Below are 259,665 nucleotides of genomic sequence, written 5' to 3'. Positions count from 1 at the left end.
TATCAATAATAGTAATAGTAGGTTGAATTAATTTTTGAGGAAAACATCGAATTTACTTTATAACTAATTTTTCTAATAGTATATTATATTTAAATTGTATATGTTATTGTTTTTAACTTTTAAACCAAATGATTGGAGCAACCGTGTGAATAGTTTTCAAACAGAGTATGTAATTGATTAAAATAAAATTAAACTACCTATATATTTTGAATAAATAAGTCTATAATTGTGTAATTATTAATGTATTAACTTGTAGTAAAATATAATATGTCCCATAAGAGTTTCAAGTATCTACGAATAATATTTTTTAAATTACAAAACAAAACATAAAAAAAGAAAATATTTTTTTTTTGTTTGAAAATTCAATTTTGTTGTAATTTGTACTTGAAATGTCTTTTAGAAAAAAAATATTGTTAAATAAATATTAGTCTGAAAAGTAAATAATAGCATACCCAGTGGGGAAATTTTCAAGTCATAGTATTTTATTAATACATATATTTTATTTATAAGTATTAATTTATTAACCACTCATAAATTATATGCATGTATTTCATTAAAATACTTACATCATTTTTAATAAGCATTCTAATTGATTCAATCGTTATGGATATTTTCACCCATTTAATCTTAAGTCTTAAAATGTATTTAATCTATGATTAATTATTCCGTTTAAAATTAAATAGTTATGTCAATATAAATACATTCTGATAAAGATAATTTTAGCATACGTTAATCATAATATTTTAATTTATATACATAATATATAACTCCAACAGACGTTTATCCTATACATTTAATTTCTTAATATGAAATTATTAATGTGGTGGAACAATAATGAAAATCAAGAGAAGTGCTATATAAATTAAGATATTACATACTAGTTATCCTGCAAGAATTTTCCTGTGTATAGAAATAAATGGAATGATATTGAAAAAAAAGAAATAAAAAGTTAATAAAGAAAATCAACAATGATGGTTTTTTTTTTTTTTAATAAATGTGTTCAGTTAAAAGATAGTTAATAAATAAAGAAGTATAAGATTCACGGAAAAATACAATTTTTGTTTTATTACTGACGAGAATCAAAATTATTTGATAGTTAGGCTCTCCATTTCGAGATAATCCTACGTATTATTGACTATATGAAAAGCACTCTGTTTGTATATTTACTCCAATAAAATTTAATATCTGACCTTAAGATCTGTTTATAGTGATTGTAAAAGACTAGTAACTGTAAATTGGAATCGTTTAAATTGAAATGGCGGATTAGAAATCATTGAGATTCAGAAAATCTGTTGTTAGTATAGTTAGAATTATAACTTCCATAATATTGTTTTGCTAAGATTTGTACTAATAGAATAATAAATATGCATGTAAAATATGAAGTAATAACGAAATGTGAGTTATAACTGTAAAATTTAATTTCTGAGAAGGATACGCCAAAGTTGTGAGGTAATTGAGAAATTCTTATGGATAATACTCGTAAATATAATTTTAAGAAACATATATACAAATGATTTACCGCCTAATTTTAGAATAATAATATTATGTATTGATTTTATTTGCAGTCATATCTATAGTTGACATTTTTCCCCTCTAATTAACGACAATTATGACACACCATAAGATAAAGAGCTCAGAAACTCTATTTTAATTTTTGATTTGGCTGTGCAACAAAACATCTCTTACATTTTTAACTTCAATCTCCATCAACTAATAACAAAATTAACGTCATCGATAGTGGAACTATTTAATGAACTTCTGTATTGTATTTGAGGAACTCGATCAACATTAATAATTAATTTTAAGTTTCTTAACTTATTAATCTATCAAAACCCAACATATTATTTTAAATTCTATACTCGTATAAGATGATTACATAATACATTATTCTAATGATAATAATAATATTTTTTATCAATGCGTTTGTAGCGTTATATGTATATATATATGTTACCGGCAATATGGATAATCCAGTATTTTTTTTAATGTCTAGGCATTATGTAAAATGCTGAAAATCATTCGGCAATATATATAATACGAGTTTTGCCTAGGTATTATGTATAATGCCAAACGTCAATTAGGAAATATGATAAAAATAAACAAAATTAGGTACCACCTTGTTTAGTCACGAGGCTCCTACGATTTAAGTGGCCGGCCTCGATGACTACACCACCGAAAAGAATATATACCAATAATTGTCGAGAACTGCCTAAAAAAGTGGTGACCATACAAAATGTAAATATTTGAGCCGTATTTAAAAGTATGCCAGTTGTACGCCATAAGTCAGTTTACAGTATGTCAAAAAAAGCTACTACAAATTGACGAAGTCCCAACAGACACAGAAGTGGCGTTACGAACAGTCGACAGGAATTAGCCAAGGATTTTTAAAATGCGTTTGTAAGACCAAGTGTCAAAATAAAAAGTGCATTTGTCTTAAAAAAAAAAAGTTTTATGCACAACAAAATGTCATTTTTCAACAACATGTTGTAATAATTAGCTATAATAATAATAATAATAATATAAATAATAATATATTTATATATATTATATAATAACATTAAATAATTTGTTTTTTACTTTGCCCCAAAAAAAAAAAATTGGCATTTTACATAATGCCTAGGTATTTAATAAAATACCTAGGTTATATGTAAAATAATATTGAAAATTCTATGTTTTATTTACTTTGACTAAAACCGGTCGGCAATGTGCATAATATCTAGTCATTTTGCAAAATACCTGAATTATCCACATTGCAATTTAGTACAAACACTCCAGGGGATTTTTAAGAATTAATGCAATAATTTAAAAAAATCGTTTCAATAATTTCCCTAGTTAACCCAATAAAAATAAAAACTGCTTAATACTTTAAATAATTAACTATAAAATAATAAGAATGATGTATTATTCAATTCTATGGTTTAAAAATTATTTTCATTATTATGTATAAACTAACGAAAACCTCTAATATGTATATAAATATATATATATGTATATATAATAGTTATTTAATATAGGCCCTATATTATTATGAAAATATTTTAATATTAAAAAAAAAAATTTGACTAGTCGATTGGTTCTTATTTAAATAGAGTAGCTCATTCTTTTAGAAAATAGGTATTAACAATTATTTTAATGTTTTACGTTAAACTATAAATATATAAAACAAAACATATGTACATAAATACCCTTTTAGATGTTCTGTAAATGATAATGTATGACAGTCCATTAAAATGTTTTTGATGTCATTTATAAATAATATAATAACGCAAAAAGTGAGTACAATAGATGGGTGACTCTAAACAACTTTTAAGATTTTTAGAAGTAACAAAAAGTACAAATTTTAAAAATGATACAGCATTTACTGAAAGTAAGCTGTTTAATAGAAACACACTCTGATAAAAAAAAAAAAAAAAAACTATTTCTATAACGCAAGTTTTTAAAATTAAAAACCAAACCACTAATTTCTAAACAATTAAAAATATGAGTATGAATAAATTAAATCATTATTTTTTTAAATAGACATTTTTCAAACATTATAGATTTATGCATAATATAAATATAGTTGTAAAATATGATAATATTTGTTTTCTATATAACTTAATTACATTTTATTGAATTATTTAACCTACAATTTTTTTTAAACACTAATTCCCAGTATAACGTAAAAAATCAAGGTAAATTAGCCAACAGATCACATTATAAACTTCTCTACTTACCTTAGGGAACTCAACACATATCAAGTCACTTTGATTATAATACATGGAGATTTTTAAAACATTTAGAAGTAAGTAAAATACTGATTAGTGGGATATATATTATATCATATTTTTATAGAACTGAATTTTCTGCATTTATTTATACAATAAATAATAATTTAATATTTATATGTAATTCAATAATTGAAAGTTTGTCGTAGTATAAATATAAAGTGTTGTACTATTAAATATTAAATAAAATACTTTTACTATCTTATCGTAAACAATAACATTATTGGCACATTTTGTAGATCATTTTTGTCTAGAGATATTACTATTCCTTCGAATGAATGACAGAGCAATGAATGTCAGCCCATTATTGTAACTCAGTCCGAGTTTTTCAAGTTATTTGGCATTTTATTCACAACATCATAGGATCAATCACATACCGAGAACTGACGTCCAGACATAAGGCCATTGTTCGCGACTATCAGTGCGGTATAGTCATCAAGAACTATTCTAAATAAAGTCTTATTTTTTTCTGTCTCATGCCGAAACCATTTCAATTGTTATTGATAAATAATTGGTGGCGTGTGTGAACTATCTATTATATAACATATTTGACTCCAAAAGTCTTGAACTTATATATAAAGGAAATTCACCGTGATTTAAAAGAGTCTTTTAGAGTGACATGAAATTCTAAAAGGATGATTATGAATGAATTTATTTCTTTTATCTACAATTTAAAATGGTACAAAATTATAAAATTGTATGCTTGATTTTTAGTTTAATATAGAACTTTAAGAATATAATATTTTAAAATTTAATAGAAAAACTATTTCAACTAGTCTATGCATTATATTTTATTTACTTTTTTTTTTTTTTTTATGAAAACTACAAATATTATCACATAAAATTAAAAAAAAAAAAAAAAAAAATGTTTGATGCAATATTAATAATATTTCTTTAAGTCACGCAATATATTTTAATTCATTAATATCTATTTTATGCGTAATATACTTTATTAGAAAAAAAATATATCATATTCAACGAATACCTAGCGACAAAAAGTATTTGACAGTGACACGGTGGTTGGAAACGAATTACTTTTTTGGGTCAGCAATTGGATGATGTGCTGATGCGGGTGGTAGTGAGGTTGGACGTATGTCTGGAAACTTATAGACGTGTAATTCACTCGGGTTAATATTCGTGTGTTGGTAAAACCACTGATTTATTCATCGAGATTGTGGACTCGGATACGATAATAAAATCAACACTAAAAAAAACACTTGGTGGTGGGGTAGAGTTCACTCTTACAGTCAGATATTTCACTCATGTTCGTATATAAATATAAGTAAAATAATAACACTAACAAGAATCTTTTTAAATATTACGAACAGTTTGTCTGAGTTGTATTCGTCGTATCTTCTCAGATTTTTGTGTGCCTTGAATGACAAATTCAGTGTTGCTTTTTCGATAAAAAAAGCACAAACATTAAGATATCCATCATCTGGTGGAGGTGGTAAATTAAACATTAACATTCTTTTAAAGTGTTAAAGTATAAGCACATAGATAAATAACCATGTCAATAGTATAGGTACAGGTTTAAAATACTAAAATATTTATAGGTACAATAAGTGTACTTTATTTGAAGATACGAACTTTAGCTGCAAAAAGTGTTATAAGTGCATATCGGAAATGCTTTTCTAATGTTACAGTAAAATTTACCGCTAGCTTGCATATATTTTATCACTTAGCTGCTTGGATTATTTATGAAATTTTTCTCGCTATGTAGTAAATTACAATTTGTATTATATTATACTTAAAATATATTCTTTTAATGTATGTAATTGTATACATTGGTAGAGTGCTCAGTTGTCATCTTCTTGTTTTTGTTTTTACATCATAATTGTTTTTTTGAAAAAACAATGGGTTTATTGTAAATATTTTAAACCATAACATTTAGAAAAATATTTTATTACGTTAATGAAGAATGTGATAATGTTTAAATTTTATCAGTACACATATATTATTCAGTGAGTTTCGCTTAAAATGATCACTAATTTATAGAATCGGCCGTTTATTTGAAACACTAAGAACCGGATAACTGAATTACTTTTGTAAATGTTTTGTTTATTAATTTTGTGGCTTCCTAAACTAATTTAAATAATAAAACCAGTTTTATTTTTTAACTTATTAGTTCAAATACTTTATATCGTTCAGTTTGTTTTAATTTATAAGCAAATTATTTCTTAAATGTTATGAAAATAAAAAAAATGTATTAATAACAAAAAAAAAAAAAAAAGATTTACTTATACCTTTTGAAATGAGAAAAATGTATGCAAAAATAAGTTGCATAAGATCTAAATATTTTTTATTGTATTTCAAACAAAATTAAAAAAAAAAAAAAAAAAACTCTAAGCAAATTATTAAAATGGAGAACAAAGTGTTTACAATATATCATGTATATGGGTTTTAATTTTACTTTAAGTATACATACTAATAATAATTTCTTGAAAATTAAAATAGTTAATAAAATCAACCGGATCAAAACGATCTGTACCTTGGTGGTCACATTAAGTGAAATTCGAAAGTCACTATATAGTGTACCTATATATAATACCTACTGTGGAATAAAATACTTCGTACAACGAATGGACGCTACCAAGTTTTGAAGAGTCATTTATGAAGTTATTATTTATTTTGTGAATATGACACGTATCTTATTATTTATAATTGAGTTTCTTATTTCATAAAAAAAAACTTTCCGGTTATCAAATCAATGTCGTTTTTTTTCAGATTTTTCAATAGCTTTTTAATAAAGTTGATCACAATATACTTATTTCTTAATTCTATGTCATTGATTTATCTGTCATAGATATCGTCAGAAATATTAGAAAGCAAATAGTGAAGTATAACGATTTTTAAATAAATACATTTATTTTGGAGTATCTCAAGATTTTTATTTGGCCCTTATTTTATTTCTATTATTAATAAACTAATATTTATATTTCCCAAATTCAAGCAACTGTAATTTCCAATGATATAAAATTTTTTAGTTTAGCTACAAACTGTAATATGATACATTTAATTTGAAAGTATAATTTTAGTTAATTGATATGAAATTAATAAATTACCATAAAATATTATTTTCTAGATCTCAAAAACTCAATACACTACAAAATGCAGCATTAAACAATATAGTTTTGCGTCATGTATACGACAACTTTAATATAGTCTTTGTATTGATTTTTTTTTTTTATAAATACTTTTTGCAAAATATTTTTTTTGTATATACATAATTTATGTTATTAAATTATTATATTATCACCGAACTTTCTGGTTTTCAATCACTTTCATATTTTTAGTTATCATTTAATTATTTTCATTTTATTATACTCTATTCTATTAGTATATTAAGTACCAATATAGACATTGATAATTTTAATTTTTTGAAAATAATTATTACAATTAATTATATTATTTATATTGTTTATAATTAAACTTACGTTTCTTAATAATTTAAAAAAAATATTCAATTTTAATTAAGATAATTTATTTTATACAATCATTTAATTTATTAATGCATTTTATTCTAATTTCAAAAATCCTATTTTGGAACACAAATAAGAATTTAATAATGAATAATAAAAGAATTAAAAAATATCCATAAACAATTAGATGAATTAAACCAATTGATATTTTTTAAAATATTAAAAATTAAAATTTCAATTTAAAAAAAAGTGTATTTACATGCATTAATGAAATGTTCAACTTTTAAATTAGTTACATATTATATTTATCTCTGCATAAATATATCAAACAAATTTAGAATCAAAACAATAATAGTTTATCGTATATCACGTTTTACGTATTATATATATATATTCCAAATAAAATGAAAGTACGAGTTTATGACGTAAAATGTTCTATAATTATTAATTCAGCTGTTAAAAAAGACAAACAAAAATAAACAGACAGATGTATACGTGATTAAATGATATATAAAATCACAAAATAACTAATAATAATATGTAATCTGTACATAGAATATATAGGAAAAAAATTATAAATAAAAAAAAATTCTTATACAAAATTTCAGTTATTATACATTTTAGGTAAATTTGAAATAAATGTGTGTTCGAAAATTGATACAAAACGGTTGAAAAGTAAAACTTGTTAAAACGAAAAGTATTATTTTCAGAGTTTCAAATGTGGTTTTTTGATCATAAATAATACTATAATTTATAAAATATACCAGATACCTTCTTTATACGTATATTATGTATAGTATTACATTATGGTATACATTGTGAATGTAATTTATAGGACTAAAATAAAAAGAATTTTAGTCTTGTCACATTTTTCCTCCTTCTACGTTTATCAATTTAAACAGTATAATAATATAACTTCATACACGTCTTCAAAAAATAATATATACCCAAATAAAACCACTTGAATACGATATGAACTACTTGTATGTTATTATTTAACATAGATTTTAGTTTCTTAGCGGAACAATGAATATATTTAAAAATTATGCCTGTTTTTTAAATTTTTTTTTTATCTTGTCACTATTATATAAAAGTCACATAATATTGTTTTATATACTTTCAATTTATAGTAGATCAAGAAAAAATTTATTCCATGTATCATAGTTTAAAAGTCTAAAATTTTAAATGCTTATTATTATACATCGTCAATTTCACTCATTTCAGAAAAAAGTGTACACTGCATAGGTATTGTGTATTTCTCGTGTAAAAATATCAAGTGTTTTCTAAAAAATTCTTTTTATTTTATGACTTTTGTATATTAGTATACTTAACGAATATTTGAATAATAAAAATAAATATATTTTTATTTTCACTACTATTAGATACTGATAATACATTTTAGTGTAGTAATTAATATTATCATCCAGTTCATTGTTTATCATGTATACATTACCAAATTCTAAATATATTAATTTAGTTAAACATCAATAATTTAAAAATGTTAAAAAAATATTATTAATACATTTATCATTTTTATTTTAGGGCTTAAAATTTTTTTTCACATATCTTATAACGTTTTTACACATTGAACATTTTTCTTTATGTATTTTATCTATATTTGATAGTATAACTTCTGACTTCTAGACATATTATTTTTAAACAATACAAACATTTCAATTTTCGCTTTTGCTGGTGATTTTTTGTAGCTAATACGATACAGTTATATTTAAGAGAGTGATGGATATGAAATTTAAATATTCCAAATAAATTTTAAGCTAATCAGAAAAAAAAACAAAAAAAAAAAAATGTATATATGGAAAACGAGAATATGTTTTCAGTTTCAGTTTATTTATTTAATTTAAAAATAAATAACTGTAAATAATTGGAAGTTTTAGTAAATATTTAAATTAGATTTTTCTAGAAATTATTTAACTTCAAAATATATTGAATTTTTTTTTACTATTTATAGACGATTGAAATTGTAGTTATTTATTTATTTTTTTTATATATATATAAATCACGAACAATTTTAAGTGCTTAAATGTTGACAAAATCATGAAAAGAGTTAATTATTTTTTAAATGCTGAATATTACGGACACCGTTAAAAAGTCACATAAATCATCGAGCATTACATTTTTTTTTTAATGGTTTTAATGTAGAATAAAAAATAATATAAGTTTTTTTAATTTAATACCTATTTTTCGAAAATAATAATATTCATTGGTAGGTACTTTTTTATGGTTCCGTCAAACACCAAAATGGTCACTTGATACAAAAATTCTTTTATTTTTTAAAGTGTGTTTTTCAACGACAGAACCAGACGACACATAGTAAATTAATGATTGCTCACTAAATCATTCTCTTCCATACTTGGGGTTGCTACCATACCTATATAGTATGCAAAGTGATAATTTTAAAGTTAAACAATTTTTTTTCGAAGAGTATGAGCGATTTTGTAATTAATTTCTTCCGTAATTTAAATGAATTACAACCCAACATAATATAGTATATAATAATATATTGGATCAAAAATCAATAATATCAATATCTTTGAAATGTTTATTATCATAAGAAGGTAATAGGATGGACTTAAAATTTCATAAAACATATATATTATGTAATTAATGAAAAATATTTATAGCTTATTTTATATAATAATATATTTGGTAGCTTTCGATTTGTATTATTAACTATAAATTTAGTTGTTGATAAAATAAAAATACATCAAACGAAAGTGTAGTATTATATTTTATTCTAATGTTAAATGTTTTAATTATTATGTATAATGGAGAGAAATCGGATAAAATAAAATCTAAATAAATTGACACTATAATGAAAAATAAATGCATTTAATGCATTTCATTGGATTGTGGCTTAACGACTCTACACTGTCAAATAATGGCAATTTATGCTAGAAATGGAGAAAAAAAGACATATACAACTTTTTTTCCCTCTTTGAATAATATTCGTACTGGCGTCAGTGCTTATTTAAAGTTGTGTACATCTAACTCACACCACAAGCATATTTATTTGAATAGCGCTATTATGTCGAATATGTTCGTATTTCAAGACTTAAAACAAATAAAAAAAAAATAAAGTTTTTATTAACTCTATTTGTGCAACGAGAATCTGTCATTAAGCTACCTTGAAAATGGACCCATTTGAAAATAAATGTCCAATAATACTCAAATGGGAACAAAAATGTATGCCGACTGATATTAAATGAAATGTAGAAGCAGCCTTAAAGTCGGTAGGTAGAAGAAAAAAACAGAAATCGACTCTTTCGTTTGAGTGGTTAATATAAATAAAGTTCACGGGATGAATAACAAAAATTATTTTTTTTATGTATATAAAATGTGTATAAATGGTCTTGTTTTTGAAAGGATTTGCATCATAAATGCCAAAAACGTGTTGACCAAAAACGAATTGTATAAGCAGTAAGCACGTATATATTTACATTTATTTCATATATAGAATAGAGAATGAATCAAATCGAAACGTCATGCGACAATCTTCAAATAATTCCATACACAAATAGAAAGCCACTCGATTCTGTACTGATTATATCATATATTCGAGATTTTTTTTGTTGTTTATACATATTAACATAAAATATTACATTATTCAAAGTAAGAGGGTACAAATAAAATCAACATATCTGGTCATATGATCTATATTTACTACAGTTGTACAAGCATATTCTTAACAATCTTACGTTATTGATCCTTATTATTTTAAAATTTGTCTGTAACTATTTGATGGCGATATTTATTTTTAATGAACTGAATACTTTACGTAATATTTCAAATTTAATAATATAAAACTAGATTTGGAAAAAATAGTTAATTTCATAAAAGTTTATATGAGTGGTAAGTATTATAAATATTCTTTCTAATTTTTAAACATAACATCCGTATTAGTATATAATAATAAAATGTGTTATAATTTCATAAGAAAATAAATATTATAAGATTAGTAAGTGATTAAAATTACTTCGACGTATTTTTTTTTTTTTTTTTTTAGAGAGAAAGATTTTATTATATAGCTTAAAAATAAAACAAAATAGGTTTGTTTATGGAGTGAGGGAGACGAGCGTGTGTGGTTTACTTCACTTTCAATCTATCCTGTACATAATTTTAAACGATATATTGATTAGATTTTTTTATAGTGAGTAAACGGTTTTATATAACATGTATTTGCAACTTGAAATAGATTTAATTTAAATTTTTTTTTTTTTTTTGATAATTTTTTAATATATTGATTAAGTGTACATAGTTGTATTGCTCTTATACAATTTTATATGCATCTTAAAAACAAATAAGACAATATATAATACAGTGATATTTGGAGGAATTAAAATTCTATACATTCGATAAACTCTATTCTAAATATATTGTAATATTTAAGATATATAATATATAAAATACAATGTGAATATATTTAAACGTTAGGTCCATTGTGGTTTATTTAATGTATCAATAATTATGTTACTATGAATGTTACTTAACAAACAAATGTGAGGATTTAAAATTATATAATAATAACATAATTATACTAAAAAAATATTTCATGTTTGAAACAAAATATTTAATTTAATAAAATGGTGGATTCTTTAAACATATTATATTTATTTGGTAGAGATTTTAGTAAATTATTTCATATACAGAATAAAAGGGTATGTTTTTAATGTTAATAAAAACCTCTAAGTAATCTGTTTAACCTTTTGTAACATTTTCAGTGCCCTCGAGTGGCCAAAGTTTCATTTTTAGCCTAAAACAAATAGACTATCATATATATGACTGTATGTCCTAATATTAACTATGAGTGCTCTAATAAAATTAAAGTAATACCTTTAATTAATTTACACACTTGTATGCCATTTTAAAATCATCAAAAACATTTTTATTTGCGAAATTCTATTCAAATGCTAAATAATTACTTAACTTCCCATATTATTTTATTTTGCGTACACGTACATACATATAATACTGAAAAAAAAAATGGTATATGTATGTATATATGGATCATAAATAATAATCTTACCCTTCTCATAATATTTTATTCACCACTCAAAAAGATTTAAATATACAAATATATTCAAGCATACCTGATAAACATATAAGAACTATAGTCAAAAAACCAGCATTTCGACCATTATTATTATAGTAAAACATTATACCTACATATCAATATAATAAAAGTATATAACTAATCATTGTTTTATGATAAAATAATAATCAATCATAATAACATAATTTATAGTATATTTTTATAATGGAATATTATAAGAGATAATTATCAATGTATTTTCTAACGATGTAAAATCAGTACATTTTTTTTTAAATATATATACAACAAAACAAATCCCGGGATAAAATTTGGCTTAATATTTTTTAAATGTGTTCAGTTTTTCAAAATCAAAATAATTTTTTTTATGTGTACATATCTTAATAAAAATACCAATCAAGTTTATTTTAACTGAAATAACTGACATATATTATCAATATATTTTTATAAACGTTTAAAATAAATCAGTTTAACGATTTGTTCTCATTTCTCATTATTCTTTAAAATGTATTGTTTTATATATGATTTTTTAGTATTAAAAATGCAGTGCTGTTTTGTTACGTTATTACTACATTATCAATGATTCCATTAGATAGTTTTGTTATAAGCAAATAAATCAACAAATAACAAAAATCTACATTTTATCTATATTATGAAAAATTATATATAATTATATATAGCTATATATTTATCAATCAACCACAGACGTGTATAAAGAATAGATATTTTAAAATAAACTAAAAACTTTTTGATAGTATGTAAAGAAAGTAATTCAACTTTAAATGTTTATTTAAATTGTACCGTAAATAATCTAACACTTTAGTTTAAGTGAATCCAAAAACAATTTTAAGAATGAAAGTCCTTAAAAAGTTTTGAATTTATTTTTGTTAAAATAAAATGTAATCAAATAATATTCAACAATATGATAGTAGATTTGAACTTGAATATATTTTAATTTTAATACAAGTTTATAAATGGAATAAAAAATATATTATTGTAATTTATTGTAAAATTCATTTTTTTATTGACAAAAACAGAATTTTTACTTAAAATATCTTCACAACTGTTTGTATTTGTAATACAAATAAAAAAATAATTTAAGTTGGTATAATAATATACATTTTTTAATTAAGCAGTTCTAAGATAATGATTATCAATATTTATTAAACGCCTTTATAATTATAACCGTTGATAACTTATAGTTATATTGTAATACTCAGTTTTTTAAAGTACTTGATTAAAGTATAATATATATATATATATATATAAAAAAAAAAAAATACTTGAAAATAAATTAAAAATCTATTCTTTGTAATTTTTCACCATTTATTAAAAATATTCTTTTTCTAAACTAAAAAAAAAAAAAATTAAATGATTTATTTGTATTATTTGTTATTAGAACATTAATTTATAAGTATAAAATAACAGATTCAAAAAGTATTCAAATATTTTAAATTGTATTTTTTTTTTAAATATTCAAATTTGTATTATAAATTTATTTCCACCTTTGATGAAATTATTCAAATACAAAATAAAAGTATTTCTTGTATAATAAGTGATAGTACAATCAACAAATTAAAGTTACAAATGCAAATTTACTATGAATTACATTTAATTATTGTTTAAGACTAAAATAAAATATCCCATGGAGTAATGATATACTTTCAATAATTCTTTACTTGGATACGGAAGTTATTGGAAATACATATAGTAGATATCAAAGGCTTCTTAGGCTATTTTTTCAGTATTATATTTACATGGTGCTAAAATAGGGTTAAAAGCGTTTACAACGTTATATTTACTCATTTCACAATTAATTATTCGTCGGCGGAGAAGACTAAGGTAAAAGTTTTAATATAGCGTTAAGTGACCTAGTGGTCATTTTCGGTCCTTGAAGTACACATGCCAAGAAAAGTTATGCTAGACATACTCTGGTGTTTGTCTGTAATAAATCATTCTAGTTGTTGTGAAGTTGATTGCGTGCAAAAGAAATTGGGACAAAAGCACTCGGTGAAAATTATTATTGTTCAACATTGTCCCCTTTTACTTATTATGCAGGATTTACTTTTTAACGCTTTGCTTCAAAATACTATAAAAGTGAGTTTTCATATTATATTACTATTTTTTATTGTTAAAATTCAGCATAAGAGAAAAAAAAACTAATACACCTTGGAAACTGAAATAATATAAAAATATTAACAGTTATATTATAAGCTTAGCAATTGGCAATTATTTCACTTCGTTTATATCGGCATAAGAAAATGTCCAATTTGTTTTTGATTGACATAATGAATAATAAAATATAATGAACTTAATGCTTGTATCATATTATTATAATACAATATAAATAATAAGACACAGTCGTATTTCATAATAATTTTAACGATTAATTAATTTTTAGAGCTTTCAGAAGTTTAATACACACTGCCCTCGAAATAAAGTGAAGATTTATAACTTTATGAAAAATGTTGTTAAGGTCTTGTAAAAAATTAAATTTTTGATGAAAAAAAGATAAAATTAATAGAAAAAATTAATATTTTTTTTAATAAAACATACAATAAAGTTTAATGTTTTTTATGATTTTTTCCACCATGACATATATTAAAATGAGTTTTATAAGACAAAATATTTATGTATTTTGTATGACGTAGAAATAATAAATTAATTAGAATGTTGAATATTATAGATATTTTCCACAAAATAAAATTAAACTTTGATATAAAAATATAAGGGTATAACAAAATAAATAAAACCGTTATAGAATTGTCGTGATTGGCTGCAATAATTAAAAATACATTTCAGTGATACTTTACGTCATATTTTATTTATTCTACATTTTTATTTTTATAATCTTATAAAATATAATTAAATATAATAAAAAATAGTTTCATAACTTTACTATTCGACAGGATTGAAAAATTTTAGATAAATTAAAATATTAATTGTCATGAAAATTCATATTTAAATTTAAATTTGACAAAGATTACATACGAAACTAAATTTAAGAGCATTTTGTCTTTTATATTATAAAATAGTGCTTTTGAGGATAAAAAAAAACAGTTTTAACAATGTCAACTCCAGCTTTTAACAGTAGCATTTTCGATCCTATCATAATACCCTGAGGTTCTAACTGCCACATACACATATGTTATAAAATTCTTAATAAGTATAATAATGATAAACTATTTTATATAAAATTATAATATTGCATTGAAGTAAATTTGTATATTTCACTTAATTATTTTGAAATAGCAAGAATATAGTACTTAAGCAAAAAATATACTTACATTTTCATATTTTCATAAAAATTATAAAATTAAATGGGATTATGATTAACTATTGATTATTTTAATTATTAGTAGGTTGATTGTTAGTTGTTGGTAGTAAAAATTATACATTATTTAGGCATTTTGTGTTAATATCTATAGACTATAGGTAATAATCCGATAATCAACATTTTAAAGTTGAACAAGGTAAAGGTACATAATTAATGTTATTTCATGAATATTGACTAAATAATAAAATATTGATTTATTATAATTTTAGTAATGGTTTGTAAAAAATAAATAACTTCATCATTAAAACTCTAGATATGCCATATCTGTGATAAATTATTCATATAATTGTTTAATTATTAACGTTATTGATTTGCCAATTTTTAATTAAAATTAATAAATATTGATGTTATAGTTAGTAAAATGGCTGTAATTAGTGATATATATTGTTAAGTACAAGATATATTTTGTAAACATTTTTTTTACGTTTATCCTAAACTCAAGATATCAAGGTGTAATTGGCCCAACAAGTTTAACCCAAAACAGATTAAATAATTTTTTTAATTTAATTTGGTCGATTTTTCAATAAATGCATTATTCTGTTAAGTGTATTGACATGGGATTATAGTCATTTATACAAATCTTAATTGATTTTTTTACTTTAATTTAATGTAAAGCTTTCTAAAGTTTTTCTATGGAATATATTTTTAATGAGATCTATTTATTATAATTTCGAATTTCCAACATATTTTTATTCTAACATTATGCAGATCACACTTTTTCATACAAGACAAGGTTATAACAATATACAGTAATCCCATTTATTGTACTTGGTATTGTATGAATAAACCTTTTATTTTATATACATAGCTAACCAAAACGATTCTATACATTTAACAATAACGATGTTAAGCGCATTTTATGTAAAAGTTTTTATTTAGTTTTCAAAAAATATTTTTATTAAATTAATAATATCCTGATTAAATTCTTATCTAGATATATTTATATTAAAGTACCTACCATACAAATGAAAATTAACATTATATTTTTTATATATAGGTAGATACTATATATAAATTAAGATTACTCTTAAAATGTTTCTAATTATTATATCTTTCCGTAAAAATATGGTAGAACGTTTAAAATTTATTTGATAATATTTAGCTATTTGCAGTTACGTGTGAATGATAATAAAATTATTATAAATAAATACACATTTATTACTAATTTCCATAAATATATTAAGATAGTTTGATTTTTAAGTTATTTGAACAATTATATTTTATTAGCTAATAAAATATTTTTTACTCTGTATGGATAATACAAATACATGTGTATATATATAGATATATACGATTTGTTTGATATTTAACAATTATTATTAAGCAACTATAAAAATATAATATACTGTACGACTAAAATATTATTTATTTTTGTTATGCTTTTAAGGTTTAAATCTTAAGACAATCTCCTCAGTATGTATCTGCAAGCGCCATTGTTAAAAAACACGATATAACACCCATTGGAGATATTGTGGGTACTATAGAAAGGCGTCAAGATGGTAATAAACTAATAACAAACAACTGTTAGGAAAATGGTAGGAATAGATAATGGGTTTTTTTCTAACTTCGGGTTTTCTACGAGAAATCCATCCACAATCGATCCTGACGCGACGCATAAACACCATACGTGCTTATTTTTTTTTTTTATAAAATATCGAATCACATCGTTGTTTTGGAAAATTCAAAAAAAATGAAGGCACCCTAAGTACACAGGGATCTCAGTCTAGTTTTTATACAGAAAAAAAAACAAAGAATTTACAATAAATGTTCTAGCGTGTCGGTGTGTCAGTGTTGCACAATAATATTGATGTTATTAAAATACGCCGACAAAGAAAGACTTTTTTGTTTTTTTAGATACAATAATCATATTAATACAATTTTTATTTTCGAAAAAGTTGAAAGTTTAATAAAAGGATTTCCAAAAGTCGATCTTGTGTCATTTAAATTTAAAAATATCAAAAGCAAATATTCAGGATTATTTTTTTTATTAATATTTTCAAAAATGTCTTCAAAATTACGAAAAATTGGACATTATTTTATAGTTAAAAATCGTAACATTTTTAATTTTTAAATAATAATACCTAAGGCTTTAAAAAATGATACAAGTTTTATTATTAGAATTTAATAATACTAATAACAAAAAATAAAATAATTTAACACAAGCTAACATACTTATTTCATAGTTTAAATTTTGATGAAATTTAAAATATCAATTGTTTAATTGTTTTCTAGTAGTTTTCAAGATATTCATTTTAAGGAATAGCAAAAATGACCGATATAAATATCATTATTATTTAAATATAATAACATTTTTTTAAATTTTTACACTAGTTTTATGCTATACATTATAAGAAAAGTTGTTAAGAAAAGTTAATTTTACCATTTATTTTACAATAAATATTTTAATGATAATTTATGAATTAAAAAAAAAAAAAAAAATACTAGTTATATTTTAAATTTAATATAACAAGCTATTCTTGAAAATATATGCTAATTTGTCTGCTTTTTTCGTTAAATTTCTATATACAAAGATTTAACATTGAATTCATATTTATTTTAATATAATATTATCCATTAAAGTGATTATAATATTGTTATTCAATGCTGAAGTACACTTAACATAAACTACCAAAACAGCGTCCTTATTTTTTTATATAAATATTTATTGGATGTAATATACATCTACTGTTCTATATATTACAAATATGTAGGCATAGAAATTATGGTGTACCAAAACGATTAAAACTGTCGACGAACTACGATGAAAAAGGTTGAGCTGTTTGCAGCAAAATGTTTTGCATGCCTTTTAATTATTTTATCTTATAATGTGCTCATATTTCAAATGTTATACTTCATATATTCACTATATTATAATACGTTACTTCGAGGTAATATAAAATAAACCTATTCATATTTGCATTATATTATGTTAAAATATAAATTTTAAGATTAATATGTAACAAAATCTAAAAACAAAGATTACGCTATAAATAATTATGTTGTAAAATTTGTTCATTTATTAATACTTATAAGATACAAAATATTCTGGTTTTATAATTCATTCTTAAGTTCCATTAAATTATAAGTGAATAAACAAGAATATTATGTGTATGGATATGGATGGGTGTATGTTTGTGTGTGTGCATGAAAATTAAAAACATTTTTTAGAAAAGAGAAATCATAACCATTTATATACTCAATTACAGTTGAATATTCTAGCTTAATAGCATTCAATGCCTATACATAATGAATAATTAGAATATGAATGTATTATACTCCATCATGCGTATTGCATTTAGTTTTTTCTTCATTTTAATTTTTATAATTTTTGGATGACAATTCAGGAAATATAACTGTAAATATAATAAATTAGCTAATTAACTTGGAATTAAGTATTTATACCATAAAATATTTGTATTACGAGTACTTATACATCATATTAAAACTGAATTCTATATTAAATTTTATTAAAGACAATGGATGCGGGAATTTTAATAGGTTATTACACTCCTTCAAAAAAAAAAAAAAATAAATAAATAAATAATCAAAATATATTCTTTTATTATATCATATAACCTTATTTAAGATTATGATTTGAAATTCTTACAACCTGACTAAATGAAGAAGATACATTTATTTTTTTATTAATTGTATCAAAATTATATTATTATCATTATTTTTTTTTTTTTATTTTTTGTATGTATTAAATATTAACTATAGCGAAAGAAAATTAAATGTCTGTAACTTTATGGTATACAAATTTGATGTTTAGTTATAATATTGATTGTAATTAGAGTTTTTTTTTTAGAAACTATCTAATGGTAACTTATACACACACACACACACACACACACACACACACACATATATATATATAAAGAAAGAAAGTAAATAACTACTATTAAATGTTGTAATTTAAATTACATAATTCATTTTTAAATCAAAAGATGCGCATATTTCAATTTATTTTAATATTATTATTTTCAAGTACAGTTTGTAAGACAACGACATAAACAAGTAAATCTATAAGTGAATGAAAAATTCAGGCTAAATTCATTATTTGTTAATATAATTTCTGGTAGATGAAGTCACCTTATAATACGATAATATGGTTAGAATAATATAGAACGAAATATTTTCTCATAATGAAAATATAAATAAGTGTTATAGAAATCAGTAAAATTTAGATGAATAAATACTACAAAATATGATATTATAAATTTTTATGAAAATATTTGTGAAAAATGTGGTGTTTAACATTATTTTAAATAATATGAATTTCCAAAGAAATAATATTAATACAATTAAACCTTATCACTTTCTGAATGTGAGTTAACAAGACAACATCTATGAGATTTAAAAATATAATGATTTATTTTATCACTATGCCTGAAGATCAAAAAAGTTTAAACATAAAATTGGGTTTTACGTGATTATTTAAGATATAATTATATAATTGTTTCAATCAATTTATACCTAATATTACTTGCAGTTGCTATTTTAAGTTTAATATCATTGTACTTTAGCATAAGTACGGCAAAAAGGGTAGAATTGAATAAAGGTCGATCGTTTACAAAAAATTTAGATACATTAAGATATCCAATGAATTTAGTTATGTTTCACTAACGTATTTTGATTCAGAGTTAATATTGGTACAATGCACAGTATTAGTTGTAAATACCGGAAGTAAAGGCAAAAGTTTAACAACATTAATGTGATTCAACTTATCTTGCATTTTAAGAGTAAAAGATAAATTTTAGCTCATCGACAACAAAAAATAGAATATTTGCAGCATTGAAAAAATATTGTGATTGAAGAGCACTATTAAAACCAGATTTGTCATATTTAATTACAACCATTAATTCAATACTGAGATTTATTTCTATAGAGCAATTGTGACAATTTTAATAAGTAATTTTTTTTTAAATTCCATAAGTTAATTAGCCAATTTATCTATTACAAATATAATCATAACAGTAATAATAAATAAAAATTGTAATTATCGTTTTAATAAATGGACTTTCAGGATATAAATACATGCTGTAAATTCAATAATAGCAATAATGTACATTCAAAGAGTTATGAGTCATTATAATTATTAGTACCTTATTTATAAAATATTATAGGTACCATAGAATAACTGCCATTGAATATGAAAAAGCGATTTAATATGAGGCAGATATTGATAATAATTAACAATTATACAAAAATAGCAAAATATTGACTCACTAAAAATTGAATATTTGCTAAAATGATTAAATTATCTAAAATTAGAGGTCGAGTTTAATTATTTAACATAATATTAAAAAGAAAAAAAATTAGACTTATGTATTTAATATTGAAAAATAAAAAGCTTAATTTATTTAAGTTTAAGCCATAGTTTTTAAAGTTATTTAAAATCTGCCACACAATTTTGTTCAAAAATAATTAATAAACATAATATATTTTAAACGGTAATTTCAAGGTATTAAGAGACAGACAAATAATAAGTAAAATAAAGTATTATTGGTTCAACGGTCTTAAAAAATAAAAAAAATTATATATGAAATGCTGATGATTTGAAGTATTTGTAGATTATTTCACTTTCATTGCTTTTTAGGTACTTCAACTCGTTTTATACACATTGATACCCCCGGAGACAGAATACGAGATATGGATTCGAAATGCTGGTTTATCGATATCGAAAGCTAATTGGATAAAAATGCATGATGGCTACCCAAGGGGTTTTTACAATAATTCAACGAAACAGACAGGTATTTGATAAATTACCCCCACCCCTTATAGATATCATTTCATTTGTCAGCCATAATTCAATTTTAACCCTCCTTTTAAAATTCATTTTTTATCAATGATATTCTTCAAGTTATATATTTTTCTGATATCGAAAGTACTATAGAGCAATGTTTCAATAAAATAATTTTATCAGTGTAACAATTATATAAATATACATATATAACTGAGTATTGACATGATAAATTGTACATAGTTAGTTGAAAATATTATGATGTTTTATTGTATTAATATCAAATGATACACATATATAATATTAATATTCAATCAAAATTTTTTAAAGGGTAATGAATTCAGGACCATATTTTTGTAGTAATTTATTTTAGGATCAATATACTTTAATAATAATAATAATAATAATAAAAACGATCAATATCAATGAAATAGATGTATTCTCAGTGTCACAAAAACCATAGGGGCAGCCGGGGCAATACTTCTGTAAAGGAGCCACTTGGTGATATTTCCGGAGCCTTAATTTAGGTCATTGAATTGTGTTCTCATTATGTTCAAGTTAAATTATATACAATTTATTGAAGCATTATTTCTATAATTGTATACTATTATATAAGTTATTATTGTATCAGAACGGATCCCACTAGAATGCACATATACTTTAAAATATAATATCATAGTGTTCAATAATGACTTATTTTTACGTATGTCATTGGGATTCCCGAAATTAGCAGATAAGTTTTATACTATCATTTGTCATCGTTTTTACAATTTACGAGTGTCAAATTAAATATATACCTAATCATATCAATTTTAAATTATGTCAACGTTAAAGCGGAGCCACAAAAAAAAAATTAAAAATTGAAAATTGAAAGAGAAATTAAAAACAAAAAAAATACTGATCAATATCAACCAATTTTTTAATTTTTTTTTTTTTTATAGAAACTGTCAAGTAGATAAATGATAAAAAACAAATGGAGACATGGAGCTTTAACAAATTATACTTAACAGTAGAGTTATTTAATAGTTAAACAATAAAAATACTAAAATTTTAATAAAATAAGTAACAAATGGTAAAATCTAAAGAACTTTGTGATTTGTTGGTACACTCAAAAGTTAGAATTTTTGATAATAAATAAACACGTATTAATTTTTAATTACTATTAACAAAATACCATTTAATTTTATTAACTTCAATATATCAAAATTTTGCGTTCTTTACATAGTGTATCAAAACATTTTAAAACCAAAATACTAGTTTACAAAATGATTGTGATAAATTGGAAAATCTATACAAATCAATTTAAATATTAAAGGAAAATTATGATGGTATTGTAGAAGTTACCTAAGTTTGATGTAATAAATGAAGAATGTCAACCAAATATAACTCAACTGGACAACGATTTGCAAAAAAATATTTTGATGATGTGAAAAGAGACTGAAATTTAAAATAACTGAAAACAATTATAGAAATAAGGTTTTCTTTTCTATTGTCGACAATCTATTAAAAATGTAATCAATTGAAAATCTGTTTCTTAATTTTACAAAATGTATGCAGTAAATTTGATTTTCTTGGACCTCTATCAATTATTGAATTTGAAGAAATCATGATTTTTAAAGAATTTTATGATTTAGTTTTTAATATTTATCAAACATAGGTACTGAATTTACTAGTAAACTTATTTCTCTTAAGGAAATTATCATAAACGAAAATTTAAAAACAACTGGTGAACTCTCAATTCTTGAAAATTATTTTATTATTAATGACTAAAAAGCTCCAAAAGCCTTCGTGTTATTTTTAATATTAACAGTTACAGTTGCCACAGAAGAAAGATCATTCTACAAATTAAAACGCATAATGAATTTCTAAAGAAATTTTATAGCATAAGATCGTCTGACTAATAAAGCCATACTAAATGTTGAACAACGTCGTACAATTTGAACAAAGCTATGAATGACTTCACTAATTTAAAAGCAAAAATAAAATGAATTTCGTCCTTAAATAATGATTTGGGAGAAACTAATATTATATTTTATATACGAGTAGATATATATTACCAAAATATATTATATTATATGAATACGGTACACATTATATTTTATTTTTATTTTTGTTTTTATCATTTAAAATAATTTTTTTATTATTATATCTATTTTAAAAACGTAAATCTGATATTTATGTTTGCAGTATTTTATTTATAACTATATTTTAATATATTATATACAAATATACTGAGTCTTTAATTAATCTATGATAAAAATAAACAAATAATAGAATAGTTATATTTTTATAACAATAAACTGAATAGTTACTACACCTTCTTTTTAAAGGTAATATTTTCGGGATTATTAAAGTTTCATAATCATTACCCTTATAAACTTATGAGTTGAGAACCTATGAAAAATGTTACGTATATAAGCGTTTTGTCTTTTTGATCAGGACCCCATATATTGATTGTGTCTGAGGCCTCAAGAATTCTAACTTTATCAAACTGTTTTTATTTTTAATTATTTAATAATAGTAATTAAAAAGTTAACTTTTGTTTTAGTAGATCAAATTGTCATGAGTATATAAGTATTATTTTAAAGGAAAAAAATAGGTAGTGCAAACTAAGTGTTTTATAATTAAAAATAAATGTATACTAAGATAGCATAATATAGTTTATCTTTAAAAGTAGGTTATTATAATAATATTAAGCTAGTAGAGTTAAAAATGATAGTATAAATCTAAGTGAATAAACAATAAATGTTTACATTTATAATTAAAATTAATTTTACAAAACACGAGTTTTACTTATAAGCTTTTTTAAAATACCAAACACTAAATGTTTTATCTCAAGAAAATAATGTACAAAATTATTTATTGATGAGAATAAATATAAAAATAATTAATCTATTTCTATATTTGCACCATTTAAAAATTATAAATGAACACCTGTTTATATTGAACGATTTCAATATCATTATTAAAGCTAAATCGGTGTTTTTATTATTTATATTATTATCAAAACAAAGTTTCAAAAAAAAAAAAAAAAAAAACAATAAGGTTAGCTGGTTCACAAAATCATATTAAGTAGTTAAGAGTTGAACTTTTTTAAAATAAAGAACAAATTAAGTGTTATTTGCTATACAATTGATATTTGGTGAATAGGTAACCGTTAAGAAAATTATAATACAAGTTCAGAAATATAGTGATAAGCTCAGATAAAGGTGGAAATTTTCAATAAATGTCTTAGTGTTTATACCATTGTTTCTACGAGATCTGTAGAAAATAGAAATATCTTGAAATATATATATTTATTATACGATATATTTAAAATAAATAAACTATATACCAAATACTTACTCTAAAAAACTGAATTATTTTGTTTTATATGGTTCAAGAATAGTTTAAATATTTCAAATTTAATGTCTAATTGACCTATAATATGTATTAAATAAATTATTAAAATTATGATTTCACTGAAGCGATGGAATAAATCAGTTCTATACTTTATTTAAGTCGACGATAATACTATCAGAAAAATATTGTATGACTAGATAGCTTTAATTTTTCATTTTATAGTTTTAAAATTAAAAGTTTTTGTATTGATATTGTTTACTAGACTGTAATATAAAAATCATATAAAATCATATTAAAAAGCATATAAAATAATATGTTATAGGTACATGTTTTTATTTTTCAAATTTCTTAATTATTCCCATTAAATTAATTTTGCAAAACTACGTTATTACATAGAAGTGGTGAATTTAATTATTAAACTCGTAAAATCATTAGCTCAACAGAATAATTATCACATTATATTACAATTTATTTGATATTTTTAATTACTTAGTAAAATTGCATTTACTATGTATTAAATTATACTTGTATTTTTATGTTGTAAAAAAAAATCGATGCATTTTTGTGTGTATAAACATTATATTACATCTACCTACATATTCGTTTATTATAAAATATAATAATATTATGTTTACATTACTAATAATAATTGTATATATTAATTAACTTATTATAATTTATTATTATCATTATGCCTATATACAACTCAACTCTATTATTTTATATAGTTTATTTATAAAATAACTTAAAGAGAAATAAAAATAACATTTAAACTGTTCACGTTTTTCTAAAATACTACAGTTGTTTTGTTCCTAATAAAATGAAACAAATTTAAAGCTTACACCATCGCCAAGAAGATGAATGGTTAGGAAACATGGTTTACTAAAAGGTGTGCAGTTAATAATATACGGGGTTTAATATAGTAGATTTATTGTGAACATACATGAATTATTTTTGAGTATTATTGTATGTATTCATCAATACATAAGTCGTTTGAAATTAATTGATTTTAAGAAAATGTTTTCTTTTATGTAGAATATTAAATCTTAAAATATTATTTTAGAACTATGTAAATTTCTTTACCAAATACAAATTATTACATTTTAGAAGTTTATTAGGAAACTTAATTAATAAAAAAGTTTAGATTTTTTTAACATACCGTATAAAACTATTAAAAAAAAAAAAAAAAAATTCTATAAGTGAAATTCAAATTACTTTTATGCCTAAATTTCTATGAAATTTGGAAATAAATAAAATTAAGTATAAGGTTAGAAAAAAATAAAGAAACATGCTTTTTTTCATAAATTAACCGATAACAAAAAATAAATAAATAAATAACATAAAATAATGATATCTAAATTAAACGCTTGAAAAATAATTTTAAAATGAAAATTACTTAGATAATTAAAGCCGTCGTATTGTAAAACATAATAAAATTAGTTTCTTTAGAATATATAAATAATTTAATGATTCAAATGCAATTCTAAGGATCAAATAAATTGTAATAATAATTAGGAAATTAATTTTAACATACAATATTATTAAATCAAATTAAAATATGATGTATTTTCGAATTAAGCTATTTATATAATATGACTTTTTGAAAACCAAAATAAGGTTACTCATTTGTATCATAATAAATAAAAAAAAAAAAAAACTTCAGTTAAAATTGCCATAAAATAAATTAAATTAAATACCTAGTTGATTAAATATAATCTGCGGATAAATAAACTTTTATTGAACCTAATATTCATTATTTTTAAGCAAAAAAATACTAGTAGCCACTTGTTTCATTTCATTGGAAACGTAATATGTACCAATGTATATTTTGTATGTCTTATCACCATTTACTTTAATTGTATCATAATATAATACATTATTTACTTAGCAAAGCAAATATCTTGAAAAGAATCTTTGAATTTTTTAAAGAACTAATTGAATATATTTTTTTTTAATAGGCAGGTAACACTGAGATGTACTTATATATTATGTACGTATTAGAATTTTTATAAAGTTCTTAAAGATTATTTTTGAGTAATATTATAATACTAGTCTTAAAATATTGCTGATAATTTAATATAAAATTGAAATTATACAAACGTTGATCGATAAAAGACATAATATGTATCTTAGACTATAAATTATTATCAACGTAATGAAAAACATTGATTTTAATGAGAATGTAGTAGGATCTTCGTTTGATAAATTGTTGATCACTAAACCACAAAAATATTACTGATGTATAAAAATTATGTTTTGGTTGTAATGATAAATGGTATATATACTATGAGATATAATTTATGTGATTTTTTTGATTTTTTTCATGGTGTTTAAAGATTTTATCATAATTATTTAAAGACGTTTTATGACAAGATCAATTTTGTATTCAGTTTATATGAATCTGATATAGACTTTCAATCATTTTTGCTTTTATCAATATTATTTCCATGATTGCCTATGGCTTGTTAAAGTAAAATGTCATCGGGTCAATTGAGAAATCTAAAAAAAAATTATTTGTGACAATTTTCAGTAGTCAACATCGATATCCTTTATCATTTGCCATTTTAAGCATTTAAGCAAAAGAAAAATATAATAAAATATGAAATAACATTGACATGAATATCAAAAATGTATTGCTATCAAACTCTAATCAACTGGCTTGATTGTGTAGGTACATACTGGCCTACCGAGACACTGAGAAATTTCCTGTTGCGTTCCATGAAAATCTTAATATTATTTCCATTCTTCAAAAAAAAAAAAAAAAAATGTAATTTAAAAATGTATTTATACTATATATGTAACTGTTAAAATTAAATATATTTTACTATTTTATCATTGGAGATGATACTATTCTACTTAAAATAATTATATACTTAATGTATTATGTCGTTTGAATTAATTTCTATGACTGTTTCTGTTGCCGCATGCACTAACGCGAAGTTTATAAAAATAAATAGATTATTGATTACGAAAATGTTTCGTCAATTATTGTAATCATTCATAATTTGATCTCTTGATTTATTATATTATTTACCTTTAACTCTACAACCCGCTGATTACTACACGATAGCATAATGCACTCAAGTTTTAAATAGTTTCAAACTTTGGTCTTTAGATATGTAATTTTTAATGTAAAAATGTACAATACATTAATTAAAAATTAAATTCAGACCGATCTATAACAAAATTTTTTTAAATTGAAATCGTGAAGTGATTAAATTAAAATTTAATTGAAAAACAAATGTAGAATATTGAAAACAATTTTTGGATGGTAAAGAAATTTATATTTTAATTTCATTAGGACGCTATAAAAAGTATAGTTATTTTTAAGACGTCTATAGAGTTACTTTTTAAATGATTATCTTGGAAGCTGTGATTTACTATAAATGCTAATTTATCAAACTTTTAGGCCATAGACTCTATAGATTATTTTTATACCTACCTAGAATACCTATGAGTTATAATTCAATTAATTAATTAATTAGTAGCGGCACTTTAACTATACAGTAAAAACAATGTTTTTAAAAACTTTAATTTAATTTAAATATCCACAGTAGTAGGATGTGTTTGTCTCTTCTCCAATGGTAATATTTAGTATGTGTAGTAATAAATATTATCTATATTTATGATACATTTTAATTTATAGTATATCATATAACACAATTATTAATTAACTTTTATTTTTAGAATATAGATGTTTACATAACCTAAATCTCAAATTATGTTTTTGTTTTCAGGTATCAAACATTTTATTCAAAATAGCGATTGAAAGGATTAACATTTTAAAAGTTTTGTTTGTCTGTGTTAGTCATTATAATCATAAAAATATTGATTTTAGCGTCCTTCGTAGTCCGTTCGGGTCTAAATAGGTAGAATACCAAATAAATATGTGTAATATGACATTATATTGTTTGATATTAATAATAGTATGTTACAATACTTAATTTTATTATAATTTCAATGTTGAGTTGTTATATAAATATCAAATATTTATTTTCATTTATTTGTCATAATAATAACTTAGTAGATACATTCTGAAACTTTCCCATAGATAAAATGATCATTGCTAATAATAATGACGTAGTAGTAACATTAATTTCTCTCTATTATAGCAATACTTATAAAAATATTTTAGTAAATATAATTTATGCTTTTTGTGTCTAAAATGTACAGATTGTAGATTACCTAATAAAATTTAAAAAAATAAAAAGTAAATATAATTTCGTTTTATAAATTTCAGTGTAATGTTGAAATTAATAACTGCAGTTTTAATAGATAGTTAAAACTTACTATGAATAAATCGAATTAACATTATAAAATAATGTTTTTTACGGCGAAAATAATAATTTTTCGATTAATTGTTTTTGAAATAAATGTAGCTGATTTGACCATGATATTTTAAAGATTTTTCTATTAAACTTATTAAATAATTTTTTATATATAATTTTAGTAAATATAATATTGTCGAAGGCAACAAAAACGATGGTATGCTTTCCGAATAACCAGTGTTGGTAATTAAGGAGCGGCGGCTCGCTTCAAGGCATCCTCTCGCTTTTTCCGATTTAATTACATTTTGGTTCACAGCTTTAAAACAGATCCAAATTTCAAATGCTTAATGAACTTCCCTTTTGTTTTATAGATTCCTTAAGATTTACCATCCTTTTTTCTCTTTTTTTTTCTATATCATTGTTCATTGTAAATAATGTACAATGCAGTGTAGTGCGAGTACGAACTGTAAATAGAACTGTATTTTTTACAAAAGCATGTGAGGTAGTAACAAAATATTTTTAAAATATACTGAACTAAATGATTACAGTTGAACTGAAATGAATAATTTGATCAATAGATTTTAGAAATATTTATGAATTCAATTCAATTTTAAACACATTTTGATTTAAAAGTTATATAAAGTCGTTTGCATATATTAAACAGATTCAATACCAAATTATTGATTTAATAGTATAACTACGAGATGAAATAAATACTTACATATTTTAGAATTTTTAGTTGTAAATATTCATTGATGTTTTCATTTAAAATAGCTGATATGTTCACTAATTTGATAGTAGCGTGATAACGTACAGAATCTGAAATATATAAAAAAAATTATAGATTATTCATTATAATTGATAAATATCAAAATATCAAAATACTAAATTACTCAGTAAATCTATCATCATACTGATATATGTATAAATATTAAGTATATGACATAACAAATTGTACAATGTATTAGAATGCCGGTTTGTAGAGATAAAACCATTTTAATTATGAAAACTAGGGAAGTTGTTATGCTGTATAGTAGATGTAATCTTTTTGATAAGTATGTCACTATAATGGATATGGTTATCACTTATCTTGAAATTAGTTATAAATAATGTTATAAGTAAAATGATTATGAGCGGAGACGAACTGATTCACCACCATATTTCTAAAAATATTTAGCTATATATTTATATTACTATTAGTATGTTTTTAAATTTATTTATTATGTGAATGGTTGAAATAACTTTAACTTAATATAAACTATAAATCCTATAGTTATGTTAAATAAATATACAATGGTTGCTCAAATATTATTTTATATAATATAACTAGGTACCTATTATTCTTATAAGCCAATCCCTGCATATCACTAGACGGCACGAATAAGTCCATAATATATATATATTTGTATTTTAATTAATTTAAATATTCGTTATTTGAAGTAAATTATAATAATTATAATATGTATAATGGAGAAAAATGTTAAGTTTCTATGAATAATATTTTTGAAATATAACAAAATAATTATAATCATTATCTATCTAATTTTGTAAAAATATTATTTTTTAAATGAAACGATAATCAGTAGTTCATTATATAGCTAAAATAAATAAAAATCGAGTCATAATATTTTTTAACCATTAAAAAATGAATCTTTTAGCAATCAAATATATTGTACTATATAGTTAATATTATCTTATGAGTTTCTCGCAATAGCCATTTTATATATTAAAATAAAAACATTATAAAAAAAATAATATAATATTGTACTCTGAATTTCTGTATTTTTCTTACTTAATTATCGTAAATGATATCTTTACATAAATTATAAAATAAGTGAAAAAAAAAAAAATAAAAAATATTTATGGTTTAATCTAATTTAAAATATGTTAAAGCTAAACAAAGTAGAGCTAGTTTATCAATACTTATAGGCGACAGGTTTTCGAAAATTCAGAAATAAATACCTTATGTTTCTAAAGTGTGTCATGCATTCAGGAGTTTTAAAATGTAAAATAAAAATTACCTAATATTTTCTTATTCGTATAGAATTTCGATTAACTTGTAATTAATTTTGATATTCAGAGCTGGCATTCGCTCACAACACAATTGGAACCTATATATTTTATTAAAATCTAAAATATACTAAACCTCGGAAAATTCTCAATATATCAGATTCTTTTAATTTATGTTTTAGTTTGTAACGTCCCCAAATTCTAGATTTCTATTCTATTCAAAAAAAAAGTCAACAAAAATAGTTCATATCCATGTAATATTAGTATAAATAATTAAAAGTATATTATCCGGCGCAAGCAGATAATAATATAAATATCCAATGTCCTCCGCTTTCACATATAGATAAATGTAAAGTCCTTACGACATTATCGTTGCTAGGTACCGTCGTCACTGACGCGTTGCTTCGACATGCAGGTATGCATAACGTCCCCAAATATTGTAAACTTCCCTCTCGACGCCGATATTGGACTGTCCCACAACAATATGCCACAGAATTCTATAGTACACTAGATAAGGAACTTCTATATAATTTATATTGTTATCAGTGAAGCTCGCGTAGCAGTTGGCCCCATTTTGTCGGTTGGAAAAAAACTACATACATTACGCATAATATAAATGAATATTTTAAACATTTGGAAAAAATAAAAATAACAAAGTCCATATTTTATACTTTCTCATTTATTAACTTAATAAAAACTAATAAGTGATCAATATTATGTAATATTTAAATATATAATTAAATAATATAATATATTATAATACAATTTATAATAGGTATATAAAATACTAATAAATTAATATTAGGTATTAATTAATATTTTGAAGTCCAATGTATCAAACAAAATTATTTATTTTTATTGTTAATACTTAGTTTTCACTGATTATTAAATAAAATCAACTTAGTAAGTAAACGGCGCTTACTAACAGTATTGGATAATTTCGACTAAGCCAGATGATGTAAGCGAATTTTTTAATACTGTTTACATTTAAAGTATCTAAATTAAATGTATGGCTCTTCAATAACCAATCGTCGCAGCAGTTCAAATTATGAAAAATGTTATTATTATACACATCATTTTTTTATATAAACTATTATTTTAGAACTTACACACTATTTTATGTTTGAAAATTATTACCTAGTGATATTAGATAATGTAATTTCAACAAATTTTACAATTTTCATTACAGCTATTGAGCTTTTTATCAACCCTCCTCTATTTCTAACATACAGTAAAACAGAAAATGTATACGCATGACAATAGTTATAATTAGAAGAAACATAAGAATTTCTATACATGTATCGCAATCAATTTTCAAGTAGATACTTCTAACTATAAATCTACTTATATAACATAATATATTTTCCTTAATTAAGTCTGTACCATAGTTGTTTGGAATTAAATCTAATAGTTCAGTATCACTAACTTCATCAAATATAATATCCTTAGTATCTATAGATTCTTTTTGTTTTTACCCAACGAATTTCAAAAATACTTTCAGTATTTGTACTGTCCATAAGAATGTAGTTAGCAGCATAAGACGATGAAACTGAATGTTTAAGTAATAACTTTTTTATTGCTGTTTTGAATTCTATCACGATAGGATTGTTGTTATTTCCAAAACTTATTCGAATTTTTGAAAAAAGTAAGTCAATGTGATTTTGAGAAAATTTGTATGTAAGTAAATATTTGTATTTAGAAGTTTCAGAGAGTTCACGAGCAATACTAAAAATTGATTTAATATCGACACTGGTATTAGGTTATATATATATAATACTATACATAAATGTTTATAAATAATTTTATTAATACTATAAATATTATTAATTAATTACTTTAGATAAAAAAAAATATAAAAAGAAATTATTGAATATTATTGAATATTATATTTTGTAATAATATTCAATTTGTAGAGCTATGTAGATGAATAGCCAATGTCAATGTTTTACTATCCAACAAAATGGCGGACACTAATAAGTAAATCCTCAAAATATTCTTCGAGTTCCTTATCTAGTGTAATATAGAAGTCTGTGCAATATGCTGACCATAGCCTATAAACCAATAGCCAAGAAAACCAATTCAAAAAGCTTCATTATTTTTACGCGACCGCTGGTTTGAGCAACTATAAATCAGTACGTCAATATTTTTTGTGAAATGAAAAAAACCTCAATTTTTCTTTTTTCTATTTTTTTTTTTGCAACTAACAATTACATTCTGCCACATTAAAATATTTTTTTCAAACCAAAAATAACGCTGTTTTTTTCTCCAATAAAGATGGACTAATCAACTGTCATGGGTCCTCGGCAGGGCGAATGGTCAACCAATAAGAACACCAACTCAAGACTTCATCAATGTCATAATGTATACTTGTCTTTTCCCTTTTACCTCCTTTTTTTTTTTCTTTTCTTTTCTTTTTTAAAAAAAGGTCTAATTATTTTTACTATTATTATTATCATACTACATTGCCACCAGTCATTCTTAATTTCCTATTACTATTATTATTTTGTATCGCCATTGGACGCCCAAATTATTCTATTATTATTATTTTTATGAATACATTGTTTTGCCATTAGATATTCGAGTTTTTTTTTTTTTTTTTTTATTATCATTATTATTATTGAATTAAAACTTATGAGCTCTACCAACGTATCCGTAAAGACACCATGTAGTACGGCTCATAGGTCACTGTGTAAGTAATCCCTTAATACGGTGGGTAAGTACATAAAAATGCCAAAACATCATAAGTTCAACTAAATTTTAAGAAATAACATGTTAGATAAATATCGGTAAATAACATTTGAAATACAGATTAACATTATATTAATTATTTAAAAAAAAAAACAAAAATGTTAAGATAATACGTCAAGGTATAATATAGTGTAACACATAGATCACATTTAAATGTAATTTTATTATAAAATTGACATATATCCATGATAAACAATATATATATATATATATTATAAACATAAATATTTTAAACAATATAAAAACATGTTTATAAACTTTGAACAAAAGTGTTCTATAAAAATATTTATGATTTTTTATTAGTATTGTATTTAATATAAGATAATATCACAATTCGCATTTGTAACCTTTATAAGAACAAAACATTTATTTACCGAGGTATTTAGTTTTTATTTTATAAAAAAACTGAATATATTTTGAATAAAGTTTTTATATTTTTTTTTTATTTGGTTTAAATAATATAGAAAATGTAGTTTAAAAAAATACATAAAAAATATAGTTAAGGTTATAATAACTATAATTGAGTCAGTTACAGAATAGTTTTTAAGTAAAAATATAGCTATAAAATTAGAATAACTACAAAGAAAGATTATACAAGTCGATCAATTTTTCAGTAATAGTAAAATACTTATAAATACATAAATTTAAACGTTTTATGATAATTCTTCACTATTAATTATTATTGAGTAAACCTCAAAAGTTTGTATTTTACAAAGTGTTCTTTTATTTATGATAAATGTAGGTATAAATATTTTGTAAAACAACTAATAAGTCGTGAAATAAAATATCATTTGGTGAAGACTCTTTAAAGGAGAATCACTATTTGCTAACCACTAATTTTGTTAGCTATAAATGGATTTATGATAATAATTAAATTAAATGTTTATTATATTACACTCAACGCCATTCATACTAGAGTAGATTTACTTATAATTTTATAATTACGCATAATGATTCAATTCATTTAGTACGAAAAGTACCTATGTTTACCGTTATTGCTATGTGCACTTTACGGTGCTCGTTATAGAATGTGAAAGGCTCCAGTCTACTCAACAGTTATCTTGGGAAAATAAACAGCTATATAATGTCATGCTCATTGTTTTTAGATGACTAACACGTATGCTTTTGGTGTACATATATTTAAATATTGTGTAGTCAATGCATTCCATGGTACCACATAAAATGTGATTAAAGCTAATGTAGAAACTTTCGTGAACTTTTTAGTCATCTATGGCAATCATACATATTATGATGAAATTATCTTAATAGTACGATAGTATATTATATGCTATAAAAAATAGCGATAAAAACCAGATGCAAAATCAATAATTATTTCAAATAAAATTTAGTGTGCTTTTAAAATATTCCCATTATTTTTACCATTTATTAAATATATTTTTTAAATATAAATTTACAGTATTTAAGTATTAAATAGTATACACAACAAATATATACTATATATATGTATATATATATATATATATATAAATAAGTACACGTGTAAAATATGAATATGTTAAAATGGTTACCCAATGTGGAAATATCCAGTTTGTAAAATTCAAAAAAATAAATAGTTTATTGATTTTTATTTAAACATATTTTTATTATTTCCACTGGAGCCAAAAAAACTCCTTTGAACGTTTTGGATACTTATGTAACATAACTGAAACTTATTGTATGTTACAAGTATTAAACGGACGAGAACTCCAAGGCCGCTCGGAGGTCCCATTCCATAAGTACATATAGGTGATGCATCAATAATATTGTGACATTTAACAAAGACATATGTGTTGTATAAAAAATGTTTAACAAAATATATCAGACACAGAAATCATATTGAGTTTAATTCAGTATCGTACAACACGGCAATCCATTGAACCCTTTTATATTATGTCAATAAACAACAAATAATAATAATATATTCGTTCAAAATGAATTCGAGTATTCATGTTATGAGTGAAATATTGCATTTTTTATGTGAATTGGGTAGATGCGATATGAAGTAGAATCTACCATAACAACATAATATTTACCTATAAAATATAATATATTATTTACATTAACATTTCTCTATTGCAAAAAGACTAATCTAAGTTGTTTGACTTTAGGAGCTACACGTATTTCAAAATAAAGAATTGTCCTATCTTAGAAATTTTTGAACATATTTTTTTTTCCTTTTTAATACATTTAAAAGCAACGATAACAATATACGTTAATTCACACTGTATTAGTAAATACTGTGCAACTTAAAATCATCATTTATATGTTTTTTACTTCTGTATAATCTTGTTTAAAATTTTAAATATTGCTAGTATAACTATATTATATTTACACACACACACTCACATATATATATATATATAAATAATCAGAAACTGTAGTCTTAAAATTGAATCCATAGCTTATCATATTTTATTTATGTTATCAGTAAAATTAGATTTACCCAAGATGTGGTTAGAAATATGAGGAGTCAAAATTAGAATATGTTAAAGGGAGTTGAACGTTAACATTTTTGACTGTAATACGATTGCGGAACAAATAATATTTTTTTATACTATATATAATTTATATACAACTTTGTAATGTAATATTATTATATTATAATATTTAATTTTAAATATTCTATTTTCCATGAACACCTCTCATTGAATTTTAAACCACACTACTCATTACTCAGCCCCATCAAAGTTGAAGAAATAAACACATCCCTTGACTCTCTTTTGCCTATGACAATGCCACCCAAACATATATTTCTTCATAAAGTCGCATACCTAATTAATAAATCACAGAAACACAAATTTCCTGGTTATGATTTAATCTCATCCAAAGTTGCAGTTCATCTCCCAAAAAAGACGTTACTGTTACTCACTTTTATTTACAATTCCATAATAAGGCTCACCTACTTTTCCTTACTCTGGAAATATTCAATAATAATAATGATCCATAAGTCAGGCAAACCAACAGAAATGCCTCAATCATTCAGACCAATAAGCCTCTTACCTTACTTCTCAAAAATTTTCGAAAAAGTGATTCTTAAACACCTCCTACCAATCATAGAAAAAAACCTTCCCAACACTCAATTCAGGTTAAGATACGATCATTCCACAATACATCAGATCCATCGTCTTATGGATAAGATCTCCTTCTCTCTTGAAGAAAAACTCATATGCACAGGAGTGTTCCTGAACGTTGAACAGGCATTTGATCGAGTTTGGCACCAAGGGCTTCTCTACATAATTAAAGCACTTTTCCCTCCATACTTGTATCTACTTATAAAATCATATCTTCTCTGTACGCTCAAGATCAATTTTTTCAAATATTTCTAAAAAAGAAGATGATGTCCCGCAAGGTGCAGTTATTGCACCACACCTTTTTAACATCTACACCGCGGATCAATCCACTATTCAAAATACAATAGTAGCCGACTTCGCGGATGACAATGCACTACTTGTATGCCACTCTGACCCAGGCATAGCTGCCTCCTTTATGTAAACCCATCTTGACCTACTAGCCTTATGGTACATACTACACAGAATGGGGCCTTAAATTAAACCAAACGAAATCGCTCCATTCCACCTTTACACTACGCTCCAGAGATTGTCCATAACTACTTTTCAATAATCAACCTCTACCCTACTCTCAAAACGTCAAATATCTTGGATTAACCCTAGACCGCCGGCTCACATGGGCTCCTCATATACGCTCCAAACGTTTAAAACTCAACGATTGTAGCCGCCAACTAAGACACCTACTGACCTCCAAACATATTCATCTGAATAACAAGCTTCTTATTTACAAAATGCTACTTAAACCAATATGAGTCTATGGTATACAGATCTGGGAATCAGAAAAAGCTACTGACATCAATATAATACAAATCTTTCAATTTAAAACTCTAAGACAAATCACTAAAGCATCCAATCACACACTCCATCACGACCTCTCCATACCCTTTGTTGCAGACGTGGCTAAAACACACTATGAATTCTACAACCGTATTTTAAACCATGGAAACCAACTCATACTCGACATCTCTTCCTTGACTATTTCTAGAAATCCCCCCAAACGGCTAAAACGCAAATGGTGTAGAAACCTACTGACTAACTAAATTTTAATACTCTTTTAGTACCTCCACTGGGAGGCCTCTACGCTCTATTATATTTACCTAATTATTTTTTTTTTTTTTTACTATATTACTTCCTCAATTGTTTTTATTGTTCTTTTTTTATAACAGATTGAATAAAACATTAAATAAACAAAAAAAAAATAAAAAATAATATTCTAGAATTTTTCTTATATATATATATATATATATATATAAATTCAAATAACAATTTTTCTTCTGAATTACAGACTTAGGACTGAAAACATATAATCACTGTTGACTTGTTGAACATTTTTCTTTTTCTTTAAATTGTTTTTCTAAATAATTAATAGTTATAAATAATATTATAATTAATAGTTAATATATTTTTTTTATTTACAAATATCATTGGTTATACAATAATGTTATAATTTTATCAGGTAAAAAAGGATTGGGACACAGTCGTGTTTTATATAAACTTACACGATCTAATCCAAATACTATAGATAGTAGGTATTTTGATCATTAATTGAAGCTTTTTAAAAGATTATATAATTTAAAATGTAATAAAATATGTCGTATTCGAGTACGACTCTTTGTAAAAATGGAAGAAAGTCATTGAGTAAAGAATTTGGAAACAGTTAGATTTAGATTCCAGAGTAAAATAATTATACACAAAAAAAAAGCACGTACCGTAAATACGTATTATATATGAATAACCAATAAAACTTAATTAAAGCGTTTAAGGAAGAAAAAACAGACTCTCAAAAATAATTAATTGATAATAATGTGACTAAAAGGGACCAAAAATAATTTTTTATAAATATATGTTATTATACTAAAAAATAAAATGTTAAAACAAGTAAAGTAAGTAAAAGTATGACAATAAAATAACAACGTTCAGGAAAAATGTTTTGAGGAGGACAAAGGTTAGGTTATATAAAAAATATCTAAAATAATACATTAAAAAAAAAAAAAAAAGTAAAATAAAATCATAAAAAAATGTATAAATCAGTATCTTGCAAATTTGTTTAACTCTTATTAAATTTATCTAGATGTACCTAATGTAAGTATTTTAGTTATATTTTTGTCAAGAAACAAAACACAAACTTGATTTCTAAAAATAAAAATACACTTTTATAAAAGTTTTCTAAGAGCAATTTATCTAAACTATAATTATGCATATCGCAGATGTGTATTTAAAAGACTATTAGTATAAGTGCAGAAAATTAAACACAACGAACATGTTAAGTACCTGTTTTCTGTAGGTATGTAATTTATTAGACTTAAATAATATATTAGGTATTTTTAATTAAAGTTATATTATAAACACCTATTTTGTATTCAAATGTACATGCGTCGCAGTTAAATGCAAGAATATTCAGACATATGTATTAAAATATTAACTATTTATGAATTACATTTAGTACATATTTATTTATTATAAAATGTTAATATAACCTTAAAGATCTGAAATAATTGTTTGTTTATTAAACCAAATGTTAAAGAAAATTATATATTTTACGATTAAAGCTTAAAGAACAACATATAGCTGTTATGTATTAAAGTATTTATAAATATTTGAATCTAACCTATAGGTAAATCATATAATTGTGGTTGATTTAAAGAATAATACTTGAAAGAAAAATTATTGGAGACAATGAAAATAATATACGATTTGTTATGTGTAGTATAAAAAGCGTAATTCACTTTATATTTATAAAAAAACAAGGCATTTCTAATGTAATATAAATTTAACAGTTGTCATTCACCAGTTTAAAAATATATTTCTACTATGAACTTATTTGTTTTAAGTTTAAAGAAGTATCATTTTTTCAGATTTAAATAAATAAAATATTATTTCCCAAGTGAAAAGTATTAATCCATCTTCAGGATACCATTAATACAATTCTATTTGAGTATTAAATTATTGCATAAAAGAAATAAATGTAGTACTTTTTATTTATTAGTTTTTAAAATTATAATTCTCCCACACTTGTTTTTAAACTAAAAATTAATTTTAAATTTATAATTTTTAGAAATTTCATGACATAAAACATGAATATAATGTATTAATACATGGACATTGGGATGTAAATATATTTTATAGATTAAATTATGCCAATATACTTTATTCAATCATATACTAATTATTGCTATGTTTTATGTGTGCGTGATAATGTAAGTTTTTCATTGTGGAATAAATTGTTTTGATTGTATAGAACTATGTATAGTGTATACTATCGAATTAAAATTATATTTTGTGTACTACTTACATGTAATATTATTATATTGTAAAATATTTTTCAAAAAAAAAATAAAAACTGAAAACTTTTTTTTTCTGTCATAGAATTTGTGTAATTTAACGAATAAAATGAATAATATGCCAAGACTAAATAATTGCACATGTGTATTCTATATCAATATAACACAACCACAAATGAAAATAAAATTATAATATACATAGACGAGTGCAGAATTTGGTCATAGGATATGCGGTTTATAGAATATGCTCCCTAAAAATACAAATGATTCAAAATAAATGTCTATATTTATTTCCTTAAAAATATTTATGTTAACTATTTTTATCATCGCTAAGTTTAGTCGAAGAAAATAATAGATGTTTGGCATTTTTTTTTTTATATTTAATAATAAAATCATATTTTATTTCATAAATTATATTCATTAAACAAATATATAATTTATATAATAAATTATATAATTTCATAATTCTTATCATATTAATTAATTAAACCGTAAACATACGTAGATCACACATACAAATTTGAAATTTCATCATTTTTTTCTTTTTAAAAATTGTTAATTTAGGGTTTTTTTTCATATGATACCCTCCAAATAAGTGTCTTCTTTAGTCCATAAAGTATGCAAAAACACCCCATGCATACACATATGAAAACATATACACTATATTTGGTAAAATATCGTTAAATTCTCAAAATGTATAACTAAATCATGGAGTATAAAATATTACAAGATAACAGTATCATAAGACTAATCATTGTAAGCTCTTTCATTTACGCATTTATTTAGTATAATAAAATTATATTTTACATCAGAGCAGTATTATAATGTTTATTTCGTATGATATATCCACATGCTTGAGTCATCTTATATTCATACTATATTATTATGGAGTCCCACTAATCTAGTTTATTTATTTTCGATTAATTTATGAAATGTACAGTAATAATCTGTTATAATATATACTTACGTATGCCAAAATAGTCTATTTTCATCGTTTGTTATATGTATTAGGTTATCATTAAAGTAATATATATATATTATATTACAATTTTATTTTAATATACCTTAATTTGTACTCGATATAATATTGTATCTTGTATGATATTATTAACATTAAAATCCTTTCAAATTAGTTGTTTGTTATTAATATGTCATTTATACCCTATATTAGATATTAACTATATTATGTAGGTATTGCCATCATGTAACATTAACATTGACTTTTAATGTCCGTTTTAACTTTAAACTATTTAACAGAAATGTTATTTAATGATATACTATTATACTTATTAATAATAATATAATATATACAATGGTTTTTGTTTAAAAATAAAGTTTAACAACAACCTATATTATATAAATAAAAAAATGAATTACTCATTGTAATATAAATGTATTATATTATAATATTATTTATGCAATTCAATTAGAAATAAAGACTGACTAACTGTCTTCGCTCAAAACCATTTTAATATATAAGGATTCGTCACTGAATTTAAATATAATACATCCGTTGCAGTAACTCACAAAACGTTCGATATTGACTCATTTTCACATTTTTTTTTTTTCATATTCACAGTCAATATAATTTCAAATAGAGTCTGCGCACCCCGTTAAGCTGTTCCCGGGTATTATAATCTTTTGATCCGTCCCCCTCATACCCTCAGACGCAAACAAATACATCCCGTGACTATCTTTTACCATAACCCTTATCTGTTATATGCCTATTACAATAGGTATAACAGGACAGTAAATTTTCATAACACTCAATTTTTTTCTGTCACCCGTTTTTATACCTATAAACTTATAAGTTATAATTTATAATACATAATGGTATACTCTCCAACCATAGCATACTATACTACAATCCTGTATAATTTATTTTTGTTTAAATTATGAATAATTTATCATACTGGTGAAAATCCAAAAATAACTCAATTTGTTATTCACCCGTCCTTGATGTGCTTTCGATATAACTACCAAAAACAGACTGGACAGCAATTCGGTGGGTCTTTGAAGTCGTTTCAGTTTAATGCCCACTTATTCTCTACCAAATCCATTGCGTAAACGATGTATATATATTTATTTTTATTTGAACCTAATTGTAGCAATTAGTTTATATAAAAACAGTATTACACATTTCTGTTAAATAACATTCACCGTGATTTGTACAAATGTTGGAAAACTGAAAGTATCTTGGGTATTTCGACCGTGTTTTTTGTAAATGAGTCAGACAATAGATTGCTAAATTTTATTTTCTTATTTAATTAATACAAAGTTTCTTTGTTAAACCAACTTAAAGTCCTGACAAGATCTCCTGCTTCTATTTCAAAGACTACAGCCTCCATAGCCAATTGATAGTCCAATTGGTTCATTTTAATTTTTTCGAAATAACATATTACAAAAATTTCTTGGGATCATACCTTCAATATAATAACATAAATTCTAGATTTGAGTATCAGTAAGATTTTTTTTTTCCACGAACACCATATTTTAAACCATTATGAAAATTTGTGTACGTTTCAATTTAGCTTATATTTTTTATTTAACCAAGAAGCACTCATTTTTTAGTTAACGTTTGTATTTTTTGAAACTACATTAAAAAAATATGTATATATTTAAACAAATGTTTTTCAAAAAGATTTCCCCTGATAAAAAAAAAAAAAAAAACTTCTTAAAGTAGAATTTTATTTTCCTCTTTATAAACAAATAATATTTTAAGTACCATAAATAAAGTACAATATTCATTTACTTTAAAGGTACTTAAACATATAATTTATAACTTTTCTATTTAAATATACGAGTATCATATTTGTCGATAGACATATTAAATACATAGCAAAAAAACAAAATTTAAGGAAATTAATAGGTATTTACTTTATTTCCTTCATTTGTTTTCTCTTCATCGCACATAATCATTTTTTGTGTTTTTTTTTTTCAATAACAAAAAACATTTTGAGTTAGAGTATAATCTTCATGTTATATTAGTAGTGAAAATATTAAATATTTTTAGAAATGTATTTATTTAATACATGCATCAATGTGAGATTAATTTCATTTCAGTAAATATATAGTTATATGCATTAAAAAAAAAAAAAAAAAAAAAATAGAAGAGTGACTAAATCTGAGATTAGCTTATTTAAATTAATTTGTTAAAAATATAAATAATAATGGATACCCATATTGTATAATTGTTTTAATTAGGTATTTTTATGGATTTTACTTATAGTTTTATCATAGAAATAATTGAAAACATTTTAAATCATTTTATTCTTTGACTGAAATCTATTTTATTTTAAATTAAATACAATACAGAATATATCAACCATATTTCTCATTACTTAATTTAATAAAATGTTTAAAATTTGTAATATAAATAAACTTATTACAAATAATATATTTTATTATATACATATTATACGAGGTGGATTATTTTAAGGCTAAAAAAAAATACATTTTTAAAATATGTTGACGTTTTTAGAAATGTATTTTCTTATATAGTTTAAGTCATGCAAAATAATATTCTTGAAAAAAATACGTACATTTCTATTTTTAATCATTATAGTTTTTACTTTTTTTGATAACATCATACTATTTTAGTAACATATTTCAAAATAGATCCATTTTTTTGAGATTTTAATTACTTATGAACAAAACATATTTGAAATATGGAGTTAATTTTACATACCTAGTTAAAAGTTTTTAATGTATATATGAAAAAGGTTTTAGACTAAAAGTTTGCAAAGTATTTACATTATAAATCAAAGTTCGATGTTTATATAATATACTCCACTTGAAAAAATATTTTATTTTGTGATATGAAATTTAAAATGTAGTTGATATTAAAAAGTGAAATCTTAAACAAATAAAACGACAAAAATAATGATAAAATAATAGTTTGCAAAAAATATTATTTAACGATTTAAAATTATGTAAAAATATATTTTCAAATACGTGAATATTTTTTAAAATAATAAGTATTTACTTTTAAAAGAATCACTTTTTACATAAATATATACACACATTTATCTGAACTGTAAGTTTAAATGATAAGTTTTCTTTTTTGTGCTTATAATATTGTATTATTCAGTTACTCGGTGACGTAAAATGTATGAATTATTTTTATTAATGTGGCCTGTTTATATTGAACTATGTACATAGATTTTAATCTATCCAACTAGTTATTATGTCCATTTATTTAATTTAAAAAAATTGGGTGTAGAAATTTTTAATTAAATTGATATTATAGAAAACTTCTTAATAAATTGACTATAAATTAATACATAATTTAACATAGATAGTTTTTGAGTTTTATTTGAGACCAGCTGGTTTACGTTACGTCTTTAATATTTTAAAATGTTTAGGTAATTTTAAATAGTTTTTTATTACGCAAGATTTGATTGCTACAGCTATGAAACGTGGCTTGACAACGTCTGACATTATTATTAATTTTTAATGTTTATGCGGTCAAACAATAAATTAAAATCCAGTTAGTTAAACATATATAGTACAATATCTAACATTCTTGCAGCGTAGGTGTACTTAAAACATTCGGTAATTAGAAGGATTAGGTCTTATATTATTAACGAATACTGAAAGCTACACCCTATTAACAATTAAGTATACTCAAACAATATCGAACTGAATATAACTAGGTACGTACATAATATGCGTTCATGAAACTAATAATTAAAGACTATAGTGATTTGAATGCCTAACAATGTATTGATTTAATTCACGCATCCTCTTTACGACTGAGAGTACAGATATACAGTATTTCTAGCATAATAATATATTAGTATCGCGTTGTTTAATAAAGTCATACATAATATGGGTACTTCTAAATGTAACATTGGTTATAAATACAAGTATTTAACAAAAAAAAAAAAAAAGACTCATGTATGCCGAGGCAAATGCACAACACCTTGTTAGACACAATTTTTTTTCATTATGAACACAATATATCATTCTCTGTAATCTGTATTATATACTTCCAGGTTCTTCAAATATTATAAATGTTTTAAAATAAGAATACAATTTAAATCATTATATAAAGTATATTAGAGAAAATAAAACTAAAATTTATTTAGATAGTTATGGTTTTTTTTTTTTTAATTCGATGATGTATTCAGCATTTGTCGACGATGATATCCTTTTACATAAGATAAATACGTAATTATTATTAAACTAGTGAATAATTAGTTTCGTTTATGCTATATTTCACTAAGAAATTTTATAAATATATATTATTTTTATTTTTATTTAAATAAATGTATTGTATAGAACTAAGTATTGATAATATTTTACATTATTGAACACATAACTCTAATGAATATTAAACTAATACCAGAAAATGTTCAAGACCTTTCTAAAAAATTTGACCATACGTCTTAAACGTAGCACAGGGTTTTACTATTTAATATGTAAGATTAAAAGATTACTAAACTTGACAATGACTTTTCTGGATATCTTCTATATAAGCCAAAGAATTTTATTATAAAATCTACTAATTAATTTTACAAAAGTATAGATTGTAAATATTCAAATAATTTTTTTTTTTAAATATGACATAATTAAATATATAAGATCACATTTTCATGAAAAATGCGATATTGCTGATTTTTTAATATTATTTTATAACAAAACAGTCTTTTATAATTTTAGAAAGTTGTGAAGGTAGATGTAGATCATAACTTCAAAGCACATTATTTACAAACTATACTAATAATTGATTAAAGTGAAACTTATAAACTTAGTACGTTTACCTATAATTCATGAAATAAGTATGAATTTACTATTATTTGTAAACATGTAAATGAAAATGTTGGAAAAATTAGTAATCAGCACAAATCACAGCATCTTTACAGGATTATATTAAGGAATACTTCTAAAGGGTGTTTTATAAAGTGCGCAATTTTTGATAGTTGTGAGATTCTTTTGTTTGAAAGTTGTCACCCATATTTTAATTATTTTTGAAATATATTATCATTCTGATTATAAGATAATTTGTTTTTGTTAAACTTAATTATCATGAAGAGATTTAGTAACCATAAGTGTATACTTATACACAAAACTTAATATAATAACAGCGAGTGTTCAGCTGTGACTGTCCGTTAAATCAGCATGACTTTTGGACGGTAAAAGCTCCTACTGTATGAATAATTCTGAGGTTAATACGAAGATTTGAACAAACTGGTTCAGTTGAAATTCAAAATAGTCTAGGTCGAAAGCGTACAAATTGGTATTGCAAGAGAGTGTAAATATGAGTCTTGGAATGACAGCCTGCAGAGACAATGGAGATGGAAATATGGTGGATATAATTTTTAAACATTAAATTGAAATGTATTTTTAGTGTAATAAAATAAAAATTTTGAATTTATTTATGATTTTTACTGATTTATACCATATTCAAAAATTGCGCAATTTATGAAACATCCTAATATGTATAAATACTCTTTAAAAAGGTAGTCAAGTATGTACCGCTCTTTTATGTATTATAAAGGTTGTTTAGTGAGTCACTATTATGGGTATGTTCAACTTCATGAGTACCTATTATTGTGTATTGTCTATATCACAAACTATATTTCATGATATATTTTTTTTGCTATGTATAAATAGCTATTGGAGTTATTTATTTTACTTTTAATGTTACAGTAAGTTGATATTTTTTTTTTAAAAAATACTAATATTTAATTACTATAGTCAATAGTCATATATCGTATGTTTATATTATATTGTATCTAGTGTGATGTTAAGATGCTGAGGAGTCGATGGCTATGATACATTTAAAAGTACTGTGCTACGAAACTTCATACATAACATCCCCATTTCTCTTCTTATAGACCTGAGGTTCATAATTTGACTATGGGCTCGCTATTGCGTCTCTTAGGAAAGCTATTGTATTTAAACATATAGTTCTGTTAACTATTGCGATATATCATAAATTACCAATATATTTTTAGATTAGTCAAACCCATTTATTCTTACATTAGAGCTTAAAACGTAATTATAATTAATGATTCCAATTATTTATATATTTATATATCATAATTCGAAATGACGAATTTGAGAATTCATAATAATTTTGAAACTATATAATTCGTAGTAGCTACTTAATTGTCACATGAATTGCAATATTTTAATTTTAAACACATATTTAATTTAATATATTATTAACTATTTTTACTAAAAATAAATTATGTTTTGATGTTATTTGAAATTATTTTTAACATTCATTCTAGGTTACTGTTTTGTGACATTTATAGCTATTGTATTCAAAGACTGTAGTTATATTAAATTGTATATTACAGCGTAAAATTATCATAGTTAATTTATATTTTATCTATACCTATTATTATTTAATACTAAACTATCACATTAAAAATTAAATATAACAAGGTAAATTTTAAAATTAAGTAGGTATTTAAAATAAAATGCTATATAATATTTAAAGTTGAAATTTTTCAAAACAACATATTGATTTGTAAGTTCTAAAAATAAATTTACAATTATTTGTAATTAATTTGCAAAATATTGGGAACATTTTTTTGAATAAATCAAAAAGAATTTTTAACTTTATAGACCTCCAAATACAAGCCTTATTTTTAAAATCGAAAGATTTTTACAGCCTTTGATAGAAATAACTGATAGGAAGAATACACGGATCGTTATAAAACAAATACATTCATCACTCCACTCAAAACCTAAAATAGGTATTGAGTTAGGTAGTAAATATTAATACTGCGTACTCAAACTACTAACATTATAATCAAAATAAAATATAAATTTGATACATATTATTATTATATTTTTGAATATAAGACTTTGCATATCAAAGAAAACGATACATGCCACTAAAATAACGAGTATAAAAGATGCCGGTAAAGTAAATTTCATTATGCCAAATAAAATTCTTAGTAGATTTTTGCAATCGTTATTTTTATTGAAAATTTCAAACGTGTGCTCCGTTGACAGACAGAAAATACACAAATTGAATTTTAATAATAAACCCTTGTGAAGTCCTGCATGGCTGCATTGTATATGTACCTACAGTCCAATAACTAACATCTAAAAATTACTAACTGACAACGCATAAGAAAACTTTGTTTAATTTTAAAATTTAATTTATTGTAAGTACCAAGATATAATAATTATGATTATATAAATTCGGTTTGTTTGATGTAATACTTTTTTTTTCAGATTGTATGACTTGCATAGATTAAATCACATACATTTTACTGTTAAAAAAATAAAATAATAAAACATTATTATTATTTTTATGATGAAAATTATATGAATTTCGTTGGGGAAGTTTTGAGTAAGTCACGTTATCGGTTGCATGTGTGCGCGAATGTTCTTCATTCTTTCCTTGTGTTGTGTATATATAGAGTTCTTTTATAGAGAGTATGGTCATACGAACAGATAAAATAAAATAACAAGTTAGCAGTCATTATTTTCCAATAGCCATTTTAGTATAACTAAGTACCTAAGTATTATTTTTAATTATACCTGTTTTAATATTTCAATTTATTTTTCAAATAATCATTTTATAAGTATTGAATTACAACACGTTTATAGTTATATAAATCAGAAAATATTGATTTATTAACCTGGTTTATGTGCATATCTTATAATTGAAAAGAAAATTATTAATCATTAGTCTTAAAAAGTCAGGAAAACAAGACGCGTTTTCAGTTTCAGTTATAGTTTTGAATGGTAACTTTATAGATAAACTTGTTAAAACTTATGACATTAATCTCATTGTGTACATTATAATAAATGATTAATATAATACACAAATGTAGTATAGTCGATATAATCTCTTACAGAAGGCATATTACAAAATCATATTCCATAACTACATTCAACTATATAATTCAATACAATTAGAAGTTGGTTTTTTATTTTTAACATTACAAATCAGTTAAGTATGAAATAAAATTCAAGTAATATATACGTATAAATCAATAATCATGGTGTAATCAATACATTTATTTCAATTTTAAAGCTCTCATCATAAATTATGAACTTTTTCACTTCGTAAAAGTTATAAATGGTCGTTAGTTGTCTTTATGTGCTACTTTAATAATAAAGAATCGATTCGATGTTACTTCTGTAGTTTATTAGAAAATTGTTAGACTTTGTGATTAGAAAATAGATCTATTTTATAAACGATAATCCAAATATTATTAAACACCCGTATTATCTATAATATTAAGAAAATACCGTATTAATTATATAGATAATAATATTGTTTTATACGATATTTAAACTCATTGAACATTTTATAAAGTAATAGTTTATTAACCATACCATTGATTAGTGGAATATTATAAAATCATAAAATTTGTTCCCTAAGTCAGATAAAGTTATCTTCTATTTATATGAATGATATATCGCATCATACTGGCTACATTATTTTGATAAATGCACTTAGTGCACCAGGTGTATTGGTTTCTATTTTTGCGCAATATTATTATTATTGTTTTCTGTGGTATTAACGAATCGGCCACATTAAGATTTATTTTCTTCAATATAGTCTCTCATTAGTTACACTGTAATAAGTTGTACATTTAGTCTGGTCTGTAAATTAAACTTGTCGAAATCAAATTGTAATAATGTTATTAATCGGGAAGCGCATAATGCAAAATTATAAACAGAGAATTTTGGTTCGAATGCATAAATTTGTTATGATTAAATTGAGGTCAGTTGAGGTTTTTGTACAACCGTGTATGAATATTCAAAAACATAAACAGTGAATAGATCTAAATGTTAAGTAGGACTTGGGTGTTATATGTAAACGTGTAATATTTATAACTAGACTATACTTGCATTTAAAATATTTATATTTCTACGATATATTTTATTATTAATAAAAAATATTTAAATATGTAACAAATTATGACAATATAATTGTAAAGTGTCCACTATCTATTTGCATATAAGAAAAACATGAATTATATTTATTTGAATTGTGTTTATTATAAACCCTCAGGCACATGAGAGAGAGAATAAATGACACTGACTTTGATGGTCATATTATATGAAACATGAATTATTAATTAATATTTGATAATTACGATGTATTATAAATATCATAAAATGCAGCACGTGTTTTATACAAATTCGAATGGAATGCATAGGTATTATGTAATTGAATTGCCATCAAGGTTTACAAATAATGTATTTATTTCAAGACCCTCGACCAGGCAATGTTTCAAGACGGATGTTTTAATACTTCCTGGAAAATAACAAAGTAAGTTTGTATACAATGTTTAATGAAAGTACTTGTTTTTATTAGTTTGAACTACAAAACGTTGTTAAAAAAAATGTTATTAACGTTGAATTTTCTTACTATAGGTACCCTATTTTGGTATGTCGCAACAAACGATGCAATCAAACAGTGTAGTTGTTTTCTTTATTATTATTATCACCATTAACGCTGAACTTCGTCGGTAAGACAACAGTTTGTTAGTCAAAATTAAGCTGAATCATAATTTGTAGACATTTTAATGACATACTCGAATACATTAAAAAATTTTATAGTAAAAAACAATGCCATACTTTTATAATTTAACATAAGCCTATAGCGTCAGTATTTTTTTTCGCTTATTACCGATTGAAGTCTATGTATTTTGTTTTAGTCAAAATATATTTCAAAGACTTCGCATATAGTTTATAGACTGTAATAATATTACAAATATTCTGAACTGTTTTTTTCTCTTCAACAATCTTATTATGCAGTTAGTCATATTAAATTTATTAATATATTCGTAGTTAAAATATCATTTTTTTTATTACATGTGGTAATTATTAATGTGATTTGGGGGATAATCTTCTGATCAATATTAACTTCTGTTCTGTCTAATTTAATAACTAATAACTGATAATTGATAATGATAAACAATATATTTCCATTTAGGTAATAATGCATTCTATAAAATATTGCAGTTTACTTACATGAAAAATTTTCTTAATTTGTTGGGTTTAATATTTGATTAACTATACAAAGAAATATTCAGACAATATTGCATAATCGACATAGCTGAGTTTAAAAGTTAAAGTCAAGTTCTTTTTAACTAGGTTATATAACAAATTACTTTTTTTTTAAACTCAACGGATTTAATTTTAGTCTATTATATTATGTAATAACTTTAATCAGGTAGTTCATTTTGTAGCCATTTCGAATTAAGTTAAGTTTTATTAAAATATAACGTATAAAACAATATTTTTGTAAAGACTTTGATTCGTAAAGAAAAGAATAATTAATCAGTAATATTGATATTATTTAATATTATGTTATAATATATATACTGTAAATACAAAATTATAGACTTTCGAAGCGTTAAATACACTAATACTAAAATGCAAGAGGCAAAATAAGTATAAAGATAAGACTATGTAAATTTCAAAAGAAAATTACAATCTTACACAAGCATATAAATTCAATTTTAAAATATCTTAATATAAGGAAAAAAAAGTGTAATTTAAAATGTAGAAATACCAATTTAAAACATTCCAGAGTGAAAATGTTGATACTAAATACATAAATACACTTATAATTAATGGTGTGAATAAAATAAATGTAAAAATGTTAATTAAATTTTTTTAGTGTAATTTAAAATATATTATGTAAAATATTCTAAAAGACTATAAATTTAAAATCAACATTAAAATTGTCCATATACCTGTCACAATAAATATAAAGATTATGATATGCATCTATGTATATTAAATTATATTATAGTACATGTAATATATTACATTTAAATTATTATTTTGTAATATTTTTTTTTAAATTTTTTATTTGGAATAAAATGAATACTTTGATTTAATATGATATTTGATTAATTATAATGTAATATAAGACACAAAACAATAAATATTTTATTATTTACTTTTGTACCCACAGTATGCAATTTAAAATCTAATTGGCATAAAATAATAATAAATTAAAAGTTATGTCATGTGTAAGTATTATAATATAATATTTAAAAAAGGGCAATACTAAAATAAACAAAATAAAAGTTTTTTTTTTTTATATAACCATAATAAATATAAGTAGAGAGAGTCAAATTATTTTTCATGCAATGAAAAAAATGTCTAAATTTGAAAGTGGGCTTAAAATACTTATGTACAATTATAACGATATGGATAAACTTAATTTTTTAAAAATTTTATCAAACGGTAAGATTCTATCAATTCAAAAAAAAAATGTCTTTCATGACTTACCAATCACGTAATATAACAACTTTGTCGAAGATTTCCATAAATGGCTTGTTAGGTATATTGCATAATACACTGTTTGCGGTAAATAACGAATCTTATCAGTACAGAAACAACATAATATTGAATATTTAAAAATAACATAAAAATAATAAATACAGCGGTTTGACACATATGCAAATCCAATAGACGCCTCCGACTGTGTCCATCCGAAAAGAATAAAATACTTTGTATACGCACGTATTATATATATATATATATATATTGTAATGAATGGATTAAGTTTCTGATTGTTTGGACACCAAAGAGATACCAAAGTGGTGTGTGGTGGATACCAACAGTGCTATAGGTTATGGGAACATGGAATTAAGGGTGGAGCACAAGGGGCAATTGATGGTGATAGGTCGGCATGAAGAGTAATACATTATATATATATATTTATGTGTTTCTGTTGAGCAGGAGACAGTTTCATTAAGAAAAGCGCATATAGCGTGATACTGTGACCACTGGTCCGTTATGGCGACGATTGTCCGGGAGGTTAAATACCGCGGCCGGCAATAGTAGTGTGTAGGCCAGTGGCGGGATGCAGAAGGATTGCCAAAACTTTTCGTATATTTGTAGTGTGTGCATACACGCGATTGTATGTCTGGTGTAATATGTGTTTGCAAACATGACAAATCCCCGTCTCTTGCCCATTTAACGTCGTTTCCTGCTCGGAGAAGCAAGTCCTAAACAAACGGATGTCTAATATAACGCTTTCACTCATATATACATATATTATATGTATACGGAGCCTTAACATTATTTATAAATGATTAACAGCGCAATTAATCAGCCACTAAAAGTTCTGAGCGATTGCCGCGGTGGGAATTATGTGATAATTATTGCAGTCGCCGGCGCATTATGAGATTATATACAGGTTGGTTAACAAAGCTTGTTTATCTCTATTTTAGATTCTCAATAGAGATATAAAAACACATTGATTATACGACGATGAGGGGTCTATGATTTTATTTTTATTGAAGATAATTTTTTCATTAAAAAATTGCTTTGATATTCACTGTTGAGAATGATTTCTGGTATTCAAATCATAGATATACGAATAATTGTTACAGTAAAGGGAGTAAAGTGTACACATTTTCAGAACTTTTGTAAATAATTGTAAAATAACAAAAAAAAAATAAAAAAATAAATGACAAAACAAAAAAAAACTGGTATAAAATATTTTACAACACCAGTTTTTGTTGTAATTCATATAGAACATTATGTAAATATATATTAAATGTATTCATAAGCAGAATTAATAAATAACGTTAAAATATTTGATGTTAAATTATATAATTGTTGTAATGATGACTAACTATTTTTTTTAATAAATTACCATGCATGCCAACTTATATTATAATTATTATTATATTTATTCTGTAAATTCTGTAATAAGTATTGTTATCATGCCTCATGTATATACCTAACAATATTATATTGAAGGTAAATGGTCAATACTTGGATTACATTAGAACAAAGGTAACTCTTAAATTAAAATTCATATTTCATAGCACTGTATTTCAAAGAAATGTCAATAATGTAATTTTTTAGATTCAATTACTTAGGATAATAAATAAAAATATAGTTGCAATATTAAATATATTAACTGTGTAACATTGTAAACAATAAACTGTGGGTACATTGAATGATTATAATTTAGAAATAAAAATACAATATTATGTTAATAAAGATGAATTTAACGTAAAAAAAAATGTTTACAAAAAATGTTAATCAAAGTTCAATGTCATGGTTTTCTTAAGAGTTAAAATTATTTTAAAGTATAATGTGTATACAGTTTGATATTACTTCATCGTGCATATTGTTTTGTAATGACTTCAAACTATCTAAGTTAAAAAAAAAAAAAAAATTGATAAACAATAATACTATTAGGTATAACGAGTATTTAATGTTAAAATAATTGTCTCCTGTAAGTTGTTAATAATAGTGGAATAGATTATCTATAATTTATTTAAATTAAAAATAATCGTTATAAAATGTATAATTTTTTTCAAAATCACAGTATACCAAACCATAAACAACGGTTGTTATTTTTTGTAAGGCATGTAAATTATATTAACTATTTCGATCAATACGCTACATTATTATATTATCAGGTTGGTCGATTTATTTTTACATTATTAAAAGCCGGCTTGGTATATACGAACAAGAAACATTCTTGAAACAAAAAGTGATAATATATTGTTAAATTAATAGTTTTTGAGCAAAAAATAGCAGATAAATATTTTTTTAATACTTTATGATTGTTTTAATTAATAAACATTGAAAAAAATTAAATAATAAGGTATTTTTAATTAAATATTTATATTTTTTAATTTAATTACCATGATTTAATAATAGTTGATTTCGGTTTAAAATTATTTGTATTTTTTTATTTTTGTCTTTTCATTAACTATATCCCAAATGTTTGGGTATTAGCGATTTAAGTATTAATTATTAGCATCAGAAATAATATAAAAAATAATATTGTTGTACTACTTTTGAAATTTATAAATTAATTTTTATTTTGTAACGTTAGTTTTATGTAATTTCGATTAAAATAAAACATTGTATATATATATATATGAGTGTATGTGTGTGTACACGTGTACAAAATAAATAATTGGACTAAAAGAAAATAATATAATTATTATACGTTAAATATGAGCGATAATATGTATGCACATTAAAATCTATGATGATTTAAGTATCAGATTTGCACTATGGCAAAAAATCAACTCACATAAGCAATGGGCACTTTGATAGTTTAAAATTTAAATTCAACTTTTATAATTTTAAGTTTATGGTGAACCACAATCAGATGATACTGTCAACGTATCGCGATAAATATATTATACTCAATAATGGTTATTTCTGTCACAAATAATGATATAAGACAAAATATATTTATACGTTTGCTATTTAAATTAATAATACTATATCCTTTATCAAGTATAACAAAACAATGTAATTTAACACATTTCTATTAAAATAACATAAAAATTTAATTTGTAATGTTCTATCTAAACATTCAATAGCTGATTGTCAAAATTTGTGCTTTTTAAGTTATTTCAATATTTTTTTCAGTAGTTTGATTTGTATATACAGTAGAACCTCCGTTATACGAACCTTCTATCCGAATTTTAGAACTCGTTGAAGCACTCGTATCGATAATTTTATTTGTCAAAAATTATAATTAACATAATATGTATTTCTAATAATGTAATTTATGTAATAAAATATTAATAATAATAACAATAAATATGTGATATAAAATATTTAACTGTGTTTTAAAAATTTATTAATTGGGTTTTTTTAAAACTTCCAACACCCGAACTTTTGCGAATCCGAACTAGATGCGGTCCCAATTAGTTCAGATAATCGAGGTTCTACTGTGTATATATATATACTAGCTATCCTTGTGCACTTCGTTGCCCGTACAAAATGTATTTGTATTAAATTTGATTACCAAATGCTAACATTTAACGAAACGCGTGTGGATAAATACAATTTTTAGTTATATAATTTTGGGTATAGATGATATTTCCGACGCATAAACTTTATAAAGTTGTCACCTATCATTGCTTGTTTAATCATTTAACAGCAGTATTTTTTTTAAATTATTATTTTTGATTTTTTTATCATTCTGAATCTAACATTCGTAAAGTTTTTATAGTGTGAACCGAAAACAACGAAAAAATTGTATATTATTTTATTATATCAATTATTTATTAATATAATAATTTATAATAATAATAATTGGTAACATGGATGAAACAAAAATATTTATGTGCGTATTTTCCTATAATTATAGAGTAAAATGTTGCTATCAGCAATAGTGTAATGTACGTTGTAAAAATAATTGAAACTTCAATGCGGTTAATAGAATTATACTTCAATCTGCCATCTGGATTATTTATTTACTGTGGTACACAGAGTACTGTACTCTTTCACTTAATCAATTAATTTTATTTCATCGAATGCATCTATATATATATATATATATATATATATATATGTATATTGTTACATTATATGTACATAATACCTATAATCGCATACATAATGTAAAAATATATTTCACTCTATACAATTTCCAATAATTAACACTATTTTTACTAAACCATATACCTACTATATACAGTATAATGAAGTTAAGTTAGTTGAATAAGTTTAGTTTTTCATGAAATTAAGTTGATAATAATTTCGTTCTTTAAAAATTAAAATATTTTTATTACTAAAGTTATACCATTATTTATAAATAATACATTTTTATTATAGTATTTAGTTTTTAACCCTTGTAGGTATACAATATTATTGTTTACAATTTTTTTTTTTTTTTTTTAGATTAAGATTAGCCATCTATACCAAAATATATAATAAGAATATTTGGTATGTGAATTATATAGCGTGAAAGGTTGATTGATGGATGAAGCCACTTATTTAGTGACACTTTTAATTTTACAAATTAATTAAATTATAACTGTATGAAATATTTTTACTTATAGACTAATGACTATAGTGGGAAATATGTCTAATTACCCAGAAAATTTTAAATGAATAAAAATAATGAGTATCAAAAATAAAATCGATACAATAGGTAAATTTAGATTGAAAGAAGAAATAAAATAATTATCAATAAACTATTTTACTATGATTATCTGATAATAGATACAAAACACATTTCTAAAAATGTAAAATGTAGACCACAAATCGTCATAATGATATTTATTTTATTAATAAGATATTTAAAACAAATAGATGAAACACTCATATTTTATGTGTATAAACAAATTACGAAATGTATACTAACTATTTAGCTTTTAAAAAAATGTATAATTTAAAAATATCATTAGAACACTTCCAATTCGTGTACTAAAAGAACAAGGTTGTATATTTTTCTAAAAGAATCAAACTAGTAAAAATGTAGAGGATATATTTTTCTAAATGCACTTCACTGAGAAGCTCACTACAATAGATGCCGTGTCCAATTTAATAATAAATCGTTACATACATATTACACATATACAATTTTGAGCGTAGAACTATAGAAAGTTTAATACTTTTATATACTTCTACAATTATTTATTTTTTCAATGATTGTATTTATTTTTATATTATAAATATGGAATTTCATTCGAAATTTTACAAAAAAAAAATTCACGTAATTTTAGATTTTTGGATTATTTTGAAAAATTCTACAGTTTCCTTATTTTTTACTAACTATAGTGTAAATAAATAATTATTTACTATTATAAAGCATCCTCAAAGTTGGAAATTCAAAATTTTTTACTGTTTTCAAAGCGACGTTAGATGCAAATAAAACACATATTATTGTAAACCGATCATTTCTTTGTTTCATCCAGGATCTAAATAATAGTAATTATAAACACAGAAACATTTAAAGTGATTTAATGCATTTGTAAAATAATACTATTTGACATATTATAATAGGTTTATAATTTTACGAGGTTAAGGTTAGTTATTATTATTTATTATATATAACATAGGTGGCCAACTTGCGGCTAGCGAGCCACATGTGGCTCTCGTCATTATCAGATGTGGCTTGCGTCTTATTAATAAAATCAAAAATTTAAATTTTTTTGGTATTAGATTATAAAAAATTATCAAATTATGTAAAATGTATTTATAAACATTTTGGCTCTTAGTATTATTGTATTTTTCTATGTAGCCTGAGAACCTATTAATGTTGGCCACCCCTAATATATAATTTATATGGTACAATATTTTTATAAAGATAATTCGTAGATATAAATCATTAAAAAATCTTCACAATGGAATACAATTTTGATAGATTTAACTAATTTATTATAATAATTTAATAACTTACCTATAGGTGTTGATTGATTTTTGTATAGATTACAAGAACATGGGCTATCAGTAGTTGTATCAATAATATCTCTATTGATATTGCATTGCTGTATACAAATGCTAGATGAACCGCATTCTAAAATAATAAATACACAACAATTATAAATACATGATAAAAATATCTTATGTAAGCAAAATTATGTATACATATAATATACATATATAATACATAATAAATCGTATAATTTGGTAAAGAATTAGAATTAATTTTAATAATTGATAATTAAATGTGGTTTTAATATAAATTATATCACCTACTTATATCAGTAAAAGCAACAAATTAAAATAAACTATATTAAAATAATACTTGCAAAGTATTTGTTATTTTAAAAATAAATTTTATTCTAATTATACTTACATATGAAGATAGATTATTTAGAGGTATACATTATAATGTATACCTCTAAATATAATATTTTTTAGGAATTATTTGATTAATAATATTATAATTTTATAACTAAATTACCTATGGTAACATACTTAAAACTATTAAAACACGTTAATAATTATAAATTTTACATAATTTATTTTCTTTATATTCAATAAGTTATGTTATTAATGAGGTATATTAGGTAATCATTTTTTACCAGTTTTTATTGAAAACAAACTGAAAAGTTGTTATTGAATTATGATCACTGAATCGAAAATAATTATTCTAAAGTAAATTAATTCAATACGACTAAGTCTATATTACATTCCATTGATAGATCAAAGTTTTAGATTCCATAATTAGAGGTTGAGAGGTTGAAATAGTAACTCTGTGGTCTAATTTCTAATATTAAACCGTAAATGTATAGATAATTAATTTACAATGTAATTATTTAATTAAAAAATAACATACAAAATACAGTTGATACCAAGTAAAAAAGGATAAAAAAAAAAAATTATTGAGGTTAAAAAATATCAATTTTTATATACTTTTTTGAAATATAAGTATAGTGAACAAAGTCTATTAGATTTTACAGTGAAACATAACGCAGGTCATGAAATTTAATTCCTGGTATAGTAAAAGAAAAAACTTTGAAATCATTTTGATCATTTTTTGATAAATAAATTGCGTTAGAAATGGATTTTTGATTATGGCTTTTTAAATTTAAAAAAATCTTATCAACCACAAAATAAAATAGTGGATCGAAATGAGCTATCGGTAATACTAGACGAGTATCTAATACAATTTGAAATATAAACATGAAGATATATTTATTTGATCACGTAGTGTTGTATAATACATTATATTGTTTTATTAAAAAATATAATATAAAGCTATAATTGTAATAGTTGAAGGCACATACTTTTACATCTAACTTTAATATTTATCATAATATAAGCTTTACTATCTATACTAATATTATAAATACAAAAAATAGCTCCGTTATATTTTAATAGGTACACCACTGAAATAATAATAATGTTAACTTTTGTGGTTGTTACTTGAGCCTGCTAAGAAATTCAAAGGCCACTTTTTTATAAAAAAAAAAACATCAATTGGTGAAACTAAATAACTACTGTAGCTTGTTTAAAAATAAACTGTGAGGATAGAATTTTAAAATTTAGAATATATTGACGTTATTATGAACATAAGTAGCTTAATTTATTGTAAAATATAAGTTAGTAGTAGTGGCCAGGTAAAATAAATTAATATTTGCATTCTAAATGACTGACGTAAATTAAGGTTTAAAATAATATTACAGTGATAAAATATATGGTAAGTAATGACAATAAAAATTAAAATATTATACAAAAATATATTATCTCAACAACGTGTAGATATTATACTAATAAATATAGTGTTTAACATATTACTATGCAATTCGTTAGGAAAAAATAAATATTGTTGATGGATTACAAAAGCAAAACAATTCATATTATAAACTAAACGAAATTCTGAGTAAAACCTACTATATATAAATATATATAACCTACTATTCACTGTATATCAATGAACTTTTACCTAAAAAATGAGATGGGTAAAACTATGTATGTATATTATGAGTTTTATCTAAGAAGGATTTTGATTGTAAACAGTCTAGTGTTCTCCGTACAGAAAATTAAATTAGAAAATTTTGCATTTGAGAACGTAAAAAAATTTAAAATTACATATTAAGCCGACAAAAACCGTGTAATCTTAGTAATACTTAGTATTGCTTACAATTACCAAGTTTTGACATTTTCATAAGCACACAGGATCACTTAATAAATTATGGTAGTTAATAAACACGTTAATACATTTTTTATTTAGTTTTTATTTAATAACAAATATTTATAGAGTGAAATATATACATAAAATACTCAAAATCTGACAGGAAACTGAGATTCATAACAGCTAACAAATTATATTCAGAATCCTCTTTGATAAAATCATTATGTCGCACAATAGTTATGCCATAGTGGTATCCATAAGACATGTAATATATCAATACAGTACATACATGTTTTATTTTAATACAATAGATCATAAACTCCGATCAAAATTTCTTTAAATTGATATTGGAAATATCACATATCTCCAAATCATACCACTATATTTTAGTATAATTTAAAACATTTTTATTTTTATTAAAATTTAGGGCAGATATCCCGATGGTAAACAATCAAAATAATATTATTAAGTATTAAATGTATCTGAAGTTGACACAAACAATTAAACCGAAAATAATATTTACAAAAAAATTAAGTAGGAATACTATGAATAATAGCAAAAATACGGTTTTACATTAGCAATCTACTTCATTTTTTCTAATTATTAACGGCTTAGTTAGTGATGTTTAATGGTATAGAAAAATGATTTTCTTTACGTAAACAAAAGTAAAATAGCTAAGGAAATACAAGGAATACATATTATCTGCTGTTAACTTGCTGAGAGAACTTAAATTGGCTTGAAATGGTAGTTAGCTGACGAAGGTAATTTTAGAGATAATGAGAACATTAGAATAATTATATAATATAGGTATATTTAAATAATCTTCTAAGACATCTAAAGCGTAAGTAGTGCACCGATTTACTAAATTTAATTCAATTATTAACAAGAGAAAGTGTCATCAAAGGGAGGCTTTTTTCTTCAAAATGTTCATGACAAGATAATTGTAATTTTTATCACACATTCTTATTGTGTCTATTAATACAAATTTGAAATAACTTGTAAAAACAAAAACAAAAAAAAAAATTAACCAATTTTTAATATATATTCAGAAAAATATAATAATTTTTATTGTAGACGATTTATAAGGTAAATACGATTATTAGTATGTGAATTTTATTATAAAGATAAATATCTACGAAAAAATGCTCTAGGACGTTGTACAAAGACAATATGTACTACTAATTTATTCTGAGTAAAAACACGTCAAATGATACAAAAACCTTTTAGTGACTTGTAATAATACATTGCTTAAACACACGAATAGGAAGATTGTTTTATTGTATTTAAAACATTACTTAAGTTACTAACAGTATATTGTGCTTTATTACCTAAATACGAAATATTTAACCAAATCTATAAAGAAAATGCATAAGGAGTTCAACGATAAAATATAAATAATATTACTCATAACCTAATTATTCAGTTATATTCTATTACACCGAAATATATAAACATAAAAATAAGCATGAAATATATTGGAATTTGACGAGTGGAGCCATTTTACAACTTGAGTAACGCAATGTAGTGATACATACATTTGTATTTATAACAAACTAATAAATAAAATTTAATTTAAAAATCATTTGACATGGAAAATTAAGTTTTATCTTAAAGTCATTCAGACATGATAAATGTTCTTGAAGTTGTTGAATTAATTTCATTAATTTAAATAAAACTAATTTCATTTATGCGAATATCTCAACAACTTAAATATAAACGAATAATTGTTAAATATATTATACATATAGATGCAATATGCACACTTATATATTGTAGGTACATACAAAGTAAATTAAAACTAAGAAAAATTTACTTCAAGCAATTTATCTTTTGAATATTATATTATTCATATTTTGAAACATGTAACTGAGTAAATTTATGTATGACTGGGAAAAAAATTGATATTTCATTGCATTATGTTTTTATATTCTGTGTACGGTACCTACATCTGGAAATGAGATAACACATACACCTACGTGAAACAAAATAAAAAAAAACCTCAATTTAACATGTTAAACTATGTATATGGATTTGAGACACATCGTTTTGTGAAAAAAAAAAAACTATCTAATTCCCAAGGGTTGACCGATAACAACATACAATTATATGTAACTTATTGTTCTTTATCTTAGTCGTATATATTAATAACAGTAAATCAATAAACAGTTTGGATTCTAAAATCTGTTTGGAATTTTTGAAAAAATAAATTCAAACAACGATGGGTACAAATGGTTTTTAATTTTTTTTTTTTAAGCTTACAGAACACTTTTTCAGTATATTCCCAAGAGTATAATGTATACACCTGTATGACCAATTTAAGTTTTCTTATCGATCAGTGGTTTTCAAATGTGGTCTAAAATAATGTTTCTTTTTTTTTTTTTAAAAGAAGTAAAAAAGGTACTTTTTTAATATTATAAGTTTGTTGATAATCTATATAAAACTATATTATATATATATAAATATATTTAAAATCAAAAGTATGTCTAATAAATTAAATAAAAAATTCAAAATTAACTGAACTAGAAACCGTTTAAAAACCAAAAACTAACAATAACTAATGAAATCCTATTAATGGAAAATTTCTTCAACGAGAAAAGTGTAAATATTTCTATAATGTAATATATACTTATCCATAGTTTTGATTAACTGTATATAGATTGAAACCACTTTTTATAAAAAAAAAAAAAATAATATACCTGTGTAAATTATTAAAAAAAAAAATGACAGTTTATATTTAACGTTTTAATTCCACATAATTCAGATTATTAAATCAAACTTATAAATTAAATTAATATATTGTTTATATCGAATTCATATTATAGAGGCATTAATAATTGTATAGAATTGTTTTGTTTTTACAACCTTAATAAAAAATAATATTTTCAGTTAAAAATGTTAAAATACACTATTGAAAATATTCATTTTTATAAAATAAATATGTATTTTATTATTTTCTAGAGATAATTGTTTTTAAATTAAATGTATTTTAAAATAGCCCAATATACAAATATCATTGAATAAATAAAATACAAAAGTATAATTATATTCTTTTATAAATATAATTTTAAATTTAATTTTCTATATTACGAAGTACCACCAATGAGTGGCCTTTTTACTCCAGACATCTCCAACGACCATATAATAAATTACATCACTTATACTTATTGTAAACTGCTTTATAGATTGTATAATAAAATTATTTTATAAAAAAAAAAAAAAAAATGTTCTATAGCTATGAGGTCGATGTATTTCAATACTAAATGTTTTTTAGTAAACTCAGCATAAACCACAATTCCTTAACAATTTAACTTGAATCTCATTCTTCAAATTATAATAACAAATTAATTTATCCAATATAATATTAAAAAAAAATTAACAATTTAAAAGTAAACATTTATAAACATTATTATATAGCTCACGCAAAACATATTGTACTATACTTTTTCAATGAATTAAAGTGCTATAATTAATTGTAAGTTGAATTAAAGGATTATAAAGAAGATAATGTATCATAACTTCAGTTTAATATATCAAATGGATAGAATTGAATGGAAATATATTATAATATACATTGTATATAGTATATCATAGCAATACAAATTAAATATTTATATTTAAAAAATGATTGTATTTACTTTATTTTTCCTGAATTATTATCATTATCAAATTATATGCTCAAAAATAGAATACACTTTAAAAGAAACATGGTACACACGTTAACTATTTAAATATTTCTCAGAAATTAAATATAATATTTCAAGTTTTTACGAAATGTAAAATAAGATTCCATTTTATAATATATTAAAAATGAACCATTATTTATGCAGTGCAAAAAAAAATATTATAACTAACTTGTTTCTTTTTGTATATTTTAAAATTAAAAATTACATATATTTTGACATTTTACATCACCATTCCCACTACATTTAACCCATCTCAACATGAACTAATATAATTAAGAATATACCAGAATAAAGGAAATTAACTACGCATACTCTGTTTTTGTATATTTTATGTGTCATACAACATGTAAATAACTTTTGTTGGTATTTGGTTTTTTTTACGTGACATAAATAATATAATATAATTCAACTCAAAAATCCTCGTATGCAGATAGTAATTACAAGACTAGGATTTATAAAGGCTAAAATAAAATAATAATTTAAAAAAATATGCATGAATTTATTTTAAAATACTTGGATAAGCGCTTAATTATATCTACAGCAATAACAACTTACAATTGTTTTAAATAAAAAAGAAACTTTTAGTACCTATTCATTATAAACGATAATCAAACCATCTCAATTTAAACAAAATAATACTTAAACATATTAACATTTTAGATATCTGTTAATCGATATTTTTACAAGTATTGAAAGTAAAAAAATTATAGTTTAATGACAAAATTATTTAAGTACTTCTACTATTATAATAATAGTTTCGGGAAAATTACATATGTATCACCCTATGCACTTCAAGTGCATTTCAGTAGCTCAACTATGACCTTAATTGGCCTGGTCCTTCAGGGTATAGGGGCTTATCGTGGATCTAAAAACCCGACATCGTAAAACAACGATGTTAAGAAACTAATACAAAAGTCTCGAACAAGAGACAAAATAGGATTAACGAATGGAATCAGGAACAGATTATGGGATTTTAAGATCGCAGTATGTAACACACTCAATTTCTTTTGTACAGGCGAATGCAAAATCTTGTATAGGTATTGGCAAGCTATAACTTAACAATAGCAGTGATCCGAGAAATGAGATGAACCGGCGTTAAACAAGTTATTTTTGTTGGAATAACTTTTTCCTATTTATATTAAAAAAAAAAAAAAATGTTGAAATAGGTTTTGCAGTACTTACAGAAAAAACCGTTTGTAATTTAATTCAATTTCATACAGAAACGTAAGAGTACTACAAACTGACAGTTGTGCCTAACGTACAATTAGTCAGCACAAGTGGAAGTCATTGATTATATATTTAAAAATGTGAAAACTTTTAAATACTTCTGATTGAATTTAAACCAAAGAAGAGACTGTAACATACAAATTATTAGTGAACAAGTATAGCAAGCAAAAAAAAACATACTGTTCTAGAATAATTTATTTCTAAACGAATAAATATAATAATTCACACGGCATTCGAATAATCAAAGTTAACCTTGATATAGTATGTCGAATATGACCATTGAAAAATAAAATAGAATAAACACTGATAAGAACAAAATAATAAAAAAGGACGACCAACTTAATATAATAATAATAGTTGGTACCAAAATATCAATATAACACTAACAAAATAAAAATATATACATAATATTAAAATAATAAATATAAATTATAATGTTTATAATTAAGTTCATATCATAAATTACTATGCGTATGATATTTTAAATAAATAAGTTTATAAACTAATAATATGACGAAATAAATAAATCATGATGATAGTGTCTATTATTTCTTTAGTTTTAAAGTAAATAAAAAAAAAAAACAAATCCTTTATTTCTCGTTTTTCCTAATTATTTTGCACAACACCTATTTAGGTTTATTATTATTTTTTTTTTTTTTTTGATATGTTTGCTCTTAACATGTGGTTTTAAACTCTGTTTTAAATATCGGTATACACATTTACCAAGGATCTAAATTACATCTTGAATAGGCTAAATATATTTTGAAAAATACAGTTATCCTATTTTTGCTTAGTATAACAATATACACTATATTATAACCATAATATTACTGTAGTATTATACTCGCTTATTGTTACCACTTAAGAAAAAAAAAGAATATGCGAACGCACACAAATTTTAAGCAGATGTCGTAACTACTATTTATAATACGTCACAATGTTCACAACGTTTCAAACGCCACGCGTTATGCTTTGCATGCAGCATAAAATGTAATATTAAACAACATAATGATCGTGTTTAATATATATTTATATATATATATTATAAATGCTATAGAATACTTTGGTTAACTTACCAGCAGTGACGTTGACCACGGGTACTTCACATTTTCCGCCCGTGAATCCAGCAGGACAATTGCATATCGCGATCGACCGACCAACATGTCTAAAAGAACATACATATTATAAACGTTTTAGAGAATCCCATTAATTAAACTTCACGACTATTTGTTTAGCAGCATAGGCCCTGTCAACGGTTTACGCAGCTCGTTTATCACTGTTATACATATACATATATTATATGAAAAATGTATGCGTGCGTGTGTGTGTATAGCAAACCGCTTCTACTTCCCCAAATAATATAATTCGTGAAGTTTTTGAAAATATTATTATTTCTGTTATTATTAAATTATAATATTCCAACCCTAAATTTTTATATTTTTACTCTTAAAGTCAGCCGTTGCTTTTCACAACCGGAACGTACAGTCAAGTGAATTATGCATATTGTTACATTATATAAGACGATAATATTAAAGGTTGACATTTTATTTATTTAATTAACGTCTTTAAAACAAAAATATAATGCTATTAAATTTATGTAAAAAAAGGTATTATCAAAAAGTTTATACTTTTTAAGAACATGTGTGTTTACTTTTAAAAATATCAGGTACTTTGTAAAATAATATAGGTACTCCAATGATTGTAGACTTCGGATTCTAAGAAAGAGTGCTTACCATCGATGATTGCTCCACTGAATATCGTCTAGCGTTGTCGTTGGAAAACACTTAAAAAAAATGATTTTTTATATCAAATGGTCTTGTCGGTTTTTGATAGGGCCATCAAATCAAAAAAGTACAGATGAGTATTATTATTGCCAACAAAATGGTTAGAGCTATATAAAAAGCATAGTTTTTTTTTTTTAAATTTTTATTCATCAAAACCGTTAAAATAATAAATAACATTTAAATGCTCAATGATTTATGTGACTTGTCAACAGCGTTGTAAATACTAAGCATTTAAAAAGGCAAAAGTTTTGGATAATTCCCTCAACGACCGAATTCTACTTCACTGAATACTCAGTGCTCTGATTTCAGTCCACTATCGCAAAGCACATTGTCCAAAAACATTTTAAACCATCAAATACGGTTTTAATCCTTCGCGCGCATAGACCCTATTTTAAGTACGTTAAAAATTAAAAAAAACCAACATACTACACTACCTATGTGACTATGGTTCGTGTTTAATCGTTGGGTTATAATATATTATACCAATATCATATTAAATTAATGTGGATGAATAATAAAATTATTTTATTGAACAATTAATTGTAATTTTAAATTAATTACCAAATATAATTAGTTTAAATTTTAAGTAATCATTGTTTAACATTTCTAAAAAAAAACAATTTTAATTATTTATATTCTAATTTCCCCTTTTTTAATTTTCTTAAAATTTAAAATCCAATATATCCAATAGTTCTATTCTAAACTAAAATCGAAATTTCAAATATTGTGACGAAAATTCTGAGAAACATTTATTAATTTTCATCTGTTTTTAACACATGTGTATACAAAATAATACGTATTTAATTATAAAATTGTATGTATAAATCATTATTTCTTTGTACCTATTCTCAATATATCAATGTGTATAGTATATTATATAATTTGATTGAATTTCATATTCTGCTGATTCCCTATAGGCAATGAAAAGTTGAACACATAATATTATAAACCGTGGCGTAATAATTGATTTTGGATATTTTAAACTCCTACCAGTAAAATTAGCTTAGTGTTTTATTTTTTTTTTCTATTTCTAGAAACTGATTATCGGTGAACAAGAGTAGAATTAAGAATGAAAGATTTTTGATTCCTATGAAACCATTACCATCATCTAATTTAGTTTAGAAGACTATATTATTGTATTAACTTAAGTATGATATTTGTATTATTCATATTATGTACAACATTTAATTAGTTTAATAATAAAATATTGTCATTTCATGAAACTAAAATGGACAAATTTTTAAAGTAAAATCATAAAAAAATTTAAATAAAAGATGTTTTTACATAATTCACATATTTCCATTAAATGAAAAAATTAAAAACCTATCTTATAATACTATATTTTTTTACGTTATATTATAATCAAAATAATTGTATGTTCCTTTATTATTCAGACTTTTGTGCTCTATCCACTAAAAGATATCTAATGTTTTGTATGTGTGTAGTAGTAGCAGTGATTTTTATTTTCGGACATAGAAAAATTGTCTAAGTCTTAGATGCATAACCTTATATGTGATAAAATTAATCTAACGTAACCAACAGTACTTACTGTCAATACTTTTTTTATATAGTTTGTCTTTTTTAAAACTGATATTAATTTTTTTATTTTAACTATTTTATTCATAATATAAAAAATAAAATTACCAAAACATTATTTATTTATCTATCAGTGAATAGTCGACACTAGCAACTATGCTATTAGTTTTTATTATGTCTCATGAATTGTTTTAAACATTAATCCGCGATATGCTTTGCATGTGTCGACTTGTGGTTGTACAAGAGCCGAAGGGAATAGGGTCAAAACGGGACAAAACCTAGAAGAGAACAAGCGTAAATGCTTGCTCAGGTGAATATTTCCACCATCCTTCGTCATCATTTCCAGGTTATTGTAGGAAAAACGATAGGCAAGCACGATTATCGTAGAACCCAGTGGAAGGAAAACGAGATGATGATATAAATGAGCGTTCATTTATAAAGCCGTCCATCGTGACATGTCAGTCACCATAATATTATAGAAGGTAGCCATAATAATATTAATCTGATAGAAAAGTTTAAATTGTATTTTTCCAAATATTTTCTATATCACTAGGTATGTACAGGCAAATGTGAAGGTTTAATATGTTGTTGACATTAGTTATGATGCACAAGTGATAAACACGTGAATAAAATAATATTAATATTATACTCGTATTATGATGTTTTTTGAGAAAAATTGGGAATCAAAGACTATTGCTTCTTCATAATATATTACGAATATACAAAAATAAATAATTATAATAGAAGTTCAATTCCATTATACAGACGCCAAATTATTGAACACCAAAAAAATAAAATCGATGTAAACATTTTTAGCATAAATGACTAACAAGCGTATAAATATTTTCAAACTTTTTTAAGCCATTTTTAGATTATGAGTGAAGGAAAAATACTGTATATTAAATCTAACAACAATATATTTTTTTAAGTTATTTAGAAAATATTTTCGATCATAAAAATTACTCTTAAAGTATTGTGCAAAGGTATTCAATATATCAGAAAATTGGAATATATGAAAATGTATTTTTGTAAAAATTGCTAAGTGAAGGTAATATTATGGAAAATATTTCCATAGAGACATAATTTGTATACAAATAATATCAAATTTATTGGATTTCATATTTCTTAGAACACAAAAAAAAAAAATTATTAAAAAATAATATTTTTTTTACGCATTTATTATTTAAACAAATGCGTATACGGTCTTAAAGAGATCACAGTTGTACACGTGTGCGTATTCCTATAGTTTCTACAGTATCCACATAATAATGTACATTACAATATTACGCTATTGCTAATTTAAAAAAAAAAAGTTAAAAAAATATTGGTTCATGTATAACTAATCATATTAATAATGGTTATTATTGGTATAATATTCCACTAAATTTATTTTAGTCTACCTATAAATATATTTTTATCATAGTATTTGTTAACACTCTCTACTATTATATATTTATTGTCAATGTAAAAAATAGCATTAGTATTAAAAATAATTATATAACTTTAAAAATTATATGGCAACTTTAGATGTTTAACTAAATAATGTTTTAATAAAGATATTGACTATATGTGTAGGATAAAATATATAAATTATATGAATAAATATGAATATATTATACACGCGAATAAGTTTGATTAGTAATATTTTTTATTTTTTTTTTGAATGTATATATTATTTTTTTTAAATCAAACAATCGATTTTTTTATCATATCAATTTATTAAAAATATAAATGTCTTTCTAGGTGTTATTTTTATTTAATACGTAATATATTTCATAAAAATGAATAATAATATTTAGTAAATGTCATATTAACGGGTATTCATTTATTATTAATAAACATTCGTTTTAACATTATTACTAGATTTAATAATATCTTTCTTTCTATAGTTTTTTTATAATAATAGTGTTAAAGTAAAAATATAAATTTCTCTTAAATTAAACAAGTAATTATCAAGAAAATATTATAAGAATGCAGGATATTATGTTTATGCATATCAAACATTGTTGTTTTTAATATATTATCACATATAAAAGAATCATCGAAAATGTTACATAACTCTAAACTTTTTACTAGTAACATACGTCGAGTATTAGGTTGACCTTTAATTTTTTAGTTTTGAACCGTGGCATTGTTTGACATTGTTTCAAAGTAAAAAAAAATATATAAGAAAAATAAACCTAATATTTTTATAGATATACAACTTAGTCAAAATTAGTACGATTTAAGATACATCGTTTTAAAATAATTCGTGTTAGGATAATATTTTTATATTACATACTATAAACAGAATATTAAAATTACAAATAACAATCGTAAAAAGTAGGTATTTAAAAACTTTGAAAATAAATAACAATATATTACATAACTTTTGTATTAAAAAAAAAAAAAAAAAAAAAAATTATCAAAAGATTAAAAACATAATATTATTTGGTAATTGGTAATATTTAGATTTCCTAAATTATTATTATATAGATAAAACATAAATTAAGCAAAATATGTCTCGATTTTATGATGAACATGGGAAAATAATATTTTTAATTATTTATGATAAATTAATTTTTCAATACTACTCAGCTGTAAAAGTATTTTTTGTGTTTTATAAAATGTAGCAAAAGTGTTCCAAGAGTAAAAAAAGCAATAACAAATATGAAAATGTATTAATAAAACAACTTTATATTATTTTTTGTCACTCGAAAAATTATGCGTTTTAGTTTTGAATTACAATAAATATTTGAAATGAAGTTTACAGTTCATTGAACAAGCTACTCATATAATTTCAATAAGTTGTTATGACTCTCCAGGATCAATAACAATTAAACCTATAAGTTCATTATGATACAATAGAAATTGCATTCATCTAGCAATATATATGGTAACAAAAAACTCAGTTATTTTGTTATTGCAATTTATTTTCATTTAACTTATTTTTATTTAAATTACTATACAACAATTTAAAGCTTTTAGAAATTATACATTTATGATTAAACAGTGATTTCTGTTTTTTTTTTTTTTTTGATTATAAGACATATAGATTTTTAACTTTTTTTTTCAATTTCAATAAAAATGATTTAATAAATGTTTAACAACTAGGCACATAAATCATATAAAATTAGTTTCTTTTTTTTAATTAATAAAACTTAATTATGTTTTCTGAAAATAGTACAAAAAAAAAAAAAAAACTATTAAGAATATTAACAGTTGATAAGAATGAAAATAAAACAAAAATGAAAAAATAAAGAAAAAAGTTTCAACCTTTAACATGCAAAACTCAGCAGAAAACAAAGTTTTTGAAAAGTGAATCGACTAATCGTGTTGGAAAAAAAATAGGTAAGTAGGTTATTAAATAAATATACAAGATTATGACAAAGCTAAAACGTTTTTAGCAATTTGATGTTTTTGAATCTCAATTTTATATTAGGAAATATATAAATATAACCGAAACTTCTCTTATTATATAATAATATATAATAAAAAAGTGTTTATATAGCATATTATTGAAGAATTTAGTACTGGTCAATTAAAAACAGTACTCTATATCTTAAGAAAATTTTTGTGTATAAACTAAAAAATCAAATATTTTTTACGTGATATAACTTTTTGACTTATTTATGTAAATGGTATACAATTATCAAAAATACAAGTTGATAACGAAGTATTAACTTAACTAACAAGTATAAATGCTTAAAAAGAATAAAATAATCATAAGATTTAAACTTACTTGTAACATATAAGGAATTAATAAAATAAAATGGTTTTTTTTATCATTTATTAAATATAATTTAGACGTACAGTTTTAATATTTAGGAATTCAAACTATTTATTTTACAATTAGATGTAAACAAATACCAATGATGATTAAATAGCATTGCATTTGTTTTTGTTTTTGTTTTTTTTGTATATAAGAACCTATTTTTGAAGAAACTTTAATAATATTATAAATAATTAGTTTATAACTAGAAAAAAATTACCTGCAAACTCCACCATTCTCACAGGAATCTGTATTATTGATCTTGCAAATTGGGCCATATCCACAGTCCTCACCAGAAAATCCAGGAAAACATGAGCATTTATATTCTCTGAAATTAAAATTAAAATATTTAGCGAACCGTGTTTAATGTTTTTACTTTATAATCAACCTAAAATATTTAGTATGGAAAATTGATATATTTCAATAATACTTAAAATATAGTACAATTTACTAAAAATTAATTTAAATTTAGATTTAATTTATGTATTTTGTTTTGAATTTCTAAAAATTCTCTATCTGAATTTTCTATAATTTAATGTTATAATTGTGAATAAATAAAATATTTATTAAATATCTTAGCTATATTTGGAAGCTGAATATTAAGCAGTCATTAGTTGTATATTTTATTTGACGTATATTGATATTTGTGCATAATAATAATATGTATTAAAATCTGATTACGCATATTAAATCAACAATAAATTAATTTAATGATAATATATATATATCAATAATTTTTTCATAATTATTATACTAATATTGTAAGACAATATATTTTACAAAGTTTTAAAAAAGTAATATAAACTTCTGAGAAGTAAAAAGTAAAATAAAAACTTAAATTAAATGTATCCATTGTGTAGAATATTCGTTTAAAATAAACCTAACCAAACTATGGTCTGGCCCGCCCACATTTCTACTACAATAAATTACATTACCTATGCCACATGACTGTATTAAGACCCCAAAGATAAATTGATTGGAGCACATTAAAGAGAAATAAACAATTTAAATAATAGACAGAATACCAAACGCTTATTGGCCATGTTATATAAACACGTTATATACAAAATGCAACTTAATTTTTACTATAACTTGAATAAACAAAATAATACACATGTTTAGTATTAATTATAATAATAATAAAAAAAAAAAAAAAACACCTCGAGTAAGACATATTTTATGATATATTTTGACCTACTTGACCTTGTTATAAGTATATTTATTAAAGAATAAACTATTTGGTCAGTATTTGATAATTAATTTTTAGTAATACATTATAAACCAATGCTTTTAGAGGTTACAGAAAAGTTTACAATCAAAATAAATTTCTTATTAGTTTACATGTAGTAGGTGAATAATGGAAATCGAATAGGTAATAATTATGCAGGCAGTCATGAGCACTTCATTTACTTGACTTTATATGTAGGTAGACTCAGATTTATACACAACTAAAAGTACTTATCTATGTAATAATGTGGAAAATATTTATATGTTTACCAATTGCTATAGAAATCAAGATATGGTATGTTCCTTCGCCCTATAAAATACAGCCTTTGAAAACGTTTTATAAATTAAAATTCCTATTATATTACTTATGGGTAAAATTTTATGAACAAAATTAAAATAAATAATATATATAATAAGTATTTTTAATGTAAATAAATATTTATAATTTATAATAACACGATGATATTTATATAATAATCAATAATAAATATCGATGAAATGATATAATAACAAGTATGCGATTATTTATACAAAATAAAATAATAAAAATAGTTGTTTATTATACTTGTAGCGATAACTCAGTAAATTGAAAGAATAATATTAATGCCGAAATAAATATTTGTTATGCACGAATAAAAAAAAAAAAAAATATATTAACTCGATGTATATATAATGTGTATAACGATATTATACTAGAGAGTATAATACTTAGTTTGTATAATGTAAACACTTTTATAGTTATGTAACTGTTTTTTTTTTTTTTTTGTTATTAAATTAAATAAATGTGTAGGTTCTAATGTTAAAATGTGTAATAGAACGAGTCCATTCTATTGATTTTCTTATCATTAAATCTATGTTTTAATCACGAGTGATAATAAAATAATTAAAATATATGTTCATTTTTTTTTTTTTTAAGAAATTATCCAGTAACCGAACTTTTGCTTAAATATAAACATTTTAAAATAAACATTAATTTATAAAATTAAAAACTTTAAATTATATAAAAGTTACATACGTAGATTGTTTTCTTTTTAGAAATAATTTACCTATGCTTTGATTTAAGTTTTTATATTTTGTAAAAGTACTCTCACATTCAAAACGACTTCATTAGTGTATAATATAATATGTATAAATATAATTGTATGTAAAATTTAAATTTGTTTCAATATGTATTTATATATAATATTATATTCATGCTATCTGCTCATTTTTTTTATAACCAATTTAAGTTTTTAAAATAATTAGTTTAATACATTTTTCTAATTACTTAACTTAAAAGCAATTATTGGTTTTAAATTATATACTTTATAAATAAAATTCACATAACTAAGAAGATAGTTGGCTTTATCTTATTTGTATTATATTATGATCTTCCTTTTGAGTAATTTATTATTCTAACCAACAATTATCATGCTCGGATAAAATACTTGGCGTACAATGCCTAAAATACAATAAATTTCCGCATGAATTAATTCAACTTTATTTTTTATATTTGCTATAATGATGTTTATTTATTAAAATAAATTTTGAAATTATAGTTTTTTAAAAAGTTAGCAGATTAGTGTTATCGGGTACATATTTGTATATTACAAATATATATTGGTTTTTTGAGAGTTTTACATGGATAGACATTTTTTTAAGAAAAGGCTGAATTCGATTTTTTTTTACTTTTAATAAGATTTATGACATGTGTTGCGACACCATCACTAATACGGGCAGTGTTTTTATGATTTTTATAGAACCCTTTATATCCACGTACGGAAAATTATTTGTTGGGTTTAGGCTAGTTTCTTGAAAACAAAAAAAAAAAAACTATTGATTTACTATTTGATTTCACATTGAACGTCAGTGAAATATGTAAGAAGGCCATAGATATTCTATTAAATTATTTGATCCGTCTTTGAAATATGTATTGAGAGTATGATTTTTTTCATTTTAGTGTGGTGTTTGGCTATCTTGAAAAAAGAATAATTAGAAAAAGGTACTTGGAATAATATATGTGAAAATTTTGATAAACGAGATTTTATTGTTCTTTCAATTATTTGTGGACAAATATCATAAATTAGATTAATTATAGATTTAAGATCTATGTTAACGAGTTCACAGAGTAAGTGAATTATTAGATTGTTTTAGTATGTATTTAAATTTAATAAAGTTTATTGTGATGTTCTGACTATTGAAAAAATAATATTTCAATAGGTTTTAATTTATAATGCTTCACCTCTGTTTTCAGAAGATCTTGTGTATTTTTAGTTTATATGAGGTTTTTATTTTTCTAGACTTGTGAGGTTAGGTTGGATTATAAGATTTTTGAGATGATATTCGGGATCTTTTGACGTGGATGGTAGATGTGGTATTGGGACAATTATATTCTTCACAAGGGACTTCGTAATGGGATGATATTTTTTTTAAATTCATTGCTTGTGTAATTTGGTTTTTGTAACATTGAAGTTTGCTCTATATCGGTGTTTTGGTTTTTTTTCTTTTTATGAAGTTTTGCTTATTTGTATTAATTGTATTTATTGTTAGGTGACATTAAGTTCTAATTGTAAAATAATAGAAGAGTACTTTGAAATAATAATATGCATCACTTGATTTTTCAATGTACATTGGTAAATAAATATTGTAATTATCAAATATAATTGTTGAATAACGATTAATGATATCATTACCAAATATTAAAATTCACAAAGTAGACACAAAAACGATTGTTTGAAATTCTTGAGGTCAATTTGATAGATTTATAATCAAGCTAGACGATTTAATGTGTGCGATTCGTGAAATACTGTCGATTGTATTAAAACTAATGGTGTATTTATTTTTTTTTTTTTTTGTAAAAAAAGGTTTGCTGTAGTTTCAAAAAAATCTTTTTTGCATGAAATTGTTATTTATATGGCTAGTATTATTGGTGGTTGAAGTATGCTGTTTTAGCATATTTTTTGAATCGTGGTTGATTTTTTACCGGTTTTAATGTGTTGTATAGATATTTTTGTGGTTGTTTTCGACACTACATCCGATACGTTTTCAACAGGACAACAGGAATGCATGGTTTTTAGAGACAATTTGTCACCCGTTGTTTAAGTTTGCATCATAAGTAAACCAATAATGTGGTATTATAGCAATAGATACACTATATTACAAATATTACTAATAAACAGCGACACGATGATTCGACTATTATGTAATATCGTACTGTCATCCGAAGCTATTTAAATACGGAGTACAATAGTTGAATTCACGTGTGATTTCAACATTATCCAAACACGTAATTATTCGTATTTTATATTATATGCTATACGTAGAGATTCGGTATAACTGACCGCTATAAGATTAATCGTAAAGATATATTTAAGGCCACCACCAATCTGTATCAGTCGGAGATAAATGGTAGTGATATCATAGTTATGATATGGTATGGTAGGTACCTATATATTATATACAAGTTTGTTACAGATAAAGAGTATATTCAGGTATTGCAGTATAATGCCCAATCTTGTTATAAAACTTGAACAATTTTACACTATGTACAAAAATTTTACAAAATAACTAAAAAAAAAAAAATGGAAATTATAATGAAAAAGCTATGAAATAATTTTTTTTTTAAATTATTCCATTTATTTTTGCAATTTAGGCTATCACGCTATTTAAATATACTTAGTGTTTTTGCAGCTTTATGTTTGAATTTGTTTAACATTTTCGTTTGCAATTATACCTATCATATCTCTGACTGTCAAGATAGAAACAATTTCCAGCAACTTATTTTAATGAAATCAAAAATTCTATAGTGGCACTGTTTCAATTCAAACAAATTTAAAACGGGTAAGTAAAACTGTTATATCTTACCTACAATGGTGCCTACTTATATTTCATTATTATTTTTTACTGAAAAAATGAGTTTTTTATTATTTGATAAAGACAAGAAATAGGTATTTTGTTATTATTGTCTCCAGACATAATAAATCCTATAATAGATCACAGATTACTTCTTCTTTATCAAAATTAAATATATCAACTTTAATACTTTCACCTTAATAAAGTTAATTTTCTGAATGATTCATTTTTGAAACTTATACTTTTATATTATGTACCGATTCACTTCTTTTTTTAATAATTGTATTTTTGTTCTTGGTTGTAAAACTTCATCTGGTTCTTTATTGATATCAATATTTTTTTTTACTAGAAGTATCAACAGATATTTTTTTTATTTTGTTTTACAACATTTTTTTTCAGTAGTGATCTATACAGAATTCATTGTTGTTTTTAAATTTTCATCAGATTTAAGTTTATGCATAATATTTTATGGAAATAAAGCAGATTTTAGACTTATTTTTGCACATGTTCTAAACATAGTCTCATAAGAAAATCATTTGAATGTGATATAATTTTCTGTTTTTCATAAATTAGGCAAATTTGAGGATCTCGCTCCTATTATTATTTACTAACTAGATAGAAAGCATATTTTCTACATCCAGGTTTGTTCTTTCTGAAGAATATTGACTTTGTAAATATTGTAACTTGCTATGTATGATTTTCAGTTCATCCCTCAACTATACAATTATTCAATAACCTTGTTGACAAATTCTCTATCGTTATCACTCTATAAGATAAAGATAGCTTCAATCGTAGTAAAAATATCAAGTTATAACAAATATTTTGTGCATTTATGTTTTAATGATTTAAGCAAAATATACTTCGTTAATATTAATTTTAATGAACTAAAATGTAATTGATAATTTACATCAGGTTGAGTTTGTATGTCAATCAAATTTATTTGATAACAAGAATTCATTTCTTAAAGAATTTCTCTCTAAGAAAGTATCAGTTTAACAACTAGATATTTTTTTTATACATTTTTACTTTTTTTATGGCATAGTTTGCATAGATTTAAATCCTTTATTAAAAATTCTATTGCAAAGTTATTATATATTTTGCGTTCAGCTCATGTCCCATTTCGTTTCTATTTCCGTGACTAGCTTATAAATGCATTTTATTTTTTAACCGATAATATCTTAATAAGTAATTATACATATAATATACATTATATAATTATTTTTTTTTCAAAATATATTTAATTTTTTATATAATTTTAAATCACCCATTATATGTATTAAGTAAAATTATTTAATCAAAAAATTTAAAATAACAATACGTGTAAAACAAACAAATCGTAAAATGATGTAATTTCGACTGATTTGAAATCTTATATTATATCTCGGGCTTAGATTTTTATCAATATACCTTATATTTTTTAATAAAGTCAACATAAGACAATACGTTATTTCTTCTATACTATATTATTACAAATATCGATATTAAACACATATTGTATCGTCTATTACTTAGGTACCAATGTAAAGTGAATGTGATTTAAAATCGTTAGTTTACGTAAATATAATAATAATATTAAGTGAGCACTCAATAGTAGTGGGAACACTTATTTCTTTGTAAAAAAAAAACTAAAAATGTACAATTACACTCAGACAGCTTAACACTGTACATAATACCAAGCAATTGTTTATCACGATTTCCTGGGCGATGTAATAAAATTAAAAAACAGATTTATCTTTGCTTAAATATGAACATTGTAGAAAAATTCCAAGAACTGCACCTACTGTAATGCCCGAATTATTCACTTTAACCGTAACGTATGTATAATAATATAATATATAGTGTTACGTGGGGATGGAAGGCTGGTTCAACTGAAAATCTATTTCGGAAAGGAACTAACACTAGATAGCTCAATTATCTACCGAAAGGGTGTGTTTGACAGATTGTTCGACAAGCGGTGTACTATCGTAAACGGAGAGCTAAATTTGAAACGTTTAGCACCATGTGTATAGAATACGTCCCGACTTCCGATTTTACAACCGTTGAAATAAATGTGACCCTACAAATCTTAAGTACCATTATATTATTTTTACGCGTGTGATTATTGTCGAAACGCTGTGCGTTGTTAACGAGGCCACTGAATTAATAATATTGCATCCTCGGCTAGGGAATCAAATGGACAGAAAATAAAGGTGGAATCCAGTACGGTCACTACGTTAACAACGCAATGAAAATAATAAAAATATACGAACTCTTATTCGCCGCTACTGTTTCCAGTCGAACGATCAATCCAAATGAAAAAAAAAAAAACAAAAACAAAAATCACAAGAGCAATTAAACGGGGCAGGTTTTTTTATTATATTATTTATCCCAGAACACACGCACAGGTCACAGATACGAAAAAAAAATATCTTGAAAACTTGACCTTTTTATTATACCTACGTAATATATACTTATATTTCTACTTTAGGTACCTATATACATTCGAAACCTCCATAAAAATAAAGAAAAGCTTGGTCACGGGTAAAGGGAAAAAAAGGAGAAAGAGACCATCGGAAAAGCTATTAGCCTGTGTGGATGGAGAGGAAAAACAATTTGTCGCCGTTGGAATTGTTCTAAACGTAAAAACATCGTATCGTACATTTAATTTAAATATATACATATATGTAAATATTTTGCAAGTGCGTGTTTGTGAGTATAGTGTCTGCCTACTGTCCAAAACACTACAGAAGCAATAGAATAGATTTTTGAACTGAATGAAAGACGACTATTACGTACATGCAAAATAGTGCCCCAGGGAGCTTTACGAAACGGTCTTTACAGAATATATACTGATGGATAGTCAAGATCTATGAAAAGATTACTGACGGTGAAATACACAGTCATGTTTGAACTTAAGCCATCACAATACATTATAAATAGTGCTGTCTTTCTTGCTGAAATTTTACATATAATTGACTATTATTGCGTAAATCGTGTAACAAAAAAGTAAAAAAAAAAAAAAAATAAACAATTATAGCGTGAGCTGAACAATGAATAAATCATATGAGTTGTATAAACAACAACTATGTACTATATGTACCAAGTATATATTTTAATTAAATATTAGAACCTTATTTGTTATCAGTTTTATCTATTTGTATCTAATAATATTTTAAATATTGAAATTATAATTATAAACACTATGTAATTAAGAGCAGATTTGCATCAATTCTAATGATTTTAACTTTTACTCCATAATTGAAAATGAGTTCACACTATTTCCAAATATTTAAACTTAATGGTGTATTCTATTTTTAGTAAGTCATTTGTAAAATGGGTCTTCTTTCTTTCTGTTTGAAAATACCATTGTATTAAAATTAGGAAACCCATATAATGTCACATACTTAATTTTTTTCATTTTTAGAGTAAATATTCGAATTAATTACAATGGAACTTACTAAAGAAACATTTTGTCTCCTATCTCAATAAATTAAGACTAAAATATTTGTTCATTTTTAGGCGTACTAGTCATTTGATTAAAAAAAATAATAATTATAAAAGCAAGTAAATGTAATTTAAATTTATTTTTAAAAAAGTTTTATTCGATTGATTTATTATATGGATTAGTTTGGAGTTTGTGAGTTCCTCATATCTTTGATAAAATCTAATAAGAACGCTCATAGAAAATGTACTAAACTTCTTGGTATAACATTAAAAAAATATCAGGTGTTACCCAGCAAACATTAATATATTATCCATTTAGGTATTTTTAAAAAAAAAAAAAATTTTCATAATTACCATGTATTTAGTAATTTAATCCATGTAGTATATTGATTTTTTTCCGAAAAAAGGATATTTAAATACGAGCTTTATGGGTTCTTGTTAAGCTTTCTATATGTTAATTGACTTAATTTCAAACTTATATTTTTTTCATCGCTAGTAAAGCACTACGCGTGCTTGGATTTATTAGGCAACATTTATTTAACTTTGACTGTCATAATTCCTATCTGCAATTTACAGCAATTAGCGTTGTAACAAAGACCCTTTAGAATATAGTAATATTACTCAGTTGTTTTATAATACGATATAGGCAACCTGATTTTGAGTGAAAGTGTATAAATATTGTTTATCCACATCATAATTATTATAGATATATTAAAAATAAAGTTCTTTGGTTTAAATATTTGTCTTAACATTAAAAGATCTCTGTTTCATTTATTACTTAGTAATAAGGCAGACTAATTTTGCACAAAATAATTTTTTGTAAAAGATGGTATCTATGGCCTATAAAAATCTCTAATTTTCAGCAATATAATTTTAAATATACATATTTATGATTTTATGAATAAAAAATAATTCTAACTCTAAACATTGTTTTTATGAGAATACGCTATTGTTCTTATTAGGTAGTCTCTGGATATTTTCAAAAATACATCGAAAAATAATTATATTAGAAACCATACAAGATTGACATAAAGTCAAACGAGAAATGTATCAAGCTGTATGCATTATAGAAACAAATATATAGGAGTATTCAACAATAAAAGTCAACTAATTTAATATTATTGTAAATTTGTTCAAGATAAACATGGACATAATTGAGAAACTGCCCCATTATATATATATATATATATATACATATATTTTTTGCGAATTAAGTAAAACTATAATACAATATTTTGCTGGTCAGCAAAATTTTAATTTTACTTTTTATAATTTAACGCGTATTTGACACTTAAAATTACATTTATATCGTTTTTGATAATAGGTATATGTGTGCATAAAAATAATTATATTTTTAGTAAAATACACTTTATTATATTTATGTAAGAAAGTTATTCTATATGTGTTTTATTAAAAATAAAAAGTATTTCATTTCATAGTGAACATTTGTTTATTTTTAAACAAATATTTACAAACATGTAAAACGAAAATTTAAAAATTAATCATTTAATTATTTTATAATATTTAAACCATCATTGATCTCTAATTTACAATGTATGTAAAATGTTAATTAGCTTTAAAACTATATTATAGTTAAATCAATATAAATATATATATATATATATATATAAATGTATAATAAACAGTTTTAATTTACAAAAAAGTTGAATTAAATTCAACTAAGAACTTATTCAGTGCATTCATTAACTAGAAATATATATTTAGTTTTATAGTCATCCACATGTTTATTTAATTACAAAAATGTTTTCTAACTAATAGATTTGTATTATTTAATTAACATAATAAGTTTTAAAATATAATTATGATAAAATTATTCATACTAAGATAAAAAAAAATCTTAAGATGTGTGATTATCAAAATTGGAACATTTTCACTGTTTCTAAAAGTTACATCAGCCTTCAAAACACACATAAATCATTGTAAATATGATAAATTAATTACTCTGCTCATATTTAAAATTATAGATGTTACAATGATGTAATTTATAAACTCAGTAGATTTTATATTAAACTATTTATTTTATTTTTATTGTAATATTTTGTGCAATAATGGCTTTAAATTGTAACTAATCAAAATATATCGATGCATTACATTGTCTATAAAATAATACGGAATTTATTTTGAACAACTAATATTGTAAAAATGTTACAAAAAAAATTCATTAAAAATATGATGTAGCTTTGTATAGCTAAAATTGTTATCAAAATATCTAAAAGATTGGTCCTTTTATTCAAGACAAGTGATCATTTCGAAACAAAATTAAAATAATAACACATATTGAACCTATATGGTAGTAAATATTTTTTTCAATTTTTTATGTATTTATTAAAAATAATTATCTCTACTTAAAATATTGTAGTAATTATAATTATATATAATAGACAAACTATGATTTAGAAGCAATATACATTTCATTGGTGTTTTTTTTTTTTTTTTAATGATGCATAGGATGCTTATATAACTTATTTTAGATATTAAAAGGAAATGAATCACATTATACAAAAATAAAATGTGAAAATTCACACGATATACTCTTGAATCCACAACATTTTAAAAATATCATGATTTTATCATAATCATAAAAAATAACGTAGTGATGTTATATAGTTACTATTGTAATGAAAAGTTAAATTACAGGTTACTATAAAATAACTTTGAAGTAAGCCATTTACGAAGAACCGAATTGGCGTAAGTGACCCTAACGACAAGACTTAGCATATTATATAAGGGATTTCTCTTCATAAAGCACTTAGAGTTAATTGTCACAACATTTTTTTATTAATCACTTCGAATAATTTTTATCAAATATATATATTAGAACTCAGCATAATTTTATTAACTAAGATTTGGAGTATTTGAATATTTATTTGTACCTAACCTTGTGACTTAATGCATTATTAATATTCGATAAAGAACTATAGGTGTTTTGTAAAAATATAAGCAATAATATTACTGCTTAAAGACCTTTTGAAATATTTATTTCAATAAAATAATGCATGATACTACTTCTATAATATAATAATACATATTATTATTATTACTGGAGACAATACATGGTGCCTACAGCTAAAACGTATACACAATAGGAAAGCCTAACGATTTATTTAAATTAATGAGTTACTGGGTCAAATTTCAACAATGAACCTGAGGCTTAACATTTTTAGCAATAAACCTTGACAATAATTTGTCATGTGTATTTTTTTCTGGGAAAGAGAGAAAAAAAAGTGATACGAACTCACAAAATAACATTTAACTAATGTTAAATTCGTATACTAGATACTTGTTGTTTACTCCTTCTTTTCGACCTTATTATCATTTAAACTTCTCATTTGATCAACATCATTATATAATTCTCTCAAATACAATTTTGCTTCTACATAAACTACGTGATATTATCTGACAGTAAAATACACAAACGAGTTATGAATAGCAAAGCTTTTGTTACCTTTGATATTTTTAATAATTTTAATTTAAAAATACGAAAAGAAAAAAATATTGATAAAACGATAATATGTTTATTACATCTCAATTATTGTCTCCCGTGTATGTGATTATTGCATGCACATTCATACACGATATTAGTTTCCTCGTCATAGTGTCCATTAAATAAAAGTAAAAAAAAAATCTATTAAATTCTCGTAGGTTTTGCGAAAATGTCAGCCTTTGAAGTGTAGATGGGCCATTTATGTACAACAGATCGCTTACAGATAACCATATGACTTTTGATTCAACTCGTTAACCAACAAAAGATTCTATTTGAAAGGTGTCCTACTCATGCATTGTCCAGTTACAGTACCTGCGGCGTTGGGTAGGTACCCAAAGAACAAATCAGAATCTAAAATTTCCATTCCATTCAGACGATTTTAGATAAACATCAATAATACCATCTAATGTTCTTTGTATACCGAAATAAATTCAAATATATTTATATGCGGATCATGTATAATATAAGTAAGTATAAAATTATGTATTACATGTACATAACTTTTATAAATATTAGGAAAAATAACTTTGCACGTTAATAATTGCACACGTACATATTATATTTAGTAATAAACAATATATTTCTCAGTTTTTCTTTTAATGGAATAACAATTTAAAATTGATGAAGTATTTATACATCAGATGGTAATTAAATAAACTACATAACTATATTCTGCTAAAATAATTAATAACCAAACATTTTTTTGCATTTTCATACAATTTTATATGAGTACTTTGGTAAATAAATATTAGTTATTTCTAATAAATAGATAACTGTATATTTTAAATACAAATATGTATACAATTAATATTATGCTAAAGTAAATACAAACACGAATGTACAAGTAATTCATATTAAATGGCACTATTTATTAACTACACAAGTTCTAAGATATATGCTAAAGAATATGTTAAATTTCAATATTATACCTATTATCTATTTATAATTTGATAAGTTATTTATTTTGTTATTAATAATACAGCATTTTGAACTAATTTTTTTAAAAAATTTAGTTTTAACACAAATTGTTTAAAATGAACCAAAATATATTAACATTTTCATTTTATGAACAAAAAATAAAAATAAATGTAATAAAAAAAAATTAAAAACCCAAACAAACACAGTTTTTGAATTAGAAAGAGCAGACTAAAATCGCTAAAATAATAATGATTGTTATTATTGTTTATATGCAAATATCCAATTTTGTGACATGTTTAATTGCCTCAAAAAAATAAAATTAAATAAATAAATAAAATAAAAAAATATCGATATTATTTTGAAGAAAAAAATTTTAATTATTCCGTTATTCATACCATTATTATTACAAAATTTGTATTTTTAATAATTTTAATGTTCTAGAAAATGAAGAAAATATACTTTATGGTCAGAATCCCTTAGTTTACAGGTAAGCCTTTTACATAGTAATATCAAGATTTGCTAATTAAATTTTAAGACCACAGACTATACTATGAATACTAATTGGAAAATAATATTTTCAAATACCACACCAAAATTAGTTGGGCTAAATTAAAATAAAATAGAAATATACATTTTATAATTTTTAGATATATTTTAATCTTTATTATTTATAATCGTGTTTAATATTTAGTCTTGAATGTATTTTAGTAAAACTTTCTAAAATGCCAAAAAGCCAGTCTTGTACCCCATTTACGCATATAGAAATTGTGTCTAGACAGATTTTGTAGCTGTAAATTAACTTAATTGATATTCTTAGTAAATAAAGCAATATTTAAATTATGATACCAAATAAGTTATTTAATATTTCAGTAGGTATTATAATCCCAAGGGTTGATTAAATTAATATTTGTAGAAAGTTATATCAAAATGTATCGAATGCATACATTTTTACAATGTATTGATTATATATATTTTAGATTAAAAATTTTCCATGAAATAAAGAAAACGAGTAATTAAATTAAAAAACTCACTAAAATTATCGATTTTAGAAATAATTAAATAATAACTATATGATATTTAAAAAAATAGTTAAATAACAGATAAATACTTTAAACCATCTACACTATTATTCTTGTATATGTGCAAACATTATATTTTCAGTTATAAACTGAAAACTTATAACACAATAAAATATATTTATTTATTTATTTTTATATGAAACATAATATTTATAATGTTTTAATAATATTACTATCGAATGATATAATAATATTTCTAAGTATAGACTATTTATAATCACCGAAACTTAATTATATAATGATAATAAAAAACAAATATGATCTTATACAGCATATTAGCATTTAAATACATTTTTATGCATATTAATAATATTTGTTTTTTAATAAGTAATAAGTAAAACACCTATTTATACGCTTGACTTGTATCGAAGGCATTATTTATATGGAGTAAAGTAAAAAATAAAATAAAAACGATTCTCTGAGAAAAAAAAAGTTTATATAATAATATGACTGTCAGGAATAATAATATATTGGTTCTCATACGTTCGTCTTCGATAATATACAAAACAAACTTTTAACAAGAATTGAAGGTGTAACGAACATCAGTAGACATCGATTCTATTTGAATACGTTTTATACGCTGTATGGAGTACATATACATCATATACCTATACGTATAATATATTCTACATTGACGACAGCGACGGACGACTATTTTAAAAGGTTTACTAGGGTCAGGTACCGTGAAGGCGTGAAGTGTAGCCGACCATTCGATAACGCCTTTTATCCTACCACCAATAACTGACGAGTGATGACATATGCGTGATAAAGATATTTTAAATTCTTTCTTGTTTACCTTACAACAAATGTATACTTATACAACAAAACTACAGAATATTTTATCTTCTCAGCATATAATTTTTATGCGATTGCAGTGAGTAGGTAATAATTATAATCTGGTAATGCATATTTGATCACGTACAGTCAATAATTTGTATTAGAGCAAGGTTGAATCAATTTAAATTAAGACACGTGTGAAGTAAGTAATTTTACTATTATTTAACATAATTATACATTTTAAAATTGAGTTAATATTGATAATAAGCGATTGAGGATGTTCGAAAAGTTTTAAAAAGTCATCATTAAATACAGATAGTTATGATTCTAATATTAATAGCTTTTTATTAGAAATTTAAAACATATCAACTGAATAATTCGACTTCGATATTGAAGTAGCTAAAATAAATTTAAGAATAATATTGCAAAAATAAATTAAGAAATACGCTAAGTGACCTATGTTGTGTCTAAATTGATGGTTATAATAAATATAGTCCATTAAAAACAAAATAAAAATAGTAATACAATTTAAATCGGTGTCTCTACAAACGATTTTTTAAGATAACTTATAAACTGGTTTTGTTTTAGATTCTGAGCGGAGTAATCTATATTGATTTTATTATTATGATTTTTTTTTTTTTTGTATATGTGTACACGATAAGTTTTTTGATAAAATTATTAGAATTCATAGATTTTAAGAATGATCTTTAATAAAAAATTGAATCAAATTTATATTTAAAAAAAGTTCTAAATTAAAAATTCCTTATAGTGTTTTTTATAATCAAGAAAGACAAAAAGAAAAAAACAGGCAGTCTTATTTAATCAAATTTTTAACAAAATAGATTTTGTTTTTTAGTTAAACTCAAGAATGAAAAACTGTAGAAATTTTAAATTTTTATTATTAATTTATGTTTACGACAATATTTTAAAAATATTTCATCAATTTTTAGGCAAGATAAATTTTCAATGTTTATTATTACTTATTATAAATTTTGACTAAAGATTGTTTGCTAGATAGAAATTCTTGGACAAGCCTTTCATGATTTTTTTATTTTCTTAATTAAAAATATAGAAAATCTTTATTCAAATATTTTTTATAAGCATTTAAAATTAGAATTTTAATAAAATAGTGTAGGTGAACACATTTTGTTGTAATTAGGAGTTTATACTTTTTTTTTTTTTTATGCCTAAGATTTTAAAATTTAATACAAAGTTCTTTATAAGTATCTTAAAAAAAGTTTTACCGAAAAACAAAATACATTTTTTATGAGCATTTCAAGTTCAAATATTTATGACATTCGATATTTAGTATTTACCCGTAAAATAATTATTTTTCATCAAAAAACTTTTGATAATATTTTGTTTTATTAAAAAAAATAACAGTAGATGTTTAAAATTTTCATAAAATATTTATATGATCATTTTATATTCATGATAAAATGTTCTAAATATTTTGAATATTTTTAAGCTATTTATAAGCATGATAGATTTTCAATATTTTTAGTTTTTTTTTTATAAATATCAATAAAAATGTATTCACTGAGTGAAAATTCTAGAAAATGTAATACAAGATTCATCAGTAGAAAGTATTTTGTAACTATACAATTTAAAAAATGTATAAAACCAATTATTTTTATAGTTATTTTAATGTCAAATTTAGATATAATTTTTTATTTAAACAATATATAAGGATATTAATTATTATTTTTATTTTAAGTTAAAAACTTTTAAATGTATTATATTATAATGAATTTTACTATAAGTACACAACAACATTTTTGATTTATTTTTTAAAATATAATCGAACTATACTATAAATTTATTTTTATTGTATCATAGTCTTAACATAAAGATGTTATTACATTTTGAGTTATATACATTTATTTAATGTGATATAAAAATATATTATTATAATAATTAAGTACTAAAAATAAAATAATATTTTCGGAACAAATTATATCAAATAGTCATATCATGGAATTAAAATTTAACACACTCGCAATAGTAACCTTCTCGAAACCTATTGGACTGTAGAGTGGTATACAATTGCCTACCTTATTTTTTTTTTTTTTAGTTTGTAATTTGTAGATTTATCATTAAAAACAATATTATTATTAGTTATTTTCTATGGCATATATTATTGTATTATATAAGTATACATCACTAGCCACGACAAGTATACCTAACTCAATGTTTTCAGTTTCCTTAATGCGAGTTGTAAAGTTGATTGAATAATTTAGTTGGGGCATATATAACTGGTGTAGTTATAAACATAATATAATCATCAATAAAAGCTTTACGAGGGTGTATTACATAGAGATGTAAGAGTTATGGTTATGTTACTTAAATAATACTAATATTATGTAGATTTCAAAGGCAATCATATTATTATGATATTATTGAAATTAGAAAAATATATATCAATAAATATGGTTCCAGAGAAAAATACTCTGTAAATATATTAGTATGACATTTACCTGACACACATTGGTTGTTATATATTTTAAATAAAGTGCCTATAGGTATGTACATTACAGAATTGCAATTTGATTCGTTATCGACTGGATTATACTGTCTAACACATCTTTACATGCCCCTAGTTCCCATCTATAACATAGATGTGAATAATGTGATTTTAATTTCACTTTCGGGTCTTTAAAATATTTATTAGTAGTTATCATAATATATCCATTAGTTAAACAGATGATAATCTATTCTGTTACACCGAAATTTAATAACTACAATCATTTTGTAGTGGTCACACAGTATCACGATGCACATAATACTATGCACATGCAATTTAAGGAGTATAAAAAAAAAAAAAAAAACTGATCTAGAACGAAAACAACTGCACCTTTTAAGAACAGATTCGTTTACCATACTCGGGAGGTGCATTTAACGCGAAAACAAACAGTGCGTGACAGTACTCACGTTAGGTCGGCGTTACCCAGACAGTTGCCCGAGTACGAGCAATGGTACAGACTGCACACGTCGCTGCGCTCGTTGCCGACAGGCCTCATCTCGTACGTGATGTTGAACCCGTACACGTCCATCAGGTCGTCGTGCACGCGTATGTGGTTACCCTGCAACCGGTCCAGCTGGAACCGTATGACCAGGTACGGTAACGTGGACAACATGGACTGGCCGTACTGCGTGATGTGCGACTTGTTGAACACCTCGCGCACAGTGACGAAGCCAAAGTCGACGGGATACTGCGAGTACTCGGTGATGGTCAGCCCGTCCGTGACGTACAGCTGCGTGAAGTACACTTCGATCATGGTGTCCGCGGTGGCGGCGGCGTCCGCTTGGATCACCCACTCGCACTCGATGGGCACCGGGAACGGGCCGGGGAATTTCGGCGTGGTGATCACGCCCTTGGTGCCGACCAGCGGCTGATAGGGCGGCGTGCCGCACCGGTGCACCGTGCCGGTGACGCCGTCCGTTCGCCGCCGTCGAGGAACTCGTTACCGCCGCGGTCGCCGTCACCGGCGCAGGCACGACCGGCACGGACGCGCTCAGGACGCGCGATACACCGGCGCCGCGGCCGCGGGTTTCTCGTGTTCGCCGCGGTAGACCATCACGCCATAACGGCCGCGGTCGGTTTCACCACACCGGCGAGCTGCGGTTTTGTCGGTGATCTTCCCGCAATAAAGCCGTACCGGTGTCGTTCGACACGTCCGCCAATGGCGACGGCCGCAGCAAACGTTCCACTGGTTTTCGCCGCGAGTGACGTACACTCCGTGGAACCGTGTCCGCTGCCGCCGCCGCCGCTCTCGTGGTCGCTGCAGCCGCCGTTGCGGCCATTTCCCACTTCCTGTGAACAAACGTGTCGATATAGTTTGGTTAAACGCAATAGTGATGCTAATAGTTAATGGAAAGAAAACGTAGCGATCTACTTGAAACTGTTATTGCTGCGTGGATATTACTGAATCATAATATAGATATGGTTATGTTAAGACTTATTGTAATTACGAAAAAAAAAAAAATGTATCAGCGAGATTGATATTTTTTTATTTTTATTTGAAATAAAAAAGATTACTGGGCCTTGTCGAGAAAATTCTTGTGGAGACCCAGGGTTATCCGAGTACAGTATTCTTAATAAAGTGTTACATATTTAAAATATAACGTTTTAAATTTTAATCGCAGCATACAGCTCATGTTGGAGCCAATGCACAATATGTTTTTTTTAAATGCTAGTAAAGGCAGAATATTAGCTAAATGAATAGACATTTAGTTATATACCTGAGTTTCCAAAAAATGGTATACTTTACGGCCTCCAGTTTTTTTCGGCCAGTCCAAAGAAAATTTATTAACTGCGTGTCTAGTGTTAACTTCATGGTTAATAGGAGATCATCAGTTATGTTTTTTTAAGCATATGGTAATAATTTTTATGTATAAGTTATTAATATTAAGAACGTTAAAATCTTCATATAGTTTTTTTTTTTTTTTTTTGTTGGATATCTCAAATTTTTTTTACTTGTAAAGTCACAACCTTTATAATTAAATTTTGAAATTTTGAAGCTGTACTAGAACATTATCATTTGCCTCTCTCCGCCCTATTATACTGTATGTAACTACTGATTCAAATAATTTTAAATATATTTTTCAAATTCTCTTCACTGGTGATATGTCTCTTGATTGTTTTATTATGTATATAATTTTTCTTAATTTATTAGACATAAAATTTATTTGTATTTTCTTTTTATTTTATGGTACTGAATTTATATTAATAAGCATAGATTGCTAGAGATAAGGTAGGTACTGTAATACGAAATCGGTCAAAAAAAATAGTGTTACAAGAGCGCAAACAAATTTTTAATATTTAATTTTATCTGACAATAACATATGGTTAAAAACAAAAGTGTATATACGAGGTTGCTATGGTAATGTAATCATATTATTCAACGGATGATAAATGAAACATAGGTACTGCAATAAAAAATAAATCTGTGAAACTACTTGATATAATTTTCGTTTAGAAAAACCTGTATGTTTTTTTTTTAAATTGTGTTTAAAAAAAAAAAAAAAAAAAAAAATACAAGGTGACTATATTAACGTTATTATATTAATCATTAGTTTCAATAGATAACCTTACAAAAATTCCGATTTAACGTGTGTACTAATAATAAAATTGAGTGTCATGTAAATGTAAAGAAATTGATTACGTTACGAAACTGGTCAAAAAAATTACATTGCTACTAGCCAAAAAAAAAAAAAACAACACATCTATATTAATCAAAAAAATAAATAAATAAATAAATAATAATAATGATGATATAATTGTTTTATTACACTCACTTATATAATATTTTTCTAAAACAATAACATTGCTGACTTTAAAATTAACTTTTCAAGCTTTAGTTTAATTAAAAAATAAAAATTTGGAAATAAAAGTCGAACTTTGATATAAATAAACTACTAAATAAACAATGATATTCAGCATATAGATGTGGCACTCCTTCTCAAAAAAAAAAAAAAAAAAAAAACGATTTTCCAACAAAATAAAAAGAGCAAGAATGGCTAATTTTCACATGCACAGAAGCTTCTGAATGATAAATAAAAGTGAAAAAAGATGCAATAATGTTGTATTTATCAGAGGAATCAGTTAACATAAATGTATACAATGTCGTAACTGTAAATTCTGTATTTATAAATTACAAAGATGTTAAACCATGTAATGTTGTTCAATTCATGTTAACGAGTAATGACATGTACAAATATTTTTATTTTACTGTGTAACTTTGCATTAGATAAAAAAAAAAAATATTTTAAAAAGTATCTTATTATTTTCTAAATAATAAAGTTGCCAATTATAAAAGTTCGGAAATCATGGCATCTACTCGAAATAATATTTTGTATGCATTATTAAAAATTGGCGTGTTTCGAATAAACTCAATATTTGCGTCAGCATACATTTATGAAAGATTATTTCCTTCAAAATAAACCCAAAATACATTGATGAATGAAGATAATGTTGCTTGTATTGCATACAACATTTAAATCTAATAAAATACAGTACTGTTATAAAAATATAATATATAGGGACGACCGTGTAATTTTAACATGGTAACATAAATAACGGTCAGTGTTAAAAATTATTCAAATACCGTTTTAATAATAATCAAGGTAGAAAATCCGATAATTTTGCATAATATTGTCGAAAAATTTAATTCTAAATTTGAAATAAGTGAGATGTAAAGTTGATTTTCAAGATATTATTGTTCTATAAATACAAAATTTAATTTTGCATATTTTGCATATTTTAAAATTCAATGCGTATACATTTTGTACGAATGTTTTTTTTTTACGTATTATCATTTCTTTGAATATATGGCCGGACACCCAAATTTGTAGCAATTTTTTTGGAGAGGAATTATATATAATTTATTGGTAAGCTAAACATGGTGATGACATCAGAATTTAGTTCTAAAATTATTACCATTTCCATTTTTACTTTTAATATTTCCGATAAAATTTCCTGATGTTTTTTTTTTAATAAGTTTATTATGCATAACTTTGTGTACTTGGCATTGTTAGTATATATTATCCTATATTTGAATCTATACATGCCTCAATTTCAGGTACACGTGTTATTGGTTTTTAATACAATAAATTAGCAGCTAAAATATTAAATTAAAATATGCAATATAATTAGAATTATGCAACAATATTGGTATGAGCGATATGACTATTGCGAAGGTAAAAACATATTAGGATTATCTAGCAGAGTGTGATAAAACAGATTCATGATACTGATTTTTTTAAAACACATATAAATCCGAATAATAATTAATTTCAAGCGATTTTTACTATATTCTATATAGATTTCTTTTACAAAATTAATATTTATTTGTGTTTTTTATAATTTATGAAAAATATATTAGCTGTGTTATAGATATGTTAAGCTTATTTTACGTATGAAATTAATAACTATAATTACTATTCATACATTTATTCAAATACCGTTATGTTTCATTGTCTAGTGTGCTTATTCACAAAGCCATGAACCAAATTTCGTCATATTATAAGCATATATAACTAACACGTGAAAAGGTATGGTATAAAATAAAAATTAGTCAATTAACAATACTAACATACTAACGTCAGTGTAAGCACTACGTCTTAGTGGAGAAAAAAATGTTCATATCAATAAGCACCTAAAGAAAACAGGTCGCTTATCATAACAAATATTATTAAAAAGCATATTATAATTTGTTGCCATAATCACCACTAAAAGCTATCAATCGTCTCAATGAGACTATATATATGAGAGGTTTGTCACAAGAACCATCAGACAATTTAGAGTACATGGGTAAGCAAATAGTTTGACAGTTAGGGATACCGTGATACTTGAAACATGTCACAAAATCACTTGATAAGTTTTAATTATATTTAATCTATAAGGTCATAACCAACTTATTACACATAAAATATTGTTTTAATTTTTGTTTTGAAATTATTAATTTAATAAATATATAACATCATTACTAGACAAACATTAAGTTTTTTTTACGTTGATATATATTTCAAATCACCGTTTGGATCGCTCAATATACATACAAGTATATGTTTACTATATGGCATAAACAACGACATAACTGCGGTAGCCCGTGCGGAGATAAGCGTTTTTTTTTTTCGATTGTTTGCGTTTGGTTCGTATCGGATAGGCAAAAAATTCATTTACTCGTGACCTGCACGAACAAGTCTATCCCCACGATTCATAGTTTTACACGAACTACACGTGCATACAACAATAATTTTTCTCAACGATTGCGTTAGTCCAATCGATTGTAACAGCGCAGCGCAGACGTTTACCGACAATAAATTATAAATTATAATATTGTTCGTTGTGTTATTACTATCAAGTATTTTTGTGGCAAAGGTCAGACGCATAACATAAATATATAGCGGTTTATAGTGCATTTTTAGAAAAAATAGACAGAACCTCTCGCCCCATAAATAACTGAACTACCTAAATGTATTTATTGTATCGAAAATTTGTTCAATATTCTCTTACAAAATTGTTCATATCATAATCATCCGGGTTTTAAATTTAATGACGTGACATACATTTATTTTTATTAAAATAGTATATTTTTGGCTCACCATTGGCATTTATTTTACGCACATGTCCATCTGTAGAAAATATATTTTCACCATATTCTTTTAAATACTCATGAACAATCGCAGTTATTAGAAAATTGAATTATGTTTAAATATATTTATTTTTTCGATATGTGGTGTTCACTAGGTAGGATTTATAAGAGAAAAAAAACTAACTAGTGATATTATTGAAGTCGAATCTGAACATGTACTAACAACATTAATGATAAATATCAATGTATAATAAATATAGATGTAAAATTATCAGAAACTATTGATACCTTGGTTCAATGGTATAGCAAAATATAAGTTTTTGATATCCGTAGTGTTGCATTGAATATAATTTAATTGATTGCTTATACTCTTACACAAAATTATTCAAGGTACAAATTCATTAGATAAATACAAAAAACTCTTTAATTCAATTTATAAAAACCATGCGTTTATGCTCGTAAATCGTGGCTGCCAACAACTCTAATTTTTATGGTGTTAAATTTTTCGCATATTATAATATCCGCTAACTCAGGATATTTGTCTCATGGTTCAAGTTTTTATAAATATTGTCATAGTGGCACTATTACAATATGTAAGAATCATTAGTACTAAGATATACATTATTTTCTATCATGATTTCAGTTTATCAGTTTATAATGGCATTATTAACTTGAAAATGATCAAGCTAAAATTATGATATTTACAACATTATTTGTGTATATATATAGTATATACTTATACAGGTTGATTATTTTATCAAACAATACTTATTGTTTCAAAATATATTAAAGTTTTTCTTGATATTTTTTTATACTAAAATAAAAAAAAAAACATTTAAACAAAATTAAATTTTTAATATTGTTATCCTTATATTTTTTTAAGTTTTTATTTTTTTGAATGACCACGCACATTTTAAATTTCTTTATTCTAAAGCAGAATATTTTTAGAATATTTTGATATGTAAATCGAATTTCAGACTAGTAGTTTATGGATTTATAATATTTAAAGCTTTATTGTGTGGAGTGGAGTGGTACGATGTACCCTTTAAAATGTTAGTCTACTTTTTTTATTTCGCTTACTTATGATATAAATACTTATAACTTATAAACTACTAGTCCAGATTTCGGTTTTTATATATTAAAATATTCTATTTTAGAGCACAAAGTTAAAAATATACATTTTTATTCAAAAAAGTAAAATACTTTAAAAGTTATAGTGAAAAAAATATTGGAAAAATACATATATATTTTTTTTAATGTTGTTATATTTTAAATAATGTAAAACAAAAATATTTTCAAAAAATTTCATAGATTTTGAAATAATGAGTGTGGTTTGATAAAAGGATGACTCTGTATATACTATATTTAATGAAAATATGCCGTAATACAAATCATATAGCACGAGACAAATTATCGCTATAAAACATAAGAATTTTGTTCATCGTTGTATATAAATTTACCTGACTTTATAAGAATACGGATCAATATATTAAAAATATACAATATAATAGTAAATTATATTGTACTAAAATATAAAATTAAAAATAATTTTATCATACTAAAATGATTTTTTTTATATGTAAATTTGATAAAACGAATTTATTTAATAATAACTCTGCAGTAAATATATTTCAGAAAACAAATCATAATTAAGTCTGAGCTTTAAAAATATTATTTAATGCAATAGTACTATTATTTATTTGTATTAAGTTACTGTACATTAGCCTTTAAACTTTTCATCCCAATAGGACGCCACGTACACAGTAACCTGTAAGCGATGACAATGCTATAGGTGCACGCAAAAAACCTGAAAATTGAGAAAGATAAAGAAATCCGAATCATAGGCTGAAAAAACTTTATAGTGAAAAGCCGATTGGACAATTCACCATCATTTTAAAAGTAACAAAAATCTATTCACGTATTTGTTCTGTTCGTGATTCGATTATATCATATACAATAAGCAACAATCAATGCTTTATAATATTATAGGTATATATTATATATTACATATACTGGTACAGTGGTACAAGATTCAAACATAACCAAAATATATTTCATTTAGAAATTTAAAAATATATCTTGAAATGTTTAATATGTGCCTAATAATACTTAATTTAACAAATACATATTTTATTTTTATAGGTCAATTAAAAAAAAAAAAAAAAAATGTATATCAGAAATAACGAAACAAATTTTAATATGTTTTCAAGATTATTTTCTCATTGCCATGAACAATATATATATATATTTCTTATAACCATTTTCATTGAAAATATCAAAATATTATACAAGAACATAATTTAAAACCTGCTGTAATCATTTTCGAATTCCATAAATTATTATTGATCTAGCTTATAAAATAATAATACAGTGTTTTACTATATAATGACAAAAAGATTGTTAAATATAAAATTAAAACATTTTTTTTTTTTTATATAATATACTTTATACGTATACATAACAAAAACATTTAAATGTAATTTTATTATTATTTATATTTAAATATCTTCATTAAAATATAATTAACTTGTCTATAAACACTGAAATTCAAAAAAACAATATAGTAAATGGAGATCCAGTCAACAATATACAAATGAATGTGTGACGAACAAAGTTCGGTAAATTACAAAATATTTACTTTATAAGAAAAATATTACCTATTAATATTATGATTTTAATCATAGGACATATGATTTTATAAAAGTGTTACAATAGCAAAAATCAGTGCTCAATTTTTCAAGAAAATAATTGCTAGATGTTTTTTAATATATAGCTTGAATAATTTTTAAGAAATTATGCTTTAATTTTATGATTAATAAAGTATGGATAGAGAAATTTTCTCCAAAGAATTACTTTTAGACATTAATGTTTTATCTCACTCGTTAAATATTTCTGAGAACACCTGAACACCCAGGTATGCTTAGTAATATAGGGACATTATAGGAGAATATATTATTACAGAACTTAAATTTTCATTTCATTTTTTTTTTTAAATGTATCCATATTTATCAGTTGAAAAATATGCACTATTTAAATTAATATTAAATACCATTAATTTCGATACATAGTTTTATAAAGAATGTATTAAAATTATTAGAATGTTATATTATATTGGTAATTTGAAAAGAAAGAAAAATAAGTTACTGCTTTGCTCTACAATATGTGTCAAGTATTCCTATTCAATAAGTTAGTCACTTATATATATATATATTGTATAATTATAATATATGTTAGTTTTATGCAATGGTAATTTATCATTGAATACAAAAAACCAATCTGAATAGAGATAGTTAGACAGTTTATATTACTATAGTCTATAAACATATTTAATAAAACATTTATGTTTTTGTTGAAATAATTTATTTTATTATTATTTATTAGTATTACGGTTCGTTAAATTACTTTTAAACGAAAACATGTCATTTTTTTTAAACTATCACTGTGTGAATAAAATATAATGTGCATTAGAATTTACATGTAGGTACCCGTGAATAATAATTTAAATAGCTTAGGGTATCAAAAATTTTAAGATATTTCAAAATGTATACTTTGTATGGAAATGCTAATGTAAAGTTTATCAAACTTTGATGACAATTCTAGTATCAACAATTATTCGTTTTTGAGTTACACTAAAAAAAAAAAAAAAAAAATAGTTTAAAATGTATACAATATTAATCAAGATATAAAATTAATTTATAAATATTTCTAATTTTGATTTGAAGTAGTACAGTACTATTTTTATTTCCGCCTTTACTCTCAGATTGAATTTTTTGTACTGTAAAAACCTTCAGGTGCAAAAAAAAAAAAACATTATAAAACGTACCTATTTATTACTTACAATCAGTATATAAAATTATTGGGATAACTGAAATGTATAAAAATATATTACAATTAATTTTGCATTTGAAAAAAAATGTAGGATTTCGTAAAATATTTAATGAAAATATGATTGCTTAAACGGATATACCTACGCAAAAATTCAATACCATTATAGCATATAATATTTTTTGTAATGTGTGATACGTTTCAAATAATGCACAATTTATATTAAATTTAATCAGACGTTAGCTTTTTAATATTCGTCGCTGAATTTTGTAAGAAAAAAATCGAGTGAATTTAACGTACACACGCGCACACATATATGAATTATGTCCAGAGCAGATAAAGGAATTTCTACAGTTTCAGCTGTGTTAAGTCTTTGACTTACCGCAACGACACGCGTTAGTTGTCCAAACTGTTTGTAGGTGTCTTTTCACCCTGATTTCGTGTCTGGCAGACAGATTTAAATCACCTAGAAATTACATGGCGTGAACTTTTAACGATGAAAATGCAGCAGTAGAAAATATCCTTTGTAAAAACGTGTCACTGGGATACGGAAGGGAAATGGAAAAAAAAACTAGAAATCGTAAATCATATTTTTCTACGGTCGGTTCTATCCGGTTGCCGTGTTTCACGTTCTCCGTATTACAATGTCTATTCAAAGGGATGAATCGACTAGTGTGAGCCAAAAGTGGTTTCCACTCGAGTGGCGGTAGTTTAAATAGATTTTTTCGAAAGCTTTATTTCAAAACTCGGTCGAAATCATAACGCTCGCGGTTGATCGGAGACACCGTGCTTGGGCAATTCGATACAGAAGTATTTATGATATGTTGACCTAATCCACAGTCCTATATTATATATATATATACAAACAACACTTATAAAAGTACGTTTTTTCTCAAAAATTGTTGTTATTTATTCGTTTGAATTAAAGAATGTCTATAAACAACATGAATAAGACACAGATGCACTTATACAGTATACATATATATATATATATATATATATTTGTTGCTAGTAAGCCATATTTGTATTAAATGCAACATTTAGACAAGTTGAATCCTTTCAAAGTTCTCGAAATATGTGCTCATAAATGGAAAACGTATATATAACCATACAATTTATGTTATAAATCAAACTACGTTATTAATTATATTCTATGAAAATAGAAAAGGGAGTTTATGTTTATTTATCATTTGAAATTCAATGAAATTCAAACAAATAAACTTATAAAATTATCATAGGCATAAATATGTAAAATGTGTTGCTAATTCCCGGATGGATGTCTACTTGATAATTTTAGCAATACACGTTATGGCGTGTGGTGATATTTAATTGAGTCCATGCTACTTTTATGTGTTTGAATTGAGTCCATATAGATAGAATTGTCAACTACTGTGTATTGTAACTACTTATATAGCCAGTGAAACATAATTAGTTAATACTTACTTAATTATTAAATTATTACGAGTGAAAATAAAGTGTATATTTAGATATTCACCCGTAAAATAATTATTTCTCTTCAAACAATGTTTAATATTTTGTTAAATTTCCAAAAATAATAATATAAGTATGTACTTGAAATTCCCAAATTATTATTTTCAATACCTATATTATGATAAAATTTTCAACAAATTTTAACATTTTTTGAATTATTTATAGTTAAGACAAATTTTCAATTTTTTTTTAGTATTTTTCTATAGCTGTCTATAATAAATTATTATATAAGTAAAAAGTACCTTTATTTATTATTATTTTTTAATGAAAACTTATTATATCAGTTAAAGAAAATGACTCAACTTGAATAACCCAACAATATTGGTTGGACTCAACTCCGATAACCCAAAAGTATTTGCGAGATCCAATTCAATATTTGGGACTCAACTTAATTTTATCCATGACATGCCATAATTTCACCATTTTGTGGAAACCATTGTTATATATTAATAATAGGTACTGCAAATTAAATTATCAAAATTAAGAACTTATAGCCTAACCAATACAAATATTATGTGACCGATAATGAAATTAATACGTGAATAGAAGTACTGCTATTTTATGTAAATCAAATGTAATAGTTCAGGTTCTTTTTTTTCTACTATGAACTATGTAAATATTTATAATATTATATTATTGATGAATTATACGGGGATTCAATGAATTGAATATGTAATTGAATTATGATTTTATATTGGATAAAATATACGATAAGATATAAATAGGATGTAATAATAATACGTAACATATATATATTATACATGGAAAAGTATAATATATAGTATACATTTATGTATTATAAGGATGAATATGTAGCAGTTAAATATATGTCGTAGTGAGGGATGTTATATAATACAGTTATCAACGATAGCGTGTATTTATTTTCTTTTTGTTTGAAAAATACCATTATTGAACAGTGCATAAGATATTTTTTGACGAAACAAGCAGTACTTTAAAAAGTGAATTAATACAGTAAATATTGTAATGATCAAGAAAATACTTAAACATTTAATAGAGTAAAAATGAAGAGTAAGCTAATCTGATTTTAATTAAATCGCATTTACTCTACATTAGAAATATCAGAAATAAATTCATTATTTGAACATTTTTTTACTATGCGAATATTATTTAACTAAAATATGGATATTAAAATTATATTTTAATTGAATTAAAGGGCTGATTTAATCGCGTAATACCACAAACCGTAGTATACACACCTAATTAATATGTAATATGAACGATAAACAACAGTTTTATAGTTTTTATAAAAGTAAAATCTTTTAAAATGAGTAGAAATTAAAGTGATTAAAAATACAACTAAAATTAATATTTTTAGAAAAATGATTTACGATTTTTAAAATATTAGCAATACCATGGATAATATGATATTTTATATTCTATTTAAAATCATTATAAGCTATGTCTTTACAGTAAAAAAAAATAATTGTTGTAATAACATGGTTTTTAATTTGATTAGAACTTACGAAATGTAATACTATAATAAAGGCATAATATTGTAAATTATATTTAATAACGAACACGTACATGTGTAAATATCGTTTAATTGATACTACAGATATCTTTAATAAATGCAATTTTATTATAACCATGAACATATTTAAAATAACTCTGATATGTTGTTATAGAAAATAATACTGAATAAATGGGGTCCATTCAAATTCTAAACTTGGTTAGCTTCAAAACATATATCATTAATTTAAATCATGAATTTAAAAGAATCTTAAATGATTCAAAAAATCGTTGAGGCAGTTACAGTCATTTTAGATTTTGATGGTTAGTAATACCCAATTAGCTTTAAATTTTATGTGTATAATTTAATATATCTATCTTAATATATTAATAATATGATATATGCAGTCAATACTTGGGTTTATAAAAAATATTCATTCAATATTTTTTTATCCAATAGAGGATTGTTTCATTTTTAAAATCAATATTATAGTGTACATAATATTTTTAGATTTAAATATGATACCCCATCCTAAGAAGTGGATAGCGCAGAATTTCTTGAGGTTAAATAAAAAAAACACATGTATAAAATATATATATATATATATATATATATATGTGTGTGTGTGTGTGTGTGTGTAAACTGTCAATTTATTTTTAAACTATTGTTTTAAAAAATAAAAATAAATGTTCAAAAATAAGTCCTGAGTTTATCTTATAATCTTCTAAGTGAAATACAATCAAAATAAACATAACAGTTGTTTGTAATGAAAACTTGGTTGTGTATATAAATAACTATACTAATGCGCATTTAAATTGAAAATTTTCAAAATAATTTTAGTTTTGATGGATATATTTTAACGGATGTAAATGCATTTTTAAGAAAAATGACGGTATGTGCATAAATAATGGTCCAGAATAAATCAACAAGTCACAATATAAAGGAAATCGGTGGTTTGAAAAAAAAACTATATCGACCTTATTCGACTTGTCAAGTACAAAATAAAAATATACAGCTAAATACCCTCGGGAAATTGTCGGTAGACTGTGACGATTGAACTTACTTTCTTCCGTTGGTTTACAATAAATCCGCACGTATATTTAGAATAAAGCTATATATATTTTATTCTACTTAAAAAGTTTCTGGTACTCCGAATATCAATAAAAGTTGAAACTTGATTTGTATCAGCTGGAATAAATACACAGTAGCAGCTAAAAAATTAAAGACCAACATCAATACACTAAATATTGAAATTACAACTTATGTATGTATACATTAAAAACAAATCATCTGTCTAAACTTGACTCATTTTTTCTAAGTATATGTCTTTTTAAATATCAAGTTTCAATTATAATCACCCTTTATAAATAAATCTAACACAACATTTACGGTGTAATAACTATTAAAAATATTTTAAAACGCCGTAAAACCAGATGTATTGAAAATATCCATAGTAAATAATGAATAAATTAAATGATTCTGATATTTTTGGAAATGAATGATAAAAAAAACGAATATATAATAAGGTTATAACAATAAAAGCTTAAACCTATATTATTAATTACAGCGGTATTAGAAAAAAATAAAATAAAATATAATAACAAAATAAATACAAAATAAATTTATTTAATAATTTATATTATTTTAACAATAGTTTACATATGAATATTTTTTCATGCCAATTTGTATAGTTGTTCTGGTACGTTTAACAAACTTATACAAATAAATATGATTATTGGATTAAACTTCATCGAATATAGGATTTACTTCATAACGGATATAATAAGATTTTAATAAATTAGAATGAAAAGACTAATGACTTTGTGTAAAATGATGTTATTAATATTATAAAGGAAACTCAAAGTAAATAAGTTAACATATAAATCATTGTAGCTGCTAACTATTTATATACTATGTTTCTGTATGTCATATAGCTATACAAGTGACGTTTAAACGTGCTTGTAAGTTTGTTATTATTTATTGAAATCATAAAACCTAAATATATTTAACAATTTGAAATTAGCTGTATGAAATAAGATTATTAGTTCAGATTTCTAAAAGCTTATTTAATACAATTGGAATTTTTGTGTTACTTATTTTCTAGTTATAAAACAAATATCACATCTTTATCATTCTATTTTATCTAATTATAAATAGGAAATATCAACCTTTTCGATATTGGAAAAACATTATTTTTCAAATACGATAAAAGTGATATTAGTTTAGATTATATACTAAGCTAAACAATAATTTATAAATACTTAATAAGCTTAGAATCAAATAATTTTTTTTATTGATTGCAGAAAAATTAAAATGTAAACAAGATTACCGATCAGCTTTTCTAAACATCATAACAAATAGCAGAATAGTAAATATCTCCCTCACTCTTTTTCTTTTTATAAATATTATAACAGCAAGGATAAACAATGTGACATATATATATATTATATCATTATATATAAACTACATGTGAAAATAATGTGTGGAAATTAAAAAAATATTTGAAGATAAATTAAACAATAATTTAACAAAATAATCCAGATACTTAAAATCAAATTTTTCTTAAGGTATAAACTAATAAAAATCATAAATTGTATAAAACAAACAGAACAATACAAATTAATATACATACATTTATAAATAAATAAATAATTTAAATAATTGTTAATAGTAAACCATTTTTTAACGTTTTACAATAAACCATGTTTAATGCATGTTAATTGTTAATACAATTTATATTTACATAACTCATTTATATAAAATTAACTGTGATTATAGAACAAATAAATATAAACAATATTATATTATGAAAAACAAGGATTTGAATTTAATTTAAAATATAAAATATTTTTTTTTATCTTCTTCATTAAAAAACTCATCAAATACAATGAAAAATTGTATAATTCATTTTTATTTTAAATTTCTTTCCTTAAATCATCGGGTGAATTTAAATTACCTTAATAGATTTATTTAAAATACGTTAAAAATATCATTGTAATAATTAATATACAAGTACTTACCTAGATATAAATATTCTTTATTACATTTTCATTATTTATAAACCAAAATTACTTTGTTAAATAATACACTTTATAATATTATGTTGCAATTTATATTGTTTTTTATTAATAATTAAATTCAATCGCTTTCATTACTATTAAACTTTATTGAAATAAATATACTATAAAATAGAAGATAAATTGATCAACGAAATAATATTAAACGTTTGTTAGATTTAATTTTTGATTTAAAAACTATTAATATTTTAATTGCGTGGAAGTTATATTAAAAATATTTCGATATTGAGAAGCTTATAAAAATTCAAAAATGCGATTAGTGCATACATTTACATAACTTAGTATTGAAATATAAACCATAAAGTTGAAACTGTCATTGTCTAGCACTTTGAAATATATATTTATAGAAACATTTCGCTTAACTTAATTGTTTCCATTAGGTAGTTATACAAATTATACAATGATACTAAAGATAATTAGGTAAAGTAATTCTAAAATTCAGAATCTTATCTAGTATATTTTTAGTATGATTAGCCTTATAATTACTATTTAAACTACAATATTTAATATTTATAATTTATAAATATTTGAGTGTACCTATTGCAAATATTTGTATTGTTTTCACGTGGCATAGAAAACATTCAAATTGATACATTGTATTCAAGTGAGTACGCGGCTGTTTTTATTCCTTCATGAATTTGCCGGATAAAATGTGAGAGTGCATAGAAAAAGTATATTGATGGATAAAACGTAACACAAGCAAAAACATAGTAATATATAAATTGATATGAGTATTAACAAACCAAATACTATAAAAACTCCAATCTATAGGTGTATGTATGTTCTATTGGATATGACTACACAGAAAAAGTAATTTATTTAAATAAATAACATGAATTTTAACAGCAGAAACATTTATTTTATTTTTTCTTTGCTTTAGCAACCAGGTTTAAAAAGTTACGAATTTTCAATTAAAAAACTATGATCTAAAATGGCATTTTAAGAACACCAAATAATTATTTTTCCATTTTTTCAGACAAAAACAACCAAGATATAATATTATATAGAATGCAAAATTACCTCAGTTATACAAAAATATGATTGCTTATGGCGTAATGGTTTAGAAAGTTGAAATTCAGATCTATTTTTCTGATTAAGTTATCATAAATAGATATAGCACAGTCACAATGTACGCTGATATACATGGTCATATTTTTGAAGGAACATTTTCAGTACATCTGTATGATGTCAGTCTTATGAAACCAAATAGCACTTTTACAATTTCGGTCAAAAATATTAGTATCTTAGCTAAGATATCTTTGCAAGACGTCTTTATACATTGTATGATCGATAGAGTAGTAATATTTATGATCCTAAACTGATTTATTATCATGGTTTTCTATATGGCACGCGACAGAATCATATACTATTTGGTTTGACATACTATAAACCACGAAGACGACTCTTACGTATTCATCTATGTAAACCATTTTTCACATTGTCAGCAAGCTCCTTAATGGTTCGAAAATAAAATATTATTTTTGTTAATAATCAAGTGTATAAGAAATAGAGTAATCCAGCAAGGAAATTTAAATATAAGGATTTTAAAAATTTCATAAGATGAAACTAACACATCCGCATGCGCTGGCTCTGTCTTATATACATACAACAAAAAATTTTCTGTTGTTGGTTTTATATGCGTAAGCATAGTTTAAAACTAATCCTAAACGTAAAATGTAATATGATAAAACTCAAACGATTTAGGTAACAAAATCCAAGTAAATTATAGAATTATGCTGTATTTTAGTAGTATAGAACCAAGCAGTAAACATGAGTAAGGATAAAACAGGGACAATAAATAAAACAAGACAAGCATGGCGTGAAAAAAATGTATTAATCTTAGACAAAAATACTGTAAAACAAGAGTTCTTTTCTTACCTACTACCTACCCATTACTTTTATTATACTATGCAGATTATATACAATTGATAATGTTGTTAACACTGGACCATTTTACAACGTCAACCGTTATCAGATACGTTGCCCTAATTATCACATAATAATCATAATATGGAAAAGAAGACTACATTTAATCATGATACAGTTATCATGACAACTTAATCGATAAGTCATAGGTACTAGTGTACAATGACCAAAAAAACACCATGTGAAACAAATTCAAAATTTCAAGATGTCACCATTTACGAAAGATTACTAAAAATCCGAATATCCATAGAATACGGCGTAGGTTGGAAAATAAAACCGTCGCAATACAAATGACGGACACAAAATACGACGTGTGGTGAATGACTCAACATAGAAACTACTGACAGACGAAAATAGGATGAAGAATAAAACGAAGCGAGAACGGTCAGAAACGTACTTAAATAATAAAAATACGAGATGTAAAAGTAGACGATGGCCATAACTTCAGGGAAGCAACTCGACACTTGTTATATATTTCGTAAACCGAACGCTCTGACTGGATGGCATCTTAGACGCGTTCTTTGTAATAATGAACTTCAGGTACTCAACACCAAGATATTATGGAATACTAAAATTGACTAGTTCAGTAGTAAAAATATTAATTACAAACGTATGGTACATTTTATGATATTAAACGAAAAACTTTTTACTAATAATTGTATAATTGTATGTTGCATATTATATATACCAACGCATGTTATAAATTAAAATATCACGTTGAAATTGGTATTGCTATATACTTCAAAAATTCAAGATAAATCATTATAAATATCTTACTTAGAAAAAAAATGAAAGTTTTTAATATTTTCTATAGAAAAACATATATTTTTTTTTTTTTTTTTTTAATAAAAATATCATTAGTAAAAATGTATTACCAAAAAAAATTATAATGATTCTACATTAATAGATCCTTCAATATCAGTTTAAAATAAAGCTTTACACTTAGATTACATTCTAAATATTTGAAACTAGTTTTTTATAGATAAAATAAATATGTTAATAATAAAAAAAGTAAAATGTTTGTGTTTTATACTATCGCCGATTACTAGCAGTATTGTTAAAAATGTATTAGATTTTTTGTCAAAAAAGTGATATAATTAGACGGAAAACGCCAGAAGTAAAAAAAAAGTTCTAAATTGAATTACAATTTCCGCACTCAGTCGGTACTATAATAACATTTATTTTATCCAATAAACCGAAGACCTTTGGTCGCTGAAAACGAGAAACCGATCAAACTTTAGGGGATAAATCATTCGGTGACCCATATAAGATGAATTTATAGCAGATCTCGTGTACACGCTGTACGTCGACCATAATTGTATGATAACAACACGTACCAGGTACACAAAGTGAATGCTTTTAGAAAGAGAAACATTTCTAACTCAAAAAACATTTCAAAATATAGTGTTTAGAATATTGTTTGGTCACAGTGAATTAATATATATATATATAAGTGTGTGTATATAGAACATGACATAATACATATAATGGCTTATAAAAAGGGTAAAAGCCAAAAACAGAAAGCATTGCACTAGTACAAATGCTAACTACCATAGGATTTACACATTTTAGGATTTCACAATACAAATTAACAAACAAAAATGTTTTGACCACACATTTCCTGCAAATTCTAAACAGTTCAAATAGCGCAGACATATTATAGTCATTGACCGCAAAGATTTTTGGTTTTAAGCCAAACGCAATGTGTTAGAGTAAAATAATTGTATTAAAAGTTTTTCCTTAAAATTCGAAATGCACTATAAATTACAAAAAGTGGTTTTTCTTTTATTTATAATTTTCAAGGCCAGCATGTGTATAAATACAATTTTCACCAATACATCTCAATATAAATGAAATTTTTAAATTTAAAACTATAAATGAATATAAAATATATAGTTATGCGATTTCAAAAATAATTTGATACATTTTACAACTTACATTATTATTTCAATAAAATATCGATGTAGGTATATAAAACATATTATTGCACTTTTTAATAAGTATTTAAAAGAACTAATTAATCAATACTTTTAAAAAATAATTAATTTAAATAAACTAAATAAGTATAGGTACTGACTTTGTTCAGGTTTCTTCAACAATTCTCAATTTGTATTTTAATTAAATACTAGCTTAATCTGAAAAAAAATAAGTTACACAAAATATCAGTGTTATAGTATTGATTATTAGTATTATAAACAGATATTAAAATATTAAAAATGAATACATAATATTTTGAGAATTATAATTTATAAAAATATTTAAAGGGAAAGGTATATATTCTATTATGTGGGATTGTCGTGTTATAGGAAAATAATATAATCACGAGGTAAGGTTAGTTATTTGAAATTCATATTATAATTAATACCATAATATAATAAAATCAAAATTTTTATTTCTGAAAAGCAAAATAAATTAAACTATGTTATATTATAAATAAATTACATTTAACAATCACCAATTTGAAATACAAATAAAAAATAAAAAATAACCTAAATAATAAACCTAAATGAAAAATGTAATATTTATATTTATACAATGTTTAATTTATAAAATAAGTTTATTAACATTATAAATAGTAATATTTAAGAACAATTTTGAATATCAAAATATCAAAAGTTATTTTTAAAGATATTTATTATTTGAAGAATCACTTATCCTATAATATTATATTATATTTACCTTCGATAATATTAATAAATTATAATAAATTGCGAATTGAAACAATATATTTTTTTCACAAAAATAACAATAAAGTAAAAACATGTCTTTATTGGGGATCATTAACAAATTATTTATTATATATTCAACAAAAATGGTAGGAAAAGTACGATAGTTATTAGTTAGTAAGTAAAGAATACAAACCATTGAGGCAATTTTAATTAATTAATAATTTTTCTTTATAAAAACATACAATGCATAACAAGTAATTAAATAAAGAATAAATTTACTCACTTAAGTCTAAGCTTGTATTCGGGGCGAAGAGTTATAAATTGAATTACACATTATGAAAAAAAAGGAGAAGGACTCTTTTTAAAATATTTATTACAGATAAATTCAATTGAAATTATAAAGAAAAAGTATAGTGAAAGCAACAGTTACAAATTACTTTAATATATTCTATTTATATTTATTAATAGTACTGTTATTATCACTCAGTTACAAACTAGTTAATAAAATATTACTTTAACAAAATCGTAAAATGTGAATTTCAATGACGATATTTATATTTTTGAAAATACCTACTTGTAAACTATTTTTAATAGTTCCAGACTTGATTCTTGATTATTAGCGAAAAATATGTAAGATCATAAAATAACCAAGATTAAAAACCTAAGATATTATACCACCATAATATCATCGACGTAAAGTTACGACCATATGAATGCTTCCGGATAATCATGACTAGTATAAATTGGTGATATGAAGCGTATTCACTAAGATATGGAGTAAAAAAACTGAAAGATTTCAATTACTGCAGTATAAGAAAAAAAGTATGATGTAATAAGCTATAATATCACTATTTTAAATTAAAAAAATTTAAGGAATTGGCATCATTTCTAAAATATAACTGAATTTAAAAGTGAGTTTGAAATATCTTCCAAAAAACTTTCCATGGATATATTTTATAACAGTTCATAAGTAATTTATATAACTTTATAGACATAGGTCTAACTTGAGGCTTTGTAATTAAGAATTTTGTGTTTCACAATTTTTTTTTTTTCATAGACTAGGTCAAGGGTTCTAACCTTTTGAGGTCCACGCCCCCTTTCAAACATGTATGAGTTTATTCCCCACCCCCTCACTACTATAATATTGATGTACACATATTTATAGTTATAACATATTATAATGTTGATTATTGTGGTTTTTTTTTAACATTTTCAAGCCTGAAATTTTATCACGCTTTCTTAGAGGGGGGTACCCCCAGGTTGAGAATCCTTAAACTAGATAATGTTCTTTTTTTTAATATCTTAAAATATCTATTTATGATACAATATTGTTAAATTTATTTTTCATGATCCCCTATATACAATATTATATCATATTGCCTTTGATGAGTCCTTATAATAACCAACATTTAAATTGTGAAATTTAACGTCTTAGAAAAAATATAAGTATATCTGTTAACATTTCAAATAATAGATATATGTAAATAAGAGAATTGATTAAATATTTAATAAGTATCTCAAAAAAAAAAAAAAATGTTTTATTATTAAAAACTTACATAATATAATAATATTGTGTAATTTGTAGAACTAAAGTCGATTAAATAAATTTAAAATAATTCCAAAATCACATTGAACTGAGAAAATATTATATTACGCATCCTTATAAAAGAGTTATTTAATAATACACATCAAATAAATTGAAATATTTCTACGTAGGTATTTTTAATACCTACATATGTATTATGTTCCATATCATAATTATTAACAATAAACCTAAACAAAACTATTTACTCTGTATAATATTGGCCATAGATAATTAAAGCGGTTACAACTTTAAACAAATAAGTATTAACATCCTAAAATAGATATTATTTTATTGAAAAAACTATCGTATTCAGATTATTTGACTGCGTAATTAATGTTGACAGTGTAATAAAGAAACCAATAAAAATGCATGTTTGTAAATACAAATGTGAGGTAGTTTAAAATAAATCCTATGATTAATATAAATATAATATTAGATATTATTTCAATGTTGCATCAAATTAATTTACGTAGACAAATACTAAATATTATAAATTATTTAAATTGAGTTTATTCTTCTTGATTATATCAAAGAAAAATCTTGTTTTACTATGAAATTAACATACTTCTTTGAACTTCAATTTAACTTTGATTATAGCCTTTACTTAAGTAATTGATGCAAAAATGTGCAACTTTTTTTTTATATTGCTGTATATATATATATATACATTTATAAATAATATTTTCCTTAAAAATAACTTATTATAGTAAATATAATATACATGAATACATTTAGTATCAGTAATCATAACACAATTGAATAATAACAAAATAATTGGTTCTATTTGATATAACAACATTGTACTATTTTAATATTTCTGAAAAGTAATTATATTATTTTCATACATTTAAACTCTAAGTACATAATAATAAGCTTTTTTTTAATAACATACTTTCAGCTTCAGAAATTAATATTATTAATTAAAATAATATTATTGAAACATTCAATGGGTTATTAATTGAAAATGTTAAAACTAAAAGAAATTTATTTAGAGATAATTGTGTGTTATATAAATAATATAAAGTACTCAATTTTAAAATATTTAAGCTAAGAAACAAGTAATAATACATTAAACAAATTTAGTATAGTCGAATACTAAAAAGGAAGTAAATAGTTTTACTACATTAAATTTTTTAAGCCGAAGCGAAAATTCAAGTTATCAAAATTGTACTTGCTTGTATGAGTAAATAACACCATTTGGTTTTATGCTTCTATCACATTTAAACCAACAAAAGACTAAAACATGACTAAATGCACTCGACGCAAAGTTCTTGTAAGTAGTAACTATTGTTATCTATGTACTTAAATTAAAACAAGATAACACACACTATACATATAAAATAATGTAAGTATATCTATAGAATTTAATAAACTAAGTTTTAATTATAACAGTTTTCTTAAAGAGATTAACAATATATTCCTATGTGTTAATAATCAAAAATAAAATGCATATGAAAATATAATGAAAAGGGAAAAATTTCATAATTATTCGCGTTTTAAAACGATTTGAAAAAATGCAGGTTAGAATTAGTTTAATTGAGTAAGCAGTATCTAATAAAATTTAATAAATTATTTTACATTACCTAATCATTAAAATTTATTGAAATAGAAATATGATACAGAACATACGTAGTTTGATTTTAAGTGAACCAAACAGTACATTATAGTATAAAATGCAATGAAATACAAAATAATAGTTATCATGTTTAAATTTATATTGAGAATACAACAACATGAAAAAATATGTTTAATATTGCAATTTTATTTCAAAAATAATAAATTTCATTATTTATAGTTTTAACAACATAATAGTGTTAAAAATAATATATATATATATATCATACTAAATACGTCTAAAGAATATATCTGTGTTTAATTGATTAATTAAAAAACTTAAATTATTATTCAAGCTAAATTTAATATATTATAGTTGATAATCATTATATAGTAGGTTCAATTGTTCTTATATATATTTTACGGTACTTGCTCAATTCAAGTATAAATTAAATTAAGATATTTAATTAGGTACATCGCGATACAAGAACATTTATGAAAGTGTATAAACATTGAAAGATCTGAAAAATAAAAACTACACCATAGATAATGAAAAATAATAAAAGTAAACAGATCTAATATAAAAATATACAGTTTATCATTGGTCAATTTCATAATTTGAAAAAGAGAATGATTTCATGTATAACTGATGGAATTAAAAGGAACGGATAAAAGATATTGACAGGGGTATAAAAATTGACAGTCTACAGCAAGTTAAAAGTATCAAGACTTCCATCAATTAATTTACACATAAAAAGCAAATGTGCCTGATCCTTTTTTTTAACTAACGTAGATAGGTTGAGCTTTTAAAGCACCGGTGAATATTCATGTCGCGGACAATCTATCTATAGGAAATAATATGTATATTTTTAGAATTTCCACTATACATGCTCAACTTTGTTCTGATTACTTATCGTATTAGAACTTTATACTACTACGCAATATTCTAAGTAAGGATGTAAAAATGAACAATCAAGAGCCTTAAATAAATTACAAATTCCATAAAAGACTTATTTAAATATCGAATAAGAAAAAAAATTAAAATACTAATTTATAGTCTTTCAAAAAGACATAGGAGTACATGTTCTCATTTTTAGTTAGTCCAGTGAAGTTGTTAGTGCATAATCTGCATTCTATTACCTAAAGATTAGGTATGTTGTTAAAAATGCCATACAGTGCGTGCAAATATTACGTCTTGCAAGTAAAAAAATAAAAAATAAATACCATGTACAACTTGTAAGAAATAAAATGGATAAAAAAGGTTTACATTATTCAAGAATCAAAATGCTTATAGAAAAATATTTTGCCCAACGAAGCAATAAGTAAAAATATATAACTAGAAATATTATACTTGGTAAAATCCAGATAAAATATTAAAAAAAAAAAAAAATGAAAACCAAAGTAGTCCACTTATATTCACAAATGTAACCAATCAATAAAACTCGTAAGATATTAGCTGATTAATAAAAATTAATTTAGCTAATTCCTATCTTTTAGAAACAGTTTTTTTATCATTCTAAATGCTTAGTTAAGTCTAAATAACATATATATTATGTATGTATCTTTGATAAATATACCATAAAAAATTATTTGTTTAAACAGTATTTATTTCTTTTAATATGTTTAATAATTTAATAATTGTAATATTTGTATCTAAATTTCACTCAATTCGTTATAATATTATTTAAAATAATTAGATTGATATATTGAACAAATTAAATATTACCTATGTCAATTTAAGGAAATAATATGTCTAAATATATTATCAGTAAAACATGTAATAAGTTAAACAGAAATAAACTAAACAAAAACTACTGCATAGTTTATATATACCTAATGATTTAATTTTTTTCAATTCAAATAATTTTATAGATATTTTAAATTGCATTCGAAATATTTTTGAAAAATATATATATTACCTTAATAGTTTATTCAATTTTAAATAAACAAATAATTTAGTTCAAATTTGAAATTAAAACGATAATTTTATTTAATTTTCTTTTGTTCCGGAGGTTAAAATAAAAATAATTTTATTATTTTTGTATTGATGTCTACTAATTGCTATTTTATTTCAAAATTATATACATATCATGTTCATTTATTTACGCAAATAAAGCATGATAATTAAATATTTAAAGACGAATTCAAAATGTATGTTTATTTTTACAAAAGTTAATGTCTTTCAAATAATACGTTCTATGCATTCTTAATATTTCAATATATTTATGATTTATTTATTTTTATATAAATATATTATTTTTGATACAACTTTAGACCTTTAAATTGGAAATCTTTATTAGCCTAAAACTATTTTGTCATACATTATTGGCTATTTTTTAGGACAATTAAATAAATGATAACGCACTCCACGTAATGCTGTGTATTAACCGCTTCACAGCAGTGGGCGTCTATTATTATAATCATTATTTTATTATGTTTTAGTTATGCGTGCTAACGTGACACGACAATATTGTGTCCATCAATCTGTCGCATTAAACTTTTTTTTATTGTTTTTTGTTAATTGGATATTGTATTTAAACCATTACTACGATTTCTGCGTAAATTAATATATTAATACCGTAATTATCATACATAATTGTATAATTATTCTATATCAAATCCTGACAATAGTATGTATATGAACCCCTATATTATAAATATTTCAATACGCCTATCGTTTTACATAATATTTTACATTCATATACACTAATATCACCGTTCCCATACAACAATTATATATTATGTTGTAACGGTGCAAAACTAGTAAAACGGCTTTTCTCAAAGCCAACAATATTGTTAGAAAAAATAGGACATTATGGCAAGTGAAAACAACATCGGTTAGACCGCGTGTTTCTCTGAAACGTGCGCAGATAACGCGTCTAAACCATATCGATTAGCCAATCAAGAGTCAGATAAAATCGACAAACAGATATATATATATATATATATATATATATATATATTATATACTGGTCAGTTTGCCAAGAGACGAGAGTAGTCACTCTTCTTCAACACTTCAATCCAGCTATAAGGAATTGGAATTGAACTAAGAAGAAACCCAACCATCGAATAAAAACAGCGAATTGTCAGCGATCTAGTGAAGACAGAGAAAAACGATCGGACTAGCGCCACGGACGGACAGCAATTTATAGCCACGCCACTTCCTACAACGACGCACTACGGGCTGCTTATCCTGTCGATTAACTGTAGTCTGTAACCACTTGGTGAGCACCTCTCAGGGTTAATCAAATATCAGATACGATCCTGACCAACGTCCGACGAACGCCCTTGATTCAATGTGCCTTCGAAAGTACCAATCTCCGTGGACTAAGCACCCGCGATGTCCCAGATATATCAACCGCGACCGTCGAATAAACAAATCTCTCTCTGTACAGCTGATACCCGTATAGTGACCACGTGAGATCGTAAAATGGCCCTTTTCAGGGCCTTCAAGTTTTATTCTCCCTCCCTCCGGAGCGCACCTGCTTATGTCACGCAACCAGATAGGACCTATAATCAAACACCACTTCATTCGAGCAGGCCTGATATAGCGAGACGTGTCTCATCTCCTGTGATTTTACAACCTAAAACATTCTCTAAATTATTAGTGAGGATCCCGCTCACCAAATTGAAGGCATCGAATTGTCGGGCGTACGATCAAAGTTCTCCGTATAAATGTTCAAGTTATTATATTAGTTAGTTATTATTATAAGTAAAAAATAAGACTTTGATTACATAAAGCCTGAGGATTTAATTATTTCGTGGCGGTGACTCACCATTTGTAAGCACCGTCTCAATATGTGCCATTAGTAAGTATTAATATCACACTTCAATATTAAATCAATAAATTTTAAATTTACCATAATATATTTAATAATTTTCACGTAGTTCTCTAATTGTATCCTAACTCTCAAACTACTAACAAAAAGGTAGTTAGGTTTGACTAGTTTCAAAACAATTGATTTCAATGAGTAAATAACTATCAAATAAAGGATCGGGTATAAATGAGCAGTTAGGGACTGCCGAAGTTCCATACTACTAGAGCGCTACACTTTTCCAAATATATATTAGTAGTGATCTTAGTTTGAACATGAGTTGAATACCATATCCACTTCAATGACTCAGAGAAGTTATTATCTTTTTGACCTATTGACTATTGAATTTCTAACAATGGATTGAATTGACGTTTTGCTTATCACATTTAAAAAAAAAAAAATGTTAATTTTAATTATAACAGTAATAAAAAATAATAAAAAAATAATGCAAATGCGTAATTGATTAACAAAACTAAAAAAAACATTTTTGTTTTTTTTGTTTTTTACAATATATTTTAATATGTTAACTTATAAATAAAATATGTATTTTATGGTTTTTTTTGTATTACAAGTAAACATTACAAAAGTTTGAAAATATTTTAAAAATTGACACAGCCCTAGACTGCAATAGTTGTTATTAAACATTAAATGCCGACTGAAATCTATATTTTTTTCTCTTCGACCACCTGTCTATATGTTACAGAAACCAATCATAATCGGAGATAGTCATAGAACACGGTATCTATGGGACCGCACTCGACCAGTTGAGAATCGTTTATTCATTGTAATTTGATTTACTAATTAATAAATTGCATTATGAATTATATGATGTGATTTATTATTCTAAGCATGAAACACTACTCACACATTACATACTATGTATAAATTTAATTTATTTTACTCTTTCATGTTTAGTGTATTTGCATTTCCATATTTACCCGTGTTACAAATTACAATATACTAATGCACCTTACTATTAAACATAGAGATTTATTTATTAACCAATATTGTGTCCTGTTTTTAATGCAACTAATTGCAGTAAGCTATAAAAGTAAAGCAATAAATTGTTATTTTTATTATTGTTAGTGAAATTAGGTTTTTGACCATCGGCTGATTTCAAATTTATTATTATTTTATTGCAACATTAATTAAAATTCTGAACATAATTATAATGTATCCAATTTGAATTAAGACTTTTTATAGTAATCTTTTTACGCATTTATTTTTTTATCAATTATTTCTGATTATATTTTAAAAATAATTATAATTTTATAATTTTAACTCCATGAAATATCAACCGCGTCAAATGTACAAAATTGTGATATTTTTATAATAAAAATAAAAACACATATCATTGAGTGTTTTGTACACTATTTAAAGATGTGGACCCTATGATATTATTTTGCATCATAAACATATCGTCTATTCGTACTTATGACAACAAATAACAATCGAGTTTAAACTCAGTTAAATTCTGAATTTTGTTTAAAATTTTAAATCATTTTATGTTTATTTTAATGAAGTTACGAATATATAATGATAACTACGTTATACTAACTATAATAAAATTATTAACCTTAGAACATTTTTAAACATAAATTATAAAATACTCTTAGTCGGTTGGATTAGTAGTAAATGTTTAAATTAATAAAAATTAATTAACCAATTTTAATCTTATTCAATCTTTGACTTGAATAGTGCATAATATATTTGAACTTGCCGAAATCAAATATTAAAGTAACAAATGTTTTTCGATTAAAACTTCCATTTTAATAAAACACAAAACCACGCCCGATTCAGAACGTCAATTGTTGGTTTCCATTTCAAGATCTTATATTTTATTATCTTTAAGAAATACGCGACGTAACGCCTTCAAGATTTCAATGCAAACGATGTCTTATAACGTTTCTTCCAAAAACTATTATTGGAATATTTCTTTGAAAATCTTTCATTTTCACATACGTACATATTTTCATTCTGGCAAAGACATCACGCTTTTGGATATTGAATCAAAGTTCTAATCCATGATAAATCATTTCACTCTAGTATTGAGTTCCTTAGCAAAAGAAAAAGAAAGTCTCCAAATAGTATACGTTACGGTGATTTCAAATATATAGAAGCTATCAGAAAATATCAATAAAATATTGATTAGTAATTCATAAACACAATTAAACTTAGGCTAAACATTGATGCAATCGACTACAATAACAAAACGCCTATATTGAATTTATTTTCATGAGATACATATCTATGTAATTCTATGCATGATAATACTGATTGTTATTCTTTTAAAATCAACTATATATATTATATATATATATTATAAATATTAACTCGACAAGACTGATAACATTTAAAGTAAAGACCATTACTAAATGTTTATCTATAAATGTATTAATTATACAGCACATATTATTAGATATAATATATAAATATAATATAATCAATTTATAAGTATCTACATTTATTATTTTAAGAATATTTTTTTCCGTGGGGTTTGATGTCATTGTTAAACGACATTTTTGAACAAATCTATGTATGTTTTATTTTTTATTTTTTTTTTAAATTTTTATCATTATTATTATTTCTTTTTTGAATGATAAAATGCACATTTAAATTTATATTCCATAGTAAAGTATTTTATTTAAAAAATTTTTATTTCAATACCTAAAAATCAAATTTTGAGCTAGGAGTTAATTATTTATAAGAATCGATATTAAGATGATGAAAATAAAATAGTACACAAAAGCACAATGAAATTTTGGTTAATTCTTTTAGAATTTAAAATGTTTTAAGTTATCAAAACAAATTGCGTAATTTAAAAAAACAAATATCTCAACAGAATTGTAGAAGCATAGTTTTTTTTTGTTTTTCTTTAGGTGATTGCTATTTAATTCTATTGTATTATGTAAAAATAATAAGTGTAGACGTTGAATTAATTCATCTTATTTATTTAAATGTCTATGATATTATTAGTACAATTGAATAAAAAACAATTAAAATGATTAACTAGGTACTATCTGACAATAAATAGCAAGATATCATTGATAGATTAGTTAAATTTTAACATACGCGTAGGTAACCATAGTTTTTATCACACAGATAACCATGGTTTTTATCACACATAAATTGATATAACTTTTTAATTTTTAATGCTAAATTAAAAATTCTATAAATTATTTTAAATAATATATTATTCATGAATTTAAACTAGAATAGCTGTATAAAAGATCTCTCAGTAATATCTAAATAATGCTTATAAGTTATAATAAACAAAAACAATTATTCATTGTTAGATTTATTTTCTATTAGCAAGAATAGGCGTCATTCCAAATGTTCATAAAAAATATATATAAACAAAATAAAGCTGATAAGTATTGAGTAATAACGCAGTGAATAAAAAATGATAAATTATAACGATTACCGTTACTGCATCAATAGTTTATAGAAGATAATATAAAATTTATTAGGCGATATTTTACATAAAAGATATTATTTTTTTTACAAAAGAAAATCATCAAATTCCATGATTTTAACCTCTTTTGAATACGTGTATATAAGTACAACCTATAAATATTATAACACTAATGTTAATGCATTTTAATATTTTATTATCATATCTATCATTTAAATTCAGAGTAAGTAAAACAAGTTATTTTGGATTTTAAAACGAAATATACCTATATATTATTTATTCTTATACATATTATTTGAAAATTTAAATATAGCAAATGTTGACCAATAATTATTACTAATATTTATTTAAAATAAAAATAATATGATTCTGAAAACAGTGTGGGTAGGGTCTAAAATATCAACAATTTTGTATTTCATATATATTATTTCTTGGAATACACATAATTTTGATCCCTATACGCACTACAAAAGGAAAAATATCACCAGTAACAATTCATTCAACTCATTAATACAATTAATTAATCAATATAGATACCTACATTTTATCCAAAAAGTAACACTTGTGGAGTTGTAAACTGCTAATATGATAAATTATATATTAATTCATTTTAAAAGTGATAAGTTAAATCTATATGATCATTATTTGAAATTCAAAATGTATACTTTATATTTCTACACAATTAGGTAGTTCTCTAAATTTTAGAGTATAATTTAGTATATCTTAGAGTCTAAAACAGTGGTTCTCAACCTTTTTTGTATGATGACACCCTAATATAAATCCATGAAAATAGTCACACACTAATTCAGGCCGCCTATAGATACAATATAAAAATTGTTTTGCTCATTAATTGTTTAAAAAAACTTTTTGTCATTTAATATTAGTATTTCACGTGACACATTTGGACTTACTTCGTGACACAACAGTGTGTTGTGACATCGCGACATACCGGTTGAGAACTACGGGTCTAAAATATACTAATTTGACTAATTTGTATTTTAAAATATATACAAGAGACTAAAAAATTATAAAAAAAATTTTAAATAAGAACCACGAAAGTCGCTCTCTTGTACATATTAAATTGGGTTATGAATTGAAGGTTATTGAAATAAAAAGAATAATTTAGTTAATAAAATATATAATATGTTGAATTAAAAAAACTGTTAAAATGATGATAAATCGTTATAATACGGTTAAATATCGGTTTTAAATTCAATCGCTTATTTCGCAAATTTTGAATGTGGTAATTTTAACTTATAAGGAATTTAATATTAAATTGTTTAGCATTTGTAACGGAACAAATATATCACACTACTAAAACGGCCATTATCATGGCCAACACATATCACTATAGGGAGGGAAACACGAGACCGTTGAGAAAGATATTAATTTTTGCCGATGGAAAACAACATCTTGACAACCAAGCAACCATCGGAACGAGGACAGTTTGACTTGCCTAACCATGGGTCGGCAGCCAATCAGGAACCGGAACACATTGGGGAATGGGTATATATACGGGTGCGTTTCCCAATAATAGTCACTTCGTTCAAAACCTTCAGACCGTCAACATCTCTATCAAGAACAGACCCGAAGGACCTGAAGCAGCACCGGCCAACGACGATCGTAGAATTGATCACTGCGGAGACGAGCTACCAAGCGCTCTCGCAGTCTCGACGACCACGAGCCACGACGATCCGGGAACGAGCTACCAAACGCTCCTGCAAAACCCAACGACCAACGACGATCTACGAATAGCCTGCGGCGGACACGAGATACAAGCTCTATCACGGCATCGACCGCAAGACTGTCGAGCACGCCGATTTCACCAACAACCGAGTGAGGGTTGCCTATATCACACGACCAACGGCGCATAATATTGTTCGACACCGCTCAGGGCTAATCGGTTAATCAGGCAACGTCGTATCCACCGACACCTGACGAACGTCCTCGACGTGCGAACAAACTAGCGTCAAAACGTGTATATAAGCAACGCCGTGACACCGCCACAAGGCCGTGGCGATATCACTCCGTCGGCATTGACGAGCAGTACCTCCGCCGAACCTATTCCGGCCGACGGCTAATACCGTCGGATAACCGCGGGAATCAACAAAATCGTCCTTTTCAGGACGTCCACACTTAAGTCGACCCCTCAAGCGCGCCTGATACGGCCACGTTACCCGAACGAAGTTCATAGACCGAACGCCACTTTTACAAGCGGGCCCGGTATATTAACCTCATTCTTCCCACTTAATTGTAATTAATATATATCATAAAACATTCCTATTATTGTACGGGAAACCGACGGCCGGGTGGCCCTCGAACCCCCTCCCCTTGTAAAAAAATTGTAAATAATTAATCATTCCATAGAAATAAACAACAATCTTATTACCAAAACCTGAAGAAGTTTTTCATTATTATACAACGGTGCCACGTGAAGTACGTGCACCGTTTCACATTTTTACTCATAAATACATGTTACTTAACAAATCTGAAATTATACTAATTCTTCATTGAAAATAATCTAAAAAAAGTTCAATAATTCAAAATTGTTATAATTAGAACAATTTTGAAAATGATACTAAGTCTATTAAATGCCAATGTTAAAATTTGATAAACATTACTAGTAAGCATCTATAATTATCTTAATTTTTAGTTACAAGAAACACACCACACACACACACTCACGAAATGGCTTTATGTAAACATGGCCATTTTTCCTAATTTATTTATGTATTTTTTGTTTTTTTCAGTAAAAAATAATAGGATTAATTTAGTTGAATCTCCTAAACTTGAGTATCGAAAAACCAATCAGGTTATATATTCTATCATAACCAATTTTCAAAATATAAAAATATGTATTGCTCCTAAAATTATGTTAAAATAAAAAACATAACAATAAGACTATTTGCTTAGCGCATTCGTTTAATATTGCAATAAACATATTGTGTTAATCTCAATTGCAAAACATAAAAATTCCAGTTTATTGAAACACTTTAAACTTCTCATTAGCTTATTTAGATAAACAGAATACCAGTGGTAAAATAAGAGTTTTCCATTCATTTGTTTTTTATCTTTTATACTAGAAGGTGTGCGTTCAATGTACGCATGATGAGACGTTCAAAAAAATGTTATAAACATATTATAGTTCACATTCTTATTTTCTTCAAATCACAGAAATACCTGGTGTTTGTGATCAGATATAATACAACTGAGAATTTCTTATTAAAATGTATAACTTTATGCTTATGATTTTTTTTTTCAGTATTATTAACTATTTCCTATTGCTATAATATGATATTAACCCCATAACATTTTCCAATGTTAAAACTTCTATAAACGTTAAAATTTAGTTGAATTTAAAAGGTTCGAAAAAAAAGATTCAGTCACACTATATTTACATTAAAGTAAATTTTTAATACTTTATAAACACTTGAATTAAGTTAGATTATAAATATAAAAAGTTAATTTGTATTAAATGCTGAATAAATGTAAAATGACTAACATATAGAAAAATTATATTTCATATTAACGTTTATTTTTCATATATTCTTTTTAACTTTATTTTTAATCTAACATCAATTATACCTTATAGTATTTTAATTACCTTTCATTCTAATATATTGTATACAAATTAAGTTTATTACAAAACCATTTTTTTCAGAAAAAGTTGTCTAAAATGCATTTTTAAGCACTATTCTAGTTGATTAGGTTTAAAAGTAATAATTAAATCATAAAAATAAAATCACTAAAATAAATATTATTAAAAATATAATTAAATATTTTGATTGGACATCAGAATAATTTAAAAAAATTTGTACTGCAAATTAGAAAAATGCTTTTAAATATTATTTTCAGTATTATGATTATTTTTAAATTATATTATATCTTTGCTTTTAAAAATTTTTGTGTTAGAAATAATTTATTTAATATAGTTGGCTTCCTAATTTTCTGCCCAAAATAATGTACAAATTGTTTTATTGGTAAAATATATTAAATTGAAAAAGAGAGTCTTGAATACATTTGCAGTATTTTGATATTTTTAAATATCTGTTATTGTTAAAATAAATGTTTAAGTCGTTTAAAGTATGATTTGCATTATTTAAGACAAATATTAATCCAATTAGAAAAAAAAAAATGAGTTAGGTTAATACAATTAAATACCATAATATATTTTTTATTTAATTGTCCCATGTTAATTTATTATAATATATTTTCCACTGATATTCTGTCTATTGAAAAGTGTAGAATATAATATTAAAGGATTTAATGAATCAAGCAACCGGTATATGAAAATTATATGGTTTTAATATGTTAAATTTTTGCTAGATCAATTAATTATAAAAGTCTATAGGTCCATTAAAAGTTTTAAATACAAATAGATTTTTATATAAAAATTAAAAAGTGAGCTGAAAAACAATTTTTCAGGATTATTTACCTTCACGTATGGGAATCATGAATTTATTATTATTATATAATGAGTGTCCGAAGTATACATCAGAATAACTTTGGCACTAGGCTGAAAGGTTTCTACTTACTGGTATATTGTATGCTAACCTAAATTTTACCAAAAACGTTTTGAAATCTTGGATTTATTTAATTTATTTATCATTTACTTAATAGTATGTTTTTGGTTAATGCTGCGGTAAATCTACACTAATTCATTGAATCGTTTTTTTGATAGTTTGTATGTATACAACATAAATTTTCAGCATACAATTTAAGTCATTTACCCAATTGATCAAATTCAACTCTACTGAGTAAAAATTTAATTTTTTTAATTAACTTAATTTTAAAATTATATAAATAATTACCACCTATACAATATTATAACATACTACTTCAATCTGTTTGTTTTATCAATAAAAAAATAGGTTTTAATGAAATACATTTTTTTATTCTCCAATTATTTAATAATTTTAAAATTATTGAAAAATATATACTGATTTTATTTTGGATGAAGATTATTACATTTTGAAGTATTACAAAAAAATTATTTTATTTTATTTTTTATTTTTATTGATCGTATTTAAGCCCGGCAACTATAAGGCCATTAGCTGTGGATAGGGATAGTAGGTTTTATTTTGTGTAAGGTTTATTTGGAAAATTTGATTAGTACAGATGGAACACATGTGTGTATGTGGGTGTGCCATGGATTCGTCACTAAGAACTCGGGTGGTCACCCATCCGAGAGCTAACGACGCCGGCCGATGCTTGACCTCAGAACACATTAGTGACTGAGGCCAACCACCGCGCTACACCAGGCCACACAAAATTATTATTTCGAAACATAAATTATAAATTTCGTTTTGCCATTTTCACATAAATCAGTAGTTTGCATAATAAATTTGAGAATAGCATTTAATAGGAAATTTAAATATGTAGTTTTGACTTATTTTAAATATTTAAGAATTAAAAATAATACACATATCCTACCGATATAATTTATCAAGCTTAACATGTTCTGGTTAAGTATAATATATTTAAACATTTTTAGAAATATTTAGTAAGAAGTGACAACTGCATAACGCAATAATATTATGTTTATATAAAATATTTTATGTACATATATAAATATAAAATATATCTATTTATGAATATAATACCATAGATTATTAATAATGAATAGGAACACAATTCATGTAAATTATCTTTATTATCTAAATCATAAATCCTTACAAGGTACCTTATTATAATAATGTCAGTTTATTTGTAAATTATCTACAATGACACTATATATATATATATAAATATAATGTTTATTATAGGTATAAAATAATGATCTATTAAAGAAGAAAAAGTTATTGATATGATATTACGTAATATATATATATATATATATATATATACACAAGAGAAATTCTCTCCCATTTTTTAGATACCTAATAGTTTATGTAAAATATTTATGGCATTTTTTTAAAATTATCAAGTTAAATTATTAGATTATGTTACGATATGATATTAAATTACGCAACCAAATATTCTAATATTTGCATTCTATATAACTAAAACAGTAAAACTAATCACACATTTTCAATAAATATGATTATTAATATTAAATACAAAGATCAATAAATAGTGTTATAAAGTTTGTATAGCTAATCTTTACTTTTAATCAGTAACAGATCATATAAATTATAAAAAACACTCATGTTTAAACCCAATTTTGTCCATGTGCACTGTAATATATATAATGGGTTATTTATATAAGTAGTGTTAAATTTCATACAAAACCGTATATGATTTATAATTGTATTTTTTCTGTTACTAATCAAATTAGTACAATCTGTCAATAAAAATTTTATAAGAAAATAAATTGATTTTTTTTTCGATAACTTTTATATTGGTATAAAATATGTAAAAAATTCGTTTACAATAGAATAATTAATTTTTAATTTTAATTTTTTTTTTTAAATAATTATTTGTATAATAATAACAAATAATATTAAAATTTATGTATTTTTTTTTTTTTTTTTTAGATCTTGAAATCTGCGATAACACATCCATTTTTTTATTAAATTCTAACCGGTGTTAAAGATTTAAAAAAAAATTCTAATATAGTACTTTTTAATAATTTGAATATTTGAAAACTATAATATTTGTATTTTACATAGGTACATATACTATTGGTACGAAAAATTTTAGAGTAATTTAATTCAACGTTTTTTTTTTGGGTAGAGTAATCAATTTATTTAAATAATTTACATAATTTTAAGTACAAACTCAACTTTTTCAATGAGTTATTATTATACGTATAGCTTATTGATTTATAACCTCAGATAGTAATTATAACATCGAATATACTTTAAGTAATAATTAAAACTAATAATTAAAGTTTTTTTTTTTTTTTTTATGGTAAGTATGTCAATATTAACTTATATCAGTAAACTAAGAAATAACATAATTTTTATCTTATAAACATTTTTTTTTTAATACAACTTGTACAACTATTTCAAGCACTTAGCTTTACTCATGAACAAGCACTTGCTGGAACATTATAGTGTACCTATTTCCAATATCCTTAGTTTCAAATTATACTTTAGTACATCGGTGTACATTGTACTTGCTCCATAGTTAAAACATTTAAAATACTTTTAACATCGTATAAAATGTATAGTACACATTAAAGTATTATAATTAGACGTTATTTATGTTAAAATGTGTAGCAGAGTTAATAAATTAGATAATAATCGATGGTATCCACGTTTACTTATATGCATCACGAACTAAATGTTGTCTCAATACTAAATATTATAATGAAAAACATAGAAAAAGATATTATGATCAGTTTTATAATCAAACAACGCACCAAATACTTAATACCCAGAAATTATATGCAAGTAATATATAAATAAAAAGAAAAAAGTTGCTATATAGATGTACCAATAAAATTTGAATTTGGAATGCTATATTTTGTATGTGTTAACCAATTTTTTCCAGTTTTTTTTTTCTTGAAATAGTGAACTTTGAAAATTGTTTGTTTTTTAAGAAAATGTTTAAATTTAAATTTAATTAAATCCAATGATCTTTATTCAGTTTTCAGTGTAATTAATCCTATTCGAGATAATGTAATACTAATACATATACTATACGTACACTTAAAAATGATTAAAATTAATTATTTTAAAAGTTATGACTTTAAATATTACAATTTATTTAATTTTTTTAACAACTATATTTAATTTAAATCAAAATTTAAAGATATTAAAAAAAAAAAAAAAAAAAAAAATGTTTTTTAAAAAATATTACAAGAATAAATTTAAAATAGTTTTGTAGTAATATAGAAAAAAAAATGGTAAAAAAAAGCCATACATTAATTCAAAGCTGAAATCTACTTCACAAATTTAAGAAAAACAATACTTTTCTAAAGCGTTAAGTGTTATAACTCAGAAGTGTTAATTAACTCGAATATTTGAAAAGTTTTGGAGCACACGACAGATGTATATATATTATTATAACTTAACCTTAAATTATTCATATAATACAAATCAAAAGATTATACATAACATATATATATATATATATATATATTCTGGTATGAATAATTTAGTTGTTGTAACAAATATTAAATAGCATCAACTAGAATACATATTTCAAATTAAAATTAATTAAATAAGTATAAAAGAAAAAACAATAAGTAATGAAATGTAATACATTATATATTATATTTAATAGGTATCGTAATTTGACGGTATAATATTATAAGAACTTAACTTTATACTTTATATTAAATTAACACAACATTTATTTAATGAAGCTCATAATATTAACAGTTAACTGTAAAAACAAGGAACGATCCAAATGCACAGGAAACTATTTGTTATTCTTAATAATCTAATACTACACATTATGAACTTCTGTATGTATAGAATATACAACACACGGCAAACTGAAGAAACTTTGATACGCAGCTTATGGACATTCAAAAATTTTATATTAAAAAGTTACCAGAGCTACCATATAGAACGTTAAGGAATTATTTTGTTTAAATACGTTAGATAATGAAATTAATTCATCATATTAAAAAAAAAAAAAATACTTAAAAAAGTAATACACTAACATTAATAATTTATTGAATAATCATAAGTTTTTCTTGGGATGTTTATAATGTATATGTATAATATAATATTAAAAGAAAACTATAAGGGCAAACAATATCAATAGACATTATATGTTAAAAAGTACTATTGCAGAAGTTTTGATAATTATGTTTTGGTATATTTTTTAATACTGAACATAATCTTATTTTAATATTAATAAAACATAAAATATTTTATGAATAGATAATAGCATATTAATGTAGATAACATTATCATAATACATAACATTTTTAATGCCGCCTTAAATATATTGTTTTAAATTGTTTCTTCGTGAAATAAAAATTTAACAATTTTCTTATGTATAATTTAAATGCATAAGCATATAAAATTAAAAAAATGTATTATCATGTGTCCATAATTTATAGTACATAATAAAATGTGCTAATGCAAATATTTTAATATGTGAAGTGTTTTTCGATACCATTCAAGATACTTATTATAAAAAAAAATGAAATTTGTGCTACTTATAAAAAACATAAAAACTATATATAAGTATAGTATTAAAAATAAATTTCTATTATATTTATGATCTATTATGAATTATATAATTATATAATATAATAAAAAAATATGCATGAAGTGAACTAAGTGTACTCACTAATCATTATTAGATTTATGTGAATATAACACTGTCCAAAGTCTATATCAGATGTATAACGCACAAGTTTTACACATAACTTATAACAAAATATATAAAACTTTGAGTAAAAAAAAAAAAATTACGTCAAGACAAATGGTTTTTAATTATTTATTTCAGAGTTTATGCATAAGTAAAATAAATAAATCTTATCAGAAATCCCGAAGTAATAAGAGAAATATTTCAAATATAGTTTTGCTTGGACTACTTATTTGTCGTCCACTCTAATCACGTAACAACAATTTAAGTTACATGCTTACGACTGCGAAGTCATTTAAGTTTATGGTATAAGAGAACAAAAACGATTAATTATCACTAGAGTAAATTAATAGTTCTTCATTCGAAACTGGAAATATATTAGTTAACTTACGTGTAGGTATGATAATTTAAAAGGTTGTCTTATATACAATTGTAAATTCAAGAACGCTATATGAACAATCGACTACCAAGGTTATACTTTATTTTATTTTTTGACATAATGATATTTTTATTTACTGATAGTGCATCTAAAATCAAAAAAAAAAAAAAAGAAAAATTAATATTTTTCATTTGTTTTTATGTTGAAATTTTTCGTTATTGTGATAATTGTGAAAATTAAACTTAACGTTAGATTCAATTATTTTTATAAATTCCTTATAATTAAAAAGGCATTATATTCACGATAAAATGTTTTTACCGACGAGAGATTTAATGACACTATAATCATCAGCGGACTTGTAAATTTCTAAAATATATCATCACTCTTTTTGAATTCACAAATACTAACATCAATATGCAAAATACAGATAAGAACAAGTAACATAAATAAAGGTAACATTATTTATTTTTTAATGCAACAACTTGTTTGTAATTTATAAATATGGTCAAAAACTTAAAAAAATGAAATACAAAATGAATATTATGAATTATATACCATATATTTAAATAAAAAAAAAATGAATAAAAGTTTTCTAAGTAATTTATAAAATTTGAAAACTTGAATACCATATGATAGATAAATAATGATTTTTAATAGATATTTAATATAAAGTAAAATAATTCCCAAGAAAATCTGCATAATATTAAACTCGTGTATTATGATTCAATTCTTGCAAAATAAACCAATTTCGACATTATATTAAATTTTATAAACGAAAGAAAATTTTTTATGAAAAGAATATAAAAAGTAAGGTAAAAACGAAAAGAGAAGTTTCGTAGCAAATGTAAATATAATGTAAAAATAATATAAGAAACTTGTCAAAAAAAAAAAAAAAAATGACTTGTTACATACATTTAAAGCAGTATTATCATAGAAATTCTAACAAATGTAAAATATTTTATTAAAAATTAAGTTTCATAATAATGGGTAACTTATTACAATACATTATTTAATCTTTAATGAATAAACATTGTATGGTAAAAATAATTTAATGCCGTCTAAAACTTAGTTCTCATTAATATTCAATGTTTTTTATCACAATTATTATAATAAACAATATGAATAAATTTAATTTCAACTAATTAAATTGTTCACCATTATGTAATAATGTATAATAATGAATAAAAACAAATACACTAATAATAGAGTTAACGATGTAAATCCAAAATTATGATTGGATTCACAATAAAAATTAATAGCAATTGGAAATTTAAAATAAAAAACAACGAACAAGTTATAAATGCGTGATTTTAAATTTACTGCATTATTAATAAAAATCATATAAAGTCTGTTTAATTAAATTCCATCGTAAATATCAGAAATTCTGTATTCGTGTTAAGTTTAAAGTAATTATAACTGACAATCTGTAATTAAATCAAGTATCATAAATTAAAATCAATATACTTTATTTATTGACATGCATTATTCCATATTGTTTATGTTAAAATATTATGAACTAATATTTAAATAACAAAAAGTTTGAATAAACAAAAAACTGGAAAGCCTCTATTTTGTATATTAAATTTTGAGTTTAGGTGTTTATCATTGAAATGTCAATATAATATACGTATTAAATTTTAATACTATGTATCATACGAAAAACCTGATATTATATGTTTGAACATTAGTACGATATATCAATGATTTAAATTTAAAAAAATAAATAAATAAATAAAAATGACTAAAGCGTATAAACTAAATATTTCAAATGTTTTAATTACATATATAATATAAAATGATAATTTAAATAAATAATAAAATATTTTAAGTTCTTAAAATTAATATAAATTATAAAAATAGGACAAGAATATTTGAGAATATTATACTGTAATTTGTTTGAATAACTAATTTTATAAAAATCTGAACATCAAACGCTCATAAAAATTATAAAGCACTTAGTATTAAATTTTAAAAGTTTTTAGCCCACGAAAAAATATTTTATCAACTTAAATTGAAAAAAACTAATTTGTTCCCGATACCTTACAATCTCAGATTAAACAAAGGCATCATCAAAACTAAAACTAAATAAAAATACATTATTGCCAAAATAATACATTTATCGCTTCACTTGAAATATAAAATTTTAGTAATTAAGGTAAATGCGTTGTAGTTTATTATTATTTTTTTTTTTTAATAATAATCTTAATTATTATTTTAAATATTTTTAAGAAAATGTATTTATTGAAACTTATTTATATTTGAATGCTTTAAAAACATTTATAATCCCTGTTTACAATTTTCTTTCCTGTTGTTGTTTTGAAATTTAATACTACTAAATTGTAACACAACGTCAAAGCTTCAATATTAAACCTAGATCTAGTATTATTATTCAATTTAAATTATGTCGCTAAGTTTTCAATAAATATCTTGACAATTATTTTAAAACCCGAAATAGTCTTTCTGCATTATTACAGGTATTATTAATCAAGTAAAAGATTTCTTAAATATTAATCAATGATTAAACATGTTTTTAAATAGACAGTTCGTCAAAATTTATTTTAAGGATGTTTTATAATTTAATTATTTTATTATCCATTTATTTTTATTTTAGTTGTATAGTAAGTTGAGCTATTTTTTGCTAAAAATTTATTGCAGGAAAATTATTTTAATTTCATATTATTTATTATTGTTATTATTCTTTGTAAGTTAATACCTTTATATAAGTAAAACAATGTAAATAAGTTCATTGTTTAAACAGCTTAAAAAAATAACTAGTATGTACAATTGCAAAAATGGTTCATCTGGATAAATACTTATTAAATTTCAGCAAACATTGAAAATGTTTAAGGAAATATTGTTGTATATTACTTAAATATTGTATCATTGTATATTATTGAAATATGTTTTGATTTTAAATTTAGTAAACAATTTTCATTTTCATTTTCAATATTTTTTTTAATTATTACAATAAAAACTTATATGCAATAAAACATTATATTATGTTGTATTTAAAATTAGCTTTTCATAATAATTTAAAATAAGTAATTGTTTATCTGATCTAACTTTTAGAATCAAACAATATACTCTCAAAATTAAATATTAAAGTGTTTTTTCTTACCTTAAGATTAAAAATAGTTGCACTCGCTCAAGAAAAAAAAATACACACTATTGTAATGGAAATAAATTCATTCCTCTATTCAAAAACAAAAATATTGTAAAAACGTTAAAATATCAATTTTTACTTATCATAAATAAATTAATGTGTGAGTTTATGAAAAATAATTTTTATGGCCAGTATCTAGCACTGTCTTTGCGTATATTAAAATTTACATAAATAATACAAGAAAAACCTTTTTAGTATAATTAATGTTTATATATGTGTATTGTATAAATAATATTGCATATTAGATATTATGTATAATGTCCCGTATCTATCATCATATTATAAAACATTGACTGCATACTTCCATTAAATATACACTTTAAGCTATATTCACTTCATTAAAATAATTTAATTTTAAGTTATTCAATTTTTAATTAATTAAAAATGAGTAAATATATAATGTTACGTATATGATTTCTAATTATTAAAAATAAAATTAGTTTTATAAAATAAAAATGTTATAATCATCAAGATAATTTTGTTCTATAAATCGCAAGGACTTTAAAGTGTAGCACATATGACTAGAACTGATGGAAAAAATAGCTACTAATAAATGATAAAAAAAAAATAATGTTGTACATTGGATAAAAAAAATATATGAGAAATCGAAAGTTTTGCACTATTAAATTTGAAAGCAGTTAAGATTTTGATCTCAAAAAAAATGTTTTTGACACACGAACGATCGAATAACTTAAAAGGTCATCCATCCTTATAGCCATCAAAGAAAATGTGACCCAAGTCTAAAACTTTAAATCGTTAAGATATTATATTATTTCTTAGACTAAGATTTTTCCCATTAAATAATATCCTAAAATATAATTTTTTTTTGAGATATCATGTATATATATATTCTATACTAAAACAAAGCATTTTATTTATTTGTTAATTTATCTATAATTCTTAGTGTTAATCGATGTTTCAATTTTTAAGTAAAAAAAAATGTTTATTGTTTACTGTACCATATAATTTTCATAAAAATACAAATAATAAAACAATTTTTGAAAAATATAAAACTATACTTATGGTTGTATACGAATTTTCAATTAATAACAATGAAAATAAGTGCATGTATGCTATTAAATTTTCCCCAAATAAAATTTGAAAAAGGTAAGCAAAAGCTAATCTCGACAATTTTATCACAAAAATGCACTGATAATAATATTTCCAAGTGTTTAACCTACTCTATTTCTCTTGTAGTTTCATCTATACTTTTTATTTTTTATGATTTTTATGTTTATCTTTGTATCTGTAGTTTCGAAAAGGCATTATTATCAAATTCTTGGTGACTATTTTCTTTAATCATAAATTAAAGTGTAATGGGGTTAATCAACATTGGGTAATTTATATCTACTATAATATACATAATAAATGTATATATATGTTAAGAGAAACATATGCCATTTTCAATTTTGAGTTCTGTACTATCCAGTTATTCCACCAAATCATTTAAAACTAACTTTTTAGGTAAATTTACTAAATGTATAATAATTTTAATTTGCTTCTTAATATTTGTATTGAAGCAGTCTTATTTCATTGTTAACTTCTTTTTTTTTTTAATGCTATTTGTAGATTATTGATAGAGTAAAATAAATTATATTTAAATTTTATTTCAAAATAAATTTTTTGTTGAAGAGACAACTAGTTTTATCAAATAAAACGTCAAAAACATTTTATATTCCACCATTTTGTATTTACATCTGTTTCTACTCTCTTATATATCATATCAAGAATAACGAATTACAGTAATATGATCACGTAAAATAAATTTAAATTAGTTTTAATTAATAAATTGTTTAATTTTTTTATGTTCTACATCAACTTTTTAATTTTTAAATTATCAATAAATTTAATAAATTACGTATTATGCTTTGAACTATAAGTACCAATATTATTTTTCATTAAAACTATCAAAATTTGTATGCATTGATCAAATTAAAATTTATTAACTTCAAATAATTTCTAAACGAAATAGTAGCTTAAACACAGTAAACACACTTTATGGCGATGTGATATCCTCATCGGATATATAAGTATACACATACGAATATACAGTAAAATTAAAGACAAATTAGAAAAGTATAGGTAAATAGGAAAAGTGGAACAACGTATATTAAAAGGTACAGAAATTTTGACCATATTATTTAACATAGGTCATTATTATATGAATAAAAATAATTAAATAATAAAATTTAAAAAAGATAGTTATTAACAATCATTTAAACAGATTATATCGGCACTTTCCATTACCGTATAAACATGATACAAAATCACATAAAATACATATTTTAATGCCATATACAAAACTAGTACTATACCGCATAGATTGATAAAAATATGTAATATAATTTTGCTCATAAAAAATAGTATGATACTGCAAAAATGTATTAAAATTTATACAAGTTGATGAACAAAAATAACAAAAATATTATAATTTTATTGTTGATCTATTAAAATATCAATCTTCAAAAATATAAAGTAATTACTATCAATATTTTAATAAATATTTTTCATACGTATAACTTAAAAATTAAATTGATGTGGAATATAAAATTCAAACCAAATTTGATTAAATTATGATTCAGCGCCATTAGTTATTCTTTTCATACCATTAAATTTTACAGCCCACGTTGAAGGAGGAAAAATTTTAGGGTCAATATAAATTACAAGTACATAATTAGCGAATTCCGTGAATTTTATATGTTTTAGAGGATGCATAATAATTGCGTCCCAAAAAGGTATATTTTGTAAGTAGTAAATTATATAGCTATTTTGCATCCCGTTTTGGGGATGCAACTCGACTAAATTATTCTTCCTATCTATTATAATATTTGTGAACATCAGCTAAAAGAGTTTCTTTTTTGTCGTTAAGAAATAATAAATTATTTAGTAAGTTACAATTTTTATTTCATTCAGTTCAAATATGTGAACAAGTTTTTCTTAAGGTTTATTTTAATTATAGATGATGGAAGGTAGATAAAGTTTTGTATCGTTCTCGATTTATAGATTTTTAAAAAACATTTATATTAAATGAACACATACTTGGAATTTTTTGATACTTAAACATTTTTTCGAATTATTTTTATTGGCTTTTCATATAATATATTTCCGTGAACAAAAACTATTTTTCCATTGTTAGTGGTAATAGTTGCATTGCATTTTTTTTCGCATACATCGTTAAAAAATATCAATTGGATTCCAATAATTAGTTCTAAAATATTAAAGTTATTGTTTTCAAAAATTATTTATTTTTTTCCATTATTATTTTTAAAATGTTTAAATATAATATTTTTTTTATTTGAAATGTTCGATGATTCAAAGATTGAAAGCTGGCTGAAAACCAACTACAGATTTGTATACTGTAGAAAAATCTTTTACAGATAAAGCTGAATATTGTTACCTTAATTAAAAATGTATTTATTTATCGACAGCGATATTTATCAAAAATATTTGGCTAAATTTTTATGCGATAATGAAATATTCAGTATTATAAAATCTGTTGATGTTTTAGTTCTATGTGTATTTTGAACAATTGTTTGAATACCGGCGACGCCCATTATTACCAATGCAATTGTTCTAGTAACATTTCAAAACAAAGACACTAACTATTTATTAATGCTAATGTCCTGATTATTAAATACATGTAATAAAATTTTAATCAGATGAAAACTACTTCAAACCAATTTAATACAGGTAAATATTAAGTCGTATGAACTGTAAACCATAACAATTTTGACAATTATGTTAGGTATTGAAATAAAATAATAATGGTAATACAATCATTAATAATATATTATATTTTCAAGTTTTTATGAGTAAAAATAGTTGACTTTTTATCTTTGGCTAATAAACTAAGTTAAACAAATAACACTTGAGGTTAAAATTATAATGATGTAGTGTTGGTAGCTATTAGTACCAATTGGTTTTTTCATACTTAAAAATCATTAACAGTTCCTCACAAAGTATAAAGTAATAAATATCGAATTACAGAGTGCAATAATAAATTAAAAAAAGAAAATAATAATTTTTTTTTTTTTTTTTAAAAGAGCTCGCAACAACATAGGCCATTGGGATTTAACTGTGGTAGGGGTAAGGGTTGGTACGGTAGATTGTTTTTTACGATTATTATTATTGATAGTAAATATGTGTATGTGTGGCAAGGTTTTTAAACACTATGATCCCGAGTGGTCACCCATCCGGGAGCTAGTATTTGTGGCCGTTACTTACTCTCAGTCACATTCCGCGACTGGTAGCAGCCAACTCGTCACACCAAGCCACAATAATTCTTTATTTTTTATAGTTCCCGTAAATTATGCGTATCTAATTGATTTATAGTAGCTAAGATATTTCGTTTATTTATGATTTTTAGATTAATTAAACTTAATCTAATATTTACCTCTAATATTGATTGCTTAATATTTGATTAACTATAGAAAGTTAAGTGAAATTTAATAGTTAATTATAGGGTAATTTTTAAAAATCCACTGAACTAATAAACTAGGTATTAAGTGCGACTTAAACAAAGTATTAATTATGTATAGCTAAAGACATATTTCTGTAATTAATTTGATAGTTGACAGAATTACTAGTTATTTTTAGCTATTTAAAATTTAAATTCAAAATTGAACAATATAAATGACTTTAAGTGCTTTAATACAAATATTATTTACTTATCATCATTATCGCAATTGTAATCTATCTATATAAGCATTAAAAATGAGTCACTGATAAATATAAATCATAATATATTACTACATATTTATATTTATAAATAGTTTTCAAATATTATATTCATATAAATTATTCTAACTCAAAAAAATATAACAAAAGAACTTCGGTTATTCTATACCTTTTTTTTTTTAAATCTAGTAAAATATGAAAATCTATGAGTAATTTCGATAAAATGTAAATATTTTTATTCTTTGTAACCCATAAGCTATTTTTTAGTTATATGAAAGGTTGCTCACACACAATTTTTGTCCGTAAAACAACGAAAATTTAAACTGTTGTTTATTTATAGTTATTGCTCTTATTTGAAAATTTAAAACAGCATTCATCATTTCAATTACATTAATGTAATATTCGCATGTTTATACACAACAAGAAAAGAAAATTTTTTATATAAAAACCATATTTTATTAGTGATAATTTAGGAAATTTTTAACAAATTTTAATATTTTATCATTTAAAAATAATAAATTATATATTAATAATAATTTTGTTAATTAAACTCGACCAACAAAAGTTTTAATTGAAATACATAACAAATGTTCAGTATAAAATAAAATATGTTCCATTAAGTAAAAAAAAAGTATCAATAGCTAATACTTGTAATGTGGGTACAAAATAATATTGCTAAATAGTGATAATCATATTACCGACAAAATATGCCACAATATTTTTTATTAAAAACAGTATGACCAGGTGTTTGTTGAAAGTACCTACATCCTTCTTCAACTATGGATACCTTTTAACATAATATGAATATTTTAAAATAATTGTATAAAAACAAAGATGATGCGCTTGAGAGCCTTTCAACACAAAGCAATGTGTATACATTATAAAAGATAAATAATTCACGATAAAACTATTTTACCAAAATGTGTGACAAAAGGACGTTGTACCTGTATGTGTTGTTACTTTTTTACTTACGCATGACATAGGTACCAATACTTTACTTTCAACAGTTCCGATTTTATGTTGTTGGTTTAAAAATTAAGATAAATTATTAGCAAACTTAGAGGTAAGAACATTATTAGTGTTCTCTCGTTGAACTTTTATGATATTTTAAATTGTAAGCAAGTTATGAGTATACAAAGTATTCCAGCTTAACAATACTTATAACTATCTTAAAAATTAAAATACCATTAAAAACAGACGAGATAGTACAGAACATTTTTTTACTTTTAAGTTTGTTAATGGGTCCATTCACTCTAATATTTAAGTTAACCTCACAAAATTGGAACTGCTTACAGACATTTTAGTATATTATAATTTAGAAAGACAGAGACATCATGCATGCGGGTACAAAGTTCTCTTAAATCTTATTTAACAAATTCCCATTCATATCGTACATAATTAAATTATTTATTCATTTATTTTTGATAAACCTTATAAAAATAATAAAATAGTTCTTTTTTGGTTTTCTGGAATTTTTTTGATTCATTAAAATTGTCATCAATACTCAAAACTCATAACTTATATTATACACAGTTTCAAACTGCACACTATTTGACTTACAAATATAATACCAGGAATGCACCAGCATAACATTAATACCAAAAGAACAAAATCTATTTAGTCCTTAAAATACGTTTATAAAACATACATACATATAAGTATATATTTATTTTTATGTTAATTAAAAAAAAAAAATATAAAAACCATCCAGGTAGAATTACATAATATAGTATACTTTAATAGTATTATATTTTTAATGAGATTCTTATAATACTTTGATGATAATAATATAGTATGAATTATTTAAAAATAATTTAATTAAAGTTATAATATTATAGTCTGTATACAACACATTTAAAGCATTTTTTTTTTTTTTTTTGTAGAAAATAACAAAAAAAAAAATAAATAAATAAAAAAATATTTTAAATATTTTAGAGTTTATCATATGTTATTAGGAATAAAAAATTTTGATATAAATGTAAAATTTATTGATGGTTTTTTTTTACTATCAGTGTTTTCTTCATATGTATGTATGCTATTTTATTTTTCATTAGCTTAACCTATTTTGAAAATTTTTAAATAATGTCTTAAAACCAAATCAGTTGATAATAAAAATATAATAGCTAATAAAAATATCAATATAGTTAAAAATTTTAAATTAATAGATTTATCCATTGTAATTAATCATTAATTAAATGTTAATCATTCTTGAAAAATGAAAATATATAGGTACATTCTATCAACGCGATCATTCATAAATCTTAATACGCATCTATCAATAATAATAATTATTACATTTCTGAAACGTCAACCTACACCAATGGTAAATTCTCCAATAAATTAATACATTACAGTATTACACATTTAATTGTGTTTAATATAAAGCTAAAAACAAATATCAATGAAAACTATGAAGACATTAATGGTTGTTTTTAATTAACACGTCATCAATCCTACTTTGTGTATCAACAACTTCTAAAATACTCCAAAAAAAAATATTGTTCCTCATAATACAGAATATCAAGATATTATTAACTACTTTTGTGGTTGGAAACATGACTATCATTTATAATAATAATTCAGTATAATTATTATACCTCTAAATGATAAATAATCACTTTCATTAATTCAAGGTTTTGAACAAATTTAACTTTTAATAAAAATATTTTTTTCTTAGAACTTGATAGAAACAAAATTTTGTAAATATCAATAAATATCTGTAATATGAGATTAAATAAATAAGAATGAAAACGTTATTTTTACTGAATTAAAATTCTGTATATCCAAATAATATATTATTAATATAAAAATATTAATCAAATAAAAAAAAGTAGTATATTAATTTTATTATAAATTAAAATATCTCAAATTTAATAATATCAATAGAAAAAAAAAAAAAAAAAAAACAATAGTATAATGAAAATTACTTTATTCTGATGTTATTAACTATATACAAAGATATGGAGATATGGTTAAATAAATTTCATAAAAAATACTTAGTTAAAATGAGTTATACGAAATTCTTTTATCAGCCAACTATAAAAATGTAATGATAGTTCTAGATGGTATACTTTGAAATAGAGTTAGTAATTTATACAAATATATAGGTACTTATATCTGTGTAATATAATGTACCTTGTATAACCAAAAGGAATTAAAAATTTGTACCAAATTTTATTTTTTAATAAGAGTATAAGTTATTATTTAAAAATATTTTAACTTATATCTTTCAATTTATATAAAAATATTATGAATAATTATAAATATATATTTTATTACTAATTAACTTAAATTTTCCGTATAAACTGAATACTAGAGAAACAAAAGTTCATTGTCAAATCTACTATCAGATAACGATATAAAGAGACAAAGGTTATTTTTTTATCAATGCCCTAAAGATCTTTCAAGTTAATTAGCATCAACATAACCATAAGTATACTAAGGAAATAAAATTCAAGTTTTTGTAAAATAAATTTGTCTATAATTTCGGATCAAAACTTTCTTTATAGGCATTTATTGTTTAGACTAAATTTAAAAAACTTAACATGATGTATGCATAAGATATTGCTTAAATATTTTTCTACAAAGGACTTTTCTGTCTATAGTATTAATGCTTTTGAAACTAAAAACAGTTTTTGGATATTATAACATATATAACATTTACAGAATTTTATCGAACAGTTGAACATTTTTTTTTTTGCGTATACATCATTAAATTATCATAATTATAATCTCATTATGCCTAAATAATTTAAAAAATGGTTTATATTTTTAGAACTCTGAATAAACTATAAATGTACAAGTACACGTAATAATATGAATATTTTAACGATAAATGTATCTTCTACTTCTAAAAGAAAATTATTAATATATATATATAAATAGACATACATGGAAGTACACGCGTAATGGCCCTGACTAAAATGACGGATCATATCCATACATTTATCATGTTTCATACAAATAGCAAGTTAGAAAAAATTGCATGACAAGGGTCACAATATTATTTTATTTCAATAAGGATACTCTTTTTAATATATAAATGGCAACTATATTACTTTAGTCTTCTATACATTTTTTAATTTTTAGTTTAAAAAATGAAAATAAAATATATTTTCCTAGTAAATATAGTAGATACATATTATATTAGATAAGTTAAAAGAGGTAGGACTTTCAAAAAGTATCAATTATTTAAACTTTTCACAAATTCTAATTATTATTTCTAAAAAAAAAAAAATATTGGAATTTAAAATTATTTCATTGATATTATGAGTTATTTTTAATTTAATTATTATATCTGGTATCCAAATTATAGCCAATTTACCAACACACGCTTTATAAAATAAATATTTGAATAAAATTAATAAATGATATCATGATTATTCCTATGTAAACAATATAAATAATATAGTAGTATTTATAGAGAATCATTATCATTTTAAAATGATATTTTATTATAACTGTGAAATTTAGACAATGTCTTTAATAAACTATGCATTTCATCAAAAAAATTATTACTAACACTTAGCTTGTAAAAACATAACTCTTAAGTATAAATCAAATAAAAAAAAAAAAAAACTATTTATATGCTATACAATTAAAATATGGTTATTATTGATTAAAAAAAAAAAAAAAAAAAAACTAAAATATTTATTGATATTATTTTTATATTCGTTTTTTTTTTTTTTTTTTTGAAGATTTGAAGAATTAAATACCTAAATTAAAATAACACCTAATGTATAATATTTTATTAGCTTAATAATTCTTAAGTACCTATAATTACATTTATAATTAGGTTCACGTATGCAATTGCGATGATGAATACATAATAATATAAACAATTTTCAGTAAATAATTGTTCAAATAATATAATCAAACGTTTCGAAATTAAGAATTATTTTACATTTATTTTAATTTTTTTTTTCTGTGATTTACATCGTGTTTGTTTTAGTAAACTCCCTCAGGTCTACTGGCTACTATATACAAATATTAATTTATCCGCCTCCTATCTTAACATTAAAAGTTACAAAACTATATGAATATTTAATGCAAACTACAAATTCAAATTTTAAAACATTTACATAAATTACCTTTATAAGTTGACTATCTCAAATTTTTAAGTACCTAATTAAAAATACTTTAAATATTAATACATATAGCTATAATTATGTAGGATTTTGCACAAAAATACTATTTTTTAATTTTAAAAATTAAATGGACAAAACTAAATAATATGTTAAAATACAGAATTTATAATTTTTTTTTTTTGTATAATACCGTATTATACTGTATAGAACCTTAAATTATCGAAAATTTAACACAAGTTATATAACCATTATTAATTAAAAAAATACATAATACAATAATTATTTTAGACCAAAATTTACCAAATTAATATTTAGTCATGCTACCAACTATGATGTACCATGTACCATACGTCCATATACCTAGTGACTAGAAATAATTTAAATTTAAAATATTTTAATTACAATTCATAATTCTTAGTAAAAATATTTTTCATATATTTCAAAATAAATAAGGATTTGAGTTATCTTATTATCTGTTAATTAAAAATATCTACTAATTTTTTTGGTTCCACATTTTTTACTTCTTGTAAGTACTAAGTTCTTATATTTAATACAAGCAATTTTGTCAAAAAAAAAATGATTTTGTTTTTAAAAAGTTTAAATAAACAAAGATATTATCTTTGTTAATAAATCGATTACTATATATTATCTCGTTGTACTTTTATTTACATTGATTTGTCATTCCTAACACATGAATGTTAAATAAACATATTACAATTATAAATTATAATAATATATAATAAAAATATTTATGATAACAATAATTAATAAAAATAACGCATTATTATATACATAATACAAACTCACATCTCTAGACAAAACATACATACCGAAACACCATAATATTTAAATAATAGATACTAATTACATGGTAAAATAACCAATAATAATTAAATATTGTTCAAATTAAATTAAAATTTAATATACTTAATTTTGTGAAATGAATACTTTTTTCTTAGCTATTCTTATATTAAACAAATAGGTATAAATGTAGATTTATCAAACTCTAAATTCATATTCTTGAACTGCTTGAAGTAAAGCCATTAAATACTTCCTTGTATTACGCGGACATGTATTGCTATTCCTTTTTAAAACACAGTTATAATTTTACATAAAATATAAATTGTAAATATTTTATATTTTCTTTCTGCAAAAAAAAAAAAAAAAATTTAACTTAAAAATATCATATAACTTTAACTTTCAACTTGAAAAAATATAAGTTAAACTATTTATTTGATACCATACATAATATGTAAACAAATAACAAATAATATGCTATGTATATGCTATATATTAATTTCAATTTATTTTAATATATTTATTTACCAGTTAAGTTTCATTTATAAGTATATTTAAAATCATAATGATATTTTTTACTTTCAATATTATTTGAATTGTTAAATTTAATTAATTTAATTAAGTATTTTTATAAAAATATTAAATTTACTTGTTAAAAAACAAAATGTTGTGAATTATATAATATTCATAAAAGCTGTATAATTGTAATAGTTAATTGTTTAAAATTAAAAATATAAATCATAAACCTATTTGCATTTATTTTATTATAAGTTTTTATCAATTTATATTTAATTTTCTTATAACAATCTCTAGAATAAATACTTACATGAAAGTGATGAACATTTCATAATATTTATTTGTAACATTAATTAAGAAATGTTTAAATTATTAATAATTTAATATTTATAGATGTACATTTATATATATATTTTTTTTTTTTTTTGTAGATGAACTATATTAATTATTTATAAGCTTAATAAATAATGTTAATTCATATTTATTAATGAATTATTTTTTAAAAACAGTTTATTATGAATGAGCCAGAAAATTCAAACTATCAATAGTCAATAGTTAATAGTAACGTAAAATAATTAACTGTTCTATAATTTTGTTATTAAACACATGAAAATAGTTCAATGTTATGCGTTTTTTTTTTTGAAAATACTAAAGTACTTATTTCCCCAATACTTCTAATTCTATAAGCTACGAGTTTCAAAAAATATAATAAGTCATTCTTTTTTGATAACTAATATCGTAATAGTAAAATATAGCCTACTTTAAAATAATTAAATACCGTAATTGGAATAATAATTGTAGTGATTTTAATGAAATATAAGAAATATTTATAAAAAAAAACATCAAATTCATTGTAATAAATCTAATATAAATATGATATTAAAACTGGTTAACTAGTAACTAATATGTTACAATGTAGAGATAACCATTTAACATGGATTAATGTAGTATATAAGGACTAATACAACTCTAAAATCAAAATCAAATGATTACCCTAATTCTGCATTTAATTACTCAAATTTCTATTGTATAATCCAAAATTCTAAGTGCCAAATCAATATGGGTATTGCCTGTCTAAAGTAGATATATTAATCTAGTGTTTTATTGCAGTATATAATATAAGAAATGCCATTCTAAGTTTAAATTTGCAAGGAAAGAAACGCTATTAAAAAAATAAATTATAATTCGAGTAGAGTTCTTGTATCATATTTATTTGCATTGGTTTGAGTATTCTTAAAACTATTAATATATTTATAAATGAGTAGAGTATTTTTCTACTAATCTAGCAAAATTATATGAAAAAAAAAAATATGTGTAACAATATCTACAAAACTAGGTATGGTTATTCTTATTTTAGTTTGCATAAATATATATTTCAAAAACGTCCATATATATTTTTAACTATTTAAAAAATTGGGCAGTAGAAAAAGTAATATAGAATATTCTTAGAAAATTAAACAGAATAATATGGAGTCCAAATGTCATTCAAATCTTTTTATTTTATTTTTAAGTTATCAGCAAATATATTTTAAATATTTTATTTTATTAATTTTAAATGAAACATTATTAATATAAAAGAATAAAACGAATGACTTAACTTCGCTTTAAACTATTATGATAGATGTTCTATATTTAAAAGATTTTGTTTTAATGAGAGTTTATTATTCAACAGTACAACTTTTCATGATTTTTTTTTTTTTTTGTGGTAGATTTTATATTTACAATATTTGAATGAAATTGACACGTATGCTATATATTGATACATTATATAAATTAAGATAAATAAAATAAAATAATATTGTGTGTAGTTGACAATAGATTTATGCTTACTTCTCCAACAATGCTCAACCTTTAGAACAAATTAATTATTTTTGACGTATTTTAGCATAATGCGTGTGCTAATATCCGTATTGGTGATCAAACATCAATTACCTTTAATATATTTATGTTTGAACAGTAAGAACAACCTACAATTAATGATGATGTACAACAAACATGATGTACAACATGTACAACAGGCAATATCGATGGTGATAAAAATTAACATAATTTTACCATTAATAAATTGATAGCATAGAGCAGTATCAATAAAATAATATTTTTAATAGGTAAGTGAAATTATTTACTATTATATTAAACTGTCAAACATTTAATTAAATTTCACTCTGAATAGTAGTGATTATACAATAATAATAATAATAAAAAAATATGGGTTTTATTACAAAAAGTATAATAAATAAAACATATTTAATATTAGATACCTAATTAAAAATTATTTTATCATAATCTGTGTTTAAAAAGTTTAAAAATATAATTTTTAATTTTATAAATAATTGCTTAAAAAAAAAAATAAGAACCATAATTACTTAAGGTTAATATTAAATAAGATACTTGTACATTTCATTGAATTTTTGTATACTCAATGATAATAATCAATTCTTTTTTATTTTTAATATTATTTTATTTTACCATTAATATTTTCAAAATAACCACATACTCGTAGATAATAATTTAAGCACTAATAAAAATATGAGTATCAGCTATGTATTTTTCCTTGTTTATATTATTGAAATTTGGAATGTTATATTAAACCATCCATTCTAAAATCCTAAAATGTGATATATTTTGTTGTGTAAATTAAAGTTCTAATTTAATGTCAAAAAATAATCTAGAATGAAATAAAATTAACATTTAATAAGTATAACATAAAACATTAAACATTGTTATATTCGGATTTTTTGTTAATAAAACTTAGTTTATAGGAAACTAAACACAAAAATACTATATTGAGAATAGTAAAATAGACAAGTGAGGGATGAGAGGTCATACAGGGTATTCAATTATAAGTATATTTAATTATGTACTGACGTAGTTTGTTCTATAATATTACCTTATCCATTTTCATTAACAAAATACAGCGTGTATGTACAAAATACAAACATGTAAGTTATGAAGGACAATAAAATATTTTAATTTGAACTCTATTGATGTAAAATTACATATCATAGACAATAAATTAGTAGTTGTGACGAATGTTAGTTATTATTTCAAAAATAGGAATAACTTTTAATTTCTTATTTCTATCTAAGATATATTTCAAAATTGTTAAGAACTTTTATAAAATAAATATTATATTTCCACTTCAATTTATTAAAATTCAACTTTTGGAGTAATTATTAATATCTACGTGATCATTTATTAGTTCATACAAATTGAGTGTTACCTAACAGGAATAATTCGATGGCAATCAATGACTTAAACATATATTTTCTATATTATATGAAACATTTATGATTCTAATTATAAATGTTTTCAATTAAAGCTTGGTCTAAAATTATTTGAATAGTTAGAAATTAAGTAACAAGTTACTTTTTTTGATAACTAATAAAATTATAACGTAACTAGGTAGTTAACAAAAAATAATAAAGTAAAAAATTTAGTTATTTTTGGTTAAAATAATGATTTTAATTTAACTATTATTTTTCCTAAACTAAAGCAAATTTCAAATTTTAATTTTAATTTTTTTCACTTAATAATATATGTATGGTAAATAAATAATATGATATTAATAAAGTAATAATAATATTTGCACTGCCGAAAATATGTATTCAATGTTTCGAATTCTAAAATAACAAAAATTAATTTTAATTTGTTTATGAATTATATTATTTACAGCACGCATTTATATTAAGAGGATGACAATTATTCTATAAGAAAAATACCATATTTTTTATCCTAGTAATAATTTTAAACAGAAAAAAGCATTAAAAACAAAAATCTATGACATATTTTAAGGTAGATAGTATAAGTTTTAAATTACTCAGTAGTCATCAATATAGATGATTTCATTTTGATTTTAAAAACGATGTTATAAGATTTTGTTATCTTTAACCTACGAACACGTAGCATAAGAAAATAATTCTATTGGACTAGAGTTCTGAAATAGAGAGTTTTAAATTAATAATCTTACTACTGAGAATTCATCGGCAATTGTCTCCTATTTATTTATTTATTTTCCTTTTTATTTACTATACATAGGAAGTTATATATTAAGAGAAAAAAAATTATATTTAGAAATAAGTATTTAAAAATTTTATTTTCTCATTTATATTATAAACATTTTTTTATAAATAAATAACATTTGATAATATAGTTTTAAATTTAAACAATCCTATTCTTTTCAGAAAATTAAATAGCAAGTGTTTTCAAAGTCATAATATACTCAAATAAAATATGCTTTTTTCATAAAAAAATCAAGCTAATTTTTCAATACTCACTTTATGTTAAACAGTTTGAAATTATCTTTAATAAACCGATATGCTAATTATATTAAGATAAAAAAAAAGTTAGATAACTGATTAAAAAATTAGCCACACATACTTAAATATGTTAATCTAATTAATGAATAAACTTAATAAACTTAATTTAGTAGATAATTTAAATTTAATCTTATAAATTGTCTACAACGATTCAAAATTATAACTATATGTAATAACTATAATTAATAACCCATGTTTGTGAAGTCTCATTTGAATCGCAACATCTACAATTATTTAAATATTCATTTCTTAAAACTTTCTGAATATAATAACTTAATTAATTGTATCATGGTTATTAATTCAATAAAACCTAAAAATATTGAGTGAAAAAAATATGGAGAAATGGATATGGATTTGCTGTAAAATAGATGAAAAATGAGTTACTGCTATGGACGCATTAAATTTTATTTCAATGATATGCTATTGTATACTAAACATGATCTTGAGCAGGAATAATTTATAATCCAATGACATAACTATAAGTATAATAATTAAGTGATAATAATGTAAACCACAAACTATATTAAAATATATATAAAAAAAAAGGCTCAAAGAATAGTAATAAAAATCATTCTAATATAATGTGAAGAGATAGATTTTCTATATTATATTTAACCTAAACACACAAATATCTAAGATAACTAGTGCAAAACATTTATTCGATATTCAATTTTAGAAAACCGTTATTTAAATGTTTATAATAATATACAATATTCATTAATTAGTTGTAATATTTATAAGCACATTTAATATAAGGCACATTTTACATGTGTCCTAGACAAAACTATTATATGTATATAAAAGTAAATTGTTACAAAACTTATACATGATGATTTTTATTCATTTGCTTTATATCTTAATGAATAAAATAATGCAATTTAAGTACCTTTTTACATACTAAAATATAAAGTAACACATTTAATCCTACTGAAAGAGTAATAAAAAAAGTTAGTTTATAATATTATAACAAGTTCTTCTTATTCATATTATACATTAGGTGTATATAATATATATAATAAATTTTTAGTAAATATTATGTTATACACATATATAATTTAATTAATAGTTATAATAATAGGTGAATCGTTTTTAATTAGTTCTACGTGTGCATTTAAATATACTTATATTTATTTTCTTTTTATAGAACAATACGCCCAAAAAATCAAAACAAACAATTATATAAATAGGCTTAACTTAAAACGTTGATAAGTATAATGTAAATAGATTTTCTTTTTTTTAAATTTTAGATCTTTAATAGATAAAACATAAATTATTTATATTAAATATAATAATGGTATTTTCCTGGATAATTTTAACTTTTTAAAAATATATTGTGTTTATCAAAATATTTAATGGTATATGCATATATTCCTAAATGTTTAAGTTATAACCTAATGAAAATTATATTAGTCATTATATAATCAAACTATTTTAAATTAATAATTATTCAGGAATAACCCTGACTAATTTACTTTAAGTGTTAAAATATATATTCATTGCCATTAGGTTATTAAAAATATTTTGTTTATTCAATAAAATAAATAAATAAGTTGAATCTGACTTGTTTTATTTAAGAAAATGTATACAACATAAAAATTTAAAAAAAATACAAAATACAAAAAATATTGAGTAAGTTAAGATACAGGTAATTTATTTTGATGTTTTAAGAAAGAATAATTTTTGGTAGTATATTTTAAATTTTAATATAATATAATTGTCATGGAAAATACAATTTTTAAAACCTAATTAAAAACTAATTTTTTAATAATCAGAAATTAAAAAGTCTTATTCTGGATTTAAATATAATATAATATAAGAGAAAAAAATATGAACTTTAAACAATTCGTGTATTTTTTTTTTTTTTTTTTTTGATACCAAGTATAAATGTAATACAATATAATAATAATAAATAAAGTAGGCATGTCTAATATAATATAACATACATATTAGGATACTTCATGTGTAAAAAAAAGAAGTTATGTGATGAATCCATGGAAGGATGGTCATGTGATATATATTAGAATTTATTTTTATGTATTCAATGAATAAGTATAAAGAGAATTTGAAATAAATCTTTAAAATACTTAACTGGGATATTCAATTAAGAAAATTTAAGCTAATTGTTGTTATTAAAATTGCATGATAACGTACAAGCTTTGTTTAAAATATCGTATTTATAATTTATAAAATCAATAAACTACATTATTAAATACCAACAGCTTAAATTTATAAAAACAAAAATAATCCTTAGTAAATGTCTATAGATTTTCAAATAAATGTGTATCATACTAAAGCAGCGATGGTAAAATAAACAATATGTAACTTAGAGTTTTCTATGGTTATATTATTATATTATTATCTGTAAAAATATATTTAAGGTAAGGAAATGGAAATCATAAATGGTATTTCAATTGAATGGAAAAAAAATTATAAATTATCAATAACTATTATTTACCATATATTTTACAAATGTGTTTTATCATAATAAATTAAACATTTTAAGTAAAATATTTCTTATAATATGTAGGTATAATTTGATACATAACCATATAATCAAATCATTAATTTGATAAAGATTATTGAAATTTTGTTAATCTCTAAATATGTATTTAACCATACATAATACAAATTACATTTAAATATTATATTTGAAAATGGATGAGAATTTTCAAGAATTCTAGAAATAAACTGATGGATAAACTAAAAACTGAGTAGGTACTATAGAAAAGCCATATACATAATATTCTGTATTATTGATCTTTGCCTACTTACTAAAATTTCCGCTGAAACTATCGTTTTTAAAAATGTTAGAAAATCTTTAATTATTTTTCCAACAAAACTAACCGATATGATTAAATAAATTCACGAATACAGACATGGACTATGAGCAAAACGATGAATGATTTGGTTTTATAATAATATGTGTGTGTATCTAACATAATTTTTAGGATCAGTATAGATCTTTGACAAATTACACTTAGTTGGTATTTTAAGAGATCGATAAATTCTAGTACTTTTTAGAATAACAGGAAAAATATACCTAACTGTAGTACTTAATGTATGAAATACATTTCTTTAATAACAATATGTCAATATGAATATAGGCGTCATCAAATATACTCGGGAATACATATAGGTAGTAGGCTAATTTCTTAGCTCAAAACCATTTTTCATAAGCAATGATTTATTATTTAATTTTGATTTAACATTTAAATTTCAATGATTTGCTCCTCGATAACGAAGTTCACTTGAATCCTCCCTTTTTTAATATATGTTTACAATAAACCTAAATTAATGAAAATGTATAAAATGACAGTATTAATACAAAGTATTTATTCAGGGGTTTAAATTAAGTTTGGGCCTGCTGGAAGTTATAAAAAATATCTAAAAAAACCGGTTTTTTATATAAGATGAATACGTAATCTAAATTCAAAAATACTCCGGGTATAGTGCATACAGCAGTTAAAATGATAATACATGAAGTGGGAAAGCATTTACAATATGAAAATCTATTAACATATTTTATTCATTATATTAGGTATATTTCGTATATTACCATACTGAGAGTCACGCGATACTTGGTTAATGTGGTAATGGCCGAATTTTCTCATATGGATAATTGAACAAATTAGATCATGTGCCAATCATAATGTTTAATAACTATATTAATATAAAAATAAATTATAATTATATAATTGTTTTTTTTTTGTATACATTAAAGATTACAATATACAAGCTACTTACACTCTATACATTTTTTTTTTTTTTTTATTTATCTCTTTAATTCAAAATAACTAAATAGTTATTATTATTATTATTATTCTAACTTTTAACCTATACATAGACCTTAAAGTTGTAACATTATCCACTAATATCAAAATAAATTAGACATTGTATTAAATATTTTAGTAAAATAATCATTTAGTATCCTAAACAATATGTAATGATATAACCTATGTTTTAATTAATGGTAATATGCACAAAAGTTATCAGAACGTTTTTTTTGGGAATCACGCCATTTGGTATCCTTTTTAACTTTTTTTGCTACCTTTAGTTAACTTAATTTTTATCCATGAAAAATAAATATAACATAGAAAAATATATGGTCTGACTAATTATTATAAAGATTCATACTCATTTAAATCATTATAATCCTGAATAGGTATTATAGATGTCAATACAATAGGTATTTAGTGAATGATTATCAGCAATCATGTTATTAAAAAGAAGACTTATCAATTTTCCTAAAATATCCTATTTTTAAAAATATAATTTATTGATACAACCGATTGCTATTTATAACATCTATATTATTCACATATCGACCTTGGTGGCCACTGTTCTTACTATGTTTCATTAATTTACTACTACTGCAAGTAGTATTAATATTCAACATCACTGAGTTTTAAATACATAAAAAGGATAGAAACCATTTATTAGTTTTCGGTTACATATATATTTTACTTAATTGTTATAACTTATAAGTATAACACAAGTCATGATGCTAAATGTATTGATGTTATTTTGTATTAATATATTAATAATTCACTCTTCACACTTAAAAAATCTATATAAAGGTGAACACGGGTACAAAAACACAAGTATTCCTCCAAGTCAGTATGTTATTATATTTATAAAACTTTGTTTTAATAATTTATAATGACAATTTAGATGATTTTTGATCATAAGATATTACCAGCTAAAAGCAGTGATTTTCTATTTTCCTTTCTTAACGAGTTATATAGTATACATTTCTCAACTATTTTACGGTAAGAATAACAAATACATTTTTAATGAATTAAGTAGAGTCTAACTTTTATAATGTATTTATACACTACTGTCATATGTAGTCATATATTTTGCTATCTTATTATTAAAAATGAATGAATTATTCAATTGTGCAGTTTAAAATAAGTAATTTACGTAAGGCATAGTGAGACAATACTCATTATTCATTTAATATCAGATACTTTTTATACTATTTTAGAAATTATAATTATATATATTTATATATTTATTTGTTTTATAAGAGTGTGTTATTTTGTAAAATATTAAAAATAAAAAAAGGCATATTTAAGTGTCAGAAATCTGTATTTTATTCTACTTTTTTTCAAAATTAAAATTTAGAATCATGAACTTATATTTAATATATAATTTAAGATTTTTTTTTTAAAAAGTCAACATAGTAGATACAATGAGTTATATTATATTAAAAGTCTCGTCTTACCCTTATATTACAACACACGATCACTAAACTCTAGGTGACAGTTAAATACGTAGTTAAAAATTAAAACAGGTAGTAATAGATCGTGAATTTATAATAATTATTAGGTAATATACAAATATCTATTGCTGATGTTGAGGGTTTAATTCGGTAATTAATTAATTTTCACAATAAAGATGATTATTATAGTTTTATAACAATAATATTAATAATCATTTATGTCCAAATATAATTTTATCACAAAATTATAATAACTAGTTAAATTGTTACTTAACTTATTATAATCTGTTGTACTTATCATGGATGATAATTTTCATGTATGTATATATTATAATCTGTATAATTTTGATCGAGTGATTGTAAATTCCACCAATTTATAGATAGTCAATTTTTGAGTTTAATTTAAAATATGTAAATTCCACTGGTACGTTTTATTTTACTTGAAAAATGTAAATTCCACCGGTATTTTTGACCTGAAAACGTGTAACTTTACCGCTGGTAAAATAAGCAACTACTAACTAATGATCATAATTAATTACTACCTATTTTTTTTAAATTTGTGTAAAAAATAATATAAGTATCTGGATTTTAAATAATATATTACCTATGTATAAATAATAAATATGTACAAAAATTATTTACCTATTATCTTGTAACTTATTATTATTATTGCTTAATATTGTTTTATTGTTATTGCGTGTTTAATAATTTTATATCGTACCTATACTGTATTACTAATTAATTTATAATAAATTTAAAAGGGTAAATCAGAATATTTATAAAAATAAAAATGTACTGGTAGAATTTACATTTTTTCTCAGGTAAAAAAATTTTTCGGGTGGAATTTACAATTTTTTTCAGGTAAAAAAAACAAACTGGTGGAATTTGAATGAAAAATAGGTCTTAAGAGGTTGCAATTGGTGGAATTTACATGTGCCTTAATGATAATTATCACAAATCACGATATCATGAGTGTCAATAGATCGTATAATCTAACACGAACGTAAAATACTTATGGCAAAACCACATGCTGTTGTTAATTAAAATAATAATAACAATATTTACGTTTGTTTTCAAGCTGTCGTTAAGTCACTGCACATTCGTTAACCAGAAGGCGTCGTGAAAAAAAAGAAGATTGTACGCAAACGAGACGTGAGACAAGATTTACAACACGTGGTACACACTCACAAGATACCGTCGGACGACTGAAGTTTAAAAATAAACAATCCGAAGGCGGCACGATATTTTGCAACTGTGTTTACCTAGACAGTATAATATAGTATGTCATACACTATCATTTTATTTCACTACTCGTTAACGACGACGGGGGTTTATCGAATCCAATATAGGCAAGTGAAACTTTTGTAAGAGAAAAGACAATCAAAATAAAAAATACAACGGAAAAACGTGTTTTTAAAATATCAGTATCAACGCAAGTGGCAAGAGTACGACCCGGACGGAAGACACAATTCACACGCGACGACCGGAGGCCAACTGAAACGTTGCCGCCGTCGACCTGCGCCCGTCAGCCACAAACACTGATGTTGCTGCCGCCGACGCCGCCGCCTAAGGAGGTTCTCCTTTCACCGCGCACCGGGTGTCCGGTTTATCAGCTGCGGCGACGGCATGCCAACAACGCGGTTATCCCCACATACCCCATCGAAGTTGACCGAACCAAGGATGGCTGGGGTTGTTTGTCGCCGATGCAGTTGTTGTCGTAAAACCGATCGACAGTAAAATTCCTCTTCAACGTTTAAAGAAAAAATAAACACCAATCACTCGCCTACCAATATCACCGTTACTAAAACTTGATAAGAAACGTCTCAAAACAAAAAGATACGTTCCAAACAATATTCAGGTTACTTGTTTGTAAGACTTGAATATTTTGTTTACCCGAGATTTTTTTTTTTTTTTTTAATATAGGGTGTTGGTCGTTTTGTAAGAAATGTGATATTTTTAGTTTATTTAATCGAATTCGGGTTAACCGCGTTACCGAAACCCACTAGCTCTGATAATAAACACTTAACGAAAATCAAAATCAAGTTAAGATCAAGAAATTAAACTGTAGACATAATACTCCAGTATATTAAAAGTTAGAGAACAGTCAGTTATATTTCATATTTTATTTTATATTATAATATGACACCATTTTAAAATGAATTATTATCAACTATCGGATATTATTATAAAATATGTATAAATTACGTATTTAAAATTTAATATTTAAGGAAATATGTTGTCGAGGATTAACGATTCGTAAATATTATTATGTTTATTATTTAAAATATCATTAACAATTAAGTTATATAGATTGCGTATTAGAATATTAGATTTCTGTGACTTTTACGAGTATGTAAAATAATTTTATTATATATGATTCGTATAATAACAATTATAAATAGATATTATAAAAAATGTATAATAACTGCTTATGCATAATACGTATTTTAATATCCTATACATTTATTTTTTATATTTCAATGCAGGTTTTGTATTGATACTATTCGGACTCAGTGATATAGTTTATAGTTTTATTTGCATATTTTTTTTTATTTTTTTTTAACTCTCCGATTTTAAAGTAAAATAAATGAAATACAAATCAATAATTATACATAACATAACCAAAATACTACTAAATAAAGACTTTTTATACTAACATTTTAATTTTAATTTTCTGCTTGATTGAATACTTTTTTTATTTGAGCAGATACATTAAATAATTTATATCCACAATGTCTTAACCTTTATAGCTTTTTCAATTCCAACATAATATTTTAAATTATATGCATATAATATTTAACCAAATTATCAGCAAAGAAGCAAATTTTCCAGGGAAAAATGTATTTTTTCTGAAATAGTTTTAGATGAAAACTCTAAAATAAATGGTAAAAATTGGTACAAGCCATAGAAAAATCAAAAGTTTATTTAATATTAATTTTTTTTAACACCTTTTGTCTAGGCCATTGGTAATTAAAAATTAAAAACATTATATCATTAAAATTATTATTTTAGTAGGTATTTAAAAGTTACCTAAATGCTTAGTTACATTTATATTCAAGTAATTTTTCTGAAATATATTTATTTTATTAGAATGCAACATGTAAGACGATATAAGTAAATATTTCTATAATAAAATTATATCCTTACATATATTATAATTTATAATTATTTATTATCATCTTATTATAGCTCACGTTGAAATTATGACAATAAAATAAAAAAATACTGCTAGAAGAAAATTGTTTTGTACAAAACATAATATATATTTTAAAAAACCACGTATTAAGACAAAAACATTAATACATTCATAGTAATAATTAATTAAATGATAATTTCAGTATGATTTATTGATAAGGTTAGATATAAGTAACAGATAACGAACATTGAACAAGTAGACCATTCTAAGAAAACAAATAAGAATAAGCATTAAATATAATACTGTAAAATATAGACAGTATCGAAAAACTAATAGAAATGCAAGTTTAGAATACATAACTAATAAAAGAAAAACTGTAAAATCTTACATGTTCTGTGCCATTATTTAATTATAGAGCAGAATGTAACTCTAAAATAGATAACGACTTATAAAAAAAGTTATTTAGTACAAATTAATCCATGGAAAATTATGAGGAAAGAGTTGCATATTATTCAGGATATATTATTTTTAGTTGAAAAAAAAACTGCTAAAAAATAACAAATACATCAGAAGATCAAACAATAAGAAACAATACTCGTCGTTATTTTGTGACTGAACAAATTAATTTGAAACTCGATATTTCCTTAAAATATATGGGGAAATGACAACATTTTTGAGGAGTTTTTGTAGACAAAAATTAAACTCTCCAGAAAATAAAGCTACTCCAGATAAAAAAAAAGACGTAATAAACCAAAAAATAAAAAGAATGTTTAGAATATAGCATCAGTTAAAAAATGTATTAAGAAGAAGTTATGAAAAACACTATTGTCGGGAAGAGATGGTTAATAACTATTTATATTCTTACTTCGTACTACATTTTTATATGGTGACTAAAAAAGTCTGTTTTACAACCGATATGTAAAACAGTCTATGAGAAACATTTTAAAGAATTTAGTTTAAAGATTAAATAAATTTATTCCAAAACCATCTTTAAAACCATCAAATATATTTTATAAGCTACAACTATGAACGTATTATTCGATATTATTCTTTCTTCAGACTACACTATGTTATATTTGAGTGAGCCAAATCTTTTATGATTAAAAAAGAAGCTAATGAAATAGATTTATGTTTATTTATATCTTTAGGTAAACTTTCAGCTAAAAAAATCGTGTAATAATGTATAATGATTGTTTTGGAAGTCAGAACACAAATACCATAATTATGGTTGTATTTATGCTTATTAAAGAAGTATAAATTCATTTCAGTAATAGAAAATCCATGGTTCCTAGACACACTTAAATGTAGTGTGATTTTTACCATGAAATTATTGAAAAAGCTTGAAAAAGGTACCCTAATTTAATAAATCATTTTCATGATTGGTTGATTAGTCACAGTGAGTAAGGTGGCTAGAGAAAGATAATTTTAAGATCAATGATATAAATCAAAGCAACTTCCACGATTTCTTAAACCTTTAAAAAATAATAATTAAGAACAAAAATACACAATTAATTTGTAAAAAAAAAGATGTTGCATATTTTTGCATATTCATAATATTATATTTCATGGATTTTTCAGCACATAAATCTAGGCCCTAGTTGTAACTATTAGTTTCTAAAATATATTGTCTTTTTTTCCAAATAAGGTACATAATTTATTGAAATTTTTTTAGTTTATTTATCAAGTTTTCAACAACTTATTGATTTATTTGAATTACTATAAAATGTGTTGCAATTTTATTTTTAGAAATATACTAAATAGATTTTTTTCATTAAATAATGTATTGATTTTTAATTTTAAATATAAATCAAATTAATAAAAATAATATGTTTTTATCCACGGTTTTCAAATAAATATATAAGTATTTATAATAATAACATTGTGTCTTAATTCTAAGGGCATAAATCCAATATAAACGCATACAATACATCATAAATCATTAGTACTCATAAAAAATGAACAAAAATGAAATGTATTGTATAGAAAAAGGTACTAAACATGGTTATGAATATAAAGTCTAAAAATGTTAAAAAGACAAAAAGTTAGAAAAGTTTAATATGTCTCCCGAAAAACAGTAATTTTTGACTCAAGTCTTTTCACATAAACATAGTTTAAATTATGACAAAATCAGATGACTTATAAATAAAAAATATTATTTTTTTTTTTTTAATTTAAAAAATATTAATCGCAAAAGTTAAGAATACTTATCACAATTACGTAATATAATAATTTACAATGAACAAAGTCTCCACTCAAATACTTTTTTTTTTATATATATTTTTCCAGATACTTACCGTTAAATTACATTTAACAAATTCTTTACAGTGATCAACTAAATTACATGGTTTACTTTTAAATCTATTATACTATGTAGTGTCTTACGTTTAACATTTTCCATATAAAAACGAGAAACATTGATTTTTTTTTTTAAATTGTTTGACTTATTATTAAATTAAATTTTTACTATCTTACACGTATATAATGCTATTGCAATGTAATTATTTTATATTTCTGTATAATATTATGTTGTTTAAACATATTTATACAACATATGTATACTTAAACGTAGGTATATTATAAATATTTATAGAGTTCCTTATTATTTATAAGGCATGAAATAATATTCATGGTATATGTTCTGTATATTATACCAAAATTTTAAATTCTATAGATATACCTATAATTGTACCACATATATTTTAAACTTGCATCAATAACTCACTTCATTACTTCTCAATAATAATTGTCACTGTAATAATAAATAACAATTGTGTATTTTATTCTCATGACTATATGGCTACGTGGAAATGTTAGCAGTGCCTACTTACCCAACGACCTTTTTTAACACCGAAATAATATTAACAGTAATAGAAGTATATATTTTCATTTTAAATTTTCTTTATTAAAACTTTTCAATCAAAAATAATATAATATAACACATTAGATAAATGTGTGACCCATTTTAAATTATGTTTCGTTGAAGGAATGCCAAAAAATTAGTAGAAATTAATCAAAATATACAAGTAGAATAAGTAGAAAAAATATTAAATAATAACAATTGTGTAACAATACAATAATAAAATTATACTATGTTAAAATATCCATAAAAATATGACCCAATTAATATTTATTTTAATTTAGTAGTTAATTTCAGTTATGTTCTTACTGTCATACTTCATAAATATTTTTGTTTACATAAAATGAAATATTTTTCAAACAATAAAAAAATAAGATATAAAATATAATATTTATACTATATTATTAATTTATCGAAAAAAAGAAATGTCACCAAATTACTTTATTTATTTATTCCTTGTTTCGAATTAAAAAACTCACACCCATATCATTAATTTATACAAATAACATTTATGTTTTGGTTTTCGTTAAAATGAAAAAATATTTACTAAAAAATAATTGAAAACATTTCTGATAATAAATAATGATCAATACATTTTTAATCTGAGTATTACTAACAACTGAGTTTGAAAAATATTGAAATGCTATACTATATCAAAGCGTATATTTCATACCATACCATATTTGGGATAGCAGAATTCAAAGTCATCGTTTTATTTGATTTTTTTTTTTCGTTTACAAACAAAATTTTTAAGGTAATTCCTGGAATTACCATTTATACATGAAACGCACAAAGACAATTTATGTTGTCGTCACGTATGCCCTCGAGCATAGTTTTAGTAAGATTTGATACGATTTTCCCTCTGTAAATTTTATCAGAAAAATGTTTTATGTTTATTACAGCTATATAAATTATGACGTATATAATTTAAATGTCTATGTATTTTAATTTATTATTTTAAAATAAACTATTCTTTGTATAAATATTAAATATAATAATACATTATGTATATACGAAAATCAAGCTTTAATAAAAGATAAGTTATTCATTTTATTGTTTTGTTTGTAATGATGGGTTTTTTTTTTTTGTATTAAATTGTTTATATTTACTAAATATTTTACCAAATTTGCCAGAATAATAAGCACATGCTTAACTGATAACTAATATGAATGTACTTTTATCTATTATTTACTGATTTTTTTTAAACACAATTGTATCCTAAACTAGCAGGAAAGGAATTTCCGATACTAAATTATATCAATGCTAGATTAGACCTTTATACAATAACTTCACTTCTCGAATTAATTAAAAACCACTAACATTTATTATGTTTGATATGACATATAGTTTTTGTCAAAATCACATATTTTGTAAGACGAATAACTAACCATAAAATATAATTTAATATAACTATACGAATCTACCAAACAATGAAATGTCCACGAAATAAATATCCATGGAAAATAAGTTTAATATATAGTATATACTGGATAAAAATAAGTTAGGCAATAAAAGAGAAAAAGTTAAAAAAAATACACAACATTATACTAAAGATATAAGTAAATTAAATAAGTCAAACATATATTTTTTTTTTTTTTTGAGTTATAAATTTATAACATGGATATTTTTATATCGTGAAAAATAATTTACTTATTAATATATTAAATTGTATATAAATTTACTTGTTCATTAAACGAAGTCGATGGGTTTCGTATGGAGGTTTATTAAAAATGGAATCATTGAAAATATATTTTAATACTACATACTATTATTATCTACATGCTTGAAAATAGCACGATGTATATTACAAAAATTCTTATAATAAATAAGATTAATGGAAAAATGTCTCAAATTGAGGGTAAAAGAGACTCAAGCTGAAAAAATAAACGACGATGATTGAAATACGTTTAATCATTCTTCTTCTAAACATACTAATGATATGGACGATGGTTGTAACAACATTCTTACCTCAAACATAGATACATTTTAAACAAATTTTAACATATCATTATGGATTTTGGTGAGGTTAGGTTTCTAAACTGGACCGTAGTAAAGATCGAGAAAATTGCTTATCATGATATTTTTATTCACAGAATTCGCAGCGAATTGGTAACTGAGATACTTTCTAAATTGTTTAGTCAGACTTATGAATTGTTTTATCTATTTCTCTAGACGTCTACAACATAGTTCATTTTTTAAACTTTAGAATTTGTTTTGTTGTTTTTAGCTTTGCGAGTGCATATATATATATATATATATATATATAGTGTTGTTTAGTGTGAAAAAATTACGACTGCGAATCTTGATCCACGCATACCTTCGGTTTTCATGTCTCAGCTTTAGCATTTGCGTATTATAATACATAACTTTGTGCTGTAGTAAACAAGAATTGACCACCTCCGGCTCGACAACACGTGCTGCCAGTTTTCCGAGGATTACGTGAATGCACAAAACCATCTATATTATTTACGGGTTTCTAGTAGGTATAGACAGTTTTATATACCTTTCTATATTGAGAAATAAAAATGTATTGTGCGTATTTAAATATTATAATATGGACAAGTTTAGAAAATCCAATGAATATATGTGTACAATAAATTAAATTTCTAATCAAGTATTTTATATTATTAATTATTAAAGTGCTTTATCATAGGTTTATTTATAAGCTGCCTAGGTCTATTTAGATTTTGGTGTAATCAAACATTATAGTTTAAATGCGTAAGCATGTACCATAATACTGTATTATAATTTAAACTGAAGTGCAGCTGCTTCAAACATCGCCGGTATACTAGCGAACATCAAACGATATTTGGATAAATTGTTGTGTAAGTTCGTCGGGCAAACGCTTAGATTAATTCCAAGATATTTTTTAGTAAAAAAAAAATGTACACTTTTAAATACTATAAAATGTAGATATAAACTCATGTTGGTACATAAGTACATTATATACTTATTATATACTTCCATTTATTTCCAATATGGCTACATTGTCCATAGATTATTATTATTATTTATTTAGAGTATTATATGAGCATTTAATATATTATTGTCAGTAGTTTCAAAATAACTAAATGAAACAAAATTTGTAGAAAAAATAAGATTTTATTAAAAAATAAAAATATTTAAACTTAAACTATAATAAAAATGTATTCTAAGATTTCTCATTTTTCATTTGTAAAAGTTCAAAGTTGAGATGATAGCATTTCATGTATTATATATTTATCATATAACCTTAATACTTATGTATTGCCATTTCAGTAGAAAAGTCATAATAATTTTACTATTTTAAATATGATATAATTTAATCTAAATAGTATAATAGAAAGAAATTGAAATATTACTTACATTTAATTTATCATATTATAAAATAGTATAAAATCGTATTTATTCAAAAACTAATGTTATTAAATGCCAATTTTACTGTTCTAAATATCATTTATGCATATTGTATAGTTCTTTACACCATAATTTTTGAAAAGGATATTTAATAGGATTTTTAGGTATTGTTTAAAATGCTCCTCTAATTCGTTTACTATTTATGTGTATTACGTATATCTACATATATTATTCATTATCACAAAACAGTCCTAGTTTATTCTGGGTTAAAATCCAATACACACGGGATATTAATGAGAAAGGTTCACGACTAAAATGACCCAAGTGACCTTTTTAAATATTTTGTAAAATAACTAAAAGAATGAACAATATTCGAGAACATATTTATGTGACTGTGGTTAACAGCTATAGACAATTAACGTGTGAGAGAGGGGTGGTAGTTTAAACATTTAAAATTTAAATATACTTATCCTAAATTTATTTTATTAAATTACTTTTGACAATGATTGTGGTTATAATCCTTTGTTAAGAGAGTAAGTTATCACATATACTCGTATATATGAGTTCAAAACTTTATTTCATCAAACATCACACTTTTATTTGAATTTAATATTTTTTAATATCATAAAATACTTAGTTAGATAAAAAAATAACTATACATTGCTAATATGTGAAAAAAAATAAAGATACTGTGAAATTGGTAATAACTAATTATATAAATATTAACAAAATCAGTAATTTAATTTCGTTTACTACAATATGTACTTTTTTTTTAAGAATTATAATATTAAATGTACACTCCACAAAGACTATAATACATACCTATATATTGCTTAAAAGCATTTATTGAGAGTTATTTATATAACCTTCTAACAATCAATCACATGTAATAACCTTAAATTATATATTTAAACTTCAAATAAGAAAAACCAGATATCTGCATTTCTATGGGTATGGATAAGATAAAAATCATAATATATATATATATATATATATATATATATGAATACAAAATGTTTTAAATTATTAACTTAAATTTCTATTGATTTAAAAAATATACATAAAAAAATAATTGTTGAAAATAGAGTTTTAAATTACTAAAGATTTATGATTAAACACAACAAAAAAAAAAAAAAAAAAAAAATGAAAATGTAATTTAAGTTAAGTAGGTAATTTTGTTTATAAAATATCCATACATTGTATGAATATAGCATTCTTACCTTCTACTTTTTAGACAACATATCTTAGAGAAAAATTATAGTTCTCATTTGAGCAGAATCTTTTGAGCAATAGCAAAACTAACGTTTAAACAAGAGTAAAAAGAGATGCAATTATTGTATAACAGTAGTAACAGTTGAGTTGGCTAACCAATTTGTATATAATACCGTATTCGTAAGTTGTTTAATATCAATGTTATTAATTCAAATATAATTCTATAAGATAAATTTGATTTTAGTTGTATCTATAAAAAAGGCAAAAATTAAATGAATCAAAATTAATTAATTAATTCAATTATAATGTTCCAATTACCTTATTATTGTCACTGTGTGACATTATTATTTTATTTTATATAAATGCATGCTTTCCAATCATTAAATTAGTTACTTAAAAATATGTTAAATTATTTTAATAAAATCTTAATATAATTAATGCTTATTTACATAATATAATGTTTATTTTTGTAAATACATGTAAAAATTAGTTTTTTATTATTTAATAAATTATTAAACATAATAGAAACTTAAAAATAATAAAGTTTGTAAACCTAGACAATATTATATATGTTTCAATATGTACGATGCAGGTTAATATTTGATGGTTGTTTTAGCTTAACATGATCAACACGTCACTATTATCATAAATATATAAATATATTAATTTAATACATCATTGATGAGCATTAATTTGTAATATTATTGTAAATCTTATGAATATTATGATAATGTTTCTAAGAGTTTAAAATGAATTAATGGAGTTTTTCTGTTGGTACCAAAAAAATAATGTACAAATCCATCTAATAAATTAATTTTTGTAACTGATCCTTTGCATAGAGAATGTTTTTATTTTTTGTAACTTATTACATAATTGAATCCATTCTAAGGGTTCTATTGTCTAGAAAATATAAAACCATTGATAAAATATTTATAAAATATAACATAATAAATTATAGTAACTGAACTTATTGTATGATACGAAAATATGCCTTTATTGTGTTGTAGTCTATTAATAATTGATATTTTTTTTTTAAATTAATGTAAAATAAAAACTGCATATCAGAGTTAATATTAACGTTTAATTGTAATAAAAAATAAGTTCACTGTCAAATAATTCTCATATGATGCCTGATATTATTATTCATTAAGTCTTACGTCGAACCTGAACTTTAAATTTAAAGATTAAATTCATATTAATATATCATACACATTGTTTTTAATAATACAAGACGAACGAAATGGATTATACATTTTCATGGATAAAGTTTTATATTTGTTAGAATATACAAAACAATTTTTTACCGATTAAGAGTTTATTATAACAGGATACATAAAAAGACCGGAAAGTCTTATCTTATTTATACACTCTCTCTAATTATTAATTTAATAATTGTAACTGATATTATTTACACTAGCAAATTTAAAACTCTGAACACACTAAACACAAACATTTATCACATCAAAAATTATTCATTTTATCTGTTCATCACTGTTCTATCACGTATTTTCAACAAAAATTATTTATTCTGTAAATTCTAATTTATTTATTTGTTTCATATCTACTTCCAACGTGGCAAATAGTTTTCAGAACTATTTTAGTTAATAAAAATATATAGTTCTATAGAAACTATAACCTAATATAACTTATTGAATTTAAATATAAATAAATGTCTTCATAATATAACCAAACATTTCTAAAACAAAAAATAAAATATTTTTGTTTGTATGATTTATTCCTGTCTTATTTATGTTTGTTAATCTTACTTATAAATATAATGATATCATGATATTTCTCAGTAAATTTAACTTAAACTTTATTTATCTAAAGCTTATAAAAAAAAAAAATAAAATAAAATAATAATAAAATAAATAATAATATTTAATATATTAGTATAATTATGATATAGTTTAGTATACCTAAGAACACAAATTAATTTAATTATATTAATTATATTGTTTATTTTTAGTTGGTTTATTTGGCTGTTGGACATATACTACTTATCAGTGCGGTTTGCAAAGCTTTTATTATAGGCTAGGCCTGATATATATATACATTATGTATATATGTATTGATTATATTAATATAAAAAAATTATCTAATATCATTTATCAATTTAGTCCTCATTAATATTTACAAAGTGTTTTAAATTAATTTAATCCTATTCTTATGAACTATTTGAATACTAGTACTTCAATATATATTTTATAATGATTATTCAGCGTACGTAGTTCACTATACACGTGTTGTAAATCGTTCTTAAAATCGTTTTTAAAATTATATCTGTTTTAAATAATGTTTTATTTCACATTGCTATATGTAAAATGAAAAACTTTTTCAATTTTCTGTTTAAAAATAAAAACAAATAGACTTAAACTTTTCACTTAACCTTATCCGAAACCAACAATTGTAATTACTAAATTAAATTATACTCATTGCTGGACGCCTCTGGTTATCGACTGGTCAGCGGTCATTAGCAGGCGCCATTATCGTATTATTGGCAGATAATACATTACAATGCAATTTCAAAAACCACCTATCAACAAAACAAAACTACAAAAAAACCAAAAAATTCAACGTTTAGTTTAACTACATGTCAAAATAATGCTGGAAAACGTCGTATACAGAGTGAGTCAAGTGATATATCTAACTCATCTATAAAAATAGAAAATAATCTTATACCCTCCAAAAACCATGGTTAAACTCAAATTAGATTTATATGCCAATACTCCAGAGCCGAAGAAAACTAAATCAGTTTATATAACGGTCAAGAGATTATCGCTGCGATAATAATTACGACTTAGCTTTAATTTTCAAAACTTATTTCACACCCAAAACTAAATTTACAATTTCAAGTGTTACTTTAATTTCTTCAAACTATTTTGACAACATAACCCACGTTAATGCTAGAATTTTTATTAAACCAACACTACAATAATTTATCCCTTTTCGTAAAATAAACAAAGACTCTCCAAACAGCATTAATAAATATTAATTTAAATCATATACCAGCTAAAATCACAGACCTAACCTTTCTAAGTATAAAATTACACCACTGCAATATGAAATGTTTTTTTGACTTGCTTGGTCTCAACTTCATTGTGAAGGATGACTTAAATGTCAAACATTAGATATGGAACTCCTCAAACTTTAAAGGATACGTTATACTCCAAACTATTAACACTAAAAAATAATCTATAGTAAATTATTCTAATCTAACTTACTGAACAACGTCAATTAGAAAACATCCATAAATTGCAAATAATAATATATTTGTTACGAAAATTCCAACTAATATGAATCATTAAATTAAAAACTTATTAAACCCATATTCTTACCACTCCCCAGTTCTTCAATCTCTCAAAACGTTAGCCTTCTTACAAACTAGTAAAGTTGTTAAAATTAAATTGTATTATAATAGATGGTTGATCTAATTAAACCGAAGGCGCATAAACAGTGACAAAGTACGACAGCTAATATCCAAAACGTTTAATTAACAAAAAAAAATGGACTAACAAAATAAAATGTCGGGACCACGTGATACCATGGAGCAAAGCACAGCGTGCAATGTTGCTAATGTCATTCATAAGATTGACTGCACGCATAAATATTATTATGTGACTTGGCGTGGCACGTTGGCTGCTACCAGCCGCGGAATACGACTGAGAGTAAGTAATGACCACAACTACTAGCTCCCGGATGGGTGACCACTCGGGATCATAGTGTTTAAAAACTTTGCCACATATACATTATACACGTGTTTGCTATCAACCGTAACAATCGTTAAATACAACCTACCGTACCAACCTTTACCCCTTACCATAGTTCATAACCCCTAAAAACAGCTAATGGCCCTAATTGCCGGGCTTAAGTTCAATTAAAAAAAAAAAATAAAATAAAATAAAATAATATTGTATTGCAAATTTGTATTATCATGCAATTGATCCCTTTTCCCAATTGATCACTTTGATGAAGTGAGTTTTAAAATTAAATAGTTTAAATGACTGGTAAAATTAATTTTATTTAAAATGATTCAGCATCAATTTTCTGCTAAGTAAAAATTAAATTAAAAAAAAAAAAATGTATATAATATGATATACAATAAACATAATGTTATAATACAATTTTGTTATTTTATATAGTTTTTAATCGTATAAATTTGAGAGAGTTTTGCTGTCGCTCATGAGACTTAGGTCTTGGTGCAACCAAGGTCGATGATATTTATATATTGTTTTGGTATTTCAGTTGTAGTACTGAAGTCTTTCTGAAGTTTTAAATGAAAGTTTTTGATCTGAGTTTTGATTTAATTGTGTAGCAGGGATTAGATATTTTGAAAACTTTTGAAGGTTTGTAGCTAAATTAAATTGAAAAGTTTGTATTATTCAAAATAATATTTATCATACAATGGATTTATTGTGAATAGTTTATACCTAGCTAAGAAAAAATATTTACGCAAAATATATACATTTAATAATTTAAATATTTTGGTTTTATAAAGCATCGCATTTATTGGTATATAGTGTATTTGTATACACTTTAAAGTGTTAATACTAAACAGTATTTGGTATGTATAAAAAAAAAAAAAAACATAGATAATTAGTAGCAGAACGAGCAACATATTTAAATATCTTTGATTCTTTATATTCAATAATAAATAGTTTAACATAAACAAGGTTTTCTTTTTTTTTTAAATATTAAACATTTGAGTTCAACGCATAATTACATATTATTTATTTATATTTTAATCCTTATTTTATCCTTATAAAAATATACGCATTATAATTTATAGTTGATAAATTATTCGATTAAGTGATATATAATCGAGTTTATAATTTCAAGCAAACATCATTAAATATTATGACAAAATATATATGATTTCTTAATTTATTATGATAAACTTACTATTTAGTAGATTTATTTAGTACTAAATCAATCAATTTTTACATCTCTATTATCTTATAGTTACTCTATCTTTCAATAAATCATTTTATTTTATTTATAGTAAATAAACTATACAATATAGCATTAGGTAACTCTTCGGCTATTAATTTATAATTTTCTTATAATAATTTACACGTGTATTGAAATAAATTTACAAAGTTTAAATCACTTTTTTTTTAATTGAAGTCAGCAAAGAAGTGTCTCTGCCTAATGTACATATACAAAATATAAAATTATAAGTAATATGTTTACACATATTTTTATTTAACGTATGCATAGACATTTATAGAAAATAATATGGACACATTAAAGAGTAAATACAATAAATTGCTGTCTCGTTTTGCATTCACTTGAACACAGAATAGTTATTTTATAAATCGTATAGTATTAATCTAAAAAAATAAAAATATTGTCAGTTTATTTGAAGAATAGAATCTCTGATCAATCTTATTTAAACCTTGCTAATATAAATATATATTTCTCCATGCGTGTTTAACAGTTGTTGAAAATTGTATTATGTTCTACATTACGCCGATGAGACTACTGAGAAAATGTATAAATATCGTAATACAATAACACAAAAATTTTATTCATATCTGTGTATATTTAATTTTGTTTAATAATAATAATAATAATAAGAAGACAATTTTGATTTCATAAATAAGACACGAGTCGCATCTAACAATGACGAGAGCGATATATAGCTTGCGAGCCGCAAGTTGGCCACTACAGTTATACATCCTTAAAATTAAATTAGTTAAAACAAATTCAACAAAAACAACTATTTGTAAAATTAATTTATTTTAGTAATAAATTATATCCAAAAAATTAAGGGTTTTTAATGTTTATTTATTATTTAATAATTTGATATATTAAACATACAAGTTTTAATATTTATAGTATTAGTATAATAATAACAATTACTCCTTAAACTGAGTAATAAGTAATAATATAAAAGACATTATATATTTATATATTATTTACTATGAAGATATAGCACAAAAATTTTAACATAATTCTTTATTTAGCAATCTGTTACAAACAAATGGAATGAACAATAGGTTTAATAATTGATAACATATATACATATTAAATAGTCATTGGAATGGTGGTGTGAAGAGATCTTCCATTGAGATACTTCGATGGAGGAAAAAAAGTTAAAAGTTAGACTTTGGTATTTATTTATTTTTTTTTTTTATGATTTATTTTAGCACGTTACAACACCTCTGTCTTTTTAACCTCTTTTGAGGATTGCCTGGAATGGTTATGGACGAGAATTGATTTATGAGAAGGTTTGGGTGTTGGGTTAATCGGCTATTGAAACGCTTATAATATAGTTTAACTAGTTTAATGACAGTTGGTATTTTAAAGTTAGAATGGAGGGATTTGTTAGAAATATAGAATAAAGCCTTTGAAACGATACAAAGAATTTTTGTTTGGAATCTTTGAATACGGTTACTTTTAGTTATTTTTGCTGCATCCCAGAGCTGGATATCATATGTCCAGATTGGTCTTTTAAGAAGTTTGTAGATTAGTATTTTGTTGGATAGTTTTATTTTTGTGAATATTAATAAGGGTTGTAAGAGACAAAGACGGTTATTTAGTATGATAATTTTGCTTTTGATGTGTGGTGCCCAAGTGAATCGACGGTCGATGCGAATTCCAAGATATTGCACACATTGGGCACTAGAAAATATTTGGCTGTTAAAGAAAAGTTTCAGACATATACCATGTCGAAGAATGAACGTACAATGAGTAGACTTATTCTCATTAGATCAAAGCGTAACCGAAATTTATTTTATACTGACTAGTATGTATATATTCAACATGTAGGTATTATTTAACGTATAATGGGTAACAAACATTTTGGATAATAGCAGCATTTGTATTATTCAAAAATCATTATAAATTAACCTTCCCAATGTCTTCGAATTTGTTTCTATAACAAATTTAAAACATTTTGCAGAAAATATATTTACTTATAAATAAGTATCTAGATTATTTTCAGAAAAAAAAAAAAAAAAAAACAAAAACATTATAGAAGTACTAATAACTAAATTGAATTTAACATTAACACCAAATCAGTAGTTACTTTAATTGAACATAGATTAAAACACTATATAGTAAAATTTAACACTCAAACACGGTTATTTTTATGTCAATACATTATTTCAAAAGCACTTAATGGTGCAATTCGCAAAGAAACTATATTTATTTTATTCTAAATGTGGTATTTCGTATATTTAATTTTTGGTTACTAAATAATATTTTATTTCAATAAAAGTTTGTTAATTAATAAGAATAATCAAATTCTCTCATAAATAATTTATAATGATGCTAGATAACAAAGAAGACCAAAACTATCTATCTAATTAATTTGTTTAATGAAATATTATACAGTTTGTACCTATATAGTAAATAGGTAATTTATAATTTTTGCAAATAACAAAGCATTCAGAACTTGTTTAACAAAAAATATTAATTCATCATTAATTATGCCTTATGAGTATTATTTAATAAAAATTACTATTTTAATGCCTAGATTCATTTTTATGATATGTATAATATTATTATCAACAATATTTGTTGTTAAAATTATCTACATTATAAAATCAATATTTTTGAATGTATAAAAAAAAGATTAAAATATGATATATTGAAAAATTCCTGTTACTCAATATAATTAACACTCAACTTACCATTAGTTAGATGTTCGGACAAATATATATATATATCATTACAGTTATATCAATTAATTGATTAATACATAATGTATATGTTTGAATAAATTTTAATAAATTAACAAAAAAATTAGTAAATTTATCAATTATTTATTTAAATATTAAAAACATAGTTACTCGTGCCTATAAAAATATATTATATACACATTTTTTAAGATAGAAGTATATATAAATGATAAATGAATAAATTTAAACTTTTTTTCTGCTTTATAAAATTATGTATTGAAAATATAGAAACTTTTAATACTTGTAGCTTGTTGGTACATAATTGTAAAATTAATATAGCATCGATCATAATTTATAATTTTATATAAATTATTTAAACAATAATAATTATTATATTTAATATTTAAAATAAATATTATTAACTATTTGTATTTAATAAAATGTATTTTATTTTTAGTACGATACATATTTTACAAATTTATAATAAATCATTTAAAAATCTGCTGGAAAAAATGTGCACAATTGATAATATAATACATATTACATTTATTATATTATAAGATATATACATAATTATAAAAAGTATCTAATTCGTTTTTTTTTAATTATCCGTCGTTGTTTTTGCTGCATTTCAATTTCCTCTTAACCAGCAACCGCTTATATATTTATATATAAAAAAGTTGTGTTTATGTTTATAAAAGTTTTCGAATTTTAATGATACTTCATAAAATCACTCAATTATTTCATTAAAATCTCATTAAAACTCAGCAATTTAAATAGATCAAACAAAAACCGAACCCGACTATATACACCCTCTTCATTACAAATGCAGTTATGATTTAGAATAACTGCATCAGCGGAAACATAATATCGTTGAGTGCTTGGACGTATTTAAAATATATCGTATAAATGTCATTATATAGTAATGATACATACTGTTAATTTCTTATCTTCTCTCTCATTCTCATTTATTTTCTTTCTCGTATACTCGCTATTTCTCACTTCCACTTTCTCTGATACGCACAACATATACACTCTTTTTAATCTTACGCACACATCTATTATTCTCATTCTTTAGTTATTCACTATTCACGGTCATGACCAAGGGTAAATAATTGTGGAAATATATTTATTATGCGAGAAACCGGTTCCCATACACAAAATGCGTCTTATACTCGTAACTACCATGTTTGTCTTCTTTAACTACTATTTTACTTAAACGTTAAAACATATGAACAATTGATAAAGTAGGAACCCTGTATAATGCTATCCATAAACAAAATATATCGAATGTCTACGAATGTTTTGTAATAACCTAGAAATCGTATATAATATTATAATACAAGTACATACAATTCATTATCTTATGTTGTCTTATACGTTCAAAATATTATTCTTAATTATTTTTCTCATGAAATAATCTTTTTTCAATTAATTTTTATAAGAAACGATTTAAAAACATACATCTGACATGCAAGTGTAAAAATTCTTGATGAAATATTTAAATTTTTTTATATAACTATTATATAGTATTATTATGCATATTAAGAATTATGAAATACAACTATTAACTTGTACATTTCGTCTTAAAAAACGAGTTATAATAATATTGTAGTATTAATTTTAGTTATTTTTACCATAAAATGCAAAGTGTTAATAATTTAATTATTTTACAATAACCAATAATCAATTATCAATTAACGTGTATACAGTATACAAAGTAAATTATTTAAACATTAAATTCAAATTGAAATCAACGGAATAAAACTGAACTATTGAAGTACCTACGAGTACGATTTACTAAAAGTGTAATTTTATCTTTTTGTGGGTATTTAATATTTATATATATATATATATATATATATATATATACCATACTTATATCATTTCCAAATAGTAAAATTGATCATTTCATGATCTGAATGTCAAGATACTGAAATTCGTCAGTGCTGTTATAAATATTTATTCTTTTTATAAAATGAGACACTTATAATGTACACTTTTTTTTAATTATTACAAGTTATCTAGCAATTAATTTTATTTTATTTTTAATAAACCATATTTATTCATGAGATAATGATGTTAAATCCGTGCTGTATATTATATAAGAGAGATTTAAAATTAAATTTCGGTAATTCCATCATCGATATTAAACTAATAAACATTAGTTTCCTTATCGAATACCTATAATACTTTTAAGTCATTCAACAAACAATATTTAGCAAGTACTTTTCTACTATACATATATACATGATATAGATACTTATGTATGTAGTTTATACGAAGTTTTATTTTTTTTACATGGAAATTTTAAATAAAAATGGTAAACATTAGTGCATTTTATGACTTAGTAGATTTTCAATCAGTACCAGATGACAAATTTAAATGAATACTAAATAACCAAAATCATGACACTAAATTTTTTATTTTTATACCATTATATCAGTGTTTCTCAAAATTCAAAAACCACATATGGTTAGGTTACACGTAATTAAAATATTTTTTAAATTATATCAAAATAATACATCTATTTATCCATGCAATTAAAATTCAAATTTCATGACCAAGATATCCAGTTCGTGAAATGAGCTATTTCATTATTATGTGAATGTAACATATATAATAATTATGTATACTTAATATTTATTTGTTTTCGGTGTAAACAGTGAATTCATATCGATATTATATACGGTACACGTTAAACTCAAACATTCCAAGATTGCAGTTTCTGTGCACTTAGGGTAAGATTGCAGTACGGTTGTTGATGGTATAATATACTATACAGATATCATATGCAATATAGAATATATATTCAGTCTGAAGATTTCAAGGTGAATAAACTTGTGGTAGGTATATAGCACGAAGCCAGTGTTTCATTTGCGTTGCACAAAATATTATATAACATATTATTCAGAGTTGTAAAAATTCTCTTGATTTGTATTATTAGATAACGTTAAAAAATAATAGTACGCATGGCGATAAATCGTTCGCTTCAACTCAATACCAAGGTGCTTATAATATATAATGTATAATATGTAGATACTAAGCATTGTTATATCAACTGTATATTATTATATTATTGTGTAACAATGTGTTTATGGTACTACGACGGTTTAAACGGAATACATCACTAGTGTGTTTACAACATTTTCAAACGCGCAGTAAATTTAAATTAATAATAGGTAGAAATGTACAATAATCTAGACCCCATTCGTATCTGTAATGAAACAATAGAATATGCTTTATATAAAGACAATGCAAAATCAGTAAAATGTACAGACGGCGAATTTTATGATGAAAAACTATCACAAAAAACACATAGGTAATAACATTAAATGCAATTTAATACAAATAAGTTTTAGAATGAGAGTTCATAACCTTTGAAATGTTTATATTATACACATCAATTAAAATGTTTTTTTAAACATCAGTATAGTTAATAGACGTATACAAAAACAATAATTAATCTACGTATGCATAAAAATATCTTCATTGATATTTTGGACACAGGTATATTAAAAAAAAGCAAATTTCTCAGGATATTCCCATATTCTGCAATCCATTTAGTTAGGTCAGCTACCAAAATTTTAACATAACTATTTGCAACACAATACAAAAACACAAAAACACAAAAAACAAAAAAACTAATCTTCCTATTATTTTAGATACATTTTTATTGAATAATACGAATTGAATAATTATTTCAGTATAGCCTTGCGCTTCAATATAAAATTATTTGAATGCAATTTACAAATATTGTTCAATTGTTTTAATTGGAATGAACTTCAACATATTTCAAGATTTTTTTCAAAAATATTATATTAAAAACCTATACAAGATATATTGTTAGCATATTATATTATTGGTATTTGAAAATTGCTATATTTTTAAAAAAAATATAAGGAAGCTTTGTATTACATTTTCAAAATTGTTGACCATTTTTTTATCGGTATAGATAATCGGAAAAAAATAGTAAATTTTAAACATCTATACATTTTTCAAAAAAATCAAAAATTTTTTAAAATTTTTTATCACATCTATAAAATGATAAGTTAAATATTTGGTGAACATTTTAAGTACCTATGATTACTAATTTTTAAGTTTTTTAATAAAATTTCATTATAGATTTTGAAGAAAACTGGTATCTATTTTATATATATTTTCATGTATTTTTTCATATAGTTTTTCTTTCTAAAAGTTAGTACTAAGATATTTTTATCTCATAAATCATAATATCAATAAAAATTACATTTTTTTACCATTAGCCTACATCATTATTAAATATGACAGTTGAACTAATAGCTAAAACTATAATTATTTGCTTTAAATCTTTCATACTTTGTGATTTAGTATTTCCGTATTTATTTTTATTTTATTTCATTTTTAATTTAATCAATTTATATATATATATTATTTAAAAGTTGAACATGTTTAACGTAAAAATATTAAAACGTATAAACATTGATGTATGCATAAATTATACAAATTGATTGATTTAAATGAGTAGGGAAACAGTTAAAAATGACTCATGGACAGTTTGTTTAGTATTTGTAGTGAATTATTAGGTGATTTTATTCATAATGAAATTGTTTATAATGTTAAGTTGTCATTTAATTTAGTGTTGTGGTTTGTAAAGTCTTATGCATAGCGTTCTGTCGATCGTTGAATGTTGTATTTTAATATTTGAATTAAAATTGTTTCAATATCTTGCAAAAATACATCTAAAAACATACAACATATATTAAAGCATGTTTTTTTCAACAATTTTAAATTAAAAAAGTTTTCACAAATGTGTAGTGTCGTTACTTAAAATGTAGTTTTGTAAAATAAACCTTCTTTTTCTTTACTATGAAAATTACAATGGTTATATTCTATATCATTACGTATATCATATAGTACAATAAAACATACATGCATAGTTTATTACAATTAATGTTTTTTTATTCTGTATATTTAATATAAATATAAATAAACTATAATTTCTATTTTAATACTAAATTATAAAGTAAATGAGTTTATATTAATATCAAAGGAATTAGGTTTGTGGTAAAACTCTTTAGTAAAGCTTACAAGTTTTTACTGTACAAATACATACACTTTTATTAAATATTAAATTTTTAATTAAGAAAATGTGAAAATGTGATTTGTGTAGTCATTTTATTATCGACATACTTGGGTTGTGGCCGTGTTCATTTTTAAATTCTACATATAATTTAAAAAACCACATTAGCCATGTTGTACTTTTTGTTTCTACAGTTTGCTTAAAATTATTTAGCTTGTTCAAAGGATAATTGTTAGGAAGAACAATACAGAAAAACAAGTTATTTTTAATTCAAAAATCTAATAAATTCTAAGAAAAATAGTTCCTATAACTATAGTTGTTAGGTTTTTACTGATATTATTTGATTGATTATAAATAATTAAAAAATCTGAGTGAAGTTATTAAGCCGAACTTGATTTAATTAATTATGTGTGGAAATTTCATACTCCAATTTCTATATTTAAGAATGATATTGCCGATGATAGAATTATTCTTTTTAAGTGTATTTTTGTGTTAATGATATAAAAATAGAATTCAAAATGTATTTTCAATACTTAAATATGTTAAGAGTAATTTTTATTAAAACATGATTAAATTGTATATGCAAATTATATAAGTCATATTTCTGGTAAATTCAATGACGTTTTAAATTCTTTAATATCTTCAAAAATAATAATTAATTTTCTTAGATTCATTCAAAATCTTTTAATAATGTCTACATTATCTACTTAAAATAATAGTTTGGAGAAAATATATTCTGATTTAATTACAAATCGTGTTATGTGTATAACTAAAAAATAATTAGATATAAATATTAATATACATTTAAATGATACCCAAACACTTTCACTATATACGAGTAGATATCAATTAATATATCTGAACGGAACGGGGAACATAAAATAATAATATAATATACACTCGGTCACTAAAGTACTTCATCGCTAGCTAATGACATACCGATCGACCTTTGTAATTTGTGTGTATAGCACTCAAAGTGACAGATTTTCCGAGAAAATCTTGTGAATGTTAGTATCTATGGTGTATATATGTATGTATATAAACTTAAAACTAAGGACGTAATTGAATAATAAATAACAACTTAAATGGTATTAATATGTTGTCATACATTAAAATCACTTACTGAATAAATAGATAATATAGATAATAAATTACAACAAAAAACATATTATAAAAAATAATATGTTGCTTTTTAGCACAACTAATTTGTAGGATAACAATTATGTATACATAATAAAAACGCACTGAATTATTAGTGTAGATCAGTTGATATCTGTACTGAGCTAAAAATGTTCACACGCAATCAAAAAAATAATACTTAAAAATACTTCAATATTAATAACAAAGTACGTTTAGCGTACACTTCAAAACGTATAATAATAATCTACGTCGATCTGCATCCACTAAGAATATGAAAAAAAGGTGATGATTAGTGCCTAAAATTCTGCAATATAATTAAAAATAAGCAGTGAGTTTATCCACTAATATGATATTTAATAATAATAAATGATCTTGGAAATTTGTGCTCACCAAGATTATAGTTAATATACAATATAACGAATCGCGTATTAGTGTATAATACATAAAAAATTCGACTACAATGTTCGTACGTGAATCAATACGTATAATGCAAATTAATAACAAAATATGAAAAAAGACACAAAAAAATATATACAAAACAAAAACAATTTAAAAAATAAATTTTGTATTTTAACTAGTTATATAGTGTGCATTCGAGTATGTTGGTTGTCGAATAATCCGGTTAAAATAGTAGTTATTCTATACGTTATAATATGTGGTTCAAACAATGTACATTTTTAACAAAATATAATATAAGTCTTAAATTCCAATTATGTAATTATTTAGAGATTAGTACATGATTCATAATATATTATACACAAAAGTAATCATTTATGATTTAATTTACTTATAATTGTGATTTTTATTTATCCTTTTAATAATCCCAGAGTCCATTGCAGCAGATTAAAAACGTAAAATAAAATATGAATATGAATATGTTTAATATCTAGAGGACTTAAAAAAATTGTTTTGTGATTTAATACTAAGATCAAGCATTAAGTTATTATCATAATAAAATATTCAATTATATATTACGTTATGTAATGAAAAAAAGTATCAATGAAGACAAAAACAGTGTTTTTAATGGTTGCAGCAAATATATGACGTTATTTGAAGTGACAATTACTTCAAATGCATATCATGATAAATTATTGATATGAATTCTCATCGTGTTTTTTTCTATAATATTTTTTTTTTATTCAACAATGGGTTGACCTAATAATAATGTATTATTTTAAATATAATGTCAAGTATAGCTGGTATAAAAAAAATAGTATTTTTTATTATTTTAATTTGAATAAATAACGCGTGGAGATTATAATATTCAATTTGATGACAGTTTGATACTGTTGATTAATTTTTGATTAACAGTTTGATGTGTTGCGTAAGTAAAAAATAATATATAATATAACGCTACCACGCAATAAATTATTAATATGGCCAATGGTCATGTGATAAAAAAGTCACGGTTTTTCAAAGTTATCTTGGCTTATTTTAAATAATAGCAATAATATTTATGCATGATATTGAAAAAATTATGATACAAGCATCATAATTATGCCTCGTTTTTTTCTAACAATCTAATATTATAATAAGAAAGCTATCATATATTACCAGCTCATGAGTAAGTTCTGAGACTAACTGCATTAATCGTCTGGATAAAAAAAATAAGTCAAGATCTACAAGTGGCAGTGCTTAAGGTAAACTGTTTTTATTTTCTCAGTCACTAATCAATCCGGAATCATTGATGGTATGACGGAAATGATAGTTTCAGGGTTTAGCTCTCCCAGTCACAATAAAGACGTTCATGGAAAATAGTTTAGTATTGATATTGATTTTGAAATGTATATATGAATCTCTACGTTATGCACCTAAATTTTGGTGGTTGTGTATTTGGTTTATGAGCCGATTATTACGATACATTTGATCTGTACTATTTTAAGAAAGTTTCCCTTGTTTTATAGTAAATTTCACCGCTGATATATCTGTCCGGTCACTGTGAAAACAGCAATTTAATAGTTTTGTTTTTGAAAAATAATTTTTAATAGATACTAATAAAGACAGATTTACCTATAAACGTCTGATAGTGGAAAATTACTAATGTTTTAGTGAACTGTCATATAAAAAATATTGTTTTAAAAGAAAAATTAAGAAATAAACTAATAACATTTTGATTGAAAACATCTATGTTCATATTTTTGAACATTAAGAATAAACAATTTATTGAAATGTAACAATCATAATATTTAATCTTATAATTAATAATGTCATTTTTGAAATCCAATTTTTACTGATATACACCAGAAAATACTATATTAATAAAGTTAGGTATATATATATAAAAAAAAGTTATCATTATTTTATAACATAGGTACAATTGTGACTGTGATACTTGTTAAAAAAACCAATTACCGCAATTATTAAAACGATGTACGTGAGTTTAAAATACATTTTTTTATGATTTCAAATCCAATATTTATATTTTTTTGGCCAGATATACCAAACTATAATATTGTTATGCATTGTGATAATATAATAGATTTATCAAAAACTTTGTGAACAAAACAAAAAAATGTAGGAGATTGTTTTTGGTCGAATTTGTAAAAATTACAATGCGTTTGAGTAATTTAGCTTACTGCATTTGATAGAATTATTTTAAAATATTTTATTGTTTTTTTGTTGACCTTTTTTAATAAACTATGCTTGTAAAATATTTTATCAATGCATTATTCTTCTGATTTCAAAAGACTTAAAATTGATAAACCTTAAATATTGCTGGTATGATTAAAAGTTAATTTTCTGTTGGTAGAATTATTCACAGTTAATTTTTAGTTGATATACCAAAAGAAATAATTTCAGTTTTTGAAATAATAATTCAATTCACTAGATATAAACATAGTTTTGAATAACAATCGAAATGTATTGTTTATTTATCTTTGTTATTAAAATATAATCAATTTAATAATATATATTAATTGTACACAACCATTACACACGTATGTTTATTAAAAAAAAATAATTTCATGTTTTCAAAAGTTTATTACGACTGATAACTATAAATATTAGTAAATATTTCTGATTACAAAATAAAATATTATCTAGCCAATTAGTGTTGTATGATACTAGCTCAGATACATTATAAATTCAAGTATTCCTGTAATTTTAGGTATTAATATATACATAAACTATGAAAATTGTGAGGTTTGTCAGATCTCAATATATTGCTTCAAAAAAGTTAGTCAAAGGTATCATAACACATTTCTCATAATTTTATGAGTGGAGAGTACGTGTGATGATACCATTAGAATTTTTTTTAATTTTATCATTATAATTTATTAATAATTTAGTACGATCCTAGCCGAGTTATTCTGAACCGCGTGGTAAGAGCGTTTAAATGGCTCGACTTGTTTAAATTGTCCCAAGTATTAATGCAAGACCCGTGCCATGAGAAGATATGGTACATATAAAAATATCCAGGGAAACCATTTAAATGGCAGACAGTCAAACGTTGTAAACACATTACACAGATAAGAGCAAAAAGGACGACGGTGTATATGTAAGTGTAAGAGAGATACACTTATATATATATATATATTATATGCCCGGTATTTATAGGGAAAACTTATTTATATAATAATAATAATAATAATATGGGCCGACCAGAGATAGCCGGATATAACTTTCACGGGTAGTTTAACATTTTGTTCTCGGGTCGAAATGCCGAGTTAACGAACGAACCGCCGGATAAGTGATTTATAATGATAGTAATAATAATAATAATAATAATAATATTATAGCGATTTACTGAGATATTATTATATTGACAAGCGGTATACACACACGTTTGCCAATTGCTCTGCTGTATGTGCTAAAAACTGTCAGTAAAACAACTAATAATATATTCAATATAATGTTTAGTAAATATAATCAATTTATAGTAACTGCAAGTAATATTGTGCTTAATACTAAAATTCTATTGTTCACTATCACATATGATTAGAGGAGTTATATTAAAATAATTATTTAAACAGTAAGTTTTGCTTAATGTGAACAAATTAGTTAAGATTTTCATTTTTATTGAAAAAAAAAAAAAAGTGGAATATTTAAACCAGTGATTACAAATTAAAAAATACTCATTAAATAATTATGTATGATATATCAAGGCGTAAAATAATACTCGTCTATAGCTCGTGGTGATTGTTTTTATAAGGTACCCACTTGAAATGTCTATTTTCAAAATGCACATTGCATCATCGTTGCGTTGACATTATATACAAACACAATATATATACATACTATACGAATACGTTGTGACAATGAATAATCATGTGTGTAGAAAACACGTGCTGTTATTACTTATTAAACACGATGTTTCGGTGTTACACATATATTTGGTCCTGGAAAACTTTGGCAATAAAGTCACGTTTTTGAGAGTAAAACTGAAAAGTACTTTTTGAGTGTTTTACCTCTTGCTTGCCTCCTATTCAAATTTATTATAACTTTATTGAGCCATACAATGTTTACGATTTTATGGTTTATAAGTCATCAAATTAATTCACTATATCAATCATGTTTTTTTTTTTTTAGGTTAATAAAAACATAGTTATATTATTATGTCTCAGAAAGAAATCCCAATTTTTACAAAATTTACAAGCCAGTAAACGACAGCAATACTAGGTAAAAAATAACCTTAAAATAATATATTCATGCATAAATAATTACCTCTTGAATTATGATTTATGAACTAAAAGCTATGCAAAGCCATACAAATCGTATACTTAACACCCGTAAATAACTCATTCAGCTAACTAATTGTAAATGCTGTATTTTTAATTTAACTTATTTCATATTAGACATAATGGTTTAAATCTTAATACCGTACTGATAATAAATATAGGTTAACCACAGCAACAAAATATATAGGCGACCGTGTACGAGTGAGCTGTATCGAATCTAACAGATCGCAACACGACGTGCGTATAGTTCCAAATATTGTGTCTCCATTCTCTAACCAAAAATACATAAGGATAAAAAAAATAGCACTTAATCTTGTTTATGTTATACATTTAAGAACACATGAGATCATTCTTTCTCTCAAAATATAATATTATCATACACACATCAAATATTTAAATTCCCTGTATAATCCGTATTAAAAACTAAATTTAAGGTAAGTATACTTATAATAATATATTATATTATATAAAAATACATTTTCTGAGGTTTAAATTCAGGAAACCACTTATCTCTAATCTTGTTTCCAAAACTATCATCAAAAAGTTATTTTTGAATTATGCATGTGTCACCTTACATATTGTATTGGTTATACACAGTATTACTCCCCACCTACTACTCATTATATGTCTATGATATCCACTTGCCAGTTTTATCATTTATTCTTCGATACATAACCATGAAATAATATTTTACAAAGTAATTCTTTTAAAAATAAACGCACACTTTCTTAAAAAGTTATTACGTTTTAAGAAATATCGTTTTCAAAAAAAAATATTTTGTGATCATTTAAAAATATTTTTAAAAACGTAAAAACGTTTATTAATTATGTAATGTAAATAATTTGATGAGTAACTTGCAAAAAAAAATAATCTATTAACAAAAAAAAAAAAAGAAACATCTGCTATATTTATTAAACTTTGCCACGAGATCCTATATATATGCTCGCCGACTATTGTTTAAATCTTAAAGCCATCTTTATTCCAATTATTTTATGTATTTAACTTTTTAATTATGTAACTTATAAAAAACTTTATACTGTATACGATCGCAAAAAAAAATTTTTAAAAATTTAAATCGATTTTAATCAAATTTAACTCATCTGGAGAAATACAAGCTCATTTTAATTAGTTATCACGCAATAAATAAATGTAATTATATACTACAGAAATCTAATTTGATTATTACATTACCGTTGTATAATTACTTTTTTATTTAACACACATAATAAAAACATGAAAATGTATTTTAAATCGGCAAAAATAAAAATATTATTATAACATTTAAAAATAAATTTGTTAAAAATATGTTCTAGATGTATTTACGAATAGTCGCAGTGGCTGTAATTTGGTTATGCATTGTTTAATCACAAACAAAAAATATATTTATACAATAACATCAACGAACTAACTATATAATGTGAAATTTGTATTGGGTGATATTTACAACATAAAGGTAGGTGTTTATTCAATACGAATAAACAAATGAACTTATTATTATTAATTCTCCTGAATAAACGTGTTAAATAAATATTGTAAAAGAATTTAATCGTACGAAATATATAAATGAGATGTTGATGAAAACAAAAATATCTGTCAATAAAATAACTATTTGCGGTAAACTGTTACAATGTAAATTTATATTTTTTTAAATTCCTTACTCCTATATTTAAATATATATATATATATAAAATAAAACTTTATGATGACGTCGTCATAGTGTAAGCTTAACACGTATAGTAAATTGTGACAGGTGTCACGCCCGTTTTATATTACGACACATTGAATGATTTTAGTCGGAATCACTTTGAAGCTTTTCAAAGGCTTTAGTTCTGATTTGATCCATAAAAATAAAGTTAATACTTAAACAATATTATGGTATCAGTCAGGCTTATAAAATAATATCTCAAATGTTATATGGATTTTTTTTTAGAGTTAACATTTAATGCATATACCTATATTAATTTGGTATTAAGTTTAACATTTATTTTCTACATTAATTTATTAGTTTTAACATTCTACATATCTATTATTTACTTTCTTACTATTTATTACTTTAAATAAAAATAAAGAAAATATATTATACAAACCTAATCTGTAATTTAGGTGTTCATTTGAGTTTTTGTTTTTAAAAGTATTAAATAACGATTTCAACGACTATGTCAATTCAGTAATAATTCTCAAGACAGTTTTGATTCAAATTAAAAATATTAATTTTTAAAATTTAAATATTGTTTCCAAGCAAAAAAATTGATCAAAAATTCCCGTATGATAAGTGATTAATCGATCGTTTGCATGACTCACGTATTTCGATGTATCATATAAAATTATCAAAACGACAGAACGATGTAACAGTAAAAAAAATATGGTAGATAGGAAAAAAACCATAAATGTATAATTGACATAATTATTTTATATGAATTTATGCTTCCTAAGTTAGATGTATTTGTGACCAAACATCATGGTCTGTGGTGCTTTGCTCAGTTTAAGGTTGCCATAGACACAAAAATAATTATTTTAGACATATTACGTTTTAATCAAGTAATAAAATAAAAAATTGTAATGAATTCTTGTATGCAAATAATATTGATTGAAACTCCGTTGATAGTATAGTTAAATTATTAAAATTTAATGTTTTAAGTCCAGAATAACCAGGAAATGTTTTGATGAAGTTCAGTAATACTATTCCTCATAAACATTATTATTGTTATAAGTTAACCTGTGAATCTGTGATTATGGATATAATATAATATTTTATAATTTTACTCTTCATAAAACAAAAATTAAAAAAAAATCGTAATGATTTACGCTAGTATATATTGAATTATCATTATTAACATAATATACAAATTATAAACCTTTGAAATTAAAAATAACGAGTGTACCTTATAGACAGTGGGGTAAATTATCGTTTTATAAAAGAGAATAAGAGTTGCATATAATTATAAAATCATATGCAACGATTAAAAATGTATTTAAATTAATCTATGTTCTTAAGTTTAATTAGTTGAAGTTAAATGTATTATTTGTATGTTATCATGTTATATCTCCATGTCAAATATAGGGTTTCCAAATTTTCTAAACACATTCTATACACACAATAAATCATGTAGAGATAATTTTTGCTTACTATTATATCTTCTCTTCTAAATTAACCATTACATTTAGTTGATCATTGTCAAAATAATCGATATTAGTTTGATTTGTAAAATGTAAATATTATTCTGAAATCCCATAATTTTAAAATAAAGTAACTATAATAATTTAATTATTTTTCAAAAAATGTATTTAAGTTAGGTATGAGATAAAGCATTTTAGTTTTAAAGTAATATTGAAACACAAACGAATAAATTGTACATTATGTGTTATGCTTAACTCAATAAGAGTTAATATAGCAAAAAATATTTTTAGATTCCATTGTGAAGTTAGTTTTCGAGTGAACCTTGCTTTTAGGTGCAGGATTTATTTTCAAATGTTAAAAATTATCAAAGATCATTTTTATATATTCTACAGATATGATTCTAGTAATTTTTAAGCAAGATATAAAAGTGCACAGGTCTGTTTTAAAATTATACATGTGGTTTAGATATAGGCATATCTTTGGTATATGGAACTTAACTAATTTGTAATTTGTACATTTGTTGAAGAATTGAAAAAGCCTAAATGGCTTTTTCAATTGCTACTGCTTTCTTTGATTTATTTTTTTATTCTGCAATTTAACTTACCTATTTATTATGAAAAAAAATAAAGGATCCTTGAAAATTTGACATTGTTTTTTTTTCTTTTAATAAATCTAACAGTCATGTTAGTACGGAAATGAAAAGTTATTCATTTGTAATAGTTTTAATAGTTTTAGTTTTAGGAAAATACAATGTTTTTACGGATTTAAAAGATTTAGGCGATTCCATATTTAGAATTTATAAAGTATAAATTATCATTATTCAAAAAAATATGGTTCGTAGTTAATAAACATTCATCATCTGATGGCAAATAATGAATATTTAAATAGTAAAATAATATTTTAATAACTTTATGGTGTGTATAAAATTTTACCATTTAAAATAATAATAAAATAAAATTGATCTCTTCAAAAATAATTAAAATAATACCACAAACTACGTACAATATTATGGTTATCAATTATTAGGTACAAACATAAGTATGTTTTACCACTAATTTAATTGTAAAATAGAATATATATTATATCAATAATAAGTATAAATATTATATTTTTGGTTTATTTAATTATTTTTATGTATTACTAGAATAGTGTTCTAAAAATATCAATACATACGACGAAAAGTATTTAACGATTGTATAAAGATGAGTACAAAAAAATTGAAAATATTTCAAATGTTTTTTTCCAAGTATTTATTCGTCCGTTGTTTAATCGACAATTAAAATAATATTATGAAAAAAGGAGTGCAAGTGTGTACCATTCTGGTGTAAATTAGATTTCGAGTGGATCATTATAATTGATACGTTAAATTTTGATTCAAAGATGCATATGATATAATTTTATATGAAAAACAGTTCTGAGTGGAGACAGTTTCTTAGTTAATATAATTAAGTATATTTCGTTATAAATTGTTTTGATATAGCTATTCATATTATTTCTTGAACTTTTAGTTTGATATTGTATTGGATTATTTAGTATTTGATTATTATAACAAAATGCATTTATATCATAATAATATATCAATTTGTATAACTCAAAATTAAATATCATCTTTCTGTAAATACTCGTAAAACAGAAGAAATAGATTCATTATATAAATAAATAATAAATCAAAAATGTCATTGCGTATAGTGAATTTTATAATAACATAATATAATATGCAAAAATTACGTGCCCATACCATTTATTCCCACGAATAATGTTTTTTAAATTATAATAAAATTAGTTATTTATAATAATTTAAATAAGTAATTTCGTTTGAATTGGAATTTATTATGTCTATTATATTACATAATTTCAATATGATAATTACTTACGAGGAATCTTGTATTACATTTTCAAAATTTAAATGTAAATGAAAAGTTATATGAATTTCTAATTACATGAATTTTTTTGTGGAGTTTTGTCAAAATTCTAATTTTAAATGCGTATAAAAAAAATGCACCTATGCATTTTTATATTTTAATATTAATATAAAACAAGTTTTGTAGGATCTCGGATTATTTTTTCAAAATGTATTAACCAAAAAATAATGTTTAATTGAAATTTATGTAAAAAAAAAAAACAAAAAAAAAATGTTAATTTCTATAAATAAATAACTTAAAAATTGCGAAATATTATTTTAAATATTTTAAATTTTGGAAGTAGAAAATTATAATATGAAAATATAGTAAACATTTCAAATGTCACTCAAGTGTTTTAGTTAAACCTAAAAAAATACAAAATATATTTCATAAAAACTAGTTTTGAAAAAGTGTCCATTTTTCTTCATTTTCTTATTTTTTTTCGATTTTTTTAAAAAAGTACTTCAAGTTTTGAATTTTTATATCTTTAAAGTACAAACAAGGTTTCATTTTTTTATTCAAAATCTATCTCATTTTCAATTTTATAAAAATTAATAAATCAAAATGTATCTATAACATATTGTAATAGGTAGATACATACAATATTTTAGGTAATTACGTATGTAATTTATATTTCAATACATATTTTCAGCCTGAATACAAATTAATTATTTATGAAATTTAATGCGGAGTTTCTGACTATTTTTCATTGTTCATAATTTTATTTTCACTATATTCCTACTGACTAACGTGTTTTGGTTATCTAAAGCTATTTATAGATTTTACATTTTTACATTTTTTACAACAAAATTTTATTTTTTATGTTTTCAACTATTTATTGACAAATGATAAATTTATTTTTGAATCAAAATATGTGTTAAGTTTAAATTCATAGATATATTAAGCATTATAAAAATATTATTTTATAAATATTTTGATCTTAATAAATATTGTTCTATTACTAACTAAATAAAAACATATTATTAATCTTTGTTTTGGAGACTCAAATCTACAATAATGATTTGTTATCATTTTTGATTTTTAGTCAGTTTACCAATAGCATGTGTGATAATGTCATTAATATAAAAAAATATCAAAATGTTATTATTTATTAATACTACCGATAATTCTTTTATCTGGTGCATTTATTAATTATTTTCGTTTTAACTAATTTACCTAAATTTAAAATGGTATAGTACCTAGTTATATGGAGTACAAATTTACAGTTAATTGTATACTTTATTCAAAACTTTTTTTTTAATGAAGGTAATAATAAATTTGTATATGCTATATAAAAAGCTCTTCTTAAACCCATTCTCACAGTGCTATAAAATTGCAAGCCCTTCAGATGAGTTATTTAGAGAGTGGTCGAGGTCGTTGAAAAATATAATATTCTATTAATCATATCAAGCGATGAGGGCACTTATGTATCATAATACGTACGACGTATATTATATACTATATACACAGTATGTATAGAAAATATTTTATAGGGGTAGTATGTCTATATTATACAGATTTTAAACAAAACAATATCATTTTTTTTTTTTATAAATTATCGTATTTTATACTATCAGTAAAATATAATTGAGATAACATCTTAAATATTGACAATAATCTTTGGACGTTAATTTTTAATACATTTGCCATTAACCACTTAAACTTTGATACTGATAGCATAATATTAGAGTACAAATGTGAAATAACATTTTTCGTTTCTAAGTGCAAGCCGCTTTTGACAGAATATAGAGCTCCATAAGAATAATAATTATAAAATATAGTAACCAGGCTAAGTATATTGCAGAGAAACTTACGCTGGTAATTTGTTTGCATTGCCATTTATGTATATTCTAATGATAAATAATGATCGTAACATAAATGATATTAGTACTAAAAAGAAAAAAATACACACTTTCATGGTATCATGAGGTTTATTTACTATATTTAATGTTTACGGTAGGTATATAAAAGATCATTTTTAAAAGTTATGTTTGAAATCATCAAATTTAAATAATAATAATTTTTCTTTATATTTTAATACTTAATCGATAGTATGAAAAAAAATATTTGATCATAAAATTTACGAAATGTTCTATGATAAAATATTTATTTTGTTGTATCTCAATATAATTCATTAGGTAACACACTTTTGTAATTTTCACAATATTAATAATATTAATGTATGATGTATTATTATATTTATGAACTTACTATTATGCAGCTAAGTAAATTAAAAAATACATACATCACTTAAATAAAATTTTAATCCATAGAATTATTTAAGTAAATTTAACTTTTATAAAATTAAAGCTTAATAACAATAATTATCAAATATACTTAGACTAATAATTTAAAAACTTTATAAATTATATTATTATAGTAACTAACAATAGGGAAAAATAAATTATAATATGTACAAAACTTTTATTTTCTGTTCAAGAACTTTTTGATTTCTTATGAATTCTCACATTTATAGTAAGAAAAATAAACATAATAATATTATAGTACGTATGATTTGGTACGGTATTAAAAGTACGAGTTTACATTTCAAAAATCAAAAAAACTTTAAATAAATACAAGATACTATGAGAAATTGACAATATATGTTAAAATAATCTATTTTAATAAAATGATGTATATATTATAGATATAACATAATATTTTATATAAACATATGACCAAAAATGAGGACGATTAAGAATAATTATAACTAAATTTTTAACTTTTTTATTTCAACCATAAAAATACTACATACCTACCTAAATTTATTATGAAAAAAAAAAAAAAAATTGTCAGATTCAAAATTTAAAAAAATACGAGTTAAATGAATGCAAGTTTAATTGTTTTGATCTAAGCTTCATGACAAATTAGTCCTTAACTAAATCCAATATATATCTAGTATCTTCGTTGAAAATTAAATGGTTTTACAATGTAATTGATTTACAAGTTGTATATGACATATGTATAGTAGAAAAAACATGATGTAGGTACAATATGAATGTTTTAACAACGCATCCTCCCCCCTAGTTATATCAAAAAAACTTTTAACTTCAAAGAAGTATTTTGTTATACACACATTTCTATCATATGAATTTAAATTTTCCATATTTTTTATATTTGAAACTACTATTCTTACAAAATGAATAGTACAGCACTCAAATAATTTAAACTGTAAATACTCACATAAGTAAAACAAACTCTTAATTTAATAAAATTCAGTACTATCTACTACATAAAAAAATATTCTGCTTGGTGAATTATAAAGTAAACTATCTATATTCAAACAAAAACAGAAATATAAAGTAAAAATAAAAAATAAAAAATTTAGACATCTAAGAAAAATGTAGAGAAAAAATTACAAAAAAGAAAGCCGCTAAAAGGATGTTGTAAAAAGTGAAAATTATACTGAAGTAAAAAAAATGGATGTTATATATTAATTGAGATCTTTATTTTAAATTAGTTGATTTTTCGTTAATTTCAGAAGAAATACATTAACATATCATTAAACTTCAAACTAGATAGATTTCATGTAGTGTTATTGCAGTGAGATTTTTAAAGAATATTTTTCGAAAAGTTGTTACTGTCTATAAAAATGTGTATTATTATATTTAAAATATTATATATATGTATACTATCTTTATCTACATCAAAATAAAGAAATAATGCATTCAACACTTCAATAAGTCTATAATTTTATATTTATAATAAGTAATATTTCTGTTAATACATTTATTTTTCTAAAAAGAAACAATAATTATTTTATATAAAATTAAATATGTTTTAAACTTGAATCATGTTATAACAGGAAAAAAATGAACTAGTAAAACTGATTAGTAACTGCATAGCACGAATAAATAAATATAAATTCAACAGTATAACAGTGAAAACGTAATTTAGAACTTGCAGTATATAATATGTAATATCAAAAATAAAACACTTTTCCAGTAATTATTACTATTATTTTTATTTTCAAATTTATAGGGTTTATGTTACAAAAACAATAATTAATATAAAGATAAATATAAAATTAATTAACTGATAAGTATAATTACATTTCATGGTTACAAATTTAATATGTTATGTTAGAACTTTAGAAGTTACTTTAAAAAAAAAGTTATTTGTTATCTACTAAATTAAAAATAATTTAACTTTTCAACTCGAATGCACAACTTTAAAATCACAATAAAACAAAATTTTAATAAAATATTTTTACAATTATTTGAAAACGAGTTGTTTATTTATCAAGCAGTAAGTACAAGGATATAAATGTTTAAACTGTTAACCATTAACGGTGAGCGTTATTGTTTTTTATATCATTTTTTGAAGTTTTATTTGCGTAATAATTTGAGTCATAACTGGCAATATATATATATATATATATATATATATATAATATGATTCCAAATGTTAAGAATAATAATATTAGTATTCAAGATTATGAGTAATTTATATTTTTCATTTTTGTTAAAATTTTTATTTAATGGAACTTATGAAACAGATTTGAAATTTGTATAATATTAAAAATATTATCATAAGATAAATATATAATTATTAATATCTATAAAAAATAAAAACTATTTATTTATTATAAATCAATAAATCCGTAAAAAATGATTTTGTTTTTATACTATAGAATCATAACTTGATGATTTTGTTTCATTACCTATTGGCTATTACCTTTTAGAATAGTGAAAACACTTTATTCAACAAAATCAATTTTGTGTTTAGTAGTAATTTAGAAATTACAATTAATACTAAAAGTTTCCATTAAATATTTTTACCTTCAATTTTTTATACATCAAATCATACTCTCTAAAAATTGTTAATTCTTCAGCAATTTAAATTTTTTATTTATTTTCGATTTATATATGAAAATATTTTTTATATTGAGTAAAATAAATTAAAAATATAATATATGGTTTTTAATGAGTTTTAACTGAAATTAAAAAATTAAAATCACATACCTATAACAATTATTTGGAAAAAAAAATAAGTAAATTATTTTGAAGTTAAATAATTATCTTTAATTTTACAATCTTAAACTAAGTATTTAAAACGATATCCATATAATTTTTTTTTTTTTTTTTACTGAAATTTAAAAAGTAAATTAGCGTATACATGTATTATTTTAGTAAGAGCAATTTTTATGGTTCCTTTTCTAAAAAAATTCTAATATTACTTAAATTCTAATTACAAATGTCAGTTTCAAAATATTCAAAATAATTATAACCTATTTACAGGCTTTAAATTTTTTGAATTTTTAGTTAATTAATAATATAATATATTATCGAAATTCGTCACATTCTATAAAATATGTACAATTTACTTTGTATGACTTAACTTAAAAATATAGTAAAAGGTTGTTTATGAATCTATCTAATATATGCCTACCAGAAATATCTAAAATTCATAGCCAAATATATTAATAGACTTACAGTACATGATCACTGAAATATATTTTATAACATTTTAAGTTTAAATTATACAGAATTGAACATTTAAAAAAAAAAAAAAAAAAAAAACATTTAAGTTATGTTTCTATTATTCAAAAATATTATTCAAAGTAATTTTAATCACTTTTCATAATTTAAAATAAGCGTTATTTTTTAATCATAAAATTTAAAAGTAATTTATTATGTCATATTTTTCACTTAAAGACAATTATAACCAAATTTTCTTTTAATTTCATATGTATTATAGTTTCGACATTGTACTGTGTTTGAAATTAAATTATTTAATAGGAATATAATGTATTGACGGAAATGTATAAATTGAAAAAATGTTATTGTTAGACATATAGTATATTATATAACAATGTTAGTATATAGTGTACTAAAAACAAATGTTGTCATTCGTAAAACGTTTGAAAAACTTATTAATTATTTTAGATCTTTATTTATTTTAACGTAGGTATCATATAAAACAATTTAACTTTGCTAAATTGTTTTTTTTTTTTTTTTTACAGAGATTTTTCTATTTAGGAATCAGTTATAAATGTACTTATTTCCTCTCATCTGGTATAAATTTACGATATATTTAATGTAAATATAACTTACAATAACAAATTGGGATATTTTTGGAATTAAGTTTGCATGTTGGAACATTTTAACTTTTTAAATTTTATGAAACAATTTTGGGATTTTTAGTTTAAGATAGTTTTAAAGTAAATTATGAACTTTAATTAATCATTTAAATTACTTTTAATATTCAGTTGTGTTTTGTTAATGTGTTTAGTGTATTAACATATTATTTCAAAGTTTTATTTTCGCTCTGAAATAATTAAAACTACGATCAAACATTTTATCTAACCAACAACTCGAAATAATTGTTTTTCATATGGAATAATTTATGATTTAACTTAAATTTAATATATTCATTAATCAATGATAAATAACACTTAACATTTATTATACAGCAAATTGACTTTCAAGATTTGTAATTATTGGAATAAAAAAATGTTCAAAGCATTATTGACTTTTATAGGTTTAAAAACATTATAATTAGAATATTAATATATATTTTTAATTAAATTACATTAATTCATTATGGAATCTAATATAATGTATTAATTTATTGCATGATTATAATATAACTAGTATATTATGCGTGTGTGTATTTATTTAATTTTTTTTTTCTGTTAGAATCAATAGGTTTTTATTTAATTTGTATTTAAAGTGGATTTTTAATTGGAAAATCAACTCCCAGTAAAGTTGTACATTTTGTACAAATTGGTTAAATATTTTAAACTAAAAATACAAATTATAATAATATAATACAGTGTGTATAAATAATATAATTATATACACCATCAAATTTTAATTTATTATTTGAATTTCTGATGACAGTCATCCACATTTACACATTGATTATTTTATTTAATTCAATCAGAATGCTAAACAGTACATTTTTGTACACCTCAATAAGCATATTATTTCATATTATTATTCTGATGAATGTTTTACAAAGAGAAATTTTGTCTATAATCTATAATCATCATTTTGTATGTCATGTTACACATTTCACTCTTTTTTTTTTTTAATGTTTAAAATTATTTTAATATTATATTTCCATTATTATTATTATTATTATTATTATTAAAATAAATAAATAAATATAAATCCAAAAATTTACTAGTAAATTTAAGATAAATTGATTATTTCCTAAACCAAATCAATGTTTTTATAGCGATTACTATTTTAATTATTTTGATTGTTATAATATTATCAGCTGTTATTAACATTTTATTATTAGTCAATATCAACATAAAGATATATGGTATAGATACGTTTATGATATGAAATATACTACTTATAATTAATCTAAATATTTTGAAAATGTTATTAAATAGGTAGCATATAATAATTTATATAATAGTAACGACAAATTTTAAGTCACTCAAACTAGGTAATAATATTATTTTTAATTTCAGCAAAATACCAAACTCATTATATTTTGTTAAAATGTTCGATTTCGTTAAAACAAAAAAAAAAATGTGCATTTTTAGTTTTGAATTTTATATTCATGTAAAAGACAATCTTATTATATATATGAAAGCCTTTAAAAATATTTTAAATGCTTAGCTGTCTACTTATTAATTGTGGCATTAAAAAAAAAAAAAATAGCAAAGCTCGAAAGGAGGCAATAAGTGATATTGCTTTAGAAATTTATAATTATAATTTATTGATACAAATCGAAAAAAAATATTAAAAAACTTTAATATCTACAAAATTTTATCTATACAGTAGTTCAGCATAGTTATTCATGTTGCATTAGAATACATTAAAATGACGAATGCGATAAACAAAAAAATTTCAATAATATAACAATGCCTACTAACTATATAAGTTATACAAATATTTAATTTTTCTTTAGTTACTTTATTACATTATTCAATAATATTAAAAGTGAAAAGATTTTTTGAAAAAATTAAACTAATTACTGTCAACTAATTATTGTTAAAATATTAGTAAATTTAATCAGAATTGTAAAAATAGACCATAAGTCAAATTATTTAAAGGAAATTAAAGGAAATTTGGCTAAATTTATGAAGATATTTTAACTCTCATAAGAACTATCGAGATTGGGAAAGCACAATTTGCTCCTGTAGTTGAGATATTTTAATTATTTCGTTAATTTTGTCGAATTGAGATTCAATCAATAGTCATTTTCTATTAAGAGATAGTGGACACCAACAGACACTGAATGACCCATTGACGATAACAGCTTTTGAAGAGTAAAATGTATTATTTTATATATTTTTACATACATATTCGTATAATTCTTATTTTTTAATTGCCTACAAAGTAAGTTTTATACATAATCATATTACCTATGTAGCTATTTTACTGCCTGAAATATAATACATTGAACTTTAGAACCAATTTATGTACCTATGTAATAGTTAATATACAATTTACTTAAGACATTTCTGTATTGATAATCCGATATTTTTTGTTACTTGTTAGCCATAGAAATAATAATAATAATAATATAAGTGCGCTTTTATTATGTTTAAAAATATAATATAAACCATCTATACTATTTTAATACCTACGTAAAAATAATATAATATATTGTACTTAATACATAAGTACCCAGTTAATATTGCAATGATCGATTAATTTAATTATAATATAATGTTATGTTAGTTATAATAAATAACAAACAGATAACTAGAATATACTCTAATTTAAACATTTTATTTTAAACTATCACTTTAATTTTTATTTTTGTAAGTTTAGTTCAAATTTGTTTTAATCTGCTACACGTGGGTAACCACAAAAGGGTTTTAACAACAAGATTTCCACGTTTCCTTCTATAGTGTACACTAATTATTCTTGAGGTAAGTTTAAGTACAGTATCTAGCAATAAAGACTGTAGTTATAGGTTGGATGAAGAATAAACTAACTTTACTTTTTGATGTGGGTAAGCTATTGATACTGAAAAAAAATTAAATCTAACAAAATAACACATACATAATAAATATATAAGTATATTCAGGTCAAACAAAGAAGTATACAATACTTTTGGAGAACTAAATATAATTGGGGTAATTAGAGCCAAAAGACTAAGCTGACTAGGTCACATAATATGGTTCAATATTATTGCAAAGGAGGTCTTAATTTGGAAGCCACGAGGAAAGAGGTCTCGTTGTTTAGGTCTACCTAAACAACGATAGTTTGATAAAGTCTCAAAGGATCTAACAACGCAAGTAGTTGAAAACTACAAAGAGGTAGCAATAGATAAAGAGAGATGGAAGGAAGTGTGTATTTTAGCAATAGATTTTAATGGCCTTTAAAGTTGATTAATAAATAAATAAAAATAAGTATATTATTTGACCAGATAAAACGAATATATTTAACTACACCACCACATTGTACGAGTACCTTCTTTTTATTTCTTAAACACTAATTTTTTTATCAAACATACAGTGAAATAGTTATTATAATAACATACTGTTTTATTGCACTGAAGTAATTAAAATGGCTTGAAATTCGAACATTACTCGAACATTTTTTTTTTTTATCATCATTTCTTTAATAAAACTGTTAAAATTAAATATAAAATACAATATAGTAATTACACCATAAACATTTTATAATATATAATATATACATTTTACATATGATTATCATTACATGTTAGCTAAATTAAAATTATATATTTATTTTTATTTCAACTTAAATGTAAATTATTAAAAATTGCAGAATTTCAGGGAGACTGATGGTTGCGTTTTCTTGTACCTATAATAAACTGCAATAGTACACTATAACTGCACACCAAATAATTAATAATCCTATATCTTAAGAAAAGTTGTACTGTGCACTTAACTTAATAATCTATAATTTAAAAATTACAAAATATTTTAACTTATTATGAAATGAATACATATTAATTATTTTTAATAATATACTTAAGAAAAATAAATTATTTAAAGTAATAACATTAAGAATAATTTTAAAATGTATATTTAATAAAAATTTGTCGTTAAACACCGTATTCTATTAGATTAAAAAAAATCAGCCTTGATTTTTGTAAGATTTTACAGGTCAAGCAATAGATATATTATATATAACAATTACTTGACTTGTATATATATATATACATAAAAAAACAATTTTTAAAATATCTTTACCTAAATTTCTGATTTATTATATCAATAATGTATGCATATTATACTAATATAATAAAATCATGAGTGGTATCGTGTAATAATTTAAAATATTTTAAAAGTAAGTTTTGCACTAAATGTATAATTTTTAAACATGATAATTCATCACTTTTGTATTTTAAAAAGGTACACTTTGCTCTTTAACTCTCTCAATTATCGCTGTCACATAGGAAAAAAACATTAAATTACTCATAAAACAACTTCAGTTTTCCCATATTAAAATTATATTAATTTTTTTTTTAGTGATATATCACTAAAATAGAAAAAAATTATGTGTGTAAATGAAAGGTTACTGGCAATTACTGCGTATATTTTATTCTACTAAAAAAATAAACCATATTATACATTTACTAATTTGTTATCATTATTATTGCTACATATACCAGAAGTTACTAAATAGTTGATTATGGCTATACGTAACCTGCTTACAAACTTTATTTGGCTCGTAGAAAGGAAATTTATTTTTAAAATTTATTTTTTATTTTTTTTCAACGACAAATTCAGAGTTTTTCATTAATTTTAATTGTATTGCTTTTTGATTTTTCCTTTACTATCTATAAAAAAAAAAAAAAATCATAAATATATAATTTTGATTGACTCTTAATATGAACTCTAAAAACCTCATGTATCTTTAAAATGTCTTTTAAAAAATATTAGCTGATAATCCGTGTTATATTATTATATATATATCGGAACGTTAGATGAAATCTGTTTAATGGTTATATGTTATCGATAAGTATATTAATATTAAATTTACATAATATCCAGTATACGTATTCTACCTACCGTAGTTTAAGTATAAAATGTTAAATTTAGATGCTTATAATATTCAAATTTTAAAAGCAAAAGTATGTCCTATGCAAAACGATTTTCAGCAAATAGTGCCGATACTGTATTAAATATTACCTACATATTTTTATGAAAATCAATAATTCTATGAATAAAATATTATATCAGATAACATTATGATTATTAAATTATTGTCAAAATAATAGTATTTCACTTGTATAAAGGAATTTAAATAATACATTTAACGTTACCTATCGGATTTGTGTGTGGTTTTGTATATTTTAATGAACCTTCATAATTACTCTCATAATTTATATTCTAAAAAATCTTAATGGTAAACTATGCTATCAATTAAAACATAACCACATAGAAGTAAAATTTTTCTACTTCAGAATATTAATACGATAAATTACCTTATATTTGACTGAAATTGTAAAATTTGTACTTAAATACAAAATTCGTAATTGTTGACAGATTATTTCATCATATTATAATGTAATAGATCATAATAGAACATATTGTTTTTTATTTTAAATACATGTTTTTGATATTAGCGTCTTAGTATTTCTTAGTTTTCTAACGTAATGACTTAAAGTTTAAACGCATAAACAACTCTTCGACGTAAAACTTAAAAACGCCACAAATTTTGAAGATTCCGTGAAAACTCGTAACATTAGTTTGTGATTTAAATTTAAAATATATTTATCGCTTTGATCAGAATCTAAAATACATAATGTAATTTTTTTGCTGTGATTTGTGTCAAACATATCTTATAATTAAGTCACAGTAATGCATGTATTTTATTCGAATACAATAATCAATATATTCCTACTAAAAACAATTTAAAGTAATTTTTAATTTAATTTTTATCAAATACATTGAATTAATTATATTATTATAAGCTATATATTTTTTTTATGTACCAAGTATTTTTTTTTTTTTTTAACAATTGTGAAAAATTAAAAATGAATAAAAAAAACGAGAATTTTCGCACCAAACCAATTTTTAATAAAATTAAAAACAAATAGGTTTGCATAAATATTTTAAATATTCACGTAAATTCTATATTGATATTTTTTACACTAGGTAAAATTTTAAAAATATTAAGAATCTTTTTGATCTATTTATGGACATTTTAAATTTATGATTTTTTTGTTTAAATGATTTTTTTTTTTTTTATAAACACCAGTCAAAATATTTTCATAAGAACAAACATTAATAATTTAATACAAAATATCTCATAAATTTTGATTAAAACAAAAAAAAAATTGAAAGAATATTCATAATTTTTTTATAAAATATTGTATTGCTTTGTTGTGTTGTGTAAAAATAACATAACGTACAAGAGGATTTAAGTTCTTAAGTTATTGCTGATACTTTTTTTTTTAAATATCAATTTATAAATTAAACAAGTATTATTTTTATTATTTAAGATTATGCACATATTCAATTGCTTTATGTTGCAGACTGTGAATATACTCATTAAAAAATAATTTACAAATTTTACTGATCTAAAAAAAATTGTCAAAATTCTATCTACATATGTTTATTAAAAATGATAAACGATTTTTATTTTTTTTTTAGTTCAATATTAATAACTTATAAAGAACTTTGTTCTATATTTCTAAACTTTTTTTTTTTTTAACTAGGTAAGCGATAATATTATCGTACTTTTATTTACTTTTATTATTTTTTAATCAAATTCATAAATAACAAGACAAATTACATTTACATAAAATAATAAAAATTATTAATTAACCACAATAATCTTAGTTTATGTCGAAGTAATTGAGTTACAACTTCAAGACCAAACTAATAAATTTTTAGAATACAATTGGTATAAATATTCAGTATGTATTAAACAATGAGTATTTAAAATAACATTGTGTTTAAAGCTTGTCTAACAAATTGCTTAACATGATTTTATTATTATATATATAGATATAGATATTCTTGTATGTATTTACTTCATTGGTGTTATACCATTGTTGATTTAAAGCAAACAAATTAACTTAATTAAAATTAATTTTTAAGTATGTTTATTAAGTAGTATACATTTATAAAATTCCTACTGCCTACTTTCAATTTTAGAGTACATATTTAGTATCAAGTTTCGAAAACATAGAGGAGCTATAGCATTAAGCATAGTTTCAGTAAGTATCATTTTATTTATTTTAGTGAATTTATAAAAATTTTGTCTTAGACTCATTACTAAACAATTATTATATATATTCCTACATAAACAAAAAAATGACTAAATACTTTGTTTTTGTTAATCGCACTGTTTTTGATGAAATTATTACAAAAATTACTAATTTTTGGTTTCTAAAATAAGTAAACATTTTATATTAAAAATATTTAAAGCAGTTTTATTAATATTAAAATATTAAAAACCGTTTTTTATTTCTTATTTAATTAATTTATTCGTTTTATATTTTTGCTATAATAATATCATTAAAATTATCTAATGTTTTAACATGTTATTAAGATACAATTGTAAGTACCTAATCTAAACTAGACATTAACATTAAATACTTAGAAAGTGTAAATAGGTAAATATTATTACTATGTGGTTTGTAGTTTACTCGCTAAAACAAACATTTTTTACTTAATTATACATGTATTAATTACACACTTGACAGTTCTCCATATACGTGTTTTAAATGTTCTAGTAATATTTCGATAACTATAATAATTACGTTGCAATAAGTCAAATATTGTAAGTAATTGTATGTTTTGGTATGCTGTGATTTTCACAGTAAGCAACTTAATTTACACATTGTTAGCATCAGTGTCAATGAACTAGTATGCTTAAACTTAATATATAATTTACTTAATAGATTTATCGATTAGTTAACTATTCTGATTAATGAATTATTATTTATTATTTAATATACTAATATAATTTGTCTAAGATTATTTACTGCTTCAAGCAACCCCAACATTTAGTGCCATAACACCCTTTACTTTGTATTCTTTATGTTGTGGGTTGAGCATTTTTTCTTCTAGATGAGTCTCTAATCACTTCTATTATTGATAATATTTTAATTTATGTCATATTGCTATCGTTACTAATTTCATAATATACATATATTTCAAGTGTCATTGCTGCGGCAATGGTGTAAGTGATGAGTACGTGACAAAATAAATAGTTAAATTTATTTACACGTATTACTAAATGTATAAAAATGTATATATTTTAAGTGCGATAAAATAATAAACCACTTTCTCATTTAATTAAATACGCCTATTTAGCACTAAAGAATGACAAAAACACATTTATTACTTTGATTGTATTAACGGAAAGCTTGTAATCAATTTGAACCTCGATAATTATTATATGGTTATTACTTAATTGGAGTATCTAATCTAGGGATTAAAAGCTATGCATACCCCATTGCACTAAACCAGAAGTTTTTAATTTCTTATCATGTTTTTTTTTTAAAGTTTCAAATAAATTTACATACCTACTATAGATAATTGTTTAAAAATCAAACAAGCAAATAATACACTATCAGGCTAAGTTAAAATAGTAATTATCTCCTGTGTCATTATAAAAGAACTTATTGATGTAATATGATCTATTGAAAATAAATACACAATACAATCACTTTATAAATATGTTTTTTTGTTTCTTTTTTTTTTAAATCCTTAGTTCAGTTATTGCATGCCTATAGTATTAAATTTTATCATAATATTAGTTGAAGTTGAACAACTTGGTTAGCAATTTTTTTTTTTATATAATTATACATGTTAACAACGCATTTTTATCTATATCTATACTATACTATATTCTTTATTATATATAGATGTAAAATTTATAAGGTTGTTGGGGGTAATCTTTGTATCTATTGAACCGACTTAAAAAAATATTTTACTAGTAGAAAGCCACATTATTTGTGAGTCTCATGGACATAAATTTAGTCCGATAAAGTTAGAAAAATAATTAGTTATTAGTAATCAAAAAAATAAACGTGTAGATTCTATACCTAAATGTGGCGCATTGATTTCCGGGTTTCAAGCTACCAGCAATCTAAGTGTTTTGTCCGTCAAATTAATTTGTTATCTGTGAGAAGATACCAGTTATTCTAAGAACAAATACTGTTGTATAGATAAATGTATAAATGTGAAAATGGAAATCTTTGACATGCTTCTCTCTAAAACCACTCATCCGATTATCTTGATTTTTTTTTTATGAAAGAGTACAAAAGTATTGATTTATTCTGTGAATAGAAGTGTGATATGTGAATTAATTTTTAAAAATTAGTTTTATGAAAATATTATAATAGAATATATAGATTTGATTAGAGTGTACGTGTGGACAAATGAATTCCATCATAAACCTAAAATTTCTAACAAATATTTGTTGAACAGTTTAATAATAAATATTCATAAGTAGAAATTTAAATCGGTGGTAGTAGAAAAGTGGAAAATCGTAGCAATGACACAAAGAATGATAATATATTATAGCGTTTGATTTGAATAAATCACTTTTTTATAAGCGTTAGCACATCAAAGTCGTTAATTATACATGCTTTTTACAACGGTGATTAATAAAATATTCATGTACACGGATACAATAATTTTATTGTTATACCATGGTAAACAAAAACAAAAGCCTACGAAATAAATATCAAAATAAATTCCTCGAAAGTTATACAAATTGTCTTTTATACTCTGATCTTAATATTAATATACGTTATGAATAATATAATATGTGCATTTATAGAACTTAAATTCATATGTATAAACAGGTATGTGATTGAAAACAATGGAATTAGTTCCCAATATTCGAGAAATTTAAAACTAACCGTTAAATTGTTATCCAAAACCATAAAATAATTTCATTTAATAGAGTTATTTTAAAAAGCTTCACTAGTATTTATAATAGTATGATATATAAAAAAAAAACAAAACAAAACAAAACAAAGTAAAATATTATCTAAAATATATATATATATATATATATTAAATTCAAAAATATAAACGGTATAATTTTATAATTTCAACATAAAAAACATATTATTTAACTAAAATTAAAAACCATGAGTAATAATTTGATTTACTTTTTATATTGAAATTATTTGTTTAATTTAAGTAAATTTTTAATTAACATTATTTTTCTTTTACTACTAACAATTTTACTAATTTTATTATCTACTTAGTTTGATTTATAATATTATTAAATTAATAAACTGCATATAATCACATATATGATACGTTAATCTTTTATATATTAAACTCTAATTTTTTTAATTCATTTTGGTAATTTGTGTATTTTTAAATAATATTACTATGAGCTAAATGCAGTTAGTCAAGTTTAAGATCTAATACAATAATACCATTGTGCCGTTAGAGGTTAAATTATATTTGCTATCTATCTTTGGGAAACAATTCAATAGTTGCACTTCCATTTAATATCTATCGTATACATCTAAGGGATAGTAAGTCAGTTAGGTTAGGTCAATTTATTTCTTATATGTCGTATACTCTCCTTTTTCTTCCTTCTCGACATCGGAATGGCAATTGATTCCAAAGTATGTTTTGGACTTTTGGTATAAAGGGAAACACAAGCCAAGTTAATGCAATAACTTCAGGTTCAGGTGTACACAACATATATAAATATATGCCGTCATGACAGTGAAAAATGCACACACATAAGAAAATAGAATACCCTTAGCGATTAAATTTGCATACCAGTCGGTACCGCAAATTTGGCCGATTTCTGCTCAATTATTTAGTGTATAAAATCCCCGAAAAGTTAAATTACTCTGTACAATACACGCGCCACTCGAGAGTGGTTTATCTCATTAATATTCAAAAATACCGGAAATTGGACATGGTCGGAACACTAAAATCGGTAGTGATGTGTACTCCAATTCTATCCAAGAAAGCAATAAACTGCATTAAATATGAGAACATTCGCAACTGACGTTTTATATTCGAAATAATGAGTTTAGTTCGATAAAAGAATCGCTGAATGTATAATATATACGAGTATAAATATATATATATTATATAATCATGATATAAAATATGCGTTTATAGTTACCTACTAAAGTACCTAGGTTTATTTATATAATTATATTTTGTAATTTGACAATTTATCAAAAATTATAATATTTAATGTTATTTAATTTTTGCTGAAAACCCGTTTTTAAACATAAATCGATTTCAGTTATATTTATATTAACGCTCATAATTTAATTATAAGTCTAGACAATTAACAAAGCAAAAAAAATTCTAAATATAAAATATTTTAACACGGAGTAACTTTTTTTAACTCAATGGATACTTATTAGTTAATCGAATATATACATATTTATTTTTTTTTTTAAATGTTATTCCTATACAATTATAAGTTGGTTTCATACTATAAATTTGTAGAAAAAAATTTAAATTTAAATTTTTACTAAATGATTCTATTATTGTTATAGTTAATTGTTTGCTTTAGATATAAAATCACGTTTTTTTTATCAGTTTTTCATATTCTGAAATTATTTTACTAAAAATAGATATACATATATATTTAATTATTTGTAATCATTTAAAGTTGAGTTACGAAGAGTGAAGTGGCACCATAACCCTGTGAATTACGTGAATTATGTGTACAAAAATATTGATATAAAATATTGGTATCCGTACACACAGCAACTCAGAAACTTTGTATATTTTTGGTGCTTTTGTTTTCATCAAAACTTTAAATGCTTATAAATAATTCGTTATTTGTTCAGTTGTCGATGTTTTTTCATGAGCAATTTATAAATATTAGATGTAAGGCTTTTTTAAAAGCATAGAAAAAAAAAATACTACAACTACGCAGAGTAAACTGACAAAAGATTTATTTATTTTCTTTTACATAATTTTTCAAACATTATTCAAGAATATGAATGCAATGCATTAAAAAAAAATATATTTCTTGATTCATTTTAATTAGTTCGTTGACAATAGTGCGTAAATACGTTAAAAAAAAACATTTTTATCGTTTTTTTTTTTAATTTTTTAATAAACATTTAAATAGCTATAGTACTTTATTAATACGCTATCCAATACATTTGTTAGGTTATTATAATGAAAAATAATAATACATTCAGGAGCACAGAATATTAGTCAAACAAATTAGGTAGATAATAAATGTGAGGTATACACGAGATGCTATGATGGTTTGTTATTATAAAACAGTGAACGATAATTATTGTAATTCAACAACAAATTGCGTTACCTGTTTTTACAATACTATATGACCCATGATTTTCTTTATTTTTACCCTTATTTAGTTGGGTATACACTTTTGGTTTTTAAATTGCCACTTAAATTTTTAATCGCATAAACAATAATAATAAATAATTTACCAAGTTTCCACTGTTAAACGCATTATTCCTTATGCGTACATATATAATTTTATTAGGATAATCAGTATAATATGCTTTGTCAAGAGAAAATTATCTTATAAATATAAGTTATTGTTGATTACAATGTATATTATACACAAAATTTATAAGTAGTAAAACATAATTTGAAATTAAATTAAATGTTCAAAAAAAAAAAAATGTTAAATTTTTATAATTTTAATTTAATAAAATTACTTAACAGTATTAGAAACATAGACTAGTAGTTTACTTAAGGAATTATTTTTAAATCAAATTTTTAAAACTTTTACGGTTTTACGGTATGGTAAAATTTGTAATAAAAATAATTTACATACATATATAATTTGCTTATGTTCCAACATAAAACTTAAAATATTCCAATTTTAAACCATGTAATTCTCTGTAATAATACACATATTAACACATATTAAATTAACTATAGATTTTTTATTTTAAATTGTATTTTTCTTAGATTTCTATACCTACTACTGGTCTTTTTGAAAGTAAAATAAATTATATCTACTGTACTCAAAATTGACACTAAACGTTAAAAAAAAAAAAGTTTCGTGTTTAAATATATTTATAAATATCCTTTTAGGTTTTAATTATTTAATTGGTTGTTTATGATTTAACTACTTGAATAAATATTATTTAAGTCTTAGAAACATCACAATTTATTTTTTAATACAATTAATTTTTACTTAAGCACTTTTAATAATTTATAAATTGATATTGTATGTACGTAGCTTACTTGAAAAATAAATCGATAATAAATATAGTATATTAAAGAAATGGAAACGTTTTAAACATTTTCCTGATTTATGAATAACACCTATTATTATAATATATTATAGCAATATACTATTACGATCGTCCAATAATAATTTACCCATATAGTTTTATTTTATCGAAAATTCGATTAATTTTTAAAGTAGCATCAAATTCTGATTTACGATCAACCATATTTCTGGTTTTATTTTTAGTTTTTATCTTTCAAAAACATTTTATAGAAATAAAAACCATGACATGTTTAAAGGGTACCTGAGTGTATAATAAAATAACGATATTTGAAAAAAAAAGTTGTAGAAATCGTGATTTGAAGCGGTCCATCTTACTTTCTTACGTATAGTATCAAACACAAACTAAATAATCAAAATAGTTATATATTTAGCATCATTTAATATAGAAAACTAATCTAGATGATCATATAGTTATAAATATATAATTATTATTTTCGATGGGCCTTAAAAGATTCAAACGTCTACATTAAAGGGCTGAGATAGAAAATGATGAATATTAAATATCTTCCGATTTAATAACTTATTAATATTATGCAGGTAAAATACGTTATTATTATAATTAGGTTTCTGATACCCAACAACAATTATTATAAGTTTAACTCAAAATCATAATATAATAATATTACACTGTAGTTGTTACGACCTCGAAACGACTATTTATACAGGTTGCCCGTTAATTATTAAAATTAAATCCGCTTTATACTATTATCTCAAATATTAAATAGATTTTTTTTAATATTTTTATTTCTTTGTGTAATATATTTTGTAATTTATTTATAGCGAATTGGATATTTTTCCTCTCTTTTTGCCGTCCTTATTTTCAATGTATTTTTTATTAATAATACAAATACTGAAAGCATACATACATACATATACTTACTTCACCTGTACGTCTTATAATAATATTTTATGGAATGTCATAATGTGAGTAATGAATAATATAAAAAACTCTAATAAGAATAATAATTATTATATTATGTTTACAACACTGTAGTAAAAATATTTAATTTAATTATTAAGTAATAATAATAAACCTAATAGTTATTACATAATAAGACATGTTTGCTTAATTCGGTCTATCTAAAAAAAAAAATTTGTAATTTTTTTCCAAGAAACGTTTTTAGTGCATGATATTTCATATCTACGTATCTGAAAGACTAAAATTTTGTGGAAGACTATTATAACGCTGCATAATAAGACTATAACCTAATTACATACCCGTAATATTGTACTATTTATTCTCAGTAAATGGCTTTAATTAATTCTGGTGAGACGTATTTTCAGTAAACTCTAGTATTAAGCAAGTGAATTATATATTTCTTGATGTGTATTTGTTGGTTATGTTTTGATAAAACTCAAGAACAGCTACCAAAAAACATTCAATCACATTTAAAACTAACGTTATTATATTATTTATTATTTAAATATATATAAAGTAATAAAAACCATTATAAGTGATCAAATTTAAAAATAATAAATATAAAAATTCTGTCAAGTAACAAGTACCTCTTAAACTGAGTGAGTGATCTATTTAATGTAAGATTTTCTATATTTCAAAATCTATTAATACTTTTAAAAATACATTTATTTTAATATTATATTAAATTATTAAAATATTTGTTTTTTCAAAAAAAAATAAATAATAAATATAATATTAAAATAATATTATTTTTTTAATATTATAATTTTTTTAATTTGTTTAATAGCTATATTATGCAATTCCAATTCCATATTTTACAGAAAAAGATTTTTAGAGTTAACTGATATATAAAATTTGAATTTTTGACTAGTATAAGTTATAGATATTTAAAACTTAAATTACTAGAGAGGTGTGGTTCAAAGGAGCTGTTTTGTCTACTTTTCCACTCATCTCAGTTTTAAATATTTATAAGTTATAACTAATAAAATACTTATCTAAAATGTAATTTTATATATTGAAAACTCTGAATTCTATTCTATTTTGGAATACAAAACTAAATAATTTTAAGTTGTCATTCAATATGGTAAAAAACATAAAAATGATTAGAATCTTCCATTAAAATAATAAATATATTACCTAGATATTTAATAAAAATAATCCATATATTGTGCTAAAATTTTACCAAATCTTAGTTGGTAAAGGTGTTTCCCTATGGTGATTGCAGCCTTATTTTAATGAGTGTTAAAGTGACTATGGTCACGTAGCCACATGTATAATATTAATTGTTTTGTTTGCTATACACTTTTGATGGTCACTTAAATATAAATAAAAATTTTCAACTGTTCAACCTTTCTAACCTTTAAAACTCAAGCTTTAACAAAATCATTTCTTAACCTAAATTTACAACAAATAGATAGATTATATTTCGCTCTTCAGGCATAATAAAATAGTATTTAATTCAATATGTGTTATAATTATAATAATTTAAGATTTGAGCCAAATTTAAAAGCTTTAAACTAAAAAATGTAATTCAAAGTTCCTTAATTACGAGTATATATGCTTAATTTTATATTTTCTGAATAAAATTATGATGTTTTGGTTTTAAAAAATAATTTGTTTTTTTTATTGTATGTTATCACCTTTTACAGCAATTAAAATGCTTTAAATATCAAAGTTAAAGGTGTAATAAAATTTAATCTAATTGGTACTTAAAAGGTAAAAAGTAATTTATCCCAGTATTTTTCATAATAATTATCAAAATTCCATTTTATATCTTCATTTGACTTATGTCATTTCTTTTTTTTAGGTTTTGATACCACTTAAATCACAGACATTTTTTTTATTTTTTTTTAATAATATACTGACTAGGTTCTTTCTTAATAACATCGTGTTGAATCAGAACCGTGGCTAGAAAAAAACAAAAAAAAAAACAAATGCGTTCCCAGTGAACAGCATAACGTGACGATAATATTATTGTAAAAGACAAAAATTTTAAGTTGTAACATTTTTTTTTTTTTTACACTTGTATGTGTATAATATTATTGCGTGTAATAAAAGGGCATCAAAAATAATAATAAAAACGACTGCAGACGGGCGCTTTTCACGATTGGTAAAAAAAATAAATAAAAATGTTATTGCTTCATGTCTGGATAAAATACAATTCTAGCATCATACAACTATTATCTGATGATAACAATTATTTGTATAGGTATAGATTGCAAATGTTTTTTGAAATAAAAAAAAAAAAATAGTAGTTTTCTTTGAAAAATTAATTTTACATCTTATTCTTAATGTATATACTTACAAAAATAAAACATTTAAGACGATAAGTAAGGTATATTTTTTAATAATTTTAAATACAAGAGTATATAGATAATTATTATAATAATATAAAATAACGATAATAACTAAAAAAAATAAAACCAAACTATCAATAGAGCTATACTGCTAAGCTGCTACATCCAGCGTTGTGGATTAAAATGTTGACTCACCCATGCAAATTTAATCCATTTGAGGTATTTCTATTACACTATAGACATGTTATTCTAGAGGTTTATAGAGCGGGAAACTAAATTCAGTAGTTTGCTTGCATAAATCTCCATGTTCAAAGACTATATTAAATTGTTTTTGATCTAGTCGACTAATACCTAATATATCTTTTTTCACTTCAGTTTTTGGTTCAATTTACAGTTAAATTGTTTATTCCAAAATTGCTTTGATATACTTGAAATACTTTGCAGAACCCATTATTATAATCATTATTATTATCATTTATTGTAACCTTTATTGTAATATTTATTAATTGATAATAAATGTTTTGTATTAACGTTCTTCAAACTCCCCTGAAATTATATTTTAAAAAGAATAATATTCAATGACAGAGGCTTTCTTAAAAATTTCAAGTTTGCTTCGTTTTTATACTTTCCACAAGAGTACAAAACATTTTCTTAAGTTAAAAAACTTGCTATGTTCATAAAACTAATAACATTCAAAAAATTCAAAAAAGTAGATTCGAATATTATAAATCAATTAGATATTAAATTCAATACTAAAAACAACAAATAATTTAAGAATCCTAATTATTTTAATGATAAAATACAAATTACGAATGTTAATTATCAGTCATGTGTATTATTATAGAATAATATATTATAAAATATGAACTAAGATATGTCTATATTATAGGTATTTAATTTTATTAAAAAAAAATTAAATTATTTAATAAGATTTTACATTATTGTATTTTGTTTTTTTTATCTCTTTCACAAATAATTCTGAAAAAAAAAGTACCTAAGAAAATTGTGTTTAGCTTGAACTTCATGACCCTTTCTATTATTAACATGCCTGTGGTCACTAATTATATTATAGTATAATTAATTTATTGTACTACAATTATATTAGTATTGGTATTTATTTATTTTTTTTCATTGTACTCAAAATTAGATAAGATTTTGAATTGGACTAATTAAATTGATAAAATTATATTTTTAACAATTGATTTTCATAAAACCGATATTCACAATGTAAATGTTAATATTCCAATATATTTTAATATTTTTGTTCATAAGATGCATAACTACTGTTTTTAACTATGACTAGATTTTCGTAGGGCCGTAGTATCTTACACAAATTTCTGGTATTAAATAATCGTTAAATATTGTATACAATTTTAAGTTTTATCGCAATAGAATACTTATTCAAACGTTTATTTACAGTTCTAGATAACTCATAAAAAAAAAAAAAAAAAAAACAATTTTATTTAATTGAGTTAAAACTAATGTATACCTATATTATTACATATAAATTATGGTAATTAATTAAATTAAATCAGTATTAAATAAAACCTAATGATATATTATGTATCAATTGAATATTTGTTTTAGTTGAAACTATAATATATTATTATTGTGATAGACGATGTATTAATAATATTATCAGTTTATTGTGTACTAACGTAGCTGAGCGAATCGCGTTATTATAACTCGCTGTAATTAAGCCAATAATATAATATCATTGGTGCCAAATAATAATAATTAAAGTTGGTAAGGTAAACACGCAAAAGCCCCAGAATATTGACCGAATCCAAAAGAACAAAACGAAATCATTGCATCTTCCAGTGATTTAATAGCATGACAAAATATTATGATAATAAACATAATATGAATATTATTTTATTAAAAGGTTCTAATTTAGGATAATAGGTGCCTTCATATGTTTTATGAAAACTGGTTTTTGATAAATTATATTTCAACTAAGTATAGAAATACATTTTTCTCTTACGCTCAAATTAAAAAAAAATTTACCATTACATTACAAATTAAGTATTCGAGCAAGTCAATTTCGTATAATGGAATATCAAAAACATAGCACGGTTATACGAAAATTACAATAGTAATTATATATAATACTGAATATTATATTGATAAATTTTTGATGCTTTTTGTTTTTAAATAAAGATTATAGCAAGTATTTTTTTTTAATAAAATAGCTGTATTCATAATATACATTTACTTTTTATAATATATATTTACTTAAAATGTTTGTATTTTTATCAAATATACCTACCAGAAATACATTAGTTTTAATGGGATCTGGTCAACAAATATTCATTGATTCGAAGTTTAATTTAAATAGACAATGTACAAGATATTATAATGGATAATGAATAGTAAATAATGGGGCTTAATGGATAGTAATATTATTCGATAATTCAATTAATTTAAGGATAAATTTAAAATAACTAATTAATAATATGGGATATTTAATCGTTTTGTATTTTTAATTTCAAATTAAAACGATTCGTATACGAATGTTTATCAATAACTTTATATATATAAACGTGTATATGTGTGTTTATACATATATGGTTGATCTTGTAAATTAATAATCGTTAAAGAATAAAATTACTCATTTTAAGTCAATTCTCTAAATATTAATCTGGTTATCTCGTTTCCACTAACAGTTCTAGAACTTAATTGCATTAAATTACATGGTGTGTTACTAATAGTTAAATGGATGATCGCCAAGTATACATTGTAAATATAATTTTATTTTTCTGAAATTTTTAAAATAATTATACCCTACAAACAGGCATAACACAAAATATATCAACATAAGTAGAATCTAACACGAAACATTCAAATATGATGTATGACATGATTTTATTTCATTCCACCCAAATGTATAATATGTATATTTTATATCATACATTATCAACAACTTCTCAGAACCACTATAATATCATCATAAAAATGGTTGTTACTACCACATTATGATAATAATTTTATAAATAATTAATTAAATCAACATTTTCGTAGTTGTAACTTTTGAAAATAATTTACTAAGACTTGTTATATTTAATAATGAAGAAAAAACTTCACAAACTAAGTTAAAAAAAAAAAAAAAAGATACAAGAAAAAAATCTAACTGAATGCGTTATTTTTTTTTTTTTTAGAAGATCGGTCTAGGTATAATAATTTAACTTTACGTTTAATATTTAATAAAATAATAACTTTAACAGTTACACTTCAGAATTTATTTTTGAATTTAATTTGATGAGCAACTAATAATTTATAAATTATACAGTGAAACTCTTAAATATAGAACACTCTCGCTAGCCCACATTTTTCCTACTATTTAAAGAGTATGAGAAAGTAAATCAAAATATAAACAATATTACAGTATATAAAAATTAATCAAATAATATTTATTTTTTTATGTATGATGAACTTTATAATGATATGTATTATTATTTAAAACAAAATCAGTTACCAAAAGAGACAGCTATTTTTATGATGGATAAGATAAACTATATTAATAAAATAAAAGTAAAAATAAAAATATTGTTTTTTGTAATTAAGTATACTTAGATTATAATTACGATAAAAAATCAAAATACATCTATAAATGTGTCCGTTATTTAGAGTATCCCCTATTTTAAGGTTTCCTATAAATAAGTAGTGAAAAATTTGTTCCCAAAAATTCCGCTATTTAGAAATGTCTGTTAAGGAAGGTTTCATTCTATGTGTGATATGTTATTTTTTTTAATTTTTTTTTTTTTTTGTCCTATAATTTTTACTAAAACATTGAAATCTATTACATTGCATTATTTGTTTTAAATGTTTTAATGTATTTTAATATTTCCAATAAAACACTAAATTTTGATAACACGGCGCTTTGAATAGGCAAAATAGGTATACTTATGTTTATGTTCTTTTTTCTGATATCTTAATACATTTCATAAATAAAATAATGTCACAATCACACGTTACTTTTTAGTACTCTTTTCAGATTTATACCACTATTATGCACCCTGTTTTCCAAATTAATTTCTTGTTATTTTGCGTGTTATATTGTCGTATGCTGTATGGGTAGAGTATAATTAAAATTATTTATTATAACGAAGATGACTATAAAAATAATACAATTGGGTTAATTGATATGATATAACTTAATATAAATTTGTTTTGTTTAAAAAAGAAGTATGCAAGGTTAGGTTAAGTATATATAATCAAAAAAATGGTCCTTCGTTATAAATTTATTTATAAATCTCAAACGGATTTTTTTCGATTAATAATTTATGGAGAAAAGTATTACGGATATTTTTCAAGGTTATAGATTTTCTGAATGGTTATCAAAGTAAACACATAAAATATAATATTTGCATCAACGATTGCATCATTTTTTATAACAACAGTTTATTTATTTAATAATTATTATATTATAATAAATATATATGTAATATAATACGTTCACATTCTAAACTCGTATCACTTAGGTGACAGTTAATATGGTCAACAAAGATTCCAACGTTTGGATTTATTTTCATTATAGCACTTTCCGTATAGAATAGATTTCACCACTCCCACATCCGACAAAAAAACTAGTCTGAAAACAGATAAAGTTTATCTCATTGAAAACCAACTTTTCCATGACAATCTCGTATTTAAAAATAAAATAAGTAAATATATTTTTTAAATCACTAGAGATTGAGTTTTTTTTAGTAAAAAAATTAAAACAGTCAATAATACATAATTTCTTACATTTTTTCATTATTTCACAATTTAAAATAAAATAAAATCGTTTCATTTTTTTTTTTTTTACATAAAAAACATAAAAGTTTTATAATGTACAGATTTACTTAAACATCGGCTAAACATTATAAAATTGTAATTTAAGATATTGTGAAACCGATGTTTATCAAAACTGATTTTGACTGTTTACTTTTGATAGAAGTATTCAGTTTCATAAATGCTTGTACCTAGGCCATCATTGGGTTTTATTTTTATTTATTGCTGACTCACAGAAATCCTTCAGTTAAAATATTTTCATCATTCTCTTTGCATCAAGAAATGTAAATTACTTAGGCCCGGGGCATATACACTACCTACGCAGGCCTTTAATAACACAGAGACAAAGACGAGAGATTGCACACAAGTACACGACATAGATAATATTATTTTTCGTTTTTATATTTTAGTTTGTAATAAAACTCAATTAAAATAAATTATTTTAGTTTAAGTATGTATTGTATTCAAATAGTATTTATTTTGAAATAATAACTATATCATCAACTTAATATTTTTTAATCTACATTTTCAAGAAGAAGAAAAATATTTTAATATTTAGAAGTATCAACTAACCAGGTAAATTTAAATATATAAAAATAAATTTTTTTAACCACATTCAATATTGTATACAAATTAGTAAAATTACGTATGCTCTACTTAGTTAAGAAAAAATTCTTCGTGAAAATTAAAATTAATCCAGTATTTTAATTATAATTTATGAAATAGATCTAGGTACTCATAACGTAATGGTGGTATATCGCCCTCAAACATTACAATAATTTTTACAAAACATATATAATATACCTTTTATACTATTCATATATTTTACAATATAATATCAGATTAATGAATTAAAGTGTATTAAAAAACTGAAAAAGTATATAAACAGAATCATACACATAATAAATTCAATATCGGTTCGTTTTATTGGTTTATGAGTAATAAGCAAACTATACAGAGATGTATATACATATAAATAAATAATTGCAATGAAATATATCTTAAATGGTTTTTAAGAATATTATTTTTATCACCTTGATGAAAATAGCTAAAACATCTGTCTCCTACTCACAGAAATTCACAAAACGATAGTATAAACATTATCCTACATTGCACAGAAGTGTCTTTATTGCACTGTAATACCTATTAACTTATCTTATTTCTTGTGTTGCGATAAAATTACAAACAAATTTCACATTATTTTGAATAAGAGGCTTATAGCATCGATTTTCATAGTAATAATTACTATCGTTCTTTTTGCGATTAAATTACAACGTAACAACAAACGACACAATAGCAGCAGATAATAGCTATAGCTAAAAGTTAATAGGTATTTTACTTATTGTAACCTCCACTTCCGGCTCTACCAACCAAAAATTTGTATAAACATTAAGCTTTTTCTAAAGAATTCTTAGTTGTATATATTATATGTAATAAATGTACAAAATGCATCCATGTTAAAATTGGTTGTCTAATGCTTAAATTTAGCGTTACACGTAAACATAAACAATACTTTTAGTTTTATGGTTTGGTGTATATATGATATTTCCGACATATCAACTTAACGTAACTGTCACGCCCGGGTTGCTCGTAAAAATTGTTATTAAGCAAATACATAATGACTTCTTTGAATCACTCATGATAAAATTTCATTTTTTGAAATTACTTTACGTGGAATTAATATTTTAGCAATTACCTACGTGATTCTGTCATTTGAATAAAATATTTTTAATTTTAATTAAATTACCAAGAAATAATTTTTTCAGTTTTTTTTCTATTTTATACGTTTATGTGTACCTATAATTAATTGTAAATAAAAATTATGGTCATATTTATAATTAAATATTATCGTTGTATACAATTAAATAATTGTAACATAATATTATAATTATGTATTAAAACATTTATAATTCAGTATTTGATAAATTATTCGAGTTTAAGTTCACAAGTTTACCTGAAGTCTATACCTACAATATTTTATAGTGCACAATAGATATTCATGACTTTTGTATTGTCGTGTTTATCACATTCATAAATTGTTTTGTTAAACAACGTTCTATTCAAACAATATAATATATTTTAATTTATTTATTAACAAAGATTTCTCTCCACTCTATCAACACAATGATGTGTTTGTTAAAATACTGTAATTAATAAATTATTATAAAGATACTCTTTGTCACATAATATTTAAACTGTACATTTTCATGAATTTTATTATATTGTGGTATTATTTGATAAATGTGTATTACTGTTTTAGAATGTCAGTGTGTTGCTAAAAATCCATAACAAATCTTGTTGTTTCCATAATGGGTTTGTGGAGACAATCTGATTTTGACTACAATATTGGATTTACATTATACATGCTTGTATATTATTATATGTTGTGTGCGTTTAACTCCCATTTATTTTTTTAGTATAATGTACCTATACAAAATATTATGTATACGAATACAATACGTCATGCGATATGTATTTCATGATTTATTATCTGATCGATAAACACATATACTTATATTTAACACATGTTATAACAATTGACTGACATTCTACTTTAAACACTAAATTTCTGAATGAAAATATTTCTGAGAATTCCATAAACATTTAAAGTTTATGAAGTTAGCTACTTAAATTTAAAACTTTTAACTCAAGTTTTATTGTCAATTAGCAAGTGATTATTAATATTTGTATCCATAATTGATAACTTTTAAGCTCAAGAGTTTTCAATTTTCTTCAAAATTTTAAATTTCGGCTAGTGAATGCTGAGTGCTGACTAAAGAATACCACTTATCATGACGAAACCAGTTTCTTTTATGCTTGATGTGTTTATATAAATTGGTGTGAGATCGTATTATTCGTAATATTGGTGGTCTACTGATTCGTGGAAGTGAAAGAACACGATTAAGTTCGTGTTTGAGTTTTTATTACATTTAAAAAGTTCAATATTTATATCACAAGACCAAGTCCATTGTGAGTGTGAGAGATTAGATATTTAATTTATTGGATCTATATTCAGACTACTATTCTTTCTTATTCGAATATAGATTCCAAAAATTGAGGTGGACGTTTAAGTTAAGTTCTTTTGAAGTTGAGATAGAAATTAGAGACGAATATATGGTTCGGTAGGTTTGAGATCTTGATAACGAATTTGATCGTACTAATGTTACGAATGACTTGAAGAGGAAGTTCTACGGCATCACAAAGAATGCTATCAAGTGAACCAGTTCTAAAAGCGGTAGTGACTTTATTCTGATTCTTTAGTTATGAATAGAGCCAAGTGTGTTGAGTATACTCACTAGTTACGAGGTAAGCTTTAATTTTGTAAAGAAAGAGCCTGAAATAAGAAATTTACTAATCTATTGAAATAGATCCTTATTGAAAAATTATTGATAATAGTTTGAATTTCCTCAATTTAATTGATTAATATAGTATGCAAATATTTGCGTTTACTTCTTCAACGAATGCGCTAATGACTTGTTAGTTGAATTTTTTTTTTTTTTTTTTATTATTATTATTTATTAAACTTACAATATGTCAACATATTACATGTTATTACAAGGTATTATTTATATAAAATAATAATGATGTGTTATATAATGAAAATAATGGATACCTCATTTTAGAGAGAGATAATAATAGTAATATATAAATTCTAGATTAAAAAAATATAGTCATTAGTAATGATAGACATGGTTGAACGTAAAATAATTTTAATTAAAATTTGAGATAAAATTTGAATTTTAAAGTATGTATGTGAATTTGAGGTAACTAAATGGTAGATTGCCTGTGTTTAAGAAAAAAATGTTGATAGTGATGAATTTTTCAACAGACCATGTGGTAAAATTGAAGTTAGTGCGTATTTTTATTTTCTACGATTGAGGAATGTGTAAAGTAACGAAGGCAGGTAATTTTGAAGATGGTATTTCGAACACAAGAAATTTTTTCGAAGCAAATGGGGTTTAGGGATTATTTATTTTTGAAGTATAAAGAGACTACAGATCTACAATTTTATCATTTTTGTCTTGTATGATTTCCATTTGCTAGTTTTTTTAAATGTTCTTGGATTATGTTTTGAGTTCCTTTACAAGGGATGGTGAGTGAGTATAGTGATATTTTCTATATCACTTGACAAAGTTTGTTAAATGGTTAAAAAGATTGATTGTATCTATAAGCAAAAGTATTGCCGCTTTGTTTGCAAAAATATCAGTTAAATCCGTTTATCTTCCGTAAAGAATATTCTGTTATCGATGTCTTCGAAGTGAATTAATAGTAACACTGGTAATTTACTAATGCCTTCATTATTTACATGAGTCTGTCTTCTAATACTAATTATGTGTGCCAAGTCGTTGGATGCAAAGCCGGATTTAAGAAATATAATCAAGGAGGTTATACTGATGCTCATTGATGAGCGCATCTGATATGAATGAATTCGGGATAATGGGCGAAGTATTTGAGATAATTATCTGTTTGTTTTTGGTTCTAAGTTTAGGGGTTTTAATAATATCTTTGCTTACGTTAATTGAAGGGTTTTGATTAACTATATCTTCGAAGATATTTTTGTTATCAAAGTACACACAGAAACTGCTGTTCGATACTCTCGAAGCGGATTCAATATTCGAAAGGCTGATTAATTTACTTAATACTTTTATGTACTCTATTTCTCTATTTGGGGTATCTCGTTAACTATGTTGAATATAATTGTTCTTCCTTTTTTAAAAACGAGTAATTTTCCTTAGTTTCGGCAAACGTTTCAGATTAACCTTTAATTGATTGAAGAAAATTGTATCAGTGGGCACAGGTAACTTAAGTAAACTTTTAAAATGACTAAAGTAAGTTTGAATTGTTGAGAGATCTTTGAAGAGTTAAGTGTGTATTTATTCATATTTTGTTTGCAGCTAATGTTTGTTGTTGACAATTTTAAGAACGGTTCTGCTTGTCCATATTAGGCTTAACGTTCGTTACGACTACATGCGAAGTCTTTAATTAAAATGACTGAACCTATGCACCAGATTATATACATAACCAAACTCGTAGCGCTGTGACGTTCATAATAAACTACTATCGGAAGCTAAAGCCGAACGCGAAAAGATTACACGTTTGGTCTCTACAAAGTCTAAACACGTACTGTAAAGTATTATTGTTAAAGAAAAAGAGGAGAAGAGTAAATTTAACTTAACAAATTAAAAAAATAATATAATATTAACATTCCTGATCTTGGTTTTTAAGAAGTGCACTTAAATTAATTGTAATTTACATAATTTTTAACTTAAAATAAGTACTTTTATTTAATGAAAACTAAAAAAAAAAAGACAAACAACTTTTAAATTTGTATTTTCAAATGTTCGAAAATTCCACATAAATTGGTCGAAATTCTAAATGATCTATGAAGCAGAAATAAGACATGGATAACATATTTTTAATGGTTTATTAAATAAATATTAAGGATAGCAAGTTATATTTATATTTAAAAAAAATTTACAATTTAATTCATTATAATTAATAAATTATCTATGTAAACTATATCATATGTTAAATTCAGTTTAAAATAAAATAAAATAAAATAAAAAATAAATAAAATCATAAGAATCGTGACTATTAAATCTACAATTTTGTTATGATTTAAAAAAAAAAAAAAAACTAAATATCAAAATTAGTGATCATTCAATTTTTACATCTATGTTCCACACTATTACTAAAATTAAAATTATTTTATTTTTGGTATTATACGTATAATATTATATAGTTTTAAATTCTAAAAATAATATTAATTGCTGTTTTTTTTTTTTTTTTTTAGTCGATTTCGAAAATATATTATTATGGTTAAATTCAACGACATTCTGTTATTAAATCGTAAAGAAATAAAATTTAAATAAGATATATATATTGTCTTTGATATAATGTCAGATTTATTCGTACACTAAATGAGTTTTAGATAGGAAACTTATACTTTATACTAGTTAATTCTCTTATAACTATATTGTGTCCATAGTTCTATAAAATATTTACAAAAGATTAAAATGTAAAACTTTTTCATAAAGTCATTAAAAGTAAATATAAAGGATTTAATTTATTCATCCTAATAAAGAAGGCGTATATAATTTGTATTATGTATACATTTATGTTTAGTTTTTACTTGTAAAAATGTATTTTTATATATATTTATAACTTTATAAATATCTACTATACGATTGTTAACAAGCTTTTTTGCATTAAAATTTTGAAAAATGAAAAATATAGTAAAAATACACGTAGTTAATTTAGAGTGGATCTAAGAAATATAAAAAATATTTTTAATAGGTTATAAATAACCTTAAATAATAATTCATAATAACCTCAAACTAATGAGATCTTAAAAATAAAATTAAAAAGACTTTGATAAGCTTATTTAAATTGCATTATACAGTACGATACTACCAAAATGTTTAAAATAATAAATTGGCAACTTTGACCTAACCGTTAAACTTAGGTACCTATTTAATCAATTTATTCAATTCTACTATAGTCTTAAATATCCAGTTCGAACTAGATTATAATTGTTAACCATATAATTTTTGCTATATATTGTATATTGTACGAATGGCATGCATTAAATAAATTAATTTCACTAAATAGTATTGTATCCTACAAACTTTTATGACAAATATAAATTGTACAATAATAATAACAAATGCTATAACCTTGCAATAAAGCACTTTAGGTAGCTATCGTAATTCTTAAGTGTTGTAAACAATTGCTGTTTTAATATATATGACTACAAATTATTTTTATGTATTATGCAGTGTCTAATTTATAGTATACACGTTACACTCTTGTGCAAACAAAAAAATATAAAAATATATAATTAAACTAATATATAAATACTTCTAATATTACTAATATTAAATATATTACAAGACTTCAATGGTATTTGTTCAAACACATATTTTAAACAGATTGTTGATAAGAACCAAACATTTTTTAATTTAAATTGAATCATATTATATATATAATTATACTTAAATTAATATTTTAGACTCGACAATATAAACTCATAATTTATAAAGATACGTTTTGTAAGTAATTAGTTTTGAAAAATGATGTAAATTTCTAAGATACTTGGATATTTTCAATAAAATTTTGTTTTCGAAAATAATATACTCGTTTTTATATTAATTTATTGTAAATAATATTTTAATAACTTACTCATAGTAAAATAAGTATGCTGAAATTTACTTAATGATAAAATATTTTGTATAAGTGAATAATGTATCTTTCACATTAAAATTTCACATCTTAGTTATTATATTTTTATTAATTGAAAACTAAAAAACTAAAATCAAACTAAAAAATTATATGAGTATAATTAAATTATAAAATCCATATGATATTATAACAAAAATTTTAAAAATATTATCGCTATACCAATAATAAATTAAATGTATTGTTAATATTGCATTAATAACAATTTTTACGTAGTTAAAAGACTATAAGAATGATGTTTTTATAGTTATTTAATTTAGACGTGAAGTTTTAAAAACATTTTGAATTTAATAAACCTATAAATAAAACATTGTACAAGAAGTCAAATTATTTTAAATTGATACAAAAATCCTGAAAAATAGTTCAATTTTAAAATATCTTGCAAAAGTATAAGTAATAGTGCAAAACAGTATTTTAAGTGCTTACATTTTTAAAGATTACTGATTGCTATGAAAATGATTATGATATACATATAATTAGAAATTTTGTAAAAAATGAATACGAAATATTTTCAGGCTAAAGTAGGGATCCTAAAAAAATAAAAAATAAAAAAATGTAGTTTAAAAGCACATTGTAATATGGTAATACTTTTATATTTAACGATCAGATAATTTTTTTGTGCTCTATTTATTAATAGTACTTACATTTTGTAAAAAGCAAAAAAGAGTTATGATAGAACTTTTTCACATAAAGCGATTAAAGAAAGTTGATTACATATTAACATCATTTAACATGACTGAACTATATGTTTAGTTGAGTATTGTCAATAAAAAAAAAAAAAAAAACAGTAGTATTGATTTATTTTAAAGCGATGCTGGTTAGGTAATACTATTAACAAAATAAAATTGTATTAATTACTCCCCGTCATTAAAACGTGATAATAAAAGCAGAATTTTTAAACGTAATTTACTAAAAAAAGTTCTGTGTAAAAACGTAACTATTAACTATACTAAACAACACATTATTATACTAGTATTATAGTTAGAATTTTCTAATCCCGTTCTAATATGATTTAATAATACCCAAGCAAATAACTACATAACTAATTACATATATACTATAACTGATAAATTATATTAGTATAGACATAGTTATAAAAATAAACTAATTTAAAATTATGTGGTTCATACTTCAATAATACAATTCAAGAATTCGTGAGGCTGTACTATTGCATCATATAAATTATAGTTATATTATTATAAATATATACAATTAGTACTATTACTTAATACTATTAAAGTTCAACACATCGAATTTGAGATCTTTATAAACCTTTCTCAGGTCTCGTTGGGACCACTCGTCGTAAACTTATAAAGCGTTTATAAAGTAATTTCCTGCGGTGTGGTGCTTAGGACGGAATTCCTAATCTTGCATGGCTATGATGTTCTAGACATTTGAAAACATTTTAAGTTTTAGTTGGTCCACAAATTAATTTACATTTACCGTTATGTATAAACGTTCGATCGACTCGTATTCATTATACGCATATTGTTAACAAATTAAACGTAGCGTGAAATAGTTACTGATTTAATAATAAGTTAATTCCCGCAGTAGTGTTACAAAGTTAGTTGTTAACAAATACATAATTTACATAACATTATACATACTATGCTATATACATATCTTGTTTATATTTGACTTTATGTATACTAAGCTGACAGTTAGTAGCCACGGTTTTCAGTACCTAAGTTCCAACAAATGGCAACGTTTTGGTACGAGACAAAATTATATGAACATAAAAAGTTCTGAAAAAAATGTCTAAATCCCATTTAAACTATGAAATAAAACGGGTGTTCATTTTCCGCACATTTTCATAAATAATTTATCTCATTATTAAACTCTATGTCACCATATTATTAAGTTTACAATTATATTTTATACTTAGCATTGTGGCTTATCATAGTAATAAATACAAACTAAAATGATAAATTAGGGTAATACAACGAAATATACGTCATAATTGAGTATAGATGAAGTTCAAACATATAAATGACCGCATTGGCAAAGTACTACTAATTTAAATATCTACGAAAAACTCAACACTTATTAGTACTTAGCGAATATAAAGGAGCCAAAAGAGACACTGAACTGTTGAGGGAAGAAATGTAAAATAATGCATGGTTTTTTCAAGTGAACGATATATTATCTTAGTTAACATGTTGGAGCTAATCTCAGTCAGTAGTTGTCTGCTTCTTGGATTTGTGGTGAATCTTAACAGCTGATATTAGATGATCTAATGGTAAAAACGTAATAAGTGTTATCATAATAGTAACAATAAGTATAAATGGTGCATTTTAATTTATTTCATTCAATATTTTTATTGTTTACTTCAAAAAATGTATTAAAACTATGTATCGAATGTTTTTTTTTTTTTAATTTTAAATTGCTATAAATATTTTTATCACGCTTTTAACACTAATAACACTACATTGAATCGATCCTAATAACCGATACTTTTTGTAGCTTTGACAAAAATATAATATGGTGTTATAATATAATGAAAAGGATTCCCCGTATTTCTCATTTCAATTTCATACAACATATTCATGTTCTTTCAATCGCGCATTAGACTAATAATTGCATGATTGTAGCTAACCTAACTGATGAATTGATACTAATATAAACTGATTTCATCAGTTGCTATTTAAAATTGAATTTTCCATACAATAATCACATATATTATATTCACAATCAAATTTTATTGTATTCAATTAATAATAATATGCATAATAATGAACCTTTTAAATTCCCAAAAACTAGTATATTTTGAATTACAATAACATTACTTAGATCGTTATTTTATATCAAAATATCAAAATTCGTGAAAATTAAAACTTAAAATCTATGAAAAAAAAATGTATGTCTTTATATTTTTAAGACTTTTGGTTCTTATAATAACAATTTACGAAGAACCGTGTTTAAAATAGACAAACCTCAGTTATTAAAATTTTAAATAATTTAATAATCTAGTCAAATTTTGAACTTCAATTGCTTATTAAAAAAATATGTGACTGTATTTCAATATTTTTTAATTGCTCTAAATAATTTATGAATAATTCACATTAAGTTTTTTCATGTATAAATTAAAACTATATTATATTTAAGAGTTGAATATTTTAAATGTCAAAAAACATACAATAATATTAAATATTAAATACCTATTGTTTAAAATAGTCATGAATTTATGATGTTTAAATTAATTCAAAAATTTAATTATTGAAATCCTCAAATATATATTTTGATTTGAAATGTAAAATCAAAAATAAATGTTGTCATTAAAAAAAAAAAAAACCATAAAAATAACATTTTTTTTTTTTTAATTATTATTTTGTAAATAAAATGATAAATTAAAATTATGTAAAAAATAAATAAATTTTCCAAAAATATTGATTTTGCAGGGAATGAGTGGTCACTGTTTAACAAACCATCGCAAACTTAACGTGAGCAAATTACGAGAAAAAACCATAATATAAAATGCAAACTTTATAAACAAATATTATCACTTATATAATGATCACCTAAATTCAACTAAAACCGCCATCAACATCAACGTCATCACTCAATGTTTAAAGTAACTATGATATCAACATTAACTAACTAATACTATTTATTTTTTTTTTTTTTTAATGTATCTATTTGTTATTAATTCACTTATTTTTATAAAAAAAATAATAAAATACTTTAAATCCACATGGCCTATATCACCACATATTACGAAAAAAAAAAACTACCATATGCAATTAAATTTATAGTTTGTTATAACTAAATAATTTTGTAAATTTTGTTGTGACAAAATGATTTTTATTGTTAACCTTAACTCAATGAATATTCATAATAATTATTACTACAACGGAAAATTATATTTCTCACTCAGTAAATAGTATTTATTAGTATAATAATCTTCCATGCAGTTTATACGTAATAACGACAGCACATGTATACGATCTGATTTGTGTCGTTTAATTTTATAGTAAATTGTAAAATCGAAAATGAAAACTATAGTTTATTATAATATAATAATGTATGGATGTATTATATGTTATGGTTTATATTGTGAGAGATAATTTTTTAGTTTTGTGGGTAATTGAATGTATAAATAAAATGCATTTGAAAAGCAGTGAATTTTACGGTGCGCGCAACCATTTTATTTCTTCATCGTTTTAGGGGCTAAACTAGGAACTCTGCTCGGAATCGTTGCCCGAATGCGACAATATATAACCGATTTCGGACATATATAGTAATAACGTAAGATCAACTTATGACTTCTATGGATATTCTTTGGGGCCAATTTAAACAAATAATTTATACCACGGTTTGTCCGGAATATGCTTTGATTCGCGAAATTTTCACCAACCACCCTACGCCAATAGGAGAATAATTTAGAAGTCTTTTCCGGCAACGTTATTTCTGAATTATCATCTCTGAAAATAATGTAACTTGAAAAAAAAAAATTCAAAATTGTAAATAATAGTTGGCACGATTAAATCCACAGTTAGAACCGACCTAAATAATATCATCCAGTAAAGACTTCCGTTTTAGTATCGATACGATTGACACTCATTACATATTATTCATATAATGCATTAATTAAATTATTGTTATAAAGTTATTGTTTTTATTTATGATTTTTCTAAATATTAAATTTTATATTTTTTTTTTTTTTTTTTGTATTTAACATCCATAAATAAAAATATATTTTTGTAAATTATTTTATTCTTACCTACCTATGTATTTTTAGTAAATTTTAGATGTAAAATTGAATTTATAAACCATAATCAATTCATTTAATTTAAATAACATGTAAATATCATATGATCAGTGCCACAATGCGACAAGTCTTAAGATTTTTCATACACTTAAAAAAAAAAAAAAAAAAATTGGCCGTGCGTATGAAAATAAATTTAAAATGTTTAGAAAAATCATTGTATGTAATCATGTATTTTGAAAATAAATAATTTCGTGAAATATTAGGTAATATTATAATACATCTGTTTACAAATTCATAATATAAAAAATACCCGTCCACACAATACCTATGTCTTGGTAAAGACAAACACAAAAATTATTGACAAGCTTATATATTACTTGTCTATAATAAAGAATATTTTTTGTGAAACACCTCAAATTACAACTTTAAAGTGTGACTTACGAAGTTTTTATATAAATACTGAATTTTCCAACAAAAGTTATTTAAAGATGAATATATTAAGTACGCTCTTATACTAATGAAACTCAAAATAAATAAAACACTAATTTCTTAATAACTGTTAATGTTAGTACACATTTATCATAATTAATAATAATATATATATTATATATCTTTATTATTGTGATATATTGTAATATATTGTATGACCATAATAAGTAAAGTTTACCTATAACGTTAAAATAAAAAAATAAACGTACAGTAACTGGTAATGTAATAACCATGTATATATAAAGTATAAAATATCGACAAGGCTTTAAGTATCTTGTTACAATGAATGTGAATAAAATATGAACAAACAGTGGCTTGTTAATAATAATAGTTAAAATTTGCCTTCATCGACGGCACACTTAAATTTTATTATTTTTTGATAATAAATATAAACATACTAAGTATATATACAAATATACTATTTTATAATATGGATTCATTTTCCGAAGTTCTGACTTCAATGTGATGTTTTCTATTTCAAAAATAATCATAACTCATCATCAGTATATCAAATACATCCTCCATATCAAACTGAAATAAATTTAGGTCTATCTATGTGTGTATATATATTTTTTTTTTTTAACATCATTCGCAATTTTTATTGTAGATGTATATTCAAACTGTATAAATAAAATAAATGAGTGCATTAAATAAAATATTATAATGAAGGATATAAATAACTATTTAGCAATAAAAACCAAATAACGTGATATTTTGTACAGTGTTCGTGTGATTCACAAATTAAATATAAAAAACTAAAAACATTTTTGAAGTAAAATGAAGGAATTGACACATAACAATAAATGTATGTGAGAAATTAAATTTAAAGCATTTTCAATGAATAAAATTATCCGAAAGCGTTTTATCTTAAATTGAAAATAACAGGTTCTATCACTATATTGACTCTCTTTAACGTTTTGTCATGATTAATCTGTGAGTATATTTCTAATTATTATTATGTTATTCTGGAAAGTAAACTTATGCTTATATATATACATAAAATATAAAATTTATTGACGTATAAATTTTAAAAAAAAATGTGGGTTTTTGTTTTAAAATATTTAAAAAAAAAAAAACCAATATTTTATTATACATAATCTAGCTTTTAATAATTAGCATGACGTGGTACTACTGTTTCAAAAATAATATTAAAGATTTATGGAGTGTCTAAAATCTTCAACCCTGTTGTCATTTTACATACTTTAAAAGTGATGATAAATTATGTACACATTTTATAATAACTTTATGTGAAATAAATTTAATAATTAATTAATTACAATTTTATTTAGCAATGTCATCGAGAAGGCCATAATTAAAACTGAAAAATAAATAAAACAACTTTAATCATTTTAAATATAAATAAACTTTAAAAAAAAAATATACAACCTAAATCTAAAAACCTAAATTTTATATATTATAACGTTTAACTACAATTCAAATTTTTTAATTAGAACAAATAAAAATAAAAATACCACGCTGTGCCAAAAAATTTACAGTTTAACATCAATCGACCATATAACATCTAACTATGAAAACTAATTTTTAGTATCAACACTAAAATGAAATATTCACAAAAAAATTATTTTTAAAAGCAATTCAATAGTTTTTATCGATTCTTTAAACACTCATTTAAAAATCAGCGATTTAATTTATAGTAATTAAATACTTCATAGGTCTTATACATGTTGTAAAGCATTTCTTAAATTCCACTTTCAAGACCAACTAACTGCCTACATAGTAAATTTTATTTATGAATAACATAAAAAAAAAATCCTCAATATTATTCATTAACTGTTAATTTTGAAAAGTAAACTAATTTATCACACAAAGTCATTTAAAGTTTAAAAGTCTTTAAGATTTTTATTAAAAATATTTAAAACACATTACAACAAATTTGACAAAGTCCACAATAGCTTTAATATACATAAAACTATGGCAAATACTAAATACATAAATCATGCTAATAGCATGGTAGTAAATAAAATTGATTTCCGGTGATTGCATTAACGTGAATATCACTGAACATTAAAATGGCTTGTGTTTTTATTTCATCGTAATAACGTGCGTTATTTAATATTACACACGCATGATGTAATATGATACAAACTTAATACTTTGACCACATACCTTTTTACTCTTTCTATTATGTAATTATGTGCTAAAGTTGCATTACTGTAATTCTAAAACAACAATTAAGATAATACAGTTTTACAAAAGAGTATTCTTTGTTCGTTTTTTAAAGCTATCAAAATTTAACGAACTATCATCCCAAAATCTCCAAAAATGTTAGGTGGTATGCCTATAGTATCACTTAAACATAAAAAAAAGTGTTATGTAATTCGATATGATACTCAATTAAATGACTTTAACTAAATCCATTTTTGCAAATACTTATGTCGTTGTATTACTTTAATTATAAAATTCTACGTGAATAAAATAATTATTTAAGTATGTATGCATATACCTAAGAGTAAATAAATGAGGTACATTTTTATTTTATTTTTTCGCAACGACTTTTAATAGCTTCTTTTTACGTATACAAATTATAAATCAATAAATTCATAATCGATTATATAATATTTTTTTTTTTAATATAAAATTAATTGTTCCATTAAATGTGAAGTTTGTTTAATTTTCAAAATTATAAAAATATATCAAACTCCTTCTTTAACAACGTGCCGATTATAGCTTAAATTTTCTTGTAATACAGGTTTACTCAACATGCTGTATGTGACTACATACAGCATGTATGTAATGTATCTACATTACCCGCTTTTCTGTTTAAACTTTAAAATCATATTAACTGTAAAGACACTTATGGAAATATTATAAAGTTTTACAGCAATAGGAAAAAAATATACAAATAATTAAAATAATTATATAGTAGCTAATTGAAATACACGTTTTAATTTCGTTTGCATTTAATTGATTTTTGTCATTACAAAAACAACAATAATAAGTATTTAGGTTTGTTTATTTTATTTAGTTCATAAATTATTGTTTTTAATGAAATAAAAAATTTTATAAATTTATGTTAACTAAATTTATTTAAAATGAAAATAATATATTTTATTTTACATCACGTAACTTGCGTGTATAATAATAAAATAAAAATTATAGTTTGCTCTTTCAAAATTATCTTTAACGATAAGTAGGCACCCACTTACATTACCAGAGATTATGGTGATATCCTTTTAGTCACATAAGACAAAAATGAGATATGTTAGTAAAGTATTTCATTTGATCGAACAAACTCAGTAGAAATAATAGATTTTAACGATATTCACAACAATGATTTATTTTTCGTAAATTTTCTAAAACTATTTTCTGCACAAAACGGAGTATAAAACGTTACTAATAGTCACTTAAATAAAATAAAATTTTGTTTATAATATTACATGATATATCATTCTAGTATAGATTATTTTTTAAATTACAGTTCGTGCCGTTGACGTATAATCATATGTATAACATAAGTAGGTGCTTTGTAGTGTTTACTGTTTGAAGTGAATATATGCTTTTTATTGTTAATTTTATGTACATAGAATTTTGAATATAAGTTTCGTTGTATATATATAATTTTAAAATCAATACAAAACTAAAATTTTGGAAAAACATTTTAATCGTGTATATACCTTCGATATAAAAATATATTGAATTCGAAGTAAAAGTGCTTTAAATTATAACAGGTATGTTTATAGTAATTGACTAATCAATTTTTGCTTTGAACAGCGTATTAAAGTTACTTATTATACATCTAAAACAACAAATATAAACAAACGTGTTTTAATCATTAATGTTTTATCGAAAAAGATATTTAAAATTATTTGCATAGCCTTCCAGGTTATTTCAAATTTCAAATTTAGGTTCTTCTTTAATTTTTTATACAAAATATGAACTTAAGTTTAATAAAAGTGATTTATTTGATGTTTCTAATAATAAATATTTGATCATACTATTTTAATTATTAATGTTTACAATAATGATCACTCTTTTTTAAATAAAAAATAATGTTAATATTTAACTATTTTATTATTTTTTATGACTATATTTAAATAGATATTTTATAAACAATAAAAACATTATTTGTTATCCAATAACTTATCAGTATGATAAAATTTGCAATAACTATGGAATTATTTGTATTTTCAGTACGAAAACGTAAAGATCTATATGTATTATTTTTATTTACAAAATTTAATTAAAGTGGACATAAAACATTTTTAATTTCTCAAAAGATCCTTCAATTAAATTTTATTTATTTAAATCAACTGATTTAACAGCATAAAATGTATCTAAATTTATAAAAATTATTATCATTGTGTTTTTTAGATCCCTAGATAGGTGAAAAAGTTAAGACATGGTGAGGTAAAATACCTAAGTATCTAACTATCTAGCTTATATTTTGTAGAATTTATATTTTAAAAACTATTCAAAGATCGTTTATCTTAAATTCAAAAATCTACTTAATATGTTCATTTAGGCTACATAAGTTAAATATTTAGCAACTCATTCAAATTTTAAAACAATAGACTTTGCAGATAATACATTATTATTGTATTTACTATAGGTAATTTAAATTAAGTAGTTTTAGAAGTAATAATTGTCTGTCTATTAAAAAGTGAGAGTATACGTATTATATTATACAAGTTTAAGTTTTTGAAGGTTCCCAGTGGACTCTTTCACATGATTTATTATAATTTTATACGTTTATATTATTGATCACAAAACATTTTCAACGCGTCAACAAACTTGGCAAAAGCTTAGCTTTGTGTAATAAAATTAATCTTAAATATTGATTATCCCTATATATTATGCTTATATTTAATTGTTTAACATTTATACATTATAAATTAATTTACCTTTCATTAAATTTAAAATTAATTTCAGTTATTTTTTATTTACCTCGGTGAAATATTAATAATTAATTATGTAAATATTTTTTATTATTATTTATTATGGATTAATAAACTAAATCTTCAGTTTTTCATGTAAATACATATTATAGTATCAATATCTAGGGTATTAAAATGTCTCATTTATCTATACTGCGATAACACGGGTAAATGTACGGGTAACAGTTTTTATCGCAATAAAAACCGATTATCTACATCAGTACATACATATATATCTGATACCTTTCTCTAGTATTAGAGGATCTTTGGGTTTAGGTAAACAACACAGAAAAGCTTTTAGGAAAAATTGTGAATTCATTAAATTTGATCCATTTGTGATGCCATAACACATGTGAATGTATACTTTTTGTTGAAAAAAAAAAAGAGTATAAAGAGGTGATTTTCCCTAGAGCCATAGGTCATTTTCACTGTATATCCGTAAAGTAATTTATACTCGTGGTATCGTCCTGTTAGTATATAGATGTATTACCCATATAATAAGCACCTTCATTTACATAAAATCGAGTTGCAAACATTGCTGACCGTAGTAGACGAGAATCAACTAATATTAATAATAAATATAAAAATATTTTTATAATATAATATATTATATTTAATAACACTATATTTGCAAGCGAATGCAAATTTATCAAATGGAATATTGAAAATTATACATATAACATAATTCTATAATCTTTAAAACTATAGATTTAACATAATATATTTCAAGAATAATGCCGGCAATCTATCATTAAAAAAATGAATGTGCATCTTAAAAACTCGTTATGATACACACTTTATATACCTATTAGAGTACAGTAATATATAACCTTATCATATTTTTTGTTTATCTCGTTTACATATTAGGTCTTATATTTATATAAAATATTGAATAATGATTTTTCCCATAGAAAAGTTTTACGGAAGTCGAATAACCGTATGTTGAATATTATACTGAAAGGGTGATCATAATAATTCATTGGTGAACACATTATTGTCACATACATAAATACATTTACCATTCAATAATTTATTTCCTATATGTAATAATGTTTTATTGTATCACACACACACATCCCACATTTTAATTGCGGAAGTCTATGGGATGAAATAAAAATGCATTTCATACTGCAGTAATAATAACAATTATCGGTTGTTGATACAAATTTATTTCATTTTTTTTTTTTTTTAATCATGTCAAACCTTAACTAGTCAAATATTTTTTCGAAAGCACAAAAAAAGTATTATAACTAAATCTAAAATTTTCGAACTGCCTCTTCGCCCTTATTGATCTACTCCGCAACCCATAAATTATTAGACTGGATATACTACAACTACGTAATGGCTGCATTGCAAAAGTATCAATAGAATGAAATCTATTCAAATGCATAGTATAATAATAACTAATAAAATATAATACTATATAATAATAATAAAAAATTCATATGACTGTACCGATCTGTAACGTACATAATATTGTTAACTAGGTCACTTACACATAATTATTTCAAATTTTAAAATATTACAAATCATAATATACAATTTTACTATAGTATTTATCGCAATTTGTTATTAATAAAATACACATTTTTAATTTAAAATATCGAATAAATTCATATAAAAACTATTTGCTTAATAATTTTTTTAATAATTTATATATATATATATATAAGTAGACATTTATTTTTCTTACTATTTTAATCAAAAATATATAAGATCTAAAGTATATAAACTTCTTGATAAAAATCTACAAAAAAGCTAAAATATTAATCATCTGCCAATCCTTTTAATTTTTTATTAATTTCAAAGGATTATTATTTTTGTTTAACGAGCTATACTTAATTTAAAATATACCAGGTAGGATTAGATATTAAAAGATTAAAAATTAAAAAATAGGTTTTATAAGTTACTTTTTTCACACACTTTTTCTTCACAAGTTATTTTCACTATATTATGTAAAAGCTTAAAAATATTATTATTTGTTTGTATGGAAAATTTTCTCAAAAAAGTTAATTTTATAATTTAAACAAGTATTTTTTTCTTTATTTTAACTAAAATTTATTTACCAGAGTTAAAAATTATTCATTTAATTATTTAAATATAATAATGTATTTTTATTGGAATTTAAATTGGTTGAACAATATTAAACTCTATAGTCATGCTTGTACATTAAGTTAAAGTAGAGTAAAAACAAGTTTTTAGTATATTGAATTGTGATATTTATAATTTATAAATATATAATAATGAATGAAGGCATAAAATAATACTATATTATGTTGCTACTCAATAAAAATGATAGGTTAAACTGTGAAAATATTGTATAAAGAAAAAGAGTTGTATTATTAGATTGATAACATGAATAATTATTTAATTTTTAATAATTTGTATGAAAAATTCACACATGTTTTAAAAAATTGAGATTGTTTTAAAATAATTATTATATTATACACAGTACAAAAATGTTATGTAACTTCTGAAAAATTGTCTGTAAAATTATAATGTTATATTATAAAACGCCATCTAAATAATTATTCAAGAATTTATTTATATATGCATAAATATTATTAAAAATGATTTGTTTTATAAAAATAAATGCAAATTACTCACATCATATTTCTGTTACAGATGCTTGAAAAGCAACAGCAAAGATTTTCTGTTCAGAGAAACACAATGTAGTCTGCACATTACATTCAAACGAAGGCGTGTTCTGCATAATATAATGTTATTGTTGAGATAAAATGTAAATAAAAATATACTAGACACAGTTTTCATGTTACAAATTTTGTTGAATTATAGTACCAATGTTAATTGTATAGGTGCATACAATTATTAACATACTTAACATAATTTATGCGTGCTGCATCGAAACGTTTAAAAACAAAAAATTCGCTAATCAGATGTTTTATTTAATGTTTTTACTCTACACCATTTGTGACACACGTCCCTTTATATATAAAATATACTGCAAAGGGGCAAACTGAATGGAGTTCATCAAAGGAAAGAATCGTTGATACATAAAATAATTTATAAATGTCAGTGTAACTCAATATGATGATGTGTAAATAAATAGTCGAAAAACCATCGGCAAAAAGACGTACGGCGTGGCAAAAATTATCGTTCCGTCAATAATGTGACTACGACTGTTCCGACATTTATATAACATTATAACAACTTTAAGGGTCATCAGAAGAGAGAGAGGAAGGAAATAAATAAAATAAATAAAACAACAAAAAAAACCTCACCAAAGTGGTTTTTGACGGCAAAAGATTACTACAATACGACACTAGTAGCTGCTGCTACTACTCCTGACCGAAAACTTTGTAATTTTTCCCACCCCTTAACACAAAGATTGGCGAGCATGTGCGCGTGTATTTCTATATAAATATATATATATGAAAAACTTAAGTCGACAAACGTGACAATGATGACGGCAATAAAGGACGTGGCTCTCGAATTACATTCGGCTCGGCTATTACGTCGTATATTTCTCGGAACCCGAAGCAGAGTTTGGACGATCTATGCCGCCGTACAATTCCGACAGTTTTTCCACCCTTTCTCCTTCACGTTGTCCTACACATACAACGATGACGACGACCACCAAACACTAATGAAACCTGGTACAATGATAATAACAAACTTTTTGGGCCCGGCAAGTTTTAGTTTACTTTTCGGCTGCACACTCAAAATAACGACGTTCACACAATTCGCACAGTTCGTATTATATACTTCCATACACACACATTCATACATACATACAAAATTGTTAAAAATAGCAGACAATATTAATGTAATTAACTAAATAATATGTAATAGATTTTTTCTTGTCAATATACCACTGTTTTATACATATCAATTCATTATCTCCTAATTGGAGGTAGCTATATTATATAGGTAATATCTAATTACAGTTAATTTATTAGCATTATTAGTTATTTATGTTTATTTATATTTATATAAATTATAGACAGTATGATCCACGTTATTGTGTCTATACTCATAATTTCAAAAAGTTGTAAGTTTAACTTATTTTTAAAATATTATTTTCACGTAATTTGATTTCATTGAATGTCAACGTTAAAAACAATTATTCTTCTTACAGTCTTTTATTTAAAAATGATAAAAAAAATTCAAATTTTGTACGAATACTTGAATTATTCATAAGTATTTAAAATTTTTATGAATGGGTGTAGTGGTACAACATTTTAAGAATTACTCCTGTGTCATTTGTCACTCAATAATTCATCTTCATTTAAAAAAGCTTATAGGTTATAATCAACTACTCATTCCAAATTAAATTATTATACAAGAATCGAAAACTCCATATAATATTCTACTCAAATGTAAAAATGTAAAAACTCATAAAACAACAACAATAAAAAATGTGATATTACTAAAAATGTTATTTTTCAATGTCATAATGAGTGTAGACACTTAAATTAATCATCTCGTTATAAATAGTAAATACCTAAAAGTACAAATTAGTGCCATGACACACCACAAAAAGGGACGAATAAGGGAATTATATCTCCCTATGGCTTTTTCTATGTATTTCTCAACATTTTATCGTTAAAATAAATTTTCATTCTTAAATATGATTTAGTCACTTTTTAATTTTTTTTTTTTTTAATTTAAATTGATTGATAACTATAAAATATATGATGAAGTTATAAAAACATATTTACCACCATTATGAAATGATTGACGCATAAATACTGCTGATAAGAAATAACATAATAGTATTAATGTAATACCTATTACCTATATATAATACATCACATCAATAAAATATTATTATAAATTAACTAATATCTGTAGGTAAATTCAAAAATGTATACTTTTTTATAAAATAGACTGAAAATTATTCCCTTCTTCTTCAAAACATTTGAGTATGCCACTAAAATGACGGTCTGAGGATTAACTTTATCTGGCTGTAGATAATAAATTAATTTTTTTAATTATTATTTTTTGGATATAGTACCAATAGACTTTTTTTCATCACGCCGTCACATCTAATAACAAAAAAAACGCCGATGTATTTATTTATTTATTTTATTTTTAATGGTAAATTAAATGAGGTTTTTATTAGTTTTCATTTGTAAATTTAGTTTTTATAGCCTTTAAAAACTTTAAAAAATTTTAAAATTTCAATTTTTGATCCCTAATAATCTAACCTATACATTACACGGTTTCAATTTATCTTATGCCTAGTGTATTTTTATATATAAGCATGCATTATAATTTAATATTACATAATATATGTCATTCTGCATCTCTGATAATGTAAGTCCTAAGAAAACAGAGTTTAAATATTGTTAGATAATTCACATGGCCTATGCACAAATATAAAACACGAACAATAATTAGCAATTATCGACAGACGAGCATAATGTTTGAATTTTAAATATTTTAACGTATTTCAATAACTTTATAATAGTACTATTTTACCAATTTTAATTTTTCAAACAATTTCAGTACCTTCCACTTAATATTTAAATTTTATTACATTATACAAATAGAGTACCTATGCCATATTCCATATCGTATTATATTACATACAACTACAATACTGATGATTATTTTAACAATGAACACTCATTTTAAAAATTACTAGTACTTTATTAAATATGTTTCATACTTTTAGAAATAATCAGTGTTTATAGTTAAAACTATTGCATTGTATAAATAATGTTATAAATAATAATTATAAAATAACAAATTTATTTGATTATTAATTATTGATATAGCATTTATTTTAGTCGATACATTTTTAAGTTAATACGAAAATGAAATACATTGAGTTCATATATTATTAAAAAACGTGTTGTCTCAACCAAATTGTTGTTAGCAAATATAATAATATTTAAAAGTTATAATGTTGTTTTTACTTAAGTTATCAATCTAAGCAAAACAAGTGTAAGTTCAAATTTTTTCATGATACTTGATTGTGTTGAATAATTTTCAAGATATTTTAATTTTTAAGTACACTTATTCTGTCGATTGAAAACCTTAATAATGTTCAACAATTTCGCCTTTTCAGTGGAGATTTATATAATTATTTGTTGTCCTAAGATATAACTTTATTCATTGAAGGGTTATATTATAAATGTTAAGAGTTAATACTTTTGATTACGATCATTTATTACAGTCAAAATTAACATTTAGTTCACACTACTCTAACTATTGAGCTTAAAATGTAGCATTATGGGATAAGAGGGGGGCGTAAACTTTATATTTATTATTATCGTCTCCTTTCTCTATATTTAAAAATCCTATACATATCATAAATTATATTCTGATACTAAACATTGGAAGAAAATATACTGAAGTTTTTTATGACAAGTAAATGAGTATGACTACTTAAAAGTATGATATAGTATTTATGTATTTACAGATATTTTAAATTTATAATATTTAATATGATGTATATTTGAAATAGTAACATTAAAATAAGAAAAAAAATTTTTTTTTGATTATGTTGGTTTTTTCGTTTTTACTTTAAAATATAAAGAAAATAATTTTCGGTTGTAACGTCCCCTCTTCACATGCGTTAGGTTAGAATCGTTACACGGTCTATAATCATTGTTTTTGTAAATAGCATCTAAATTGGTTTGAATCTGAGAGGCCTACATTTTCTTATATTTTCTTATATTATTATACGTGTTATTAATATAAAATTATATTGCATACTGACGTACTGTATACATTTTCTACTCAAGCATTTCTTTAAATTATATCTCTAAATTTTTAATAATTTATTTTCGCCGGTCGTATTTAACTGTACATGAGATCTACAACTTACAAATTATATTATACAGAGTCTGTATACTATAATACTATTATGTAGATAAAATATCGTCACTTGTCAAAACTTTATTACTATAGTTTCTAAAATATAGATTTTTTGTTAAAGATAATTATGTGTTTCAACGATTATTTATTTTAATATAATGAGCCATTTATTGTTAGTCAAAATTTTAATAAATTAAAACATTTTCATGTTGATGAATTTGAAATTTTGTAAATTACTTTACCACTAAAATATTTTTTTTATTATGGTTAACAGCAGTTGTATCTTGAAACAAAGTATTTAAGTGGTAATAAAATAAAATATCACGTTATCTATAATGGAAAATTAAAAGAATTTTTTATGGAGAATAACAACTTTAATGAATCATTTAAAAAAACGTAATTATTGTCAAATTAAAAATAAAAATATCATAGGCATTTTTGTTATAAAGTTCTGTTAACAATGATTGTGATTACATGTTTAATTTGAAATAATAATAACCTAATTTTTTTTTTAAATATTTTTCATTTAACTAATATAATATTATTATTAAAATAATCAATTTTTCCATTGAATTCAACTCAATTTAAATATTATCATTTTATATTGTTTCGAATTTAAAGAGATAAATCGTATATTTACATACTACTACCACAGTTGTAGTTACTTTCTACTTTATTTTAATAGCTTATCACTTCTCAGAAATTTATATTATATTGAGGATTCACATTATTTATTTACTTTTATAAAATATGATCAAATTATTAAAAAAATTCAAAAAAGCAAAATATAAAGCAAATAAAAGTAATAAATATATAAAATAACATAAAAAATACTTGGATAATTTTTAAAATTATGTGCACTTATATTGTTACATTATAATACAAGGTAAGTACTTGTACTACAATATAAATATGAACTACTTTTGTTTGTTTTTGTTTGATTTTCAATAAACGATAGCGGCGCCGCGGAAGCAATGCGAAAACAGATCCCGCGGCGTCGTCGGTTATAACAGGAAAAAAAAATATATGAACTACTATGTATTTTGTACAACAATTGTATCAGCAGTTAGATATTATGATTGGTAATTATTCTAATGACTTCGCAAGCATCATATTCATAGTTGTTGAATACAATATTATTATATCTATTATATTATAACATAACAATGTAGCTAGTTAAAGCTTACATTGTAGAAGAAAAAAAAATAATATTTGTTGTTGTTTTTTTTTTTTTTTTTTTTTTAATATCAAATATCAGGTCAGTATTGAACAAAACTCTATGCAGTCAGATATAAAATTCGAAAAGGCTCGTCCGAGCGAATACGATAAGCCACACCGGTCGTTTATTTGAATAATCTTTTCATTTAACCACATAAAACGTATGTAAGCTATATATGTAAATCGATTGTATGTACTTAGTTCCAAAAATTACATAAAAACAAAAACCATCGATCAGTATTATAGTTATAGGTGATAAAAAATGATTAAATAATATTTGACACTTCCGATTCAAATTCACTACTTTGTGTACAGACCCCCATCATACAAGTAAATAAGAAAATATACCATCGTGTATGATTATTGATTGTATAAATTATTAAAATTATTAAATTTTTATTTAAATACAGCAGGTAACTAAAAACTCGTAAAGGCATATTACTAAATTATTATATTAATATTTAATAATATTACATTATTATGATACAATCGAAAATATTGTTGAGTGTTGTATTTATTACAATGTTTGAAGATCTCTCTATTTACAAAATAATAAATTTCTTATCGCTCAGACTAAAGATGTGAAATAACCGGTAGAGTTTCCCGAGTACATCCAGGGGCATTGCCCATTTGTGACAAAAAAAAAAAAAAAATGAATTCGTTTTGGGTATTATTTAGGTACTGTTGTGGGCTACGAAACTTAATAATATATTTTATAATAACGCGTTGCGCGTGTCAGGGTCGATCGAAATACATCATTGAGGTCACTATTTTGGACAGCAGACTCCACGTTGTACAATGCACACGTTTCGTCAATTATGATACAGTCCGTCACAGTGTGATGGCCCGAAATCATGAATGATTACACTCTCATTATTGTTAGTAATACATCTGTTTATTAATTTGCATATAATTTACAATGAAACAAAACAAAAAGCAAGTTATATCCGAACCGTGTAATCGATTTGAATAATTTAACTACCACGGGCGGTGTCGGGCCTTTAGAGGCGCGATCAAAAGGTATAAGCAATTATGGTATTGTAAACAAGAGGTAAAACTGAGGAAAAGAGAAAGTTACCCCACCACTTTCCAGTGGTCTTATGTAAGTCGTGTTTTCGCAATGACTGCCTGAGTAGGTGTCACTGGGGTGGGATGGGACTATTGGTCCTAAAAAGAACCTTTTTACGGGTCGTGATGGTAGATCGACTATGATGACTCGATCAACGAGTATCTCGCCGCTAAATCCGGTGTGTGATACCAATGCCGTGTATGCCGGGATCGCCGCCTCGTTTTGACGAGTGTTTTCGCTGCTTTTTCTGACTGTAGATATCACCACTATGTACGTCGTTTGTTCTTGAAGTAATTTTTGACGATGATAGTGGTGATTGAAGAATGATAATTGAATAAGTGTCCGATATATATATATATATGATCCGTATCGACTAGTAAACTATGAGTATGCCGTCGTGGGTGGCTGTGCTTACTGTCGGTACGGGTTTTGTTCCTGTAGAGTCACTTTTGGACTTGTAGCCATGGGTAAAGTATTTTTATCTTCGTCATAATCTCCTCTATCCATTTTTTGTATTTATTGGGGATGTAGGATGAATCGAAAGATTTCAAATTCACCGCTACATCTCTATGATGGTGTTGTTTTATGTATGCTTCGTTGTGATTGGTGGTCCTGAAAAGGACCGTTTATGTTGCGAGTGTTCCGTTACAATTATAAATAAACTGCATCTTAGATATTTTTCTTCGACAATAACAAGTATCAAAAACAACTTCGAGGATATCCACAAAATGCAAAATCGTGGGCTACAATAACAAGAAACTTATTTCATATATAAGGAAGCCCAGAGAGCAGTAATGTCTCAAGGCAGTAATGTACCATAACCGTTAAGACCTGAGCAACTTCAGTCACTATTAGTCATTATTTTACTCTTTATGCTTATACTTTTTTTTTTACTTAATAAAAACCTTATGTTCATCATTATATTTGTATTATTTATTATCCAAATTATCAAATAATTGATTGCTGAAAATACGCACGCAACAATAAATCCCATTTGCGCAAAAATAAAAAAGGTATATTTTTTCCTACAACTAATTTGCACCAAATTTACCTAGTATAACTTATTATAATAAAGTAACATATTTTTTCTTCAAATTATAATCAATATGATTTTATTAAAATTATAGTCAATTGTACGACTTTTTTTTTTAAATTATAATCAATAATATACATTTTAATCTTCATTTTTAGAAGTAGTGAAATTTAAATCGATTAATGCTTTATGAACATTAGACACAGATTTAGGATTTGAAGGATAATATTTTTTATGAGTATGGTAAATACTTTTTTGTACAGCAGATACATCAGATATAGTAAAATCTGAATTAGTTATGTAATTATTCATTTTAGTTCAAATAATTGTCCTAGGACGAATACTTATGTCTTCCACAGATACACGCTTACATGCTGCAGTTTTATTTAAAATCTATAGACTTATAAAAATAATTTTTTTAAACGTTTCAGACACAATATACAAATTAACCAATTCGTTAATGTAAAATGTTTACACAGGTAAATTTGGCGCAAATGGGCTATCGGAAAAAATATACCGTTTTTATTTTGGCGCAAACGGATTGAACCCAAAACGATTTTTTTTTTTTTGACGCAAATAAATAACCCCAGTATCTAGAATAAGGTATCACCCGAGTGTGTTCCAAGAAAAAAATTACCATATACATATTTGACGTAACTATTTCAAATAGTTAATTTAAGTTATCTTGAGTGCACCACACAAAATTTAATAGACTTACTCCCAAAAATAATTAGTTATTAATAATAATTATTATTATTATTATTATTTAAGCTTAGGTACACATAAACCCATTTTTAAAAATTTTAACTTTGCACAGTTGTTCTATTTTTTATAATATTACTATTATTTTTTTAATTTATAATTTATTATTTTAATAAATATCTTTTAAAAAATTTGAATATTATAAATACGTATAATTTACTTAATTATTATTGCGTTACTTTTAGCATGAGTTTACTAATCATACTTGTTCATTATGAATAAGTCGTAGGTAGTCGCTCGTGAGTAGTTATTACTAAACTTATCATTGAAGTTAAAATAAAATACAGTTCGTTCATCATTATTTTATTGACATAGTAGTTGTTGTGAAAATAACGTTTATAGTTTTACATAGTTATATAATATTAGATCTTCAGTTTTGTCTTTTAAAAGTTTTGGCTACCGACACAAAACTCATTCAGCTTTTAAATATAATATTATGTTAATAGGACTACAAACAAATTTGGAAAATTAAAAAATATAAAAATTAAACGCACTTAGTACATTCATATAACCGAAATTATAAATACAATAGTTTTATACGAAAATTTAATTTTTCTCAGAAATTTGTATATTTATGTATCTGTATTTTCAATAAAAATAATAATCATATTATAAAGTTTTAAATTTCATTATTATTTATTAATAAGAGTCTTTATGAATTTGTATTCATAATAATTCTGAATTAATGATTTTAAATTGTTTATATTATTTTTTGTACTTTGTAATGAATTAATTAAAATGTGTATCAAAATTAAAAAATTAAGAATAAGACTATTATTTTATGTCTCTTGACTATTTAATTCGCCAAATTATTCAAAATTGTATATAAGCAAAAGATAAGTAAATTTTGTTAAAATTGTATTCCCTATGTTTAGTGTACTTATTTTCTACTTCGAAGTGCTAAAAATCAATAATAGTTGAAAACAGTTTTCATCAAATTCCCCATATAAAAAAATAAAATTGAACAAAATTGTGCAATATTATTTACCGTTGCAATAAAAGTTCAATATTAAGTGTCTGTATCCTACAATACAGTGGGTATACACCTTTGAAATCCGTTATAGACAAATTTGAGAAGAGAAATATACACCCGCTGTCCTATTTAGTTCTAACCAGCCAAAAAAAATCATTATTTCATTATTTTCACACCGTTTATTAATTATTATTTTGTTTTCCATTATTTTTGTCATAAAAAAAATAATGTTACATAGGCGTATTTAATTTTCTTTTAAAATTAAATTTTTTATTATGTCTAATTCATTAAAATACATTACTATACCAATTGATTTGGTATAAGGTATATTATATTGCAATATATATAAATTTGTTTTTATCAGATAAAATAAATTTTATTAAACTATAAATATCTATATAATATTATAATAAAATACAAATGAACCATTTTTAATAAATTGTGTTCAATATAAGTACTTGCCAATTTATTATTAAAGATATTTATTGAATTTATATTTTGTAAACGCCATGTATCTATAAGTATTTTATTTATCTGTAAATTATTGATAGTTACTTATAAATTACACTCATATTTTAAAAAACTGCAGTAAATTAAAAAAGAGGACCTAAATTAAGGTGAATATTATATTAAAATCAGTTAATTTATTTACACTATTGTTATTTTTTATAGAAATTTTTTTTTTTTAAAACAACATTAATATTATAATATAAAAACGACCAGCTATAGTATCACCTTATATGTTAATAATATTTTGATGCGAAGCATATATAATACGTTTTACTCGTATATATACATATATATATATCATATAGGTATAATTATTATTGAGCTGCAATCGTATGTACGTGGTTTCAACAGTTCGGTCGTTTTTCAGTGAATATTAATAACAGTAATGATAACAATAATAATAATAAAAGGAATAAATGTAAACTTCATAACGTGTCAAAAAAAAATAAAATATATATATTATCGTTTTTTCCCCTGAATTTATTATGAGGATAATTAATGCCACGTGTAGGCAGGTAGTTTGGTATAGTAATAATAATATTTGTTTCCGTTCGAATAACATTATTTAACGTTATTTAATGTTTCACTTTTGTATAACCGAGTTGGTACAAAGTAATAATAAGTAATAGTAATAATATCTCTCACGTACACCCTCGAATACTACCACGTTCTTATAATTATACAACAGAAGAATATTATTACTATACTACGTTATAATATATATCTACTACATTACAAGAGGTGAAAAAAAGAATAAAAAAAAAAAAAGAAAAAGAAATTGTTTCCCAAAATATGATATTGTAAAATTGCGTGTGGCGATTCCGTTAAGATAGAGGAATCTCATAAATTTCAATTATGTTAAAATATACTAATATTCTCGTGATAATACGCTCCATTTAACACCCATCTGTCGCGGATTTTTTTTCTTTTTGTTTTTTCGCATCTCTCCACCATGCCTTTGCATGTCTTTGCAGACTCACTATCGCAGTTATACACCACATTTTTATATGTATATAAGATTATAATTATTATAATATATTAATAATAATAATAATCAAGAATATTAAAATCTAGATGTTTACAAAATTAAAGTAAATATTGTATTGTTGCAATCAAATCTTCCAAGATCTTCGTACATAAAAAAAAAAAATCGATAATATAATTTTTATTTTTATTACTGTTGTTCCCATTATATTAAAATTATCTGCCTTTTTATGGAATAAATAGTTCTCATAAATACCTATATAAAAAAATTGTCCTATGGCGAGAATAATACTTTATTTAAGTGACAGATTTTATATATATATATATATATATATATATATATATAGTATACGTATATTATAGCTAAGTTCTACGCAGTTAGTGAATAAATTGAATTGATTTTTTTTTTAATACTTGATTTCTTACAAAAGACACATAATTTTATATTTTTCTAAGTTTATCCATCTTGAAACTGGAAAATTTCGGATTTAAAAAAACACCAAAAATTTAAAGACAACACCCTTTTCTACCCAAAACAAAAAATATACGACTTCGAAAGTATTTTCATGGAAAACCGTTTCCGACAAATATTATTTGGAAACCATGCACAAACATAACAATCACGTATGTACACTAAAGTAATAAAATGTTCTTATTATTTAGTTTTGCACCATTTATTATGATATATTCATTATATTTAAATATTTTGAAATGTTATGAAAAATATAATGCGATAAAATTAAAGTTTTTAAAAAATCATATAAATTATCATGTTGAATTTTAGCGATTTGAACTAATGCTTAAATATTATAAAATTGTAATAATTGAACTTCGTGTAATAGATATTATTTTTCATTGTCTTTGACTAAAAATGTGTGAACATATTATAATTTATAAAATCAGTATAATATACTAGCGGTATATCTGAAACCCGGTAAAAGGTTCCGGATTTTTTTAATAGGCATTTTAATTTTTTATTATTTTAGATACAAATATAACTACATAAAAAAGTCGATACTACAGTTTGGTTTTAAAAACAAGATAAATTTAAAATCGTGGTCTAATTAGTAACTATTATTATAAAGGACATTACACATGAGGCGATTCGAACGAGCGCATCTGCGTTTTTAACACATTAAACGGGAAGTACCTACTTATGTAATTAAAATAGATCATATAAAAATATTATACAAATTTCTACTAAATATCCAGCATATAATATTGTTATTATTATTATAATTGTATATTTATTCACCGAAATATATGAAATATAAATACAGGGCTATTAGGTACAATTATCAATTGATAGCCAGTGCACGTATAATAAATATTAAAGACTGCGGAGTGATTCACCAATCATGCTCACTCCGTATTGTTTACCCCTGTTTATGCACTTATTAAAATTTTAATTCTTGTAATTATTAAGTTTATTTGATACTACAATTCTTTATAAATTATAATTACAAAAGTCTATGTGTATTTTGACCACCTTTTTTAAATTAATCTTTAAGTACAGCTTCGTAGTCTGTGTCTATGATGTTTATAATATCTATAATTCTGATTTAATGTTAAATATTTCGTCGTATTTTATTTTTACTTTATGATTTTTTTTTTTTTTAAATTTCAATATAAATTTTTTCTTCATGTTTTTATTTCAAAATTCCAGTTTCATCTTAAATGATTTCACTAAAAATTGATCTGTGTAACGGTCGGCTCTACTGTAAATTTCGATGTCAAAAATGCTGCTCCTGTATCTACTTTGTATTAACACATGATCATTAATTAAAGCCTTATCTTACCATCTGGTGATTTTCATTCTATCTAATGAATATCTCTGTAGGAGAGGTGCTGAAACTGATTACCATTTCAAAAGAGATTACAAATAATATTACCTTTTTTTTTAAATTTATTGTTCTATTTTTTCCAGTTCTATGTACAAACATACCCTTCGCATGTACACATGTGTATTGCTAATTTTAGTTGTAACATATACTTACATTACACATCACTTACACTATAATCAATGTATATTATAATAATTGGTTTGGTATCTAACTTATTAACTTTTTTAAATGATATTCTTTTCAACATATGTTTATATTTTTTTTATGTATAGTGTTTGTTACAGGTTTTATATAATATGTTAATTATAATTAATAAATTAAACATAATTATGATACAAAATACAAGTTATGCAATAGACTGTTATCGTCTACGACTGTACTCAACTCAAACTAATTATTTATATTTTTTGTGACAGAATTGTAGAATATAATATACATTTATTATTTATATGTAAGAATAATCGAAGTAACACACCACAAAATTTGATATTCTTACAGTCATAAAATTACAAACATATTATTGATAAATATATTTGCTGGTAATGTGGTTCACCTCAGGGATATAAACGATACGGGGCGTGCATGTTGTAGCCTCATTTGCATATTTTGATATTGGCACAACAATTTCCATCATCCCGAATACAAAACTATTTGCATATTCTAGCGTGGTTTCTTGAGTCGGCTGTCGCCAAAATGATTGTTATTGTTCAATTATGTGTACTATAGTATATATTATTTTGTTATTATATTTTGTACTTCTGCTAAATTATATTATTATAAATCTTATATAAGAACATTAATTAATGTGTAATAATTTTGTATAACATCGCTCTTGGTCGCAGCTCTACAAATATGTGTAACTACATTAATTATCTTAAATGTTTTCAATAGTAACAAAAGTACAAAATATGTTTACTTATTTACTGAACCCTCTGAATTTCAACTTAATTATTATTTATTATTACATAAAGTTTCCCTACTTCCACGATAATTTATCAAGATATAAGTAAATTACAAATTATGTTTAACTCTCTTTTTTTGAATCACGAATCTACTAATAAAAATATGTGAATTCATCACACTATTAGAGAAATAGACCAATAACCTATTATTTTCTTATGATCAATAAATTTCTTGTATTTCTAAACCTATTATATAATATATTGTACGTTTTTAAGCACATTTATACATAATATACATTATGCATTTTCATAACCTAATCTTAAAAAATGTCTATAAGTACCTATTTCAATAATATAAAAAAAATGTAAAATAGTTTATTTATTAACATTTGTTTTAAATTGAAATACTTAGTAACAATACCGTTGAAGTCATTTAATGAGAAATACTTTTAATATTGTAAGCATATTTTAATTTGATATGCGTGAATCAATAATTACTTCAATTAAGATTTAAAAATAATGTACCTATATTTTATTGGTGTCTCGGTACACTGAAAAATGGTTTTTTTTTTTTGGACCATAAATTATTTTTAATATCATAAAGCCAAACAAAAATTTTACAAATTGTACAATAAAACATTTATACTTACCTATACTGGCTGTACCATAGTAATTTAACTTAGTTTCACAATTATTTAAATAATAATACTGATAAAAATAATTTATTATCTAGCAGATATATTATGTAAATATATTATTTTTATATATAAAAGTGCCATTCTAGCATATTAAATATTTTTAATTATTGAAAAACAAAAATATTATTTAAGTATCTACGGGTAATATACTTAAATAATTTATAGACTTAAACAACCCCTACGGAATATTAAATTTTAGATTTTATTGTTTTTGTGTAAAATGTTGAAATTTTAATCCGCAAACATCAGTGATATTCTAACATTATGCCCCTTGACTTTTATCATAATTTTCAACATATGAGCAAGACGTGTTAAAAATTCAATAAGTTTCGTAAAATATTTATAATTTTTTTGTTCATTCAAATGACAAGGTCTAGAATTTTATTATTGCAATCACCATATCAAAGTGCATACATTTTTTATATTTTAATAATAAAAGTGTATAATATTATATATATTTTTTATATAACATTATGAAAATGAAAAAAATTATATATCACCATAAGTCCATAATAAAGGTAGTATACTATTTTAAAATTATGTTCATTTAATCATACATTGAACAAAGGTAGAACTGATCATTTTGAAGTGAATAATAAATTTTGTTGCTTATCATATAATATGTATGATAGTTAAAATAAGGTGATGTACTATATAAAAAACTATACATGTTACCTTTGTGCCCCACTGTATAATTACGTAACCAGAAGCCAAAATATAAAAAATATGTAAATCTAAAAATATATTACAAAATAACAAACCAACTGAGTTGTTTTCACAGAAAAAAATATAATGCTATATTTTTATATTATTAGAAATGATAAAAATACTAACCTAATATTATTATCTTCGTAGATAAAATGAAGAAATTATTACAAAGAGAAATAAAAATAAAATAAAATTTTTTTTTAACTTTCTGAAAAATGTAGCTATATAACATTAAATAACTATATTATGATCAAACATAACTAAAATTATACTACCGCTATAAAATACCAAAATTAATCATCAATAAAACCTTCAAGTTTCTTGAATTTTATAAATTTATAAAATATCTAACGCAAAAAGTGGTGACATTTTTAAATTATTAATTCTGTATAAAAAAAAAAAGTTATTACTCGAAATAAAAGTAAAAATAAATCATAAAATTATATAAAAATTAATAATTTTTATCATACAATTTAAATAAAAAACAACTATTCTTGTTTTATCTGATTCAATAATTATACAATTGAAATAGAAGCATATGTTAACACATACATAATAAAAATATATGTTATCAATATTATATTATTGTGTCTAAAAAAATAGGCTGTATTTACATATAATATATACTATGATAAATTATAAAAATTATTTGCCTACTAATTTATTAATGCAGTAAATACTGCGTCACAATGTAGAAATATAATATGTATTATTTTGTATTATGTAATATGATTATCAACTAGAAAAACCATGTACTTAACATAAAATTAAATATAAAATATGCTCATAATGCAAATATGTTTATTCAATAATTTTCCATTAACTATCGAACTTAAAATAAACATATATTAATATTATAGGTATTTATATTAATTACGAATCAGAATTTTAACCCATGCATATGCTATCAATATGGTGGTATCATATATTTTCGTAAAAATGAATTTTATTTTCAAAGTGGTTTTATCATATTATTAATATCAAATATCGAATAAATATGTTTTATTTATTTTAAATTAAACCATTCAAACTCTTACAAATATGATAATATTTTTGACTTCAAATAATGTGTTATATTACCTATTTATATAATATTCTAAAAAGATAAGTCAGGTATGAATATACATCACTTGCAATTCTATAGTGTTATTATATTATTATATTGCAATTAATATGTTTTATTTTATTTTTTCTCTGTGCACATTACGCAATCTTTCAAGAGGAAAAAGGGCACAAAAAGTTTTACTATATGACTGAAATAAACAGCTACATAAATTAATAAAAAAAAATTTGAATCAATTAAAATTTACATATTTTAAAATACCGTGATTTGAATCATACAAGCTCCGCTTTGAATCATTTTTTTAATGAAATTATTTATTATAAAATTTAGATTGGATATCACACAATTATTAAAACTGAAGACGAATATAACGAATATAATAAGTCTCAGCTTATTTATTTTTTTAAATTTAATTACCACTAATAATTCATTTAATGAACAGTTTTATTTATAAATCAATATTATACTTATTATCATATATGTATAATATTATATTTTATATAATTTTAATTTACAGTTAGCAGTGCTAATTTACTTATTATATTAAATTTTCTAAACACAAACTAACCACATACATACTTGGCAACATATAAACGTTCTATCCACTACCTACAGAATTATTCGGCATTTAACCAGTAATTGTGGTCTGTCTAATACACTTATGTCATATAAAAACTTACTGGCAGGTGTTCGGATGCACTAATCGTATTTTGTGTTCAAATGCACTAATCGTCTTTTGTGTTCGCGCCACAGAACAAAAAGACAAGTTTCGACATTTCACTATACAGAACTAAAATCAATAAAATATCGATTTTACAACACGAATGCCATCACTCGTCAATCAGCTCAAGGATTTTAGACGTAAGAAGAAAAAAAAATTAGATAAAATTAATGATCTCTACCAAATACTTTCTACAGCTACTATCTAAACATAATATTATACTATATGTGCATCTTGATATTGATCAAAATATCACGTACATTAAAAATAAATTATTTAAAATATTAAAATCCAAACCGTATTTATAAACTAAATTAAATTAAAGAATATTGTAACTATCTTATATTTTTATTTTTTTTATGAGAATCGAAAGTATATCATATGAGCAACTAAGTATAAATGTATCAAATTATAAATCATATTTAATTTGCACATTAAATATCATTAAAAACGTATTTAAAAAATTAAAAAATAAATACCAATAATAATATAATAATATTTGATAACATGTTACAAATTCTCCAAATCTTCTTCAACTCTTAATTAAATGGCTGGTCTTGAAATTTCAATTGTTATAATGTTATAATATTGCATTCTGTCCGTTTATAACCATGTACATAATCTAGTTGACGATTAAAATTTTTCATAAAGCTTTTTATACGTCACTGCTACAGTACTATAATATGGTGTAATGAATTGTGAAAGACGCTAAAAATAATAAACAGTATTTAAGAAATAATATATCAATTGTTGTAAAATGTAAATAAAATAATAATAATAATAATACGCTCTGTAAATCGAGAATATATTAATGGCGTCGTTTTAATACTGATTTATTGTGGAACCATGCTCTAGCTTTTATTGTAAGAAATCAGAGTTGTGAGTGTGTCGTTGGCAGCAGCACCAACAGCTATGACAGTGTAGTATATACCTAGTCGTCCGAATGTAATTCGTTACAGTTATTTTATATAAAAGCTTCCACTCACGCTAACGCACACTTTATCTTTCTCCATGTAAAGTCCATTATTTACCCAAATGCAAAGTTTCTCCACACATATATACGCACATCCTTCATGTCATCTTTAACCATTTTTATTACTTATTTACCCCTCTCAAATACCAATCACATCATAATATCGTATAATATTCGATTTTTGTCGAACGATGTAATTCTAAGTTACATAAATAAAATAAAACAATAATTAAAAGGTTTTTTTTTTTCAGAATGAAATTTTAATATTTTCGTTTGTATAGGTACATATTTGTTTTGATTTATCGTAGCACAATTTATTTGAATATTATAAAGCTTCATAAAAAATTCAAAATATATTAATATAACATTATATAACAATACAAATAAAGTATAAAATACCTAGCTTATGAATATATAAAATGACATTTAACATAAATCGGTATGAGATTTCTTAGAAACTTGCAAAATCTACATAAAGGTTTATGACAGTCCTTACCCGTAACAACAAATTAAATCGAAAAGACTTCCGGGTAAATTTACATGACCATTAAGTAGACTATCAAGAAAAGAATGATTTACATGTGGTCTATGGGTGGCAAAAGATGGACAATGTAGCGATTTTAAAACTATCGTATAGTCATAAAGTGAACTAATTAAACCTAGTCTAAAAAACAATAATAATGAAGAAGAGTCTGAAACACTCAGGTGGTGTTTCGTCAATGTATAAGGGGTCTTATTTAATACTTACATATTCAAAAACACTTCAAACTAAAAAACAATAAAGCAGTTTTAGCCAACCAAAAATTTAAAGTTTGAGCATGTTCTTTTAATAAATTCAAGTACTCATAGTTTTAGAGCATGATGAAATATAAATTCAATTTTCAGGCAGCTTATAGTTACACAGCAACAGTAGAGGACTATATCATAAGGAGTATTAGTATAAGAAAAATAAACCAAAACAAATGAATCCAAGTGTGATTCATACAAATCATTCGATCTATATTGCATAATATTAAAATGATATCAATGTATATTATTATGTTGAAATAATTTTATACACGATCCTAAGTATAATAAATAAAAAGTTCAAAAAATCAAAATTTAAATTTAAAATACATTCATTAAAAAAAAATCAAAGAAAACGTGTTTGATCAATCATGTTGGATATCATACCAACTATTATTTTTATTGCGTTGTAAGCAATAGTTATTTTTAAAAGTATTAAGTTATTCAAAAATTATCTTTTCGAAAGAATTGAGTTACATTCCTATGTAATTCTTATGACTGGTAAAACTTTTTTTTAGATTCTTTCATTGATATATTTGTGAATTAATAACATCAACTCTCAATTTTAAATCACAAAAAATATTTTTTTATTTTGTAATTTAAAGCAGATAACTTTTCTGAAAATATCTATGTACAAAATATATCAAAATATTCAAAAAATAGTTTTTAATTTATGATAAAATTATAAATATAAAATATCTATGTAATTAAAAGATGGTATATAGTAACGTATTATATTCATATTTTCTTTCAAATTGTTAGTAAAATATCTTGAACTGAACTAGTTATAACTTTAAAAATCAATTATAATATAATGTAATATAGTTTTTTGTGTGCACACTCGGAAGATGCTTATTTTTTTTATTATTTACCTAATACTTAGTATCGAATATTTGGCATTTGTATCAGATATTATATCATGTATAAATATTGTACGTATAGTCAATAGTTATTGATCGTCATAACATTTTGTTTTTGCCAAGAATATTAATAGATATTCTCGCATTTCTAACTTATCGTGAGCTGAATAATATAATTAACTGACTACTAAAATAACAAACTATTATAATAATACAGCTATTATAAATTGGTTAAATATAAAAATTTAAAAATTAAATAAATTAAATTAAATAACATTAAAGAAATTAATTTTAAAAATATTTAAAATTTACAATAATTTTAATACTTTTATAAAAATTAAACTAAGCATTGTAAGTTGTTACTTTTAAAAGAACTAACTCGTACTTAATAATTTGTATAATATTATATTAAAACTTAACAATTTTTGATCTCTAATACGCTTAAGTATCAATATCTACACGGCTTAGTACCTAATTAATGATGAGAGCGTTTCTTTACTTTTTTGGTATCGCGACCGGCTGCAGTCACAAAAATGTAATAACGTAAAAATAAAAGAATGATAAATATAAAATTAAAATAGCAAAATAGAGCTAAAACTTGAATAATGTAATTATAGATCTAGGCCCTAGATCTATAGAATCCCTTAAACTCTAGGGGATTCTTCCCTACACTTATAGTGCTGGAGAATATTATCTACTACCTGAAACAAATGTTAAATTCACGCTTTTATCTTGATCTTCGGAGAGCTCTCGAAGTCCCGCATTCAAGAACTTTATCAAGTACTAGTATAGCATAATATATAATAAAATTTGTATATAAATTATAATATTAATATGAAATATATAATAATCATACTCCTTACCTGACCCGCAGCTATTTATACATAATACTGAACTGCTGTAGTAACACAAATTTTGAACTCTAAACACGTGAATTCAAATAATTACAATACTAGTTTAGCTCATAAGAAATAGAAGTAGGTTAGGTTTAGGTTAGGACCCGGTCATGCTAGCCAGAGAGTGACTGGTAGCTTTATCAAAGGTTTTGCGTTTCCAAGAAACTAGCTTTCTATTTGGCAGTCAAGACCCTTATTAGACCATTCCTTGTCTCTGACGGCACATAAAAAAGTACACGTCTTACACTTCATCCACACAAATATACATCAGTTTCTATGTGACAATGCGGATTGTCTCTTTCATCAGTGATGAAGATTTATATTGGGAGTAACCATTCACTGCGTGCGACAACCTGACCGTTATTTATTTATTATATTTAAGCTATTTTTTCAATGACATGTGAACATATCACTATAAAATTAAGTTAATATTATAAATTATTATAAATGTTTTTTTTATTTTTTTTAGCATGATAAAGAAATACATTTAATTATTTAATTAAACTTTACATTGAGATCCAATAATTTATAGACTTTATAGAATAAAAGTTTTTCTTTAAAAATTGAACGGATGATCAATTGTAAGTATAATATTTAAATGTAGGTTATGTAAAATATGTATTGTGTACTTTATCGTCCAGAGTTTTGGTTTACTTGAATTCAGAAAAAGTAGAAACAGGAAATGTTTTTAGATTCAATAAAAAATATGTATAAAAGAACGTTTATTTATTTGGATGTCATTAAATATCGTATTTGAAAACTGCTCTTTATACAGAAGTCTTCTGTGATGTTGATAACGATCAAATATAATGAGAGAATAAATCGTATTATTGTCAACGTATTTTATATTATACCCAAGTCATATATATGTATATTTTTTTTTATCGATTTCGTACCTACTAAATGTATAAATTCTGAAAACTACTATTTATTAAAATTCGTGGACAGGTTTGACAAACATCGAATATAACATTGTCATTCTGATATGTTTATGAAAATGAACATAGGTGCACATGGGATGAGCATAAGTACATTATAATAATATCATACTATAATGCGTGTATTTCTGGTTAGCTGGTTTTTTGTCCGCATGTTTGTATAGAGTATAGGCAAGCGTGTAATTTAATATAATGTATGTATATATATTGTATGGTTAATTGCTTATGGTAGATGGAAATTTGACGAAAATGAGCGATCAATAGTTATAAATAATACACATCCTTTAATGCGGGCATAGAATAAATTAACTCCAACTCTCCAAGCAAAAGGGTGTGATCGCTTTAATGTTCGTATCAACATATTCAGTTATTTCAAGTTGTGTATTATATATGTGTGGATAATATTGTCTATATAAGTGTGAAAGTCCAAATTCTAAAATGGAACGTATTATAGTTACCATCTGATGTTTATTATATAAGTATGTTTAGATTACATTTTTACATAAATTAAACAAGGAGATTTGATCACAAAGAGTATAGAAAAAACTATGTTTTAAGAAAGTCACGTTTTATCACCTAGTAAGCAAGTATATTATAGTATTTATATTAAAGAAGGCCATTGATTTAATAAGGAATAAACATAATAAACAACAACATTCTTATTGTTCGAATAATAAAAAATACAGTTATGTAAAAGCAATGCATTTTATACTTTTATTTAATAAAAATATCAAACTGTTACATTTAATTTCACATTATTATTTAATAAATTATTTCAACTTTAATATACACAGGATTTGTTGATAGAACATCTGTTTTATATCGAATATCATACATTTTCTAATAATCGTTTTTTAAATGATAAATCTTATAACGCAAATATCCAAGCAATAACTGTTAATAAAACAGTTTTATTCAAATGTTTTTACAAACTTTACATCCATTTATTTAAGCTGATGGACATTATCATTAAGTTGTATATATTTATAAAATAACAATTACTATCATAACACCACTACTTTCGACGCTTTTATAGTATTATCACACTCTTAATAATTATGTGTTATCTTTATAAAAATTAAGATAACTTTACTTTATATAGTAAAACTATACTAAATAGTCTAAAATAAATAAACACTATTTTTTATAAAAATATGATTAATGTTTTAAAACAATGAACAATAATCCTAATAATAAAAATCAAAACTACACACAATAAACCGCAAAAACCATTAATCGTTAAAAATAAAGGGAAATAAAGTTAGGATAAAAAACTTTGTAGTCTTTGGGGGTGAGATAAAATAAAAAAAAAACCAATGGACTATTTTTCAAATACAGTTATGAATAATAAAATTGTATGGATAATTTGTGAGCATTAAAATCAAAATGTTTGTTGTAACAATAATACTCGTGTGATCAATTACGAGTATAATTAAATATCGTTAATATTTAATTAACAATTGAATTATTATTATTATTTTTCTATCTTGCTTTAATTTTATCCTAACTAAAACTCTCACATAAAAATTATTAATTAAAAATATAGTCTATAATTATTGTTAGTTATTATTACGCTATAAATTAACTTATATTACAACACAATTAGCAATGTTATATTTAATGATTTGAAAACCAAGGAAATTATAATATTATGTCGATGTATTATATAATGTAAATATTTATGTATCGTTTATAAACATAAAAATAGTTTTTAATATTTGTGAATTGTAACACAATAACATAATTAATATAGAGTAAATGGTTTATTTGAATAATTAAAATAGCAAGATAAACAACTATTAACTACTTAATATGTAAATATTGCGATTATATTCATTTATAACCATTAACCTGTATTGCATAAAAACATATTTACTTGCTAGTTTCTGAAAATTATTAACGGTAATTTTGATTTATTTATAATTTATTAAATGTTTATATAATAATATTACAATTTACTTATTTGATATATTTTTATTTTTTTTAATTATAAAATCTTTCCAAATACATTTTACTAAGAAAACTCAAGAAAAACATATTTGGCTTTTAACTAATCATAAAATTATTTTGATTGAGAAATATTGCTCAACAACTTATCATAATTTTAAAATGATTTAAGTTTTAATTTTAAAAAATAATATTAATTATATGATCTTAAGTTACTTTTCAATAGCATAATAACATTATAAATATAAATAATAAATAATAAATCTGTTGGTTTACTGATAGCAAGATTTCATAAGATAAATCTAAATAATAAATAATAAATCTGTTGGTTTACTGATAGAAAGATTTCATAAGATAAATCTAAATAAGTAATGATACATTTTAGTTAAATATTATAATGTATAATGTATAAATATAATGAAAAGGCTTCAATAACATATTTTTATGATTAAATTATGCTTTAAAAAACTAAAATTTAATAAAATAAATTTTGAATAGGTTAACTTTACGAATCATTAAGGCAATTAATAATGAGCGTATTTATCATTTATGCGTTTTATATACATTTCTTGACAATAAGTATCTCACAAACACTCAGCGTTTTTAATAGGAAAAATAATAACTACACTAATTTCGAGGTTCTATTTTCATGATATTTATAATATTATAAACATACAATACTACACTTTTATTAAAATATGTACTTACAAGCACTGTTTTTTTATTATCGCAAGCAAACTTTTCCCACTATCTGCTATAGTAAAGTATTTTTAAATCGCTTTTTCAAATATGACAATGTATCTGAATCGGAATTCGAACGTTTGATTTTTGAGTTAAGTATTTAACTTTTGTGTTGTAAGGGTAATAATGGTCCATAATATTAATATATTTAGAAAATATGGAGGGCTATGATAACATAACAATTATAAAAATTTTAATCTTTAAAAATTATAGAAGTACCTAAAATGTGTACCATAGTCAAATATGATATACGTTCTATATTATTGTAAAAAAATTTAAAAACTATTAAAAATATTTTTAAAAACCAAAAATTTAAAAATAGACAGTAAAAGTTTGGTTCTCTTTTGATGAAAAATTAATTTATGTCACCATAAGACATTTATTAAATTAATAAAAATCCAAATATTTAAAAATATGGGGTCCTTAACTAACTGATCTTAAGAATATTTATAAATTCCAAAAATGAAAATTTGAATAAATAAATTATGTAAGAAATAATTGGGGTTATGCATTCCTAGTATGCATACTGTATATTATGTTTATATATTATATAATGTTAAAATATCTGATGGCAAAAATATATATTTAATGTACCATCTTTCGATGATATTATAACCCGTGAGCAGATATGGTTTATAACTTTTGTTTACTTAACTTCACAAAGACCAACATTCGAGGAGCTATAGCAATAAAAAATATAAGAATAAATAAAAATAAGATAAAATAAAAAAAAAGTCAGACTCTCTTGTTGCGATAAAACCATTCAGAGCGATTTCTATTTCCGCATCCATTTTCTCGCAATAAACCTCTACCGTTACTGCATCTGTACCTCACCCCCCAGAGGACAACCTTTACAGCATTTCCATTATAACCTTGAATTTCCACCAAACTTCGTCATCTCTAAAACATAGGCAGAGAGAACCTTATTGGGCGCCAAACAATAACTTTTTTTCCGTAGTTTTTGATATCGTGTCAAATATCGTGTTATTGTCTAATGATGCGCACGCGAGTGTTCGTTGAATTTATTTTTTTTCTCAATCGATTGATGTTATATTTTCGTAGCTATAGCTAATTTATGTTACAGGGTGATCCATATAACTCATTCCGCTCTCATTTTCCGTCTATATATAGATTTTACTAAGAAATAAAAAAAATCTTTTTACGTATACGTTCTGAAGTACATAAAATATAACGGTGTTACACTTTAAATTTTGACAAAAGACCTTATTATTGTTCAGCTGAATTTTAAAACACTTTCTAATAATTTTAATATTGTTTGACTGTATTATAATAGGCAAGTAGGTGAAGAGATGAAGGTAAGTATGTAGATTATCAGTGTT

The 259,665-nt window shown here is 23.1% G+C and overlaps 1 protein-coding gene and 1 long non-coding RNA gene across 2 annotated transcripts; both read right to left on the bottom strand.

The window, feature by feature from the left end:
- Positions 1–29,338: 29,338 nt before the first annotated feature.
- On the bottom strand, positions 29,339–90,557 carry LOC112604133 (protein crumbs-like). Its single transcript, XM_025353027.1, has 6 exons — positions 90,026–90,557; positions 72,555–72,662; positions 66,340–66,428; positions 58,173–58,289; positions 29,669–29,766; positions 29,339–29,411 (listed from the first exon to the last, which is right to left on the bottom strand). Exons 1-6 carry the CDS (start codon positions 90,370–90,372, stop codon positions 29,370–29,372), a joined length of 801 nt encoding a protein of 266 aa, XP_025208812.1. The 5' UTR covers positions 90,373–90,557; the 3' UTR covers positions 29,339–29,369.
- An 84-nt stretch (positions 90,558–90,641) lies between these two features.
- On the bottom strand, positions 90,642–154,899 carry LOC112604130. Its single transcript, XR_003115206.1, has 3 exons — positions 154,460–154,899; positions 109,058–109,115; positions 90,642–90,908 (listed from the first exon to the last, which is right to left on the bottom strand). It is a non-coding gene; the product is annotated as an uncharacterized LOC112604130 (long non-coding RNA).
- Positions 154,900–259,665: the final 104,766 nt, after the last annotated feature.

This window comes from Melanaphis sacchari, unplaced genomic scaffold, assembly GCF_002803265.2.
Source record: "Melanaphis sacchari strain LSU unplaced genomic scaffold, SCAv2.0 Contig11_pilon_pilon, whole genome shotgun sequence".
Lineage (NCBI taxonomy): Eukaryota > Metazoa > Arthropoda > Insecta > Hemiptera > Aphididae > Melanaphis > Melanaphis sacchari.
Note: the sequence above shows the minus strand (reverse complement) of the source record. Positions and strands in the feature narration are given on the sequence as shown.

Bases quoted from the DNA above. Each gene is read 5' to 3' on its own strand.
- LOC112604133 (XM_025353027.1), bottom strand. From the start codon at position 90,372: ATGATCGAAGTGTACTTCACGCAGCTGTACGTCACGGACGGGCTGACC. The intron at 66,429-72,554 runs GTAATTTTTTTC...ATGTTCTTTTAG, and splicing joins GAGAATGGTGGAGTTTGCAG to ACATGTTGGTCGGTCGATCG. The intron at 29,412-29,668 runs GTAAGTATTTAT...TTCTATTTACAG, and splicing joins AACTAAAAATTCTAAAATAT to TTCGTACTCGCACTACACTG.